General features: G+C 59.5%; 5 protein-coding genes across 9 annotated transcripts; 1 reads left to right on the forward strand and 4 right to left on the reverse strand.

The window, feature by feature from the left end:
• Window positions 1–983: 983 nt before the first annotated feature.
• Window positions 984–50,915, reverse strand: EVC2 (EvC ciliary complex subunit 2; the record flags this gene model as incomplete). The annotated part of the gene is made up of 22 exons (XM_084233028.1): window positions 984–1,254; window positions 1,704–1,805; window positions 2,434–2,627; window positions 3,333–3,420; window positions 4,740–4,954; window positions 9,624–9,851; window positions 12,749–12,871; window positions 13,435–13,639; window positions 17,786–18,240; window positions 19,317–19,476; window positions 22,114–22,289; window positions 22,785–23,024; window positions 25,704–26,028; window positions 36,949–37,088; window positions 38,026–38,160; window positions 41,730–41,783; window positions 43,493–43,602; window positions 44,838–45,024; window positions 45,292–45,360; window positions 46,713–46,876; window positions 48,588–48,642; window positions 50,739–50,915. 22 exons carry the CDS (start codon window positions 50,913–50,915, stop codon window positions 984–986), a joined length of 3,873 nt encoding a protein of 1,290 aa, XP_084089154.1.
• A 2,064-nt stretch (window positions 50,916–52,979) lies between these two features.
• On the forward strand, window positions 52,980–85,075 carry EVC (EvC ciliary complex subunit 1; the record flags this gene model as incomplete). The annotated part of the gene is made up of 21 exons (XM_084233029.1): window positions 52,980–53,150; window positions 55,445–55,570; window positions 58,833–58,916; window positions 60,207–60,439; window positions 61,697–61,781; window positions 63,233–63,331; window positions 65,403–65,540; window positions 66,738–66,896; window positions 70,192–70,408; window positions 71,704–71,852; window positions 72,442–72,540; window positions 73,789–74,001; window positions 76,233–76,342; window positions 79,101–79,311; window positions 80,329–80,535; window positions 81,318–81,462; window positions 82,158–82,269; window positions 83,116–83,242; window positions 83,870–83,963; window positions 84,535–84,724; window positions 84,991–85,075. 21 exons carry the CDS (start codon window positions 52,980–52,982, stop codon window positions 85,073–85,075), a joined length of 3,054 nt encoding a protein of 1,017 aa, XP_084089155.1.
• A 3,765-nt stretch (window positions 85,076–88,840) lies between these two features.
• CRMP1 (collapsin response mediator protein 1) lies at window positions 88,841–129,360 on the reverse strand (the record flags this gene model as incomplete). Of its 2 annotated transcripts, none has more annotated exons than XM_084233849.1 (14): window positions 88,841–88,932; window positions 90,154–90,319; window positions 91,400–91,579; window positions 94,486–94,656; window positions 95,184–95,325; window positions 96,393–96,549; window positions 97,288–97,408; window positions 98,062–98,130; window positions 99,676–99,756; window positions 99,980–100,041; window positions 101,996–102,160; window positions 104,293–104,477; window positions 107,547–107,635; window positions 128,980–129,360. In XM_084233849.1, the coding sequence occupies 14 exons, from the start codon at window positions 129,358–129,360 to the stop codon at window positions 88,841–88,843; spliced, it is 2,061 nt and encodes a 686-aa protein (XP_084089975.1). The 2 variants fall into 2 exon arrangements, with proteins under 2 accessions (XP_084089975.1, XP_084089976.1); XM_084233850.1 differs by lacking the exon at window positions 128,980–129,360 and adding an exon at window positions 125,295–125,333.
• A 27,381-nt stretch (window positions 129,361–156,741) lies between these two features.
• Window positions 156,742–194,242, reverse strand: LOC311170654 (uncharacterized protein C4orf50; the record flags this gene model as incomplete). Its single annotated transcript, XM_084233030.1, has 14 exons — window positions 156,742–156,900; window positions 157,040–157,186; window positions 159,446–159,581; window positions 160,103–160,221; window positions 171,757–171,939; window positions 173,214–173,270; window positions 175,788–175,943; window positions 178,027–180,444; window positions 181,397–181,524; window positions 181,998–182,127; window positions 186,704–187,351; window positions 188,583–188,591; window positions 190,070–190,208; window positions 193,971–194,242. The coding sequence occupies 14 exons, from the start codon at window positions 194,240–194,242 to the stop codon at window positions 156,742–156,744; spliced, it is 4,701 nt and encodes a 1,566-aa protein (XP_084089156.1).
• Window positions 194,243–198,690: 4,448 nt separating this feature from the next.
• On the reverse strand, window positions 198,691–243,594 carry JAKMIP1 (janus kinase and microtubule interacting protein 1; the record flags this gene model as incomplete). 4 transcript variants are annotated; one of them, XM_084233569.1, is made up of 20 exons in its annotated part: window positions 198,691–198,741; window positions 201,378–201,443; window positions 202,313–202,516; window positions 204,119–204,196; window positions 205,443–205,511; window positions 210,713–210,778; window positions 211,291–211,344; window positions 211,990–212,091; window positions 214,472–214,570; window positions 215,934–215,996; window positions 218,117–218,200; window positions 219,604–219,732; window positions 220,602–220,730; window positions 227,843–227,902; window positions 229,429–229,569; window positions 230,309–230,455; window positions 233,343–233,462; window positions 234,852–235,061; window positions 239,516–240,010; window positions 243,466–243,594. In XM_084233569.1, 20 exons carry the CDS (start codon window positions 243,592–243,594, stop codon window positions 198,691–198,693), a joined length of 2,496 nt encoding a protein of 831 aa, XP_084089695.1. The 4 variants fall into 4 exon arrangements, with proteins under 4 accessions (XP_084089695.1, XP_084089694.1, XP_084089696.1 ...); XM_084233568.1 differs by having other exon boundaries at window positions 204,107–204,196; XM_084233570.1 differs by lacking the exons at window positions 198,691–198,741; window positions 201,378–201,443; window positions 202,313–202,516; ... (3 more) ...; window positions 211,291–211,344; window positions 211,990–212,091 and having other exon boundaries at window positions 214,397–214,570; window positions 227,843–227,899.
• Window positions 243,595–279,808: the final 36,214 nt, after the last annotated feature.

Here is a 279,808-nt window from a genome sequence, read left to right on the forward strand (position 1 = left end):
AGGGCCCAGCAGCCCCTCCCAGGAGCCTGTGCTTCCTGAGGCCCATCCCCCAGGGAAGGCTCCAGCAAAGTTCATGCAGGAACTGGTCCAGCCCCCGGGCTCACTGATGAGGGCCAGGGCCGGAGAAGCATGGAGACCCCCAAGGACCCCTGTGCACCTCGCTGGTCAGCATACGAGCACCCTGTGTCCGCGCTTGGGGCTCAGGCCGGGCCTGGCTGCCAAGCGCGTGGGTCCTGGGTCCGCCCCCCCTGGGGTCTGTGTCTCTGATCCCGCACACCCGCCTCTCCTTCCGAGGCCTCCCCCTTCCTCGCGGCTGAGAGGGGAAGGCAACTCTGACTTGCGGGCAGTGCCCCCCAGTGGCGGCACTTTCTGGCGCCTGGAACAAGAGGGCGAATCCTGCTGAGCCCCCCACGTCGCCCCAAGACACAGAAACCATGAAGAATGACTGGCAGGCGCAAACAGCAGGAACGAGCCGCTGAGAAGGGCCTCGGGCACAAGGCGTTTATTTCTGAACGCTCCCTTGATAAAAACAAAACATGGAACAAACACAAAATGTGAGAACAGAGGTTGCTGCTAACGCAGTCCAGGTGGGGGCTGGGGGGTCTTCTCAGGTGATTGGAGGCAGGACTGAGGCGCTGGTGTCCCTCCATCCTGTGACACTGAAGAGGCCGAGCCACCGGGAGCCACATGGCCAGAGAGAGCCGAGCTCTTGAAAGTCGGGGTGGCATTTCTGGGGGTGTTGGTCTTCTGCAGGCGCAAATTATATCTGCAAATTATCACCACATACATACCACACACACACAGCACACACACAGCACATACACCCCACACACACCCCACACACAGCACACAGCACACACACTACGCACCACACGCACACTACACCGCACGCACACACCACACTCCACAGCACACGCGCACAGCACACACGGGGGCAGGAGAAAGTCACTCCTCCCGCTGCAGGCCCCGGGGGGCTCCTCGGGCTAGTCCACGGCCGGGGCCCACGCCGCCTTCTTGGCGTTCAGGAAGCTCTTCTTCTTCTTCCTGGGAGGAAGGTGCAGTGAGATCTCCGGCTCCGCTGGGGTCCTGAATATGAAGAGCTTCTCGCCCGTGTGTAGCAGATCGATGGCTTCCGCCCCTACGACGGGCACGGGGGCCGGTTCGCAGAAAGGCTCCAGGGTCAGGTGCGGCCAGCTGCCTTTTCCAGGGAGCGCCACCCTCTCTCTGAGGGGCAGGCATGTCTTCTTCAATATGCTGTGAAAGAACAGGTCCCCCCAGCGTGTGAGAACAGCTAGGGAGGGGCAGGGCCCGGCGCGCGAGTTCAGGGAAGCGCAGGGCCGCCCGGCCTCGCTAGCTGTCTCCTCCCCGCCCCTCTGCAGGGCCCGGAGGGGCGGGCAACAGGACAGAAGGGGCCCTGTAAATTATAGAGGCTGCACTAAGGAATCTTTCTCCTTCAAATGATAATCCCATCTTAACAGCCAGGAGTGAAAATAAATATGGTAATTAAAGTGCTAATAAGGATGAGAACGTTCTCCTGCTGCGGCCTGTCTTCACCGCCCGAAACGGTCCACGTGGAGACAGGCTGTGGTGCAGGGCAGGAGTGTCCCTCCGTCTGGGGTCCACGCCCCTCTGGCCCACAGCGCTGGGCTGCCCTGCCAGCCCCCGGCTACCCGTCCCTGCCACCAGCCCCAGCCTCCTATCACCTCTCCTTCCTCCGGCGAGCCCACAGCATCTTTTCTGCTCCTCTGCTTCTCAGGTCTCCTCGAAGCTTGCTCTCCAAGTCGCGCCACCAGCCCTGGTGCTTCCTGCAGGCAGGCAGGGACCGTCATTCAGCCGAGGCCACGCCCATACAAAGTTAGGAGGAAAGAGGAGAATCTTCAAGTGACTCGCAAGCTCCACCCCTCTTGCTCGACCCCCTCAGTGCTGCTGTCCCCCATCCCGGCCTTCCTCGCTCCCACCACAGCCCTACAACCCGTCAGCTGCCTCCTTGCCCTTCTGAACCAGGAGCTGCTGCTCTGGGACCTGCTGTTAGAGGCCTGGCAGCCCCGGGCTCCTGGACGCCCGCTCTGCCCCCTGGGGAGCCCGTGTGGACACTTCTCAGTGTGGTTCAGCTTCCCTGCCTCCCCGGGCCCCTCAAAACCTCCTCCGGTGTGTGGTCAGCCGGCTGCAGCCCCAGCCCCTCCTCCACATCCAGCCCTTTGCCGCGGGAGGAGCACCCTGCCCCCTGGGGAGGGCGTCCACCCAGCATCGTCCAGAATCACGGGAAAACGGCCCAGGCGAATGTCTAGTACCAGGGCCACATTCCCACGCTGGCTCGGCCCCCAGTGGAATGAGAGAACTGGCGTCCACAGAGGTGCTTTCAAGACCCGGGAGATGCTGTCTCTTGCCCCCGGCCTCTTTCAGAGCTTCTCAGAGGCAGCTGCCTGCACGCACCTGCTCCTGCCCAGGTCAGCCTGCTCCCCAGGGTCACTCTCCACCACGTGGTCTGGATGCTTCTGGCTGATGGAGTCCGGCAGGGCCAGCAGCTCAGGCTGAGAGGCCGTGGGCAGTGCCACGCTGAGGAGCCGGCGCAGGGTGGCTGCCGGCACCATGGTCAGCCTGGACAGGTAGGATGCCAGCCGCAGCTCCTGGGGGGAGGGGGGATTCAGCCAGCGCACTCTGACCTCTGTGCTCAGCGTGCCACTGGGGTGCAGTCTCAGGAGATAAATATTCTAGTTGCTCAGTCTTGAAAACGTGCCCCGGGCCACAGAGTGTCTAAAGCAATCTCTGGCCCAACAGCTTGGCTGCCCGGCTGCCTCAGCGCCCTCCGACTGCCCGCAGCTCCTCACTACCACACCAGCCTGGCCTCAGCCCAGCCGCTGGTCACCGCCCTCCTCCCGCACGCCTTCCTCTGGGGGCCACAGGCGTGGGGCTGAGGGGTCTGGCAGGCTCCGGGAACCACCGAACCGACCCTCAGCCACGAGCGACTGAATGGCCTCCAGGTGCCGGCCCTGAGCCGGGATCCTCTAATCCACCTCCACGCAGAGGAGTGGAAGCAGGATTTGCTCTCATGGGCGCTGACATGGCCCAGACTTCAGTGCCCACCCGTGTTCCTGGCAGGGCCTGCTCGGGCTGTGCTGGGCTGATTCCAGACAGGGACTCGGGAGGACGCTGGGTGACCATCCAGCTGCAGAACAGGAGGCGGCGGGCGATCGCCGCTGCTGCCGCAGACTGAAGTGCTCCACGCGCCGCCCCGGCAGGGCCCGCACAGCCCCGCAGCCACCCTGCTTGGGCGTGGGCCGTGGACGCGGGCAGGGCGGTGAGGCTGGCCCAGGGCACGCGCACGTCCTCACCTGGCTGTACAGGGTCACGAAGGCGTCGTTCTCCATCTTCTCCAGCAAGTCCTCCAGCGCGGCGCCGCCCTGCTGCTCCTCTCCCCAGCTAGGGCAAACGGGGAGCCGGTGAGGCCAGGCGAGCCCACTCGGATGTGCGGGGGCCCCCGAGAAGATCATCTGGCTATTTCCAGAACAGGACTCCCCAGTCTAATCCGAATCAATTTTAAAGACCCACAAACAGTCAGCAGAGGCTTCCCGTCTGGGGGCGACAGCAGCAGCATGTCCCCCTAGGGAGAGGTCCTTGTGGCTGCGTGGGCATGTGGGACCCTACTTTGGAGACTCTCCTGGGACTCCTCACGGCTGTGGTGGAGAAGCCCGGGGTCGGGCTGGCCACCCCCGCTGTGCACCTGTGGGGACGGTGACCAGAACCCTCTCCTGAGGATGCCCCGGCTCTGGGTAGATGGGGGCACCGCCCCACAGGGATCCCCATCACTCTTCCTGACGCCACACCCCCTCCCACCTAAACCACTGAGTCGACTGAAGTCAGCGGGACTGTGTGCCTGCTCCTTGCGGTTAGTACAGCCCAGCCTCCCCCTCAAACCCAGGTGACCAGCAGCTCTTTCCTCCAGGAAGCGGGGAGCAGTTGGATATCACACGCCCTAAGTCCCCTCGAGCCGCACCTCGGCTCACGCAGAGTCAGCCCCTCTGACCGGTCTTGATGTTTGCACAGACGAGCCTGAGCAGGGACGCGAATCACCTGACCCTTCCCCCCGATGTGGCCTGTGACCTTCAGCACACTCGAGCGCGCGCTTTCAACATCGGAGCCACACGTGGCGCGGGGCGTGCGGCTGCCCTGGCCCTAGCAGCGTGACGCTCACCGCGGGAGGGACGAGGCTGCTAAAAATTATGTTTTCCAAGAATTCTTAAGGCCAGAGTCAAGGCTGACTGTCTAATGCTAACTGGAAAAGAAGGCAGAGAACACGACCAGAGAAGACTGGGGGTCTGTCTGTTTCGGGATTTTACAAAAGCAGGACGGGCACCCCCCGTCCAGGTGGGGGCCAGGCCCGCAGGTGGGGGCCAGGCCTGCACGGCTGGGCCGGGAGGGTCGGGCTACAGGGAGCACCGGGCAGGGCAGGGGCTGTACTGGGGGCTGGTGGACCCCCCTGCGCTTCTTTTGCAACTTCCGTGAGTCTATCATTATTTCAGAATTAAAAGTTTAAAAAAAGTAGGTTCAGTAAGAAAGAGCTCAACGATGCTAACAAGACAAAGAGGAGAAAGAAGCTGCCAGCGAAGGAGGGTGCTGGACAGCCCGCAGCTCGCCGGAGGTCAAGGCCACAGCTCCACTGCCGGTGAGAGCCTGGGAAGTGGGGGACGCGCCCGAGTCTGAGAGGTCAGAAGCCTCCCCTGCGCCCCAGCCTCGCTCACCCCTGCTGGTGCTGCTTCAGGCACTTCTGGCCCAGGCTCAGGGCCCGCTGCAGGACGGCGGAGACCTGCCTCTCCGAATCCACGGCGTCAGGCTCGTTGAGAAGGCAGGGCCCCTCGCCTGCCCACTGCTGCCCGCTGCTCAGGACCCGCTGCTGCCAGGCCGCCTCCTGGTGTGCCAGCTTGTCCTCCAGCTTCCTCTCCAGCTCCTGGAGCTCCTGCACGCGAAGGGACAAGAGAAGCCGGGCAGCTTAGCCTGAGGCAGAAGCCGGCACCATCTGCTCCCGCCCCCACCCAGACAGCTTCTGCCACGGCCCGGATGGAGACAGTCCAGCAGAAGGTCTGCAGGCACACCGGCAGCCGGGTCACACGCCAGCCCTGCACCCAGGCCCCAGCCCACAGGACAGGGTTTCGGGGGGAGGCTGGGCCTCCACCTGCCAGTGTCCCCACAGAGCTGGTGAGGCACTTACCCTTGCAAGCTCCAGTGAGCCCTGGCTAGGAGCGGGAAGGGGACACGTGCCTGCAGATTATCAGCTGCCCCCGACCTCGACCGCACCCTGCACATCCACCTGCCACTTAGCACCAGGGGGATTCGAGACTCAGTTCTGGAAGTGTCCGAATGCCTCTCCCTGCGAGAGCTCAAGCAGGGGCTTGTTCCTCCTCTCCCCAGCAGGGGCAGCCCCAGCGGCCTGTTGGTGAGAAAGGCGCTCCCTGAAGGCCACCCTGCTCAGCTCTCCTCAGGTATCTTTGCAGGAACGGATTTATTTATCCTCCGAGAAACAGCACAAGGCAGGACTCTGTTGTCCCATTTGATGGCGTCTGAGTGGGTCTCCTGCAGCCGCAGCGCCTGGCGGGGAGGGCCCCGGTGCGGGCCCAGCTCCCAGCCGCGTCCCCAGCGGGCTTCGAGGGAGCTCCTGCGGGTGCCTGTTTGCTTTCTCAGGTCTGGACTTACGGGAACAGCGACACGGGCAGCAAAAGTCAGAAATGAGAAAATTCAGGCTGAGCGGCCAGCGGGCGGGGAGGCAGAGGGAAAAGCGGGGAAGGCAGGGGCTCGGGTGGGCGGGGACACGCAGTGGACGGTGAGGGGCAGCCGGCGGGCACAGGCAGCCTGGGGTCACGGACCTGCTCCGAGTAGGCCCAACCTAATTAGATTTGCCCATCACTGCGCCCGGGCCCGCGGCTCAGCTATGCTCGCGAACGTCCAATTTCACAAACCGAGTCTAAATCTTTCATGAAATGACGGGCACCGGAGACGCGTCCTTCGGAGTCGCTTCCCCCAGCGCACTTCCTTTCATGCTTTCTTAATTCTCCTGAATGTTTAACAGCTCGAAAGTCTGTTCCCGATGGGGAAGTGGTTTCCCTAGAATGTTCACACTGCAGAATCAGCCTAATATCTAGAGCAAGACAACAGGTTTGTCTTCCCTCCAAAGGGAAACCCAGAGACATCGGCGCAGCCGGCTCACAAGACGGCTCATCCACCTGCTGCGGCTGCTTCCGGGTCAGGCCAGGCGCTTCTGCTCTCAACCCGCTAGACGGAAGCTCCCGGGCTCCTCCAGAGAGCCCCCAGGCAAGCTGAAAATGCAGATGCTGTGCCACCCGGTTTCCAACAGAAGCAAGGGGAGCCAGCAGCAGGAGAAGGGGTGCATGAATGGGGCGCAGGGGCCAGTCGCTGGGTGCCCCGCTGCACCGTGACCGGCAACTTGCCCGCCCCCAGGAACCCGGGCGCACCTCAGTGCCAAGCCCCAGCCAGGGGACTGCCTGGGTTTGGGGCAAATTCTACAGAAAGTTCCCCCACTGTTCATTTCTAAGTTTTATTATCTTGGATGGATGTCCAGTGGGACGCCTGGACTCTGCAGCTCTGGAAGGATCTCCTGAGGGTCTCCTCCGTCCCTCCCCTGCTCGGGGTCTCTGTCACTGTATATGTCGGTGTTACACCTGCCTCATCCGGCTGAAACCACCTGGTCGTGTTGCCTTAAAGCTCTTTGACAGGCGGCCGCGTTAGGCGGGGGGGTGTTTTCATCCATCGTACATCTCTGTCCACCCACGAGCGGGACGGGGCTGTCCTTGTTCGTTCCCAGGTATTTCTTATACAGCTGTGTCAAGGCTATCTGAGCCTCCTACAATGAGTTGTTTTTCAAACTATCAAGAAGAATTTGTCTGTAAGATTGGGAAAATGTGTACCTCAAAGTTTACTGGACATGACTATAAAACTACTATGGTTACGTTGTGTGTATCTGTGCACCTGCGTGTGTAATCTGGCGTGTAGATGTGTCTTTGGATATAGTATGTGTATATTCATGCATATGTATGTGTATGTGCACATGTATACATGTGTATTTGTGTGTGTGCATGTGTGTATGTGTGTGTGTGAGGTTTTTCAACGACTTTCATGACAATGGGTTGATACAGACTTTCTGACTTAATTTTGGTGCTTTATATTTTTCTAAGATTTTTCTATTTCATTTCAGTTTTCAAATTCACCACGTAACGTGGAATTCTTTGATTTCTGAAAGATCCTATGCAGCTATCAAGCCACTGTTTACACTTCTGAGGTTATTTACTTGTCCCTTATCATCACTTTTAAAGGTCAACTTCATCAGAGATTTGTCAATTTTATTAGACTTTCTTTTAAAACAATTAAACTTTTCACACTTTTAATTCTCTCCATGGTGGTTTTGCTTTTAATTTTATTTACGCTAGTTTCTTTCTTCAGCTTTCTACAGGGTCACTTGTAATTGTCCCTCTAACTTTCTCTATGATCTGAATCGTGAGCGCTTCTTCATTTCTAACAGAAGTTGCGGCATAAATTTCCCTCTCAAACCTGCAGTGGCCGAATCCCACCGATTTCAGTTGTCAACATTACGTGGCGTTTGTGTTCTATGTAGTTTTACTTTTCTATTATGATTTCTTTGATTCATGATTTATTCAGAAGTATGTTTTAAGACTTACAGAATATGAACTTTTTGGAATAATCTTTGAATAAACCGATTTAAGTCTAATTGTTCTTTTTCCAAAAGGCGGTAAAAGTAACACTGCAGCGTGAATTGTTTCTACCCGCCCTGTGTGTGGAGGACTCGAGCTCACGCTGCTGCTGCTGCTGCGCACGACAGGCAAGGCGTTGCTTGGTCCCTCTGGACTTTCGTGCTTCCTCTGCTCAACCAATCAGCGGCTGCCAGGTGTGTTGAAACTTCCCACTGGGCCGGCAGATTTACCCAGCTCTCCCCGTCGTGCTATCAATTTTCTTTCCTCCGTTCCCTGTATGCAAATTCAGAACTGTTCCACATTGGCATTTTTAAGTCATTTTGTTATTCTCTTTAATTCTCTGACAATTTCATCCGTTATTAATGTATATTCCACACTGGGAATTCAGACAGCTCAAGTCTTTGGGGGGTTTAATCTTTTTCTGTTTCTCCTGTAGCGACGGCATCTTGTGCTGTTTTCTGTGCGATCATGAGCTTTCTAATTTTAATTGAAACTCCTACTTGATTGAACTTCATCTGGGGGAGTCCTGAGGTGACCAGATTGAGAATAATTTTCTTTGGCGAGGACTTGCTTTGCTTCGGCCACAGGCCTGAGCAACCCCTAGCCTGGAGCCGTCCACGCGTGTCACCGTGCACCTCCCCGCTGCCCGTGCCCAGGAGGATGCCTTGGCTACAAGTTGATGGGCAGACCCCCGCGTGCAGCAGGGCTTTTCCTAGTCCTAGCCCCCCATATTCATCCCCAAACCCCAGGGCCCCAGCCTCAGCACTGCCCCTGGACTGCCGCCTCTGGATTTGCTTTCCTCTCCTCCCTCCCTGCCTCAGCTCCCTCGGGGTGTCCTGGGCCCTGGAGGATGTCCTGTCTTCTCTCGCGAGCTCCAAGCATCAGCGAGGATGCTCATTTTCACCCGTCCAGCCTCTGGACGTCTCACACTGTGATACCAACAATGCTCCCAGCTCCTTTCTCCTGGGAATTGATGCAGGGCGCACAAATCTTGCCGGGAGAGAGCCTTGGATGCTGCAAAATCTAAGGCTATTCATCACCTCTTGAAAAAAATTATAGGAGCCCCTTTGCAAAGATCCCAAACACGACATAGTGAGTTACAATGAAAGATGGACCCCATTTCTGGCCACCATCACTTCCTAGCTGTGGCGCTCACGGAGAACTTGACCCGCCACAGCCCCCGGGTGAGAGCGGAGCACGGTAACGGAGCCCCGTGACAGCGCGGCCCACGGCTAACTGATGTGAGGTACGGCGACCGGCATAATGGCACCGCGGCATAAGACTGCAACTTGTCATTAATCACGCCGAAATAACCACCTTAAGACTCATGGTGAAGAGGGTTACTCGCGTTGCAAGGGAAGCAGGTCCAGCCACAGCGCGGGGCTGGGAGCTCAGCAAACCCGCGCTCCTTGTCCTCACCATACGCCGTCATCCTGCTAACACACAAGGCAGGAAATTCTGAATCTACACAGAAAGGACCTGAACTTAGTCTTCCCCACGGTGCCTCCAACGCTTTGATTTTATGAATATACCTTTCACACCTTACGGAAACCACGTAGGAACAACAGCAATGATTTCAATTACGAGAGTAAGAAAACCTGGCATCCACGGCATCGAGCTCATTAGCTCACTTTCCAAGGCACTAGAAAGACACAGCAATGCTGCTGACCGAGATGGCCCAGCGTCAGAGATGTCGGCATTTAAACATCCCAAAGGACTGATCCCAGGGCGGCGGCACAGCGCAATCCTGGGCCTCAGCTGCAATGTGCTCCCACCTAATTGAGCTCACTGAGTTCCGAGGCGCAGGCAGGGCAGGTGAGCGGCACAGGAGGGGCAGGTAACTACTCATCTGACGGTGGGAGTCCAGTGCCTGCCCGGCGCGCCCCGGTGCCAGCCTGCACTCACCGGGTTGTGCGACTCCAGGATCTGGGCGCAAGCCGCCGGGGTCAGCGTCTCGGATGCGCTCAGCTCCTCCAGCAGCAGGTCCTGGGTGCTCAGGAGGGCGGTGTAGGCCCGCAGGGTCCTGGTCATCCTGGCCGCCTTCTGGAACTGCAGCGAGACCAGGGACTCCACGAAGCGGGCCTCCTGGGCCTCCAGCTGCTGCACTCTCTCCCCCCGCAGCTCTCCCCGGACCTGGGCAGACAGCAGAGACCTGTGTCCACACGCGTCCCATCTAAGTGCCTGTGGGGGCCGGTAGGCGGGGAGAGGGAGGGGACGCTGGACACCGGGAGAGAAATGGCACCACCAAGGGCAGGGGGGCAGGAGCGCACGGCCCCCAGGGAGGGAGGAAGCTTCAGACCAGAGCTGGGGGGAAAAGGGAAAAGGCCTGAGCTGGGTCCACCTGAGAGGGTGTGTGTGTGTGTGTGTGTGTGTGTGTGTGTGTCGGGGGAGGTGAGAACACTGACGCAGAGCCCCCTCCTGGGGTGACCTGGAGGCCGGAAAGAGACACCCCCTGTGCAGACAGAGGACCAGGGGCCCCTGAGCTGCGCAGAGGCTGTCCTCCTCCCTGGAGCTGGGAAGGGTCCTCCAGGGGTGGCTGAGGGGGCTGCTGGCCCTGGTTTGGGGACGCGCACTGGGTGTCACCTGCAGGAGTGAGGGCAGGAGGGGAAGCACGGATATCCCCGGGCAGGGGCAGGTGCCAAGCCCTCCGCACACTGCAAGGGCAGGCGGACATTGGAAGGAAGGCGGCTCCAAAGCCTTTCTTCCTTGAAAAGCTTTATTTGTTCATTCCAGCATCATAAAATGTGCCTCGGAGAGAGGGTTTTCATCCTGGTCTGAAAGAACTCCAGGGAAAAGACGCGGATTTGCATATCTATGAGGTATTAACGACAAGCTTCATTAGATATTCAAGCTATCTAAAGTAATACAAATTCTCTCTCCAGACAAAGCCGCTAAATACTCCTGTTTTAAATGAGAAGTCTTCCCTGCCAGCGTCCTCAGTGCAGGTGCCTTTCAAGAGGGCCCCCCTCTCAGCCCCACAAACTCCTGTAAAAGCAGAACAGCACCCCCCCAAGTCGCCCAGCAGAGTCTCTGGGACTCAGGAGCTCAAGCCCTCACCCCGCTCCTCGCCCAGGCTGGGGAATAAACAACCCGACAGACAGACGGATGCTCCGAGGCCCAAGGGCCAGCTGAGGGAGAACTAGATTGGAGAATGGGACACCCTTTGGGTGTCCAAAGGGAGACCAGCCCCAAAGAGCTGGCAGCCCCACCTCTTGCTCAGGGCGAGGGGGCTTCCTGCAGGCAGGCTGGCTGCAGAGAGGGGCCGTTGCTGGCATGCCACCCGCCATGAAGAGGGCGAGGGGCAGAGGCACCTGTGCCCTGAGCCTCGGGGCCACGTTTCCTTCTGTTTGTGGCTGATCTGTCCTCGGCAGAGGTGGCCGCGGCACTGGCTGTGTGGCCTAGAGTAGTCGCTTGCCCCCTCTGACTCCTTTTCCTGTGAAAAGGAAGCAATAAAAAGCTAGGGGGCAAAGCGGAGACACCCTCTGGTACCTGATAAATAGCATCGGCCATTATTATTACCACTGTTATTATTTTCATCATCATTATTACAATTAGCTTAACAGAGTCTCTTGGATTGCAGGAAAAAAATTAAAATGAGAGTTTGTAATGCTGGGGGTTTTCTTTTCGCCTTCAAAAACGTGTCTTCGTTACTACTTACTGAAACAGATGCACACTGCAGGAAATCCCAACGATGGAGATTCCTGGAGAAAGACACATTTAAAACACACACGTGTTTTACTTTAGGATGTGGGGAGGGGCCGGCGTACCCCGCGCCGGGCGAGCCTCTCTGGCTCGGGGCTGGGCCTTCTCGTCTGCCAGGTGCAGGCGGCCCAGACGACGGCCTCTCTGCAGGGGTGGGGGCACGTGCAGAGGCCCCAGAAGCACTGGCCATATGGCAAAAACCTGATGTCCACTAACTGAGGGCTGGTGAGAGCACCCACGGTGGGCCCACGCCAGAAAACGCTGTGTTGCTAAAGTATTGAAACCTTCGGGTTTCAGTGAAAAGCAGGGATGATGGATAGAGGCAGGCAGACGGGTGGAGGGTGGACGGAGGAACAGACAGATAGACGGACATGGGCAGGCAAAGATGAGACATGACAGACGGGCAGACAGACAGACACGTGTAAAGAGACAACTAGGTAGGTATAGGAGGGCGGACAGATCCAATTCAAATGGTTGGAAGGAAGAAGGAGCCACCTCGCCCGCACCCCTCACGGCCACGTCATTTTGTTCATCTCCCTGGTGGCGCCATCGGTCCGCGACTCCATAGACTCGCTGCCTCTCCCCAGCTGGAGCGCGAGACCCGACGGCGGGGCCGCCGCCTGCCCTGCCGCCTCCCTGGCCCATCCGCTGCCGGGCCCCTGCCTCCCAGTGCCAGCGGGGTGAGCGGACAGCGGGACGTGTGTCCAGGTGAGAAAGGGAGCGAGGTGCGGGGGGGGGGCGCACATGGGAAGAACTGGATGTTCAGGTAAGGCTTCGTGGAGGGCACACCTGAGGACAGGTGGGGACAAGATCCCCGGCTCCAGGTAAAGCAGAGGGGAGGAGGGGGCGCGTGGACAGAGCTCAGGTAAGCGGGGAGCACAGGCAGGCCTGTGAGACAGTGCGGGCGCCGTGTCAGACCCACGGAGGAGCAAACAGCACCGTAAAGCGAGCGCTGGGTTCCCGGTGCAGGCACAAGGCGCGTCGGCCCCTCCCGCCTGCCAAGTGTGCGCCGGCGCGTGTCTGCCTTCGTGAACACACGCCTCGCTGACCAGGCTGCCACCCCAAGCTGCTGGGAACGGCGCTGGCAGGCTGCTGGGGGGGCGGGGGGCGCCGGAAGGAGCAGTACAGTTAACAAGGTGGGCCTGGAGGAGCCGGGAGGCGGGAGGGGCGGGGGGGGGACAGAGAGGGGCGTCCAGACAGCAGCAGGCCTGCTGGTGAACACAGGGCCTGGGTGGGACGATGGAGGTGCCCGCACGCTGTGTGCCTGCAGGGGGGCCGCTGCCAGCCCCCCGTGCACGGAGAGCCTCAGACGAGGCAGAGACACTGACCTTCTCCACCAGGTCTTCGGGGGCCTGCTCCTCAAAGAGCTGGATCTTATCCTCGATGCTCTTCTTCAAAAGGTCGATCTTGCTTTTGCTCTTGGAGCGCGACTTCCTGGCCTTGGGCGGATGCTGTAGGGGTGAGAGCACGGCCCGCGCGTGACCCCCCGGCTCCCAGGAGGCGCCCACAGCCCCGACGGCACAGAGCGCGAGGAAGGAGCTGTCCCCGGAGCTAGTCTGAGGGCCTCGGGCCGCCGCCGCCCTCCATAAAGACCTGGGCGAGGGCTGGTGCGGAGAGCGGGTCCTCTGACCCGGGACGGGGGAGGACACCAGCGGTGGTCTTAACTGAGCAGGACCAGACCAGAGTCTGGTCTTAACTGAGCAGGGGCGGCTCGGGGCAAACAGCAGCCATCTGAGCCATCTGAGCCTCTACAGCCCCGAGAGGGCCCCCGGCTGTGGCCGAGGGGGCAGCTGGGGCTGCGGGCGGCCATGCTCACGGCCATCAGGGGGCAGCGCGAGGACAGGGCTGTGGGCGCCAGTGTCCACCATCGACCTTGGCGGTTCCAGAACAGCTGGTGCAGCCTTGGCCGGGGCGGGGGGAGTGGGCGAGGTGAACGCGGTGGGCCATGGGCCGGACCCTGCAGGGACAGCGCGGAGATGCCCCTGCCTCCGGGGGACCACTAAAGCCCACCTACCTGCAGCTCGGGGGCCGCCAGGGCTTTGTCCAGCTGCAGACACTCCGCCTCCCGCCACGCTGCCAGAAACTGCTGCAGCAAGACCTGGGCCCGGATTTTGGGGAGGGCCAAGCTCCTGTCCATCTGGGAGAAGCAGCCGTGGACCTCCTGCCGCGCCCTGAGTGACTCCTCCTCGGACAGGGAGAGAGGCGAGGAGCAGAGCTTCCTGGAGGGGCAACAAGCACCAGCTCTCACCGCGGGTCGTGGCTGGGAGGCCGGCGGCCAGCGCAGACCCAGGACAGGCCGGGGCATCCTCTCCCGGTCACGCTCGTCCTACGGCATCTCCTGGGCGCCCTTCGTCCCGCACGCCCAGGCGGCCCTGGGAATGCACCTGAGCGACGGCCCATATGCAGGTTTGTGGGCGCCAACAGGCCGTCCAGCCTTCTCGACTGGCTTTAGAGACAGACACGCAAACCAAGGGGTGTACGGGGCGGGTGAGCAGCACGCGTAAGTCAGAGCCAGTGGCCCCAAGGAGGGGGCACAGCCCCGGGGCTCAGGCCATGCTGGGTCTTAATGGTGGGTCACAGCCTTCGCTGGAGAAAGCCATCCCACCCCGGCCACCGCTGGTGGCTGACCCTGCCCCCCAAGAAACATGTCCACGTCCCCCGCTACTTGTGCATGTAACCTATTTGGAAATAGGGTCCTTGCAGAGGTGATCAAGGAGTTATGTTAGGGACGATGAGGTCATGCGGGAGTTGGGGGGCCCTTGATTCAACGCGACCCTCTCCTTACAAGAGAAGTCACAGACACCGGGGGGATGGCAGAGACCGGAGCGAGGCAGCTGCAGGGCAGCAGCTACAGCAACACGCAAGGCCAGACCCTTCCAGAGCCTGCGGGGGACCCCAGAGATCCGACATCCGGTCTCCAAAACAGGAGGGCCGCACTTCCGTTATTGAACCCCCTCCCCACTTTTTGGCCGTGCCAGGAACAGATACATGTGCCTACGTCACCCCTAATCCTTGTGGCGGCTCAGTGGTCACTTTACAGAGGGGGAAGCAGAGGCGCGTTCCCCTTCGCCTCTCTGGAAGGGCCCACAACCTACACTACCAGAGAGAGAGGCCTCCTAGGGCCCAGCCGCCCAAGAGCAGTAAGGAGAAGCTTACCTCTCCTTCCGAGCAGAGCCTCCTCCCTCGGGAGGAGCAAACAAGGAGAGGGTTTTTCTCTTCCTTCCAGCTTTGGGTAATGTGTAGACAGACACACATTGCTCAGTTATTCATTCAACAAACATTCCCTACAGACGAAGTCATTGGTTGTTCTGGCAATGCCTGAGCAACAGACCATGTAAAATGTGCTTTGTGGCTGCTTTAAAATTCAGAACTGCCTGCTGAGCCCCTCCTGAACTACCCTCCTGGGTCTCGCCAGGACGTGGGGCTGAGCACCAGCTGGGAGGTTCTGCATGGAGACAGGACCGTCAGGGCTGGTGTGGGTCTCAGTCAGACGGTCTGACGCCCCCAAGCACACCTGCCGGAACCCCTGGCTTGGGTTCCTCACTCCACGGAGCCACCAATAATTCCGAAGCACCGCAGAAACCTCAGATTTCCTCTCGGAGGACCTGTGTCCCCTGTGCCTGCTGGTTGCCGGGAGCCCTCCGGTGAAGGCACTCCGGTGAGGCTAAGGCGTTACTCTTGCCCATCGTCAGACTGGACAGGCTCTGGGTGGTCCCATCTTAATTCTCTACTATGGAGACACCAAGAAAATACAGAAAAATGGGATGTGGCACCCCTGAAATTCAGGCAGGAGTTCAGGAAACAAAGACACTTTCCCTGGCAAGTGTGCGTCCTCATTGTTGCTGCTCCATCGCCAGGTTCACAGCAGCTCCATCCCGCTTGAAATAAGGAAGCTCATAAAAATGTGCTTCAAAACCACCGTGCAAAGGCGTGTTTACATAATCCCTCGGGGATAGGGCTGCAAGCTCCGAATCCTAAACCAGCGAGCAGACAGGCAGAGCCACACGGTGCACATCACTGGCCGGCCCTCTTTAACCCTTAGAAAAATCAAAGCGTTTCCTGGCAGCAAAGTGCGATTTCTCTTTTCCTGTTGAATAACTAAATCACTAACGCCCCCTGAAAAATGGATCCCAGTGAAACTGGAATGACCTGCCCCTGCGGAAGCGGGAATGTCAGGTCTAGTCACATGCTCCGAGAGTCCCAGGCGCCCTGGGTGGGGCAGAGGCTTTGCGGATATAGACTGAGCACAATTCCCGCCCAGAACAAGGGCGGGAGCAAGAAGCGGCATTTAAGGATCTGGCGTTTATGGACTTGGAGACGACAGCGTCGTTTGGTCAAGAAAACAAACAGTAACACATTGGGGAGAGGGGACGGATGCGTAAGAGGGACAGAGAAGAAGGAGCCAGGGGTCATGGAATCTAAACCCGAGCCATCTCCTCCCCTCTGCAAAACCTGGTCCCCTCCTCCGGGGCAGTGAGCCCTGCTCCCTGGGCGCTCACCCAGGGGCAGGTGCGGCCAGAAGAAGCTCTGCTCTGTGTCCCTCGAAGGATCCAAGAGGTAAGTCTCAGCACTGTGAAGCTGTCCACAGCCTCTGCAGCACGAGTTCGATCCCCGGCCAGGGAGCACCCACAGGGCACAGCAGACCCCTCCTGTCTCCCTGCTGCTCCCCTCAGCAGTGTGTTTCAGTCTGTCTGCCTGTTCTGCTCCCCACTCTGTCTCTGGTGAGTCCTCTCACCCCCCTGTACCTCTGGCCTATACCCCAGCTCTTGTGTGCATAAATAAATCTTAAAAAAAGGGGGGCCCAAGAGGAGCACAGCGTGGGTGTGGCCGGGGCCCCGAGGTCCCGCAGACAGCACAACGGAGTGACAGAGGCTGCAGCAGACGGAGCAGACACAAGCCCCACGCCCCTCCCGACTCCAGCTCTGCCCCAACATCCCCTCCCACACCTCGGGGAGAACATGCCAGCGGGGTGCAACTGTCTCTAACAAAAAGAGCTACAGGTGTGGAGTTTAAATTGCAGCTGAGGTTGAAATCACACCGCGGAGTACCTTCCCCAAGGAAAGGATGCTGAAAGGGTCTGGGTGATGCATGTTTGCTGGAGGGAGTTTTTGCAGGATTTGGTGTTCAAGGAAAAGCTCCCTCGACTGGCCAGAACCCAACGGCTAACAGGACGGAGGCGCCACGTCACCGCCGAGAGGCAGCTGTCACCCGGCCCCGGTTCCCCCACACCCTGTGGTGTCACTGGGTTTTTGCATTGTTCCTTCCGGCCACCTGATCGGGCCCCCAGTCCACACCCAGACAAGGCCCAGGACTTCCGCTCGAGCCTCTCCGCCCTCGGCCTCCATCTCTCAGAGATGCCCCAGCACCGGCTGCCCTATGGCTCCTGGCACCGGGCGGGCGGCTGGCAACATGGAGCCGGCCTCAACCCACAGTCTGCCGTCACCCTCCCGCGTGCTGCTCTCCCGATGCCCGGGCCTCCCGGCACAGGAACGGCCACACAGGGCCCGGCATCCCCGCTCTCCGAGGGCCGGGCTGGGTCAGGTGAAGGCATTTTCCTCTCTTCCTTCATCAGCACCGCGAAGATGGCGTTTGCCAGACACGGCTGACCCCTGACTGAGAGCCGCTGCTTGCCTCGCCCCTCTTGTTTTCGAACAGCTGCCCTCCATCAACACTGGGGGACACCCCTCAAGTTCAGGAAGAGAATCCCAACTGGTCAAAGGCACAGACTGGTAAGTTGTGCCCACGGACCAGGACCAGCCCGCTGGCCAGCGTGGGGCCCTCCAGGGCCAGCCCCAGCAGCCACCGGGCCAAGCTGGTCTCGGTCATGGGGCTTTTGGGCCCCGTGGGTCAGCGTCTCACTGGGACTCAGAGGCCGCAAGAAGCAGTAGAGACGTGGAGCCCCTGGAGAGGGGCCCGGGAGCCCTCCCTGCTCCCCCAGCTCCTGCGTCTTTCCTGGTGTGGCCGCATGACCAGCACCCCCTATCTGGAAGTGGAAGTCGAGGCTGGTTCTTGATTCATGACCAACACAGACACCCCCTTAGCAAACCTGTGAAGGGAAGGGGAGGGGCGGGTGGTGAGGGGCGGGTGGTGAGGGCCTACACCGAGGATCAGCGGACAAGGGCCCTCCTCAGAGGACACTTCCCACCCAGGGGCCAGCACAGCTGCTGCTTGTCCACGGGGAACGGGCTCCCGCTGCTGCCCACTGTGCATGACTCCCTCGCCCTGGCGGCTGCCAGCTGCCCCCACCCTGGTGATTTACCGCGCGGCCAAGCGGCCCCGGGGCATGTGGCGCCCTTCCCTCCTGGCCCAGTACACGTGCCTGACTGGTGACGGCTGTGCTCAGCCGGCCCACGCTGGGTACTCACGCAAAGACCAAGCGCTCCCAGTGCCTCAGCTCCGCCTGCTCCTCCACGGAGGCCTCCAGCGCGTCGTCCTTCAGCCTCTGCCGCACGCCCCGGACGCCCTCCTGGCCCCTGTCCCTCTCCTCGGCCTCCAGCTGCTCGGCGCGGGCGGCCATCTCCTTGCCGTGCTCCTCCAGGATCTGCTGCAGGAAGAGCCAGGGCACGCTGCGCTTGAGCAGCTCCTGGGTCAGCGCCGAGTTCTGCAGGCGCCGCACCTCCTCGCTGGCCTTCTCGGACAGGGACAGCGTCAGCGCCCGGAGCTCGTCCAGCGCGGTCTGGTCCAGGCGCTCCTGCAGCTCCTCCAGGGCGGCGCCCTGCTCGGCCAGCAGCCCCCTCCACTGACCCAGGTACTGGCCCGCGTCCTCGGTGGCCCGGAAGGCTTCCCCCAGAGCCAGCTGCTCCTTCCGCTGCTCTTTGTGCTGCAGGGATTTCAGAGAGGATCGTTCAGTGGGGCGGCCCTGGGACCCTGCTCAGGCACCTGCTGCGGACAGACGCTAACAGGCTCCCCCACAACCTCACAGCCAGGGTGTCCCTGACCACCTGACCCAAGACATAGAGAAAGCGTCATTGTTTGAGGTTGTTGGACACACGTTTATTGAGTCGTTTATTGACCAAACCTGAGCCCTGTCCTGGCCCCTCTGTTTTCAAGCCAAGCACCCCGGGCAAGGATCCTAGCTGTGCTCCGGCGCCTAATCTGTGAAAGGGGATAATAACTGGAGCCGCATCACGGGCAGCGGCGAGGCTGCTCAACACACACGGAGCTGACAGAGACGTGCCCCGTGCAGTGTTCACATCTAGAAACGCCTGCAACAGTTCTTCCTTGCCCAGGCACATAGCAACTGCCAATTGTCATATAACAGGGGACAATGTCCGATGGTCCATGGGAGACGATTTAAAGGAGAAGGTCAGGGAAGGCCATTCAAGGGAGGTGATTCAGGTGAGATCTGAGGGGCGAGGCCCTATCTCCACCGGGTTAAGATATGAGGAAAGAACAGCCCTGGAGAACAGCAGATGCCAAGGTCCTGTGGTGGGAAGGGGTAAGCGGCAGTGTGCACCTCTCCCTGGCGTTGCTGTTCTCACAGATAATCTCGGCTCTGCTTGGAAGACACTCCTGGTGACCAGGGAGTATCAACACCTTCATTCTACAAATACTCGCTGAGCACCTACGCACGGCCTTAGCGCAGGGCCAAGGAGACACGATGAATGTTAAAGAACCTGTCATTGTCACTGTGCGCTCAAGCCAGCACCAGCACTCCCACCCCCTTGCCTGGGCAGACATTACTAATGTACCTAGACCTGAGTCATGCCAGGCCCTCCCCGCCCCTCCCCACCCCAGCATTCCAGAAAGCCCCGGCCAAGCAACCGCAGATGCCCATCACGATGGCTGCCAGCTGTCCTGGGGGTCCTCGCCCTGCCGGCCGCGCCCGCGGCACCTGCCCTGGGTGGGAGTCCAGCATGGTCAGGCCCAGAATGAAGAACATGATTCCTCACATACCTTTTGCAGCAACTCTCGCCGTCTCTTGGTTATTAGCTTCTGGCAAAGCTTTCTCTTTTCCTGCTTTAAGTCATTGTCCAGCTTCTGTTTGATCGCGAAGACGTCCGTCTGCGCCCGCTCCAAGAGCACTTCCATCTGGTCTTCATCCAGGTAGCCAGCTCTAGGAGGAAAAGACAGTGCTCGCGGACGCCGAGCCCCTCCGCGGGCCGCTGTGTCTCGGCCTTTCTCTCCACACTGGTTTGGTCTGAATCAGAAAAATCTTTACCGTCAAGAAGGCACAGGAGAAGAGGCCGCTATGACAATGCTAAGCCACACGGAGGGCGAGGCTGGTGTCCGGAGACAGCAGCGAGAGCACAGCGTCGGGAGAGAAAGCAGCTGGTAGGCAGGAATGGGCAAGAGTTGGGGAGAAAGTAGCACTCAAGGACATCGCTTGGTACAGACAGAACTTTCCAGGAGGAGGTGAGGTAGGGTGCTGGCGACGGGAACAGCGCTGGGAAGCCGAGGGGTGACGCGGGGCTGCTCCCAAGGGTGCTAGCTCTCCACGTCCACCCGACTGGCCACGTGCCCAGATGAAACGCGGTGTCTGAGTCTGTGAGGGGCTTCTGGATGAGATGAGCATTTCAATCAGGAGACTCGCCAGCCCACCTCCCCCAGGCGGGTGGGCCTCAGACAATGCACTGAAGGCCAAATAGAACAAAAGCAAGCGGATGGGGAACTTGGCCCTTTTCCCTTCCCCTGCTGAGCCGGGACATCTTTCCTCATCTCCCCCTTGACCTTGGGCACAGATTGACGTCACTGTATGCCCTGATCTCAGGCTGTAGAACCCAAACGGGGTGACACCACCCACTTCCTCGCCTGCAGCTTCCAGACGGCAAATGCTAATGATGGAGGGCTAGAATAAAAAAACTGGGAAGGAGGCGCTGCAAGACCAGACACCTGGCTCCCACAATGCCAAGAGCTGGAGGTGGGGGCCGGGGATTAGCACAGCCATTGACCCAGCTATCGAAACCAATATCTTCAGGCGTCAACGCCCAGATCACAAAGCATAAGGCCCAAGCAGGTACTAGACGCTTGTAGGGGTTGTCAGGAGCACAAGCCCAGGGGTGAAGATACGGCGATGGAGCCCATTGTGGAATCTCCGGTCCCTTTCAGATTCTGCAGTTATCCCAAATCAGCAACTAACCCAAGGCTCACAAGGAGTGACCCCTCCCAAAGAGAAGACTATGTCCCTGCAGTCTCTGCCCTGGCTCGGGGAGCGGTCCGTTGGCCCACCTGTGACTGTGCAGGTGCCTCTTTTTGCCAACTCCCTCCTGCCGCAGGGCAGCAGCCTCCTGCCTGCCCGTGCCCTGTACCTGTCGGGGCTTCTCCTCACTGGCCTCCCTCAGCGGAGGCCGCTTTCTTCAGGGACCCCACCTGCAGCCATGCAGGCCTCTCTCAGCAAACCTGTCCCTTTTGGAGCAGCTCTTCCTGCCCGCTGGTGTCTATGCAAGTGTCCTTTACTCTTCCGTCCCTTTCCCTAATAAACCTTCCCTTCAACTATAACTACCATCTGTCTCGTGGAGAAACTCGCCGAGAAACTCGCCATATGCCGCCGGAACAGGAGCTCTGGGGACACCTTTCCGAGAGTGACCCCGAGGACCCCGCACTCCAAACGCACAGACTCCAAAAACCACATCCGTAGGCCCTCCCGCCTCGTGACCATGTGGCCTAATTCATCCGTGTCTCCGAGCTCCGTGTCTCTGGAGAGTCCCACCCGCTGCACTCAGTTACGACCACCACTCCCGCGGGACCCCCGGCCTGTCTGCTTCGTGGGCTGGCCTCCTGCGCAGCACAGGGTCGATTCTCAAGGGAAGCTTCTTGAAGCATGACTGCCTGGCTGGGTGCAGCTAGAGGCAGGTTTTAAAAATACAAGCCTGCAACAGCCTTTTCAAATGAAATTAGACAGTAAAAGCTGCAACACGCTTCCCGGTAGCTGCTCACGGCAGGAAGCCGGTGTCAGGTTCGTCGTACGAGCCATTCCCCTCGCTGCAGTGAACGGGGGCCAGGAATGTCAAGCCAGCCACAGCGACAAATTCATTAGCCCCGTTGGGAGGGCGCATTCACATAATTCACTCCTCACAGAACCTTGTTAAACAGTGCAGAGAGCTGCAAAGTTACTGAGCAGCAGAACCAGTGGAGGAAACCACGAATCACCCAGAGAAAAGCAACGCACAGCCGTCTTATGTGTCTGGAGCGTCTCGTGACCTGAGAATAGATTCCATCGTTTATGATGAAGCCCCCCAGGGGGTGCCGGGAGGAACACCTGGGCTGAGAGCCTGCCACGGGCATGGCTGCCACGAGGACACTGTGGCCCCAAGACACGCGTCTGCGTTTGGACTTAAATCCGCACGGGGTGGCGCGAGCTCCATCAGAGAACAGGCGGGTCTCCCGCGATGCCACCCCCGGCCTGCGCCTTCAGCTTCTCGCTAAAATGCAGGTTCAGCTCCAGACAATGCAGCGTGGGAGGTGCAACAGCCTCAGGACCGGCCTGGGCTGTGCCCCCTGAACACGAACCACGCGACTGGGGGTCACTGCATGGACGCAGACTGACAAGTCTGACAGACTGTAGATTAGCACCTATAATGCCAAGTCCTATAAAGCAAAGACCCCTCACAGCCCAAGAATTTCCGTTAGGTATGGAGTACAGCAGGCCATGCCTATGATTAGGACAGAGGCAGCTGGTCTTTGATGAGGAATGTTTGGTCAAGGTCAAGGTCAGTTGTTTTCTGCATCCTTAGAGCTGGTTTTCAGGTTTTACCTCTCATGCTTCTGGATGAGGAGGCTCAGCTGGGCGGCAGCGGCGTTCAGAAGGCCTTGCACCCGGGTGTCTGAAGACTGCAAGTTCTGGACCAGGTACTCCCTGTGGCCGAACCTCTTACTCAGGTGGTATCTCTTACTAGCCTGGAAAAAGTCCATTAACTCCTCTACATCCTCCTGTTTGAAAAACAGAAAGTCAAGAAAATATATCAGATTAGAATTGAGAGAAAATTCATTCCGGACAGTTAAAACAGTACATTTTCCAGAGAAAACGCGCAAGAATAGAAGCGGTGGGATTAGCACATTAAACCTCCCTGCCTGAACAAGGCTTAGAAGAAAACCACATGCTGACATGAACCAGGGGCTCTAAGTGCCTTGGGAATGCTAGGCGGGGTTCCGACATGCCACTGCCCTGAGAAACAACGGAAATTTTACTCAGTCGGTCTCTCATCCTTCACCAGTGCACCCCGCTTCCCACATCCAGCTCTGGGCGGTGCCGGGGCTCTGGGTCTACCGGCCACGGGCCTGGTCCCCAGGACGCCACGTTCACGGAGCACTGGCCCAGCGTAGCAGGCGGAAGGCAGGTAGCTCACAGGTGAGCAGCACAGGAGACGGCACCCAGCTAACTCACCCCTCCCCACCCCTAAGACAGAGGAGCCCAAGTCCAGTTACCTGTATCTTGGCGTAATCTTGCAGCAGCGCTTTCACGGCCTCTGGCTGCAGCTCTCCTTTGCAAGCAGCACTTTTGATCTGGGTGAAAAAGAGACTGTGCAGCTCGGTCCTCTGGAACACAGCCAGCTGCCTGCGGGCCTTGGCCACGTCCTCCTCCCGCTGCAGGGTGAGCGACCGGCCCAGCTGCTCCTGCTCCAGGCCGTGCAGGGTCCGCAGGAGGCTGCTGCACTGGGCCGCCGACTGCGGGGAGAGGGGCCGTAAGAGGGGCCCACTGCATACGCATAGTAGCCCTCCACACATGCACAACTGCCCTTGCACACGCGACAGCAGCACTCACACACACGCACAGCTGCCCACACACACACACACACACACACACACAGCAGCATCGGCACACGTGCACAGCAGCCCTCACACACATGCACAGCTGTGCATGCACACGCAACAGCAGCACTCGCACACGCGCACAGCTGCCCACACACACTTGGGCCAGCAGGCCAGGATGAAGCCGCTACGCTCTGAGTAGCTGTCGTCCCTGGACTTTTTATTCCCCAAGTCAGCCTGAGAGCAGGACATTCCCAGGAGTATACACCTGCAAGTCAAATTGCTTGCACAATGGAAACTTCCGTGGGCTGGGCTACCAGGCTCTCAGCTTCCAATCATTGCTCACGCTTCACTTGGGTGAAGAGAAAAATAGTGGCACTTGGGCGCAAGGTGAGACGGCATGGGCCAAAAGGGAGGCTGGAGAGGAGCTGAGAGGTGGCTCCAACGCCTGCGCCTCATGGGGTGGAAGGAGGCCCCTCCACTGAGTTCCCCAAAGCTTCGTGCCCTGGCAGGGACCCACAGCCCTACCGCGGAGGCTGAACCCAAGGCAGCCCCAGATGCACGGCCGTGTGGACGTCCTGAGTGCCCCCCTGAGCCTGGACACACACGTCCATGGTGGAACCAGTGCGCCCAGGTCAGGTGCCCGGTTAGGTTCACACATCCATCTTTCTTTGACAGTATGAAACTCACAGCCCCAAACCTCAGTTTATTTCAATGACTAGGACTGTCTGGAGTGAAATTCATTTAGGATCCCACAATCAGGAGATGCTCACACAAATCCTTAAAAAAGAAAAAGAATCTGTCCTTGTGTAGAATTGCATTTCTGCTGAAGAGTAAAGCATGAGGTAAAGGTATATTTATGTCACCGTGAAATACGCCCTAAAATAAATTTGGACAGGAGTTCCCAATTTCCAAATACACTGCTGTCCTAAGGGGGTCCGGAGACTTGCTGCCCAACCTCTGGCCCAGTTCAATCCTCCTGTGTTAGGGATGACACGATTAGACCCTAAAGCAGGGGATATACCCCCAGACCAAGCAGACAATGTACAGGAAGGAGTGAGGTGGCCTCTTGTGACAGGCAGTAGAGAGTAGTGGGGACTGGGGCAAATCAGAGCTAGCAAGCTCTTTCTACAGGGTCAGCATTACTCAGCCCCCAAGGGGGCTCTGCAGGAATACGGACCCAGTGTGACCGCATCTTTCAGATTTTTTTAAGAGAAGCTGGAAATTTAGATGTTTATATAAAATTCTGTATTTCTAATATTGGCAACAAACCTGCATTTTTAAAGGTACTTTAAAATAATGGTCACTCAACTCAATTCCTTACTGAACTTCTCAATAAAATGGACTTTTCAGGGAACTGAGCCAGGTTTATCCTGGGACTTCACGCACCTAGAAAATCATATCATCCTGTGGAGGGAGTGAGAGAGCATGGGCCAGGAGGGGACACTTTCCTCTGGTTTGAGAGTCACAGGCCTGTGCCAGGCTGTTCTGGAACACGCGCTGTTCACTATGCCGGCTCTACTCCGTCAGCAATGTGAAACTGGGTCACGAAATTATGACTGGACTAAATCATAGTCCCTGTACTCAATTTAGCAAGGCAGGCAAGTTGTAAAAATGCTTTATAAAAATAAACCCATCAGCAATGGCTCAAGTGCAAGACTCCCTGCATTTAAGGAATCTTTGCCGGTAAGACACTGACAGGGGAGGGGGCTGCAGGAAAGGCAAGGGCTCCTGACCTCCTCTTCTCTCAGCAGCAGAGATTCAAAGCAAGCTCTCAGAGCAGGGTCGTGCCTGAGCTGCTTGCAGGAAGCTGGGCAAGTCACTGCCCCCAGCCCCAAGTAGAAAGATCTCACATTCCCCCACTGTTCTTTGTCAGCCTCTTTCAAGGTGACGCTGACTGATGAGGCATGGGTGCAGGGCGCCCCCACTGTGTAAGCCGCAGGGAAACCCTCTCGGAGCACTGCCCAGGCAGACTCTGGTGGAGGAAGCGCTGAGGAGGTTGTGGGGGCCCAGGGGGCGCTCGGGCATGAGGGGGTGGCGAGCAGGGGCTCCAGGATGGAGAGGTAGGTGGACAGGTGAGTGGAAGAGTGGCGGGTGATGAATGCATGTGTGGGTGGGTGGAGGATGGTGGGTGAATGTGGACCTAGCCATGTGTCCACTCTCCACCCACCCGCCCATTCAGAATTTATTTAAGAAGCATTTATTGATCAGGGATTGCCTCGGGCACCAGGGTAGGCAGTGAAGGCACAGAGAAAAGTGAGACAAGGTTCTTACAATTGAAGAAGCACATGGTCTAGTGAAAGGCTCACACCTATAGAGGGAAAGATGCAAGGAAACGTGAGGTGGGTGGATGGGTGGCTGGACAGGCAGGTCACTGCATGGGCGGGTGGCTGGACAGGCAGGTGGCTGCATGGTTGGATGTGACAGACAGGTGTAAAGGTGTCTGGGGGGAAGGACAAATGGATGCAGAGATCGTGGCTGGGCAGAGGGGTGGCTGTGTAGACAGACAGATGCAGGGTGGAGAGCGGGTGGGTGGGTAGAAAATGAGGACTGGGGCCGGGGAGAGCCCACCGCACCTCCCCTCAGGCACCTCACCCTCTCGCTGACGTGCTTCAGCACCTCCTCTGCCTCCTCCGCTGCGGCCATCTCCCTCCGCTGCTGGTGTTCCGTCTTCTTCCTCGCTTCCAGGTCACACTCGGCCGTCAAGGCCACCATCTTCCGGTCGTACTCCTCTTGTATTTCCCTCTCCAGCAACAGAAGCTGCTTCTTGAAGAGAGTACTCATCCTCCTCTCCACCTGGGGGGACAGCTGGCCGCGGCTGGTCAGGTTTCTCAGGAGCAGGGCAATGATGTCCTTGCTGATCTGGGTTCGACAGGCCTCCAGGTCCGAGTCTGCCCGGTTCAGGGTTGCAATCTCCAGCCTGGGGAAAGCCAAGGTCACAAGAACGCCGTCACGCAAGGGAAGAGACCGAGCTCTGAGGCTTCAAACGATTTCTAATGAAGCCTTTCCTTCTTCCTCTTCCCGGCCTCTCCTTTCCTCCTGCCCTCTGCTCCCTCCAGCGGGTGGAAGCCAGAGACGTCAGCAGATGCCACCTCAGCAAATGGACCGGGTAGCACATCAGAGCACTGAGGAACAGAACCAACACGAGCCTTGGTCTTGGTTAACAGGCAGCAGCAGACCAAGGTGGAAATGGAGAGTTACTACACTTGGAGGATTTTAAAGTTGATTTTAATCCTTTTCCAACTACAAATTTATATCTGGACATGGCGACTATATATATTGTGGGGTGCTGGATAGGATCCTAAAGTAGGAAAAGGTATTAGATGAAAATAAGGGAAAGTTGCATGAAGTATAGACTTTAGTTAATCATGATCTTTTGGGTCCTTGATTGCAGCAAAGTCACCACAAAAACGTGTGATGTTCACAGGGGAACTGCACTATGTTCTCGATTTCTCTGTGAACCTCAAACTGCTCTAAAAATAGCCTACATGAGAAGTATTTATGAGCCACTTCACAGGATCTCAGCTTCTAAAGCTTGTGTTGGTGTTGTGCAACTCCACACACTCAGCGTAACACCCAGACTGTACTCTTAACGTGGGCGAATTCTCTGGTGTGTTAATTATAGCTCCATTCAGCTACACAAAGATGCAAAGGAACAATTAACTGATGTTCATCAGAGAAACTGGAAAACAAAGACAAATAGAAAGACTTCATTCACCTAGGTCATCTGTCTGTGAGAACCCATGCAGCCATTCTGTCCTTCCAGTGTTTTCTCTAAGCATGACGTGCCATAAAGGTGCACTGTTCATGCCAGTACAATTTTGTTTTCTCTTTTGTCAAATTAACATTGGAACAGGCACCTGCAGGGTATTTAGAATTGGTGAGTTTCTGATGTTTTCTAGTTGCACATTCGGGCTAATTGCAAAATGCATCTGATTGTAAAAACAGAAGACAAGAAAACTTCATTATAGAAATTCTCCTGATGTCATCATTACCCATCTTGAAAAGCTGTCGCTATTTACCAAACTTCTAATGACTCCCTTTGATACTTGTGTCAGCATTTTGAAGGAAGTCTGATTTGTCATTTTTACCTGTAAACTCCTCTGTGCATCTTTAACTGCATACAAACATGCGCGGACCCTTCCCTTTGTAACGTTACCATTGTTTTCTCTAACCTTGGATGACTATATCACATTATTTTATGTTATTTAAAGCATTAACAGTAATTTCAATAATTAATATCAAAAACTATTCAGAGTACCTCAAGTGTCCCCAAATGATTTATAGTTCAAGTTTAATTCACGACCTAGACAGAGTGCCACCATGTCCTTCAGGTCCACCTTATCCTATGACTTCTGTCCTCCCACTCTGTTCAGCCACTGCTCTCCTGCAGAGACCAGGTCATTTGCAACAGACTCTATGCTGGGGTCTGTGCTATCCTTATTTTTCGAACTCCTGTATTTCCTGCAAACTACTGTTTAGATCAGAAGACTTGATTGGGTCAGTTCAGTGTTGTCCTAAACCTGAGAGGGGGCACCTGGGATAGCCTACTAGTCAGCTGCCCAGATTGTGCCTGGGGCAGCCTGCAATCAACCTCCACAGCTCCAGACTGAGCAAAGGCAGTCCTCCTGATCAACCAGAGCAGACTAGAGGCTGAGTCCAGGCAGGCCACCTGGTCGACATTAGCAGCCTCAGGCCTGAGTACTGCAGACCTTCTGATTGAACTGAACTGGCTACAGCTGAGTAGAGGCCGGTCACAAAGTCAAACTTGGCAGCCTCTAGGCTTGGCCCTGGGAAGACAACTGGATGAAGTCAGCAGCCTCCAGACTAAGTCCATGAGGGCCTCCTAGTTGACCTCAGAAGCCTCCAGGGCCTGGGGAAGACGCCTGGTAAAACGTAGAGGTCTCCGGCAGAGACCATACCAGCCTCCCAGCGACCTCGGAAGGCTCTAGGCTGGGTCCAGAGGAGCCTGCTGGTACACCTTCACAGCCTCCAGGCTCAGCAAAGGTAATCGGCCTGGTCGACCTCGGCAGGCTCCAGGGTGAATCCAAGCTGACCTCCTGGCCTTCCTCAGCAGCCTCTAGGCTGTGGCCAGGGCAGCCTGCTGGTTGACCTCAGCAGGCAACAGGTTCAGTCGAGGCCGGCCTCCTGGTCTGCCCCAGGAGCCTCTAGGCTGTGGCAGGGGCAGGTTGCTGGTCGACCTCGGCAGGTAACAGGATGTGTCCAGGCTGCCTCCTGGTCTACCTCAGCAGACTCAAGGCTGTAACAGGGGCAGCCCCCTGCTTGAACACAGCAGCCTCTAAGCTGTGGCCAGGGCGCCTGCTGGTCGACCTCGGCAGGCACCAGGCTGAGTCCAGGCTGGCCTCCTGCTCTGCCCCAGCAACCTCTAGGCTGTGGCTGGGGCAGGCTGCTGGTCAACCTAGGCAGGTAACAGGCTGAGTCCAGGGTGGCCTCCTGGTCTACCTCAGCAGCCTCTAGGCTATATCCAGGGCAGCCTGCTGGTCAACCTCGGCAGGCACAGACTGAGTCTAGGGCAGCCACCTGGTCTACTTCAGCTGCCTCAAGGCTGTAACCGGGGGCAGCCTCCTGCTCGACTTCAGCAGCCTCTAGGCTGTGCCCTGCACAGCCTGATGGTCAATCTCAGCAGGCAACAGGCTGAGTCCAAGCCAGCCTTCTGGTTGATATCAGCAGGCAACAGGCTGAGTTCAGGCCGCCTCCTGGTCTACCTCAACAACCCCTAGGCTGTGGCCGGGGCAGCCTGCTGGTCGACCTCAGCAGGCAACAGGCTGAGTCCAGGACAGCCCCCTTGTCTACCTCAGCAGCCTCAAGGCTGTAACCGGGGCAGCCTCTAGGTTGTACCTGTCCCAGCCTGCTGATTGACCTCGGCAGGCAGCAGGCTGACTCCAGGCCAGCCTCCTAGTGGTCTCAGCAGCCTCTAGGCTATGCCCAGGGCAGCCTGCTGGTTGACCTTGGGAGGCAGCAGGTTGACTCCAGCAGGCCTGTTTGTCTACTTCAGCAGCCTCTAGGGAGTACCCAGATCAGCCTGCTGGTCCACCTCGGAAGGTTCCATGCTAGGTTTATCCTGGCTTCCTGGTCTATCTCAGCAGCCTCCAGGCAGTGCCCAGGGCAGCCTTCGGGTCCATTTCCACAGCCTTCAGGGTGAGTAAAGGCAGTACTCCTGGTCAACCTTCGTAGCTTCCAGGCCGTGTTCATGCAGGCCTCCTGTTCAACCTCAGCAGCCTCTAGGCTGGGCCCTGAGCAACGGGCTAGTCAACCTCCATGGCCTCCAGGCTGAGAAAAGCAGTCCTCCTGGTCGACCATTGGCGGACTCAGGCTGAGCACATTCATCTTTTGCTGGACCTCGGCCGCCTCCAGGCTCAGCCAGTACTGGCTACCTGTTCCACCTTGTTATCCTCTAGCCTGAGCCATGTTTGTCTCAATGATGGCCCTCAGGAGTCTCCAAAATGTCCCTGGGGCCACTTGACTGGTTGACTCACCATCTTTCTGGCTGAGCCATTGCCCCCTGTAGGATCAGCTGGATAGCTGTCTACCTCCATGAAAGAGATGATCTATTAATCCCTGAGACTTGAGTCCACATAACAGCTCTGAAAATCTATTATCCTTGTGGGGTCTAGTAGCATGGCAGGGACTCATTTGGGCCTGTCACATCCATTCCCCCACTGTGGGCTTAGATGGTCAGCAGGCTTGGCGGGTGCTGACGTGAGCCTACACCTGCAGCTCTCTTCCATCCCTTCACCGTGTGCTCTGCCCATGCTTCCACCTGTAGTTGTTAGATCCCTGGTTTCACCAGGGGCTGCATGCACAATTTCTAACTCTATAACTTCTGAATTTTTAAGCCGAGGTACTTCACAAAGGACTTTTCCTTGGCCATGCAGAATTTCTGACCTAAGGCTCACCAAGAGGATAGATGTTTGATTATTTGCTAATTCAAGGGTCAGAAAAGCAGCTTTCACAGTGACAAGTTTAGACCTGCTTGCTGATTTGTTTATTTTCTGGGTTCGTTTTAGTGGGAGGACTAGTAGCTGTTAATAAGACTCTCTGAAACTCCCTGACAATCTGAGCTTTGGCTGACTTTTACCTGGAAACTTCATCAGGGGAAGCACAGCACGTATGTCACTAGGACACACGGCTTGTGGCTAAAATGACATGGGTCAGTAAATTACATCTGATGGCAGAACCTGTAAAGGAACCATAAATACCTAGCTGGGAAGCCAATTCTGAACTTCCCCAAGGCAACTGACTCTGGGAACAGGGAGTGTGCCTTGTGGGGACCTTGGAAGCTTTGCTTGTGCCTGACTTCAAGAAGCAGCGGCAGCTGTGGGGATGAAGCTTTGAAGCCAGACCTGCTCAATATGGATTATCCCTCCTGTATCTGCAGATGGAGGAAGGGGCGACAAGCCAGGGCATGTGGGCAGCCTCCAGAGGCTGAACAAGGCAAGGGAGCACATTCCACCCTAGAGCTGACACAGTAGTTTTTTTCTAGTAAGGCCCATTTTGAACTTTGACCTCCAGAACCACAGAATAATCTGTTTGCATTGCTTTAAGTCACCAAGATTGTGGTAACTTGTTACAATTAAATTTGAAGTTCATACACCTTATCTGACCATCCTACCCATGCATCATCATTCATCCATTCATTTATTAACTTACACCCTAAAATGCGGTGTCTGTGTCAAGTGAACGGCAGGTGCTTTGCTGTGTCTGAAATGGGATAACAGACTTGCTGTGTCTGAAATGGGATAACAGACTTGTTGTCAAATGAGTAACAGACTTGCTCTCAAAGCCTCTCACCTCAGGGGGCCGGGAAAGGGTTTTGTTCCCCACAGCATAATGTTCCCCACCTCACAGGTGTGAGCAGGGTAAAGAAAGATAAGCACTAGAAAGTGCATGGTGTGGAGTCTGGTTCCAAGTAACTGTAGCCCCCACTCTTTGCTCTTCTCTGCCCTGGGATACTGGCTGTGGGGTGCATTCCACGCCGGGCTCGCCCTTTCTCATCACCTGGGAGAACAATCTCACGTCACTTTCATGTCAAAGTGTTAATGATAACCACCATGGATAAAGCTTCGAGAAGTGAAGTCAGGGAGTTTCAAAGTCACAAAGGAATGAAAAATGGCCCTTTAAACCACATAAAATGCTGTGCAATGAACGAAGCTAAGGCTGTCTGCTAATTTCCCAAAAGGCCAGGAAGAACAAAATGAGCCCCAAGAACAGGGCTGACCTGCAGGAGGGGCACACCTGAGTCTCCTCACCCCCGAGGCGTTTTTAATTAGTAAAACAACAAGAGCTGCGGTTGCCACCCTCCTCTACCTGTTGCTCACGCCTCCATGAGACAGACAGACAGACATTCTGAATGACTCTGGCCGGCCTGGTTTGCAAGATTCCAAGACGGCTTTCCCAGGGAACATTCCTCCCCTCAGGTCGCACAGACCCGAGACAGAGCAGGTGGTGCTGCGGGTCTAGGGCCCAGGGACTGAGCGATCTCTAACAGCTGCAAAGTGGGGGGAAAGGGCTGACTGCACGTCAGCTGGGCGGGGGTGTGGGGCTTCCCTCTTCTCCCATTCCCCCGCCAGGAGCCAAGTGGAGGGGGACAGGCCCCTGACCCCGGCTGGCCTCCCCCACGGCAGATTTCATAAGGAGGCTGCAGGGTCTCGCGAAGCGTGCAGGGAAAGGCCCTCCTCCTCCACCCTCACTTTGCAAAGCAATAAAAGCAACAGGTGACTCCGGGCCCAGCTGGAGAGCGGGCTGACCACTGGGCTCGGTACTCGAGGTCAGGAGGAGATGGGGCTCCTCGCCACCCCGCTCAAACAGGCCCAGCAATTGAGGTCGCTTATGCCTTTTATTTCTAAGAAAGCCCCGCGAGGACGAGGACGAATGAATCTCGCGGCCGCTGGCGGGTGTGGGCAAGCTGAGGCCTGTGTCACACGAGCCCCGTCACGCAGCGAGGGCTCCTGGGCCGCGGTGACTCACTCCCGGCAGGGGCAGGCGCTGGGCTGCCCAGACCTGCCTGCGCGGGCTCGCTGGGCTGTATTTATGCGTGAATTGTTTCTCCCTGTGGATGGTGGGCACGTGGGGGGTCCCCGCTTTGCCTGGGTTCCTCCCCAGCACCATCCCTGCATGGCGCCAGACGCCCAGCAGGAGCTCAGTAAACATCTTTGTTTTTTAATACCGCTGATAGAGGGAGTCATTCCTGGGTACAGAACTCCTCCAAGAAACCCTCACCTTGCCAGAAGACGACAGCGTGGTTGCCATGGAAACCAGCTGGCTGCTCTCCACTACCACCAACTTCGCACACTGGGTGAGCTCTGACTTCGATCCTTCCAGAATCCAGACCAGCCTAGACAGTTTAGCCTTATGCTGGGCCGGGGTGTGGAGGGGGTCGAGGGTGTCTGCTCCCCTCTCCAGAGCCTAGGCCCCTCCCTCAACACCCACCCAGCGTCCAGGCCCTTGAAGTCTCTCTCTGCACCTTCTGAGGACATCAGGCCTCACCCCTCACCCAGCAGCAGGGCCCTCTGCTGTATCACCCCCCGGAGACTGAAGTGACTCCTGCCCTTTATTTATTTTTTTTAATTTTTTTTTTATAGAGGCATGTTTTTTATTTATTTGTTTGTTTGTTTTGTTTATACATGCACTGGGTACAGTCAGAAGCGCGGGAGGGCGAGAGAATTCACCAGAGCCAGAGCGGGGAGCAGAGCAGGCAGAAGGACCGAAGGACACTGCTGAGGGGAGCAGCGGGCGGCAGGAGAGGTCTGCGCGCCATGCGGAACCCTCCTCCGGTGGCCGGGGAGCAGCTGGGGATTGAACCGGCGCCGCAGAGGCTGCGGGCAGCTTTGCAACCCAGCGCTCAACCGCTGCGCCACCGGGGAGGCCCGACCCCTGCCCTTTAACAGACACTGTGGGCCTTGGCGCCCGCGGCTCCGGGCAGGGGGTGGGACTGTACCCTGTGGAAGCCCCACGAGGACAGAAACCCAGACTCTGCTGACCTCAGCCAGGCGACCGCCGCGCTTGGCACAGAAGGGCCTCAGCCAGGATCTGCCGAAGCACCTAATCAATCCATCCATTTTTAAACCATCACACGCATGAACGCACACCTAGGGAAGGAACAAAGACCCTCAGGTGAGTCATTTCATCTTCCTGGGCTTCGGGGTTTTAGACACAAGGAACAAAATCGCTTCTCTGCAGTGTTTGTAAGGAATAAAAAGGACAGCAGCGGTGACAACAAAACCACGCCTCATACAGCCGGCACCTGGGAACGCCTCAGCACACGCTTTCAAAGGCTCCATTCAGCAGCACTCCGAAGCCTGCTCCACACAAGCCTGCGACAGAGCGCCCAGAAAGCGACGTGGGCCGCACCGGGAGGGGGCGCCCTCCCCCCGCGGACAGGATGTGAGCTGGGCTGGGCCTCCTCTCTTCTCTGATTTTTCTTTGCCTCTCTGGGAAAATCTAAGCTTGATATTTTTTAAAAAGCCACTTTGTCACTACAAGTGTGATTTGAGAGCACCAGGTCCGGGTCCAAATCTATCACCACTGTGTGACTTCAGCCAAAAACACTAAGCCTCTCCGAGCGTCCGCTTCCCGGTTGAAAAAGTGAGTCGCTGAGAATTTAGTAAGATGGCAGGGGGTGACATGTGCGGTCAGGCCTGAGCAGACCTGAGCTGAAATGCTGTGGGGGCTCTACGCTGCCAGAGCTTCTATGACCAGCTGGAGCTGCCCAGCTCCTCCTGCCTCCCCTTCCAGCACGCCATGGCTGAGCCACCTCCATGCTGACAACAGTCAAGAAATCTGATCTAGGGCCTCCCCGGTGGCGCAGCGGTTGAGCGCTGAGCTGTGAAGCCGCCCGCAGCCTCTGCAGCGCTGGTTCGGTCCCCAGCTGCTCCCCGGCCACCGAAGGAGGGTCCCACATGGCGCGCAGACCTCTCCTGCCGCCCACTGCTCCCCTCAGCAGTGTCCTTCGGTCCTTCTGCCTGCTCTGCTCCCCGCTCTGGCTCTGGTGAATTCGCTCACCCTCCCGCGCTTCTGACTGTACCCCGTATATGTATAAATAAATAAATAAATCTTTAAAAAAAAAAATCTGATCTAAATCAAAGGAAATATTCCTTCCTCAAATCCTCCTCGTGTGAGGCAGCCTAGGAGTGAATGATGGAAGCGCTAAGCCAGCAAGCCAACCCAGCTTTTGTCCACGATCAATCAGCCAGATGGAGCAGGGTTATGACTCTGATGGGTGAGAAATGAAATGGCCACCAAGGCACCGAACGGCACATGCAGGATCCCAGCTGAGCCTGAGAATTACAGATGGGATAAGCTATATGCTAGGGAAAAAAAGCTATTTTTAGCGGAGAGACAATCACAGATTTCCATGCAAAGCAAGCCCTGACATTCTGAGTGGCATTTTCTTTCTGTGAGCTCCGAAACCTGACTGCAGTCGAGATGGAAAGATTAAAAATAATGGACCATGCTCCGATTAAAATTAAATCGCCCGTCCCTGGCATGAGCACCCAACCCATGGGCCCTGAAACAGAACAGACATTCAATAAATATTGAACATCGGAGGGAAGGGGAGGCGGGACGCCCAGGAATAAATTTAGCTCTCAGACTGCGCTTCTCACGTCACACTTGGTAATCAATGTTAAACACCCTTCAGGCAAATCACGGTTGCTCCCAAGGAGAAATAAACAGAAAATTCCAGAGCTGCTAAATGATTTACAGCATCAAGAATAACATCTTGGTAACCTCCACCCCGACTGCACCCGAGCACCAGGCCGCAAGCCCCGCTGCCGTGAGTCACTGCGTGAGATGTCACACGGGGACGGGCTCTCATACGTCATCACTTCTTGAATTAGGTGGGTGCCCTCCCTCGTCCGAACACGGGGTGCAAGCCAAGAGTCAGAATGTGTCTGGTCTGCTTTTGTGAAAAGGCTGAGCCCAGAAAAAATGCTGTCCTGTGATAAAGCATTTGGAACCTGCTGTTTAAGCCGTGTCAACTCTTGAGATTTGTGACTTTCTAAAACTCCCAATTTCCAGAAGAAAAGCTCTAAATAGAAAAGGTGAATTTTAAAGCCCTCTTGGTCTCCCTCAACGCAGAGCTAGCATCACTCGGGGACCTGGCCCGGGCTCCTACCTGGATTTCATCTGTAGAAACCCTCAAACGTGCCGTGTCCCTCCTGGCCGAGGAAGGCGTAATTTCCACGGAAAAGCTCAAAATTCGGGCAACATTCCCAGCGCTCACTGGAGGCCTTTCCTGGGCTGGAATCCTCACTCTTGATCCTTTAATGAACTCACTTAATTTTGCCTGCCTCAATTAATTTTAGTTGACAAGCGAACACGAAGGAGAATGATGCTTTCTTGTTTCCCAGGACTAAGCACTGGCAGAAGGTGGACAAGCTCTCAACGTGCAAATGAAATATCTGGGCGTGCAGCACATGAATGAAATCATGTCGCTCTACTTTTCATGGGATGATTTGGAAGAAAACGGACCTCGAGCTAGGAAGTGTGTTGATCACACCCGCTCGTGCCTCGTCACGGGGAGACACTGAGTGATGCTGCCGGGAGCCGCCCCTCTCCTGCCCCCCACTCCCCCGGCCTCGGGCATCCTCTCGGTGTTCAGTCACAGCGTGTAGCACGGAGTCAAAACTACCCAGATATGCGAGATGAGAAAAGAGGATCACAAAGAGGAACAGACGGTGCACAGAGAATGGGTCAAGAAAATGAAATTTTCTTTAAAGTAATGAAACTTTAAAGAGACTTTAAAAAAGCTACGCTGAGCACATTTAAGGAAATAAAATGCAAGATTGAGAGTTTTCGTAGACAACTGGAAACTGACACAAGGAAACGCCCAAAGAAATCATTTGTGAATGCTGCTGGAAAGGCAAGGAGGAAAGGCCGAGCTGATGAACCTTATCGCGTGAGGCCAGGTGGCGGTGCGGCCGTGCGCCCCGCAGAGACCTCGTGGACGGTGCCGCCCACTGGCCAAGAGCTTGGACGCAGGAGCCGGCCTGGCTGGCTTTGAAATCTGGCCTTCCCATTTACGAGCCCGTGCCCCGGGCACAGTCCTTAACTTCAAGTCCTCATCTGGGAGATGGTAAACGGCTCAGGTGCTCAGAGCCCCGCCCAGTGGGGTTGTTGAGAGGATTCTATGAACCAGCCCTTGCAAAGTTCTTAGAACAGCGCCTGGCCCTCTGAGTTAGTGTGCATAGCAGCACAGGACAAGTATTTCTACAACACATAAAAAGAACGGAACTCAGCAAACAACCACATCCCCTCGCCCGCTCTCTCCCCGCTGCCTCTCACTCCGCACCACGATACGCAACACCCACCCCACACGTGTGTCCGCCATGACGGCTACTGACCTCTCACCAGCAATCCTGCTCATTTTCATTTCCTCTTCTCACATCTGTTCTTTCTTCTCACTGCCTGCAAGGACTCTCCTCCCTTAATGCACTGGGAAAGCGTCTTCCAATGCTTCAAGAATTAATTAAAATATCACCTCCTCTGAGAAGCATTTCCATGACTGTCTCAGAGGTAATAACCTCCTCTTCTGGGCTCAGCTGGCCTAATCTTCCCTTTGGCACAGCATTCATCAAACCTTTATGGCCCCTCCTGTTTATGGATCTGTGTCCCCATTAGATTAGACTGCCACCGTCCTATGGCGCAGACCATGCCAACTCAACCCTTTTCCAAATGCCAAGTTCTGGGCATAGACGTTGGTATAACTACTGAGTGAAAAATGCATGAATGGATGAACAAATATATGAAACACGCTCAGTGTCTGCCCCCATGCCACTCATGACATCCCTGGAAACAAAACGTGACTCAGAGCTCTTACTCTTCCAAGGCCTGAAGCATGCCCTCCGGGTCCTCCGAACACAGAATGTCCATCATTTGGTCATTGAGGGCAAGATCCTCACTCACACCGTCGGCTGAGGCAAACTGGGAGTGCTCCAGCTTGTTCTCGTGATGCTGAACCTTCGAGAGAATTTCAGAACAAATAAGTGAGTAGACCTTCTTGGGAATGTCACACGCTGGAAGTCACGCAGCCAGGGAACTTGACTGGCCCCACCACGTGTAAGCAGGGTCAACCCAGGCAAGACCCTGTATTTCCCCAAGCCTCCATTTTCTCATCCAAAAAATGGGATCCTAATTCCAAAAGCCCTACACAGACTTGCTATGTGGATGAAATGAAGCCATGGGTGATACATCACCACAGCACCGTCATCACCATCACCTTCAGAACCATCACCACCATCATCACCATCATCATCATCACCACCACCATCCCCATCATCATCATCAAAATCATCATCATCACCACCATTATCATCATCATCACCACAATCCCCATCCCCATCCCCATCATCAAAATCCCCATCCCCATCCCCATTCCCCACCACTATCCCCATCCCCATCATCAAAATCAGCATCTTCACCATCACCACCATCATCACCACCACCATCACCACCATCATCACCACCACCATCACCATCATCATCATCACCAATGCTGTCATCATCACATCATCATCATCATGTACAGGAAAATCACAGCTGTCAGGTGAACCTCAACCTGGATGAAGTGAGACCCAAAGAGTTTTTTCTACAGGAGCTGAATTGAGATGTGGCCTGGATACCAGGCTCACCACAGACCACAGACCAGGTGTTCTCAACTCTGGCCATTGACTAGGAAAATCCAGGGAGCTTTTAAAAGTGACTAATGGAGGGGATGCAGCCCAGGATAGTGGGCCTGAGGCCCAGCAGGGGAACCCAGACATGCGCGTGCATTCCTCCAGAGCTCCCCGGGGTTCTCACATCGATCAGGTTGAGACCCTGTGAACAGGAAGGTGAGCTTCGACCTCGCATCCGCCACAGCCAACCCACCCCCAGAGGAAGATGCCCTGAGACCCACCTGGCGCCTGCTGAGTATGGTCCCCGTCCAGCACTGGCAGCGAAGCATGGAGAACAGTACCAGGCAGGTCAGTGCCAGGGAGATGAGAAAGGCTGAGAAGAAGCCTGCAGCATGAAGGCCGTGGTTGGGTAGCACCTGCAGGGATGAGAGCGAGGGCTGCATTCCTGCTCACTCTTGACAGTGGTGACAGGAGGGTCACCATGGCAGCTTGGACTGGATGCAGCAGACCCGCCCTGGTGGGTCTGCCACCTGCTGCAGGCTGCTTTCCTGAGATGGTTGCAGGGCTTGGGCCAGAGCTGTCTCGTGGCCAGGCCTCCACAGACGAGCACTTGAAGGAGTTGGAGCCTGCTGGCTTGCACATAGTAGGACCATCTAAACCAGGCCTTGCTCCCATTTTTGGCCACACGCTACCTCTGACCCAGGCCTCCTCCTGTCCCAGGTAAGGCCAGCAACAGCACCGAGGGTGAGCTCAGGACTCCAGCAGCTGGTGCAACGCCCACCTCTGCACGTAATGGCCATGTGGCCTCAAGGAACCACATCCCCTGGCACCCTGCTCCTTCGCTGCTGAGACAGAGGTCCTAGTCCTCTAAGAGGTGTGGTCCTCGGTTTAAACAGAAACACTCTGACACGGAAACAATGAAGTACTGGACGCCCACAGATGGAGGACCGGACCAGGGCGGAATACTACGCAGACCTGCGGAAGGAGGGAGTGTGTCACTATTGCCAGAGGGAATGCGCTCGAGCTGACGCTGTGTCTGTGTCGTGAAAATGACAACGGCCAACACTGGGTGTACACAGCGGGCCGTGCCCCGAGGCAAAATCCTTACAGAAACTACCGGACACTACTAAACAAACGGAAGCTTCTGAGTGTAGGGGGAGGAGAAAGGGGCAAAGCCTTCCCCCTGGCCACGAGGACGGTGGGGCTGTGAACATGGTTGGCACAAGGGTCTTTTGGACCCTGCATTCCATTCCTCCGGGTACACTCCCAGAAGTGGGGGCTTGGGACCTTCCAGCGCTTCCATTTTTGACTTTTCTTTGAGTCACATCACACTGTTTTCCAGAATGATCTCACCATTTTGCATTGCTAACAGCTGTGCACACAAAGGTTTTCATTTTCCCACACTCCTGCCGACGCGTCACGTGCTCCCTGCCACTTTCATGTCTTCCGCGGAGTCTAGTCAAGCCCTTTGCCCAATTTTTAATCTGATTGGCTATTTTTTTATTGTTGCGATGCTAACCCCCACTCATGCCTAAGATCAGCAAACGCCACTGTGGTGCTATCAGGAGGCCGGGCCTCATGAGGGGGACCAGGCCCCACAAGGTGGCACAGGCAGCAGAGACAGGCAGCAGTCTCCCGGCGAGACAGCAGGGAGACTGTCTACAGTGTGGGGAGGGGAAGGGGTGGGCCCCAGACCTGCTGGCAGTGTGATGTGGGCCTTTCCAGCCCCAAGAACTGCCAGGGATAAATGTTACTCATGTCACCCGCTTCTAGAAATGCATTACAGCAGCCCACACTAAGACACGGTTTCTCTACGGAGAGTAAAGCTTTCCCAGATGTGTGATCACGGGCCTTCCCCACCCCACAGGCTGCCTTTTCACTTGGTCGATGGTGTCCTTTGATGCACAGGTTCTGTTTTTTTTTCCTTATAATTTTAATTTATAATTTTATTTTTTGCATAGAAGAACTGGGGTGTAGGCCAGAGGTGCAGGAGGTGAAAGGACTGAGCAGAGACAGAGCGGGGAGCAGAACGGGCAGACTGACTGAAAAACACTGCTGAGGGGAGCAGCGGGGAGACAGGAGGGGTCTGCTGCACCGTGTGGCTCAGCTCCCTGGCCAGGGATTGAACTCAGGCCTCACCGGTGATAGCGCTGAGACTTAACCCCACGCCACTAGGGAGGCCCCTTTGATGCACAGCTCTTAATTTTGATGTCCTGCATTGATCTATTTTATCTTTTATTGTTGGCGTGATAAGAAATCATTGCCAAATCCAATTCATGGAATCTTCCCTGTGTTTTTTCTAGTTGTTTTACAGTTTTAGGTTTTACGTGTAAGTCACTGGTCCTCTCCACGAGTTAATTCTGTATATGGCGTTAGGTTAGGGTCCAACTTCATTTTTCTTTTTTTTTTTTTTTGCACATGGATACCCAGCACCCCGACATCACTTGTTGAAATGACTGTCCTTTCTACAGAGAATGGTCTTGACACCCTTGTTGAAAATCCTTTGACCACAGCTTGCCATCTGTCTGTCTGTCTTGACACCCTCACCCCACGCACTGACTACTGCAGCTTTGTAGGAAGTTTTGAAAACAAGACGTATGACACCCCGACTCTTCTGTTTCCAGCTTGCTCTGGCTATCTGGGCTCCAAGAGATTCCACATGCATTTTAGGATGGCTTTTTGGAATTTTTGACACTAACGTAGTGAGCCTGTCGATAACACAGATTCTTTCCACCTGTGTCCACGGAATGACTTTCCACTTATTTGTATCCTCTTTTATTTCTCTCAGCAACATTTTGTAGTTTTCAGTGTACAAGCCAGCACTCTGCCTCTCGGGTAAATTTATTCCTAAGTATCTTATTCTTGATGCTATTGTAAATGAAATTGTTTTCTTAATTTCCTTTTGGGATTGCTCATTGTTAGTCCATAGAGATGCAACTGATCTTTGTGTGTTATGTTTCTAATTTAAATGCTTATGGGCTACTGTAATATTTTTAAAGAAGGTACAAGACTATAGACACGATAAAATCCCATTTCATTGAAATAGAAATTATACACGTATACATATACACGTGTAATCTACGAAGAATTCCTCTAGAATTTTGTTGAGTGTTTTCTCTTTATGTTTCTGTGTTTTCTAAGGTTCTATAACAGGCATATATTACTTGTGTAATCAGGAGACCAAAACATGATAATAAGAAGTATTTTTTAAAGCCAGGTTCTGTAGGCAAGAAGAACATTACTAACATCCGCCTCCCGTGGAGGATGAAGGCCGTATTGCCCAGCTGCTCAGGGTGGTCCCCAGACCCCCAGCCTCTGGTTTGTGCTCACCTGCAGACAGCCCTTCGCCGAGGCCACGCCCTCCCCGGACAGCAGTGCCTGTGAGGGGCCCTCAGCAGGTGACGCTGCTCCAGCGCTCCCTGCCAGGTGACACCGTGGGCCTGGGCCACCTGGCTTCTTCCTCTGCTCAATTCTACTCTCGCCTCCTCACCTTCGGAAATGATCACCACAGCGCGGGGGCTCCCTGCGACCACCCCAGGTTCAGTGATTCACAAGGCTTCCCAAGACTCAGCCGCACTCACGGTGATGACCCACAACAATGAAATACAACGCAACAGAGCAAAGAGGAAAGGCCCACGGGGTGGCGTCCAGAGCAAGCTGAGAGTAAACCCCGGAATCCTCCCCACGGGGTCACACGGGCCACGCAGTCGTCCTGCAGGCGTGAGATGATGCCTAGGAAGCCTCGTCTACCAGACCCCTGGCGCCCAGCCACAGGGGACCCGCCGCCGATGGCCCTGGAGCCCTGGCCTCCCCCCACCGAGGTCGCCATGCCAGCCGGATGGGCTCAGGCCACATGGGGGACCCCACACAAGGGCCCCCACTGCACACCTGGGTCCCTCCCTGGGGCTCCGAGGACAGCGAGACACCAGCACACGCGGGTCACGGCGGGGACAAGGTAAGGGCCCAGCCAACGGGCTTCTCTTACCTGTATCTTTTCTTCCACTGTGAGGGTGAAGTGGGCCTCCAGCTGTGTTCTGTTCTAGAAAAGAAAGAAAATGCTTCTGTAGCGGGTTCTGGAGCCTGACACGGTGACGTCTGCTTCCAGTCCTGTGCTTGCAGCTGCCCTGTCCCGGCCTGCTGGGGGCCGGGCTCAGGAAAGGCCCTGGACACGCGGCGCCTCTTGCTCTCCAGAGCGCCCCTGTGAATCCAACCACCAGGGTCCCTATTGCCTCGGAAAGTGCTGGGCCCGGTGGTGAAATTCTGGGCTGGGTCGGGGGTAGGGACTAAGGGCTGACCCCAAAGCCCACCAGCCATGGACTGGAGCCGGCAGCTGCTCACTCAGTCCCAACCTCCAGCCCCGAGGAAGGCTGTGACGGCCTGCTCTAGAGGTCACCCCTCGTTCTGATGCACCTGCACCCCAAGCCCCAGCCCTGAGCTACCCTAAAGGTCTCCAGCATCCTCTGCTCAGAAAATTGGGGAAGCAGGACGGACAGGGTGAGGTGCCTGCTGCGAGGCCAATCCTCTGGGTCTGGCCAATCCTCTGAGGCCAATCCTGGGGCTCCCTGAGCCCCACGGACAAGTATGAGGCATTAAGCAAAGGAATAGGCAGGACCCATCGGGCTGCGAGAGCCCTGGTCTCCGCCACCCCAGCCAGCCCCAGGCACGTGGGGGTGCGCACTGTGGTCCCCACTCGCGCCTGAAGGCAGGAGCCCCGGCCACCAGGTTGGCCCTGCTCGCTGCTTCCTCATCTAACTCTGCCGGGCTCCCCGAGCTCTGGCATGGGAGCCGTTTATCTCGCGTCACCCTCCTGGTCCTCTGCTCTTAGCTCCGCACTGAACTGTTATCACAGATGCTTGTCTTGCCCAACAGCTCTTTACGGTCGTCTTTGGTCCTTACTTTTCAGAAATCATTTCAGCGGCTTTACATGGGATTTTTTCCCTCTTGCACACGGCTCTCCAGCCTTGGGGGTGCAGAAGCCAGCAGCTGGGGGGCTGATTTTGATTCTGCTGCGGGGCCTGGGGTGACGCAGGGCGCCTCATTTCCCACATCAATTAACGCCTGGTCTCCAGGGCTGGAGTCAGGATGAAATGACCAAAGGGCCAGCGTGTGAGCTGCTGGGGGCCAAGCACAGGGTCTCCGGCCGCAGCACCCACAGGACCCACGCCTGACGCCAGCTGCCCGGTGGTGCCGATGAGGGGCACGCGCAGCCAGGACGCTCGGAGGGGAGCCGCAGCGTGCTAGATGGAGCCGCCGAGACCCCTGCAGGGCAGCCTCCACCCCCATGGCACACGGAGATCGGGCTTTAAACCAGGTGACTAAGGAAAGTGAGGCCATTAGGGTGGCCCTGACCCTATATGACCAGCATCCCTGTAAGAGATCGTGGTTCACAGGATGGCCACGTGAGGACACAGAAGACGGCCATGTTCTCTCCCGAGCACTTGTCCAGACTAGGACATCATAGGAGAGAGAGGAGGGGGAGTGTGTTGGGGGGAAGGAGAAAGGGGTGAGGGTGGAAGGCGAGGGGGGAGGGGGAGGGGTAGAAAGAGGAAGGGGCGGGGTGGGGGAGAAGGCTGAGAGGCAGGGAGGAGGGGGAAGAACAGCAGAAGGAGGGAGGAGGGAGAGAGCAGGAGAGGGAGGAGGGACAGGAGCTAGGCCCTGAGTGTTGGGGTCTCTGGAACCTCCTGGTCCGGGTACCCGGCACAGGCTGGGCAGCCGCGCCAAGACAGAGCTCACAGCCGGGGACAGTACCGTGGGCGACGTCTGGAAGGAGAGCCGGGCTGGGAGTGTCAGGACGGTGCCAGCCCCGAGGTCTCGGGCGTCCAGTGAGGCCGTGTAGCTGATCAAGAAGGCGTCTCCCACTGCTCGGAGAGAAAGCAGGTGAGTCCAGGCGGGGGCCCGGCAGGCAGGCACGAAAAGCAGGCTGACCTCAGGGACGCCAGAGGCTGGGCACCTCCTACCACTGGGCGCCAGGAGCCCCCTTTTGCTCCTGGGTGACTGAGCTGGGTGCCCCACCCCAGCGGGGCCAGGGGCAGGGGGCCTGCTCTCCGTACGTGGGGTGTGTTCAGCTCAGACACCCGAGAACCCAGGACCTTCTAATTTGGCTTGGAATCCAGACGGGGATGGATTTGTTCCCCACAGTCCGGTCCACACGGCCAGGCTGAGAGCTTCCGGCAGTGGCTCCTGCGGCCTGGACGTGGCATGGGCACGGTGTGAGGGGCAGGGGCGGTGGAGAGGCCACCTCCCCCCCACCTCCCGTGGGGTCCCCTCCACCCCCATGGCCTCTCCTTGCCCTCACTGCCTAGTTACAGAAACTGCTTGCACTTAAGGAGAGGCCTCTCCTGGGGACCCTGACTCAACACCCCGTGTAGTGTGACGCCAGGGCAGCAAATGCCCACTCTCGGGAGACGGGTGTTGGAGGGGGGCTCCGCATCAGACCCCGAGGTGCGGACAGCTCTGGAGACCCCGGGGGAGGAGCAGCTGCCTGTGTGCGTTTCGGGGCTCTCAGGAGGCAGCGTGCCCCCAGCCCACTTTCCGAAGGTGGAGACCTGCCCATCTAGGGCCGGGAGCAGATCCCGCCCACTGCACCACTGGGCACCCCCACCCCCACACCAACTGCGTCCTTGGGTGCCCTCTCAGGTGGGCTCCAGTCGCCTGGCACAGACTGGGGGTGCTCTGGGAACTACACCCAAAAGAAATCTCTTCACAGCAGATGCCTCTGACCCCAGCCAAGGCCTGGGGAACGCTGACGGCTGGGTCTGGGGACGTAGCTTACCTGGCCAGGGGTCTGGCCAGAGGCAGAGGCGCACACCTGGCCGGGGGGCGAGCTGGTGTCATCTGAGTGGGGTAGTGGAAACTATGATTGTGATGCTTTTTTAGATGATGCACAAGCCACTCAGGCCCCCTCCCCAGCGCCTGCTCTAACTTAACACAAGGCCCCCTTTCCGGCGGCAGTGATTGGGGGCGGCCACCTCCTCTGATGCCTGAGATGGCTCCGTCGTTGAGGACGAGCGAGTGGCCCAGGCAGAGCGCGTGCGCGCCACACTCTACCCTGTGTGTCTTCGTATTCCAGCCCCGACGCAGGAGGTTCCGCTACCTTGCAGAAACTGCCTGCTGAACGCCTGCAGCCCCTCCGCGGTCCGATTTCCGGGCGACCCCCGCACGCTGAGCCCGGTGATGTTGTCCAGCAGCAGCAGGTCGGAGAGGTTGGCCGCAGCGGGCACCCGCGTGTTGTTCACGAGCAGCCGCACCTGCGCTGTCTGCAAGTCCTTGGGCCCCGACACCTAGGACGGAGAGGAGGCGCGGGTGGGCGCGGCGCCCAGCTTTCGGGGAGGTCGGGCCAGCCCGACGTGGGCACGCTCGGGGCTCGGGCAGAGGCCGGGGACCGGGGTCCCACAGAGAATTCTGTCAGGCCTGGTTTCAAAGGCCCCGGGGGTTCTGCCTCACACCTGCCAAGCCATTGCTGGGGACAGTTTCGGAGAATGGGGGAAGTCACCACCTCAGAGCAGCTCAGGAGAGACCACCCGCACGGGCCTCCTGTGCAAACTCACCACTGCACATTTTTGAAAAATCACTCCACTCTCTGGCGCTCCTCGCGTCTCCTTCGAGGTCTCTCCATACTATAACAAAATACAGACACGAAGATGACGAGCCATGTGACGTCACACGTAATAAGGGGACGAGCGGAACACGGAAGGGGGGCAGAGGGTCACTCGTGCAGGCGCAGTAAGGGCGCAAGTACTCATGGGAGCCTTTTAAACGGCATGCAAGGGAGGTCCTGAGCCCCAGGAGAACAGACGCGGCTGCGAGGTGACGGGGCGCCTCCTGATCGGGGTGCACGGACACGCGCCATCAAGGGACTTGGTGGCAGGACTGACGCTGGCCGGGAGGCGCGCTGGCCGGGCTGCGGGAGAGGACCCTGCCCGCTGGGCGGGCCCGTGTCAGCTGAGGGCTCGCCGGCCGCAGCTCAAGCAGAGAGGTTCCTGTGTGGAGCTGCTTCCCCAGAGCCCCGTCTTTCTGCTAAGCCTCCCCGGCTAGCAGCGCGCGTCCACACGGAGGGTGCGCTGCTTCACTGTTCCCAATGGAAGAGCATCTAAGAGACCCCTTGGGCCACAGCTCTTCCGGGGTCCAGCTGCTTTGCTGTGTTTGCACCTGCTGGCTTCCAAAGAGATACAGCCACACCTAACGCTATCCCTCCGCTTCTGCCCCTTCCGCGTACACCCCATCTCTATCCCTATCACTTCTCTGTCTCCAGAGAAGACACTGGAGCGGGACAGCCACAAGCCCAGGAGCACGGCCCCCAGCAGCCTTCCCCACCCTGATTATGGACTCCTGGGCTCGGGAACCCTGGGAGAAGCAATGCCACCGTGTCAAGCCACCGCGCTGGACGTCACCTACGGCAGGTCTAGGGAGCCAACGCAACCACTCGGGGGATGGCGGGGGGCAAGGCGGAGGCGGAGGCGCAGCCGTGGGACCCTGGGCTGAGCTCGGGGGCTCACAGCACCTGAGGCGTGAAGACAAGACCCAGCAACACAGAGAGCAGCAGTGAAGAGGGGGCGCTGCGCTCCTCCCTGGGGACCCTCGGCCATGTCCGAATCCCCCCAGCCCTGTTTCCTATCTGTGAGGTGGAGGGACACAGCACCTGTCCCAGCCGCTCTCTGAGGAAGCTCCAGGGTGACGTGCAGAGGGCCCTACGCTGGCCAGCGTACCCCGCCGACCGCTCACCCGCCAGCCGCAGCGCGACAGCTGCAGGGGCAGCCGCTGGAAGCAGAGCTGAGCCCCCTTAGAACCGCAGCTGCTGCAGCCTCAGGCTTCAAAGGGAAACAGATTCACCCCCGACGATGGCTACTTAGTGACAGAGAAGGAAGCTTGTGCCGGGGGTACAAATGTTGTAGCATCATCCCAGCCCGCTGCGACCCGGCTTCTTTGCAGCTTCGGATCTTTCTGTGAAAGCCTCACGCGTGCTGCTCACCGGGCGGAGGGTGAGAGGAGATTCTCTTTTAAACAAGGTCTTCTTGGGCTGTGAGGGGGCGAAAGCAAGCGCGGACTGAGCCCACGGCCCGCGGGCGGCAGAAGTTGGGTGTGGGCCAGAGGTTGCGAGTTTTCCGGTGAGTTTCCTCCCAAATGGAGTTTCTGCTGCAAAAAGGAACAGACGGGCGTCACGTACTTCGGAGAGAGATGGCGGGGGGGCTGCGCTCTGAAGTCGGAGCCCACGCGTGTCGGGGCACCGGGAGTGTTTGCTGAATGAATGCACGAGCAGCTGAGTGAAGGGATGGACAAAGGGCTGTCACCTCTGCCAGGGAAACCAGGCGCGCTGACTGGAGGCCGGGCTGGGACAGTCCCCGTGGGCCCTTCCCCGGGCTGTGCATGAAAATGATCTGCTGAATCGAGCCGCCCCGGTGACCCCACACACACAGCACCAGATGGCTGGGCTTGGCTCCCTCCCGCACACTGCGTCCAAGTCACCTGACCTCACTCTGCCTCAGTTTACCTGGACAGCAAACTTGCTCACGGGTCCTCCTGAGCACTGTCGGCTGCAATCAGGGCCCGGTGAGTGTCAGCAGTCAACCCTGAGGCTGTAGCTGCCCGCCGCAGGCCCAGTGCCCACTCGGCCATGCAGCGAGGAGGGGCGCCCTCTAGCCTTGCTCTGTGTCAATGTATTCTGGAACGTTCACACGCACCCTGCGTGACCTGCAGATGTGCTGGCTGGGGTGTAGGGAGGCGTCCCAGGTGGGCGCTGCCTGCTGCTAACCAGCTGTGGACCAGGCTGGCAGCAGAGTCTCTGGGCCTCAGTCTCCCCCACCAGGCCAGTGATTAAAAGACCATCAGACCCAGTTGTCCAAGGATCTAATTAAATCTTATATGACGTCGGGGGCAGGCCAGGCTGAGACCGTCGGGTCTTCACCTGGGACTTGGGCCAGAGCCACCAGGAGTCCCTCCACTCTGCAAGTGCCAGCTCTGAGGGCCTGAAAGCTCCTGCTAGGGCGGTCTTCCCATCACTGGGAGGACAGCACCAGAGGACGCAGAGGTCAAGAGGCACAGACAGACAAGGCAGAGGCCCCAGCACTCCAGGATCCTGGGTCCGCAGCGCCCAGGCTGGCACGTTTCACTTGCCTGGACCACAACTCCCTTCTGCTGGAGGGAGCTGCATTGGGGGGGGGGGGTCTGTCCCTGCAGTTGGCTGAATAAGGGTCTCCAGAGACACCGGGCCCTAAGCCTCGGTGCCTGTGGATGTGTTATAGAGCAGCCAGGCTTTGCAGGTGGGATTAAACCAAGGGCTTCAAGATGGGGAAATGACCTGCACCAGCCAGGTGGCCCAAAGGGTAGCCCCAGGGTTCCTGAGAAGAGGCAGAGAGTGTCGTGACCAGGAAAGCAGCAGCTGCGGTCCCTGGGGAGGGACCCTGCTGCAGGCTGGGGACCGGGGAAGCGGCCCGGACCTGGCAGCGCATGATGGCAGCTCCAGATACCAGCAAAGAAGGAAAGACACTTTCTCAAGCTGGAGACCTTGACCTCAGCTCAGCGACACCGAGTCCCGCCCCCACCCCCAGCTCCGTGAGGGTAAGTGTGCAGGCGCTGCGTGCTGAGAACGTGTCCCAGCAGCCACCGTGAAGTCACACGTGGGTGGGCACCCACCTTCTGTGGTTTGTTCATCCTTTCGGGGGAGGATCTGACAAGCCCCCCCAACCCCAATTCTGTTCAGGGCAAGAAAGCTCCAGGCAGCTGTTGGAGGGGGGCACACTCCTGGCTTTGTCGGGTCAGCACCGTGAGAGAAGGGGCTGGAGGGCTATGTGTTAGGGTCTGATTCTCCCCCAGGGTCAAAGCAATGCAGATGAACAAAGAAACGTACCTGTAGCCCCGCAGCGCGAGGTCTCTGCACAGGGCTGGGTCACTCCGGGCAGGACCTACACGATCCAAAAGGCACAGTCATTAACTGAAGAGCGCACTGGCAAGAAGGGGGTGGGGGTAGCTGTCAACAGCCGCAAGGGGGTGAGTGCAGGCCCAACCAGAGCCTACAGGGTCTCCTCCCAAGTCAGCCGTCCCCGCTCCCCAGCACAGAAGTCTCTCTCTTTCCTACAGAACAGCTCGGGCGTGGCTGTGCTTCTAGGTGCTGTCTCGGGAGCTGTGGCCAAATGTGACATATTCAGAGTCTGGGGTTCCATCCCAGCTCTGCTCCCCACTACCCTGCAACACGGGGTGAGCCCCAAGTGCCTGAAACCTGAAGATGCTGAAGGTTTTCACGGAGTGAAAACCAGGGAGTCAGAGCTAGACTTCTGCTGGAACTCCGCACTGGCTGTGTGTCCCTGGCTACGTCTCTCAGCCTCCCTGAGCCTCTTCCCCAAACTGAGCACCTCAAAGCCTCCTCCCGGGTTGCTTAGCACAAAGGTTAGTTCAGTGATGATGACTTGTCCACGGGAATCCAAACAGCCCTTCCACTGCACCGTTGTGAAATACGCCGTCTCAGAAAGGCCTCCGGAGTGAGTAACAGTAACCGAAAATAATGAAGCTGCCTTGGCCTGTTGCTCCAAGTGACAGTGACACAGGGAGTCATAACAGCGCAGTGACACGGGCAGCAGTGTCCCCAGACTCAGCCCCTTCCAGCCCCCCCAGGGAATCAGTGCTGGAGAATAAGTCCCACCCCGACAGGCTGGCTCTGGACATGCGGCTTCTGCACCGCATGGTGAGGACCTTGAGAGCTGAGTGGACTCGAGGCCCGGCTCTGAGTCCAGCTCGTGGCTAGTTTCTGTGGTCGGTGCTGAGACAGGTCTCGGGTGGGTGGACACGGGGAAGCGTGAGATTCGTGGGACAGATCAGCACCTGCTGTGGCTACTGTCTCTGTCCACCTAGAAAGCTTTCCCTGTGTCCCTTCTTGTGGGAATGTTCTCGCACAGGGAGAGGAGGTGCAAAGCAGGCGAGGCCCCGTGAGCAGGCTCTGAGCCTGGGGCCAGCAAGAGAGCACAGGCCGGCCGGGCATGGCTCCCTGGCCTGGGTTTACTCATTGCAAATGGGCCTGATACTTTAAGGACCTTGTGACAATTTGTCACTTTCTGAAAGCTCAGTAAGCTGAGAGTGATATCGCGTCTCCTCTAGTGAAAATCCTAAGAACTGATGATAGAAAGTGAACAGAAACTCTTTAAGAGACCTAAAATTCTGTACCCAGTGCAACAGCCCCAGGGTCTGCAATTCAGCAGGGATGGGTGGATGGTGGGGGGTTGTGGAGGCTGAATGGGGAGCGGGAGATGGGAGAGACCCCTGAAAGGACATCCCTGGGTTTGCCTTGGTGGGTGGGGTGTAATCAGGGGAAGGGATGGTCAGGTGTCCACCATGGGCGACCGCCCGGCGGGCTGGGGGAAATGGGTGGAGACAGCAGAAATTAGGGGGGTGAGGGTGACCCAGAGGAGCAGTCGCCGAAAGCCAGGGCCAACGCAGGGGCTAGGAAGGGGTGGGGGAGTCTTATGCTGTCTGTGTAAGACTAGGAGGAAAAGGCAGTAGGGTCCAGCTCTGGGGAGTCAGACCTCTGGGACCTCAGAGGGGCACCCGCTGCAGGAGCCTGAGGTAGGAAGAGGCTAAATCCCTCGGGCAGGAGCCGGTGGTCACCAAGACTCCCACCCAAGCCCCCAGAGTCTGCTTTACTGGGCTCAGGAAGGGTGGGGCTCAGGGAGGGTGGCCTGTCCATGCCTGGACTCCCTGACCTCCGTCCACCCTCTGGAGTAAAGTAGGAGCCCGGGTTCAAGAAGGGAAGCGACCTGTCCTGGTCCCAGAGCTCCAGGGGGCTGGACCCGGCGCTGCCCATGGCCGAGGCCACCCAAGCCCTCTGGACCCCTCCTGGCGCGCGCGGACACACACACAGACACACAGACACCCCCGCGCGGGGCACACTCAGGCACGGGGCGGCCCAGCCAACTCTGCTAACTTCTCCGGCTCCGAGGGCCTCCCGGCCACCGGTGGGGGCGAAGCCCAGCCCCGCGCAGGCAGCCCTGAGGCCGCGGACCCGCCTTACCTGCCCCGGCCGCGCGGGCCCGGTCCCCGGATCCCGGGGCCCGTCCCCGGGGGGCAGCGCAGCGCCCGCGCGCCCCAGGGCGCGCCCCCCCGCTCCCGCGCGCAGCACCAGGGCGCCGGCCAGGAGGCCCCAGGCCAGCACCCACGAGGCGCGCCCCGGGGCGCCCGCCGAGCCCATCGCCGCCGGACCCGGGACCCCAAAGAACCCAGCGCCCGGCGCCCGAGCGGCGGAGCTTCCGGACCCCGGCCCGCCCCGCCCCGGGCATGCTCAGTGCGGCCGCGCAGAAGTTTTCTGGAACCGGTTCCAGCCTCGGGGACTGGCCAGCCCTGGGAAGGCGCGGGAGGGGGAGAGGCGGGGGGCGGGGAGCGAGGGGCGCGGAGCAGGCGCACTTGGAGCCTGGCGGCCACGCTCGACATCACTCCAGCCACACCGGGCTGTGAACTCCCCAATCAGGCCCAGCGCCCACGGATGCAGGGGCTCCCGGTGGCCCCCACCAGTGCCCAGTAGGCAGGCAAGTGTCAGCCCAGGCCCAGCGCCTCCATGAAGCCTTCTCTTGCGCAGACGCTCCCGGCGGAACCCAGTCTGCATCAGCCTCCCCGGCCCCAGCTAGAGACCTGAGAGGCAGGGCCTGGGTCCTGGAGAGCCCAGAGGGGCGAGTCCAGCAGGAAGAGGGGCCAGGAGGGAGTCTGGCTGCGCAGGGGCTGCAGGGGCTGCAGCTGTCCTGTCCAGCTGGGGGCGGTTCAGCCCAGCTGTGCTCCCGCGGCCTGAGCCCTTGCTGTGGATTAGCCCCAGGAGCGGCCCAGGTGTCCCCACCCGTAGTGCGAACAAAACACAGTGAGGTGTCCTGGACACCCACGCACCCCCGAACGGGCAGAGAGCCCAGCGGCTGCTCGCACTTCAATGAGCCCAGGCCCCCCGGGCCCGTGCAGGACTCTGTGTCTGAAGGCAAGGCCGTGGTCAGCCCGCAGAGAGATGTCCAGCATCCGGCGGCCATTTGATTCGACAGACAGTCACTTGGATGATTTTCATATTCAAGAAACTTTATAATAAAGGAAAATGCAAAGAACGCTGCATTTTTAAAGTCGAAGCCTGAACCAGCAAAGAAACGGCCCGCACAAGGCCAAAGCATCCGCCAGACCCGGAGACCCCGCAAGGCTTGGGGGGAAGCACGCCAGAAGCCCCGCCAGGCCCCGACACCGCGCGCATGTCCGTCCACTCCCCAGGGCGGGCTGCGAGGGGCCGGGTCTGCCCGAGCGGCCGGCGTCCCCATGTCCACAAAGGCCAGCTGGAGAGCCGTCCCGTCCGGCCTGCCCGGCAGACTGTGAGGACAGGCCGCGTGGGCCGGCTGGGCCGGGCGGACACCAGGTCAGGACAGCAGGGCCCGTCTGTGGTCCTCGGGCCGGGCTGGGCCGGCCAGGGCTGCTTTCTGCTGCGGGGCCCGGGTAAGGCTGAGCGAAGGGGTGACCCCAGTCTCAGACGGAGCCGTGACCTTGGTGAGCGATGCGGGACTGAAGCTGGAGTCCTCGGGGAGCAAGGTCCAGGTCAGGGGCCAGCGGAGCCATCGTTGGTCACCACAGCCGCGGGAGAGACCCTGTCAGAGTGCTGGCCGGACTGCAGGGCAACGGGCCTCGCTGAATTGCAAAGAAAAAAAGACCAAAGGAAGGAGTTAGGCGCAGGGGGGGACCCTACCTGTCCCGGGGCCCCCTGCACCCCCTGGGCCCTCCCTATCGGGCACCCCATCCCCTGGGCACCCCATCCCCTGGGCGGGAGGGCTGGGCCCGGGCGGGCGCGGGGAGCGGGAGGCGGTGAAGGGCCGGGGAGCAAGGCGGGGAGCTGGTCCCGGCCCAGCCGCTGTCAGCTCCAGGCCCCGCCCAGGCCCCCCCTCCCCTGCCTGGGCGGGCCCCGCTGGGAGCCCCGCGAGGCGGGGACGCCGAGACCCCTCCCCAAGGCGAGGCCGCGCCCCTCCCGGGCATGCTCAGTGGGCAGGCGGCGCGGCGGCGCGGGCGGGGCTCAAAGTTTGGGGTGACCGCGGCGGCTCCTCCCTCGGGCGGGCCGCGCAGGGACGAGGGCGCGCGCGGGGCGGGCGGGGACTGGGCGCGCGGCGGGATGCGGCGGGGCGGCCGCCTGAGCACCCCCGATGCCCGCGGCGGGGCGGCCCCCTGAGCACCCCCGATGCCCGCGGCGGGGCGGCCCCCTGAGCACCCCCATGGCCCGCGGCGGGGCGGCCCCCTGAGCACCCCCATGGCCCGCGGCGGGGCGGCCTGCGGGGGCGACGCGCGGCTGCTGCGGGGCCGGGACGCGCTGCGGGCCTCGCCCGCGCTGCTGGCCCCCGCCGTGCTGCTGGGCACCGCGCTCGGCCTCGGCCTCGGCCTCTGGCTCGGCTGCCGCGCCCGCCGGCGCCCCAGGCTCCAGGTGGGTCGGCCCGCGCGCAGCCGGGGTGGGGGCGCGGGGCGCGGTGGGTGGCCTGGCGCGCGCACTCCGGCCTCAGGGCGCTGCTGCCCCACGACGGGGCTAGAGGCAGGGATCCTGGGGGCGCAGCGTCCAGAAGCGCCCTGGCCGGGGTCCCCTGGAAGTGCCTGCGCCATCCCGCGCACCGTGCGCTGGGAGGAGCGGGTAGGCTGCAGGCTTCAGTCTCCTCACCTGTAGCACCAAGAGTTTGAAGTCGGTGTTGGCAGAGGGGCAGGCTTCGCTGGGGGGCAGGGAGGGCTGGGGGTGCCCTCCCCATGCCCATTCCTGCCCCTTGCTCTGTGGATTTCCTCCTGGGGCTCCTGCGTCCCAGCTGCCTCATTGCCTTTCACTCAGCTCCAGGGTGGACTTGCTGCTCTCCTGCAGACGTTGCCCTGGAGGCATGGAGTTCTGTGCCCGAGACGCTGATGCCAGCGCATCACCCGTGCTGCCTGTGCCAGGCACTGAGCAAGAGCCTCTTACCAAATTATCTCCTTGGGTTCCCAGAACATCTTTGTTTCTGTCATTAATGTACCCATTTGGCAGATGAGGAGACTGAGTCCTGGAGCCATTATGTACCTTGCCAGAATGACAGAGGTGTGTGACCCCAGGCCACTGTGTTGTTCGCGGACGGGGTGGGCGAAGGGCTCTGGTGAAGCATCACCCTGCCGTGGTGGGATGGGAAGCACAAGCTGTGATCACCATGTGGGGTCTTCCCGCCCTTGGCCTCTTTGGGGGACCTGAGATGAGGTGGCATCCCCCCCAGGCCTGCCCACCTGAACAGGAGTCTGGCAGGTAGATGCATCAGCTTTTTCACCTGGCAGGTGACCACTAGGGATTGTTGTGTCATTAATTCCCACGTCTAAGTACTTTACTTGCATTGCTACTTCCAGCATTTGGGGCTGTGCAGTCCAGCCCCGGGCTTTGGGCTGCAGGGGTGGTGGGCCTTCATGGGCACCCGCCATGCCCACCGGGGCAGTTTATTTGGTGCAGTCAGGATTCACTGTTTCTGTATCATGATTCTGTGAACAGTTTTCACCATAAATCAGGGCTCAGCTGTGATTATGAGCCCTTTTTCGCACAATGCATTTTCTCTGGAACCAATAGTTACCTGCTTTTTCATTTACTTGGGTCTATGTCCTTATCTTGCATTTAACACTAAGGCTTTCCCCTCTCCCCCCACCCCGTTTATGCACATTTCCTTTGAAGGCATTTGAATATACAGTTGAGCCTCACAGTGCAGATTTGAACTCGGGGTCTACCCATGAGCCACTTTCCCTAAAAGCCGATGGTGTGAGCTTATGGTATGGATGGACGCACTGCGATCCTGTCATTGAGTTCCCTTGTGATTTTCTTAACATTTTCTTTTCTGTGGCTTGCTTTATTATTACACGAATACAGAACATAACACGGATAACACGCTGACCCTGTCTTGCATGTATTTGTGTTTGGACAACTGACGTAATCCGTGCCATGGGCTCACTACCATTGAACTCGGGGCCCACAGCTCTCTAACTCGTGCTTGAGCGGAGCTGATCGGACAGGTGTGTCCTCCCGGGGCCTATCTCGGTCTCCACGCTCAGACCCTGACAGCGCCGGCGCTGCATGCAGCGGTCGTGTACGCAGCAACATCACCCAGAAAAAAATCCCACGTGCAGAAAGTCGGCACTGCTGGAAGGGGTTTGCCGCGCGGGAGCGGACGCGGCAGTGGGGTGCAGGGGGTTCCTGTTCAGCTCTGGGTGGAAACTGTGTGTCGGGCAAGTCAAACTTGAGTCCATTGTGTGTGTGTGTGTGTGTCTAGAGACCCCGAAACTGCCGCGGTGTTCTCTGGGTTACAAACACTAGTGAGTGGACAAGAGAGCGAATGCAGAGGCCACAAATAACGAGGGTCCACTGGGAACCACTAAGATGTTTGAAAAATCCTGTAATAACACGGTCGGGAATAACAGGAAAGTGAAGCCTCCGAGCGGTCCCCAGGCCACGCTGGGGCTCACAGCCCGCCAGGCCCCTCCCACCCAGGAGAACTCTCCCACCCAGGAGGCTCTGAGCTGCCTGCGGGTGTGGCCTCCGCGCCCTGGGGCACGCTGCTGCGCTGGGGTGTGGGACCTGGGTGGGGGCTCTCAGGAGAGCACTTCTAGGATGCTCTTGAGGGGTCCAGCGCCCCCGGGGGCTGGGAGGCAGGCCCTGCAGGAGCCGGAGTGTCTGCCACAGCCTGACGCCCACCCATGTCCCCTGACCTCCCCCTTCCTCTTGGGATTTAGAAAGAAGACACCCAGAACTTGCTCAAGAACTTGGAGTCCAACGTGCGGACCCCCTCGGACACTGACTCCCCACCCAGGAGGAGGAGGAGAGAAGCCCCGGTGGAGACCGAGGAGGCAGCTCTGGACGTAAGCAGGTGCTGGGGCTCCGGTGCACAGGTGCGTGTGGGGTGTCCCACCTTCACATGGGTGTCATCCACACCAGGCGGGACACCCGTGACTCCATGAGCTTCTGTTTTGAGCTATAATTTGCAGGTTTTAACCCCACAATTTGATGAGTTTTGCCTCATCAAATTGATGCATGTATTTACCTGTGTGATGAGGCCCCACTCAGGAATGTTCCACCACCCCAAAAGTTCCGTGGTGTCTCTTTATGGTTAACCCTCCACCCTGTTGCCTCTAGCAGCTTCTGTCACCGGGATTTCCATCAGCATAGAGTGGTTGTGCTCTTCTGGAACTTACATGAAGGGAGCCATGTGCCTCGTGCTGTGTCCCCTCAACACAACACTGTTGAGATTTTTCTGTGTTGCGCGGCCCCGGGGGGCTGCTTCGGTGACAGGCTCCTCTGAGTAAGGCTCCGTGAACTCGTGGGGCTGCGTCTGTTTGTGTTCATGACCTTCTGTTTCTTTTAACTGAATATTAAGTCAGCGTCGAGGAGGGAAGTGCCTCTGGTGCACTGTTTGGGGGGTCTTCCTCGAACCCGCTCCCAGCCCTTGCTCTGTCGCCTGCCCCCGCCCCCGAGCGTCCATCCCCACGTGCTCCGGGGTGGAGGGGGCGCCGCTGCCATCGGTTGACATTTCTGGTCACTTCCCGCTGCCCAGGAAGTGCCAGGCTGGAGGCACTGGGCCCGCTGCACAGATGTAAATGCAGAGCTGGAGACGAGCAAGATGCAGGTTCAGATGCAGAGACAGAACTGGAGACAGAGGCTGGGGAGGGCGGGAGCCTGGAAGGAGGGCAGACGCTGAACGAGGCCTTTCTGTTGTTTCTTTGGCTTGTTCTTGGCAAGTCTGGCGCTTTTCTGAGGTCAGTTTCGAGTGGGGTGACGTGGGTGACCTCACGCGGCTCCTTTCCAGCCCCCTGTTCCCTTTTCCAAGGAGGAGGCTGAGGCTCGGGGTGCTGGGTGACAGTGGGGAGTCCCGTGGCTGGGGCTGTCGCCCCGGAGGGCCCGCTTCCCTGCTCTGACATGGTCGAGGTCGGGGCCTCCGCTTACACGGAGGGGAAGGAGCTGCCTGTTTGAGAGTGACCGTCACCTGGGGCGGAAACCAGTGGGATTTCCAGGTAAACCGAAGCCTGGGTTTTGGAGCGTCACCCCTGCCAACACTCTGCAGACAGAGCTCCCCGCCCACGCTGGGCAGGGCCAGGAGGAGTAGCTGCCCTTCCTGCGCTGGTCCGGGTGGGTGAGGGCGTCCTCCTGGCCCATCCAGGAGCAGGCAGGGAGCAGTCAGACTTCCCAGATGTCCTGTGTCTCAGCCCAGCCCCGGCCTGTTTCCAGGTGCTTGTCTCTCCTCGTGTGCTCTGTGTGTGTGTGTGTGTGTGTGTGCTCACACATGTGCGCGTGGTGGGAATCTATGGTGTGTGTCTCCTTGCCTCAGTTTCCCTCTTTCCCTCATCTATCTCTATCCCACTGGCTCCCTCCTTTCACATTACTAAAATCCCGCTCGCAAATGAAAGCACGTCCACACAGACTTACCCACAAATGTTCAGAACAGCACTGTTCACAGCCACCAGAACAACCAGGTGCCCATCAACTGACAGAAGGATTAATAGAATTCGGCATATCCTTCCAGTGGAATATTAGGCAGCCATAAAAAAGAATAAAGCCTCACAACATGCTACAACACACCTGAACCCTGAAACCTTCTCATGGAAAGAAGCCAGTCACCAAAGAGCCCGTGCTCTGGGAGTCCATTCACATGGACCGTCCAGAACAAGGAAAGGGACAGGGACAGAGCGGCCTGGCAGTTGCTTGGGGTGGGGACAGGGGAATGCGCATAGCTAAAAGGCACCTATTTCTTTTTGACATGATTAAAATATGCTTCAGTGAATTGGGTGATGGTTGTACATCGCTGTGAATATATGGAAAATTGTTAGATCCTGTATTTAATGTGGTAGGGTTGCCTGGATGTGGATTATGTCTCAGTGAAGCTTTAAAAAAAAACTAAGAAAACAGCCTGTGTCCCTGGGAAGGAAGCCTTGGATATGATGAAACCCACACTGGCTTTGGGATCCACACCCCTGGGACCACATCCCTGGGATCCGCCCACGACTTCTCTGAGCCTCGGGGCTCCCCTGCACCATGACAGTAAGAGGCCGCTCCCGGGCTCATCTCTAAACTCTAAAAATTTCCTGCTGCTCAGTCAGTGTTTGGGGGGGGCAGCCTTCCTATCTCCCCAAAGGCCAGCTCACTTTTCCACCTAGTCATGTTTTACCCACGAACTGCTTCGCACTATCTGGCCACTGCCCATTGTCGAGCTAATCATTGCCAGGAGCTGGGTTAAAGATTGGCCTGTCCCGGGCTCGGCTGGCCGTCCTGCCAGGCTTCTTCGGACTAAACTGTCAGGGGCCGCGGGCGGGGCCGCATGGGCTGGCACAGGGCGCCTCGGCACCGCACTTCCTGCCCCTCCTGGTGTGAGCCTCCGGGTCACCCAGCCGAAAGACAGAAAATTCCAGAAAGTTCTGAGGTGTGCTCCGCCACAGCCTCCCTTCTCTGCATCCCAGGCTCTTGCTTTTGGGGGGGAAAGGAGCACTCCTTGTGGAGACGCTGGGGTGTGCTGTGGGAGAGAGCCCCTCGTGTCCGTGAGTGGAACAGCCTCGCTTTACCCACGATGGCGCTTTAACTAGTTCTCTGAATAATGGTGCTGCTTTAGCTGAAGAAGTTTCACAGTGTAAATTTGCACAACCAAGTTTTCTGAATAATTGTATTGCTTCGACGGGGGAGAGGCTCAGAAGTTGGAGATCAGACCTTAAGAAGAAGAGCTGCGACAAAACGAAACAGGGGTCCTGCAGGTGGCGGCCCACACTGGCTTGGATCCCTGTACCGAGCGCTCCCCGGTTCTTTACCCCCTGACCAAGCTGGGACCCCAACATCCTTCTCACACTTGTGTTGTCCACATTAAGTGCAGCTTGGGGTTGGTCTCCCCTTTGAAGACGAACCCCTGGAAACAGAGCCACAATCCACCCACTCACCCACCCTCCCCCATCTGTCCATCTGTCCATCTGTCCATCTCTCTGTCCCTCCCTCCCTCCACTGGTCCTCACCTGGGTGTAAAGGCGCCTGTTACGGTCCCTTCCTGAGGCTGCTGACACCTGGGCAGTGGTGTTTTGGAGACTCTTGGTAGTTCCCCTTCATTTCACGGGGAGCCCCACACGGTCCCCCCCCTCTGCTCCCCAGGACGGCGAGCCTTCTGTCAACAGCAACGTCACAGCATTTGCGCTGAAGGCCAAAGTGGTCTACCCCATCAACCAGAAGTTCCGGGTGAGTGTGAGGGCGGCAGCCTCCGGGTCGGCTGCGCCCGGGTGGGCGGGGCGAAAGGTGCAGCAGGGTCCTGTGGACGGTTTTACAGGGAGACATCTCACTGGGGATAATACGAGCAGCACTTTGAGGTTCATCCACTTGGTGGTCGGGGCCAGGGTGTGCCCACGGCTTGTCAGGCGAGGAGCTGCCGTCGTCCATCCTGCCCCGAGACGCCAGTAGCCGCGGCCTGCCCACCTGCTGGTGCTAACAGTCCTGGCGCCTACGGTCCTGACGTCCAGGGCCCAGGCCGGCAGCTGACGCGACCCTTCCATGGGGCTGGCACAGGGCAAGCCTCTGTTGGGCCGAGGCTCCCCCCCGGCGGCAGCCCCGTGCTCCGTAAAGCAGATCCCGGTATCCACCGCACGTGAGGACACTGGGGCCCAGAGGGACGCATGACCTGCCCCTGTCACAGCCCCCCCAGACGCTCCGTGAGGAGGGTCCTGGGCTGTGCGTGGAGGGGGCACTGCCGGCCTTGCCTTCAGGGAAGAGGCCGGACTGGGGTCCCTGCCCTCGGCCCTCACTCCCGTCTCAGCTGTTGACTTCCTGGGCCTCAGCTGCTTCTGTGAAATGGATGTTCCTGCCTCCCTGGTGGTTTCGGGGTGAAATGGGGTAATAGCGTCGGGGTCAAGACGACTTGTGCTGGGCAACCTGACCTGTGGGTCTGCTTTGAAAGGTCCCGAGAATTCCCGCGCGAGGAAGCGTCCACCTTGCTGGACGCACGTTAGCACGCATCCCGCGTTAGTTTCTCTGGGACGCCCACGGCGAGCAGTGACTCGCTCTGGTTCCGGGTGGGGTCCCCGGGACACACACTGGGAACCACTCCCTCCACTTGGCTGTGGGGCTGCATACGGAGACATGAGGTCCCAGAGCAGGGCGGTAGCCCCCTGTGGGCCGGGGCCCTCGGAGCGTCCCCTCGCCCGGGAGGCCTCGCAGTCGGGCCGGAGGGACGGGCGAGAGCCGTCCCGGCAGCGGTGGCCGGGGCCTGCGGGGCGTGGGGGAGGCTCGGCCCGGCAGACAGCGAGCGACCGCGGGTCAGGCCCTGCGGAGGGCAGCGCGAGCGAGCAGGGGTTTGCCGCCGGCGGTGGGCTCACGGGCAGGTGGGCCAGGCGGGCCGTGGGGGCAGAGGCGGCTCAGCTCAGGGGTGCAAGCCTGGGACGTCCCCTCTCAGCCCCCCGCCTGCCCCGCCTGGCGTCCGGCTCGTGGAATCCTGAGACCCCCGGGGGCCTCGCTGAGCCTGCGCTTCCTCGCCAGCCTCTGGCCGACGGCTCCTCCAACCCGTCGCTGCACGAGACCCTGCAGCAGGCGGGGCTGCCCAACCAGCTGGGGGAGGCGTCCCCGTCCAGCAGCCTGGGGAGCTTGAGCCAGGCCGAGAAGGATGACGGCAGCTCCTCGTCCAGCGTCCACTCGGCCGCCAGCGACGACGGCTTCCTCAGACGCGCCTTCCTCCAGACCCCCGGCTTCCCCGAGGCCCTGGCCTCTGAGAGGTGAGGGGGCAGGGAGGGAAGCTCCCCGCGCCCTGGGAGCAGACGCACGGCCCCTTCTCTGTCCGGGAAGAAGTGGGGGGCAGAGCATTTAAGCCACTCTGTCATGGACGCCGCCTCCGGGTCAGGTGGAACCCGTCTCTGCTGTGCCACGTGGTGCTGGCAGGTGGGGTCAGGGGTCAGACCTGAGCCCCGAGGGAGCCTCGGGCCTCGTGGTAGCTGGCATGTCCCTGGCATGGCACAGCAGCCTCCCGTGGACCCGACGGGGGCTCAGCACGCTGCAGGGATTCGTGCCTCAGGGGCAAGAGGTGGGTCCATCCACTCACGCTGAGTCCCTGGGGCCGGTGGGAATGTGGCCCACGCTCAGGGGTGGGAGCACCGTTGATCGATGGGTGAGACCCTCTCACACACCTGTGAGGCAGCTGATATCATGGTCCCTGTTTGGGGAGAACAAAGTAAGACACAGAGAGGCTGAGTGTCTTGCCCGAGGTCACACAGCGGGTGCGTGACAGAGCCGGGTCAAAGCCCACGCTCCATATCACCACACCTCCCAGTCCACACGGCTCAGCGCATAGTAGGTGCTCAAGAAACTCCACCTGGCGGTGTGCACCCAGATCCGCAGGCCTCTCTCGGCTCTGGAGTTCTGTGAGTTCAGAGGACCCGAGATAGGACGGCCCAGGGCTGCGGAAGGTGTGGGCTCAGAACCCCGGGGCCACTGTGCCTCTCCAGGCAGCCCAGGCAAGGGGCTCTCGGCCTCCTGGGGGAGGGGCTGCTTGGGAGAGTTGGGCTGAGAAGCCTGGTAGCAGTTTGGGGGGCGGGGGCGGTCATTTAAAATGCACTTGCCTCTGTAGGAGAAAGGTCGAGGCCTTGTTGACACCTGCCCTTGCCACCAGGGCCACTATCTGCTTCGCCAGCCCTCACGCTCTTCTGTCACATGGGTGTGAGATGGTCTCCAAGGCAGCGGCCAGCACATGGCCGTGAGCTGGGCGTGGACACGCCCGAGGAGGAGGGACCGTCTTTCAGTCCTTTCACCTGCCGTCTCTTCCTAGCTGTGTCTTTGGTGACCCAGCAGCCACCGCCTCGGGTCAGGAGAGGGTTCAGATAGCTCCTCAGGCCTTCCTAGAACCGCTGGGGCCCTGGGAATCCCCTGAGGCCAAGGTCTGGGGGGATGCCCTGAGGCTTGACTGCCCGGGGTGGGGTCTCGTCACTGCCCCGTCACATCCACCCCAAACCTCAGGGTCTCTGCTCTTGATTTTTCAGTGTGGACCTTGACTTGTGTATCTACAACCTTCACTTAAAAGACCTGCTTCGTCTGGACACGGCCCTGAGGCGGGAGAAGCACCTGGTAGGCGGGGAGAGGCTTCTGGGCTGTTGTTCACGGGTCAGGAAGGAGAGGCGAGGCTGGCTGTGCACTCGGGGACGTGAGGACGGGTGACGGCAGAGGGAGAGCCGTGCCGGCACCCAAAGGAGAAGCAGTCCTGCCTGCTGATGGGGCGAGGGGCAGTGCTGACGGGGCCTCCCAGGTTCTCTCCTGCCGGAGACAGAGATAAAAGCCCCCCGTGGCAGCGGTGTTCCTGAGGGACCCACGGTAGTGGCACCCATATTTTTGAGCTCCGAGTGCTTCGGATATCAGCCCCGCGTGGGGGTTGGGTGCTGGGCTGAACAGGGGCGCCGTTGTCTCCTCTTCAGGTGGGGAAACCGAGGTCACGGGGCTCTGAGCGTGGCGGCGAGATGGGAGTCTGTGCCTCTCCACAGGCTCGTGTTCTCCAAGTCAGGGGAGAAACAAGGGCCCGGAGCCAGAAAGGGAGGCGGCGTCTCTGGATGCCCGTGCAGCTCGGCCGCGGGGGGCTCTGGGACGTCGGAGGACTAGTGCCCGGACTATGTAAACAACTCTCAAAACTCAGTTAAAAAAGTAAACAACTCAATTAGAAAATGGGCAAAAGACAAGAGCAGATATTTCAGCAGAAAGGAGACCCAGTTGGCAAGTAAACACTTGAAAAGCAGTTCATTATGCCTTGGGGGAAATTAAAGTCCCGTGAGATGTGAGCACACGCCCATCGGCATGATTGAAATAAGTGAGGGACCACATCAAACGCCGGTGAGGATGGGCTGAACGGCCATGGCTCCCCTCCACCCGGAGGAAGCCCAGCGGTGACCCCTCTGGATATTAACCAGGAACGCTGTGCTCACGTAGAGACCTGTGCGTGGACGCTCAGCGGCTTTATTTGTAGCAAACCCAACTGGAAATACCCAGGGCCCTGCTACAGGCGAATGACCCAATTCCAGAGATAGCTAGTCTGAGCTGTCCGGGGTGGCCCCGTCAGTGGGGACCCCCAGGCTGAGGGACATCTGCCCCCACGGAGACAGGAGGCTGGAGTGAGTGACCTTACCCACCCCAGTTCCAGGCAGCATCCCCGATTCTTTCCACGTGGAAACAACATCCCTTTAACTCCTGAATTTCTTTGACCTGTGTGGAATAGGGGCACATGGAAAGGGTTTGCACAGAGTAAACCTGAGTAATTATTTATTGATAAATGAATGAAGGGGGGAGAAACAATTTGCAAACATATATTGCTTCATGAACATGCAGTCTGTTACTCCTGACTGATAATCTGATAATATGAGGTGTGTTCCTATAGCAAGATGTGTGTGTGTGTGTGTGTGTGCGCGCGCGCGTGCAGAGACAGAAACAGAAAGACAAACAGCAGAGACAGAGTGAAAAAAGGAGGGGGTGGGAGAGGAAAAAAGACTACCTTTGTTTAAATCTTTTTCTTATGTTTCCTTTTTGGGCAATAGATGTTTATTCAGATTTTTAAAATGTGCCTCCTTGACCTTCTTCCTAAAAAGAAATCTGATGATGAATTATATCAGAAGATTCTTTCGAAACAAGAAAATGTAAGTAAATCTTTAGTCTGCATTTCATAGTTCATTATATTATTTACTTTTCAACATAATAAAATATGTAAAGTCATGTACAAATACAAATGTAGTCATGTATAGTGTTAAAATATGGAAAAATATTGGGAGAAAATAAAAGAAGAATGTTGGGCCTCTCCACTACTAAAAGGGAACCACTCTTTTTTTTTTAAGATTTATTTATTTATGCATACAAGAGCTGGGGTACAGGCCAGAGGTGTGGTGGGGGCAGTGAAAGGATTCACCAGAGACAGAGCGGGGAACAGGACAGGCAGACTGACCGAAGTGCACTGCTGAGGGGAGCAGTGGGTGAGTCAGGAGAGGTCTGCTGCACTATGTGGGTAGCTCCCTGGCCAGCCTGGGGATCAAACTCGTGCTGCAGAGGCTGCAGACAGCTTCATAGATTGTGTCTTAACCCTTTGCGCCACCAGGGAGGCCTGGGAACCACTCTTGATGATATTTTCTGTACATATGTGGGGTATTTTCAAATATGTAGTGTGCTGATTGTTTAGGACTCCTTATGTTCCTTTGCATTCTATTCCTCTTGGTCTTTTATACAAAATCTCTGTTATTGGGCAGCAAAAAGAGTCAGGGCTTGGAGTCGGACTGGGGGAAGTAGATATTCTACTTCTGTCCTCATAAACTCTCAGTATCCTAGGTTCTTCCTTTGCATAGTGGGATAGTAATTCCTGTCCTGGAGAATTACAGAAATAAGAAGAAAAGCGTGTATAAAGATCAAAGCAAAATAATAGCCAGGCCTTGAGTCACTCCATCATCCTCATTATCACCACCACCACTGCAGTCTTCATCATCATCTTCATCATCATCATCAGTATCATCGCCATCATTAGCATTTTATACCCACCACTACTATCACCATCATCTGCAACATCACCATCTCTGTTGTCATCACCACCACCATCATCATTGTCATCATCATTCTGTTACTTCCATCACCAACATTATCATTTTCTTCATCCTCCTCCTCATCTTCCTCATCACCGCCACCCCATCACCCTCATCACTGTCTCCGTCTTCCTTGTTACTGCCATCGGCACCACTATCATGACCATCCTCTCCACCACCATGGCCATCATCCTCATGCTCCTGTCACTGCCTCCGCTTCCTTCCTGTCACTGTCATCCTGCCCCTGCCACCATGGCTTGGGGAATTGGGAGGGAATGTTTCTTTCCACTCCTCTGATTTAATCACTCCACTGGGAGAGAAGACTACACCTCTCCCATGGTCTTGGCTTGGGGACTTAACGGCAGTTTTTACCAGTGTTACTGGTAAAAAAACCTGTGTTGATTACATGTCAGTGAACGCAGTTCTCATTCTGGGTTGGTGTTTTGATGGACTCTGTCTGTAGGGCTCTCCTTTTCCTCTTCTGAGTTCTGAATCAATTCAGAGGCAAATAGTCTAGGAGATGGATATAGAAATGTCAACTTATTACTGTCAAGTGGCTGGTATGGAAGCTGTGGCTCAAATGTACGGTGGTCATCGGGTCCTAAAACAGAACATTCCCAGAAGTAGCTGAGTTGCCTACCTAATCTGGGCAAGCTGGACCACCACACAGATGTTCACTGTGGGCAGAGTCCACACCAGCGGTATGGCCTCTGCCTGAAGGTCCATCTAAAGAGGAAGAGGCTGGGCAGGCTGGGCCATGTGCTTGCTTCCTGCTTTTGAACGAATCAATACATAAACTTCCTTCCTGGGGTGTAATGAGGAATCCTTCCCCCTGGAAATCAGAGAGTAGGGAAGAAACGTGACATTTTCTAGAATGCATAAGGGTTGCAAGATAGTATTTCATTATTTTTTAAGTATGACCTATTTTGAGGCAAGAGAGGGGAGATAGAAGAAAATAATCCATTATTCTTGAGACTATATTTAATGAGAAAAATAGATTTTATCATCAAACCCTAAATAGAACAACATGCAGAGCATTTAGTTATGGTTCATAAAGTGGTGAAAAATGAAAACATGTCTTTTTCTGGAATTTAAAATATACTCCATTTTTTCTTTTTTATTTGCTTGCTTTTGCTTGTCTCAGGACTTGCAGGAATTAGAGAAGGAACTTCAGGTCAAACTATCAAACGCGGAGAGGCTGGGCGCTGGGGACTCCGAGTACATCGCCCTGGCGGACGTGGAGAGGAGGGAGAGAGAGCGCGCCGAGCAGCTGGTGGAAAGTGTGGGTCTTCCCTCCCCTCGGAACCTCGCTTTCGGGAACAGTCCAATGGGCGAGATGAAGGAGCGGGTAACAAGGAGAACTAATACCTGAATTCCCTGTCGTGTTCCGCCCCGGAGCCAGGGATCCACTTCTGGAGCAAACGGGAGATAAGAGATAATATAATTAGGGGACAGATTTATAGGACTGGGCGGGAAGGTCCTCTGCTAGGGTGGGAAGGTCCAGGGCAGGTGTGAGGGTTCTGGGGGGGTCTGATGGGATGAGGAACTGGGTAGGGGCCAATTAGGGGTTCACTGAACTGCGAGGAGACCCCGAGATGAGAGGCAAATGAGTGCAGCCGCGTGTTGGGGGGGCTAACTCAGTGCTTCAGGTTCCCTCGCCACCTGCTGGTGCCTCCGAGCCCTGCCCCCTCCGCACCCTGTCCTGAGGACTGTCCATTTCCACACCTGAGGGCGGAGCTATGGGGGGGTCAGAGCAGGCGGGTGAACGGCAGAGCCAGTCCTGCCCTAACACCGCACTGCTGAGCTGTGCTTCCTCCCAAGGTGGATTTAATCTAGAAATAAAATGCAAAGCCCAGCACCTGGCACGCAGCAGCATAACCGTAGGGAAAAGGTGGCAGCTCTGGTGCCGTGTTCTCCCGGCTCCTAGGGGCAGTGCTGGCACAGGGGAGCCCCAGATAGTCTGAGCCTCTTGCTGATCCCCGGCTCAGCTCGGAACAAAATGGAAGAGGGACAAAATGGAGGAAGGGCCTTTAAAGCAAAATGCCTCCAAGGTCAGCATTCTCTGCCCTGTCACTCTCCTGTTGTTTCAGGACAATAACTGATATTTAAATGACTAATATTTGAAATTATTGCCAGGAAACATTTAAACCCTTTAAAGATCTGGAAACTTCCAGCAGCCACTGTCGATTTTCACAGGCATCTCCCCGTGGGCGGTCTCGGCCTTGTGGGGCCTTTGAGTGGGTTGAGGGGCGATCTCATGCTCTCTGTCCCCAGCAGCAGCTCCTTAGCCGTGGCTGAAAAGCCTCCTGGGAACGCGAGGGCCTCTCTGTGGATGGGAGTCTCCCGGGATAACGTGCTCGGAGCTGCAGGGGGCGTGGGCACTCCTTCCGATAGGGACCGGGTTGTCACCCCTCTGCACCCCGTAGCTCTATGGCTTTCCTAACGAAGTCTTCTCCCCCTCCTGCTTCTCTCATTCCAGATGGAAGCTTTCTGGAGACAGATGGAAAACATCCCGCACTGCCTCGTGGACCAGTTTAAGTGTTCCGCCGCCAAAGCCCGGCAGCTCCTGACGGCTCTGACGGAGAGGATGGCCGCGGCCGAAGGGCTCCTCCGCGAATCTCAGGACCTGCAGGCCCTGGTAACGCCGGTGCGGGCGGGAGGGCCGGGGGCTGACCCACTGGACACAGGGAGTGTGGAGCCGTCACTGAGGCCTCAGCAGGGACACCTCCCTGTGGTGGCGGGGCTGAGAGCCAGAGAAAAGCCACCTGTCGCTCTGTCCATCCGTCCGCCCGTGGCCCATGTGTGTAGTCACTCTCCCACCCCCCTGTCCACCACATACGTGGAGACGCTGGCCAGGTCAGGGTTTCCAGGCCCAGCCCTGGCTGCCCGCTGGAGTTGTCTGGGGAGCTTTGGAAGGTACTGATGCTGGGTCCCAGGAGGGTCCTCGCCCCAGAGCTTACAGCAGTCAGTTTGGTGCTTTAGGCAGCCACGGTGAGGCGCCAGTGGTGAGCCTGCTGCTGGAATGGAGACTGGACTTGCCCTCCACACGTGTCCTCCACAGCTCAAAGAATGTCTGCCCAGGCCGCAGGCCCAGACACCCCATCTCACTGGCCTGATGTGGAGGCCCCGGCATCACTGGCTCTAAAACCCCCCAAATGATTTTGAGATGCAGGCAGGATGCAAACCAGTGGTGAAGGGGAATTGACAGATGGGTGGAGTCCAGGCTCAGCCGCCACAAGCTGGAGCGGGTGACTCGGCCCTGAGCTTCTGGTTCTCCGAGCATAAAAGAGCAGCCCCCAAAGTCAAGGCAGACAGTCCAGGGCGTGCCTGGGCCCACAACACCCGGGGCTCCTGGCGGCTTCGACTCGCCGGCTGAGAGCCTGCCTGGGGCACACACACCCACCCAGGCTACACCCCGCCCTCCACTTGGAGACTTGGCTTCTCCAGCCCGCGTTCTGGAGCAGGGAGGGGGTGTGGGGGTCTTGCTGCTCCGCCATCACCTGCTCTGCCCATGGTGAGGCCCCCTAACCAGCATCGGGTGCCCAAGAGGAGGCTGGAAGCGCAGAATCTTGCCCCAGTTCCAGAATCACCGTCTGCATCTTAAACACCCCGGAGGTGTGCACAGCTGGCTGGGCCTTGGGGACTCTTCCCCCATGTGTCTGTGCACCCCCTCCCCGGGCTCTGCTGAGGCAGCCCGGGGTGCCTAGAGGTGTGACTCCCCAGGCCCCTCCCTGCCTGGGACGTGGCGCCCCACGCAGCCCCTCACCCCCCCGCAGCCCTGCGCACCCCTGTGGAGTGGATTTCCACAAGGTGGGGCTGCTGATACTAATGTTCATCAAAAGAGAAAGACTTTTCTCCTTTTATTCTTTCTTTCTTTTTAGTTATTTTCCTGTTGGTAGAATGTTGATGCAGAATGAAGACTGTCCCCTTAGCTGACTCTGGCCCGACCCCTAGCCAGCAGCTCCCAAGAGGAAGCGACAGGGATGGTCCATTTCTCAGGGCGCCTTCCTTTGGGGGCCCTGCGGCGTCCCGCGTCCTGCGGCAGACACTGTGGTGGCCCGGCTCTCGCTCAGGCCTGCCGCGTGTTAGCTGTGTGACCTGGGGCAGGTGAACCAAGCTCTCTGACTAGTGCCGTCATCTGCGCACCGGGGACGGGGGTGCACCTGCGCCGAGCGTGTGCGGGGACAGGAGGTCCTCGGCGCTGGCGACCCTCGGGTCAGCGGCAGGAGGGGCCAGGGCGCGCGCTCAGGCGCCGTCCGCTTGGGCCTCTGCTCGCCCGTGTGCCGCGACAAACGTGGCTCCAGAATCTCAGAACCTGTTGCTGACAAATTCCAGAACTTAGATTCTGCGGCCGGGGTCTAGGCCTTTTGGCCTGGACGCTGGTCACAGCTGGAAGGGTCCCAGAAAGGGCCCCGCAGGTCCTGGGTGGGTCTGGGGTGACCGGGAAGAGCGAGAGACGCGGGGCTTGCTCCCGGGGGTTGTGAGACGCAGCGTTCGTGAGCGCGTGACTGCGCCTGGCTCCTGTTCTGAATGCTTTAAAATCCATTTGACTTATTTAATCCTCACGGCAACTTGAAAATGAGTCAGTCGAGGGCGCTGCATCTGGGGTCCTGCCGCTGCTCGATGGAGCCGACCGTGGGGGCCTCGGCTAACCTCAGGGCCTGCGGCCCCTCGTGGCCCCCCCGTGGCCCTCGCTCCGTTGCCTTCCTGATGCCCCTGCTCGTGCGTGCTCGCCACTCCCATCCTTCCAGAGGTTGTGCTTTCACGACCGAGGGAGGCCCTCGCTGCGGCCGCAGCCAGGCAGTGGGCACCCTCCCCGCCCCACCCTGCTGGCCCTGCCGGGGCTCCAGACACCCAGGCCTGGCACCGCGCCTCGTGCTCTTGCGCCCCCTCGTGGCCGTGGGCCCCAGCACTGGAGGCAGGCGAGCGGGAGGAGCCGTCTACGCTACTGTCCCCGCGGGGCAGGTATAGGACCACCTGGAATGAGCCGGTCTGTCCTGCAACCAAGAGACACGGTCACGGGCCTGGTCTCACGATCCCCGGCAGTCAGCAGCAGAGTCCAAGGGCTGGGCAGAGAGCGGCTCAGGCGTGGCCCATTGCTCAGAGGTTGCGCAGGGCAGGGGAGTAAGCAGGGGAGAAGTGGGGTTGGGAAGGCAGGGAAGCAGCCACAGAGCCCACGAGACCGGGTGGGGGGGGGGAAGTGGCCGGGAGGGGCATGGGAGGAGGCAGGGGGCTGTCCCGGCGGGAGGGGACACAGGCCATATCTGCATCTCTGAAAGCCCCTCTTGTCATTGTAGGGGTCAGGTGGAAGGCGGAGAGGGTGGCAGGGGTGGAGTGGGAGGAGCAGTGGGGTGGGGAGGGCGGGGCGGGCTCCTCGAGGAAGGGCTGGGCTGGGCAGGCTGGCCCGGGCCTGGGTGGGAGAGGCCTCCTTCCCGGATGCAGGTGGCGCCCCTGCTCCTCCCTCTTCCTCGCTCATCCGAGGTCAGGTTCAGACCTAACATTGGGGAGCACCCCTGCCCCGCGTCTTTCCAGAGGCCTATCCAAGTCAGGTTAACAGCGGGTCCAGCTCTGAAGTCTGATCTCAGGGGACCCCTCCCACCTCAGTCTTACCCTGAAAACTAGGTCCCAGCTCAGGCGCCCCAAACTCAGAGCCAAGCCTTTCGCCAGCTGTGGAGCCAGAGGTGTGCTTGGCCTGGCGCTGGGGGTGGGGATGGCGCCGAGCCGCTTGCACTCCCTCCCGGAGGAGCTCGCTCGGTCCCCTCCTCGCTGTCCCCACGAGGTCGACTGTCCCCACCTGGGCGCGGGCAGGGAGGCTCGCGGGACGGCTGGTTCCTCTGGGACGGCCGTTGGGCCGTAGGTGCTAGGGTGGAGCAAGCCCGGTGGTGGGGGGCTGACCGGGGTGTCCCAGCCCCTGGTCCTGTTTCTCCCCTCAGGACACGCTGGACAGGACGATGGGGCGCCTGCTCATGGCCAGGATGGTCGAGACCCTGAAGCTGCAGATCCAGGAGGAGACCAAGTGCCGCCTGGCCGCGCTGGCCCGCAGCCTGGAGCTGCTGAGCGTGGAGGGCAAGCTCTCCGGGCGGCAGAAGGAGGAACTGCTGACCCAGCAGCAGAAGGCCTTCTGGGGGGAGGCCGAGCGCTTCAGCCGGGGTGAGTGTGCCTGGAGTGCTGCGGGGGGTCCTGCCGCCGGGCCGTGGGGGCCAGACTTCTGGGCTGGAGGCTAGCAACCTCCAGGTGAGGCTCCAGGTGAGGCTCCTCCACGGCACCTGGTTTCCATGGCAGCCCCTGACCTGGCCTCCGCTGACCCTGGCCATGGGGTCAGAGGGCAGGAACTCAGAGCTGGGCCCTTGGTCTCCCACTGGCTGCCATGGCCCTTTGGTTGCAGCTGCTATGGCCACGTGGAAGCTGCCCGTGGCGGGACCTCTGACCACGTCTAGCCCGGGTGGGCCTTCTCACAGAGCCCCAGGCCTCCCCAGTGAGAGGCGGGCCCTGGGCAGAGGGGCAGCGTTGGGAAGCAGCGTTGGGAAGCAGAAGTGGCGTCCTCTGGTCTGTGTCTGTTGAACTTGAACAAGACGGGGAGCCTGGGCAGTGGCCGGGGGCTGCAGAGGACCCCGGGCCGGGCAGGGCTCTGCTCTCTGCCGACCAGCCGCGGCCTTCCCTTTGTGCAGGAGGCTGTGCCGGTGGGCAGGTCCACCCCGAGGACACGTGCTTGTGCCGCAAAAGCACATGGAGCCTATGGCGTGTGCGTGTGTGCGTGTGTGTATGTGTGTGTGTGTGACTAAAACAAACATCCCCGAGGTCGGCAGCCCCGTGGCGACCTGACCCTTGCTTGCTTCTCAGCATCTCCCTATAAGCCCAGGTGGAAACTGGCTCCCCCTCCTGTGCTCGGGGCCATCTCTGAGGTCCGCCACCCTCCGCCACACCCCGAGACATGGATGCACCGTCCTCTTCCCGGCTTCTCTGGGGGGGTCTCCCGAGAGCTGGGCTGAGCCTTGTCCCCAGGCCCAGCTCCCTGCTGGGGGACTCGCCCGCTGCCCCTGCTCCTGAGCTCGGGGCCCTGTCCGCTGACGTCCCCGCTCGTCCCTTCGCTTCCAGATCTCCACTCCCGGCCACTGTCTCCCCGCAGACTCAGCTCTTCCGGCCCCTCATCCCCTGCCTGCGCTTGCCACCTGCACGCTAGCCCTTCCCCAGGGAATGCTCCTGCTTCTCCTGGCGGTCAGGCCGGCTGCCCTGCACAGCGCGGGGATCCTGGACTCTGGCACCAGGGGAGGGGGGGCCCCTTCAAATAACAACTGGCCACATGCTTTGAAGGGCTGGGGACACCGAACCCCAGCTGTCTGGAGGCACAGATGCCTGAATGGTGAAAGTGCAGGGGAGCGGAGCAGCCCCTGGTCTGCCCCATCAGTGCTGGGTGTAACCTCGTGCCTGGCACGTTTCCCTTTCAGAGTTTGTCCAGCGAGGCAAGGGCCTGGTCCAGGCGTCGCTGGCTCGTCAGGCAGAGGGGGCGGCGGAGCTCACGCAGGTGCAGAAAGAAGAGCAGAGGAGCTTCCTGGCCCGGGCACAGCCGCCCGCCGACCCAGAGGGCTTCCTCCAGGTGACCTGTGCTGGGCGGCCGTGGGCGTGGAGCTGGGGGTGGCGCCGTCCCTGTTTCTGTGCCGCGGGAGCTGGAGACTGTGTCATCCGGCAGACACGAGGTCAGCTCCTTGCCTCCACGTGCCAGCCTGGGGGTCTCAGCCAAGCCCCTTGGGCCCTGGGTCCTACTGACGCCAAACAGGCTCTGCAGGGCGGCCTGGCCAGGGCTCAGGGCAGGGCTGGTCACTGAGCCCCATTAGTGGCCTGTGTGCCTCGGCCCTGCCAGGTCACGGGCGCCCTGGTGGGTGTGAGGGCAGTCCTGGGGCTCAAGTCAGCGTGGTCGCTGCATGGCTGTGTCCGAGAGGGCTGACGGGTGACCTGAGGCCCTCGTGTCCTGGGTCGGACATGGGGGTCTTCCTGGAGATCGTCTTTGCCCATCCCGGTCTGGGCCGCGGTGTGGAGTCATGGAAGCCACATGACTTGTTTCCTTGTGCACAATCAAGGATGACCGCCTTTCCAGTCGGAGAGGCAAAGGTCGTTTAAGGAGATTTTGCTGCAAATGAAAAATAAAATCTTGTTTCCGCTGGATTCAGCTCCTGTTTTGCTCGCAGGCCTTTCACGGGATACTGGAGAGGCAGAGGCTGACGCAGGGTGACCTGGAGGATGATGAGAGTGTCAGAACCACCGAGGCCATGGCTGCACTCTGCCAGGTATGCGGTCAAGCCGGACCCACAGGGAACCCGGGGCTCCTGAGTGCACCTGGCAACCCCCATCCTCCTGAGCCGGAAACTCCAAAGAGCAGGTTCAGGCTCAAGCTTGGCATTCTGGCTGGGAAGCAGGGAGAACTGGGTTCCTGTGCCAGCACCACCTTTCTCCCTGGACAACCTTGTGCCACACTGGAATGAGGTGAAGCCCTGATTGCCTCGAGGCTGGCTTTGAGAGACCAGGAGAGCCCCTCTGACGTGATAATTGTGTCAGTGACGGAGACGGAGGGGGCCCCTGCCTCAGGCAGCACCCAGCGCGGAGGGGCAGGCAGAGTGTGGACACCAGGTCATGAAGGATGGTGACAGGCCACAGTGGCAGGTGGCCTCTGCTGTGCCTCGTGCTTCCCAAAGGGAGGCACATCCACAGCCCAGGCAGGAGGCAAGGGGCCTGAGGGCAGATGGGGGCGGCGAGAAATGAAGGGCCGGGGGCGCCATCTCAGTCTCCTCCATTAAAACAGACCCATGAGCTTCCTTCACGTCACTACCTAGAGGTTGCCGGCAGCCCTGCGCCGTCAGGCACACAGTGAGCTGTCAGGCACCGTCACGGCGGGCGCTGCCGTCGCCTGCTGTCGGGGAGTTGGCCCGGGACACGCTCACGAGACGGGGCACCTCGAGGTCTGCGGGCGCTCTCCAGCAGGTCCCTGGCAGCACCACTTCCCCGCTGCGGGCACGGCTCCAGCTGTGTCGTGGGCCAGATGCTGCGAGAGAAACTTGACAAGCACTGATCGGTCCTTGGGCTGCAGGGGAAGTGCAGGTTTCTAGATTCCCACCATCTCTTGGCCCCCAAACACACAGTAGATTCTGCTTGATTGGGGTGGGAGCCACTGAGGCACATACCTCGGTGCCCCCCCAGGGCTCCTGCACATCAGTGCATGTGCGCATGTAAATGATGCCCCATGTGCAGGTGCACAGCGAGAGTGTGTGTGCACGTGTGGATGTGCAGTGCATTGTACTTGTGTGTTGTGTGTGCATGTAAATGAGTACACGTGTGTGTGTGTGTGTAAAGTGCGCGTGTGTACCCTGTAGGTGTATGTGCCTCTGTGTGTGTGTGCATGTGTGCATGTGTGTGTGTGAGAGAGAGAGAGAGAGAGATTCGGCGTTCACCCCAGCTTCCCCCTGGGCTGGGAGGTGCGTGGGGGAGAGGAAGCAGCCTGCCTGCGCTGACCCCGACGCCCCGCCTGGCGCTGGCCGCAGGAGCTGTACCGCTGCACCATGGACACCTTCCGGGGCTTCGCGGACCACCTGTTCCTCCAGACGCTGCCGGATGTGACTGGCCTCCCCCGGGCCGAGTGTGAGTACCTGCGGGAGGAGGCCCAGGAGGACGCCGCCCGGCAGCTGGGCAAGTCGGATCGCTTCCGGAAACAGCAGTGGAAGCTCTTCCAGGATCTCCTGGAGCAAGAAAAGCAGGTGGGGCGTTTCACGAACTGGGTCTAGAGTCTGTACCTGGGAGAACTGTGAAGAATAATGGGGGTTCCCTTCACTGAGCCCCTCCAGGCTGAGCTGGGCCTGCAACTGGCCTTTGACAGCAGCCTTAAAGGCGGGCGCGGGGTGGGGCGTGGGGGGAATCGAGGACCCTCCCACCATAGGAGTCCGTGCTCTCCACCTTCGGTCGACCCTTCCAAAGAGGCAGCAAAGCCTGTTCTTTAGGAGGCTGGACATTAGCATGAAAAACAGGTGTTCCACAGGGGAGTGGGCTGGGGGGTGGGGGCTGGCTTTGCGGTGAACGTCTGTTTTATCACTAACCATGTGCATGTGCTACGTGGAGAGAATCAAGACTGGACTTTCCTAGAATGTTGTTTGTTCCAGCACTTAGACAGGTTATTGTCGGCTCCTTACAAAAGTAAGGGGTCTAAGACCGACTTTAATGAAAAGTTCTGGGGAACACGGCAGTTTAGTGAGCTTTAGGGTAAGTAACCACCGTGCCTGGGAGCCTGCCAGGCTGCGGGCTTACCTCCCACCCGTGTTTTGTCTGGAACCACCCTAACCACCGCATTCCGCGTGCAGCAGCGCCACCTCCGGGCCGCTGGAGGAACAGCCCATCTGTAGGAATAGGGGCCTGCCTGGGTGAAGTAGGGGTGTTTCTCCTGGTCATCCCAGATAGTCAGGGAGGAGCCTGGTGGGGTGAGAACAGATTTGTACTTTGGAGGAGACAGGTTTATATTCGAACTCCTGCTCCACTTGTTAAAGATTTATTGACTGTGTGGTCTTGCACCTCCCAGGATTTTCACAGATAAAGCCACAGTGAAGATGAGCTAATGTGCAAACTTATATATCAGGTTGATGCAGACCAGAGTGTTGGGGTGTGATATTGACATCAGACAACTCAGCACTGCGCAAAGAGCAACCTTTAGGGAAAAAGAGGGTCTTTAAATGGTGTCAAAGGAATAATTCCTCAGGAAGATCCAAAAACTTAGCCTCAAAATACATAAAGAACCATTTGACAGAATTAAAGGTAAAAATGACCTGATGCTTTCACAGAGTTTTTGTGGGTGACATGAACATCTTCATTGAAAACCCAAAAGAATCTGCAGACAAACTAATATGATAGATTGATTAGCAAGCTTGCTGGATATAAAAGCAATATTTCAAACCAGTAGATTTCCTACCTACCAGAAACACCTGATGAGAACATACATAAAAAACCTCTTCAGAAGAAAGCTCTCAGGTGTCTAAAAACAAATCTGACCTATGTGTATATATAGGAACTTAGGAGGAAATTTATCAAATAATATTGATAGCGTGTGTCACACTTAGGAGAAATAAGTTCTTTGATGGGAAAGATCATGCTTAGAAAGATAGTGATTCTCTCCAACTTAATCCACTTAATTCAATCCAATCACCAGAAACATTTAAAAAGCTGTTTTTGGGCCTTCCTGGTGGCACAGGGGGTTAAGTCTCAGCACTATGAAGCTATCAGCAGCCACTGCAGCACAAATTCCATCCCCAGCCAGGGAGCAACCCACATGGTGCAGCAGACCTCTCCTGTCTCACCCGCTGCTCCCCTCAGCAGTGTATTTCAGTCACTGTCTCTGGTGAATCTTCTCAGCCCCCCCTTATCTCTGGCCTGTACCCCAGTTTTTGTATGCATAAATAAATAAATTTTTAAAAATTAAAAGCTGTTTTCCCAAACTTTTGATAAACTGAAAACTCATATGAAAGGAACAACAACCAAGAATAGTGAAGACAGTTTGCACAAGAGAATAGGGGAGGACTCGCCTTAGCATCCGTGCCTGAGTGACAATAATGAAAGCAGGCTGGGGTTGGTGCAGAAATGCAGACCCACAGAATACCAGAGCACCTGGAACAGATAGATGCATATGTGGAAGCTGTAAGACTATAGCAAAGTGGTCATAAAAAGATAGATTACCTAATGAAGAGTGCTGGGCCAGTTCATATGCATTCATTCAAAGAAAATGAATCCTTTCCTCACGCCACAGAAAACAAGAAAGTAAACTTTACATGTTTTGAAATATAAATGCAAACAGGAAAATTTTAAAGCAAACCTTTGAGAAAATATAAGAAAAAGTTAATGAAATCAGGGAAGAAAAGGATATTTTAAATGAGATAAAGTATCATCCTGCAAAGCAATGAGTCAAATGAACTTGGCTTGACCACTGTCCCTCTGTCCTGCGGTTTAGGTGTGGATGGAGGAGCATGCTCTGTCCACTGTGCTTCAGACACACTTGTGGGAAGACCACGAAAGCATTGTCCACCAAGTCCTGGGCCAACTTGGCAGCCTCAGTGAAGAGTGAGTACAACTTTTAGAAGGGGGGGTTATATGTCCTGTGTGGTCATCCATGCTGGCCTCAGCATCCTCATCTGTAAGCTGGACACATTGACTGCCCTCTGCCTCCATTATAGTGTGCTTTAAAAACCTACCAGATTATAAATATAACTGTGAACTAGGTGAGGCAGGTAGATAGCTATAGTATTGGCTAATACAGGGGTAGGGCAGGAGGACACAGAAACATAAGAAAGGTTGGAACATGAAAAACCTGGTGAATCACACTTAGGACAATCGTGGTTTGTCTGGCCTCAAAACCTGTGTCATTTAATTAGACTAATATTTCGTCCATTTATATTTAATGTAAATCATAATGCCAATGGATTTGGGTGTTAAATCTATCATATTTGTTTTATGTTTGTCACACTTTCTCTGTGTTTCTTTTTCTCTCTTTTGGAATGATGGATTTTATTCCGTTATTCTAGTCTTTCTCTTTTTTAGTTTGTTAGTTAAATATTCTTTTACTTTGCTCATAGTGGTTCAGACATTTCAAATTCCATCCTTGTCAAAATCCAATAGACATTAATCTATTCCTTCTTCCTGAATAGTCAAAAACCTTAAAACCACTTAATACCATGTATTCCTCCATCATTTTGTGCTTTTTCTCATTGTATATTTCACTTCTCTGATATTTTTAATACCCATTATTGAGAACTTTTGCTGTTTAATGTCATCAACATTCATTTGGATTTACTTGCTTATTTGGCCTTTCTGTTCTTGATTCTCTCTGTGTGTGTGTGTGCGCGCGCGCTCATGCACGTGTGTGCATGCGTATGTGTGTTTGTGTTCACCTGAAGTTTCTCTTTATTTTGGTCCGGCAGTAAAAATTATCTTAGGTTTTGTTTGTCTTGCTGTGTCTTCTTCAACTTCTTGTTTGAGGAATATTTTCATTGGGTGTGAAATCCTGTTTTGTTTGTTGATTTGAAAATATTTTTAAAAATAATCTGTTACCTTTAGATTTCAATAATTTCTTCCTGCTTTTGAGATGTTCTTTTGTTCTTTATTTTTCATCAATTTATTAAGATATGCCTAAATATGTATGTAGTTTTGTAAACTTTATTTGTAATGCTGCTTTTATCTGTGGTTTCCTGTCTTTCATCAGCTTTCAAAGTATTTGCTCTTATCTCTTTAAATATTCCTTGTGTTGATTCTCTACTTACTCTTTCAGGAACTCCAATTACACCTTATTTTCTGTACCTTTTCACACATCCCATGTCTCTTACATGCTATTCTGTATTTTTCATTCTTTTGTTCTCTGAAATTAAGCCTGAATATTTTCTTTTGAGCTCTCTTTCTTCCAGTTCACTTTCTCTTCAGTTTTATCATTTCTACTGTTAAATTCGTCATCTGAGTTCTTAATGTCAGCTTCTGTGTTTTCACTTCTAGAATTTCCCTTACTTCTTTTCATAAATTTTAGTTATCTCTTTATCTAATCAGTCTTGAACATATTATTCATAACTATTTTAAAGTTCATATGTGATTATTCCATTATCTTTTGTGGGTATGTTTCTATTGTCTGTTTTCTCTTTATTATTTGCCAATTCTTACTTGTTTGTATGGTTTTTTTATTGACTGCTGGATATTACATGAAAAATCGCAGAGAAATGAGATCTTCCTCCAATGAGAATGTATCCTGATAGTGGCAAATCAACTCCATTCATTTTAAATTTTGATTCAAAATGAGACCTCTGTGAAGGATGAGTCCTCATTCTTAAGATAAGGGCCCTCAGCTGAAAGCCTGGGGTGTTTTCAGGCTGTTCTCATGCGGTAAGCTTACTGTCAACAATGTTCAGTTTGCCACTCTCAGCAAGTATCTCAAGTTTTAAAACAAATGTTGGGCCTCTGGTAGACCAAATTTTTTTTCCTTACTTGAGTCACTGAGATAGGAACTTAAAAATAGCTCATGATTTCAGTTTTAGATGTTAATCTTGAGAGTGATGTAAGAAATTCAAGTGGATATGTACTGAAGGCAGCTGCATCTGAAACTTGGGACAGGATGTGATAAAGTTAAATGGATTAATGATAAAAGAACAAAGGACTGAACACTACCCAGGCCAGCAATCATGTCTAAAAAAACAAGCAGCAGAGGATGGATAATTCCAACCCACCTCCCTTTGGAAAGACTCCCTGTGGCGTATGAGTATTTGGGACATCTCTTATCGTTCAGCGTATCAGCCAGGGTTCTCAGGAGAAACAGAACCAATGGGGTGCATTGATGAATGGTTTTATGGATGCATGGATAGAGGCTGAGAAGTCCTAAGATCTGTAGTTGGCAAACTGGAGACCCAGGAAAAACTAATGTGTAGTTCCAGTCTGAAGCTTGAAGATATGAGACCAAGGAGAGCTGATAGTGTAAGCTCCAGGCTGAAAGCAAACATTCTTATGATCTAGGAAGGACCAAAGTTTCAGACCAAGGCAAGAAAAAGCCACAACCTAACTCAAGGGAGTCAGACAGAGCAGTTTCCTCTTACTCATGGGAGAGTGCCTTTTTGTCTCTTCACCCTTCAACTGATTGGATAAGGCCCACCGACATTAGGAAGGGCAATCTGCTTTACTCAGTCTGCTGATTCACATGTTCATCTCATCCAGAAACATTTACATACACACATTTGGCTGATGTCTGGACCCCCCATGGTATGATCAAATTAACATATAAAATTAGCCATCATCCTCAGTGAAACCAGGAGCATTGACCCTCAGCCCCCACCCACTTTCCTCAAAGGTCCACACGGTGCATCCTGCAGGGGCATGACCTGCTACTGCGCTCAGCCCTCCGGAGGTTGGCTCTCCGCGGCAGCTCCATCACCACCCTGACCCAGATGAGACTGTCCGGGAAGAAGGGCCTTCTCCAGGAGCTGCGTGAGCAGCACGCCCTGGAGGAGGGCTCCTCCCAGTGTCTGGATGAGCATCAGTGGCAGCTGCTCCGGGCCCTGGTAAGGTGGGCCGTCCCCCGCCACCTGTGGGGGTCCAGCCCTGTCAGCCACCCCTGTTGTTACAGGCAGTCCCCTGTAGGGGGCACCCATGTGCCACAAGGTTCTAGTGGCTGCTGTAATGAGAATTTTTCTAAAAGTGCAAATGAAACTAGAAGATAACACAGAAGGTGGGGAGAGGAGGCCCTGTCATTTGTTTTAAGGTCTTAACAAATCAAAAGAAAATTTGTAAGTTGTATATTGATAAAATCGTGACGCTGTGGATCTTGCTAGGATTCAAACCCAAGCAGGCTGTATGTTCCCCTGGTCTCGGGCTCTGGGAGGAGCTGGCGTTCCTGACCCGTCAGGGCGGGGTGTGCTCACGTGGCTCTTGCCCTGCCTAGGAGACTCAGGGGAAGCAGGCAGGACTCGCTGCCCTCATTCTGGCCGCCCTTTCTGCCCCCTGTGACCCTGGGGCCCTGCGTGCCCAGCTTTGCCATCCATCTTGGCCCAGACTATAGTCAGGCTCAGACTGGGCTCAAAGCCCACCTGTGCTGTGTGACTTTCTGGAAGTTACTTAACATCCCTGAGCTGCTGTGTTCTCATTATTCCGAGTGTTCAGGCCTCAGGGTGTTCTAGAAGAATGATCAAGGTCTTGGGGGGTGGGGGCCGGGGAAAGGAGGGATTGGGGTCAAAATAAGGGGGTTGCAATTGTATGGGGAATATAAAAATCAAATTAAAAAAAAAAGAATGAGGAAGGTCTTGTACCTGTGAGAGATGGCAGATGGCCCTAGGCGGGCACGCAGCCAGTGCTCAGTAAATGCCCTGGAAGGGGCCCTTACAACAGCCAGCCAGGCCCATCCACTGTGTCTTGGGTTTCTTAAGCCCAAAGGCCACCCCTTTCCACCCCTGTCCCTCCCCCAACCTTCCTGAGCCCTGGGCAGGCCGACTCTCCCACCCCACTCCCCCGCCCCCCGGCCTGGTCCTGGTCCTGGTCCGATAACTGTGCAGGCAGCAGGCGCACCCCCACCCCTCTTCCAGGAGGCCCGCGTACTGGAGGAGGCCAGCAGGCTGGAGGAGGAGGCGCAGCAGACGCGGCTGCAGCTCCAGCAGCAGCTCCTGGCCGAGGCCCGAGAAGTGCAGCGGCTCCTGCAGCAGCGCATGGAGTGCGCCATCGGGCAGGCACTGCTGGGACACGCGCGAAATGCAGCCACCAGGAGCCGGGCCAGGGACAGAGATGACTTCAAGGTGTGTGCCAGCCCCGGGCCCCCAGGGCTAGAGGGCCAGGCAGGCAGAGGGGGACTTGGAAGGAGCAATGGCCTGGGGTCCTGCCCACGAGCTCTGGTCTCCCAGGGCTCACCAGGCTTCTCCCTGCACTGTGGAAGAGGGATTCCGCCTGCGGCCCAGCCCCACGTCCCTTCCTTTGGCTCAGTCCCTGCAGCAGCTCTGAGGGGGCAGCGATTCACCCAGAGCCACCCCGCTGGCCGAGGGCACAGCAGGCCCCCTACCCCAGCTCCTCTCCTGGGCCCTGGCTGGGAGGCCTGAGGCTTTGTGGCATCCGCCCTGACACCAAGAGCACCAAGAGCTGAATTCCCTGGGCTGACGGGGCGATGAACCCCTGGGGTGAGATTAGCCGTGTAAGAAGCAGCGCTGTCCTTGCTGCTCTGGGGGTTTCTGTCTCCATGTTCAGGCGGGGAAGCAGGCACTAGGGTGCTTTGACCTGTGTCAAGTCTCCCCACTTCAGTGATGGCAGGGTGGGGGTTGGAGCTGCCCCCTCGAGATGTAAGAAAAGGCAAGGCGCCCTCCCCGTGGCGCGCTGTGGGAGGCCCCAGCTGGCTGCACTGCAAGGGCGGGCGCTCCTTCCATTTCAGTGAAGTCAGGATGCGGCCCTGGGGGCTGGTGTGGCCAGCTATGCTCCGTGGCCAGCTGTGCTCCGTGCCTGCTCCCAGCCAGGCAAGGTTGGGGGAGTTGGAAGCTGTTGGGGAGGGTGGGGTGCAGTGGCTCCCTGAGCCTTCCCCTCCTGCCCGCAGAGAGTGCTGCTGGAGGCCGCGGTGGAGAGCGTGTACGTGACCAGCGACAGCGCAGGCCGGCTGGTGCAGGCCTACGCCCAGCAGGTGGGGAGGGTGATGCGGGCCCACGAGGAGAGGACACTGCGGCATCTGAAGACCCTGCAGGGTAGGGCCCCCGCTCCGGCCAACCTGCTGGCCGTTTGGGACAGAATGGGGTGTCAGGGTTTTCAAGTTTTATGTTTAGGAATGTAATGCTCTTGGTGTGTTATTTGAAATGTATTAACTTATTATCAAAGTTTTACTTATTTGTCTGTCACCTGCCTTGTCCGCAGACGGAGGTAAAGACACCTCCAGGTGGTACAGTAGGATTTTCCTTGAGTGGATAAATCAGACAAGGACAGGACAGTGAGGTAGACCCTGTCTACGATGTCACTAGCAGGTCCCGTCAGGTTTGCCTCAGAGCTCCCCGGTGGCCAAGCAGATAAAAACTTCCCCAGTGAAGCTGTTGGCAGTGACCACAAATAAGAACAGGGAAGAGACCCAAAGTGTTCATGAACCCCGGGGACCTAACCCCTGGGTGTCGTACAGGCCACCCGAGTGGTGTGTGACAGCACGAGCACTGTCGAGCAGCAGCTGGTGGGCAGAGGTGGCTGTGGCAGAGCAAGTTAGCTAAGAGACAGCGAGCTCAGGTGACGCCAGGGCAAAAGCAACAGTGGGTTAAAAAGTGCACATGGAGCCTCCTGGAGTGGGCGCGGGCGGGCCAGCACTGTCCTAAGCGCTTCCTGCCTCTCCTGCGCCCAGCACCCACCCAGACTGGCCCAGGCGGGTCCTCAGCCCCCAGTGTCGTGTGTTGTGCTCCAGGTGAGAGAATGGAGAATTACAAGCTGCAGAAAAAGCAAGACCTCAGCGACCCAGCATCGGGGGAAGAGGTGGCAGGTGGAGCCCAGGAGTCCTGCAAAGCCGTGCCCCAGAGGTGAGGCCTCCACCTGGCATGGGACAGTCCCTGCAACGGCCAGCGACAGGTCCTCCAGGACTTCCAGAGGGAGCGCCAGCCTGCTCATTCCATTTCCGAGCTCTGCCTCCAGAGCTGTGAGAGAATCAGCTTCTGTTGTCTTAAGCCCCGGCTCGTGGGGACTGGTGAGAGCAGCCCAGGCACCCACGCAGCCCCCTTGAGGGTGGAAGAGGGGGCACCACGCAGCCCGGCTGTCACCATGCCTTGCCCGCTGTCTGTCCCCCAGGGCCAAGCACAGTTCTGTGGGGGCAGCAACTGTCCCATTCACAGCCTTGGCTTCAGAGCCCAGCCCCAGCAGGCCAGGATGCTTTAATGAACAAATGGGGGCTGGCCGGCTGGCTGGCTGGCTGGCAGGATGGACGGTGGGGGGCAGGGGGCAGGTCTTGCAGGATGAACAGGAGTGTGGCAAAGACCAGGACTTAAGGACGGGTCCGTTGAGGAGCCTGACCCGCTGCTGGGGGAAGCCTTGCAGCCACAGGAGCTCAGGGACGCCGCCCCCAGGGGCCTCTCCTGCCCCCATTCATGCTCTGAGGCTGTTGCCAAGGCTCCCCGTGGAGCCAGTGACAGATGCGAGTGGGCGACTCTGCAGCCGTGCAAGTGTCTGTGGTTCCGTGTCCAGACCCCGGGCGCATCCCGGTGTGGTGGCTCACGGTGGCCGCGCGCGGTGGCCATCCCCGGCCGCAGCTTGGGGCCTCAGGGACATCTGTGGGTCACCCATCGCCACGACTCCACAGACCCTTCGTGCAGTTTCGCGCAGTCTCTGATGAACGTGCGGGCTGGCCACGCTGTCGGCCCCTCCCTCTCCAGGATGCTGGCGCAGCAAAAAAAGTTCCTGTCGCAGTTCACCGCACACCGGCGGGCGCGCCTGCACGCCTGGAAGCAGAAGGCCCGAGCCGCGGAGCAGCTGGAGGCCCAGCTGGAGACCCAGCTGCAGGTGCGCTTCGGGGTGGGTTTACAGAGGCAGGTCCGCCCCAGCCCCTGGCGATGACTGGTCAGCCCTGTGGCCTTGGTGAGGGGCTGCTCACCCCTGCTGGGACCCAACTGGCCTGTGACTCTCCCGCCTGACACCACCATGGGCCACAGGGCCCGTGCTGAGTCTCCCATGCCCAGCCTGGCCAGGCCCGGGCACCAACTCTCTGTGGGCTGAGTGTGAGGAGAACGGAGCCTCGCGGAGCTCAGTCACTACCCTGGCAAAGACCAGGACTTAATGAGGAAGCCTGCTGGACTGCAGAGCTGGCTGGGGGGGCACCTACTCCAGGGTCAGGCAGAAGTGGGTCAGCGCTCCTGCCCCTGCCCCTCGTGGCCCCTCGGTACCCTCATCTGTAAGATGGGCTCCATGGCCAGTAGGAGTGAGGATGGCCATTGCCTGGCCGGGGGTGTTGCCCTCTCCAAGCGTCACCTGAGCCTCTCCCTGCCCCGACCCCCGATGCTTCTCGGAGACCTCTCCCCGCCAGGGACGTGCCCCTCGGCCACCCAGGAGAGCGTCAGCCGCGTTGCGGTGAAGGGGGCCTGGGGGGACCGGGGCAGCGGGAGGCCGGCCGACCCATCTCTCCGCATTCAGGAGGCTGAGCAGACCTTCATCTCGGAGCTGGCCGCCTTGGCCCGGGTGCCCCTTGCAGAAAATAAGCCGCTTTCCAGCAAGCGAGGCCCATCAGGTAAGAGGCGGGCGTCCCTGGCTGCGACGGGGGCTCGTGGCCTCCATCTGAATGTGGAAGCTGCGTGGCCTCAGGCTCCGTGCCTCCCCGCGCTGGGCTTTCGCAAGGAGCAGGCTCAGGCTCTCCAGGAGCCCGTAGTTCCCACCCCTGGGTCCCTGCTCATCTGCCAGCTGTGTCCTCTTCGCTGACCTTTTCCCCACCTGTAAGCTGGGCCTTTATGCAAATTACACGTCAGGTGGGCCTGCCCGCCCCCTCGTGGCCTCGCGGGGCAGTGGCCGCTGCGGGCGGGCGGGCTGGGACGGGTGGAGCACGCGGTCCTCCGAGGACGCGGCAGTGCCCGGGCCGTGTTCCCAGTCCCAGAGGCAGCCGGTGGAAACGCGGGGAGCCTGATGGACCCAGTTCAAATCCCAGCTCTGCTGCTTACGGCTGCGCGGGCAGGGCAGGCGCCTCCCTCCCGGGCCTCAGTCTCGTTCCTAGTTAAATGGGTAGGACAGTGGGGGAACCAGACACACGCGGGCCCAGAGGTACCCCAGAAACGTCCCCGCGTTGTGTGAACCTGTGTCTTCTGCAGAGAAGTCCCTAAGGCCCAAAAGAAAGAAAGCCCCGCCCCGGGAGAGAGGTGACCCCAGGGGGCCGGACAACGAAGACCCCGCCTCGGGGCCCCACCCCTCGGGATCGCTCAGGTACGGCAGCGCCCCTGCTCGTGGCCTGAGGGCGCATGTCCTCGTGTGGCGGAGACCCAGCGGGAAAGTCGACCCCTTGTGAGGGGGAACCCGAGGGCCTGAGAGCTGATGGGAAACCCCCGTCTCCAGCTTGGCTGCCGTTAGTGCCCCGGGGGCTCCCGTCCCGCCATTGCCCAGCCCGAGTAGCCTCCTGCCCTGACTGGCTGCTGGCCACATGCTTTGGGGTTTGCTGTGGGTCTCCCCGGGTCATCTGAGCAGGCGCTCACTCCCAGTGGCCCATCGCGAGCCCCCGCATTGGGCACATGGACCCAGTTCTGAGCCGCTGCCTTCTCCCTCGCTTTCAGCAGCAAAAGGCCCGGCCAGCCGGACAGCGAGGCCAGCGGCAGCGAGAAGCCCAAGAAGATGCTGAAGAAAAGAAGCAACTTGTAGGTTAGGGCCGGTCGGCACCGGGCCTGCCCTCCCCGCTGCACCAGCAGGACCTGCCGCCTCCGGGGGTGCTGGACTCGGGCCTCCGCCCGCCTCACAGGCTCGTGGGGGTGGAGAGAGGTTGGAAAGTTCCAGAGGGAAGCCTAGATGACCAGGTTGGCTACTGCCTGAGGCCGAGTACCCAGGGCTGGGTCTCTTGAATTCAAGACGTGGCTTCACACCTCCTGCAGCTCTTCCTCCCGGCCCCTTGTGCCCCTGCCCCGAGTCCTGACGCCCCCCAACCTGCTTCCTGAGTGGCAGTTGCTTTGCTTCGGGGCTCGGCAGCCTCTGAACCCTGCTGGGCTCCTGGCCTGGCGGGGGTTTCTGGGCCGAGGCCTCGGCTCTGCCACTCCCCCAGCCCCTCCTCGGCCTGCCCCGCGCCCCCCAGCCATGTCCTCACAGGCCCGGCCCGTCTTGGCCTTTCCCGTCCCTGGACTCAGCCAGCAGCGACCTGGCCCAGGGCGGGCCTCACCATCCTGGGGTCTGAGGGCCGCCTACGTGCAGGCGTCTTAGGTGTGGGTCCCAGCACCCGACAAAGCGAGGCAGGGGCACGCGCACTCCTGGTGCAGAAACCAGCTGTGTCTGCGCCACTCAGCGCCCGAGCGCCGGCCCGTGGGGCAGCGGCAGCCGCATGGCAAGGAAACAGGAGCGAGCCCTGCTGGGAAAATGGCGCCCGTGACTGCTGGGCACGATCGCCGCCCCCCGCCGCGGCAAGCGCGGGGTCCACGGGAGAGGGAGCTGAGGTGACGCCCGCGCTGCGGGGCTGCAGCGGGAGGCCGGGAGGTGGCCCTGCTCGCTCCGGCCTTCTCGGGAGTGGCCCCTCGGCCAGGCAGGCCCCCAGCGGGGAAGACCCCAGGGCCACGCTTCCCCCAGCGCATGGCCAGGGTGTCCAGAAGCTTCAGACCCTCTTACTACTCGGCGAGAAAATCGCTCCTGCCACGGGAGTCGGGATTCCCAGCCTCGGCCCTGTGGACACTGCGTGGGATTCTTTGGCAGCTGCCCTCTGCTGCCAGCCCTGACCCCCGGCGTGTCGCCAGCCGCCCCCGAGGCACAGTGTGCAGGCCGGGCGCGCCCTGGGGTGACCGTGGCCACGCGGGCCCAGGAGACGGACCCAGGGCTGCAGGAGCCTGTCTGGGGGGCTTGGTCCGCTGGTAGCTCAGGCTGTTTCTTAAAACCCAAGTGAGGCTGCCTGTCGGGAAGCAGTGGCTCCTGCACGGAGGAAACCCCAGCAGCGGCCTCTCAGCACCCCTCCTGCCCGTCCAGGCCCCAGGGTCCAGCGGGAGCTCAGGGCGCCCCCTGGTGGTACAATAAAGTATTTCAGTCTCTGTAAAGCGCTTTCCTGTGTCCAGGCCTTCCTGGTTACTGCGCCATTTGACTTGCATAGAAAACACCTGTTTGGTCACGTGTCGAGAGGAGATAAAGGCAGGCACCTGTGAGAGGAATGTTGCAGCCCAGCTCGAGTGTTAAGATGCCCCCCCCCACGAGGTCCTGGGGCCTAAGGTCAGAGGGCAGCCTCAGCAGGTGGTGCCAGAGGGGCAGCGGCCCTGACCCGGGTCCAGGCAAGGGCCTGGCCGGTGGCCCCAGAGGAGGGATGTTAGGACTCCAGCCTCCATCCCTGATGGCTGCGGGTGAAGGAGAGGAAAGCCTTGCCAGAGAGCAGGTAGTAGCTTCCCACTCCTCTGGGAGTCTCTGTGGTGCCCTTTAATAGACCGAGTGACCAGGCCCACCACCAGAAGCCCTTTGCCCGCCCTTCTTTTTTTTTTTTAAGATTAATTTATTTATTTATACAAGCACTGGGTACAGTCAGAAGCACGGGAGGGTGAGGGAATTCACCAGAGCCAGAGCGGGGAGCAGAGCAGGCAAAGGACCGAAGTACACTGCTGAGGGGAGCAGCGGGCGGCAGGAGAGGTCTGCGCGCCATGTGGGACCCTCGCCAGTGGCCGGGGATCGAACTGGCGCTGCAGAGGCTGCGGGCAGCTTCGCAACCCAGCACTCAACCGCTGCACCACCAGGGAGGCCCCCGCCCTTCTTTTTTTTAAAGATTTATTTATTTCTGCATACAAGAACTGCGGTGTAGGCCGGAGGTGCAGGGGTAGGAGGAGTCACCAGAGACAGAGTGGGGAGCAGAACAGGTGGATCTACTGAAGTACACTGCTGAGGGGAGCAGCATTGGGGAGACAGGAGAGGTCTGCACCCTGTGGGTTGCACTGGGGATCGAACTTGTGCTGCAGAGGCTGGCAGTAGCTTGACAGCGCTGTCTTTAACCTCTGCGCCATGAGGGAGGCCCACTTGCCCTCCATTCTTGACCTTTCTCAGCATCAGCCATGTTTTGGGAAAGTCCATAAAGCCCTGAGGTCTCACTTCTTTGGACCTCAAGAGAGATGGGGCGGGGGGTGTCACGAAAGCCACAAGGAGATGGTGGACCCTGCAGGGCCGCCCTGCCTGGCAGGTCACAGCAAGGAACCTGGCGCTCTGGGCCCAACTGGGTGGGCTCCTGGTCCTGCCTCTCTCTGCGTGGCCTTCGAGTTAGAGCCCCTCTAGGGCTCATGAAGCGGGAACCAGCCCGTTCCTCCCTCTTGGGCCCGGGCACCTGCGCCATCATCATCACCATAATCCCCACCTGGCGGCGCCAGCCTCTTTCCCTCCCTGGCCTCAGGGCCCGAGGCCTAACACGCCCTCCCCCCACCTCTAGCTCCCCACGGTCTATAAAGCAGGCGTCCTTCAGAAACAAGCACCCCGCCGGTTATTAAGGTCACTATCTACCATCTGCAGGCAACCGGGGGCCACTGCTTAATTGAAAACACTCCAGCCAGCCAGTGAGTTGTTTCTTTTATTTTTTCACAAGCTTTGAGTTCAGAAATAAGAGCCACGATAAGTCAGTTGTTAAGTAAAAATGGGGGTGATTACAAAGGAAAACTTTGTACAAAACTTTAAAAATCTGACTGCCCCGTCAACCGCCTCGGAGGGACCAGGAGTCGGCAACTGGGGGAGCCCCCGCCCCCACCACAGCCCAAATGGGGATCGGAGGCCCCGCTCCGCGCACGACGCTGGCTTGGCCTGAAGTCCAGGGCTGCTGGGAGGACACACACAGACCGAAGACATCATGGCGAGGTGCGGGAGCCACGGAGCCCGGGGTTCCCGACGCGGGCACGGGGTGCTGCTCGGCGAGCGGGCGGCTCCTGCCTCCCTGGGCATTCCCAGGCCTCGGGGAGGACGAGGGGCAGGTGTTTCCAGTGTAGACTCGGGTGGGGCAAGAGGAAACATCCCTGGGTGGAGCTTTCTGGAACCGCCCAAGGGCTGGAGGTCTCCATCGTGTCTCCATCAGTCCTCGGAGGAGTCTCGTCGGACGCACTCAGACTTGCATACATAATTTATAACATGCATCAACTACCCTAAACAGCTACGAGGGGGCAAGGGAACCACTCGGAGAATCGCGGAGCCAGTGAGGCAGAGTGGGGGACGGTACAAGACGCTGCTAGAACCTGTGCTCACTAAGGAGGGGACGCGACACCGTGCTCGGAGATGGCTTCGCATGAACACACAACTGCGGGGCGAGGAATTTCCAAGCAAACACACCACACTAGAACCACTTCTTCCTACACAGAGAAAGGAAAGAACATCATTCGATTTTCCCCTCCGTCAGTACCAAAGAAAACTGCGGGCTCAAAACACCACGGGGAAGGAATGGACGGCATCCCCCAGTCGGGCATCCAGCTCGGCCCGGCGCCTTCACCCCAGGCTGGTGATGTTGGAGCGGCCACCCGGGGGCGCCACGATGCGGTGGCCGGTGCGCCGGGGGTTGTTGTCATCTATTTGAGCACCTGGAAGAGACAGAGGTGGTCACTTGTGCACAGGCCTGTGGACGCCAGTTCCACCCTCTGGCCCTGAGGCCGGGCGCTCCCCCGCGCCCCCGCCACGTCTACAGTCGCCTTGCACAGGCCTTCCCAGACCATCCGGATGCCTGGCTCACGCCGGAGAGCCCTGTGCACAAAGGCTGCTCAGACCTGGCGTGCCTGGAGCTCTTCCACAGAGCTCGTGGGGCGAAATGGACTGCACTGGGGACCCCACTTGTGTCCCCCATTGCGTAACTGCTGAGACAGGTGCCCCTGAATGGGCAATCCGGTCTATCAAGCCCAAATGTACCAGGCGCAAATGCATTCTTGTCTTCTCGCTTCCTCTGCCCCGGCCTCTTCTGCTAAGCACGGCCCGCCTTCTGCCAGCGCCCTTCAGTCCCGCTGCACAGGGCCAGCGCCCGCGGCGCTGCATGTTAAATGCCTATTGAAACGCTCTGGCTTTTGCCACCTGGTTCACGAAGCCTAAACTATTTAGTACCAGGCCCTTTCCGACCCCGGAAAGGCGGAGGCCTGCACCCAGCAAGCAATCCCGCAGCTCTCCTAGCAGTTAGCACGGCCCGGAGCGGGTCAACCTCGCCAGCGTGCGCGTGGCCACCCCCGTGCGGCCGCCTAGTGGAAGTGCAGACAGGCGTGGGGTTGGTGGGGAGTGAGGGGCCGGGTTGGCTGCTGTGGGGGCCCACACCTTTGTTGAGCACCGCGGCTGTGTTGTGTTGTGGCACTGAACTTCCTCCTTACAGGAATAGGAATAACACCAGCCTGCGCGCACGGCCGCTGAGCACAAGGGAGGGACGCGTGCGCTACTAGGTGCCTGCAGCACGGCACCGGCCCGGCGGGAGGGCCAGGCAGGAGGGCCAGGCAGGAGGGCCAGGCAGGAGGGCCTGGCAGGAGGGCCCGGCAGGAGGGCCCGGCAGGAGGGCCAGGCCTCGGCCCCGCCACATGCATGCCTCCCGCCCCGCTGGCCAGGGGTGAACGTGCCCCACCCAGGCTGGCCCTCGGCCGGGTACAGGCATCTCCACACAGCGCCGCAGCGTGGAGCAGCCCTTCTGCCCGAGCCCCCCACCAGGAGGCCGGCCCCTGGAGGGAGGGTCTCCCGAGGGGCCTCTCGGCTTCCTCATCGGGTGCCTGAGGCTTGGGGCTGCTTCAGAGGGCGACCGCTGGGGCAAGAGCAGGGGGGCCCACTGCGCTCACCCGACAAGCTGAAGTTGGACTGGTGGAGGTTTCTGATGGGTGGAGGCTGGTGTTTGGAAGGTGAGGATTTGGCTGAAGGAGCAGGAGTTGCATATTTGGGTGTGGCTGGCACCTCGTACACCGGGCCGTCGTACATGCCCCTCGGCACGCCTTGCAGTCCGTGGACCTAAACAGAGGCGGTGGTGACCGGCCGGCAAGACCCCACACTGGCCCCCAGGGGGGTGGACGTCTCTGTGGGACTCACATACACACGTACACACACACGCGCACACACACACACGCACAGGGTTCCAGGCGGCTGGATCCCAAAGCCACCCCAGGCACGAAATGCCTCCCCTGCCAAGCCCCTCACCCCTCCCAAGCCCTAGCGAGTCTGGGACGTAACAGGGCTGAGCTCGGGTCTCGCAGAAGCTGATGGGAGACAAGGGTTTGGGGGCGGGTAGCTGGTCTGGATGATTCCAGAGAGAGGAGGGGAGGGGAGTGAGTGGGCCACCTCTGAAGCCAGCAGCTGGAGGAGATTGGGGCGTAGATGGGGTGAGCAGGGGAGGGTGGGGCCAAGGTGGTGCTCAGTCCCTCGGGGTGGGGGGCGCCCCAGGAGAGAAGCCAGGAGGGAGAGACGCTGAATGTCACAGGAGTGGGCGGTAGGGGCTGTGTGCCTACTGGAACCCCTGCTGCTCTGCAGGTGAGCTCAGAGGTGAAGGGGGGGCATCTGCCCCAGGACAGGTGCGGGGGGCCCACGTGCAGAGAGAAGCTTCAGGGACTAAGACTCTTCAAGGAAAGAGGGAACCATGATGCAATGGAAGGGGGAGGGAGGAGGGAGGGCAGAAGAAGGGAGCCTGTCTGCACCCCACTGTGCTCTGGGTGCCAGGGGGATCACTCTGACCCAGAGCACAAGACAGGTTCTGAGCCGCCCCTGCACTGCGACGGTGTGAAGCCCTAACTGCACAAGCACCGGGGTTCTGTCTGCAGGAAAGAGTCATGACCCCTCAAATACGGGCTGGGGGTGATACAAGACATGCACCTGGGAGTGGCAAAGTCACCGTGACCCCAGCACCTGCCCACCCAACACGTGCACACCCTCTTACAATTGGCCAAGCCCTGGGACCCCATGGTGTAGCCCGGTTCTCACTCCCACCCCAAGACAGAGGCAGGGCAGTGTCACAGCTCATCTGACACATAAAGAGAGCGGCTGGCGTGGCTGGGACACTGCCCGGGACACTGCCCACGACAGCCGGCGCCCACACACCTTGTTCCGGATCCTGACGCGCTGGTAGAGGTGTTCGGGGAAGGGCTTCCTGGGGATGAAGCGGCCCATGCCCTTGTTGACGTTGATGTTGCCATCCTCAAAGACGATCTTGCCCTGGCTGATGACCACCAGCGGGGAGCCGTGGCACTCCATGCCTTCAAAGATGTTGTACTCCACAGCCTGCAGGGCAAGAGCAGGGCTGAGCCTGAGTCCACAGGCCCGGCTATTCCCACCAGGGGTCCTGCTTCCCCTCCTATCAGAGCACTTCCTTTGCCTTTGCGCTCTGAAATCACCTTCTTCGGGGCTGCATAATATTCCACGATAGGCTCTATCATTTGCATAACCAACCCTTCTCACTGTAGGGCCTTCTTTCAGGACAGGAGGTTTTACATAATCAGACTACTATTGCTGGGGGCATTGTGAGTGGGGACCCCTGGTACTATGCAATACGGTGCAAACTCTAGTGGCCATTTTTGTGTCTGTAGATTTTTTTTAAAACATATTTCCTTATTTTTCTTAAGGATTTATTTATTTATACAAGAACTAGGGTACAGGTCAGAGGTGTGGGAGGGTGAGAGAATTCACCAGAGACAGAGTGGGGAGAACAGGCAGATGGACAGAAGACACTGCTGAGGGGAGCAGCAGATGAGGCGGGAGAGGTCTGCTGCGCCATGTGGGCCTCTCCCCAGCCAGCCAGGGATGGAACTCGTGCTGCAGAGGCTGCAGACAGCTTCACAGCACAGCGCTCCACCCGCTGCGCCACCAGAGAGGACTGTGTAGATTTTTTAAATTACTGGGTCAAAGGAGATAAGATTTCACATCTAGGAAATCCCCTCCTGCACTAAGGTCCTCTTTCTTTCTTTCTTTCTTTCTTTTTTTTGAGTTGTTTTACTAATTTGAAAGACAAAATATTTCCTTAAAAATACACATTCCTGGGCCTCCCCTGTGGCGCAGCGGTTGAGCGCTGGGTTGCGAGGCTGCCCGCAGCCTCTGCAGCGCCGGTTCCATCCCCGGCTGCTCCCCGGCCACCAGAGGAGGGTCCCACATGGCGCGCAGACCTCTCCTGCCGCCCGCTGCTCCCCTCAGCAGTGTCCTTCGGTCCTTCTGCCTGCTCTGCTCCCCGCTCTGGCTCTGGTGAATTCTCTCACCCTCCCGCGCTTCTGACTGTACCCAGTGCTTGTATAAATAAACAAACAAATAAATAAATAAATCTTTAAAAAAAAAAATACACATTCCTCTCATTATTCCTAAAGTGAACACAGCTGCCACTAGCCACCTGCTTGTTTTATTTAGAAAGTAGGTTGCATCTATAGTAACAAAGTAAGAAATTCCAAAGGACAAAAATCTTACATTAAAAGGAAGCCAATCTCTAACTGCAGGCACTAAACAAGGAAGCACCACGCGACCCAGCCGCCTGCTCGGGCACCCCGGGAAACACAGAGCATGGACTGGACAAATGACTCGCCGTGTCCACTGCGGCCTCAGGGCCCAGCCCAGGCAGCGGAGCCCCGGGCGCCAGCGGCCACGACCAGCTGCCAGGGGAGGAGAAGGCCCCGCGGGGGAGCTCGGGGCCGCGGGCCGTGGAGACAGCCGCAAGCACCGGCACCTGGGAGCGAGAGCCAGTGGGCCCGCCGGCCAGCTGGGGCCCTGGGGCGAGAGGGTGGAGGGAGAAAGGTCAGGGGATGAGGGACGGCGGCGGGGTGGGAAATAAATAGAAACAGAAGAATAAAAAGAGCAAAAATGGGTCAGGGAGGCGGGACTCCCTCCTCCCTTGCCGGAGCCAGTGCCCGGAGGGTCCTCTGATCAGGTCCAGCGCTCCCCCAGACTCCCCAGCGCGCCCCTGGCCCGAGGCGCTCAGGTCCGGGGCGTTCTTTAAAGCGCTGCAGCGCGCTGCGCCCCAGGGAAGCCCTGGCCTGTTGTCCCGCAGGGTCGGCGCCTGCCGGGGCTGACAGCCCACCGTGTCCAGCCCCGCGACAGCCTCGCCCTGTACCCCGTTGGCGTCACCCCCTGGGCATGGCGTCAGCAGCCCCACCCGCCACGAGGGGGCGCCTGCCCAGCCCAATCGACCCCAAGGCTGGCCTGCGCCCAGCAGGGGAGTCCCGAGCCTGGTCTGCGCCCAGCGGGGGGAACCCCAAGTCTTGCCTGTGTCCAGGGACCCGAGCCTGGCCTGCACCCAGAGGGGCAGCCCCGAGCCTGGCCTGCACCCAGTAGGGAAGCCCGGAGCCTGGCCTGCGCCCAGCGGGGGACCCCGAGCCTGGCCTGCGCCCAGCGGGGGACCCCGAGCCTGGCCTGCGCCCAGCGGCCACTGCGGGTCACTGGTGGGAGAGGGCTTGCGCGGTGTCCACGCTTGTCCAAGCGCGAGGCCAGGCCTCCCGTGAGCGCCGCGTCTGCACACGGCTCAAGCCGGCTCCCTGCGTTCTGTATCTAAACGATGCCCTGAGCACCCGGGCTGGGCTCTGTTTATTTCCCCCCCACCGCCGTCTTGCCGGCGGGCTGAGAAGAGGCTCCCCACACTGGGGGTGCTGGGTGCTCACTGCCCCCCAGGCTGCCCAGTGGGGGTGTGGGCTTCGAGCCTCCCGAGGGGGACGGGTCTGGAACCAAGGTCTCTGCCCGCCGGGCGCAGGGGCGAGCCGGCCTGGGGAGGAAGCAGGTCTCCCCGCTCCGGCCCCCAGCAGGTTCGTGAGAGTAGGAGGGGGGACCCTGCCGCCAGCTGGGCAGGCCCGGCCTCAGCAGAGGGCGCCCCAGCTGCAGGCCCCACCTCCCCTGCCCGGCCATGGGACCCTCCCAGCTTTAGGATTCACCTGGAGAAAGAACGTGGCCCTAAACTGTCCCCAGTCTGGGCTGGGGGCGGCGGCCTGGAGTCATGAGAGGAGCTAGAGCAGCCCCAGGTGGCTGAGAAGGGGGGTGGGGGGGCACTGAAGGGCACAGCAGCTGCTCAGACCTCAGTCCTCGGCTGCAGGAGAAATCTGAGTGAGCCGGCGCGACCTCAGCTCGGGGGGCAGCGGGTGTGATGACCTGTTCTGAGGCTTTGAAATGACCCCAAAGCAAGACGCCCCCCCCCCAGGAGGGCAGCGCCCCGGACTTACCGACTTGTGGCTCTTGGCGGAGATGGTCTTCGCCTTGTCGGGGTCCCAGATGACCACGTCGGCGTCCGAGCCCACGGCCACCCGCCCCTTTCTGGGGTACAGGTTAAAGATCTTGGCCGCGTTGGTGCTGGTGACGGCCACAAACTGGTTCTCGTCCATCTTGCCAGTGGCCTGCAGGAAGAGCCGGCGGTGAGGGGGCATCCTGGGGGGGGGGGCTGAGCCGCAGTCCTTCCTGGGGCGGCGCTGTGTCTCCAGCTGAAGCGGGGACCCCAGCACAGGGGCTGGGCTCAGCAGCGACATCTAGCGCCCAGAGGGGTGGGATGGACACAGCCTGGGGACACCTGGCCCAGAGGGACAGGTAAAAGCCTGCGGTTTCAGTTCGGCCCCAGAGTTCGGGGGCGCCCCAGGCAAGAAGGATCCTCTGTGCCCCGACCCCAGCTGCATGCACCGTGCACATGTGTGTGGTGGACACACAAGCACACGCCCATACATGGGTTGTCTTTACATGAACTAAATGCGGTTCAGCACAGGCGACCGTCACGTCCACGGAGCAGGGGGCCCGGGACATGAGCTGCATCCTCCGGGGCAATGGGTGTCCCCGCCAAGAAAGGCTGGAGACTTAAGAACCAGCAGTGCTGGCTTCCATGGCCCAGGTGGCTGCTTCTAGAATGTTCCACAGGGGACGGGTGCGGCCTTACCACCGCCTTGTCCCACACGACGGTCATGCGCTCCTCGATCCCGTTGACTCCCTCTGGGATCAGAGTGAAGTTATCCTTGCCCACGGCCTTCTGGGCAGTGCTGTAAGGACAGTGGCCGCTGCCCGTGACCTGCAGGTCTCCACTGGCAAGGATGAAAACAAAGCAGGTTCAGTCCCGAGTTCGTTGAAAGGCAAACCCCCAATTCAGAGCCCGGAAACCCTAGAGATTGTGGGGCACACATGGGCGTTAGTGAGTGAAGCTGGAAGGCCCTTTGGCCCTTGGTGTCCTGTTGTAGTTGGAAGGAGCCGCGGGCATCGGGAGAAAGTGCTGTGTCGGCGAGGGTGCGGGGTTGGCTGGAAGGGTCCCAGCGGCCTCCCTGCCTGCCCTGGAAGAGAGGCCCCCTGACCGCGGAGGCACTGGGCTACCCTGCTCTGCTGGGGCCGTGGGTCTGCTCCTCCACCTCCTGGGAGGCTGCGAGCCCCGGGTGCTGCAGGACGGGGCTCTCGGTCTGTGCCCAAGGGAGCTGGGGCAGAGGTGCTGGACACTCGGGTGGTGAGGCCCTCGCTAGAGCCCCGACCACCCTGTGTGATGCAATCTGACCCCAGGCCAGCAGGCCTGCTGCCTCCAAAGCCTGGTTCGGCCGCCTGGAGAGCAGAACCCCACATCCAGGCTGTCATGGGGGCTGTGACGCTGGACACAGCACCCGCCCAGCACACAGCAGCACATGCTGGCGGCACCCACTCCCTCCACCTTCTACCTCTTCTCTTAAAAACTGAGAGTCTGGAGGCCTCCCTGGTGACACAGGGGTTGGGTCTCAGCACTGTGAAGCTATCGGCAGCACGAGTTCGATCCCCGGCCAGGGAGCTACCCACAGGGCGCAGCAGACCTCTCCTGTCTCTCCGCTGCTCCCCTCAGCAGTGGGTTTCAGTGGATCCACCTGTTCTGCTCCCCGCTCTGTCTCTGGGGAGCCCTCTCACCCCCTGCACCTCTGGCCTGCACGCCAGGTCTTGTGTGCATAAATACATAAAATAAATTTCAAAAAAAATAAAATAACCCCGAGGGCCTGGTAAAATGTATGGTGTGTGGATTGTATCTCAATGTTTAAAGAAGAAACAGCAGGTGCTCCCAGGGCACCCGCACAGGCTCCCCGGAGTCCGGCCTTGTCACCCTGTGCCCCGAAGGGCACCTGGAGGCCCGGCCCGCGCTCACCAGGCCAGCAGAGAGGTCAGGTAGTCCGGGGTGGTGGGATCCGGGCTCAGAGGTGGGGAGGTCACAAAGGCCGCTGCTTTGGCCCAGTTCTTGCTCCAGTAATGGGTGCCATCCGTGCCCAGGCTGGCGGCGATGGGCTCGCCGAACACGAGGGGGCCTGGGGGCAGACAGCAGTTAACGGCCGACGTCCCCGGGGGACTGTGGCTCACCAAGAGCACCTCAGAGGCAGAGCTGAGACCGGCCCCCCCGACCGGGAGGCTCCGCAGGCAGGGATGGAGACCTGCCGAGGGCACAGCGCCGGCCGCCACGGCCCGGGCCTCTGCCAGCACCACATGGCCGTCAGCTCACGGGCTGCTCGGCGGTGAGGCGCTGCGGCTCCCGGCCATCCGCACCCCGCACAGGGCTGCCCCAGGCCCTCTGGCGCCAGAGACTCTTCCCCTCCCAGCCCACAGCTGAGACTCTGGCCCACCTGCGGCCCCACACAAGGGCCTAGGATGAGCCCCCAGGGTGGACCCCGGAGGGGGCAGGCAGGGTCAGGGACCCGTGGCCAAGGATGCCCTCACAGCTGTGTGAGCCCCGGGAGGGAAGCGGAGCGTCTGGGCCCTCCTGAGACCCACCATCTCACTTGACCCATGTGCTGGGGAAATGAGGAGGAGGCGAGGAGACTGAGGCTGCCATGGCCTCCCCCACTCACAGCTGACCACAGCACCCCAGGAATCACACCTGTGAGGCGTGCACACCCGTGTCTACACCACCACCCGCCCTTTCCTTTCGAAGGGTGTAGGACACGCCAGACCCGGATGGCTGCCTAGGCAGAGGGCCTCTGCCCCCGACAGGCCTCCAGGGCGGCCCTGAGCCCGCCGGACACCCCCTTGGGGCCAGGCCGGCCGCCCACCTTTCTTCCTGGCCAGAGTGATGATGTCGGCCGCGCTCTTGCTCATCACCTTGGTGATGTACACGGGGCAGTTGATGCGGCCGGCGATGGTGATAGCCCGGAACACGGCCTCGGCCTCCAGCTGTGGACACGCAGACACGGGTCAGGGGAGGGAGGGGGAGACAGCAGCAGCCCAAGTTCCTGGGGCGCCCGCCACCAGCGCCCCATCTCGCCAGGGAAGTGTGGTCAGGAGGGAAATCCACTCTCCCAAAGGAGGAGAATGGCGCAGGCCCAAGCGAGAGAACAGGGGTCAGGACGTGTCTAGCTGGAGGGCTGAAGGCAGGGCTGGGGTTCCTCCTGCTGCTCAGGACCCCGCAGGGGCGGCAGTGGGTGGAATCAGGTGTCAAAGGCGCAGGCGCACACGTGTGCACACACAGGCACATGCATGCACACGCCCTCCCGCGCGGAATCCACCCACACTTGGGCGCAGGGTCACTGCTCAGCGTGGGGGCAGCTGCTCTGTGGTGCCGGGTCAGGGGCCTGCGGCTCCAGGCTCAGCACCAAGCACACCAAGCCCCGGAGGGGTCCTATCGGCCTGGACACCCCACCGTCCACGGGCCTTGGGCCATGCCCCGGCCCCAGGGAAACTGAGCCTGTCCAGGGCTTCTCTGGCTGCAGCCCCGGACTCCCAGCTGGAGGGTCAATCGGGCTGTGCCGGGACGGAGCCGGGGGCCGCAGCTGAGCTGTCCTGTCACGGTGACTGCCCAGGGGTGTCGCACCAGGAAGGGTCCTTACCTCCTCGGGCCTGCTCAGCGCGTGGCCCTCGGGGCCCGTGATGCCCATCTCCAGGATCCGCTTCTGTTCCTGTGAGGCAGGGGCAGCTGCGTCAGCGCTTGAGCCGTCGGGGCAAGGTGGAGCCTTCACCAGGGGCCGCGCAGGGCGGGCGGCCGAGGTCGGGAGGCGGACGGTTCCCCTGAGTCCTCACAGTGGGCCAGGAAAGGGCCGGTCCCCTCATCCCTCTGTCACCCCCACCCCTGGCAGCGCTGCGTCCACACTCACACCCGCTCTCTACTCCCTCGGGGACAGGGAGAGGGAGCCTGGGGACAGGAAATGGGTCTCCAGGACCCCCCACCCCCCGCTCCTCCCCAAGCCCAGGCTGCAGGGCCAGAGGGACGAAGAAGGGGACGCCTGGTGTGAACGGCTGAGGGACTCAAGAGCCCCGGGCCCGGCGTCCAGCTCGGGTCATCACCCCGGGGCTCCGGGCAGGCGGCCACGCTCTCCGGCCTCGTCTTGTCATCTACACGACGGGACAGCAGAGTCTGCCTCCCGCGTCCCCACCCCAGGTGGGGGGGAGCTGCCCCGGGCCGGCCCCCCCAGGCAGCTGGAGCCTCCCGACCGTCTCCTCTCCCAGCCGCTGCTTCTCCGGAAACCCTCTCGGCCTCGCCCCAGCCCTGAAATGGCTCCCCGAGCTCGTGGCCCAGGCTCGCAGGCGCCCGCCCCTTCCTGCCCTGGCAACACTTTCATTTCTCAAAAAAAATGTTTTTTAATTTGTGCTTCGCCCAGATGACAGCTGGGCTGCCGCTAACTTTAACTCGCGTGGAGCCTTTACCACCACCCGGGACGCGTCTCTGCGCGGAGCCCCGGGCCCGTCAACCATGAGGAGAAACCCCGGTCTCAGCTGCGCGGCGCCGGCCATTCAGCGCGAGCTCGTGGCAGGAGCCTGAGCTGGACGTCACCCCAAGGTCAAACAGCTGCGGTGGGATTCAGCTCTCCAGGCCGTCCACATGGAGGTGCCGCGCGGCTGGCCCAGGCCTGAGCTGCTCTTCCTGCCCGGAGGAAGCAGGGACGGGCGGAGGGAGGGGGGAGGGCGGAGGCGACATCGTGGGAGGAGGCGCGTTCCCACAAGCCCGGGGTCCGGGGTGGGTTAAAGGTCGTGGGCTGCGCAAGCGGGTTATTTCCTCCCCCTCTGAAGGCCCCGTGCTGCAAAGGGGCGCAGGAGGCAAGAGAGAGCAGGACGGCGCCGGCAGCAGAATAGCCCGGGAGCTGGGGCCGGTCCCAAGGGGGAGCAGGTGTGTTGCGGCCGAGAAAGCTGTGACGCTGGCACGCGTGCTGGCACCTCCTGGTCCACACCGATGGCGATGACCACCCGCATCCAACCCAGGCCCAGACACGAATGTTCTGGGGGCTTCCCACAGTAGTCCCAGATTTGAAGCCACCCAGATGCCCACCCACTGGAGATGAAACTGTCACCCCCACTGTGCAGCGCAGAAACTGAGATCCAAGAACTGGGGTGCTGCCGGTGGGGCCCTGCGCCCCTAGCCCCGCTCCTCACGGCCGTGTGGGCTCTCCTCGGAGCCCTCACCCATCACGGCAGCTCTCAGGGGCCCCCGGCGCCCGCACACCACTCACCTGAGCTATCAAATCTCCGTTTTCCGCATGGACCAAGATCACAGCTCCCAGCCCCTTGAGGAAGGTGAAGGCCTCGTAGAGCTGAGGGGGAGACAGGGAGGGTCAAAGACCTCTGCTCCCACAGCCAGCCCCACAGCCAGCACTCCCACCCCCACCAGCAACCCCCTGGCCCTAGGTGCTGCTGCGTCCACAGGCCCTTCCGGAACAGGGTTATCCTTGGGTCCTGCCGTCCTTCCCGGGCTGCCTTGCTGGCAAGCCAGCCCCTCTGGCCCGGGCGGGCGGGCAGCGAGCGTGCGGGACCCACCTGGCTATCAGACATCTGGTAGAGGTCCTTGTAGGCCATGTAGACTTGGAAGGAATTGACGCCTGTTTCAAGACAAACAAGAGAACAGAAAATGGCATTTAAGGAAAAAGAAGCACGTGCTTCCAGGAAACACAGGACAGTGACCCCTCGGGACCCACGCGGGGCACCTGCCCGGCCTGGGGTGTGGCCGGAGCGGAACTGCCCATCAGGGCCGCCGCCAGCCGTCATCTCCTGCCCGCGCGGAGCAGCCGAATAATAATCCATAAAGCGACGCTCGCGGCTTGTGTGGGTTACTGAATCCATCTCATGTTTAAAAAAAAAAGAACAAAACAAAAGCAAAGAAGCAAAAACAGCAAAGGCAAACAGTATTTTTAGGAAATTGAGGAAAAAGTGGTTTACAGAGATAAGAAGAAGACTTGGTCTTATTTGTAATCGAAGTAATTCAAATTTAGAGCCTTGTGTTACGTCACATCTGAATGGCACAGGTGAGTCCCCTGACATGGCACAGCAGCTTGCACCCGCTCGGGGGCTGCTCAGCGACACGCGGCACGGGTGAAGCGGTATCTTTGGGCTGGTGTCTCCACCCCAAGCCAGGGCCTCAGGACACACGGTCACCCCAACATGTGCAAAACCTCCTAAATTCACAAATACCAGCAGGAATTTTTTTCAAAGGAGGTCCCAGTTTTAAAGGATGTGTTGAATACCTACTGGATTGCCAACCATTCATAATGCCTTTATGTTCTAGAATTTTCTTATTTCTCCAGCACCTAGCCCCCCACTACCCCCCAACAACCTTGGAAGCAGCCACCTTACACCAGGGGACCCAGGACCCCAGAGGGTTTGTCCAGGGCTGGGGGCCCACAGTGATTGGGAACTGACACAGCGATGCCAAAGGGGCGCGAGCGGGTCTGGAAACAGCTTGTGCGCGGAGGACGCACTGTCAGGGGCCACCCTGGGGCCTGGAGGACAGACGCGGGTTCAGGGTGAGCCGGGGGCCAGGGCCGGCCAGAGGGAGCGATGCGGATGAGCAAGGGCAGTCGACCGCATGGGGCCGGGACACGCACCCCTGTCACAGGTTTCACTGGGCCGAAGCCGGCCCTGCCGCACCTGCTGTCGGCATCGGCGCCAGGGCCTCTGCCTGCGAGGCCACAGGACTGGACGCTCGGCCGCAGGACTCCGGGCCGTGGGGCTTCTCCCGGCCCTGCCCACGGGTGTGTGTTAACACTCAGGAAGAGAAGGAAAAAGGCGCGTGTCCCAAACACACCGGCCCCCAGAAGCCCTTTGTCCTATTTATTTCTCACACATCGAACACTGGCCGAGAGAGCCTGCCGTGTGCCAGCACGACCCGCCCTGGAGGCGCAGCCGTGGACGGGGCAGGAGGCGCCCTGGCTGCTCCGGGTGGCATCACAGAGGGGGCCTGGAGTGGGGAGTGGGGTCCGGAGACATACAGAAATGATCCCCTTCTTCACAGAGTTCAGGGTTTGCTGGAAGAGCCAGCCAGACCACCGTGCCCCAAAACCCAGGGTCAGGGCAAGAAGCGCCCCAAAGAGCCCGGGTCAGCTGAATGATAGTGAAGGGACAGCAGCTCTGACTGGGCAAGGTGCAGATGATGCAGGGCAGCAGGGTGGCTTTGGGATGCTGAGTAGAAGACCGCATTTCTGGCGGGGAAAACAGCATGTGCAGAGGCCCAGGGGCATGCAGGCCTCAGGGGATGGGATCCAGGATATCAAGCAGCCACGGGGGTTTAGGCAGAAAGAGAAAAGCGGAGCTCGATCAGCCATGGCCTAGCGGGCCAGGCTGAGGAGGCTGGTTTCTTCTGTGAACAAGGGGGTGCCCCCACAGGGCCTGAGGAGGAGAGGACAGGCGCTCCGGAGTACAGCCTAATCTGCAGCAGTGCTCAGCTCGGGGGCTGGGGAGGCGGTGGGAGCAGATGTGGAGAGTTTTAGCACCACAGAGCGAATCTGCCAGTGACCCAAGGATTCCAGAATTCTGCCCCACTCTGGAGCTCTCACTGACCTTTGTCCTGCACCAGCACCTCCAGCTCCTCCCGGACGCCATCGTACCAGCTCGTGATGTCCACATGTAGGGAGTAATCGCAGCAGGATTTGGTGTCAGCTGCTTCGTGCCATTTCTCAAAGGACGTCAGCAGGCTGGACCCAGGTTCAGGGACAACGTGGTCAACTGGGACAGAAAATATGTGTCATGTTCCAGGATGCTTAGGACCCAAGCGTTCCTTAGTAGCCGCTTCAGTGCCATCTTCATCATCATCACTGTCACCATAATCACCACCCCCACCATCATCACCACCACCACCCGCATCACAACCATCATCACCATCTTCACCATCATCACTGCCACCATCATCACCACCACCCGCATCACAACCATCATCACCATCTTCACCATCATCATCACCATCACCCCCAACATAACCATTATCACTCCCCCCACCATCATCACCACCACACCCAACATAACCATCATCACCATCTTCACCATCATCATCACCATCACTCCCAACATAACCATCATCACCATCTTCACCATCATCATCACCATCGCCCCCATCACAACCATTATCAACACCCTCACCATCATCACCACCACCCCCATCATAACCATCGTCACCATCTTCACCATCATCATCACCATCACTACCATCATCACCACCACCACCCCCATCATAACCATTATCACCATCTTCACCATCATCATCACCATTATCATCATTATCATCACCGTTATCATCACCATTATCCTTACCATCATCACCACCACCACCACCATCATCACCACCATCATCACCACCACCATTATCACACCACCCCTCATCACCACCACCATCATCACACCATCATCATCACCATTTTTACCACCATCATCAAAATCAACATCATCACCCTTCTTTTTCATCTGTTCCCACCTGCACTGTCAACGCTGCCACCATCATTACCACAACCATCAGAAGACAAGTCACCCAAATGTGGCAAGTCCACCAGTTGAAAGAGCATTTAAAATCAACTGCTCTTTACTGAAAACCACTCACTAAAATGGAATCTAAGCAAAAGCAGCTGCTAATAAAAGCCAATCAGGCTGCAAATCAGGCTGCAGAGGGAGCCCAGCAGCCCAGAGAGCACTGTGGAGGGTGGCATTACGGTCCCCAGCTCCCTCTTCCCTCACCCTGATCTCCGGAGGGAGATCCCGGGGCTTTGGACTTGGCCAGATGACCTGCTTTGGTCAAGAGAAGGGGTGAAGGTCAGCGTGAAGACATGAGGTGTGAGAGGAGCGGAAACTTGTCCCTGACCCTTCTCACACTTCTGCTGTCCACCAGGAAGGGGGCCAAGGCGGGCACTTGTTCGAGAATTGGGATCCTGATCCCAAGTGAATCTACACACAGCCTGAGCAATCACCCGGGCCTGCCCCTACTCCCACAGACCCGTGAATACGAAAAGCCAACGTCATTTGAAGTGTGGGGATGCTTTGCTACGCAGCGTTGCAGCAGCACACTGACCAACACGACCCCTCCTCTGCTGTGCAACCTCGGCCAAGTTACTTCACCTCTCTGAGCCTCTACTTACCCACCTGTCACAATAACGACTCTGTCAAGGGCTCCAAAAGCTTAATCTCCTGCACACCATGCTCGGGACTTCTGCTGTGTCTCCCTACACAGTCAGCATCGTCACCGATGGGGACACTGGGAGATGTGTCCTCAGGTGAGGCCGCCCTGGCTGACCCTCATGTGCCTGTGATGCATATGTCGCCACAAAGGTAGACGGCAGGACTACGACCCCCAAGTGCAGGGGCCGCCTGTGCACACCACCGCTGAATACGCAAGCTGTTGTTGGCCACACCCCCCCCCCCCAATCCCCACTGCCTGGTGACACTGCAGCCATGGTGATGGCACAGCCGTGCAGGCGGCCGCAGCCCCACGCCCCTCTGGGACACTCAGCCTTGAGGAAACAGCCTCCGAGCTGTTCTCGGAACCAAACCCACCGCTACGCACCGCGCGCCCACCGTCCGCTCCACTCTGCCCTTAATTCTCTTCTCTGAATCAGTTCAAGGTTTCCAAATATCTAAAGGCTGACTTCAATCGTGCCCTAAGCGGCAACAGCCAAGATGTGCTTGTTTCCTCATTTCAGTGCACACGGAGGTGATTTCTGTTGTTAGCGTCTACTTTGCCTTAGAGTCGCTCTGGGCTCAGCAGGGGCACGTTACTGCCTCCTCAGCATTGCCTTAGGGGTGGGGCAGTGAGCGGGACGTTCGGTGCCACACCCGGGGTGGGTGCCCGGCCCCAAGGCAGGGGTGCCACTCACTGATCATGGTGGTCCCGCCTGCCAGGGCCGCCCTGGTGCCCTGGAAGAAGTCGTCGGCCGCGGTCATGCCCTGGGAGGGCTTCTGCAGGTATGTGTTGACATCGATGCCTCCGGGGATAACCATCCGCCCGTTGGCCTCGATGGTCTTCACTCCGCCGGGAACGATGAGGTTCTCCCCTATTTGTCTGGAGACAAGTGACAGAGAGGCCTTTGGTTCTTAAAAGTCAAATAAAACAACAGTCACCCAGGCAAGGTCATTTCCTCGGCTAAGTGTCCGCACCGGTGCAGGTGTAGTGCGCCCAGAGGCCCGGGCAGGGCCCCAGGGGCCCGCGGCCGAAGGGGGAGGGAAGCACCAGGCAGGTGCCACGATCTAGCCCCACGCGGGCGGGCACAGGAGGGCCAGCATCGCCACCTGGCGGTCCGGGGAGGTTTGTGGGGTGCGGGTGGGGGGCGGGTGCAAGGTGGGCCTACAGAGGGGCACCCAGGACTCCATCAGTGGCCCGGCATCCCCACAGCCTGGCCCCCAGAGCGCCTCGTACACACTTGGCAACCGCCTCAGGGACTCAAAGGAGAGTGGCCGCAGCGAGACACAGCGGCAGTCCCCAGCTCAGCCGGCTTCGAGGGCCCACCCTGCCACAGCTGAAGTCTGCCCCCAATCCACATGCAGAAGCCCCCTGGCGTCTCGGAACGTAACTGCCGGAGATGGGGTGATTAGCTAGAACAATCAGGTGGGCATCCTGATGAGAAGAGGACAGTAGCTCCCACGGGGACACACGCCCGCTCAGAGAGTGTCCGAGGGGCCAGCAAGGGCACGCTGGGCGCAGAGGGCTCAGGGGAAACCCACCCACCAACACCGAGACTTGGACTTCCAGCCTCCAGAGCCACAGTGGAGCCCCAGGGACCCTGGAGAATTGGCAGAGACGGGCCCCGGGTTCTCATTTTGGCCAATCACGCAGCCTGGTCTGGGGAACTTGGCCTCTCAAATCCACCAGACAAAGCTGCTGACAGCGTCACACCAGCCACGGGGCCAGCATGCCGGGGGCGGCCGAGGCTGAGTGAGTGAGCTGACCCTCTCTCTGCCCCTAGCCCGCTGGGTGTCCGCCAGCTTCCTCCGGAAGGTGGGAAGATTCCAGAGTGGGGAAGGGGCGCGAAGCACCCCAAGCCCGGCCCGCTGTGGGGCTGTCTCACCGGTCAGAGCAGAGCCAGGATGGGGGCCAGGCTCAGCTGGACCAGCAAGGACACGAGAGCCGTCAAGGCCAGGGCCTGGTGGAGGCCACGGGGCCTGACCAGCAGCAGTTTATTCAGACAATCCCTTTGTCCTGAACTCGGGACTAGGCCGCTGTCACAATTCTTCCAAGTCCCATAAACGGCAGCACGGGGAGCTTGGCTGACACTGCCCCAGAGTCCCCGGCTCTGCTGGCTCCGGGGCCAGGCAAGCAGGTGGGGGTGCAGAGGGGAGGGGGTTCTACCTGCAGCTCTCCCATCGAGCTGGGGCCACCCCAAAACCAGAAACAAGCCCAGGAGAAGTACAGGGCCAGGAAGGCAGGGAGCCCTTGGAGACACTACTGGCCCCTGCACCCCCTGTCCCCCCCCAAGACCACATGGCGGGGGCTGGGGCTTCAGGTGGTTGGTCCCATCCCTCCGAGTCCACTGCATGCACAGAACCCCGCCTTGCCCAGCCCACCCTTTCCACCCCCAAACATCTTGGTAGGTGTCGGGAGGTGAAGGAAACATTCAGCAGGAGGCTCCCAGCAAGCAGGATGATCAGTCAATCCTCACAACGAGCCTTCAGAGGAGACAAGAGATGTTTAAAATGGCTCAAGATGGCTCAGGGTGGACATGACGGGATGGACATGACAGGATGGACACGGTGGGATGGACGTGGGTGGGATGGACATGGGATGGACATGGCGGGACGGACACAGGATGGACACGGGCAGGATGGACACGGGCAGGATGGACATGGCAGCATGGACATGGGCGGGATGGACGGCCGCGAGCCCGGCCCCATGTGATGCGGCGGCTGTGATCAGTGGCTGTGGGGGCTCCAGAAGAACCTTCGCGTGGGACCTACTCTGAGGGGCTGAGGGTCTCACAAGCCCCCTCTGTCTCCTGGCACAGCCCAAGCAGGAGGAGGGAATGTCACCTTCTGCCGAACAGGACACTGGGTCTGAGAGCTGCGCGGGGCCCTGCCCAAGACACCCAGGGGCCGGGGCAGGTACAAGCACAGTCGCCTGAAGTCACACCGGGGTCTGCCCACCAGGCCCAGGGACCTCCCTGCCTCCCTTCCGGAGGAGCAGCGAGACCTCGCCAGCCAGGCGGGGGGACTGCGCGGCCCCGTTTCAGCCTGGGACGGAGATGCTGGCTGCGGAGCCGCCTGAAGCGGGGCTGAGCGGGGCAAGCCGGGAGAAGGTGCAGGGAAGCTTTTCTTGAAGAGCCAATTCCTTTGGGAGACGAACACCACTCCCTCGCCACTGGCCCTTCTCGCTAACTCCAGAATCCCCGGGCAGACAAAGGAGTTGTGGCTCCAGGCAGAGGCGCCAGGTCCAATCCTGGGTCTTGCCCAGCCCCTGTGCGCGGTGCGGCCTGCTCTGTGGCCCCGTGGCCCCAGAGCAGCGGAACAGGGACCCACGTGTGTGTCTGCCACCAGCGTGTGCATCACACCCGTGTGGCTGCTCTGTGCAGGGAATCTGCGGCGCGGCCGGAGGCCGTACAGGAAATGGAACTTACACGAGTCTCCCCAGACATGGTCCAATAGCAGCAGGGACCCCGAACTTGGGGCGCCTGGCGCCAGCTGCAGTTTGGGAGACGAAGCAACAGACCCAGCGCAAAGACAGTGGCTTCTCGCTTAAGTCACCGTCACCCCCAACTGTCCAGGTCCCGGCGAGAGGCTGCCTGCTCGGCCCACGCTCCAGCTCCGGCACCACCGGGGAGCAGAGTTCACTCTACATCAACTCCGCGCTCCCCAGTCAGGATCCCCAGGTTGCTTTCTTCAAAATTTGGCCTCAATATTTTCCCAGCTGGGGAGTAGGGCGCCAGGCGCAGGAAGAGGGGTGCTCAAGAAACAAGGGTCCTCTCCCCGCCCTTCTACACCCACAGTTGGAGCCTCCCCACATCTCTCTAGCCCCATATTCACAGTGGCCCGGCTACCCCACAGCCAGGCCACAGCTCATGCATCTGCGCCCAGCACCGGCCTCGCCTCCCCCGGGGCCCCTGGACACCGGCGCCTGGAGAGGTCTGTCGGTTCAACCCACTTTATAAGTCCATCCTCCAGGTAGACATCGGCGTAGAAGGACTGGTCATCGTTGATGATGCGCCCACCTTTGATGAGGAGGCGGTCACTCTGAAAGCCAAGCAAAGACTTCGTGTCACTGGGGAAAGCCGGGAAATTGGTTTTTTCTTTTTAACTTTCAACAGAAAATCATTCAAACATTTTCAAAAGGAAGCAAATGGCATTTTTAAAAAGCCCCCTGATATCCGTCACGCAGATTCAAAAGCTTTACTATATCACCACTCTTGTATCACCCGTTCCCCCCGAACCCCAAACACTTTTGCTTTTCCTGCCATTTTAAAACTCTAATCTGGACAATCGCTTCCCTGCCATACGTCAGTATGTATCTAGCTGCAAGTTCTTCAAAGAGACATCAGCTCCATTCATTATCCCAACAAGCCCAGTTCCGCCAAGTCCTTCGTATCAGTTAATTATCAGCTTGTCGGGGCCTCCCTGGCGGCGCAGGAGGTTAAGACACAATCTATGAAGCTGTCCGCAGCTACTGCAGCACGAGTTCGATCCCCGGCCAGGGAGGTGACCCACACGGGGCAGCAGACCTCTCCTGTCTCGCCCGCTGCTCCCCTCAGCAGTGTACTTCAGTGGATCCGCCTGCTCTGTTCCCCACTCTGTCTCTGGTGGATCCACTCAGCCCCCACACCTCTGGCCTGCACCCCGGTTCTTGTCTGCATACATAAATAAATTTTAAAAAAATGAATAATCAGCTCGTCTGTCTCTGACGTTCTCCGCCGCCTTCCGTGGTGGACGTGTTTGAATCAGCAGCACAGCCCGCGTGCGTCTGCTCAGAGCGCTGCAGTCTGCCCCAGTTCCTTCTCCCCCATTTTTAACGTCATTCATTTGCTGAAGGAACTGGGTCACTTGCAGAGCAGCGATTCTTCAGGCGTTGCTGGCTGCAATGACACTCCATTGAGAGGCATTTAAAGAGACAGTGAAAAGACTAAAAAACACGCTACTCCCCATCTGACACGCTGGCGTTTTTCTCCATCCTTGCCACTCTTCTCCGGGGCTGTGATCGGAACCCGCTCACTCATCAGCGCGCCCTCGGACACTGGCTGGCAGCCTCACGAGCGAAAAAAGGGCTCCCGGCACCAGCCCTGGCAGGACTGCCCGGGAGGCGGGCTGCGCACAGCGGAGGGTCCTCCCTCCGGAGGGCCGAGGGAGAGGATGACCTGCCCCTTCCGGGGTCTTCTGGCTGTGCTGCTGGGGTGACCGCGTCCATGAGCAGAGGAGACACGGGATATGGAGCTGGCCCTCCCTGGCTGGCCACGCGCCCCGGCCCGTTCTGTCCTCTGAACCTGGACCAGGCCCAGGCTTGGCCCCGGGGAGCAGCGGGAAGATGCAGGGACAGAGCTGCAACGTGCTCAGGGGGCCACGGAGCGAGGGCCAGGAACCGGGCATCCTGGGGCCCAAGAGGAGCAGGGGCTGCCTGCAAAGGGGCTGCCAGGGTGGCGGGGGCGCAGGCAGGCGGGAAACGAGAAATCGGGGAGAAGGCAGGGGAGCCACGGCACAAGGGACGGGAGACAAGCCCTCAGCCCGAAGGACTCAGGGAGGGCTTAGAACCAAAAGGGACACCGCCCTCCTTTCACCAGCGCCGGCACAGCTGCACAGCGTCGACGGTCACTGAAGCCGCCCTCCTCCCGACGCCCAGTGCACGGCTGCCGCTCCCCCGCCGCCGCTCCCGGCCCGCACTCGCACCACGCCTAGGGCTGCGAGGAGCGTCTCGGCGCCGAGTTTTCCCTTATTCTGGATTATTTGTCGAGTGAGACAAGCAGGCTTCTCAAAAGCCTAACTGGATCAAACAGCATAAGCCTTGTTTTTGATCCCTGATACATACGACGAACTGCTCCCCGCAGCTGCCAGGCGTGCTCACGGCGCACGCTGGTCCTCACTGCTGCGCGCCACTCTGTGCTCCGAGGAGGCTGCCCCTGCTGCCCCGTGCACGGCGACGAACCGTTTCCTTTCCCGGCTGTGGATGAAGCAGCTTCTGTCCTAGCCACCAGACAAGAAGGGTTCGGGCAACCACTCTGGGGCAGGGTCTTGCCGGGATCGGTGCCCCTGAAAGCAGCACCTGAGACAAGGACGTGGGGCGGATACTGCACGTGCTAGGGGACCCCGGGAACTGGGGTGAGGAGGGGGGTCAGGGAGTGGCCATGGAAATCCAAAGGCCATGAGCGGCCAGGCTCTAGCTGGCCAGGACCCTCTAAGGACCTGTAGGGAACGCACCTCCGGTGGTCTCAATCCCCCCACGTCGCCCTGGAGGGGGAGGCAGAGGAGGCTGTGTGAGCCCCCGGGGACGGGTCTGATGCAGCCGAGGACTTGGGAGCTGAGCAGAACCGCGAGCAGCCGGCTGCACAGAGCCCTCGTCGGTTCTTCCGTGAAAGCGAAAGCCAAGGCCAGCGAGCCCTGCGCTCCTGGAATCCCAGAGCTCACACGCGCTCGCGTCTGGTCAGTGTTCAATGTCGCTTCCTCGGGCCGCCCTGTCTGCAACACCACAGCCTGCTCCACCACAGCCCCGCACCAGCCCCTCGCAGGGCCCTCGTCACCGCCCTCCTGCCACATTACGGATTTCCTATTTGTCTAAAGGGCTCGCCCACTGGACTCAAGCCCAGGGGCCCCCACCAGGTGTGTGGGCACGACTCCCTGGGACCAAGCACACGCATGCTGAAGTGGGCACCACTGGGAGGCGGCCCCGCAGCTGTCCTGACGAGATGGCCAGCTCGTGGGGGCCGAGGTGTCCTGTTTCCTTCAAGTCTGCCTCTCCAGTGCCATGGGCACAGCCTTGGCCCGCTGGGTGGGTGTATGGACGGGTGGGTGGATGGGATAGGAGGGTGCTTGGGTCAGTGCCCGGGGTGGGGGGTGCAGGGGGGTGGATGGATGGATTCCTGAACTGGTTCTTAAAGGATGAATGGGTGAGGATGAAGAAAAAGCATCTCAGCCGTGAGCCCAGGAGCGCTGAGCCCAGCGAGAGCGGTGAGACAGCGTGTCCTGTGCCCCAGCAGGAGGGTTTCTGGTGCGAGGGGCTTCCCCTCTGGTCACTCCCAGGCACCCCAGCCTGTCCCTCGGAGAGAAGCCGGCACGATTTGAGTGTCTCCACGAGGGACCGCTGAGCCCGGGGGATGCTCCGGGACCAGGAGGCCAGGGTTTTACTACAGAGCAGGGGAGACGCCCCCCTGTTCCCGACACCAGAGAGCAGGGATGAGTCATGAGCAGCTGGTGCTCTGTCTGGGAGCACCCACCCCGCCGCCGCAGGTGGCCCCTGCCTGTCACACTCAATAGGGTTTCTCAAATCAGCCTGAAAGGTGGTGGTTAACGCACTGGTGCCAGAGCAGCGCCCCCCACTCTGCTCTTCCTGGAACCCCAGGGGGCATGTGTGTTCAAGCCCCTCCCCGATGACGACAAGACACGGGGTGCAGCTACCACGGGACCACGGGGCCCCAGCTACCACAGGGCCCCTGGGTCCTCGGGGCCAGGACGTGAATCAGAAATAAAGTCCATGATAAGGCAGAGCTGACAGGACGTCCTCGTTCTCTGTCTTAAATTACTAATGCTTTTGCATTTTAGTTGGCGTTTTCAAAGCCACGTTCTTTGCAACCCTAGCTCGGAGGGGCTTCAGTGGATGTTGTCCCCAAGAAGGATCCCCAGGGATACCGAGTTCAGAAAATTCTGGGTTAAACAGAAGCAAGACATTTCCAGGCCGGGGTTCTCAGACGCCTGGCTCTGCCGACGCACAGTCTCAGCGTTGAATTCACGCCTCTTCCAAATTTAGGTCCTTTCTTTTTGTGGAAACACCTGATGAAGAGGCTTCTCCCAGGAGACACCTCAGGAGATGTGGTTTAGGGGCGTGATGGCCCGTGCCTGCTTGCCGAACGGTTCGCGCTCTGGGGGGTCTGCTCCGGCCTGGCTGGAAGGGACTCAGAGCCAGGCGACCTCTCCTGCCCCACCGCGAACGAGGCCATCGCTTAGGCCCCGGGTTTCCTAGTGTCCTGTCCATCAACGCTGGGTCCGCCACAGTTTTAAACACTGTCATACTCGAGTCCACGCCTCTCCACAATCAGAAGCAATTTACAAAGAAGCAAGGTCTACGGCCGAGGCCCGGCAGCCAGGGCTCCCGGCTCACTCACGCAGGGGGTGTGGGTGTGAAAGCTCACGCCAGAGAGGGCGTCGCACACACATTTTAAAAAAATGTAACAAAGTCACCCATTTAAAATAAAAATATACCCACCCCCTGTCTATGTCTCTCTCCGGATTGGTGTGAGGCGAGAACAAGCTCTGTGCGAAAATTGCTCAATACTTTGCAGAAAATAAAACATGGGGTGAAAATCTCAACGATAAGCTGACAGCGAGGGTGGACGCCGGGGACTGTGGCTCATCCCGCACCGGCGGCCTCACCCAGGGGGACGCGGCGGGCTCAGCGCAGGTGCCCAGATCAGAACGGAGTGCCCAGAGTCAGACAGACGGGGCCCTGGCCCCCTTACACCGGTGCACAGGGCTCCCCTGGGGCCGCGCCCCCACCTGCCCGGGGTCAATGGCAGCCTCGCAGGGCTGCGGGGTGGACCCACGGGCGTGCCGGCCGCAGCTCAGCACAGGCCGCGGGGGAAACACCCAGCAGACCTACGCCCGGCTTATCCTCCGTCACTCTGCAGGAACTGCACCTGCTTTTTTTTACCTAAGGAGAGAGTTCTTGCCTTGAAGGAGTCCCCCTGCCGGGTTTCACACCCTGGTGTGGCAAGGCTGGGGCAGAGGGGGATGGGGGGGGCTCCTCCCCAGTCCTCCCCAGGGAAGATGCTTGTTCTGGGAGAGGAGGGATTAGCTGCGCAGGAGACAGCTGGCAGAGCAGGAGCAGCTGGGGAAGGCACAGGCGGGGAGGGGCCCGGGAGGATCTGTGAGTGGCTTCCAGGGGCTGAAGCCCAAGCTGCGGGCGGGGAAGCTGGGGAGCCACGAGGGGCCGGAGCACAGGGGACCCTACTTCCACAAGCAGACGTGGGCACCAGGCAGTACGCCAGGGTTTTCAGCAGGGAGGGCACCCCGTGCAAAGGCTCAGACTTGGCAGAAATGGGAGGAAAGTGACCGTCTTGGGAGTCGCAAAGCTGGGATTTCCCAACAAGCACCAGCAAATGTGAGAAAAGCTTCAAGGGCCTTGAAATGGCGGCTGAACTTCGACCCAGAAATGTGCTGGGAACAAATTCCCAGCAAAACATCCCAAGAGGGTCAAAGAGTCACACACAAACACGGGAGCCGCAGCCACATACAACCGTACGGCCGCGCCGCCTCGGGGGCATCAGCGGCCAGTCGCACATTCCCAGGCGCTCTTAAGGACAAACAAAAGCAAAAACATGTTAGATGAGAAGGCGAAATCCCAAGCTCTAGCTGGCAGTAACTCATGGGGGAGCAGATCTTTCTGGTAGTACCTGACTGCCAGCTGAGACTCCGGGGTGCCCCCCCCCGCCTCTGCTGCTCTGACACATTCTTCCTGTAACACTCACACCTCACGGCTGTGGCCACGCGACCCCCCGAGCCCCCTCACTGCCACAGGAGCCCCGTGTGACTGTCACTGCCTCCCGAGGCACCAGCCAGGGGCCGTCCATACCGTCCATACATTTAGCAAGAAAGGAGGGTGACGGATTACAGGCAAGAATGTCCGAAAAGAGAGAGGGCATGAGAAGGAGAGAAAAAGGCGAGAAAAAAGTGATAAAACTGTGAAAGAATGTGGGCAGAAGGAACCGCAGGCAGGAAGCAGAGGAGCCAGGGGAGTGAAGCGTGGACTGACAGCAGAGATTTCTCTTTTCTGCTTTTAGGGTGCCCTGGAAGCCTGGCCGAGCAGGAGACAGCTGGGAGCAGAGGCTGGCTTAGCACAGGGAGATCACAGCGGACGAGGCTGGAGGGAGAGCCCTCCTGGACCCGGGCGCCAGGCGGCCATCGAGTCCCTACCACGAAGCCCTGCGAGTCACAGAAGCAGCAGGCGGGGTGTCTCCTCCAGGCCCGCCCCCATCTCCCCCAGGCCCGGGGAGGGGCGCGGCTTTGATCTCTTCACAACTGGAAGGGAGCGCTGCTTACAACAATCAGCCTGTGAAGCTTCAGGCATTTTTTACCCACACGACAGACAGCGAAGTAAGCAACAACTCAGCCTCGGCTAGGAGGAGGGGCCCGAAGCACGGCTGGTGTTCGGCCTGACCGTCTACCTCTGGGTAAGGCGCTCCGTCCACTTGTGTTCTGTTCCCCTTCTGCCTGGTGCAAATACAATTTGTCACCTTCACCAGCGTCAGAGGAATAGAAAATCCACTAAGGTCTCAGGGTCCTCAGGAGAAAAGAGAAGGGCTGTTCTCACCAAACCAACACTTACCCCAAATCACTAGCTTATAACCTTGGCCATCTGGAAAACAGCAGAGACCAAAGCTGCTGTTAAAGAGACAGGGAGACTGGGCCTCCCTGGTGGCGCAAGGGGTTAAGCACCGCACTATGAGGCTGTCCACAGCCTCTGCAGCGTGAGTTCGAGGCCCCGCTGGCCAGGGAGCAACCCGCATGGCAAGCAGACCTCTCCTGCCTCGCCCGCTGCTCCCCTCACCAGTGTACTTCGGTCAGTCTGCCTGTTCTGCTCCCCACTCGGTCTCTGGTGGATCCTCTCACCCCCACACCTCTGGCCTGCACCCCAGCTCTTTCGGCAGGATGAACAGTAGCAGAGACGCGGGTCCCCTGAGCTCATGGGGGTCCCCTGAGCTCCCGGCTAGGGCAGGGCGAGGACCTGGCGGGCGGGTGGCGCTGTCCGCGGTCCTGAAGCGCCGGTCTTGGGGCGCGGTCTCCGCAGACCTCGACGGGGCGGACCCCGGCGGGGGTAGGGGGGGAGGGGCACCCAGCGCGGCTTCCTCAGTTTCCTCCTCATCTCAGCAGCACATTGTGACCGTCACATTCCCACCGAGCAGAAACACTCGTGGCCTATGCTGAACAGTAATGTAAGTTTGGCTTCAAGTACTTTTAACTTAGCGCCTCCCTTTCCACGAGTAATTCTCCCACCTGGGAAGCTGGCGAGGGCACGTGACCCCATGCCCTCCCTCTACAAGGCCTCACCAGCGCAGAGGCTGGGGTCTTGGGTTGATCAATGGGTGGGGTCAGTGAAGGCCCTGGAGGCCTGGTCTTCTCTCTGAGAAGGCAGCTCCGCCCGGGGACTGTTGGGCCAGAGTCTGATGAAGCAGGTTCTTCGGTGGAGGGGCTCAGAGTGGACAGTGTCCTGCCACTCCTGTAATGGTGAGGTGGCCCCTTCTCGTCAAGGGCTAGCATGGAAATGGGTGTCTAAACGCACCCCATTTTGGTGGAAATGTGTTTGTCATGTATTGAGTGTCGGTGGGGCTGCCTTCTCTGAAGACCAAGAAACCCCACAGGCCACTGCTGTTGAGGTTCACGTTCACAACTCAAAACTTCATTAGCACAGGGAGGCACAGCCACTTGCGGCATGGCAGCAGAACCCGGGTGAGCCTCACACCCCCTGGCATTGTCTGCTGAGAAATCCAATCCAGGTGCTTTTGTTTGGGTTTTCATTTACTAGATCTCAATGATGTGCCAGAAATTTCTGTTATTAACAACATTCCAATTAATCTTGACATAGAGACTCTGCGTTACAGCATGCTGTGTTATCTATACACAATTCTTCCTGCATCCCACCCTTGCGTGCTCCAAAGTGGGTGCAGGGCTCTTCCTGATCCACAGGCGGGTCCCCTCAGTGACTCCCATTGACCAAAAGAGTCATAGTGCATATGGATGCACCAATCTGAGCACAAGCTTTAGGAGGCAGGTGGGTTTCAGCTCAACAATTTGCAAATTTACTCCCCACCATGGAAACCTCAATCCCCAGGAACAGCAGCAGCCCTCCCAGCCTGCACCCCAGAGTGAGACGCGCTGAGGGGCACATTGACCCAAACAGTCATCGTGGAGGCAAGTCTAGCCGTGCGCCCTAAGCCACATCACCCACAGCCCTGCAAGTGATGCAGACGCACTTGTCGTCGTAAGCCACAGAGACAGGCTGCTCCCGGCGCAGCATTCCGGCATGGAAGCAACCGAAACCCCGTCAGGTCCTGTGCCAGGAGCCAGTCACAGCACCTGTGGTGAGTTCTTCCAGCTCCAATCCTTCATGGCTGCAGGGCTCACCTCCTCCCTTCAGCAGCCAGAGCCCCTCCTGGCACCCCAACCCTCTCCCTTCCTGCCTCTGTGCAGCAGCAAGTGCTAACACAGAGCAGCTGCACACTTGGATTCATTTAAAGAAAACCACCCCCTTTTCCTTTGATTTTGCCTCAGGGACAAGACTGCCAGCCAGCGGCCCTCTGCCACACTTTCCAAAAACAGGTTCCACCTGGTACCTACAAAGGGACCCTGGAGGTTATCCCAGGGCCCCCCTCACTGTGCCGAGTTACTGTATCTGACCCTCAGTCCTCTCTTCTCTAAAACAGGGTTAAGGGCCTCCCCTGGTGGTGCAGCGGTTGAGCACTGGGCTGCGAAGCTGCCCACAGCCCCTGCAGCGCCGGTTCGATCCCCGGCCACCGGGCGAGGGTCCCACATGGCGCGCAGACCTCTCCTGCCGTGCCCGCTGCTCCCCTCAGCAGTGTATTTCGTCAGTCTGCCTGTTCTGCTCCCCGCTCTGGCTCTGGTGAATTCTCTCACCCTCCCGCGCTTCTGACTGTACCCCGGGCTTGTATAAATAAATAAATAAATCTTAAAAAAAATAATAAAACAGGTTTTAGCAACCCCAGACCATATGCATCCACTCGGCTGTTTATCAAGACAATGCCAAGCACTGCAATGACCCTCTTACAGGCTTCTTGGGACTGTGGCCAATAGGGGTTAAGCAGATTAGAGGGCTCTGGGAGCTGCAGAGGGCTCGCTAAGCAAGACCTTAAATGCAGAGACCCAGGTTTACCTGGACAATGCCTGCTGTGAGCCTCTCCCACTTATTTCACTTAATGCTCATTTAACAAGGAGGTGGTGCCTGAGTCCTAGCCAGGCCCCACACGTACTGTCCTTGCACCTTAGGCCAGCTCAGTCCTGGGCTTTGGCTTCAGGCCTGTAGTGCTGAGGGCTTTTTTGAAACATAGATTATGTGACATCATGAATTAACACACAGAGAGCACGCTGAACAATGGCTCATTTTTCTTAATCCTTGCATGTGGTTTCTCATTCAAATGCACAGCTCTGTCTCCAACTTCTCCAAACCTCCCTCGCCCAAGCCCAGCTCTTCCCTGGATCTTGTATCTGCTCCAGAAATGTTGTCACCCACCTGCTGATTTCTACCTCCCGGTGCACCTGGCCTGGGTCAGCCCTCGCCACCTGTCTCTGGACGCCTGTCCCCTCATCCACATGATCTTGCTGAAACATAGATGCAGCCAGACCGTGCCTTGCCCTAAAGCTGCCATCAGCTTGTCCTCACTCGTGGGGTCGCCCACACCTCCCACCTGCTGGCCTGACTCCTGCCTCCTCACGCTCCCCACCTGGGGCCGTGGAATCCATCTAATCACACCACGCGCTGCCTCCCAAAGGGTGACTCACACCGATGGTGCCCCTTTGTGGGGTTCCCTGTTGCTCCTGTGCTGCCCACTGATTCCCCACTCCTGGCCAGGGGCAGTGTTCTGGCCTTAGGAACACACAGTCACCCCTCAGAGCCCCCACAAGGGGTCTGCTCCCCTCTATAACATTGTTTCTTTACGTCTGCGAGAGTCGCATTTCTTACCATTTTTTCTGTAATTAAGTAATGTTGAACCACAACACCATATATGACTTAGGGGTACGGGCTCACACCTCTTCAGATGCGTGTGACCACCCCACACCACCACCAGAGCACCCACAACCCTCCCCCATGGTGCGCGGGGCCCTTCCCCTCGTGCTCCCCCTCCTCCGCTCTGCAGTCAGTTTTCTAGGGTTTGTTTTGGTTTAGCTTTGTCTGTCCCCCTTTTTTCCCTTTATATTCCACGTGAGTGAAATTATCCAGCATTTGCCTTTCTCCTTGCGATTTACGCGACGGCGCATCATCCCTTCCAGTTTCACCCACGTTGTCGCAAATGACAAGATTTCCCCTCTGCTCACTCCCGCTGGGCAGGAGCCCCCTGCACGCAGACACGGCTTCATCCGCTCACCTTCACCCGGCACTGAGGTTGTTTCCAAAACGAGGCTGCTGTGAACAGCACTGCACGAACACAGGCGTGCACACATCCCTTCAAACTAGTGTCTCTGAATATCGGGTTCAAACCAGAAGTGGGACTGCTGGATCGTGGGGTAGCACTAGGCACAGCCTCATGAGGCTTCAGCTTCGGGCTCATTTTCATGTCATTTCCCCCTGAGACTGGGGAGCTCCTTCACACCAGAGGCCACCCCTGACTTCCCAGCTTCTTAGCTGAGGCACCCGTGCAAGGTACTTAACTGCTGTGTGCCTCAGTTTCCTCACCTGTAAATGGAACCAATCAACGTATGGCCCCCATTGGAAGACAACACACTGGCCTGTGGACCCCATAGTGTATGGCAAATGTTCTGTGCCACGCGTCTGAGGAAGTAGCAGGAAGAAGTTTCCATTGTTCTCATCAGCTTCTCAAAAGAGTCTATGACCCTAAGAGTTATTAAACCAGCTTAAAAGGTGTGCAATAACTGAAGCTTTGTTTTGGACCCACTTTGTTCTGCTTGCTCAGGAGTAAAGAAAAGCAAAAAGAAAACAGAGGAAGAGGAAAGGAAAGGAAAGGAAGCAGAGAGAAAAAGAAAGAAAAATCCAAACACTGTCCCTGGAAGCTGTGCCAGCTGAAGAACAAAGAACAGAGGGGACTTAGAAGAGACAGTAACTAAGAATGTCCTTCCAGAGGAAGGAAGACGTGAAAATTCTGAGCAAAAGCAAGGCGGGAGGCAGCTTCTCACCACTCACGTAGCCAAGCGTGTTTCAACAACGCAGCTGCCCAGAGTCGAGGCGACCGCTGCGTAGAGTCGTGACCTCCCTGTCACCGGAGGTTTGCGAGGAGAGTGTACTGGGAACTCCCAAGTGGACACTCTTTCCCATTCTGCTTACACGCACAGAGAAAGTTTTACACAATTTAAAAGGTTCCTTCCAGCTTTGAGGTTGTATAAATTAAATAAATGCTGAGATTTTATTCAGTCTTAAGCCTACTGGCCTATGGATAGGATGTGAAAACAAGTGCGTGAGTGTAATTTGGGGACAGGCACAAAATCTCAAACAGCAGCTAGCTGTCTGTTCTACACAGTTCGGTATCGGATCCATGAAACTGACCCCAAGTTCTAACACTAAGTTATTATTCAATCAAGATCCTGGGGAGATGTGTGCTGGGATGATCCGCTCTGCATATGGAAAATGCTGATTGTAAAACTTTGCTTCCCGGCGTGAAGTGCTGTGAAGCCCATTAATGAATCGGAGCTGACCTGTCTCCATTGTCAAAGCGCCACTTTGTAGACCTTTTTTTTTCTGGATTCCAAAATCTCTTCATGCCAAAATCTCTTCACTTCTGGATGGTAACTACCTCATCATCAAAGACACAGTCAGCAATCTGACCTTCATTCCTCCACTCACCCCAGAGCGCCTGCTGAGTCCTCAGCGTGCAAGAGAGGTGCTAAGGAGAACCAGACCTTTCTCCCTCCTCCAGATGTCCACGCTCAAGTGGACAAAGTCACCGAGGAGAGAGTGCTCTCCATCCCAGCCCCAGGAGGGAGGAGCTTCCATGGAGAAGGGGCACAGTTTATACAAAAAGCAAAGGGCCAGAGAGAGAGCCTGGTCAGGGAGAATGTTCCAGGTCCCTGTTTTCACCTGGCTGCTCTTGTTTCCTACAGCAGCCTTTCTACAAAGCATCATAAATCCCACTACAATTCCTAAACTACCAACTCCAACTCAGAGTTGTCTTTTTGGCCACTGTATCTGTCCAGGCAATAGATTTCAGCCTTTCTGTGTGCACGAAATATGTACAAATAGCATAAAAATGTGTAGCTTTCCTAAGGGACTAAAAACCTAAAGGATACCAAGCAGTCATCAGTCCTCACCACGCCAACCCTGCTCCAGTGGGGCTGTGTCCATCTCGTGGGGCCTTGGAAAGCCGCCAATCACCCCGCTCACGCTTCAGCACCATGGCGCTGTCCACTGCCCAGACTCTTCTGACGCGCTCAAGGGCCAAAGTGCTGTGATATTTCCTGGACAGGAGCTTCCTTTGACAAACACACAATTTTAGACCCTATTCAATATCTCGCTGCTCGTGAGTGCTCCGGGCTCCATGTGATAGATGCTACTGGATAAATTTGTGGATCTGAGTGCAGCAAACATAAACTTTAAATGCTGATCAAAATTTAGCAGCACGTGGGCAGAGGATTTTTTTAGTATATACCACTGTGCTCACACCACGCGGATGAGAACCACTGGCTGCTGGGACATTCTGCATTTCCTACCTTCTACTGGCACCTGAATACAGGCCCCTAATCTCTGTGTCCGGCTCTCGTCTTTCATTCTCATTCAATCTGGATTTCTCGTTGCCCAAGGAGACACCTCCATCTGGTGCTCAATCCCAACTCCAATTCAACCTGAGAACCACTGCCAGCCTTTTCCTCCAAACTCACCCTCCACGTCCCTTGACCATCACATCAGCAGCTCCTACGGGTGTTTATTCCACCTTATGTGCCACAACCTTCGCTGGTAATCCTCTTGCCTCCTCCAGAAAGACGAACACTGATTTAGATCTGGATCATGTGACTTAATTTGTCCAATAGTCTAGGAACAGATGTGAAATGTGCCTTCTTTGAGAAGAAGTTCTTAAAGGTATTTCAGGTTATTCCCAGTCTCTTGTGCTTCCCTCCTCTGCTCCCTCAACCTGGGTCTCAAGGAGCAGACCCACTATTCCTCAGCAGCCAGAGGCAAAGCCACAGCCAAATCTAAGGCCTTCATGAACATGAGCAAGAAATAAAGGTTTATTGTTGAAACATCAGTCCCCGGGACCGTCTGTACAGCATGAAGCTGGCAACCCCACTGGCTCCCAGCAAGCACACTTGCAGCCCACCCAGTGAGGATATACACAGGCAGGCACTGTTCTAAGTGTCAAACATATACTGTCACTTAATTCTCAGGCAATAAAAAATCCCTACACATTATTATTATAATACTATCTCCATTTTACAAATGAGAACACTGATGAGAGAAGAAGTGACTCTCCCGATTACAAAGCTAGTACCTGGGACAGCTGTGCTCCCTTTATCTTACCATCCTCACAGCCCAAGAGTTTCCTGTGGCTTCCTCTTATGCACAGAATAAAGTCAGAGTGTCCTATAGTCCGGAACAGGATGAGCTAATCCAGGTCTGTGAAGACAAGGAATTGGGGGCCAAGAGAAAGGGAAAAGTCAATTTCCCACTCACATCTGGGCCAGGCGTGGACCCACGTGGACTCGCATTGGGATGCATTCTGCCTGACATTCACTGCCTGACTTTCAGAGCCTTGTAGGAGGCCCCCACCCATTCAAATTTATTCCGAGTTCCTGACCCTTTGATTTAGCCGTGTAAATTCCTCACTCTTCTAATTCTAGTCATTCTCCTGCGCCGGTCTTGCTCACGCCACGCCCCCTGCACTGCATGTTCCTCCTGTCTCTGCCAGCCCTGGCTCCAGCACCCACTCATGCCTTCCCTCAAGCCTCAGGCCCTGACCATCTTCCAATGCTTCTGCCAACCCTGAGTCCTCCCTGCTCTGAACTCTAACCTCTGTGCAGCTCAGGTAACGCGTAGGTATTTGTTAGTTATTTCAAGTGCATGCCCTGAGTCACTGGGATAGCAAACTTGTTAAGGCCAAGGATTACAAAATATGCATTTTTATTGTCATCCACACCTTGCACGGAAGGAACAGAACAGACATGTGGCCAACAGCGGCTGGTGAGCTGCCATTCTGAACTCTCATTTCCCAGGACAGCCTGCAACTGGGGGAGGGTCTATTTCTGCTCGGCCACTCACTACATACCAGGCACATGCACATACGCCGGCCCAGGCCTGCCTCCCCACCCCCTGCAGTAAGGCCTGGCCAAGTGCTCTGCAGGGAGCAGGCACACAGGGCTGAGTAGGCACAGTCGTGGCAGGAAAATGTCTCAGGATAATTTAAAAAATCCTTCTCCCTTCTCCTCTCTGCTAATGAGACTGACCTCGCAGAGGGGTCGCTCTCCTGCCCTGAGCCGGTGTCGGGGGTGCAGCTGCAGGCTCCAGCGGGGAGATCCCTGGCAAGCCTTTCTCGCTCTTCTGCCCCCCTCCCGGCAGCCTGCTTTCCTCTGAGCACGAGTCACAGAAGGCATCTCAAAGCCTTTGTGCAAGAAGGCGGGGAATAAACTGCACATCTGGAGAGGCTGAAAGTCGCCCCTGGGGAAGCGGAAAAGCAGCCTCACGCGGGTCTTGCTTGTTTGCACCCCAGAGGACCGACTCATTCGACGTGACCTTTGCTTAACAACCTCTTCCCTCTGCTCATCTGCGCTGTTCCATCTCCTACACACACACACGCGCGCGCACACAGACACATGCACACACACACACACACACGCACGCGCCCATTTCATATCAGATAGTGGTTTTCTCAGCAGGCAGGGCCCCCCCCCGCCCCCACGGCCTGATCTGTGCTCTTCCTCCCTCCACCGGCAGGTTCAAGACCACCACAGGCTGGGAAGTCTCGGTGCCCCGGTTTGCTCTTTGGCGCTCTCGCCACCTCCTCACCAGACCGTCTGGACTCCAGGCAGAGAATGGCAAGCGTGCTGAACGTGGCCATGCTTCGCAAAATCACAAGTGACCAGATTCAGGACGTCCTCTTTTTAATCATCATCATTCTTAACCATGGCAGTAGACGCTCTTGACACCCCACAATTGAGCAGGCCCCCTTTGGGCAGCCGGAGAGTCTGCAGGCATGGAAGCCACGTGCCTTTGTTTGCTCAGAGCCACACCCAAGCCCGCTCTCAGCCTCGGGTGGGCACGCGGGAAGCAGCTTGGTCTAAGCAAGTCCCCGGCTGGACCATTAATTTTTCACAAAGCCACACATACAAGAGAGCTCGATGAATATTTTAAACAATCCCTGGGGGCTAAAGCTTAGTGTTTCTGCTTCTCCCCGTTTCGCCATCAGACCACGCGGTTATCTCAGAGAAGGGCTGAGGGGCGGAAGGGAAGCAAAGACCCAGGAACAAAATCCACAAAGACAGAACCTTTCCATGACCCGGCTGGCCCGCGCAGGGTGCCCCGGCTGCCCCCTCTGAACTCACTGGCGAAGCTGGCACCTTTCCCGCACTGTTTGGGGGAGAAAGCCGAGGCTCACGGGCAGTGACCAACCAAGCAGGCGGGACGGGGCGATGCAGCTGTGTTTTCCATAGTCCGCGCTGGCTGCTTTTCCAAGGCCGCGCTCTGGCTGCCAAAACCCCCGCCCCCGCCGCACACACCTGTTCTAAGCGCACAGCCGCGCCTGGAGGCTGGGCCGGGCCGCAGGGTGTCCGCTCTCTTCCCCGGGCTGCAGCGGGCCTCCCGCCTTCACATCAGACCTGAGCCTCCTCCTTCAGGGCAGGCGCCCCTACCCCGGGCTCCCCTAGCCCCCCGCCCTTCCCCTCCTAACACCCCAAGCCTGACTGCAATTCTGGGCTAACACACGTCTTTGCTAAACCCCAGGAGGCCGAGGGCACCCGCCCCATTCCGACTCCCTCGCACCCCGCACAGAGCCCGCCTCGATGCCTCTGACATCAGCTCATCGAGTGAGCGCTGCTGGGCCGGAGCAGGCGTGGACGCCGCGTGCCCGCCATGCGTCAGGTGACTTCTTCCGGCTGCTGTCCCTACGCACTGTCAGCCAAGTGTCCTCGGGAAGCGGCAGGGCCCGGCCAAGGAGCCCCGCCCAAGGCTGTCCCCTCTGGTGGGTGACACCCCGTCTCTGGCCGGAGGGGCTGTGGGGGTCAGAGAAGCTCACAGCCTCCTCGGGGGCCTCTTTCCCAGGAGGTCAGCACAGTCCTCAGTATCCCCCGCTGCCCCGCTCCCCCCTCGTGCTGCTGGAGCTGTGGGACCCCTTGCATCACGGGACCCCCTGCATCGCGGGACCCCTGCGTCGGGCGCTTTCACACGAGGGCTGACTAATGGCTTCACACAAAGGGAAATGCAGGCTCAGTGCTGGCTCAGCGCCGGCTCTGACACTCTCACTGCCCTCAGAACGCAGGGTCTGCAGAGCCCTCCTGGAGCTGGCGGTGTCCAGGGTGGGGCACACCGGCTTGGAGAGGCCGCTGTGTGGGGGGCACACCCAGGTTCTTGTGGTGCAAAAGCTGGGCGGGTCTTCTGTCCCCCAGAGCGCCGCAGCCGGAAGGCAGGGTGCACGCGCCGCGGCGCAGACTGAAGCTGTACAGCTCCAGGCACCCGCCCCAGCGACCTGCCCCCACACCAGCCTCGAACTTCCTTCCTTCTGGGAAACTGGGGTCTTGGGAGGCACAGAGAACTGCTTGCCCCGGTCAGAGCCAAGGAGACCCAGGCTCCTGACCCGCCGTCCCGGCATGACCCACTGCGGCCTCAGTTCCCACAGCATGTGCTCGGGCGTGGAGGGCACCGTCAGAGCTCCGGGCACCACCCAGCCTGGGCCACCACCTCCTTCCCCGATTCCTCAGCGAGCAGAACCCTGACAGATTGGCGCTTTCGCCCCAGTGCCTCTGGGAGGGCAGGGCCTAGGGAGGGGTAAGAGCCGGGGCTGGCAGGGGAGCTGCAAGGCCATGAGCTGGGCCAAGGGGGGCCTCCCGGGGAAGTCGGCCCAGAGGTGAGGAACGCAAAGGCTTCCTGGGGGACAGGCCGGTTCCTCCCACCGGGTCTCGCCTGCATCGGGCCACGCTCCCGCCTGGGAGTCTCGTGTGAACAATGTCTGTCTCCCCCAGGAAGATTTACGGGAAAGAGTCACTAAGCAAGGCCCGCAGAGCGCCGGGCAGGTGAGAAATGTGGGCTCCCTCCCGCCTGCCCAGGCCGCTCCCTGCCAGGTGCCCACGCCCAGGCCTGGCCAGCCAAGGCCGCTGGGTCCTCAGCCACGGAGCCCGGGCGTCACCCCGAGACTCCCCCACACCAGAAGCCCCTTGGGGCGTGCGGCCTCCCGGCGGGGCCGCTCCCAGGCCGCGCCCGCAGGTCCCGGCACACAAAGCCGGGGTGGGGGATCCTTTGTTCCCGCCGCCCCGGGGACGCGCGGCTCAGCCCGGCTCCCTGCGCACCCTCGGGGGCTCAGCCCCAGGCCAGCGGGTGGATCCCTGCAGGGTCGCAGCGCAGAGGCCGTGCAGAGGCCGCCAGCCGGCCTTGGGGCGCGGGAGGGGCGCCTCCATCATGGCGCTGCCCGCGGCCCTCGGCTCCCCGGCGGCCGGGCGGGGCGCGGGGCGCCCCCTCTCCTCTCCCGCGGGGAGGCGGCCGGCGCGGGTGGGGCGCGGCCCGTGAGGAAGCCCCGCTCGCCTCCCGCCCCACGCGCCCCATCCCGAGCGGAGGGAGGGGGTTCGGGCCGCGCCCCTCCCTCTTTTGTTCAGCTCCGCACCCCGGGCCGCGCCGCCCTCGGCGCCTGGGGAGGGGGGAGCCCGCGGCAGAGGGGCCCGAGGCCCCAGCCCCGCCCGCCGCCGCACCCCCAAGCCCCCCACGGTCCCCGGGCCGGGGCGCGGCTGCGGGACCGACCGGCCCCGCCCCGCCCAGGCAGCCCCGGGGCCGCCCCGCCGCTCCCCGGCCCGGCCGGCGGGGACCCGCGGCGGGCGCGCTCACCGTGATGTGCGGGATGCTCTTCCTGCCCTGGTAGGACATGGCCGCGTGCCCGCCCGCGCTGCTGGGCGATCGGCGCGTCCGCGTCCGCACGGTGCGCTCCGGGGCCGCGAGGACCGGATCCGCCAGGCTCGGCCGCGACTGCCCGCGCCGCCCGCCCGCTGCCCGCCGCCCGCCGCCCGCCCGGCTGCCAGCGCGGCTCGGAGGGCGGGGGCGCGGGCGGCGCGGGCGCGCGGGCGCGCGGGGAGGCGCTGCGGAGCTCCTCCCGGCGGCCGGCCCGCCCCCCGCGCCGGCGGGGAGCGCGTCCCCCGACCCCGCGCGCCCGCCCCGCCCCGCCGCCCGCGCCGCCGCGGGGGCCCCGCGCTTGGGTCCCCTCCACGGCCAGGCCCCCTTCCAGCCCCGGGGTCCCGCCGGCCTCGCCACAGGTGCGCCGCGCCGTCCCGGCCGCCCCCGGAGCCCGCGCCGCGAGGGGGGGGACCGGCCCGGGTGGGGGGGCCCGACCTGGCCTCAGAGCCCCCCGGATCCAGCCCGAGGACGGCGGCCCCTCCCCGCCCCCCCCCCGCGCGTCGCCCCACCCACCGAGGGCCCTTCTGGACCAGACCCAGCACCTTCCGTGCCCAGCTGCAGGCTTTATCCAGCCGCGCTCCCCACCCCTGCGCCAGACAAAAGGCCGCCCGCCCCCCCAGGCTCCGCTCCGGCACCGAAGCAGTTTCCCCAGCGCCAAGCACAGGTGCCCCCAGGCCCAGGTAGCACCGCAGGGGCCCAGGTCCTGGCTGGCCCGCTCCACCCCTGCAGCAGCTCCCGGCCCAGCAGCCTGCCTGGGGGGGGGGGGGCTCACCCCACAGTTTTGCCTACAAGACGGCGAATGCCCGGAAGACCAGACATTGCAGCAAGTTTGCCACAAAGAGCAGGATGCGCTGGGGGCGGAGGCAGAGGAGGGACACCAGCCCTGGCAGCCAGGACAGACGTGGCTCTGCGGATGCAACAGGGCAGGAGGCCAGGGCGAGACTGGCGAGCCTCACCACGGAAGAGGGGGAAGGGGAAAGAGGGAGAAAAGGGGCGCCTCACAGCAGTGGACAGATGCCCCAAGGCTCCCAGCAGAAGGAAAGCCCGCCTTGTCTGCTCCTCCCTGCTGCCTGCAAAATCCAACCCACAGGGTCTGCAAAAAGGCCCATCCTCTTCACGCGGAAGGTGCCACCCAGAGGGAGGGTAACCTCCTCCTCCGAGTGTAAAGCCCCCCACGCGCCTGTTGGGGCCTGTGCCCTCACTCCACTGCCAACAGGAGGCCAGTCCAGGAGGTGGGGTTGTGGGTGCACAAAGGAGAGACGGCTCAGTATTCCAGGGACAATGTGCCATATATAATGTTCCCTTCTTGCAAGTGGGCGAGCCGGGCTGGCAGAGGCAAAGTGGCCGCCCAGGTGCACAGCACGCTGGCTGGGCCCGGCGGTGTCCTGAGCAAGCCCGGTCTAGAGTCCCGCCCCTCGCGCCTTCATGCAGCCCGGGCCGGGCCGGGGCCTCAGTGTTGATGAGCAGGAATTGTCAGTGAGGGTGCTCGCTCTCCCTCTGACTGCTACATCCTCTTCCTCAGCCTTGTTAAGTCCTGGCTTCCATACACCCAGGCTCCCCCAGGGGTCAGTCTGGGCAGGGAAGCTCCTTGGCTGGGGACAAGACCACGTGGGTACTGGGGGAGGGGCACCGGCCCGCGATTGGCGAAACAGACCCCTGCTCCCAAGCAGATTTCCTGGGTACAAAGCCCCGCAGTCACTCAGCCTGGGGCTCCGCAAATGCTACGCCTGCGCAGCAGGAACCCCTCCTCCCTCCCGGGAAAGAGCCTTACGGGCAGCGGAGGGCCCTGGCACTCGCCGCAGAGCACAGGAGCAACGAGGAATCCAAGTCCCGTAGCCCCTCGGCCTGCAGAAAGTAAAATCTCCCCCCCACCCCTAGAGAGACCAGCTCCTCGATTCCACAGTCCTGAACCTCAGGTGCTCGGGAGCCCTGATGCTACACCCCAGAGAAGCCGTGGAGAAGGGGACGAGCGGGCCAGGGGAGGCGAGGAAGGGGCTGTGGGAAAGATGAAGTGACCTGCGGGCGGGGCTGCGCCCAAGCAGAGCCGGGGATCGATGCTGCCTCGTGCTGGTGAAGCAGCCCTCAGCTCTACCCGGGCCTGCTTCAGACAGCCATGGCCATGCGCAAAGTGCTCCCCCATCCCTGAACTCCACCGCTCCTTGAGAAAGGAGGACGTCACCCCATTTCACGGAGGGAGAAGCTGAGGCTTAGGAGGGTGAAGTCCCAGAGTTCCCAGTACTGGCACCCGCTTCTCGGTCTGTGGCCTGCAGCCTCCTGCTCAGGGTTAGGATCCTGGATCCCGAGCCTCACTGTCCGCCAAGGGGGTGAAGAAAGAGCGGGGGGAAAGAAGTGGGGCGCTCTTCATAGGTCCCTGCCTCGCCACAGGCCGCCCCGCGCGCACGGGGCAGATTCAGGACCACGGAGAGGGCCCGGGCTCTGGGGCCCGCTTGGGCGAGGGGTGGGGGCGCGAGGCCCACCGCTCCGTGGCAACAGCCACGGGCTGCCCCGGCCCTGCTTCCGACAGCCCCGGTTTCTGTCCAGTCAAACTCTGCCTCCTCCCAGCTGACTTCACGCCTCACAGCATTGAAAAGGAGGATTAATAAAATGATAGCACCAAGACTCAGCAATGAGCCTTTATTGAACGGACGCTCACTGCCCCCAGAACTGAGTCATTTCATTTTCCCGTGTACCCATCACCTGCTCCAGGCGGGAGCGGAGCCGGGGCCATGAGCCGGGATCCCAGGGAAAACCAGGGGCCTAAGACTCAAGCAACCAGTTCTAGGGCAAGCTGTCACCCCCCCGCTGCGTGCCCACCTTCTGTTTTCCAGGTACCTGCCCGGACCCTCACCCCAAACTGCCATCTATCCATCCACCTGTCCCCCGGTCCCGGCAACCCCCAGCTGGAGGGAGAAGAGCCATGAAGCCCGAGACCAAGACTGCTCCCCCTTCTCCCCAGTCTAGGGAAGGAGAAAACCCCTCCAAGTCTAGGCTGGAGTGGGGCTCCCCCTGCCACCCTGCCTCCAACTTGCCCTGTCAAGGGAGCACCCTGGTGTGCCCTGGAGCTGGGCAGCAGCCCTTGGAGATGCCCGGGCTTGGGGTCGAGGTTCCAGTTCGCCCTCGTGATCTAAATCTGAACCCAGTTCTTCCCTCGGAAGGCATGGGGGGGGGCACTCAGGAAAGACCCTTTCATCCGTGAGCTGTGCGACAGCAGACATTTCCCCGCGCCTCTCCCAGCACCCGGCACCCGGCAGGCGCGCTCTGGTTCCCAACGGAGGCGCCCAGGAGTGCAGGTCCCTGGATTGAGTCCACCCGAGACCCCTCCGCCTCTCAAAGGTCCATGTGGCAGCTTCAGCCAACTTACTTCCCTCCTCAGCACGCGTCCCCCTGTCTGCACTCGAGGAGGAGCGAGCCGAGTCCCCGGGGCGTCCCAGGGCCGGTACTGGCCACCCCGGGCCGGGTCGCCCCGCCGGGAGCACCTCGGACGAGCTCCGGGGCGGGCGGCGGGGGAGGGGCCGGGGCCGGGGCGCGACCCCGGCACCCCGAGCCGAGCCGGCGCTGCCCTCGCGGCCTCGCGCCCCGCGGCCCCGCCCGCCCCGCCGGCCCCCGCGCGCCCCGAGGGTACCTGGCCATTGTCCCGGCCGAGCGGCAGGTCGCGGGGCGCGGGGCAGCGGATGCGCAGCGCGGGCGGCCGCTCGTCGCGCTCCCCGGGCGAGCTGACGGCGGACCCCGAGGGCTCGCTCGCGTCGCTGGCCGTGTCCTCGCTGCCGCCCGGCCCCGGCAGGCCCGCGGCGTCCAGCCGGCCCGCGCCGCGCGGGGTGCGCGCCGAGCCGCGGCGGCCCACGCTGTAGGCGTCGAAGTCGATGGTCTTGTTCTCGTAGGCGCCCTCCACCGCGGCGAACATGCCGCCGTACTTCTGGCGCGGGGTCTGCGCCGCGCTGCCCGGCCGCGCCAGGTACACGGGCAGGTCGTCCTCCGTGCTCCACGCGCGCCGCCGCTCCGCCATGCCCGGCCGCCGTGCGCCGCCTCCCTGCGCTCGGTGCGGCCCCGGCGGCCCCGGCGCGACTGCGGCCCGGGCGGGGCGGGCCGGGGCGGGCCGGGGCGGGCCGGGGCGGGGCCTCGGCTGCGGGCGAGCGCGGCGGCCGCTACAAAGGCCGCGGGGCGGGGACGGGCGGGCGGGCCCGTGACGCGCGAGCCGCAGCGCGGGGGGCGGGCGGCCCAGCCGCAGTGCCCTCGCCGCGCCCGCCCCGCCCCGCGCCGCGCGCGGGCCCCGAGAGCGAGCGGGAGGGCCCGAGCTTGCACACGCGCGCGCACACGCACGGCTCACCCCCGCGCCAGGACGCGCAGCAGCCCCGGGGCGCACGCGGGCCGGGCGAGGGGCGCACCCCCTCGGGCACAGGGCGCCTTCGTGCGCTCCGTGGGCAAATCTGAACACACACGCAGGCTGGCACGTCCCGAGTCATTACACACACACACACCCCAGAAATGCTCACGGTCCCCAGCCTCGCGCATGCAGTGTCACACCGAGACTGATTGCACAGCCAGGGACACGCCCACGCCTGGCCGGCGCTCATTCACTCAGCGCCATTGTATGGCCCGGGCCTAGCAGGCTGCTGGGGCTGGGGAGGGGGGAGCGGGGTGACCCCAGTAACAGGGCCCTGCCCTTGGGGAGCCGGTGTTCTGAGGAGGGACGCTGTGCCGGGCAGGCCTCAGGACCCGGGGGCCGGTGTGCAAGGTGAGAGGGCACTCAGCGCCACATTCGTGCAGACACATGTGCAAAATGCTCGCTCCTGCAGCACCCACGCGACAAAGAGGTGTCACACCCTTGTACCAAAGGCAAAGTCGCAAGGTGACGGACTCCACGCACACTCAGGACGCCCAGACACAGACCAGGCCAGGAGCCAGGGCCATGGGGAAGCGAAATAGAAACTCCAGAAAAAGACACAAAGAGGCAGATCAGCACACACTCCCCCCAGGCACCACCCAGGCGGATAAATACTGGCCATTCCGGGGTCCCCTCTCAACACCCTCACACTGCCTTCCCTTGCCCACCCAGGAGCTCGCACCCTGGGGGTTCCTCTGACCGGGGTCAGGGTGGAGAGCCTGGGGGCCCCCTCCTGCCCTCCTCCTGCTAGGCCCCATGTGTCGCCCTGACTCAGCCTCTCTCCTCCATGATTATCATCAACGAGCCCGGTCTCCAGGGACCTGGCGTCCCAGCTGCTGTCTGGACGGGCTGAATCGCCGGCTGCTGACTGGCTCGGAGGGCTCGGTGGGGACCCCGGCGGGGGGAGTCTCATGCTAGGCTGTGTCCCCAGCCCCACCCACCCCCAGGCGAGGAGCTGCCCCTTCGCAGCGGGCCCTGGCACTCCCAGAAGCTCAAACTGGCCCCACAGTCTTGCTTTTCTGACCGCCAGGACCAGGACGGGGGGCTCTGGGGATCCCGGCCCCGTGGCCTCGGGGACACCTCGCCACCCTGGCCGCTTTCGGGCCTGGAACGAGCTGAGTGTGGCATAAGTAGGTGTCATTGCCTCGCGCTGTGTAGACAGGAAGCCGGGCTGGAGAAGCGGAGCCGCCGCCTGTGCCTCAGGCCCCGCCGCTCCCAGTCAGGCCTGCAGCCCGGTGGACATGCAGCAAGTCCTTGTTCTGAGCTAGAGAGAAGGTGCTGCCAACACTGAGATGAATATTTACGGAGTCCGTGCCTCGGAGACGCCTGTGCTCGGGGAGGGGAGAGAGTGCGGGTCATAAATAAGAGCCGAGATTGCCCGTCCCCCTAGGCCCGCTCTTCTGCCCACCCCACCCCAGCTGGCCGCCTCCCTCCTTTGTCCCCCGCACGCTGCACAGACTTGTCCCGGGTGATCTCCTGAGGCCTGCGGGACCCGGGGCTTCGTTGCACATGTGCAGTGTTTCAGTGGAAACTTCTGTCCTGCAAAATGCTATTCCCAGCACATTCAGGTAAGACTTCATGATGACGACCACCTAGAAACTTCGAAAGCTCCGGGAATATCGGCAATGACTAAACCCTTAGAAATATCAGAGACTCCAGAGTCTGAGTTATACAAAAAATTTGAGGTCAAGCCCCATACTCTGTGCCTGCATCTTCTCTCAGCATTTTGAGGGGAGGTCTCTAGGGTTGTGCTTAAATACTGCTCGTGATGGTGCTCTCAAGTCTCCCTGCTCCACAGTCGGCTGGGGTGGGGTGGGGGGGCAGTGTCTGACAGACCCCAACAGAAGCAACCCCAGGAAAGCGGAGCAAACCACACTCAGACCTGACGGCGGCAGGGACCCTCCCCGGCCCGTCCTCTGGCTGCTGTGGGCCCTCCAGGGAAGGCATCCTCGTAGGTGAGCTCAGCAGGGGCTTTCGGTGAAGGACAAGTTTCCAGGGTGTCCTGTGGGAACTTGAAGCGTTCTGGGGCAATGATGGAGGACAGAGACGACCGTGTCAGAGGGCGCTGGGGCAAGGACAGGAGAGGCCGCTCAGCTCTGAGCATGTTCTCTAGAGAGAGAGAGGGAGGATGTGGAAGCCGGACTTGCAGCTGTGCTCCGCGGTGAAGGCAGAGGAAAGGCCCAGGAGCCAAGGTGTGCAGGCGGCCCTGGGAGCTGGAGCACAGGATCCACTCCCCCGGAGCCTCCAGAAGGAACCAGCCCTGACACCTAGATGTCAGCCCAGTGAGACCCTGAGCCCAGTAGGACTTTTAATCTCCAGAACTGTGTTAATAAATCTGTGATATTTTAAACCTCCAAGGTCCATGTGATTTGTTCCAGCAGCAGCAGAAAGTAACAAGCGTGTAATGGGTCCTAATGGCAATCGCTTCATTATTTGTACAAAGTGGACTTGACTTCTGAGAAGCCCCGTTTATTCCCCCCAAATGAAGAGTCTTAGGTTCCCTGCAGTTTTGTGTTGTGTCAGGTTTACCCTGTTGTGTCAGGGCAATGAACCATCCACACGGTAACCTTCTAAAAGCACAAGAAGTTGAGTTAAGAAAGAGCATCCTTTTAATGTACAAAATCACACAAATTAGATGTTTAACTCACATAGGAAAATACATCTTAGTCAGGAGAGAAAATGTACTTTACACCAGGTCGAGCGCTCACTGCAAATCTGGAAAGCCCAGCAGGAGGGCTGAGCCGGGCTCACCCTGGCCGGAGCCTGGAGAGCCTCTCCCAGAACCAGGCACTCTCGTCACACCTCACACAGGGCATGGGAGCCAGCCCCAGCTCCAGGGCAGGGGCTTGCTGAGAAATCCGGAAGGAAGGAGGTTCTGCTGAGGGCAGAGCGGAATTGCTCCGCCAACATTTTCAACCCTCGGGGCTTACCGACAGAGCCTGGCTTACCAATCGATGGAGCCTGCCTTTCAGGCTCAGCCACCTGCCGCAGGTATGGAGTTGAGCCTTGGGGATCGGTGGGAAAATGCACCATCCCACCCCAGTGTCTGCACGCCCAGATGTCAGCGGAAGCTCTATCCCCTGCCAGGCACTGGCTGAATAGAAGGGGAAAAAGGCTGAGTATCTAAAATATGTCAGAAATGTCTAGCACTCTGTTCTCAGAAGTTGACTGAGTTCTCAAAAATGTCACATTCCAAACCTGGAATTTCACCCTGGAATTAAATAGGAGTTGTGAATCGTTTAAAAGAAGCTCATCAGCCTCAAGGTAAAATCCTCTTTCCAGCTTATAAAGTTTATTCAATAAAATGCTGAGTAACGTAAAGAGAAAGAAAGGAACTTATCTTGTAGAGCATTCCAGCAACCTGTCCTCTGATGGGAAACTAAGTTCATAGTCATCTTATTGCTAAATGACTCATAAACCTTTGATTGGCTTCGCTGCCTGTTTCACGCTGGGAGGCTAGGGGAGGGAGGCAGTGGAGGGATGGATTTAAGCCTCCATCGTTCAAGCCTAGCCAAGAAGGAGGTGAGTTTCCAAGATATCTTGGGATCCAGGGCTTCCCCAGGGAAATGTGGGCATGGATTTGCAGAAAAGGAATGAGTTCCTGGATCTACTACGTGCTGCTAAGTGATGCCACATGGCTCGCCACCCAGCAGAAATAGGATTGCATCAGAGCCTGGGTTGGAGCTCTCAGCAGAGGAGCCTGCACGTGGCCCAGGACAGACACCCACAAGAGACATCAGGATCGGATTCAGTCCCATCTGCAGGGGAGCGCTGTGTGGCCGGGGGCGCGTCACCACCCCTCTCCGGCTTCAGTTTCCTGCCTGCAAACGGGCAGGGGTAGAGTGTTTCTATCGCTAAACTCTTCAGTTGTAGCAGTGGATGTTTCTGGATTGTTCTCTCAGTCCCTGCACCCCTGACCAGCTTGGGAAGGGCAGCCCTGTGCCCACTGCAGGTGTGCAGGTACCGTGGTGCCCACCTGGGCCTGCAGAGCAGCGGGGTCAGCTGCCTCTGTGTCTGCGCCACCGCCACACCTCTGGCGAACTATTTTAAGAACACGGCCTCGTGGTTCCTGGGGAAGTGTTGCCATGCCAACTCGCTGCTGTTGCTGATCACTATCCAGGAATGCACTGAGCCACCATCTGACGAACGAGTCTTTCTTCCTCAGCCCTGGGACCTTTCCCAAGCTGGCACAAGACAGACCCCCTTGCTGGTAATGGCACACAGTAGGAGCATAATCGGTGTGTGCTGAATTAAAGACGTGAATAAAGCACAGGGAGAGCCTTGAGGTCTGCAAAGTGCTTCCCCACCCCGTGCGTCTGCTGCGCTCCCAGCAGTGCGGGGCAAGTGTTCCCAGCCTGTGGCCAGGCGAGTGCACGGAGGAGGAGCGTGACCTCCTGTGGCCTCAGACCTTCTAAGCTGCAAGCCCCAGTCCCCAGGGCAGTGATTCTGCTTTTAAACCCTCATCTCTTTCTCCTCTGCCCGGTGGCCTCTCAGCGCTCTCGTGTATGAAAGCCAAGTCCTGTCTGTTTAGCCAGAATTTGAGAATTGACAAAGTGCTGCTTCCGCCCACGTTCCAATTTCATTTAAATCCTGAAGTTGAAAAGACAGGGCCCGGCTGGGCCACACCTGGCCTCCGCGGTTCCCATGGGCGTGGCAGGCACAGCTCACTCCCCAGGGCACCTCGCTGGCCCCAAACTAGCTCAGAGACCTCCCTCCGGGGCTCCAGGAAGGACAGAGGTAAGAGAAGCAACGCCCATGGATGGAAAGGTTGGTGGGGGCAGTGGTCAGGGCCCAGGACAAGCACACCATGGCGGGGGCAGGATGAGGCAGAGGGACTGAAACCTGCTCCAGCGTGGAGATAACCCTTGAGGGGAGAGTTGGCTCTGCAAGGGCACTGGCTGAGCGTGGACTGACTCCCTAGTGTGAACCCCCAGGGAGCAGGATGGGGTCTGCTGCATCCTCTCTTGAAGCCCGGGTCTATAGTGGCCCCCACTGCTTGGTGACCCCCATAAAAGCTTGTGGTAGAAGGAATGAATGGACCCCCCAAAGAGCAACAGGCCTCAGCCTAAGGACCTGTGAGTGTCCATTCCCATAGCTCCAGGGAGATGCTGAAGTTCACACTTTTCCTCTTTTGGGGGCAAATATTTGGAGGACATGCACCCCTTTCAGCCTGGGAGGCAGGCTCCTGCTTGGGGGAGTTAAGGATGCTGAGCATCTGTCTGAGGGTCCACCCTGCTGCTGGTGAGGACAGTGATGCCTCCCCACGGTGGGGGTCTGCTGCTCAGACGGGCAGGAAGACCTGGTGGGCCCCAAGATGTGGCCACTGGACCCTGCCCCGGCCCCCCCAGGATATCACATCAGTTGCTGGGTGGTGCTGGCTGCCGGGACCTGGAGCCCTGGAGGCGACATTTGCGAAGCTTCCCGCCGCAGGCTCTGGTTCCCTGGCCTGGGAATAAGCCGTGGGGGCCCTGCTCCTTGTCCCGGGCTGAGGACCCCCAAACTCCAGGTTGCCTGGCACGGCCTGTGCTATAATAACTCCCCTCAAATTTGAATTCCACATTCTTGGCGCACCTTATCTCCGTGGTAATTTGTGAGGTGCTGGAGGAGCCTCCCCACTCCCACTTTCCTCCACAGAGCAGACAGCGCAGAGCTGAGCTCAGAGCTTGACTTCCCGGAGTCGGGGTCATGCCAGCCCCCAGGGACCTCAGTCCAGGTCACCGTGCCGCAAGCCCCCGGCCGGCCCCTGCCAGGAGGCTGTCAGCCAGGGGCCGCCGGCAGCAGCGGCTACACCGTGAGGACAGCCCTGGGACGCCAGGCCCGCTGTTGTTCTGAGGGAGACCACAAAGCGCTGTTTTCACGAGAAATCTCTTGGTCTTTAAGTGCCACTCGCTCATCTCGCTATTAACAAATCCACTTGCTCCTCATGCTTAGAGCCACGAGCTCTGCAGCAGCCGGGAGCGGCCGCCCCACGTCCGTCATCTGGCGAGTGGATGGACTCGACGTGGCCCCTCCGCCACGGGGCAGTGTCCAGCCCTGGAAGGGACGGGACTCGGACACCAGCACGACACCGGTGACAGTGGGGACCCTCAGGACGTCATGCCCAGCGAGACGCACAGACACGGAGAGACAAACCAGCACGAGCCCCCGCCGGAGCCGCCTGGAGCCACAGCCCCAGAGAAGGGAGGGAGGGGGCGGCTGGCGCCAACGCGGGGCAGGGCGGCGGGTGGTTTTCCTGGGGACAGTGCTTCAGTTCGCACTGCTGGGAAAGTTCTGGAGGGCGGCCCCCGAATCGTAGAACAAGTCACGTGCCCGCGGTGACTGCGAAGACGGAAGGCAGAGTGAGGGCCCTGCAGGGGCCGGGAGGTGACAGCCATGGCGGGGACTGCAGGGGTGTGTCAGGCAGAGGAATGAGGCAACCTGTGCAAAGGTCCTGTGCAGAGGAGAGAGCAGAGAAGCGAGGGGCTGCGCAGTGGAACGCGGGGCCGGGCGGTCTGCAGCGTGGCAGAGGTGGGGCTGCAGGAAGGGTAGGGGGCACCGCGCACCGCGGGAAAGGGCCCGATTAATGAAGGATGAAAGGACGGGAGGAACTGGAGGAGGTGGGCGAGGGAGCCTGCCTGGAAACGGTGATACTCGAGGGGCGTCCTGGAGATGAGCAGGAGCTCTCCGGGCAGAAGACACAGGCTGGACAGAAGCCAAGACGGGTAAGCGAGCTCAGGCAGGACCGGGCTCGGCGAGACAGGTCAGTTTCCCCAGAGGAGCCTTGATGGGTGCTGCCAGAGAAACAGGGTAGTCGGGCAGTCGGGCGGCTAGCGGAAGGGCCCAGAAACACTTAAAAAGAAAACCACCTTGATTTCACCAAGCTGGGCTTTGATGCCGAGGCTCTCCAGACATGGTTAGCGGCGACTCGCTGCCACAGCCCAGCGCCACAGCATCAGGGGCCTCTGGTCTTGGAGTAAGTCAAGTCCATCTCACTCAGGTTATTTGTGTAGGTGTTTTGAAAGTCTGCTTTTCAGAATATATGTATTTATGAGCAGCTTTCCATGCTTTTACTTGAAGGAAGTCATCAAGACAAAGATAAACACAATCCAGTCCTCACAGCTCACAGCACCATCGGTACCCAGACTTCACTATACACCAGAATCACTGGGGAGCTTCATGAGAATTTAAATTCCTAGGCTCAGTCCCAGATTTAGGGAGTCAGCACCTATGAGGTGAGCTCAGGATGGATTTTTAACGAGTCCATGCTCATTCATGAAGTGGGGCGACTTGTGTATTGAATCCCCGGCCTCTGGGTACCGCTGTGTTTGATGAAGCTCCAGTTTGAGGACAAAGTGGAAGTCAAGTCACTCTCATCAGGAGCATGTGAGTGACCCAAACACATGCCAATATCATGCATGAGGTTGGTGCCCAAATCCTTGTCCTGACCTTGCTTCATCAAGGAACCAATGTAACAACTCTTTCAGAATTAATGAGTCCCATGGGCGACCTCCATAATATATGTGGGTCACTCATAGATGATAATTACTGATAAGGTTACATTTAAATATTACAGCATTTACAAAGACAACTAACTTCTGAGAGCTAATCAGTGCATAAAGTGAATAGGTGCAATTGCATCTATTTAAAGTGCATTTAACAAGCACTTTAAAATAAGAATGGGGCCTCCCTGGTGCTCAAGGGGTTAAGTCTGAGCACTATGAAGCTATTGGCAGCCACTGCAGCATGAGTTCGATCCCCAGGCAGGGAGGTGACCCTCATGGCCCAGCAGACCTCTCCTGTCTCACCTGCTCCTCCCCTCAGCAGTGTCTTTCAGTATATCCAACTGTTCTGCCCTCCACTCTGTCTCTGGTGAATCCTCTCACTCCCCCCACACATCTGGCCTGTACCCCAGCTCTTGCATGCATGAAGAAATAAAATAAATCTTTAAAAAAATAAAATAAGAATGTTTGCGATATTCACACACGTGCTGTATACATGAAAATGAGAGTAACTGATATAAGACCTCAAGAGGCCGGTTAAACAGCGGAGTAGACACAGATGTAGAGAGATTTAGTGAACTGGCAGACAGCCCTAAGGGTATTACCCAGAATTCAGCATAGAGCGTTAAAGAGGTGAAGGGGCAGAGGGAGGCCGCTCTCCGATGAGTGGTTAGGAAATGTCTTTCTGAAAAGCATATTTGAGCTGAGACCCCAGTGACAAAGAAGGTCCTGGAAAGAAAGGGGTGGGGTGGTGAGTGTCCTGTAGAAGGGGCAACACTGTCAAAGGCTTAATGTGGAACAAGTCTGGCAGGAACAGGTTGGCATGTTTGGAGATTAAAAAGCAGAGCCCTGCAGCCCTATGTGAGAATCCACCAAGGGAAAGAGGAGCATGTGACCCTCGGTGGGACAACAAGTGGACATCGGCTCCGAAAGTGGTAGTAGCAGGAGGCACGTTTATACCGAGGGCAAGGATGCTAGAGGAAAGCTACCCTGTCACTCGGCCATCCATTCATCTGCTCATTCACGCACGTCTTTGTTCATGGTCCAGTACCTGCTGTCTGCCAGGCACTGTGTTCAGGCTGTGGGGAGTGTTGAGATGAAACACTCAGGCATCTTCGTGCTTAAGGGCCTCACAACTGAGCGTGTGAATCAGCCAGGAAACTCTAACTCCAGATGGGGGGAACGCTGGCTTCACACCCGACAGTGGCTGTGGTACACCTGAGGCAGGAGTCCTGAGAGGTGCTGACTAGGACAAGGCGAGCGCTGGAGGAGGCAGCGGGCTTGCGCGGTGCGGATGGGGATATCACAGAGGACCCTTGCACTTGGAGGAACACTCAGCCGTGGGCCCTACATTTGCTTCCCACCCTGGGGCTAGAGGATGCTACAACATCACAACAGGCAGCACATGCCCAGGTTGGAGAGGGCCAGCGTGGGGGCACAGCCCCTTTGCAAACCAGGGGGAGGCAGGCCTACCGCAGAGCACAGCGGAGACTGCAGGAGGGAGACGGCCAGAAGACGGGGAGGGGCGGGGAGCCCTTGGGTACCAGAAAATGAGGGCAAAAATGGGGACACCAGTCCATGTCCTACTTCCTTCCGGACCCTGAAGATGAGAGCGCCTCAATGAGAGACTGAAGCGACAAGAGGGGCCAACACGGGCGTGACCGTCCTTGACACCATTCACCTAACCCCCAGGCCTGTGCCTTTGCGGTTGTGGGGCGGGCGGGGAGCTCGAGTTTGGGCGCTTGTCACTGTCCTTTCTCTCGCTGTGATCTGTAAATCAAAGCAGTGCCAGCTTGTCCTACTTTACAGATTTAGATGCCTGGAAACACAAACCAGCACTCCGCCGCCGCCTCTCTCCACGGCACCCCAGCTCAGCCCCCTCTCGTGTCAGGTCACCGGGACAGCACCCCAACCAGGCTCCCTGTTTCCAGGCTGGCTGTAGCTTCAACTCCCCATGCAGCAGCCAGATGACCAGACAGCAGGGCGGGGCGATAGCTCGGGGCTGGAATCTCGAGGAAGGTCGGAATCACAAGAACGCTGACTGTCACTGCTGTGGCCCCACTCCTGGCCTCTCTGCTCTTAAGATGAGCTCCTTCCCTGGCAGCCCGAAGGACCCTGCGCCGCTCTGCCCACCTCCTCCCTTGGAATTCAAGCCCACCCGTGGAGGCTGCCGCCCAGGACCTCCCGCAGGTGGAGTGAGGTCTCCAAGGCAGGAGCGAGAGCAGACAGTGATGGCGTCTGTGGGGCGCTCTCTCTTCAGCTTCATTCCCTGCTGGTGTTTGGGGAGCAGGAGCTTCCGTCCACCCACACTTCATCTGGCGCTACACCTGGTCAGACACGGTCTCCATTTTCACGCGTCCCACGTCGGAACATGAGGTCAGCGCAGTCGAGAGCAGGTGCCGGGCACCCCGTGGCACGACAGGTGCAGGGGTGGGCCAGCAAAGTGCGTGCTCCTGGGAGGCCCTGGACCAACAGCCTCTGCAGGGCAGAGCCAGGAGGAGGGGAGTCTCAGGAGATGGGGATGAGGAGGGTGATGGGGCGCGGCAAGGAGGCACCTGCCCCAGGGCCCCAGTGTTCCAGGCGGAGCAGGCCAGATAATCCTAGAGTTACAAGGACACGGCCCCGGGCTACACCGCCGTGTGCCAGCTGCACCCTGAGCCCTTGGCGGCATCATCACACTGAATTGGACTCCCCAGGGCGGGGGCTTATAGTGCCCCCATTGACAGAGGACGACGCTAGGGTTTAGAGAGGTTTCCCCAAGCGCCACAGCCAGAAGTGGTGAGGCTGGGGTTATAAACAAGACCCGCCAGACCTCAGGGCCCACAAACACGTGAGAAAACCCTGTGAAGGGGCTTCTGACCTACAGCCGGCCCTCCGCGGGCAGGTTACAGGTTGACCTGGATCTACTTAAGGTGCTGCACGCTGAGTGCACCCCCTTCCAGCATCTTCCCTCAGGGAATGTCCCGTGACTCCTGGCAGGTAAAGAGACTCAGCGTGCAAAATACATGATGTGGATTTTTTTCTTTTCCAAACAAAAGCCTTCAGAATTTAAGAATCTCTTCCTTCTGCTCCATCTGGCCACTAATTTTTATGTTTTAAATGATGTCTGCTTGTGATCCACGTGGTGCTTCTACACTGGGTAGGTGTGAACCACGGGGGTTTAATTAGAATATTAGTTATTCCCAAGAAGTCACTTAAAATAAGTCCTCATATAATTAGTTGAGGAAACAGACCCCAGGCGGAGGTGACCCACAGCCCCCTCCCAGCTTGATAGTGGCGGGGTTTGGAATAGCTCCCCGTTCTCCAGCCCACGCCGGCATGTGAGACCCCAGATTCTCCCAGCTCTGGGCAAGAGGCGGGTTTGGCATTCAGAGAAATTGAGACAAAGGCCCTATTCTCAACTGGTTGCTATTTTTTTTTTTTTAAATCTCTCTACTGAATTTGAAATAGTGTCCCTATTTCTCCAGCAGGCATTTCGCCAGTGATGAGCTTCTCACTCAACGCCTCTGGACATGTGGGGTTTCCTGCCCTTCCTCTGGGCCCGAAATCCCCCCCAACATCTGGGATGGTTTTGTCAAAACTCTCCTTGGACGCGTCCTCTGCTGGGAGCTCATGGCCTGAGCCCGGAAAGCCCACCCCGTTGGGCAGCCCTGACCCTGGGGTTCTGTGTGCGTTCCCGACACCACCAGGCAGTTCCTCTGTTCCCAGCAAACACTGCCCTGGTGTCCCCCACTTAACTCAGTTGTGACACCACCTACCTGGGCAGTGCCAGACCCGACGGGCCGGGGCACGGGTGGTAGAACGGCCCCCTCTTTGGATGCCGACCACAAACCCAGGTTGCTGCGTGTGTTTCTGGCTGTGAGCTAGAGGTCCCCACGGCCCTCTCCTCAGCTCGGTTAATTTGCTGGCGTGACGCACACACCTCAGGGAGACGTGCATTAGTCACAAAGGGTGTCCTAGTAAGGGTTTACCGTAAGGGTATCATAGCGACTTATTATAACCCAAGGAATAACAGGATAGCCAGACAAGACGTGCCGCACTGAAATCTAGAAGGTGGTGAACACGGAGCTTCTATCCTCTCGAGTCGGGGGGACACCACCCTCCCCACAGAGATGAGCTCTGGCTCACCCCCATCTGGAAGCCCCCGACCCCATCCTCTAGGCTTCCATGGAGGCTCCATTCCATGACCATGAGCTGGAGGTTACCTCCGCCTGCAGGTTACCGAGGGCCTTTCCAAACATCACCGCTTGACCACGTGCTCTCCACGGGCGGCAATTCCAAGGGCCTGAGGGCTCCGCTCCGGGAGAGGCAGATGAAATGTTTCTTGTTAAAAATCACAATATTACAGGCGCTCACTCCGGAATGGAGTTAGAACGAGACCTGCTAGGACAGGTGTGGCAGGACGGGCCTTCGGGCAGGGAGGCCTCTCTAGACCCCCGAGCCTGACTCCAGGGCAACCGGCTGCCCATGGCCGCCTCTGGACAGGTGCGCACACAGAGTGGCCCTGCTGTGGCCCGAGTGGCCGGATCCAGGCCGCCCATCCCAGGTGAGGGGATGAGGGGGGCAGCCGCGGCTCTCGGGCCTGACGGCACCCAGGGAGGCAGACCGAGGTGGCGAGCTGGCGGATGTTGGCACCCGGTCCTCAGAGAACCAGGCCCAAGATTTTCAGTGCTGGCCGACTTCTGTGGGCCCGTCCTCCCACCATGGATGTCACTGAGGAGTCAGAGTGCACACATCCCCTCTCGGAGGAACGCAGGAGAGAAGGAGGGCGCGCAGAGTGGACAGCAACACTGCAGAAGTGACAGGCTCCAGGGAAGGAGAGGACGATGATGTCCCTGCAGTGGATGGACTTTGCACTGAAGCACGCTGGGACCGTCGAAAGCTGTGCGGCGGCTGGTCTGGGGACGTCCAGAGAATCGTGGCGATCCAGCCCTTCTAACGAGGCTCAGCGACAAAGTACCTGAGCTGGGACCTGGAGCGTGCTGCCCAGTCACTCCTTCAGTCTCCCCATCTGGGAGATGCGGGTGGCAAGGCCCACTGATCGGGCTGGCGTGAAGGCCACTCTCAGAGGCCTTAGCATATGGCAAGCTGGCCCCTGAGCTGGGCGAGTAATGGCGATGCCAGATGCCAGCCCCTTGGGGATGAGCACAGGCCGGCCCCTCAGCCTCTGGAGCAGGGAGGACGCACAGTGATTGCTTCTGGGGAAAGCTGTGAGCAGGCGTCGCGGGGTCAGCGTGCCGAGTGGGACGAGCAAACAGCACCTACGAGAAACCGAAGAACCTCTGTTCAATCTCCATGAGCTTCCTGCCTGTCTGCAGTCCGGAAAACATCAAGGTAAAATGTCTTCCCCCAAATGCCCTCAAATCTTTGTTTCAATATGAAGCTTCATCAGGGCCTTTTCCGCGTTGGCTGTTCGTAACACTCTCGTCTAATTGATGGATGCGTTCGCGAGTCCCGGCCCGTGAATCTCATTACGCCGGGACTCCGTGGCATATCGATCCTACTTAGAAATAAGGCAATAAATCGCCCACAGACGTGAAGACCGAGCCACAGGCTGCCGGGGGGGAGACTCGGGACACAGGCCGTCTCGCCGCACTGTGTGTCTGTAATTCAGCTTTTATCACAAGTTTGAATTTCTAAATCAGCAATAGGCTTGAAGGGCTTGGAAATGTTTGTTCCTTTGAGACGTGATTCCACTACTGAGAATCAGCCTCCTCGAGCCAGTCTTCTGCGGAGACCATTTTACACACAGCAGAAACCATCAGATTATTCACTGCAGGGAAAGACGAAGCCGCCCAAATGTTCAAAAACCGGGACCATGAGAAGCAGAGTTTCCAGCATTGTTCGCGGAGGACAGTTAGCGGGGCGAGCGCGGAGGACAAGGCGGTGGCCGAGTCACCCCCACGCCTGGCCCTGCGGGGAGGCTTCGCGCGGGAGGGGAACCAGCACCGGTCGGACGGAAAGTGACTTTGTTTTGACGGTTCTTCTTCTTAACTGCTTTTCGCTGGTTTCCATTTTTTCTGCAATACCGAGTGTCACTGGAAACTGATTTGCATGACCTGATCCTCCTTCTCGCGGGGAGTCCACAGGAACAGCGCGGGGGCTCGTTTCACTTGTTGCAAATACCTGGTTCCTGTCCCACGGTGTTCACGTCATCTGTACTCGCTCTCCCTGGGACGCCACCTTGAGCTGTTTTGCGTGGTCCAGTCAGAGGCTGAACGTGCCTGAATTTGCTTGTGCACACACACGTGCGAGGAAAACCGCTTCAGCAAGTCAAACGCGGGCGCAGGTGCCACATCCTGGCCTGTTTCCCGACGAGGAGACCTTCCAGATTCTCGACTTTCAGCGTAGTCTCGCGTGTCCGTCTGTCGCTTCCTCGATCCCATAAGGAGCTCAGGCACAGGTCCCTCGATTCTGTGCCTGCAAACACAAACTGCAAGCCCAAGACGGGCAAGACAAACCCCCAACTCCTCCCAGTCCAGTTCCCCTCAAAATGATCCAGGCCCCCAAGGGTGAAGCTCTGAGAAGGCCTCAGAGACCGACACCCCACGATTCAACCGCAGGAAAGGAAGGAGGGGAGTCTCTGCACGACCACCTCCGCTCCAAGGAGTACTGTCTGGCTGGGGTGAGGGGTCACCTGTCTCAGAAGCCCCTCATGTCCATGTGAACATTCTAATGGGGCAGCGCAGGTGGAGGCCTGACATGCGGGGGGCACCGTCCCCAGTTCCTCGGCCCCTTCCCCAAACCCAGCCCCAGTTCCCCTCAACGTGCGGGCTTGTCAGCAGGCCTCTCTGCTCGGTGACACTCACAGCACCTGAGCTTCCTAACTGGTCCTGCCTCCCTCATGGCCCCCACCCACTGTCCACTCTGCAAGCCGCCACCATGAGCCAACGCCAGGGCAGCCGCCCCCGACATAACACTCTCCAGTGCTTCCTGTCACACTTAGAAAAACGCCTCTCTGGACACATGTCCACCCCGCCCCGCCCCCGCAGCCTGCCCTGCAGGGACACACCCTCCCTTGGGCAGCCAGGGAGCATCTCTTGCCTCGGGGTCACCGTGCTGCTCCCTCTGCTGGGCTGCTATTCCCCAGGGAGTGCGACCCCCACAGTGGACTCTTCTCTGCTGAGGTGGCCAGTCTGGTGGCTGGCGGGGCGATGAGAGGATGGGGCAGGGGGAGGTGGTCAGGGGTGTCCGCCGAGGGCTGGGGGGGGGAAGCAGAGGCCGCAGCTCCTCCCTCGGGCAGAAAGGGCCCTGAACTCTCCCTCTGTGCCAGTGGGAGCCCAGCCACCCGGCCCAGAATCCCTCCCCCTCTGGATTCTGGCCCACGGTTGGGAGGGATGGAACAACCCAGCGAAACCCCCGGGGGCTCGGGGCATCCCGCTGGAAGGCAGAGAGCGCCTGTGGGTGGGGGGGCGCAGGCCCGGCTCCTCCTGCTTGGACAAGCTTTTATTAAGTTGGTTCCGCTGAACACTGTCCGGGCCTCGGGTGCAGGGCCGGTGTCCGTGGCGGGGACTTGCGGTGACCAGACGGGCCGCGGGCCTGGGATGGGGGTGGAGTGAGCCCAAAAGGGCCAGCACCACCGTGGTGGCTCCTGGGAGGCCTTCAGGGGAGGGCTCTGACCCTCAGTGGCTTCGCTGGCTCTCCCAGGGCTGGTCAGCGCCAGAGGACAGGGCAGGGCCTCTCATTGCCGCCGCCGGCCCCGACTTGGACTGGACCAGGGGAGGCCCAGGGAGAGCAAGGCCCAGGGTGTCCGCCGCAGGGGCCCGTCTCTCAGCTGCTGGCGCTTCTCACTCCGTGTCCCGCGGAGGCCCGCAGAGGCGGGGCCCGGCGTCTCCTTCGCAGCCGCGTCTCTCCCGCTGCCGGCGCTGTACCTAGTCACGAAGCCGCACGCGTGTTCGCAGCTCTTCAGCGGTAACAGGCCGCTCTCCCGCGTTATCTCCCTGCGACCTCACCCCGTTTCCCGGCACTGGCTGGTTTCGTCAGTGTTTTACCTTGTCAAGTTTTCTGTCTGTGTCCATCCTGGTCCTGCCGCCTCGCCTCGCTGCACGCCGCTCCCCCCAGCGCCCGCCGCGCCATGCAAATAGCAGTTTCTCTTCCTTACGGCTGACACGCCGTGTTGTGCAGGCGAGAAGCCCGTCCAGGGAGGCCAGGCGTCCTGCCGAGGGCCACGGCCAGTGCGTGGCAGAGCCGGGTCGGCACCCAGCGTCTGACCTCAGGCCCGGCGACAGGTGATGGCGGTGCTGGCACTTAGTGGGCGCTGACTCTGGGGAGCACCGAGCCGGGGAGCACCGAGCCTGGCACTTAGCGCTTGAGTCATTTAACGCTCAACTTAGTCCTTGTTTACTATTGCTTTAGTGCTCACTAATTTAATACTCCTGCCAATCCCACAGGGCAGTTGCATTATGATCCACCATGTGCAATCGGGGGGCTGTGTGTTTGGGGGTGGGGGCGAGGGGGCTGGAGAACCAGGAAGAGGGGGGCTGTGATTACAGCCTCTGGGGAGGCCTGGCAGGGAGGAGAGAGTGGGGAAGCAGGGCCTGGGGGCTGGGTTTGTTCTGGTTTGGGAAGGCAGAAGGGCGGAGGCACCCAGCGGGCAGAGGCAGAGGTGGGGGAGGAGAGCCCCTTCCTCTGTAACTGCAGGGAATGTGGCACGGGCTTGATGGGGAGCGGGGTGTTGATGAGGACCCTCTGCATTCCAGGGTCCTGTTTCCTGGTGAGCAGTGACTGGGCAGAGGGCCGATGGGTGGCACAGAGGTGGGCGTGGGAAACGTGACCCACTGGCTGCGGCCTGAGGACTGGATAGAAACGTGACTGAGGCTCGAGGCCCGGCTCCCTGGTCGCCCTGCAGGGAGGGCAGCAGCAGTGGAGGTGCTGCCGGGGTGCCCCACGGCTGCCAGCCTGTGGCTGCCAACGCTGAGAGGACGGCTGCTTCAGACCGATGGCCCCATCCCAGGCTTCCAAAACTTGGTTTCTACAGCAACGCACCGGCGACCAGCACCTCCGTAAACACTCAGCTTCCGCTGGCGCTGCCTGAACTCGGGCCCTCAGCCACGGGGTAACAAGGTGTGGTCCTGGCCCTGGGGAACCCTCTGTCTTGTAGGGGAGACTGAAGTGAGACACAGCAGCGTTTGGGGCAAGGACGGGGGTTGGGCAGGTGGAGCCCGTTTAGGATTCACCCTGAGAGCCAGGAAGGGTTTCTGGGTGAGCTGGACTTAGGAAGGGAGTGGGGAAGGAGGTGCTGGGGGCCAGGGGACCTGGGGGAGCTGCGGCCTCAGGGGAAGTCCTCAGTCATGTAGGGTAGACAGGGGAGATGCTGACCCTGTGGAGGACGGGCACCTGGGCCAGCCTGGACACGCGTGCCCGGGGGAACCGGTCCTCAGCTCCACCGCCCAGCCACACCCACTCCCTGCCCGGCTGAGGGCCACCGCTGGACTCTGGCACCAGCCACACAGTGTCACTATTGTCCGGGTTCAGGGGTGCACCCCATGGACCTTGTGCTCCCTTGGGACTCCAGTGGCCTCCTTCCCCAGCGCCCCCGTGCCCACCGAGGGAAGCGCTGCAGACACGGCTGGCGCTGACACGTGGACTGGCCCCATTGAGGAACATAACGTTTATGGTTTTCCATAAACTGTAAATGTTCCTAATACACCTGCTAACTTAATGGAGGTAGAGCTCGTTAAGTCACAAAAGAAAATAAAAATCTTTCCCTAATTACCCTAAAAATTTCCTTTTCTATCCAGCGAGTGTGCTGGAGGCGGACTGCGAGGAATACCCTCTCACGCGGTCGGCGGAGGAGCGCATGCCAGCCCCGCTGGCCACCCCGCCCCCCAGACGCGCAGCTGGTGACAGCCCTGGAGGACGCAGGCCGGCTGCCCGCAGGCCTGGGGCGATGATGAAGCACCTTTGTCTGCGCTGTCGGAGCCTGAGTGGACATGACGGCAAGGAGGGGCCGAGGCTCCCCTGGAGGGGAGTAGGGGGGACATCAGGGTGGACGCTGGGGTCCAACTGCCCGCACACCTGCAGGACGACATGCAGGGGCCAGGGCTGGCGAGGGGCAGTGGCTGCCGACACACAGACACTTCCCGACAGCAGCACTTCCGGATAGGTGGGTCCAAATGCATTTTAAGAGGCGTGTTTGTCCACCCTTGGGTTTTGTGTGCACCTTAGAGATTTGGGGGAATAGATAAAAACAAAGCTACTGGAGAAATAGATAAAAACAAAAAAATAAGTCAGTTCCCAGAAAACTCTATGGAGAGCTTAGTCTCGCTGGCGGTTTAGACTGAGGGTCACCAGTTCCCGGAGCACAGAGGCCACCCCGGGGTCGGCCCTCGGTAATGTGGGCGTGAATGTTAAGTGGCCAATATTTCATCGCGGCGATAGAACGTCTTTTACTTAACCACTTCCCTGCAACTGGATGCTTAAGTTGGTCCTAAAATTTTGCTGTTATGAATTATACGGTGATAAGCACGAGGACACTTATGTCTGTGTCTCCAGGATAAGCCAAGTAAAGAACCCCCATTTGATCATTACCTGGTCAAAGCAAGGGAACATTTTTCAGGCTCCTGGCTCACCTGCCAGCAGAATTTTCTTCAAGACAATATTTTCACTATTTTAAAGGCTAGAAGTTATGTAAATATTCCTTGATCCCAAACCCAAGAGCCTAGGTAGCTAGAATTTACATTTTTGCTTTGCAAAAAAAATACCTTGTCCTCCGGGAATAACATTACATTTTCTTGACTTTTACGTCCAAAATGAAATCTATACTTTTGAGGAAACAAGAACTGGGTCCAAAGTAAATTGTATTTTAGTAACAGTGACTTGTATTTGGAGGCAAAGGGACGGAAGGAAGGAAGAGGAAATTCACCATCTACTTCTTATAAACAGAAAACTAAAGCAAGCAGCTCAGCAGCAGGCAGCTTCTGTCAATGAGCCCCAGGTCTCTGCTCCGACCGAGGTCGGCTCCCCCTACCCAGCACATGGACCCAAAAGCCCCCCTGAGCCTGGGCTCCCTGCCCCGGCCTAGCCTCGGGCTCCAGCCCCAGCTCTGAGCACAAACCTCGGAGCGAATCCTGGGTCTCTGCCGGCCGAGGTCGTGCTGCAGAGTGAGGCTGCTGGCGCTGAGAGCGACGCCCGTCCCACCGCTCCTGCCACAAGCAAGTGCTCAGCAAACGGCAGAAAGAGTGTTACTGTGAGTGGACAATCGTGTCATTTCAATGCCTGGTCTCTGCTCTGGAGCTTCTGTAAAGTGCCACCTGGAAGTGCCACCTCCCAGCCAGGGGCCAGCTGCACGGGGTGAGCCGCCGGCAGGGAGCCTGGGTCTGCCCTGCCAGTCCTAGTGGCCTGTCAGCCCTTGGAGGCTTCGGCAGCTCAGTTGTCTCATCTGAAAAGTGGGGACTGTCTTGCCGGCCCCCCTGTCTCAAAGCGGGTGGAGGAGGGACCAGAGTCAGCGACGCCCGGGAAAACACTGTAAACGTGCTGCTTAAAATTAGCTTCACGGAACACAAATTCGAGCTGTTGCCGCCCTCTTAAAATCTCCGGATGGCGCCCAAGCAATTCTGGGAGGCGATCCAAATCCGGAGGCTGTCACTCACGGAACTTGCTGAGTGGGGCTCCCCACTTCGGCAGCCCCTTGAATGGCAGCTCCCGCCTGCTACCCCCCCCTGCCCCATGTTCTCCATCTGCCGCTGAGACCCTCCCTGACCCCTGCTCCCCCAACACGCATCCATCACGCCAGGCTCCGCTCCAATTACCTCCTCATGTGACTCGAGTCCCGGGGGCTGGCGCGGTCAAGCCCGGGCCCCAGCACCCGCGCTCTGCCAGCCGGGACTCGCCGGAGGCTGGGGGCTCGGCGGGCACCTTTCCCAGGCAGGAGCTGCTCTGCCAGAGAGTGCCCCCCGCTGCGGGCTCGGCTCTCATGGGGAGGGGCCGGCGGCAGCCATGTACCCCCTGCCTGGACCACACCAAGGACACCACCTCGAGGGGGGCTTCCGGGAGGACTGGAGCTGGGGCAGGGGTCGTGAAAGCCCTTCGGGACAGAAAAAAGCCCCAAAGTTGGGATCCTGGTGACAAGCCCGCAGTGAAGAGGGGCAGGAGGAGGGAGAGAAGCCGGGAGGGCCGCGGGGGGCCGAGGTCAGGGACTGCCTCCTCTTCCTCTGAAACCAGAGCCCCGGGACGATGTGCCCCTCCGCCTGGGTTTCCTCGTCTATAAGGAGGACAATGAGAGAAGTGTCCACCGGGCAGCCACGCTGACCACCTACCTCACCCGTGCCGCCGGGCCAGGCAGCGCGTGGAGACGGCCGCTGCGTGAACCATCAGCCACCCGCCAGCTCATCGGCGCGGCGCCCTTTCATTCTGTGTCGCTGCTTTATTTATGGTTTTTCTGCCCAAATATCAACAATACGATTTTTCTGGAAGTTTCCTTTTATGGGAAACACACAGTTGGGCTCGAGCTTTTTAAAAAAATCGGTTGCCCCTCCCCTACCGAGGAGCCCCCCAGCTCCTGCCAGAGAGACCACACCCTGGGCGTGGCCGCTGCGGCCTCCATCGTCGGGTCCCGTCGGCCCGTCTCTCCTGCGGCCCCTGCGCTGGCCTGGCACAGGCTGCCTCCGTGTCAGCTGCATCCCTCCACGGCGGGCCTGGGAAGCAGCTTCCTTCCACGCGTGTGGAAGGCCCTGAGCTCCCCGGGCCCAAGAACAGGATTTTCTTGTAAATAACAACAACGGTCCTAACAACAGTGGTGACCCTAACAGCCACAGACCCGGGCAGTCACGCACCTCCGGGCGCTGAAGAAACAGACGCCAGTGTCCCAAGCCAGAGAGCCCCAGGGCAGCGAGGTCAGCCCTGATAGTCCTAACACCCCCGACGAGTGACACTCTTGGCACTGCTAGTCCTCCTGGCCAGTGGTGCCCCTGCTCCTCCTCACACCTCTGGCCAGTGGTGCTCCCGGTGCCCTGGGTGGTGGTGCTCTTTATGTCAATGCACCTTTGCTCTCCGGAAGCTGAGGCCGGCAGGATTCCCTCCACAGGCAGCTCCTGGAGCCTCACAACTCCCAGCAAAGCTCCAGTGGCCGAGATCATGTGACACCCAGGAATCAGTGTTTCGTGAGCAGAGGCACTTAAGACGTATGGCCAGCAAGGTCACGGGCTCCAGGAACAAGGCGTGATAGAGCTACTGGACAGACATGAAGGAAGCTCCTGACGTAACGCCCCTGTCGGTGCAGCACTGCCCCGGGGCCAAGGGTGGTCTGGCGTGGGGCCGCCCACAGTGAGGGCCGCACTGGAAGCACAGGGGCAGCTGCGCGCTCAGCTGGCCACGGGTGATTTCAGTTGGCAGGTGTGGAACTCCCACTTCAGAGCCGGCCTCACCGGGCACAGAGAGATCTGACTGTCTGACCACAGTCTTCATGGTACATAAAAATAGAGGGGACTGAAGATTCATCTGAGGAAATTGCCTAGACTGCTGCTTGGAGAGACAGAGGAGAACCGAAGGAGGTTATGTCTCTGGGCAGACAGTGAGACAACCCCCCAGTTAGTTCAGGCTAAACCAGGGAGGACGCCCACTGGATTTCCAAAACACGCTACGAGTTGCCAAATCATACGGGAAATAGAAGGGCAGGGAAAGGCTGATGGGAAAATTGCACAAGCAAATACTAAGCAAGAGAAACTCAGCAAAACTATACAGATATTGGGGCCTCCCTGGTGGTGCAAGGGGTTAAGCCTCAGCGCTACGAAGCTATCCGCAGCCACTGCAGCCTGAGTTCGATCCCCAGCCAGGGAGCTACACACATGGCGCAGCAGACCTCTCCTGACTCCCCGCTGCTCCCCTCAGCAGTGTGTTTCAGTCCGTTTGCCTGTTCTGCTCCCCTCTCTGTCTCTGGGGAATCCTCTCACCCCACCCCCCACACCTCTGGCCTGCACCCTGGTTCTTGTACGCATAAATAAATAAAAATAAATCTTTAAAAACATCTACACAGATATTAAATAAACTAGAAAATAGGAGACTTATTAAGAATTAGAAATTAAGGTACTATGATTAAGAATCTTTGTCCTGAAGGTAGGACAAAGATTCACAGCATTAGTGAAAAATAATAGACTTGTGTGCACTGAATCATATAGTCTCAAAACCCACAAAGCAAAAACGAAGAAAACAGAGAAAATGCTGAAACTACAACCACAGCTGGATGTGTAACACACCTTCCTCAGCACCGGGCAGACAAGAGTACAAAACACCAGCCGGGACAAGCAAAATGTGAGGTGCACAATGAGCACGCTTGGCGGGGCGGGTGCACAGAAGCCTGAAGCCACAAACAACCAAACACACGGTATTTTCAGTACGTGTCTTGGAATCAGAAGAACAGGCTGGACTTAGAGGTCTTGACCACGCGGAGCTGAGTCTGGCACAGTGTGCTGGTACAAACAAGCAGGTAGAGCGTGCTGGGTGCCCACGGGTGCCCAGAGGAGGGCCCTGGGCTGGCGAGGACGCCTGCGCCAGGCCGCCCGGGAATGGAGCCGGCACAACAGCCCAGCACTGAATGTGTTAGTCGAGCTGAGTCACCCCCTACCTCAGGTCACCCCTTTTTCTTAACTGAATTTGGATCCAAACCCTATTTCCGTTCTGCTTAACATCATAAATGAAGACAAATTCTCTCTCGCTGTAAAAACCTGTCAACCCCCTTTCAAAATATGATGTCAGTTTCCTCTTCTTTCCTATCATGGAAGAGAAACGATGCCTCTTTCCCGCCTTGGCATCACCCTCGTCTCCCCAAGTTGGCTGCGGAGACAGAAGGTCCGCCCTGGGGAGCAGCGCACCTTCCTCGCCTGCTCCTGTTTGTGCTGATCTCATGTGCGGGCGGAATGGGACAAGGCGATGACCACGAGGCCCTCACTCACTGTCCGCCCCAGGCAGATCTCCCCATGCCGCCCCCACCACCCCTGGCCCCTCCAACCTCCTCCGCCTGGGTCCCAGACGGCTCTTCCTGAAACAGGCAGCCCCCGGGAGCTGCCACGGCCGCATGGACAGGAGCCCAAACGCCCACAGCACCAGGTGACGGGCCAGGGGCTTCCAGGCCTTTCTGCAAAGCCCAAGCGCTGACCCTCCTCTCAGCACCCAGACTCTGCAAACCCTGCTGTGTTGCCCAGAGCTTCTCTCCTGTCCCTCTACTCCCCATTGAGACTCTAGCAAATATCTGGAGGAAAAAAACCAACCATGTGTTTGAAACACCCCCTCCCCCACCCCATCCCATTGCAGCCTCTCGGCCCCTTGAGAGGGTCTGTCTGTCCCCAGCAGCAGCTCCTGCACCCCCTGGCCTGACAGCCTTGCCCGGATGGCAGCAGACCCCGGCGCTAACGCAGCCACTCTTCCCTCCGCAGAGCCGGCTCCGGGCCCTGGCGGCTTCCCTGCTCTTGGTGGTTTAAACGGGTATTTTTTATATTTCAGACAACACAGCCTCAGTCCTACCTGGAACATCTCACTTCTTAAGCAAAACCCACTGGCTCCGAAAGTCCAGAGGCAGGAGCCTGGGCGCGCGTGCACACCCGCCCCGCAGCGCCCGCCCCGCAGCCGGGAGCCCCACGTTGGACTCCACCGAGAGCCCCGCGCGCGGCTGCGGCTGCTTCGCTCTGTCCTCCCGCCTAATTCGTGACCTCGAACATCCCCCGCGCCCCTCTCTCTGCTGGCGCCCAGGGAGACGCACGCAGCTTTGCCAGAGCCACTTATGTCTCACTGGCAAAGTCCACATGACTCTGCAGTCCTGCCCCATAGAGATGCCAGTTTGCTGGCTCGTGTTTCCTTCAACTCAGCGGACAGAAAGGTGTCCCCCTTCCCTCAGGTCCTCGCCCCGCCCCGCCCCGGCGCCGGCCCTCCCCGGGAGCCTCACAGAATGGCGCAGAGAGAAAACTCACATTTATTTATTGAGCAGAGCATTTGTTCGCACCTCCTGGCTGCCTGCTTCTCTTCTAGAGAGCAAGGACGCCGACGTCTAGAACGCAGCACACCCGCTCTGTGCCAGATGGGGGCCGCAGACGCCCGGACCCCGCCCCTCTGTCCCAGAACGACTCTGCCGGGGCCTGAACACCCCGAGTGGCCGTGAGGTCCTTGCCTTGCCGGGAGCTAACTTTGCAGCACAGAGGCCCCCAATGTGCCCCTCATGCAGCTTTGCAAGAGGGGGGGGTGTCACCCCTCGCACAGATGGGGCTGAGGAGTGTGAGGACCCTCACTCGTGGTCACACAGCATGTGAGGTCCAGCTTGGGCTGAGCCCAGACCCAGGCTTCCCCCAACTTACCAGGGGGCCCTGCCCGCCCCACCGTGCCCTGGGTATGTGTGTCCCAAGTCGGCTCCAAACTAACGAAGCCCTCCTTCCTTTGTCCCTCTTTAGTCTTTTGGTCCCGAGAATCTCCCATTTGTCAAAATTCATTTAAGAGTGACTTGGAGACCCTTAGCTTGCATTGAAGGAGCGCGCGGCATCGCCCAGGTCTGGGAGGGCTGGCTCTCCACCCAGCTGCCCACGCGCTGCAGGGACAGGCGGCAGCTGGGCTGAACTAATAGGGGGCAGGAGCGGGTTACACGGGGGCTGGAGACACCTCCTCTGCCCACCACCCCAGGGAAGCAGCAACAATCGATGCCAGAAAAATCAATAGCAGCATCTACGGTCCCAGACTGGCTTCTCACAGCTGAGCTCGGGGGCAGGGCGAGGAACAGGGGCAGGAACAGGTCAGGGCCTCGGGGGTCAGACCAGGCCCCATGGGGTGGCCTTTGCCCATCCCTGCCGGACCCAGCGAGCAACTTGCCTGCCCCGAGCCTCAGTTTTAGCACTTGCAAAACGGGAGCAGTTCTGACTTCCAGGATCATCGCAGAAGTTTACTGTCAGCAGCGTGTATAAAAAGACCTGGGGAAGTGCCCGGCATAAAGAGTTGCTGCGGCTTAAATGCTGTTACCAAAAATACAACACTATGGAATATTCAGTGAGAAGCTGCTCCAGGCCAGCCGCTGCTCCTGCACTTGGCGTGTCTACTTCACTCTCCGAGCCTGCAGGGCCGCTGCCGAGCTGATTCTGCTTCATTCGGGGAAATGGAGGCACAGACTTAGGAAAGCTGGGGTACCAATGTGAGCAAGGGGCCCGATGCACTGGCTCCAAGCCCACGACCTCCGTCGACATGCTATCCCGCCCCTATCAAACACTGGGTCACGGGCAATGCTCTGTGGGTCACCGCACACAGTAGGACCTCAAGCTGGAAAAAGCCTGGCCTTGTAAGGGTGAAAGTCAGAATGTGGAACATGCATGTGTCCCGGCGGGGCATTCCATGTGGTTTTTGTCCACTTTTTTTGTGTTTCCCAAATTTACTCAAACATGTCGATCTTCTAGGCAGGAAGAAATTGCTATTTAAAATGTTGCCACGTTGTCTGATGCGCCCTGCTGGGGTAGGCCCTGGGCAGATTTGGAAGGCTGTGATGCCTGCCCGGCTTCCTGGCAGCACCCACCACGGTGGAGCCTCCGTCCTCACAACAGCAGCCGCTGCTTCCAGGACCCCAGGTCCTGGCGCCCACAAGGCCCACATCACATCTGCCCTGAGGCTGCTCGGAACACAACAGAGCAGAACCAAACAGTAGCTCCATGCTTTTGTCTTTTCACATTCACTCTGAATGTGAGCCCGAGCTCCCCAGGGGTCCTTATCTGGATCCCACATTTACTTTTCGGATATTACTAGGGGTGCACCTTGATGCCCAAGCCCCAGCAGGTGAGACCTGGGGTGTGGTGTCCTCCCCAGATGCCATCCTGGGCAGGTGGGGGTGTCATAGGGGAGCCTCCCCCCATGTGTGTCACCTTAGGCAGGTTCATAAGCCTCATCGCACCTCAGTTTCCAGAACTGTCACACGGGTGCTCTCTTCCCTCCCTTGTTGCTGGGAGACCCCCACGCAGGCACAGTCCAAGAAACATGTCACAAACTGTGAAGTCACACCCAGAAAGGAGAAGCAGGAAGCACTTTTGAGCATCCCAGCCACCCGCTTTCAGGATACCTGAATGTTTGTGCACCCCAAGTCCACTTGTTGACACCCTAAAGTCCGATGTGCTGGTCTCAGGGGCGGGGTGTGCGAGGTCCCAGGTCACGAAGGCGGGCTCCCGGGATGGTGAGGGCAAGGCCTCAGAACCCCCCTCCCCACCTCTGCCATGTGAGGACACAGGACAGCCGAGGGGACCCCACTGAAGCTGGCTCCGCTGACCCCGATCTTGGTCAGTCCTCGACAGTGAGAAAGCCACTTCTGATGCTTCAAAGCGCCTCTGTCCGTGGGAATTTGTTGCAGGCAGCTGGATGGGCCGAGCCCACACGGAGGACACAGCCGTCAGGAAACTGGGGCCCTGACACTGTCCCTTCTCATGCAGCCCCATGCCCGGGACTCTGCCCCACGCGGGCCCGTGCTCGTCGCGAGCTTGCTGTACGTCCCGGCGCGGGGCTCCTCTGGAGAGCCAACGGCCACCCTCTAGTGTCTAAATCGGGAGGCAGATTCTGAGGAGACATGGGTGTGGGGTGACTGAGGCCCCCTAAGCGCCCCCAGAGGGGTGGCAGGATGACACACAGCCTGTGGCTCCCGTGCGGCTCCTTCCGGGCCGTGACACCCTGGACGGGGAGCCACCCGCAGGGTCAGGGCTCTCATGCCGGCCGCTCTCCAGGCTCCCCGATCTCCTCTGGGCCCTGGCGGGGTCAGAGACCCCAGCCCACTCATGGCAAGGGCCAGTTGGGGCATTCCCTCTCCCCCAGAACACCTCTCCCTCTTCCCTGGCCTTGGAGCCACCAGTGAGCGTCTGTGGAGTGAGCGACTGGGAACATGGAAGCATGGAAGACAGACGAGCGTCCAGACAGGAGAGATGGCCAGAGTGACCAGGCCTCGTCCATGCCGAGAACCTTCTGGAAGCTCCAGGAGGAAGCCCAGGCTGGTTGCACGGAGGGTGGAGCAGGGAGCAAGGTGGGGCTGCTCTGGAGGGGCTCAGAGCTGCAGGGGATAGACCCCCCAGGGGAGACAGAGACCAAGGTGGCTGGGACAGGGCTCTGTGCAGCGGAAGGTGGAAGCGGCGTGCCTGGTGGGACAGTCCCCAGGGGAGGGGCGCGGAGGGGCGTGGATGGGGAGGTAAGAAGGGAGAGGACTCACCGTCCCCGGGCACCCTGCCCTAGTTGTCTTACTCCTTATTAAAAACTAGTTTAGAAGAAGGGAAACCGAGGCACATGGCCATCGAGACACTGGCCCAAGGTTCCAGAGCTGCTAAGGGTGTGGCGGGAATTCTGACCCCTGCGCGCCTGCCCCACGCCCTGTGCAAACCAGGTCTTGAAGGAAAGATCCTCACGGAGCGGCGGGGGGCGGTGCTCCGGGCCGAGAATCTCACAGCCCTCCCAGCGAAGCACAAGGATCTTCCTGCGCCCTAGGAATGCCCTCCCCCCCCTCAATCCCTGCACTGGGGAGAGGAGGCAGCTTGGAGGGTTTCGCTGAGTAAGCAGCATTCTGATTCCGCAGCCCGGAAGCCCCTCGATGACTTCATCAATCTCTGTCAGGGGCCGTCTCAATCAGGCGGGACCACGGGTCCCCCAGGGGCCCAGCGGGCTGCTGGTCCCCAAGTCCCTGCTGAGGCCGAACCTTGGACACGCGCTTCATGTTCTTCCACGTCATCCTCTCCGGCAGGCTCTGCCCAAAGGGGCTCTGGGGCAAGACACCCCACATTGTGTTCACAGCCGCGCCCCTGATGGGAGCTCCCAGCGGGACATTCAGGGGCTCCGCGAACCCCAGCGAGCAGAGCTGCCAGCCAAGGAGGCGCAGCTCGGACCCGCCGGCTTCCCACCTCCTTCGAGGACTTCTTCCCGGCGCCTCTCGCCAGCGCCTGAGGGCCAGCTGAGTTTTTCTTGAGTGTCTGTTCGTGCCAGGGCGAGTGCTGGTTCACCTGGCGCGCCGCTGGGCTGTTGCCCTCCTGGTCGGGCCACTCCGTTCTCTGGGCCCGGGGGCAACCCTAAGCCTGGCCTCTCCTGTGGTCTCCAACTTCCAGATTAGTGCAGCCAAGGAGAGGCAGCACGGTGGAAGGAGGGAGGAGAGAAGTTTCCAGAATTGGTCTTCTTCCCCATGGGAGCTGGTACGGAGCAGCTGGCTTCCAGCCTCAGGGGCCGCAGTACCCCCTTCTCACCCTGCAGCTCTTGGGGGGGTAACAGCTCCTGCTCCCATCATCCTCGGCCCTTGCCCTGACACCCCTTCAAATACACCTTCTTCAAGCATCCTTTGGGGCGACTGCCTCTGTCCTGCAGGGGCCGGTTTGCAAGGTGAGGAAGGGGCCTTCTCCAGGGACCCGAATTCTACCAGTGGGAGAGTTTTCTTACCAAGCCCCTTTTGGGGAGCTGATGTGTGGGAGGAGCTCCAGGCCATCCCCTCTCACCCGCGGGCACAGGTAGACGGGAGGCATTGTGAGGCTGGGAGCAGAACAGTGAGGGGCAGAGAAGTAATGGGTGAACCCAGGGGCTTGCAAATGGGGAGGCCTCTCTCGGGAGAACATGAGCTCCTGCAGGGACGTTTACGCATTCTGTGTCCACGTGACAGGAGAGAAGATGGCGCCCCCAAACCACTGACTAGTGGGGTAACTGAGGCTGAGGCCCAGCCTGGGGGCTCCCATGTCTGACCTCCATTGCCCCCACCGTGTGTCGGCAGTCAGGGAACCCACAGCAACCGGGGGACCCTCCATCAGGTCATTGCTGCCCAACATTACAGGAAGCCTGAGGACCCCACGAAACCCCCTCTTCCAGACACCCTGCCTCTGTACATCCACGGGACCCAGTCAGTGCCTCGGTTACCCAGTTGCCTGGTCTCTCTCTCCTTGGGGGTCTGTGACCACCTGGAGCAATGCCTCATCTTCTGAACCCCAGCAGGCACACAGCCGTGTCAGGGAGGGAGGGAGTGTGATGAGCGAGCGAGTGAGCACGAGCCCGCACGCCGGCCTGGGAGGTAGACAAAGATGAAATGAGCAGCATCATGAGCGTCCAGGGAGAGCCTGTTCTTGGAAGCAGTCCAGCCAGTGGACACGGAGGACAGACTGGGCCTCGCGGGTGATGTCTCGAGCATCCCCGAGCCAGGATTCCCGGACACCAAGAGCAGACAAGGAGCCAGGCGGCCAGACCCAAGCCTCTTGGTGAAGGAACTGACACCTCCTCCAAACGCGTCTGAGACCAGCTGCGCCTGCGCCACCCACCTCGAGGGCACGGCCGGTTCCAGGATGTACAGGGCGGGAGCAGACGCAGGAGGACACAGGCAGCAAGGCCTGACCGGCCAGGAGCTGACACTGCAGCGGAGCCGCCCACCCGGGGCAGGGGCGCCACCCTGGCCCTGAGACCAGAGCTAGCTCGGGACAGAGCTGCCCCGGCACCCACCGTGCCTCACCCCAGCCACCGTCCATCAGGCAAACCTGTGCTAGGAGCTCAGGCTCCACGATAAGAAACACAAATACGAAGCTGAGAAAAGCTGTCACTTAATCTATAAGGTGAGATTTACGGCCCTGACAGTAATGGTGCCCATCAAGCTTCTGCATGAAGCAAGCGGACTAAGACAGACGACGGCGTGTGGCAGGGAGGGCCCTCCCGCAGGGATGCTCCGAGGAGGCGTTTCCCTGCCCTGGGCCCTCCTCACGCCGCCTCCCTGTAACGCCACCCCTGCAGGTAGTGCGTCTCCCCAGCCCGCAGGCCTGGCCCTTTCCGCCTCCCGCAGCCTCGAGGCAGGTGCCCGCGTGGGGGTGGGGCCGGGCTCTGGGGGAATCCAGCTCCTCCTCCTGCCCCCCTAATAATTTCTTCCCGCCCCCACCCCAACTCTCTAGGCAAAACCACAAAGGATAATATTTTCTCATGTGGCAGGACTTTCACCAGAGACAACCAGATACAATAAAATCCACGCGTGGAGACGCCATTGAAAGAGAACGGCGCGCCCCCGCCAGCGCTCATTCAACAAACAGGACGGCGCCCGGCAGGGCAGGGACGGCTCCAGCCACTCCCTGCGGCCACAAAACCAGCACCCAGGCCGCGAGGACGCCATCGGATCCTGGGCGTGTTCTGAAGGCCCAGCCGATGGGGTGTGCTCAGGGAGACAGGCGCACACATGCACACACACATGCACACACATGCACACACACGTGGACACGCGAGGCAGGCGGGGGAAAGGTGGAGAGAGGGAGGGAGAGAACAGAAGTTAAGCTCACTTTTCTGCTTCCTTCGCTCACCTGGATTCCTGCAGATTCACGCGTCCGGGTCCTGGAGAGGCGGGGTCTGGGCTGCTGAGGCGGGAGCCGCGCGGGGCCCGGTGAGGAGGCCCTCGCCCGAGTCTGCACAGGAAGCAGCTCGGCAGGGTGACCAGTCCTGCGCGCAGACGTGGGACGAGGACGGTCGCCGTCAGAGCCTGCACTGTTTCCCTTCCTTAAGGGAACTTCGGGGAAGAGACCCCAACGTTTGTAATGATCCAAGCCTGGAGGAAAAAACCTTCGAGGACTGACTTGACTCCATTACTCGTTTCTGGATGTGTCGGGTTTGTTTGGAGAAGCGAAAAAGCATCTCCGGGAGGCAGCACGGGGCGGGTGGAGGCCACATCCTCTGCTGGGTTCCGCCTCCTCTTGTCCCGTGGCCTCGTAATTCGGGGCACGGCTGGCCTCGACCGGCGGAGAGTGACCATCCCAAGCCGAGGCGTTGAGAGGCGGGTGTGAGGAATCCCAAGGAGCAGGCGGTGGCAGCTGGGGCTGACCTGGCCCAAGACTCAGCCGAAGCAGAGCCCGGCACCCGCAGGCCTGAGGGCGGGGGCTGTCGGAGGCCGCCGAGGTCCTGCTGGCTCCTTAAGCAGCAGCTTTGGAGCCACAGCCGATGAACGGAGACGTGAGGCAACTCACCTGGAGACGCAGCTGTTCCGCGGCAGCCCAGCGACGGGCCCGGGCCTGGGTTCCTCGCCCAGTGTTCTCGCCGCTCGGCCAGCGGGGCTGGAGTAGCGGTGGATTCCCAGGGCAGGGCCCTGTGGGTTAAGGAGGAGTCGGTGGCCTTGGGGACCAGGTTCCGGATGGTGCTGGTGCCTGAACCGCCACACCGAGGCAGGGTCCCCCGGGCCAGGCCCCGAGGGAGCGGGAGCTCCTGGCTGGACGCAAAAGTCAGGGCAAGATACCTGGGGAGGCCTCGGGGGTATCTGGCTCCGCCAAGACCTGCTGACCCAGCCCTCTGACTTGGCACCTCCAGGCCTGAGTCAGCAAAACCCTGATGGAGGCCCCAGGAAGGCTCTGTGCAGAGTTGGGGTCACCTCTCCAGGCAGGAGCCCCCTGAGGCCTCCAGCGAGCCTGCAAAGGGCACCGCTTCCTCCAGACAGTGCTGCCTTTAGGCCAGAGCAGGTGGAGCTGGGTCACCCCCTTCTGCCCTGGGCAGGGTTGCATTCTGCCCACCTAAACCCCAGGTGCAGCAGGCCTGGCAGTGGGGAGGAGCTCACAGCAACCCCGCCCCCCTTCACCCCTTCACTGCTGCCCACAGGTGAGCTCGGCCCCTGCTCTGCCGGCCTGGACACGCAGTAGGCCCACACCTGCCCCGGGAGCGAACCCCAGGGGTGACGGTCGGGACTTGACCAGCCAGGGCCTCTGGGACTTAAGTCGCTGTGATAGAGGCTAAAGGGCTGAACCGCTCTCAGCCCTCAAAGAACACGAAAGAAAAAGAAGCAGCTTTGCTCTCCGGGGCTTGCATTCATGAGCAGCAGCAACCGACCTTCAGCTGAGCACCAGGGCCGGCTGGAAACTGAAAACAGAGGAGGAGGAGGGAACAGCATCCCCGGGCCAGAGCCGCCGCTCCCTGGTGTGGACCGTGCAGGGCTCGCTGGCCCTGGGCCGCCGCAGTAGACCCTGTTGACTGCATCCCCTTCTTCTCAGACGTGGGGCCTTTGTCTCCAAAGTCTGTAGAGGTCAAGGATGGCGCGTCCGTGGGCCTGACTTACAGCCTCTGACCTTGGGTCTCCTCCCTCCAGCAGGAAGTGGCCACAGAAGACTGAGCTCGTCCTGCCTTGACCCTTTCAAGAAATAAAGAGGACGAAAGGCCTCTCGGGGGTCAAGACAGGGAGGGTCCTGGGGCCGGGCTCCTTGTGGATTCCGCTGTTTCCTTGTTCTCCTCCAGCAGGTAGAGAGAGAGAGAGGTCGAAAGACTGTGAAAGGGGCTGAAACACCCAAGAGAACGAGGTACACTGCAGCCGCCCCAAATCCAGGCCGGGACAAGATGACCCAAACCCTCCTTGTTCAGAACTCCGGGGTTTAGCCTCCAGTCTTGCTAAACAGCAAGCTGACCAGCACCAGCTCGGGGCCCCAGCTGGGTCAGCGGCTCGGGCCCAGGCCCGGTTTCTCCTGAATCTGCCCACACGCTCTCCGGAGGCCCCATCGCTTGCAATAGGGCTCTGTTTCAACCTCACCCACTCTGCGCCCCGTGAATCTGTTCCTGCTCCAAAGTCAAGAACTTCACACCTCGGGGTGGGCTCTATTGCCCCCCGACACACCGCAGCGTCTGTCTGTAGGCTTCGCCCAGTGTTCTCTGGGGTGTCGGGCCGGGGCCTGAGCCTCGGATCTGGTCCGGTGTGAGGCGAACATCAGGGCACCCCAGCCCTGGGCATGGGGAGCAGCAGTAGGCTGGAGGCAGTGAGGGCCCCTTCCCCACTCTCCCCACCCCCAGCCCACACCTGCCTCCAGCTGTTAAATCACTCTGAGCCGCCAGCAAACTACACGGAGCTGCTAGTCCCATTGGGAGCTGGGCCCCAGGGCTTGGAGGCAGAGGGAGCACTTGGCTGAGATTGATAGCAGGGAGAGAAATGGTGTGTGTGTGTGTGTGTGTGTGTGTGTGTGTGCTGGGGAGGGGTGCAGGAGGGCAGGGGTGAGGAGGAGGGGAAGGGCACTCTCCAGGCTGAGATGGGCAGAGCCCATGGGGAGCATGGAGCATGGCAGGCCTGTGCTGGTTCTGAGAGCTTAGTGTCCACCACCTGAGTAAACCTCTGGCAGACGATTCTCATTTACAAAGGGCAAGTGAAAGTCTCAGTCCAAGCAACTGTGAGGACCTCTTGAAGCCGAGTTTGGATCCCTGGCACGGGGAGGAGCAGAGAGCAGCTTCTGAACAGAGGCTCCCCCTCTCCGGAGACCTGTGAGTGCTCAGGACACACACACGGGGACACTACACAGTGGCCCCCGGGGTGATGTCTCACAGAGCTCAGAGCGGGAGAGTTTCCCAGATGTGATTCCTTTCTTGGAAAATCAGTACCGTGAAACCCATGTTACCCCCTTTCGACTTGGCTACCAGGAAGCTCAGACCTTACTTTTCCATCCAACTGTCACAATGGCATGATCTCAGCGCCTGGCAGAATAATTATTCTCTCTCTTATGCTTTCTTTACTTACTGCTTGAGTCACCATGTTCATGTTCTGTATTACAGATTCTTCTTCTTGTATTTGTCTTTTCAATCCCTTGAGATCCTTGGAGTAGGCGGGAACCTGTGCGGCACGCATGACACGGGACAGGCCTGAGTACCTGTGTGCCAGGCCCAGAGCTTGAGATTCAGTGGAAGATAAACCGATATCAGTTTCATCCCCCACCAACCAGTCCACTGCCTAAAACCACCCATTGCGGAAGCTCAAACTGTAGAAGGTAAATTAAATCAACACATCCTGGGCCTCCCAGCTGTCTGCAGCCTCTCAGCACGAGTTCGATCCCCAGCCGACCAGGGAGCAACCCACATGGCACAGCAGACCTCTCCTGACTCGCCCGCTGCTCCCCTCAGCAGTGGATTTCAGTAGATCCACCTGTTCTGTTACCCACTCTGTCACCCCCTCATCTCTGGCCTGTACCCCAGTTCTTGTATGCATAAATAAATCTTTAAAAATAAATAAATAAATAAACCAACACATCCTAAGGGGTGTTAGGGACACTGTGGGCAACAGAGACCCCAAACATTGCCAGTGGGAGCCGAAACAGTACAACCTCAAAACACAGCAGGAGTGGGCGTGGCCCGGGTGGCCAAAACCACACGTGCTTCTCTGCTTTGACCCAGCAATCCCTCTTCTGGGAGCCGTCCTCGCTGTGATCACACATGTATGAAGAACTGGTCATGACGCATTTTCACAACCGGTTTTAACAGCAAACAATTGAAAAAAGGCAACAGTCTGTGGACAGGGCACCTTTCCTTTGGCACCTTCTGCTTGGGAAGCAGAGGGACATGTATGTCCACCCCATTCTCAGGTCTTGGCTTTCCCCAGGCCTTTATCTGTGTGGTGGCCTCTGCCTAGAAGGGCTCCCTGAGCCAGCGCCTCCTCCAGGAAGCCCTCCCTGACCCTTTGCTGGTCAGCTGCCACTTTGTGCCCTGGACTCTGCCTCTCTCCCTGCCACACCCTGTCCTTGCCCTGGTCTGTCTGGCTCCCCAGGAAGCTGGAGGATGGGGACCCCGAAGGAGAACCCTGTGACCCAGCCCTCAGCCTCTCACCTGCCCCGCCAGGTGCCTGGGGAAGTATCTGCTGAGCAGATGCTCGGCCACCACGGAAAGAGCTTCCCAGAAGGGAGGACAGTGACCCAGGCAGCAGGAGGGGGCTGCGCTTAGCAATCCGCTGCTGGCCACCTGCCAAGCCAGCCCTCTCATCTGATCTGCCTAAGAGCCCAGGCGGGCCGTGTGGGGTGCTGGGGAGCACGTCCACCGCCTGGCTCTGTCCATCCCAAGAGCAGGCATCGCTGCTGCTTGCTGACAGCGGGTTGATGAATTGTCTTCTGCTGGAGCGGCAGGCTGGCCCATCTGGCTGGTCTCCAGAGACCTGATCCCACACGGTGGCGTTCTGCCCGAGTCAGCCCCTGCACACCAGGTCCTGCCTGACCCAGGTCAGTCACCCGAGCAGGTCCTGACCCCCCGCCGGGAGCATCTGTCAAGGCTGCCCTGGCCACGTCAGCCCCATCGAGGAGCAGCAGGGGAGGCCCTTCCCAGGGCAGGGTCTCCAGCAAGGGAAATGCTGGGGTCAGCCACCCACCCTTGCAGATGTGTCCCCGGAGACCACGGGCAGAGCAAAGACCGGCTGGAGCGACAGCATGTGAGGCGGGTCCAGGCGGGGCTCAGGTGCAGGGACCATGGTCTCTGGATTCAGGATGTGCTGCTGATGGAACTGTCAGCTCACTGCAGGTGACGGGGCTTCCTTTACTGCATTTTCCATGGTCGCCTTCTGCCCAGGCCCAGAATGTGAGCAGGAGCAGGAGCGGCAGCTTTAAGGCGCAAGATCCCGTTGTATCTGATCCTGGCCGGGGTGTCCTGGAGGCCGGAAGTGGCCCCTGGCGTCGACTGGCCGGCAGCTCACCCCAACTTCACCAGCATCACCTCCTCTCTTCACTGTGTGCTCAGTGTTCAAGGTGTTGGTCCCCAAAAATAAAGGGGTGAAGAGGGTGGCGAAGCCAAGCGAAGCAATCACGCACAGAACTTCCTGACCGGCTCTGACCAGCCGCCCGATCGCATGGGGAGGGTGGCCATGCTGGCTGAGACGGTGGAAGTGATGAGGATGGCGGCTTCCAGAGGCAAGGGCAGGACTGTAGGCTCCCAGGGGCCTCTCTGTCCCCCTGCTACCTCCTCACTCACATGGGGCCAAATGTGTATCAAGCAAATGCCTGGGTGGCGCCATCATAAGTCCCTCCCTGGAGGGGCGCCTGGCATCACGCAGCCCCGGGGCTAGCAGGGAGGTGGCGGCTCACGGTGCTGAAGCCCCTGGCTCAGGAGGTCACATTTCCATGGCCCCCCTGTTGTCCCCAAAATAAACCCACCCCCTCTCATCCCTGTGGCTGGGTGTAAGAGATGCCAACATTAGGGGAACTGGGTGTGGATCCTGTTCATCCCATCTTGTGTTGATGGGATGAGGCAGTGACCCCTCAAAGCTGGTTTGACAAGGGGTTGCTTTACACACGCCTCCTCTACTGACACCCACAGTTCAGCTTCATGCCTCAGAGCCTTTGCAGGTGCTGTTCCCTGACTATCACGCCGCCCCTCTGCCACGCACTGGCCATGCCTGGGGAGCCTCTGCTCGCCGGTTCCTTCCTGAATGACCCCCCAAAACCAATCCGCTGACCCTCCGCTCACCTCGCGTCCGCCCTGTGACAATGGGCCGCGGTGACTTGAGCTTGAGTCACTCTGCAGCTTTCCGCCAGCGGGGCCAGGGCTGACTCACCACTCCCGCCCGGCGCCATCTTGCCTGCATCTGTGGGGCCAGCAAGGGCTTGCGGAATGAATGGACTTATTAGAAAGCTTGTGTTGGTTTTAATGCTTTAAAATATGTAATCACTCAGTCAAGCATTTCATTGGGTAGAGAAACATCTTATGAACCACAGGGAGGGGCCCCAGGGCAGGAAAATAAATCCAGTCTCCGTGGCTGACAATATCAGGAGCTCCCCGACCCGGCACTGCTCACCCGCGAGAGCCGTCCTGTGTCCTAGGAGACTGTCCTGTGCATTACAGGATGTTAGCCGCATTCCCGGCCTCTGCCTTCGAGATGCCAATGGCAGCTTCCCAGTTACAGCAAAAAAAATAGTCTCCAGACACTGTCAATTTTTTGCTGTGGGGGAGGGGATCGTGCCAGCAGAGAGCCCCTGGGACAAGCACTCCCCAGGTCTGGGTGCAGTAACTACTCCCTTTGCCGCCTTGACAGTTGCCAGACTCCTCAGAATTTGCAAGGCACAGTTCAATATTTTTCTCGGGCTCTGACACCGGCGCAAACCCCCAAGCCAAAGGCAGCGCCACTTGCCGCTGAGTGAGGGCTCTGATTGCTGCCAATTTCCTAAAGCACTCTCAGAAGGTTCTGCTTCAAATATTTATGGAGTCTCTGAAACGGCCCCGCAAGTGAGGGGTCCTGTTCCATTTATAACTCCAGCGGTGATTTATCGACCTGGGGATGACTGCCAATGCTCTGTCTAAGCTCTTTGTGGAGAGCTAGGATCCTCACGGGGCTCAGGAGCTCAGAGGGGGGCGCGAGGCCGTCGGCCTGGAGAACAGCGTGGGACATGGCGCCTTTCTCCTGTGGATGTCGCGCCGGGACTCCTGGTTCTGCCCAGAATCCTGGTGCCTCCAGGACTCCTGGTTCTTCCTGGACTCCTGGTTCTGCTGAAACTGCAGCCAGGCTGGGTCCAAGATCAGGCGCCAGGCCCGAGGGCAGGGGAGGCTGTGGGCAAGAGCACAGGAAACGGTTTCTGCTTCTCTCTGTCATGAGAATCCTCTGATCCTACAACTCATCCAAGGAAGAGATGACACCTGTCAAACACAGAGCAGCAGGCCCAAGACAGAGCCCTCACGCTGGGCACCCACCCAGACTGAATACCTAGTGTGGCGTCAACCTTTCCCTGAAGTGGGGTCCTAGCCCCATCCATCTGGGGTTTCTCATCAGCACCAGTGAGGTCGTCTGTATGGTAAGAGCCTCCCCCTGCACCTGTCCCTGAGTGAAGGTGGCTTTACCTGGAATAAACTTCTCTTTTGCCAACCACCTTGTCCTACCCTCTCTTGTCTGTCGACACCCCACCTTCCATGTGAGCCCTGCAGTGTCTGAGCAGGAAGCTGCCTGACTCAGGAATCACTTAATAAAGCTGATCAGATCTCTACATTTCTGAGTGTTTTTCAACAGCACAATAACTAACACGTACCAAGCACTTTCTGTACTTGGCACCAGAGGCTCCTCAAGCCTTGGTTCACGTCTCCCTAGTGCATTTCATGGAGGCTCGCGCCACTGTTCTGTGGATGAGGAAACAGACTGCGGGTTGGGGGGCAGGCTCCCACCCCTATCATTCAGTGACAAGACAGTTACACACGGGTATCCCCATAGAGTCAATATCATCTGTGATTTTTCTTGTTCCCAATGACGAGAGGTGGGGACATTCCCATTAAAACGTAATCAACAGGAACGCGATGCCAACCTCATACCCAGCAGTGCCCTGGACTCTCCAGCATGCTGTTTCACTTAACCCCCCCAAAAAAACTATTATCATGCCCACATTATGATGAGGAAACAGTTGCCTGTTTCAAAGATATCTGGATAAATAGCTTATCCAGATTTATGCAGCCGTGAAATACCAGGCAGCTCAGTATTGAAGCCCAAGTCCATCTGAGTGCACAGCCCCAACCTTTCTAGAGCGCCCCCAGCAGCACTTACACGTGTGTTAGCCCTTCCCTGACAGCACTGACATATCAAATGTTTTCCCTGCAAACAACAGGTAGACCACTACACTCAGCAATCAGGTCCTACATATGCCTTTGTCAGGCCTCTGGAAGAGCCTCTCTAGCTGCCTGCCTCAACACTCAGAGGAGCAGAATGGAGCAAACGTCTCTCATGAACCCGGGAGCTGTGAGCAGTGAGCAGTTCTGCGTGCTCAGTGGCCTTTGTCTCATCAGTGGGAGATGGCTGAGGAAGAGGCAGGGTGGAGAAGAGGAATGGATGATCATGCAGCATCCTATGGGCCATGGTGAATGGGGCCGTACCTGGGCATTTCCAATCCATCGGGAGGGACAGGTAAATACATGTGTGGCTATAGTTCAGAGGTGGGGCTGGAAGAGAGGCCACGCACAGGCCAGTGGACCGCCGGAGGGAAGCACCAACTGCTCAGTGAGCAGCGGGAAGGCTTCCTGTGTGTGTGTGGGGTGGGGGGGTTAAAAGTCAGCTTTTGGGGAAAGGCAGGATTCTACTGTGCAGAGTAATGTGCATATGGATTGCAGATACAGACTTAAGGCAGCTGGACTTTATCTTCTTCTTATTATAAGCTTATAATAATATTATTGGTATATTATTTTTATAATAAAACTTTAAACCAATGAAACCACTGATTCTAGAAGGAAAGAGTAGTAAGTCCAACACTGGCAGTTTCACGTGGTGAACTATGGTGGTGAACCCCGCTTCTGGGGCTCTCATGCTGTACTGGGCATTATTCTAAGCAATTTGCAGAGACTGATTTATCTAATCTTTAACCCAAAGAAGTAAGTAACATTATTAATCCACATACAGGTGAAGCAACAGAGGCCCAGAGGGGTCAAGTGACCTGCCCAAGGCCAACAGCTAGCAGAGGCACAGGCAGGGTTCAAATGCCGGCTGCGCGCCCTTCCCCGCAGAGTCTGCTGGTGAACGCGGGCTGGACAAGGCCTCAGGGGCCCGGCTTCTGTTGCAGAAGGCTAAACATTTCTCTAGTTGGCAAAGGCTTACCAGCCTTTTCAGGACATTCTATACATTTTCCGGTTGCTCTATTTTTTTCTCTCTCTCTAAGCTCAACTGTAAAATAGTATAATTGTGTCACGTGAAAATTAGTTACTGCTCATCAAAAATGACCTCATTTTACTTATAGGTCACCAGTGCCCTGGTGTAGGTATTTAATGAGTTCATTTTCACCACAGGATGCTGTTCCCCAGAGCCAGGGCAGACACACACAAGCTGCCTCTCTCTTCTTCACGTCTACAGGGACTGAACAGAACCAAGACTGCGGCAGAAAGTCAAGTCTGCAGGTGAGGTCGGGGTGTCCGCGTGACCTTCTAGAGAAATAGCCCCCCGCCCCCCGCACTATTCATCCCATGAGGCCCCCTAGGAGGCCGTGCCGTGTAGAGCGTGGGAACAAAGATGCTTACATTGACATTCTGTCATCTTGCTATGAAGACACGAAAGTGTCCTGTGAACTTGAAATCATGTTCAATAAAAGAACAGCTTTACCCAGGGCCCCTGCCTTCGGGTAATAACCAGCTGACCCCATCTTTGCAAGGCTGGGGTCCAGCCAACTCTTGTGACTAGGACACCAAGTCCCCAGGTGGGCAACTTCGGTTTTGCACAGAAGGGACCCCAAATTCTCCACGCATCTGTGATGGTGCTGTGCTGGGTCTTTTGATCTGAGGCCTCATCCAGACCTCACTGAGCCCCGCAGAGGGACAGCAGCCTGGCCTAAAGGACAAGGCACCTGGGAGGGGACAAGCCAGCACCAACACCATAAAGGGTGATTCTTCAGTCTCTGGGGTGCCTCGGTCTTTCAGATGAAGCTCCAAGCCTGGGCAGAGGACAGGAGGCCCCATGTCCAGGGGCAGCAGGGAGCCAGGCGGGATCAGCCCAGGGAGACGAAAAGGAATGAATGAGAAGTGGTCACTCCCTGCGTGGCCGGCTGCAGGCTAGGGCAGCAGGCCGCATTGTCCTCGCCCTGAATGGGCAGACCAGCTTCGAACCCCAGCCCACCCAGGTGTGTCCCAGCCACCTCTGGGCCCCTCTGAGCCGGAGTCCTCCTGGGTCAGGCCTGGGAGGAGGGGAGCTGCTCTGTGGAGAATGGCGTGGGGAGCAGGGCCCTGAGAGTCTCCCACCATCTCCCCTGCGAGTGACCACAGGAATGGCAGCCTGGCCAGCGGCCCCCAGCGGCCTCCACCCCGTCCTGCGTCAGACCTCTGCAGTGAGTGGAGACCCCCTCCCTAGGGCAGGGGCCAGAGAACTGGGCCCGGGGCCTCCCAGGGATTCTACACCGCCCCCTCCGCTTGGGAACATCCCCCCCAGCCCATTAGTGTCTCCCAGCTGGTGGGCAGCCCTCCCAGGCGCCGAGCCAGGGCCTGAAGCCCCCATCGGGAGCGCCATCTGTGTCCCTGAAAGGAGAGTCGGCTCGCGAAGCACGTGCTCCCAACCTGCGTCCCGCCCGCTGCCAGCCAGGGGCTGCCGCTCTGCCAGGAGCCGGGGACCCTGATCTGCGGCCTCAGCCGCGGCCGTCACGCCTGGTCGCCTGGCTGTTGGACCAGAATTGCCTGCTGTGCACCATGGCCCAGGGTTCTGCACGCAGGTCACCCCCGCCCCTGCATGCACCTCCCCCTCCTGCTCCAGCACCTCCACGGTGCCCCACGAACTAAAACTCCAGTGTGAAGGCTCCCGTGGGTGGCCAGGCCTCCACCCAGCCGCACTCCACACCTCACCGCGGCCACCTGGAGTGCGCCTGGGCTCTTAAGCACCCACGACCCCATCCATTCCCCCCGTCCTCCCGTCAGACTCCCAAATGACCATCTAATCACAAATGTGTGTTAGTAGCAGCTGAGCGAGTGCGCGCGGGGCCCTGGCTGCGCAGATGACGCCGCCGCAGGGAGGAGATGCGCTGACGTTATTTCCGCATCCACCCGGCGCTGCGGCCGCTCGCGGTTCTGTTTCTCCCGGAAATGAACCGAGCGCTCAGGTTTGTACATCAGGGTTACACGTCAGCTCTTGCCCGAGGTGTACATGGCGAGTTTCAGAGCAGACCCTGGGCCGGGGCTCCCTCCCCAAGGGCCTCCAGGGCGCCCTCGGGCAGAAGGCCAGCTGGCCTGCGGGGGACCCTGCAGCCACAACTCCCCGGGAGCCGTGCACTCAGCCCTACTCGGCCAACACGCGGGCTGGGCCGTGTACCTGGACGAGAAGTGACCTCTCTCCTCAGCCCCCTCACTCCAGAGCGTGGGTCGCTCGGGCAGAGACGAGCACTGCCCTGCACTCCCAGTGCTTTGGATGCATGTTAGCCTCTGACCAAGTCCCCACGAGGCTCTGAGCGGCCCACTGGCCTCCAAGCCTCCCTCCTTGCTCTGTGGTGTCTTGTAGGGTTGGGAGGAGCTGAGGGGGTGGCCTCACGGAGGCCGGGCAGGGAGGGTCTGGGAAGGAGACACAGACTTGGGGCTCGGCTGCCCAGAGCAGGCCCCAGCCCCCACCCAGAGCAGAGCCCTGGAGGATCCTGGAAAACAGCACCGGCTGTGCCTGCAGCAGGCGCCGCCTCACGCCCTTGTACCATCAGGAGCCAAGCTAGTCTGGTGGGAGCATTGCTGGCTGGTCCCCAAGAACCAGACAGTAGGCATGCTCTGTGTGTGCACGTGTGCACACTCATGTGAGCAGGCTTGGCTGAACACCCACGGCTGCTGCACACACAGGCACCCCAGGCCAGGCAGAAGAGCGGGTCAGCCCTGGCGCACATCACGTCCACACCCCCTGGGGCTCTGACCACGAGCATGTCTCTGTACCCCCCACACCTGCTTCCACTTTCGCTGATCAGTAGGTGAAGAGAACCTCGTTCATTTAGCTCATTATGTTATTCATTCGCTAAATATTGCCTGAGCAGCTTTTCTGAGCTAATAGGGAGCTGGAGATGGTCACGGAGCAACTGTGCCAACAGAACTCACACCTTACAGGACCCACGACACCCAGGCCCATGTGCAGTGGGGCCGGGGGGCAGTGGCTAACTCCGTGGCCAGGGAGTCAGGGCCGGCCCCCGGGGAAGCTCACACTCAGTGCCTTGTAGGGTCAACAGGAAGTGGCGGGACCAGCTCATGCTGAGTCCAGGGGCGCCCTTGGGGAGGTGTCTGGTGAAAGAAAAACAGGATGCTCGTGTGCCTGTGTCCTGTGTCCTGTTCGGTCACTTTCCCGTGCCGACCCAAGCACGACTCTGGCCCAGAGAAGGGGTCCAGGGTATGTTCCAGGCGGGGTCATGGGCACAGGGTGGGAGGAGAGCTCAGAGTGGGCCACTGGGTGGGCACACAGCCCGTGGGAAGAAGGTCAGGGCTGTCTGTGAGGACATACCTCTGGGACATCCGATGGCAGGAAAGTGGCCACGTACTCGGCCAGCGCCACGTCGGTCACCATGCTGCGCGCCCGCTCCGCCAGCAGGGGGTCGGCCGTCCCGTGTCTGTGCAGCTCTTGCAGCAGCCGCGAGATCAGGCGGTTCCGCTCCCGGCACTTCTGCACCAGGGACGCCAGCTGGGCCTGGAAGGCAGGAGGAAGACGTGGCCAGGTGGGCCCGGATGTGGGCTCCCTCCGGGCGGGCCTGGTTCCCTGCTCTGCATCCTCCAACGTGGCCTTTGCTCGAGCCTCCCCTCAAGACTCCCTCCATCCGCCCAAAACTAAGAACCAGCTTGCAGACCAGCTGCGGCACTGCCGTCCCTCAGGGGCTCCCCCTGCGCTCAGAACCCCTCTGGATGGGTCGAGAGCAGGGACTTCCACTCCGCGTCCACCAGCTGTGTGACCCAGCAGCTGTGCACACCTGGACTTGCTCATCCGTACCTCGGGCGTTGTCAGGAGCACCAGGACAGCAGGAGCCGGTGTAGGCCAAGCACCCACACAGGGAGGCTCATCCCAGCACCTCAAACTTCCTCCTCACCCTTGTGTCTCCTGCATTTCCCAACTCTAAGAAAGCCTTGCTCGGATCTGCTCAGCGCCCAGGCAATACCGCCCCCAGGGAGGCCTCCCTGAGGCTGAAGCTGGGGGCCGGGTCCCTCTGTGCCCCAGCTTCCCGGCTTCCTTCTGTCCCAGTAGCTACTTTTCCTATTTACGCGTCTGTCTCCACACAGCCTGGGAGCGCCTCAAGGTCAAGGCCCGCACTCCCCCACGCCCCTGGCACCCTGCCTGCGTCATCACCGGGCACTGAACATCCCTCAAGGGGGAATTCTGACAGGGAGTCACCCTCCTGCCTCGAAAATGATGGGCCTGTGCCTGTCGGAGGAGGAGCTGCCTCTGCCTTGGGCCTGCGGGTGGCCCTGGGCTCATCTCTGCGGAGCGCCGTGGCAGCCCTTTCTGCCAGGACCTCCCAGCCCATCCCGAGGCGCAGAGACCTTGCATGTCAGTTTCCAGATAGCGGCTGGCGCTGGCAGGAAGGTCCCCCGGGTGGTGGGAGGGCACCCGACTTGGAGCCTGGCCCCCAGCACCCAAGTAGCCTCCTTGGAGGCTGAGGCCAGATGGATTCAGAGGCTCGGCAGGTCGGGGCACCAGGCTTCAAGGACATAGGCCTCCGGGTCCTGCAAACTGGGGCTCCCACCTGCAAACTGGGGCTCCCCACCTGCAAACTGGGGCTCCCGTCCCCCTCCTGACACTTGGTTGCACGTGTGAAGGACCCACAGACGGCTGGGGCAAGTTTTGTCTCTTTTGTTCATTGTTCTGCTACTTTTATACAATCAAGATGATCTCCCCTTACCGCCCCCCACACCCCGCCACGGGGAACCCTAAACCCCTTTCCTTTCTTGCAGATTTCACAAACATTTTACCTTCAGCGGCATCACCGCCAAATTCGCTTCTCGTTGCTTTTTCTGAAGCTCGTCGAGCTGAAAGAGAAGCGACACTTGCTCAGCCGCGCTGACCCGGACACAATCACAAGCCCTACTAAGAGGGGTGTTCTGGGGGTCTCACCCCCTCGCTGTCTCCAGTCAGCCCAGGGAGGGCCCTCCTCTCCCCCAACCTCTCTGACCTCAAGTACTTGTTTCAACACCCCCGGGCGCAGCGGGCGCGCGCGCACCCCGGAGCCGCCTTGCAGACACCGGGCGGCTCGGGTGTGCGAGGTAACTGAAAAGCGGGGTGTTCCCCCCACACCAGCACAATCCCACCACACGCCTTCAAAGCCTTGCACACTATTTACCATGAGGCTGGGACGTGCCCTTCAACCCCTTCTTTGTTTACAGAATTTCGTCTGGTCTCCTCGCTTTACAAGTCTCCAGTGACCACCCCCGCGCACCCCTCCTGGCCCGCCTTTCTGCGCCCGTGAAGACTAAAGCGCCAGCTCCCTGCAGACTGTCCTAGCCCAAGGGCGCTCCGCGGGGCTCGCAGGCACGGGCTGAGCCGCAGATTCAGCTTGGGGCGCAGGACCCTGTGTGACGATGCACGGGGCGTCTGCAACTAAAGGAGAAAGTGAAAGGACCGCAGGAGGGAAAGTGTCTGCAGACGCTGCATCTCATGAGGAGCTCGTACCTGGAATAGGCGGCAAACTCTGCTATGCAGCAAAAACACTCGACAACCCAGTTACAGAAGGGACAAAGGATCTGAACAGACATTTCTCCAAAGACGACACATGAATTGTCAAAAAGCACATGGAAAAGCCTCGACACCGTCAGCCGTCGGGGAACGAACCCAGACCCGCCGTCCCCTGCCCTCGCCACGGCCGGTCCTAACACGACGGATGCAGCAAGCGCTGGTGGGACCCGAGGCCTGGGACTCCCTGCCCCGTGGCGTGACGTAAAATGGGGTTCTCAGGGCAGGTACAGCCTCTGTGATTAAAATGCTTCAAGCTGTAGCCCAAGAGTTTCAGCGGAGGACGGGGAACTACTGAAAAAGAATCAAGGGGAAATTCCAGGACTGCAAAGCACAACGCTGAAAATAACGAATAAACATAATAATAAGAAGGAGAATGTAAGTAGAAAACTGTGGTTCCCAGGCCTGGTGCGTGCCCGGAGCCCGTTTTCCACAGCGCAAGGCAGGAGGAAAGCATGGCGCCCCCTGTTGGCTGGAGGCACCGTGAAAATTGCCGGCGCCTTGGAAACGGACGTCTGTGCCTCAAGAAGCACAATCGCAATCCGAATTCAGAATTAACACGCTGTCCTTCCTTGGGCCAGTAAAGCCACTCACCTGCACACACACTCACAAGCAGTGAGACGTAAATCAACAGCAGGAACCGCTGACCGGACAGCGGGGGACAGAGGTTCTGCAGCCACCGGACAGCGGATAAAGACCTTGAATGCGGACAAAGGACACAGCCCAGGCACAGCGCTCTCGGCACACAGAGTGCGTGGAGGACCCAGAAACCACGTCGTGATGTTGAGGGTGCAGCTCTCACCCTCAGCTCAAAAAACATGCAGCGTGACATCACCCAGAGAGGCAAGTCAATGAACCAACAGGAGCACCCTTGGTCCCCAACAGGAGCACCCCTGGTCCCCGACGGGAGCACCCCTGGTCTCTGATGGGAGCACCCCTGGTCCCTGACGGGGGTATCATTGATGCAGCCCATGTGGGGGTCATTTGCCATCACCCATGAGAGTTAATCACACACGGCACCACCGGCCTAGGGACTCTGTGGCCAGGCCTTGCCTGCATCTGTAGTGGACACCCCTCCCTGGGACATAGAAATGACCACTAGGACCTGGTTTGTAAAGCACAGAAAGAAATGATTCAGATCCCCACAAGCAAAGAATGGGTTAGTCAGTTGCGGTTGGGCCTCGTAAAGTATAACAGATTTACAAGAATGGGGTCAGCTGGCACATGTTTCTGGGGACAGTCCCATGCTTTTTGGTTAAATTGTAAAATCAAGATGCAGAATGTATGTGTAGGGTGTGGTTCATGTATGTAAACTCACACTTCTCAATGTGGATAAAGAGGGTGGAAGAAAATGCTGGAAGTCAGGTGGGAGTTGAGGGGGAGGAAGGGTCTTTTTTTGGCTTTTAAAATAATTGAGATAATTAATGTGCAGTAGTAAGAAATAATGTAGAGCAACCCCTTGTAGACTTTGCCCAGTTTCTCCCAATGAGGACATTGTGTAAAACTAGTGTACCGCGGCTAGATGAGCAGACTGTGCCTACCGCGCCCCTGCTTTCCCTGTGTGTGGTCTGGTGGGGTCTATGTATTTTTTGCTGTGCTTTGGCACATTGTTTTTGAGGTCTGGGGATGCTCAAGTTTCCCATATAAGTGAATGCTGGTTGCTTCTTTGCTTTGCATGCTCTGCTTTTGGAAACCGGGGGAGACCCGTATGACATGGACACCGTGCTCCAACCTCACTCCAGTTTCACTTATGAGTTTGTACCAATTTCTGTGCAATTTTATAGAATGTGGGGGTGTGGGGGCGGTACAGCCCCTACCTTGCCCTTGAGCTGGTCCCGGAGGCGCAGGGCCTCCTCGCGGGCGGAGCCCTGGTCTCGGAGCCGGCACTGCAGCGTGGCCACCTGGAGATGGAGCCGCCGGACACACAGCCTGAGGTCCTTCTCCGACGGCGACTCGGCCTCCAGGCCCCTGCGCTGCGGAGACCCGGGAATGGAAACCCCCACTTAGGTTACCCTCGTCCTCTGCCCTGGCAAGCAAACGACTCCCGTTTTCCTGGTCTTTTCCCTGCATGTACTTTTCTCACTGTGGAAATAGTTTAGATGGGGACCCGACTGGGTCTCCTGGGGAGACTAGGGAATTGCAGAAAAACCTTCAATGATGTTGCTCTCAAAGTAGGTGAAGGGATGTCCTCCCGGAGTCTGCTCCAGCAGGGTCCCGGGGCCGTCACGCTGACCGCAGCGCGGTGACGGGGACTCACGCCCAGCCCAGCTCCGCAGCGTGCTGCATCCACCCTCCATGGACTTGTACAAGCAGGAGACACGGCCTCTGCCTGGACAATGTCCGAAGCCAGTGCAAAGTGCCTTTTACTTTCCTCGGAGAAACACGAGTGGATTTTATCTGGACCAGGAGTTTTGGGCAGGCGGAAGGGGACCAGCTGCTCAGCACGTGCGGAACGCGGTTGCACGGCAGTGACGCTGCTGCCCCCACATGGCTCTAGACTCGCCATTTTCATTTTTTAATAAGGTGTGTCCGTGCCATGCGCGTGTGGCCTTGGACCCAGCGCTTTCTCTGTGACGAGCTGCAAGGCTGAGGTTATCATAGCGGTGAAGCCAGGGGGACAGCTGGGGTTACCCCAATGCCTGCGGCCATGGTGGAGCCGTGGGAGACCCTTGCACACGAGCAGGTGACCGGCTCTGCTTCCTGCCTGAGCCCCCGGGTCAGGTCTGAGTACCTCCTGCTTGGGGTCCCTTCTGCCAGGGTGGCCGAGTAGGTGCCCACAGCTAAGGGGGAACGTCCTACAGGAGGTGCTTCTCAAGCGCCCCCGTCTGGGTGTTTCCTTTCAGAGGGGCCGCCCTGGGCAGTGACGGGCTCAGGGACGTGCCTCCTGCGCTCCTGGCCTGGTGTGAGCAGGGGGGAAAGGGGCCAAACTTCGCCGATTGGGGAGCGGGGGGCAGAGGAGAAAGTGAGGGGGCAGCACCACGGTGACACAGTGGCTGAGGAGGCATCTCCCTGGTTAGGAAGGAGCAGGCTGGCAGAATGATTTTTTTTTTTTTTAATTAATAGAAATTCACAGAGCGTGGGCCTGAGACTCACAGATTGGGCCCCCTCAAGAACAGATGGGGGCTTCAAATGGTTCCAGAGAATCCAGCTGCTCCACTTGCAAAACAACTTGGCCTTTCTGGGAAGTTTGGGGCCTCGCTGCCTCCTTTCTCTGCAGGGACAGGGACCAGGGCTTCACCCCAAGGGTCCACAGAGAGCACTCACGGTAAGTCCTAATAAGGGGGGACCTGCCTGTCTCGGGGGGCTGCGCTGACAGCAGCATGAGAGTGGCCCCATGACAACTTGCTCCTTCACAGACAGTCCCCCAGGCGCGGGCTCCAGCCGCATCCTGCTCTGGAACCAGCCACCTGGGGTCACATCACGGGGGAGCTCTGCTATCTCCCTGGATTTTTCTCTGAAACGTCTTCCAAACCCCACTCAGGAACGCGGAGCCCCAGCCCAGTGCGACCCTGCTGGGAGGACTCGGGAGAGCTGGGCCAAGCTCCGCTGCGAACGGCTGGTATTTGGAGCCACCGGGACATCACAGCATTTCTCCCGGGGCGCCCAAGGTCAGAGCCCGGCAGACTGGAAAACAATGCTCAGGAGAGCGCAGCCGTCTGCAGCCACGGCGGAGTCCGCACAGAGCTGGGCTTGAACTGAGTCTGAGCGAGCTCTTCCCATCACGCCTTTCAAGACCCAAGGGGCAGAAGCAGGCCGGGGGCTGCCTGAAAAATCCATCTGAAGGATGGAGACCAGCTCGGACCTCAGCTCGTCCCCCCTCCATGTCCCACCAGAGGCGACTCTGGGTTGCCTCCGGGGGACAGGCTTGAGTCTCAGGTCGCAGCTGAGAAGGGAGACTCCGGCCGAAGGCCAGCTCCATGCCTCCTGGCTGTGGCTTGGGCGAGCCACCTAAAGTCTCTGTGCCTGTGTTTTCTCATCTGATCAATAGGAACAACTGTACCGGGCTTGAATTCGGGGGCAACAGCGCCGCCACGGCAGCCCTGGGGACCGACCTACCTGGGTGTCCAGGGTGCGCAGGGTCTGCCCTGGGTCTGCTGGACTCCACGGCCTTCCCTCCTCTTCCTCCGAGGGTGCTTCTTTCCCTCTTGCTCCATCCGTGTCTCCCCGCCGGGCACCAGCCGCTCCAGCACATCCCCCGGGCAGCACGGGGGCAGCAGAACCAGCATCCGGGCCACAGCTGGAATTCTCCGCACACAAGGAGGGTCCCCGCCACCCTCCAGCCATGCTCATGTCTTCCTCCAAGGTGATGCCTGGAATCAGTTGCCCTGAAAACTGGCTCACCTGCACCCCCTTCTCCACAGCAGTCCCCTGGCCTACGGTGCTTCTTTCCTGGACGAGCTCCCGGGCTGCCCCCAAAGGCCTGGCATCTGCTCTCACCCCCAGCACCACATCCCTCTCCAGGACTCTGATCCTGCGCAGAAGCTGTTCGTTCTCCCCCCTGCAGGCTCGCACCAGGTCTTCTACCCCCAGCACCACGTCCCTCACCAGCTCTTTGTAACTGACCCCCAGCCCGGAAAGCCGCGCCTTGAGCTCCCAGGCGTCCAGGGCGGCCTGCTCCAGCACGCCCGGGGAGGGGCCGGCGCGCCCGGCCACGGCCTCCAGCAGCCGGCTCACGCGCCCCTTCAGCTTCTCGTTTTCTTCCTCGAGCTCGGAAATCTTGCTGTAGTTGTCGCGGTTGCAGTCCTCCAGGTCCGAAATGACCCGCAGGTACTGGTCCAGCTCCCTCTTCAGGCGCGCGACGTCCCCGGCCAGCGCGCCCTCGCCCCGCTGCAGGGCGCTGAGTCTCTGCGCGTCCCTCTCCCGCTCCTCCTGCAGGGAGCGCATCCTCCGGCGCCATCTCTCCTGGTCTCCCTGGAGCCTGGCGTTCTCACGTAAAACCTGGCTTCTCTCTTTCTTCAGTCCGGAAACGAGCTGGTGGAGCCTCCTCCTAGCCCTCTCCAGGATGTGGAGCTGCTGAGGGAGCCGGGTCCCAAGCGGCTGCGGGGGCTCGTCGGGGGGGCCCCGGCTCCTGCCGTCCAGGCCAGGCCTCGCGCCAGGGAGGACGCCGCCACCTCCCGGGACCTGGGCGTCCCCCTGCTCTCCGTCCGCACGCTGCTCCGTGGGGTTTGCTGCCCCGGCCCCGCACATCTCCACGCCCTGGCTTGCCAAGGCCCGCCCGGGACGCTGGCCCTCCCGGCAGCCACGCCGCCGCGGGACAAAGGTCCAGTTCTCTGCCGCCAGCGGGGGCCATTTCCGGCCACGAGCCTCGCAAGCCAGCTGGCAGAGGTGCTGCAAACAGGCCTCCACCTCCTTTGCAAATTCGTCTATTCCGAGCCCAGGCCAGTCCTGCCCCTGACTCGGAGAGGGGTGCCTGGCGGGCTCGGCCGTCAAGGCCAATCTGGGGGACGGTGTCTCCCCTTCCTCTTCCACGAAGAAGAGCGTTTCGTGGTCCTCGCGGTCCGGGGGGCCGGCCTCCTCGGGGCCACGCCCGCAGCTGCAGCAGGGCCCATTGATAAGCTGCTGCAGCGCCCTCGCCTGCCCCCCGGCCCGCCCCCGGTGCGTGGGGCTCTCCTCCTGCACAAGCAGCACGTGCCCAGCCCACACGCGCCTGCCCCCCTGGCCCAGGGCGTCCCCGGGGGCCCTGCCCTCCTCAGCGAGGAGCTGCCCGCCCGCTGGAGGCGGTCTTCTGGGCCCCTTCTCGTCCTCCTCTGACGAGAGCCCTCGCCCAAGGCCCCAGGCCTGCGCTGCCCCCAGCCCCGTCCTGCTCAGGGGCGGGGAGCTCACCCCCAACACCGAGACCTCCCCCTGCAGAAGCAGCAGAGGAATCTCCCCTCCGCGCCCCGGGCGGGGGGCAGTGGCCTGGGTTCCTGACGCCCCCTTCTTGCTCTGTACGCCCTCTGGGGAGCCCGCACTGGCCTCCCAGTACAGATGCTCGCAGCTGCCCTCGCCCTGCCAGCACCTGTCACCGTGGTCTTCCTCCATGCCACGGCGCGCCCTCCCGGGCCCCGCTGCGGCTTCTTCTCCCTCCGCCCAAAAGCGCCAAGCACCGCTGGGCCCTCCCCCGGGGGCTGGGTGTGGGGGCTCCTGACCCGGGGAGGCGGCTCGGCTCCTTGCCCGGCCGTCACCCTGGCAGGGCCGGCCTTCAGCAGGTGGGGGCCTGGCTTCTAGTCCCTGGGGGGCTTGGAGTTCTTCGGGGGAAGCTTCCCGGAGCAGCAGCGGTAGCAGGGGGGCCGAGGCCCCAGCCGGCGTCCAGTGGGGCAGTGTGGGCGTCTGCACCAGGAGGAAGGCCTCCGGGCCAGGGCCTCCCGCCCGCCGCTGCTCAGAAATGCAGGCCAGCTGCACAGGCAGGAGCGGGCTGGCCGGGCACCGTCCCGGGAGGCAGCCGCCGAGGAGGAGGACGAGCTCTTCATCCCAGCTGGGCTCGGCCAGGGCAAGCTGGGGACAGACGGGGAGAGACGGTGGGGAGCAGCCCCCGCCCACAGCCCCCCTCTGACCTCTCCTCCGGATGCGCCGCCCCCTCGGCACTGGGCTTCCCAACCAGCTGCGCCTGCGCCCGCCAGGGCCTCTGTACCTGCTCTTTCTCCTCCCAGGACACCCGCCCCTCGGACCCCTCGTGGCTCGCTCGCTGGGTCCAGTCCCCCCTCACCTTGAACGCTGCTCCCTCGAGCAGGCCCTCCCGCCTCACCCCTCGCCGGTTCCGCCACACGCTCCTGACCCTGCACCCTGCACCTTCTCGACCTCCGTGTACTGACGTGTGCGTTGTCAAATCCGCACACGCTCACGCCCGGGGCAGCAGCCACGGGCCGCCCTGCTGCCGCCGCCTTGCCAGGTGACCTCCCCACCCAGCTGTCTGGCCCTGCCCTCCAGTTTGCCGGCTCTTGGCAATGCCGGGGCCGCCTTTTCAGACACCGTCCTGCACGCCGGCTCTCAGCCCTGTCCTCGCTGCCGGAGCAGGACGGGGCCACAGGAGGGACAAGCAAGCCCTCCTGCTTAGAACCCCCGGGCCCCGGCGGCAGCTCTGGCCCGAGCACGGGCGGAGGCAGCAGCCAGGCCAGGGACGGCTGTGGCTCACCAGGCGGCGGGGTCACCATGGGTGGTGGACTGAGCCTGACCGCAGGGCCAGCGGGAGCTGGGTGTGGGTTGGGGGACGGGCTCGGGCGGCTCCAGAGCAGGGCAGTGGCGCCTGCTTCAGAGGGCAGCACCCCTGATGGTCGGAGGGTGCTCTCTGCCTCAGGGCCCCGCTCCAGCTCCCCGAGTCTCCCTCTCAAGCACTCCCGGGTGCTTGGCTGTGCCTTCTCCCGCCCCCTGAGTGGTGGTCACTCTGGGGTGCACAGTGGGGCCTCCAGGCCTGGCTACTGCTCAGGGGCCCAGAAGCCGCCGGTCTCACCTGGCTGCACTCAGATCCAAGTAGGTCTCTTGGGAGCTCAGCCGTGGTCTCCGGGTCAGGTGCCAAAACCGGAGGGCCCCCGGCAGCCCCAGCGTGGCCCCAGGTGCAAGGCTCTCCGGACATCCGGCCTGGGCAGCAACAGGACCCCAAGGTTACACAGCCCCTCCTAGGAGCTCCCCCCAGCTACTTGCTGCCTGCTGGTGATGGGGCCCAGACGCCAGGCCTGTGAGCCCCCAAGGCAGTGAGTGGGGGATGGTCAGCAACACCCCGGGTACAAAGGCTGCCTTCCCCACAAACCCCATGTGGGTCAACCGCCGGAAGCCCATTGCATACTGGCTTTGGGGCCGCCTGAGGGCAGTGGGGGTCCTGGGAACAGGTGCCCGAGACTTGCTGGCAGTACAGGGGCCTCTGTGGACACCCCAGGGCCACACTGCCCGGTGGGCGGGCAACCCCAGGCCACCTCACCGGCTGCGTGCTGAGCCAGACACAGCTCTCGGGCCTCAGAGTCCTGTCCGCAGAGCAGGAAGACGCCCCTAGCAGCACCAGGATGCGGGAGTCGAACTGGCCTGACATGGGGTCCCTGCAGCCCAGGCACACGCACCTGTGGAGGCCCCCAGTCCAGAGACGCCGTCGGACGGGAGGGGGGCCTGCCGGCCAGGGCTGCTGCAAACATGCTGGACCTCCCTCCTGGACAGGGGCAGTGGCTCCTCCTGGACGTGACCCAGCGTGTCCTTGGGAAGACACAGAGAGCGGATTGCCGAGTGTCCTGGATGAGGCGCTCCCCCAGAGGGGTCCCACGGCCCCCAGGAGTCCAGCAGGGGACACAGCCTGGTGCATGGCCCTGTCCTGTGCTCTGGTTGGAGGCCACGCTGCCTGCCCTCTGGCTGGGCTGTGGCCCTAGGCCTCTGGTGGCACGGAAGTCCTCAAGAGAGGTGGGCACTGCCCAGGGTGCTGAGCAGCCTTGTCCCTCCCCCGACAAGTCCTAATGCCCCAGCTGGGTGTCCTTGGGCAGCACCCCCACTGGAGCTCCAGAAAGGCTGCCACGAGGGACGCAGACAGTGGCCCCCTCCACGACTGTGTGTTCCCCTGCCATCTCCCAGAACCCTGAGGTCCCGCAGAAGGGGCCTGTGCACTCACCTTAGTCTGGCACACAGTAGGTGCTTAATAAATGGTTGATAGTTGGAGGAATAAGAGATGAAGCTGCAGAAAGGCAGATGTCTCAGACTTGGAAGGACATTTGTCCGCATTTGTTAGGTTCCCGCCGCAAGTCGGGTGCCGCCAGGTGAGGCAGACACAGCAGTGAACGGGTGACACCCCTCGCACCTCCCCAGCGCCCCCCACCTGTCTCAGCAGACCCCTGCATCGACTCCTGCTTCCCTCCCATCCTGCTCGAAGCAGCCCCTCCCCCACGTGCACCCCCCTCCATCGGGGTCCTCCGTGCCCCCCAGAGCCATGGGGTCAGTGTCCAGTCTGAAGCAGGCCCCGGGGGCTGCCCACGGCTGTTGTAGCCATGCAGTTTGCTGCGAGTTCAAGCCCTGCCCCTGGCCCTCGGGGCCACACAGCCTCCCCCCGTGCTCTCTCCCCAGCCTCTGCCCCTGCCCATGCGCTGCCCCTCCTGCTGGCGTCCTCCGGGTAGGGCCTCCTGCCCCTGCTCTCGGGCCTCCCCTCCCTGCCAGGCCGCTGCGCGGAGGCTGGCTCAGGTCTCTCCCCGCGGAGCGCCCAGATAGCCCCGTCGGTCTCACCCCACCCCGTCTCTGCTCCTGACGCACCTCCTCCTCCTGCTAGGAGCCGGCACCCCACCCCATGGGCTATGCCCCCCACTTCGTGAGGACGCAGGGGCAGCCCCAGCCTCAGCCAGCTGGGGGCGCCTCTTGTTCTTACCCCTTTGGTTCACGCTTGATCAGAATTAAGCATCTTGTCAGCGGATTAAAAGCACCACTGGAAGGAGGAGAGGACAGGAGAGGAGAGTAAGGCAGAGGCGGAGGGACTGGCGCGGGGAAAGGAAGCGACAGGAGCGCAAAGGGAGAGGCGGCGAGAGAGGGGCCCGGAGGGCAGGAGGGCGGCGCCCAGGCCCCAGGCCGCTCTGGGCTTCCTCTTGCATTTTCAGTCCCGTCCAGTTCGGTTCTGCTCAGACGCTGAGCACCCCCGCGGCTCCGCGGCAGGGACACGCGTGGGTAAAACACACGCAGACCCTGGCCCCAGGAGGGCCTCAGGGGGGCACCCCGAGGGCCATGCTCTCCTGCATTGCTCCCCACTGCCTCGTTTGCCGCCTTCTGTTCCCCAGGGATGAAATCAGTGCCCAGAGGAGGAGAGTGACTCGTCCAAGGTCACACAGCACGTCTGAGGGGGAACAGGGCCAGAGCTCAGGTCTCCCCCAAAACCTCCCTGCTCAGTCCTGTCAATCCTTGCTGCTGTCAGCGCCCACGGAGCACTCGCTGGGAGCTCTGGGGGTTCTAGCGTTAACGAGCAATTTCTTTCAAAGAGAAGTGAAAGGGAGCTCGGAGCACCGCAGAGGCAGCCGCACACACTTGCGCAGCGGCCGGAGCGTGCGGGCTTCTCTGCGGAGACGGTTGCATCCTCCCCAGGGTCTCCTGCAAGATGCCAGCTGTTGTGTCTCCAGTGTGCGCGCGGGTCGTTCTGTCCAGGCCGCGCGGGTGGACGTGGTCTGGGGCGCAGCACCCCGGCCCGGAGGGCAGCCGCGAGGAGTTCCCGCAAGGGCATGAAAGCTCGAGCCGGCTTGTTGGTGTCTCTTTTATACCCAAAGGGGCGGAAACAGGCCTTCCTGCGTCAGGGCGCAGGCCCGGGGTGTTTGTCTTCACATCACTTGCGTGTTGGGGGTCTTGTGTTGCCTTTGACATCTCCCGGGTGCCTCAAGCCGCGGTGGGCTGGAGGAGGAACCAACCGGCACCCGCAAATGTGCTGCGATTCACGGATCGGCCACCAGGGGACGCGCTGCCCACACGCCCGCAGGCGGGGAACGAACCGGTGCTGCAGAGGCTGCAGGCCCAGCGCTCAACCGCTGCGCCACGGGGGAGGCCCGGCACTTCCCTGTTCTTGATCCCGCTGTCTCCCGGGCTCTGGAGTTCTCAGAACTTGACTTTTCATCTCCTGGCACAAGCCTCCCTGCGACCCTCAGGCCACCCCGGGCCCCGGGAGCTCCCCTCTGCAGCAGGCTGAGTAGTGCTGTCTGCACCCGGGACTGTTCATCTCTGCAGCCCCTGCCCTCGCCGTGCCCAGACCACGGCGTGTGCCCAGTGCTCACTGGATAAGAGGCACTGGGCACGTCTGCAGACAGGCCGTGCTTACCTCACAAACCACAGGCCTCTCGGGCTTCCTTTCACCCAGAACCTGGGCTCTGGGCAACCCCCACCCACTCCGTGAAGCCCAGCGCAAGGCTGTGACAGGACTGGGGCTGTCACAGAAAACAGAGGGGACAGTGACTCTCCTGAGGACTCCACACTCTGGTGGAAGGAAGCAGGAATCGGGGTTAAAGTTTCTAGCAGGTCAGGGGAAAAGGAATCCAGGCTAGGGGATGGCCAGCGACGGGGCTGCCATTCAGGCAGGTGACCTAGGGAATTTGCAAGAGGTTTGTGTGCACAGGAGCCTCCGGCAGAGCCCTGGGCGCTCAGTTCCTCTGGCGAGTGGGGGCTGTGAAATGATAAGGTGGGAAACCTCAGGTCACCATACCTGTGGCAAGGGCGTAGCACCCACTCCCTGAGCCCAGCCTCTGGCACTGCCCCCAGTGTCGCCAGAACAGACTCTGCCTGGTCCCCAGCCATGGCAGCGACCCCCAGCTGGCCCTGGCACCTGGGAGCTGGGTGCCGGGGGTCACGCCCCTGCCCGTGGGGCCCAGGACACACACAGCCTGGCAGGAGTCCCCCAGGCGTGCCCTCTGCACTCGCTCACTCAGATCCCCTTAGACGAAAGAGAGTAACAGAGCGTGGGGGGCAGAGTTGGGGCGACGGGGCTGAGCCGGCAGCCTCCATCCAAGCCTGACATGTAGGGAAATCACAGAAAGGATTTAAGGGACATGTGCCATCTGTACAGGATTTATTTTCCAAAATTACAATCAGGTGCCAGCACTAAACACTGTTTCCTTACACCCGAGGAGCACACGGCCCGCGCAGGCGGGGTGGCGCCAGCAGCAGGTGGTGGGCTAAGAGGCAAAACGATCCGGATAAAACTGTTGTTAAACGCCTCGTTATCCCGACTAAAGGCAGCGCAGTGACGGTGCCGGCTAATTCACAACCAGCTCTGATTTTGATTTTTTTCTGAGCAGTGCTCTCTGGGCCGGGCTGCTCGCCGCGGTGTCCCGGGGTGCGGGCCGGGCGTGGGGACAGGCGGGCGGCCTCCGGAGGGCGGGTCGGGCTCTTCCAGGGCAGCAGCTGCCGGGACACAGCAGAGCGCAGCCAGTGGGGGCCTGCGGGGTCTCTGCCGCCAAGGGGTGTGGCAGCAGCTCAGGGCGCGGCCTCTGAGCCCCGCTTCCTGTGTGCGCAGGGCACCCTCACAGCAGCTGCCGCGCCGTCTTCCCAGGCCTCGCGTGACATGACGCCCTTAAACACCCAGTGGGTGTCAAGCACCAGAGGAATGTAATAAATGCAAGTTTGGATTGCTTCTATCAAATGAATAAATACGCGCCCTCTGTTGCGTAAGAAATAAGCCGGAGGTCGCACAGCTAGTGAAGCAGGGGGCCGGAAGGGTCCAAGCTTGGGTGCTGCGGTGGGGGCTCAGCCCCCACCAGCCCCAAACCCTGCCCTCAAGGAGCGCACAGTCTAGGGAAGGAGACAAGAAGACGGACCACCGGCCTGCCCCCCAGGGGGCCTTCCAGCGGCGGCAGGGGAGGGTGCTTTGGCAGGAAGGGGCGACAGGGAGGACTCAGGAGCAGGTGAGGGTCATTTACGCTGCGCCTGGCACCCTGCAGGGACTCGTCCAATGTTGAATGGCTGGTGGGGGCGGCGGGAGCTTGAATGAATGGGCAGAGAGATGATGGGGCTAAAAGGTGTGGGCGGCAGGTGGAGGGTTGGATAGGCGTGACATGACGGGGCGGGTGGAGAGGTGATGGGTAGGTGGGTGGGGATGAGCAGGGGCAGGTGGCAGCGGTGATGGGTGGGGGAAGCTGCAGGGGCGCTTGGGTGGGACTGGCAGGGAGCGGGCCGGCTGCAGGGGAGGCTGGGTGGATGGGGCTGCGGCTGGACGGGTGGATAGAGGGGCGACTGGGGAAGGAAGGAGCTGGGGCTTGACCAACTGGCTCTACGGAAAAGTGAGAAAAAGCCAGACTCACTGCTGCCCTGGGTTGTGGCCACTTACCAGGCGACAGAGACCCTCAGGGGCGGTGCTGCGCGCTCTGTCCCCCGGCGCCCGCGCTCCCAGCTGCGCCCGCAGGCTCTGGTTCTGCCGGGCCAGGTCCTCCACCTGGCTCTGCAGGCCGATCTCCGACAGCTGCAGCGCGAACACGCAGCAGCGCAGCTCCTCCACCTGCGCGCGGAGCCGGCGCTCCGTGGCGCGCCGCTCCCGCCGCCCGCGCGCCGCCTCCTCCCGCTCGCGCGCGCCGCGCTCGGGCCGGGCCTGCAGGGCGCGCGGCCGCGCCGCCTCTCCCGGGGCGCGCCGGGGGCCGGCGGGGTCGCGGGGGCCGCCCGGGCCGGGCGCCCGGGCCGCGCAGTCCGGCTCGGCCGGCGGGAGGCCCGCGGCGCGGCGGAGGCGCAGCACGTCCCGCTCCAGCCGCTGCAGCTGCGCCCGCAGGACGCGCTCCTGCCCGCGCGCCAGGGCCAGCTGGCGCCGCTGGATCCGCCCGCCGCGCTCCAGGGCCGCCGCCTGCTGCCCCAGCACCTCGTCCCGGCGCCGCCGCGCCGCGCGCTCCTCGGCTCCAGCCTGCAAGTTGGCGGTGGACGAGGGCGTCAGGGCCGCCCCGGGGACGCCGTCGCCCGGGGTTGGCGCTATTTGGAACTTCGAGCTTTGCTTTTCGTGGGTTTTTTTGGCATTCGAATTTTGCATCAAAACATCTCTGGATTACTGAGCTTTAGGAGCCCCTAGAATTTTGCATGGGGATGGGGGAAGGGGCCCTGCACGCCGGTCAGCAGCCCGAGTCCTCGGTGCGAGCCGGGCAGAAGGCAGCCCGGGCGGCGGCAGGCGCCCTGAGACAGCCCCTCCTGGTCCAGGACTGAGCACCTCCACGCCAGCTTGTACAGAGCGCTGCCTGGACCCCCCTGGGCGCCCCCACTTCCACCCCAAGACCTGGCAGACCTCTCCGTTTCCCAGCACTGAGGGTCAGCAGGCCCTGGCTACCTGCAATGAGACCAGGCGCCATGTCACAGCTCCCGGAGGCCGGTGCCCAGGTGGGGCTACGCTCTGTCGCCAGCCGGGATGCCCAGAGGGGACGTGCAATGTCACACCGCGCAGCGCGCAGCCCCACCTCCACCCCCCACCCCCCGTGCCCTGGCTGGCCAGAGAACACCCCTCCTGCTTGTGCGGCTCGCTCGCCGGCCAGAGCTCTCAGCTGGCCCAGCTGACTTGGCCCCTGAGAAGAGGGGAGTCGGCCTAATGCTCAGCATTAACACCTGGGGGTGCTGATGTGATGCTCCCTTTTAGCCCCTGAGCTTGCTCCCGCCCCCACCAGCCTGGGGAGGCAGAGCAAAGGCGCAAAAGCAGGTGAGCAAAACCTGGGCCAGCCGCAGGCTGTGCAGGGCAGAGTCCCCGCCCGTCCGCCCCAGGGTGCAAGGCCTGGACCCGGGGCCCTCCTTGGGTCCGCGCTGTCCACTGTGAGAGTCTCCACCGTCGCCGGGAGACGAGAGGCCTCTGTATGGAAATGGGGGTGATGACCAGACCACCGCCCAGCACAGGGGCCGCTGGGGTACCAGGCCCAAGGTGGGGCTCGCCTGCAAGTCCAGGCTGGTTCTGGTGAGAGGTCCAGAGGCCGGTGTGAGAGGTCTAGGGTTTGTGCCCAGGGGCCATTTGGAGCTGGGCCAGCTGGTCTCCAAAGGACCCTGGGCAAGACCCCTCACCCTGAACTTCTGCCCCTATCCAGGAATGGGCGTAGTGGCGGGGCCTTCCCCGGAGCTTGATAAGTCAAGAGCTGTGTCTGGAAAGGGGCTCAGCACCCACAGAACCGCTGGCCTGCTGAGCACCCCACACAGTGCCTGGCTCACCCCATCACCTGCCCGTCCCCTCACACAGTCCTGTGCTGCCTCACCTGGGGGTCCTGTGTGGACAAAAGGCGTAACTCAAAAGCCACCTATTAACAGCCCTTTCTGTGGAGACATGTGTGTGTCCTGCTCCTCCCCGAGGCCCCACTCAGCACCCCCGAAGAGGATGCCCCCCGAACCCCCACTCAGCACCCCCTGAAGAGGACGCCCCCGGAACTACTGCTCAGCACCCCCTGACAAGGACACCCCCAGAACCATGGAGGGGAACAGACTCAGCTTTCTGGACCTCGGGGTTCAGCATCTTGGGAATATCCCACTTGCTGCCTCCAGCCCCTCAAGACTAATTTCAGTTTAACCCCACTCCTCATCACCCCACCCTCCCCTGTGTCAGCTGCCGGTGAGCCAGGGTTTCCGGCAGTGCTGGCTGCCACACACGCACGCTGCGCCTCCGGCCTCCCCTTCGCACCGCCACGCCTGTCAGCTGCATTTTTAAAATGCTGCTTGTGAGTCATCACGCTGATTTCCCGGCCTGCAACGTGACAGTCTCTGCCCCCCACGTGGCAGCACCCCCCAAGACAGGCTGGCCCGCCGTCTCTTTTCTTCCTCAGACACTCCAGCCTCCCATTTCTTGGTGGTCCCCGTGGAGTATTTCGACAGCGGCTAAGAATCCCGGGACGGCGGGTGCTGTCTAACTACCCCATACCCCACCTATCTGGTACCGACCCCCTTTTTGGATGAAGGCGCTGCGGCCCGGAGAGGCCCACTCACGGGCCCCGGGTCACCCGGCTGAGGAGTGGCGGCGCCGGGGCTTCTGCTTCTAAAGTCCATCCCCTGGCCCACCCCCGCTTGCTTTCCCACCCACACTCTAACCAGCCCCCTGCAACCCCACTACCCCGTCTCTCCCCACATAGCTGGGGTGACGGCCTGACGCCCCATCCTGACTCTCCGCTCTCCTGCTGAGGCCCCTGAAGCCTGCTCCCTGTCGTGGGCCCTGCAGCCATGCTGGCAGCTGCCCCCGAGCTCCCTGGGCTCAGCATCTCCCTCTTGCCGCCCACACCCTCTGTCCTGCACGTCCTCCCACCTCGTGCCTTTGCCCAGGCTGCTGCCCACGCCTCCAGGCCTTCCGCAGGCCCAGCCCACACGGGCAGCGCTCTGCAGCCTCCCTCCCTGCACTCACGTGGCCCTGCCTCACAGAGCTCCAGCTCAGGAGTAACTCGTCTCCTGTCCATGTGCCCACTGCAGGCCGCTCCTGAGGGCCAGCCCCGTCCACGGTCTCCCTGCCCTGATTCCAGAGAAAGCCGCAGAAAGGGGCTCTGACCTGCGCTCCTGGCAAGGGCACCTTACCTGCCGCTTGTCTGTGTGCACGGAACTCTCCATGGGAGCCTGGCTGCACCCCTGGATTAGGACCTCTAATCCCTCCAGGTGGTGCTCCCCACCTGCCCGTCTTGGCTCCACTGCGGCTGCAGCCACACCCACACCCATGGGTGGCCTGGCTGCCACCAGAAGCAAGGCCTAGAGGAGAGGGGGCCGGTACCTGGTGGGCAAGCTCCCCCTGCAGCGACTGCAGCTGCTCCTGGGCGCGGAGGGTGGTGCTTCTCTCCTGCAGCACGCGGGCGCGCAGCACGTCCACCCGGCCGAGGAGGGCCTGCTCCGACAGCTCCAGCTCCCGGATTCTGCGGCATGGAAGCAGGAAGGCGCTCACTCGAGGTGGGCACACAGCTAAGGCTCAAGACACCCGTCTCCTTGGTGTGTCACTGAGCCTTTTTAAATTCTGACAAAAAATATTTCATAAAACACTCACGCATGTCCTTTTAAAGATCACCTGAAATACTTCAGAGACATCTGTCAGTAACAACACACCATGCCTCAGGAACCCTAATAGCACTTGCACCCCTGAACCTATAACTCCTGATGTGGGTGACACCAATCAAGAGAGTTGTGCTGAGGCCGTGTGGGCTAAGAGTTTCAGCCTCACATCACCAGCCTGCGGGTGGATTTTGTTTACCCCGTTTCACACACAAGGATCAGAGAGGCCAGGCCACTTGCCCTGCGCCACACAGCAGTACAGACCCTGACTGTCTGGCTTAGAGCCTGTGCTCCGCTGTCTCCACTGAGCTACAGCCTTGCAAATCTCTTCTAAGGAAATGATAGAAATTCAGCATAAAGCTTCTGCAGTTAAAATAATTAATCTCGGTATTACTTCAAAGGGAGAGGTTGGAAATGACCTCACTGTCTGGGCGGGCAAGCCACAGGAAATCACATGCAAAGGGGTGCCCAGGCCGGGTGCCCCCTGCTGAAGGGAAGGCCTGGGCCCTGGGCCCACGGAAGGGGGCACTGCCAAGACTTGCCCGCACCCTGCTTGTGCCAGTCCCACCTCCATTCCTGAGCCCTGGCGGACGTGCTCGACGTCTTCTCAGACTAACTGCGCGTCCTCACGCCTTTGCCCCAGGCCATACAGGACTCCTGCTCGGCCAGGACGAGCCCCACAACCCTGGCGAGGACCTGGCGTGGCCGCCTGGCTCTGCCACTTATCAGACATGGGCCTCACCGGCCTGTTCACCACTGTGCCCCTCAGTGTCCATCTGGGAGACAGAGGTGAGTGTGCCCCGCTCAGGGGTGATTGTGAAGAGTACATGAAACGATACAGTGTCATCCACAGTAAGGCCACGGAACCCCCTCCGGACGCAGCTGCCAGGCCCCTGGAGAGGGTCTCGAATGTACCAGAGGGACTGAGCCCTCCTGAGGATTATGGCCAAGGTTCTCCTGGACCCAAGCCGGGAGTGGCCCCAGGTCAGTGGGGAGTCGGGCCAAGTACCTCCTGGCTGGTTATAAAATGTGCTGATGTCTGAAAAGAACAAGAAAAGACCTTTTCTGAGTTTTTGAGACTACCTGGAACAGGAGACCGGAGACAGCATTTAATTCTGACATTACTCCCACCTCACCCTGACGGCTGAGTAATGCCTCCCAGCTAAGCCCCAGCTCCCGGGACGGTAGGTGTCATTAAGCTAAAGATCCAGCGGTGGGGGCAGGCCTGGGTCGTGTGGGCGACCCCAGCTGCAGTCAAGCTGTCCCGGGGCAGAGGGAGAGGTGACACCATGTCCCCTGCGACCACGTGACCACCCTCGGGCGGGGGGAGGGGCAGGGCCGGAGCAGGGCAGGCAGGTGTGGACGCAGCGAAGACAAAGAGGCGGTCGCAGCCTCTGCAGGGCGCCCTCCCAACTTCACGCTGCCCAGGGAGGCCGATTTCCGCCTCTGGCTCCAGAACCCTGCGAGGCACAGCTGTGCTGGTCACGCCACCCAGCGGGTGGTCCTCTGTCCCAGCAGTGACAGGACACGCTCCCTCACAATACGGACTCCACCGAGGCGTTTGGCGATGACTGTGCTGAGCTGCCCAGTCCTCGCGACCAGGGACTGCCTCAGGGCAGCAGCGGGCAGCTCCTCTCCTGGGCGCAGGCACCTGGGCGCCGGCCGTCCTCTGGGAAGTTCAAGTCCAAGTTCCCGCACGCGACGGGGAGCACGATCCTGAAGAAGCCACTTAACGGCCCCGCGCTTGAGTTCCGTGGACGCAGGAAGCCTCTGAGTTCAGGGGTTGCTTTTGGGTGAAGGATTGATTCAGCTAACGAGCAGAAACCGTCATCCACGTCAATCACTCCGGCAGTGCCCAGCGCGGCGTGAACCCTCGTGGTGTCTACGCCGTGGCCGCCGTGGCCGCCGTGGCCTTGAGATCAGACATGAGCAGGAACCAGGACGTGCCGTAGGAGGGGGCGAGGTTCTCTCAGTGAGTTGTGACAGCGCCGTTGCCTTGTTTTTGTCGTAGCCGTGTTTGGATTTGAGCACTGTGACTGGAGTGAGCTCCGGCAGGCCCCGCCACGCGCTCCGCCCAGCTGCGCCAGCCCACGGTGTCATTAGCCAGAAACCCAGACGGGGCCTTCAGGCTCTGGCGTCAGCTGTTAAAGACCCTGGATGACGCGTCTCGGCCTCACTGTCCTCATCTGGAACGAGCGTGACAGAATCCACGCGTGGCCTCCGCCTCCACCCGTCTGGGGGCCCCTCCCACCAGCCCCGCTGCCGCCAGGTGAGCACCCTTCTCCAGAGAAGGACACAGCTCCCGCCTCCCAGGGGGGCCCAGGGCAGCCCCGGCCCCGGAGGCCCTGCCTCTCCATGTGTCCTGGAGCCCCTGCTCTCAGCGGGGGTCTCCTGCCCATCACCGGCTTCTGGTCTTCGCACCCACTTTTCTGGAGGAAGGTGCAGGGGCATGACCACCTGTGGGCTGCGCTGCTGGGCCTCCCGGGCCAGGGCCCTGTCTCCCAGCTCCCCGTCCTAGGCTTATGTGGGGGCAGAAGTGTGACCCCACACAGCTCATATGTGGACGCCTAAGCCCCACGACCTCATGTGACTACATTTTGAGATAAGGTGTTAATGGGGTGATCAGGTCAAAGTGAGGTCACTGGGCTGGGTCCTGATCCAACGTGACCAGGGTCCCGGGGGGAGAGAGATGAGGACACAGACACGCGGAGGGATGGCCCTGAGAGGACACGGGAGGACACGGTGTCCACCTGCCCGGGGGGGCCTCCCAGCACCCGCGACAGCTGAGCTGGGTCTCGCAGCCCCCGGGGGTATCGGTGCAGGTCACCGAATAACCCGCTGGGCTGAACCATCGATCACAGAGCCAAGGTGTAGCTTCCGGCCCGGGGCTGTCCCCGCGTGAGAAGTGTTAGACGGGAGGAAAAAGCGAATCCCATGTAAATACACGCTTCACGCCTCGCCTTTATTAAATGAAGGGAAAGACAAGAAAATGGCCATCCCGGCAAATCCAAGACGCCTGGCAGCTGGGGTGCTGCTGAGCTGTCGGGTGGCCCTGCCTTCCCCCGGGCCTCTGAGAGAGGCGAGGCCTGGTATCAGTGACCAGGACCCGCTTGGGCTTCAGAATGGCCTGGACCCAGATGCCCACCCTCTGGGCCGGGTCAGCTCCTGCAGAAACACGAACTCACACCGGAGCTCAGCGGCAGGAGACAGGCAGATCCTCCATCACGACGACAGCGGGCGCGCCGAAGCGCCACCGGCCACTCAGCAACCGCAGGAGGCGACTATGCCCTTGGGGCGGGAGGGACCCCCGGGGGAGCTGGTGCTGCTGGCCTCCGGGCCAGGCTGCCCACGCCAGCTGGGCCACGGGAAGCCGGAAGCCGAGTGGGTTGCGGGCAGAGCCAGAGACATGGCGGAGCAGAGGGGACGGTCCCGGCTCCCTACACCCCTCGTCAGCTGGCCCAGAGCGGAGCTCGGACCCCCTCTGCAGGCTCAGCGCCCGTCACAGGAGCAGAGGCAGGAAAGAGAAGGACCCAAGACGGGGCTGGCAGGCAGGACATGGCCAGCCCTGAGCATCCTGACAGGGTGCGGCGCTGGTGTAGACGCGCGAAGGCTCCAGGTGACACATTTACCTGCGCCTCAGCCCCGACTCCGCCACCTCGTGCCTGTGCACAGCCGCCGGCAGCTTCTGCTCCGGGGGCTCCAGCTGCCTCCGGGGGGTCCCCGCGCCCGCGCCCGGGCTCCCGGTCCTCTCCTCCGGGCCCTCGCCGCCCCCGTCCGCCTCCTGGAACACCCAGCGGGTGTCGATCTTCATGTCCACGTTCATCACGTCAGAGCCGTCGCCGCCCGGGGCCCTGACCACGTAGCGGAAAGTCCTTTCAGTCCGCCCTCGGGCAGCCTCCATCCTGGATGCGGTGCTGCGGGGCGGGGGCCTGCGCTGGGCTCCCGGCAGATGGAGCTGGCTGCGGCCTGGGGCGCGCAGGGGAGGCCTTCCAGGAGGGCAGGGCGTGGATTATTGATGAGCGGGTCTCTGGCGTCATGCAATATGGATGAACGCGTCTCGTTTTACACACGCGGGGCCCTCCAGGGCGAGAGGCTCGAGAAAAGTCACGTGGACTGAAATGCCCAATAAGCCAACAGGGCGGCGTCGGCTCGGCGGGGACCTGGGGTCTCCCCACGGCAGTGGAATCCTGCGCCACGTCTGCGTGGGCTCTGCAGCCAGCGAGGACCTGGAGTCCCCGGGCAGAGGGCTGGGCAGCTGGTGCCGCGGGCATCACGCCAGCCTGGGTGGCCTCCAGACTGAGCCACCTCCCCCGCAGCCTGAGGGTGGGCACCCTCCCTCACTTCATGGAGCAGGGGACAGAGGCCCCGGAGGTGGAGGGGCTTTACCGACCGCAGATGGGAGCTGGCATCAGGATTCACATCTGGGCGACACCAAGACCCCACCCGGCCCCGGCCCCCCTTGAGAATGTGTCCTGGGGGAGGGAGCCAGGCTGCAGGGATGAGGAAGAGGACAGACCCAGCTGGAGGAGGGGCGAGACCCTCAGACCAGGAGCCTCCGGGCCAGCCCCAGGCGGTGGCAGGAGGGGGAGCAGAAGAGGGAGGGCCACTCCATCGCATTTGGGATCAGCCTTGAGCTTCAGGTCAAGGCCTTCGGGGTCTCTCTGAGGACAGTGCGGGGTTCCCTGGAGTATTTAGAGCCCCTGGCCAGGGGCTCCTTCGAGGATGGGCACGGTGGAGGCAGGGCCTCGGGGCGGGAGGGTCAGGGCTGGTGCAGTGTGACGCGGGGCAAAGGAAAACGAGAAACAAGAGGCTTCGTCCCTGTTAAAATTAATGGAAGAGACTCTCCCTCCCTTTTATTAGAGCTTTTACTCTCAAAAACTTGTCAGTTCTTTCTTCATCTCTGAAAGGCATGTCAACCCTTGCAAAATAAAGCTTTTGCCAGCGTCTAACCCAGGAATGTCTTTCACAAGAAACTGGGAATCACCCTCTCTGCAGTGTAAAACCCCAGGGGAGAGAGCCCCCACCGGCAGCTCCTGCAGACGGGCAGGACTGACTTCAGCGGGTGCTTGGCCCCCAGCTGCACAATCACTCCTGTCTTAGAGACCCAAGTTCCGTTTGCCTTTGTCTAACACAAACGAAAAACCAGGGAGGGTCACCCCAATGGCCAGGTGGATTTGGGGTGACCTATGTGCTCGAGGTTCCTGAGGATAATGACTCTGTCCCTGGCGGGGACCCTGGAAGCAACACCCGGACCCTTACAAGAAATGCTGGCTCCTACTGGGGGCGTCAGGCTCCCAAAGTCGGGCGGCTCCAGCACCTGCCAGCGGGAGCCTCGTTCCTCCGCCTGCGCCTTCTCCTGGGGCCAAAGAGAAAGGCCCCGTGGCCGGCAGGGTCCCCTCGGCTCCCTCAGAGGTCTCAGCCATCTGCCTGCTGGTCTCCCCCAGCAGCCTGGAGTCTCGGGTGTCTGTAGTTATGGCCAAAAAAGACCTCTTGGGAGGTGTTGCCTGGGGACTCAGACCCCCATTTCACAGAAGAAGAGATGAAGATTCCGAGCTGCAGGTACTGTGCAGTGTCCACTGCAGGGAAGTGGCTGGGGTGGGCCCGGACCCAGGCGAGTCCAGCTTCAGAGCCGACGCCATTCCTGTCTTGTGGTCGGAGTGGACGAGCCAGGCAGACAGGACAGGGCGAGGGGCTTGAGGACCACAGCTCCACATGTCCCTGCGCTGGGGAGAGGGTGGACGCTCGGTGCAGCGGGACAGCCCAGAGACCTGGGTGCACCTCCCAGCCTCGTGAGCAGCCAGCAGAGCGGTGCTGCTTTTGTTTCCACAGCCCCAGAGGAGCAGGCATGCTCTTTCACCCTCACTCGAGCCCGGGTCTGCCCTCCCCCGCCCCAAGCGCTAGGAACCCTGTTTCTTCCAGCAAAGACATCAGTCCATCATATTTGGTCACTGATGTTGGTGAGTCGGGCGAGCTGGTGTAGCAATACTTTGGGCCTCAGAACAGTCACTTCTCAGCTGCCCTGCAGTGTCTGCTTAGAACCCCTCCTTGGGTTGGGGTGGGCATCCGTCCCCACTGACCAGGCTGTCCTATGCTGATGTCCATATCCTTTCCCATCCTGGGTTTGCCCATCAGAGAACTTTCAGCCCCTCCACCCCCCACTGATTCCCTTGGTGGCCTGAGTTTCAGCCATTTTTGTTTCTTCAAAGGTTTCCCTCACTAGAAAGCACAGGATTGCTCTCACCATCCAGCAACCACAGAGTGGTGAGTCTGCCCGTCGTTGGGATCAACCCATCCTTGCCGCCAGCCAGTTCTTCCAACCTCGAAGCATCCGCTGCTTTCACTTGATCCACTGTGATTTTGGACATCTTCTAAAAGTTTGGAAGCAGGTGTCTTCTTCTGAAAAAGTTCCCCCAACTCTCACCCCAGAAAAAGAACAACAGCCTCTGAGAGTAACTTCTCTTCCCGTGTTCCCTCCTGGACTTGGTTCTCACAGCTGGGGTCCTGCCCTCCTCCTCAGCCGCCCAGCGCCAGCTGTCTCCTGGAGGCCCCTTCAGGGGCTGGTCTCCCAGGGCCAGGGCGGGCCCCTGTGGTTGGGGGACCTGGGCTCAGACCACAGCAGAGGGGGCCTCGTTCCCCCCAGCACTCCAGGGGTCATGCTCCCTCCCAGCATTTCTTCCTCAGCAGGTCCTTACACCTGAGGTCAGCCATCCAGGGGACTGAGGCTCTAGCCCCTCGTTGGGGTTCTGCACTCTCTGGCAATCCAGCTGCATGTGGATCCAGAGGGCTTGCTGAGTAAGGCTTGACCGAGGGTTCAGACTACAGGGACAGTCGCGGGGACACTCTGGCTGCAGACGCCAGATGCCCAGGCACAGCTCATGAAGACAGATGTACAGAGTCTGTGTCCAGTGGGCACACGCTGCCCCAGAGCATGCAGGGTCTGAGCAGGGCCAGGCCTGTCCCCAGACAACAGGCTCCCATCACGCAGCTTCTGGTAATTGCACTTAGTTTCCTGGTCTGCAGGTCTCTGCCCCTGGGGCTCTTGGAGGTGGCACAGTCAAGACTCAGATGTGGCCCCGGGCTTGACAAAACCCTATCATCCCTGTAGAGCGCCCACAGCTTGGCCAGTCAGGACCCAGCCATCGATGCCACAGGCCATCCCCGGAGCTGTCGCCCAGCACAGCTGAATCCTGGCGTCAATCCTTGGGCGTGGAGTAGCTTGTTTGGCTGTTGAATTTTGGTTTGTGTGGGGTTGGGGTGCTTTAGGGACTCAGTTTATTCCATGAGCTCTTTTTCTATCCTGTGAAGTCAAAAAAGAATACGAAATGACACAGGAACCAAGGGGTCAAATGGTTGGTGAAGTCCCAGCTTATCTGCCTCCCGGCTCCACTGCCTCCTGAACACCCCAGCTCAGCCCACTGAGGGGCCTCCCCTGCAATCAGGAACCAAAGACACTGGACTCCCTGGCCTGTCATCCAGTGCAGGGCCACTGTGCACGGACAGGCCCAGGTCCTCCTTTACTCACTGCACAAACACACTGCACCCTGGCTGGGCACGGCCCTGGGTTCAGGGACTTGGACAGCGGTCAGGCCAGGGGTGGCCACGAGACACCAGAGCTCAGCTGGGGTCCAGGCTGCCAGTGGCACTGCAAGCATGCCCAGTGCTCATGGGCTCTCAGCCAGGGCTGGATTCAGGGGCAGAACTCCAGCTCTCGGAGTCAGGTGGCCTGGTCCCAAACTGGGCACTCATACCGGGGAGACTGCGTCGGACTTGGGTGCCGAGGCCAAACTCAGGGTAAGTCGTACAGAGCTCAATGCCCAGGTCAGGGCTGTCTGGAGTCCCTGGGCCAGGCACTGGACCAGGACCAGGCCTGGGGGGTCAAGGGTGGGGAGGAGGGCAGAAGCTGGGGGCTCTTTTGTAGTTTCCTGGGCATTCTGTGTGCAGGCCACGGCTTGCTGTCACCCCCGGATCCTGCAGATGCGTGACCCCAGGAGCCCACTCTGGTCCAGACCCAACTGACCCACAGACAATGGTGATGCCAGAAACTAAAGCCAAAGCAGAAAGGACCTTTGGAAAAACACAAGCCCCCCTTCAGGAGGAAATGCAATCGGGGGCTGAGCAGGACCCCGCATCCTCGCTCCTGGCCTTCCTCCCAGGGCCGGGACGGGCCTGCGACACCTGGACCCCAGGCCCAGTGAGCCGGGGTGCTGTGCTGCCAATAACGAGGCCACCTCCAGACAGGAGGGGCAGTTCTGGACAGAACTGGGGAGAATTCTCCTTTCTAGAAAATCACCCTTTTTTCCCCACGAAACTACAAGGATACCAACCCGAGTTCTTGGCTCACGGAAGTCATCAAGGCCACAGAATGAATGCTAGTGAGAAAAACAAGAAAAGGAACAAAAACTATAAAATAAGGCCAAAAGAAAATGAGGGGGGGAAAGAAAAGAAAAAAGATGTGAGATATGCAGCACGGAGCTCGGCGGCAGCAGTTTACAAGAACAGCAACCCTGGGGCGGGGGCCGAGGCAAAGCAGGGAGGAGGGGGCTCCGGGGGCTGACTTCAGCCCCAAGCTCGTCCACTCCGGGGGGCTGTCCCCACACACCGCCCAAACGCCAGCCAATTCACAGGGGCGTTTTCACCAGGGACCCGGACACTGTGGGGCTGAGGTTCGACCTTCCTATGGGACAGGGCCGGGCAGTGCCGACAGGGAAGGCCCCGCCGGCCGTGGGCCTGGGCACGCGTGTGCACGGCCACCCGGGGAGAGCCCCTCCGGGTCACAAGCCCCAGGTCAGCTCGCAGCAGAACCCCAGCCCTGCGCCCCCCCGGCCTGGGCTCCCACTCCCAGACAGTCACTGCCTAAAACCCTCTGTGTCATTTGATTGGCTACACGCACAAGAAATAAAGAGCGACAGGGAAAAGCATGACTGGAGGGGGAAGAACAGTGCGGCCGCGTGAGCGCGGACTCCCACCGGTGGCTTGCTTGGGGCTCGCTCTCTCAGAAGGATTTGCAGGGTTTTAGGTGGTCCTCAGGGGCTTTTGAAAACAATTCTTTCAGTTTTTCCAAAACAAGGCAATATGATTATTGAAAAAAATCAGAATCCAAACAGCCTCTAACTTCTGAACAAGGTCTGGAATCACGCCAGGTGGGCTAGGAGGGACCTTGGCGATCTCGCGCTCCTCATTTTCTACCTGGGGAACGGAGACCGGGGGAGGGATGGGCCAAGAGCCCCCTGCAGGGCTGGCAGAGGCGGCCAGCCACACGCCCCAGCCAGGGGTATCTGGGGCCTTCCCCAGGCCAGTGCTGGGCCAAGGGCGCTGCGATGTCGTGGTAGTGCATCTGGGGATGTATCCAGCCCTGCAGGCTAAGCAGAAGCCTCCTGCACTGCGCCTGCTCCCCGAGGCTGTCTGGGACAGGGGAGGGAGCTGCCCCAAGCAGTTGCTTTGAGAAAGAGTGAAAAAAAGCCAAAAGGGGGCCCCGACATTTCCTGACACTGATTTTTTCCTCCCGCGAAGGACAGATAGCGCGCAGCCAGCTCTGTTTCACGCACGCCTGTCGGGCCTGATTTGTTCCACTCAGCAGGAAGAGCTGGAGCGTGTTTTCAGGGCTTTTCCTGTCATCTCCTCCTCTGTGACCCAGTATTCCGACAAACTCCTAAGGCTGCCGGGGCGGTGTGGGGGGGAGGTCGGGGACCCACAGCGTCTGGGCCTGGGGCTCGGGGTCTCCCCTCCTCCAACTAGAGGTGTCCTTACACCCACCCTAGGGGATGGGTGAGGATGAGGACACCCAGGTTGGACAGGAGGGGCAGACACCCCAGCATCTCAGGTTGGGGACAATAGGAAGGCGGCCTAGGTACATTTGTCTGCTAAGCCAGGTTATCCCAGGGAACCGGGACAACCAGAACAGCCAAGCCTGGCTCCCTTGGGTCTTCAAAATAGCCTGGGAAGGGGAGGTGGGAGAACGTGGGCCTGGAGCCCCTCCAGGGCTTCCAGGGAGCTGGCAGGAGCCCCTTCTTCCCTCTGGCGACTTGGGGACGTCGGCCACTTTGTCCCTCCCAAGATTCTCCTCCAACAGCTGAAGCCCAGAAAGTCCCTCTCCCTCTTCTCCGTGGGTGATCACACCCGTCCTGCAGGGTTCAGACTGCCCCCCCCAGCACGTGGCCCCGCTGGCCGGGCAGCACCAGCCCTGTAACCAGCAAGCCTCCCCCGACACAGCGCCGTGTCTCGTGTGCTCATCCACATTCCATGCCGCCCCATTCCATGGGCAGAACGACCCTGCAGAGGCGATGGGAGAAGCTGACCCATGTCCTCCAGGAGCTCATGGCCACCGAGGGCCGAGCAGGACGTGGTCAGTGCCGTGACAAAGGACCACAGGCTTGCTTGTCTACCCTGATCACTGCCTGGTGCAGGCGGGGTCGTGTCTGCAGACCCCGACCTTCTGTGGGGTCATGGAGCCGCGTCTGGGTGGGTCTCCGGCTGCCACCTCCCTTGTAACATGCAAATAACTGTCCGTGTCAGGAAGTTTCCAGCTTCAACACCTGACCCTTGGGGCCAAGTGTGCCCTGGCCGTCACTGGGGGGAGGGCACTTCCAGGGACACGCAGTGGCTTTGCCACAGGGAGTCGTTTAAGATGGATGAGGCCATGGGAGGGACAGCCAGAGTCCCCACCGCCAGTGGACATCCCAGCCCGGTCACCTTTTCATCTGTCTGCCCATAAAAGAGAGGGCCACTTGCCTGCCTCGTGGGGCGGAGTCAAGAGCAAAAGATCTTTTGTGAAAAACAGGAGCCCCCCCCCCAACACCGCCTCTTGCCTGACACACATGCAGAGCAGCCCCCGGACTGTGCTTCCGTCTTCCTGCTGAAAAGCACCTAATGGAGCTACTTACATTTTTTGAATGTTCTCGTTCTGGGGAGGGCAGAAGGGGCCGAGGAGGGAGGACTCGAGCAGCTCTTCCCTGGGCATGACGAAACTGGCAGCAGGGGAAAAGCCCCCAAGCTAAGGGGCAGACCAGAAACTCGGGGTGCCAAGCCCGACTACCCACCTTCTCCTCCAGCTCCTTGAGGTGCCGCTTCTGGATCTCCAGCTTATCCTCCAGCTCTCGGATTCTCTGAAACACACGAAACTCCGTGTCAGGAAACACAAGTTTCCAGCTTCAACGCCGCTTCCTCGTCTCAGATCCCGGAGCGGCCCACGAGCACTGAAATGCACAAACACCCCCTGGGCGACCCACAGCCGGTGCCTCCTCCACCCACCCCGGGGTCCCCGGACCCCAAGATGCCACTGCAGCCTCCATCACTGAACACTGGCTTTGCTGTTCTGGAAACGCCTGGACAGAGCCTCACAGCGTGTGCTCTTGAAAACAGATTGCAAAACCCCACCAGGCATGGAGGCACCTTGGGCGTCAAGAGAAATGGGCAGGTGCAGGGCAGGGTGCTGCTTTATGTGGGTGCTCGGGGAAGGCGGCGCTTGAGCACAGAGGTGAGGAGGGTGGAGAACGGAGAGGCAGATCCTGCCCAGACCTACAGGGTTTGTCAGGTCTTGACTCTGAGACAGGCCACGGCTGCTGGGGAAGAGGGGTCGAGCGGGCCCTGGCCGGGCTGTATCCACCTAGCGGGGCAGGGGGCTCTTCCACTTAAATGCATCATCCAGAAGCAGCGGGGCCGCTGCACCCCCATCGCTGGGCTCACCCTGCTGTGGCAGGGGGGTGTCCACGCAAGATGCACGTGCTGGCCTCCAAGACGCTGGCCTCATACCAGCCCTCCAGCCAACGTGCCCGGGACCCCAGGCACCATCAGAGGGATCAGGGCGCTGCAGGGACCAGGGATTGGAGGAGCGGGGGAGGGCGTGGAGTGACACCCCAGTGCCAAGCCCCACCCCCTCATCTGCTGGGCCTGCTGCAGTAGCTATATGCGCCCCCTTACCTGTGCCCCTCACCTGCTCCCCCTCACCTGCACCCCCTCACCTGTGCCCCCTCACCTGCTGGGCCTGCTGCAGCAGCTCCATGCGCTCTCGCAGGACCTGGCTGTCGAACTCCCGGCTCTGCCGCAGGATCTGCCTGCGCACCTTCTCCACGGCCGCCTGCAGGTCCTCCCGCTGGCCCTCGCTCAGCACCTCGCCGGCCCTCCGCCCCGGCTCCTGCTGCAGCGCGTTGTACAGCGTGGCCTCCAGCTCCTGGATTTTCTGAGCAGCCCAAGTCAGACAGTGGAAGCTCTCAAAGGGGGGACGGTAACCGCCAGGGCATTGCCCGGAGGACAGCAGAGGGCAGGTCTCGGGCGGGGCGGGGCGGGAGCCGAGGAGACGGCCCCCCTCAACCCTGCCGTACGCGTCTGAGGACACGGGTTACTCTGTTCAGTTCCCCAAACACGCCCTAACAGCGTGTGCCCAGAAATTAGCACCGAGAGCGGGTGCCCCCCTCGCCTGGGCTCGGGGCAGACCTCCGTCTCCTGCCCCCACCGTGGCCTCAGAGCCTGGACATGGGCGCCAAGGTCCGGGAGGTGGACAGCTGTCCCAGCCGCACCGGCAGCCTGAGCGCCGGCTGCACGCTCTCCTCCCCGACTCTCGTGGCAGCGGGGCCGGAGGCACCGACTCTGCATTTCCTACGGGCAAACCCCAGTTTGTAAAATGATTTTGAGATGAACATCTGTGGGGACCCGGTCTGGGACGCTGCTTCATCTGGCGAGGGGGCCGCTGGCTCATCTCTGCCGTGGCCGCGCCTGAAACGCCTGTTACCTCAGATCCCAGCCCCACCCAGGGGGACCCCCTCTCGGGAGCAGCGGACCCAGCCTGCGCCGTACGAACTAAACTTGGTGCCATTTCCCTTCATCTCCAGGAAGCCCAGAGCCCGGGCTGGTGCGCGCACGTGGCGTGGCCTTAGGACGCGCCTCTGTTGCTCTGACCACCCGGCCTCGCTCATGGCTTTCCCGCCCGTGCTCCTTAGTGACCGGGCCCTGTTCCCTGTTGCAGGGAACTCTGTGGTGGCGGTGGGGGGTTAAGCGTAAATAAACTCCTAAGCGTAAACAAACATGTGGGAAAGACAGTTCCTTTTCAGCATCTCAAATGATGCCTCGACTAGAAAGAACCAACGTGAGGACACCAGCAAGGCTGCAGCAGAGGGTGGGGGTAAACTGGCCTCAGGCCCCATGTGCACAAAGAAAAGAAAAAGGAACTGTCAGCTTTCTCTTGGAAGCTGGTATTTACTGAGACCCAGTTATCTGACTGGGCTGAGCAAACGGGCAAACAACCTTCGCTAACTCCCAGGCGGCTGGAGACTGAGGGGGCACCCAGAGGCGGGGCCCACCCGCAGAAACCCCAAACTCCAGTATCTGCAGAAAAGCCTCTTCTTCCTTCCTCATGTGTGAACTGCCTGGCCTGCCAAGAAACTTCAGCCACATTTGAAGCTTCTCTGCCCCCTACTCACCTTTCAGCCCATCAAATTTAACTCTTTTGTTCTCAGCCCTGGTCCCCCAAACTTAAATAACCCGATTTCCTTTCTTAATTGGGGAGGTAGATTTAAATTTCCCTCCTTGCCAATAAATTCACAAAGAAGGCTGATTTTTCAAGTACTTTGATCTGATCTGCATATGTCAGGTAGATTTTCTGCTCGGTCACAGAAAATCGTGATGAATTTGGAAAAAGCAACAATGTACAGCACAGGTGGAAATGGCATTTTGGGGGCTCCCTCCCAGCATAGCAAGGACCCCAAGTGCAGTGTCAGCCCCAAAGGAAAAGGCAGCCTCTGTGTTGAGTCTGAAAAAGTAGTGTCCAACCCACTTCTGGTCCTACCAGGTAAGCCTGGTCGAGGGCTTGCTTCCGGTAGTCCAGCTCCTCCTCCAGGTAGCCCTTCTGCCGGCTGAACAGGTCCTGAAAAAGAGGAGGCACCAACAAGGACCAAGATTAGTCCAAGAACCAACCTACCCCCTTTGCTAGAGTCAGTCCCCCTGAGTCGGGGATGTTCAGGTGAGAAGGGCCAGGTGTGGGCTGTCTGCCCTGCGTGAACCTCTAGCAGAAGACTCCCAGGCCCAAACACCTTGATCAAACTGGTCCTGAATCCCTTCCTCCCGGGTGCCTGACTGCAATGGAAGGACACCCCTCCAACCTGGTTCCCAAAGCCTAGATCATGGGAATCTTTCTTAAGTCCTCTTGCCTCACCCTGAGGCTCCCCAGAGACCAACTCAATAGTTGTCCGACCGGGCTCTTCTCCCCCATTGGGTGTCACTTACCTCCCCATTGGTCTCGCTGCTGCCCCACCCCTACCCCACCCTCCAGGCAGGCCCCGCAAGCAGGACCTCTCTGCAAATCCCTTCTGACTCTTGACTTGAGGTTTCAGTTTAGAGCTCATCAAACGCAGCCACTTGATGGAGAAGCAGAGCCAGGGAGGCCCTGTGTGCGGCCCGGACGCCCCAGTTCACAGAGGCAGGGCTCCCGCCAGGCCTTGCAATTCCTCTCTTGCTCTTTGCACGCGCCCCACTGCCCGGGCCTTGTGCTGATCCTCTGCCTTCCGCCTTCACCTCAGCTCAGCTTGGAAACACACGCTGGTCTCTGAAGCCTCATGAGCCTCGTCCCTGGGAACCATCTCTGACTTCTGGGTGGGCAAGATGTCTCCCCCGTTTGCCCAGAGCTCCAGGGGCCGCACCACTGTTTATCAGGTACCGGGGCACAAACAGCCTGTTTCTAATGGGCCCCACCCTCCCAGCCAGTGAGCCAGAGATGGAGCTCCCAGATTGTCAAAGAGGGAACGAGGGTCTTTCCCAAGCGCAGTGGCCAGTAAGGGGGGCAGGGCCGCCTGCCCCGTCTGCCTCTCCGGAGCCCCTTGGCCAAGGGCCTCCGAAAGCCGGCACCGCAGCCAGATGTCAGCTCCTGATCACATGCCCCCTCCCCACCCTGGTCTGAAGCTCCACTCCAAGGGTCCCATTTAGTCCTGTCTGAACCCACCCTGGCCTGGCAGAGAAAGCAGAGGCCCCGAAACATGTTAAACGCCTGAGTGGATCATAGACTGGTGGGCGGGCAGGAGCATCGCAGAACAGCCACGTCCTAAGACAGACACACAGGCAGATGCGTGCCCAGGCCAGCCAGGACGCCAGTCGTCCCATCCCCCCGGGGGTCTTACCTTCTCCTTCTCCAGGTCCAGCATCTTCTGGGTCAGCGCCGCCTCAGTGCCCTCGATTTGCTTCAGCCACTGCAAGACAGCAGGGGCGGGAGGAGGCCCAGTGAGGGCGGCACCCGCGTGCTGTGCCAAAGCCGAGCGTGCCACCTCCTGGTGAATGAGGCTGCCTGTCCCAGGGGGCCCTGTCACGTTGACATGGCATGGCGTGCACAGATGTTCGACAGGGGTCCACCAGGTCACGGACGTACATGTGTGCTCATGTGCATGGAGGAGGAGGGCAAGCATGTGCCCAGGGCACTGGCATGGACCACGGCACACCATGGGGGCCTGACTCAGAGCAGGAGGCTGTGTCGGGGGCTCACCAGCTGGGCAGGTGGTGCTGCAACCTCCCTGCTGTGCTGGAAGCTTCACACCTGGAGCCTCATCTACCCTCTCCAGACACCCCATGGAGTAGGCAGCCTCACCCCACTTTGCAGGGGAAGACGCAGAGGCCAAGCCACTTGTCCAAGGTCACACAGGTGGGGAGTTTTGAACTGCACCCCTGCAGCTGCTCAGGGTGTCTGAGCGGGCAGCCAGGTGCGCTGTTGGGTACAGGCCTGAAGGGAGGTCCAGCTGTGCAGGGTGGAGGGCATGGAAGCCCCTCAGGGCTGAGGCCTGGCTGTGAGGGTGTTGCAAGCAGGGGGGCGCACACCTGGGGCGGGCAGGTGAGGCTGGGAGATGGGCCTGTTCCAGGTCTGAGCAAGTGGCAGGTGGGGCGCTGTTTTACTGGGGGCACAGGAGTACAGCAGCCGCCTAAGAGACAGCAGGAGGGTGAGGAGGCCTGGGCACTGGCAGGGGGCCTGGCTTCACAACCAGCTGAGCGCCTGTCTCCCCCTCACAGCTGCCCCCCTGCCATCCCCGCCTGTGGGCCACTGCCCTTCCTGATGATGCCCCAGAACCCCTGAGCTGCCACGCACCCATTTTCCTCCACTGACGGCAGCTCTTCACCCTCACCCACCACTCCTTGGCCTCCCTTCTCGCTCCAAGTCCCCTCTCTCTAACCTCCCCACTCCCGTCTCTACTCTCTTGCTGTCACCCGGGCTTCCTGACCCCTGACCCCGGGCATGGCTCACTTCAGGGCCCCAGGCAGGGCTCTCAGCCCCTCGTTCTCCCTGCACTGGGGAAAAGTCCCGTCTCACCTGAACCAGAAAGCTGGGAGCGGCTCCTGGCTGCGCCTGCCCTTCACCTCCCAGGTGATGGTTCCTGCCATTTCTCACTCCTACCCTGAACGGACCCAGGAACCTCCAGGCTCATGTCTAACCCAAATCCCTTTCTGCGCTCCAGGCAACATGTTCTCTCAACCACACACCCATGGGTGGCCCTCTTTGCTCCCAGGCTGCCCCACAGCCCACCTCTGGACAATGCTGGCAGACAAGACAAGTCCTGCACCACAAGGCCTTTGCACATGCTGTGCTCGCCGTCTGCTGCAAATATCCAGCCTCTACCCCAGCCGTTAGGAGCTCACACCTACTCAACCTTCAGCCCAAGTAAGCCTTTGCCTCCTCCAGGAAGCCTGCCGGCTTCCTGAGTCCACGGGGCCAGGTGCTCTCTCTAGGTGCCCAGGCCACCAGCGGATACCTGTCTCAGCACTCACCTGAAGATTGCTGCTGTCTGCTTTGCTCCCCCACTAGCCTCCTGGGCGGGAACCACATCAGCCTGGTTCTGTTAAATGTCCTCACCCGGCACAGGGCCTGGCCGCAAGCGGGCGACTGGGAAGCACTTGTTGCACACAGGCGGGCGCGAGGGCGTGGCGGCCCAGCGGGTGCGCCGGCTCCAGGGGAACGCGGCCGATGACGCCACAGTCCCGAGGCCGCCCCACCCGAGGCCTCAGCGTTAGCTCGGCCCACGACGGGGGCCAGGGCCACAGCAGAGGCCTGCAGAGCCCCAACGAGGCTTCGTGAGGGGGGCCAGGACTGTCTTGGGCACAGGTGAGCATCTTTTCACGGTGATGAGAAAGACCTCACCGTCCACACCCACACCGCGCGTCACACAGTGAATACAGGAAGGTGGGAAATCCAGGCTTGAATTGTTGTGACAAGCCGCTCTCAGGCCAGTTTACCCCGCGGTGTGGGGTTTCTATGGTTACAGAGAGAGCTTCGCTATGCTTATGAGGACACCTGGACAAGCCCCCTCAGCCACTGGGCGGGCACAGCGGGACAGCAACGCTGGCACAGTCCCTTGGGCGTGAGGCTGCAAATTTCACATCCTCGAGTCAGTCAGGCATCTGCTAGGGCTCCCTGGGACAGGGATTGGCCGGGAGGGGTGGGGAGGGACTCCCCTCAGGGTGGGGAGTTAGTTCCGGGGGGCGGGGGGAGGGGCATTTCTGTGGGGACGCGGCCATGTGCCCCCCTCGGCAGCAGTTGTCTGCCCAGAGATGCAGGACCCTGATCCCGGGGTGGGGGGTGGGGGCGTGGGGCTGGTCCCCTCGAGACCCAACTCTCCTTCCAAGAGGGCCCAAGGCCTGGCTCCAGCCAACGACAGAAGCTCGTGTGGTGCCTCAGGCCAGGCCGCACTGCCCGGCCCACTGTTAGCAGCAGGGACACGGTCCTGACGCAGAAGGGGGCCTCAGGACCACTGTAAGGCCCCCACGTCTGTGTCCAAGCACCCCAGGGCACGCGCGGCGGGTGTGTGGCTGGCCCTGACCTGGGATGCTGCTGGCCAGAGGTGGGGCTGGCGGGGCCAGGGAGGGGCAGCTTACACCTGAGCAGCCAGGTGGGGCGGGAGAAGGTGGGCACCTGGGGCAGACACTACGTGCAGCGGACACCATGGAACGTTCCAGATTGGAGGCTACTGCACTCACAGCTAAGCCAGGCCTGAGCCTCTGAGCAGGGTCTCCGTTGGCCTCAGTTTGGTCGGATGCTAGCACCGAGTGACAATTTAAAAAAGGAGGTGCATTGGGGGCTGACCGAACACTCTTAAGGCGCTGGTCCTGCCACCAGCTCTTCTCAGGCATTGTCACCTCTAGGGTGACAACGTTGTCCCTGTTTTCCTGGCACTGTCCCCAGTTTGAGCTTAAACCCCCAGGTCCTGGGCTGTTGGTTGCCCCACCTGTCTTGTTGGCGCTCTCGGTCCACGGGGGGACATGCCACAGCCCCCCAACACCTGAGCTGTATTCACAGGCTCATGCCTGAGAGAATGAGAACATGCTGGTCTAGAGACCCCAAGGAATGTCCTGGACGGACATCCCCACGCTGGCACAGCTGGGGCTCTGCCCCCTCCTGGTGGCGTTTGGGGGAGCTGGCAGGCCAGGGCTCTGGCACAGCTCTCAGCATTTGGTGCACAAGCAGACGCCAGGATGACTGTCTTGGGGGGACCCTGGGGTCAGCAGCAGATAGGCAGCAGCCAGCACAGGGCTGGGGCGGGGCGGGGCGCAGATGTAGAGCGGGCCGGCAGACCCCACTTCCTCCATGGAGCAAGGGAGCCGCACGCAAGCCTCAGGCAGTGTCTGGGAGGACACGGGGCCACAAGGGGCCAGGGCGGGAGGAGCCTGCGTGCCTGGCAGGCCGGCCACTGGGGAGTTGGGGGCATCCCAGGAGGGGCTGGGGGTTGGGCTCCAGGCACTGGCTGCTCTCAGCGCAGCCACGGGCTTCCAGAGTACTCTGGGGGGGGAGAGGAAGAACAGCGCCTGCTGTCCCGGCCCCGTGTGCACAGGCCCCCAGACTCTTTGATTCCCGTCTGCAAGCGCCCGGGGTGTGCTTGGAGCACACTGTGCCCCTGAAAGGCGCCGAGTCCTGGAGGGAGTCCTGGCACTGGCCCCTCGGGGAACGCGGCCCTCAGTCCTGGGGCTCAGGGGGATTTCAAGGTGACCTACAGCGACCCTGAAGTGGGTGGGCGGGGGCTGGGAGTCAAGCAGGAGGGATCCCCGAGGGCACCGGCGGGTCTGGCAGCCCCACACCCCCCAGGGCGTGCTTGGCGAGGCTGAGTATTGGGTAAACCAAGTCGCGGTTCCCCCTCTGCACTCCACGTGGCGCCCCGCTGCACTGCAACGGGAGACCTGCCGCCCAGGCCGGGGCTTGCTGGGTGAGGGGCCGCTCCCGGCTGCGGGCCAGGCGCCTGGCACGATCAGCAGCATCACCCCAGCCGCCGGGGGTAAGTGACCTGGGACGCAGCCCCAGCCAGGGCAAGTGACTTGGGAAGCAATTTCCCACCTGTGTGACCTCAGGCAGGGCTTCGTTACCAATACTCGGTGCCTCTTACCCGACTGGGGGGGAAGACAGGAGCCCGGGAAAGAATTTCTATTTTAAGTGTCCTTCTAGGATGCTGGAGGATGCGGGCTCCAATGATTAGCATGTTAACATGGCATTTCAGAGAGGAACTGATGAACTTTGAAAGGAAGAGCTGCGCAGACCAGGCCATAACAGCTTGTGCACGTCTAAAATACCCTCATGTAAAAGGCAAGCAAACCAGGAATGTATGTTCAATCTGTATGGCCGAAGGTAGCGTCTCTCATGGAAAGCACGCAGGGAAACCCGGAAGGACAACCACGGTGACACATCGAATGGGCGGAGGTGTGAATGAATGAAGGACAAACCAAGCCGATGGAAACTTGTCAAGAGAAATGTAATTACAGTTCACGGAGCGACACAGAGACACACACAGACACAGCGTCCGGCGCGCAGGCGCGTGGTGGGTCAGGCGCTGTTTGCGGGCTGAGCAGGAAACCAGCAAGGTGGCAACTCTCCAGGTGGAAGAATTGGTACCACTTTTCTGGAAACCGTTCTGACATGATCAAACTCTTTAATACGTTCTTACCCATCAGCCTAGGTTTGCGCTCTCTGGAAATGTTTCAAAATACAGGTAGAAACACAGGCACGAGGTGTCCACAGCTGCCTGGCTGTGATGGGGGCGGGAGGTGGAGACGCCCTCGGCATCCCCCGCGGCGGGACGGTTAAGTGACGTGGGACGGAAGGGCGGTGGGAAACCCGGGGCCTCGAAATGACTGGGGTCGGGGCGTTAAGAAGCAGGATAAGAACCAGAGTCGAGAACGATGGCCTCTAAGTTAAAAAATAAAAAAGCACAGAAAACGGCCGAGAGGAGCGGCACCAAAGCCAGGCGTTTCCCCGCGCGGCCTGGCCTCCGAGGCCTCAGGCCCGCGGCGCCGGACGAGGCGTGCACGTGCGCATGCAGACGCAGACTGCCGGGGCCATGCTCCCGCCAAGCCAGACATCAATGTACAGTATCTTGTATGGTGCTGGGCGTGGACAGGGTGCAGGACGGACACCGCCGGGCTCTACCTTTTCGCACAGGGCAAGCACAGTTCCGGCTTGGATTATTGCAACCTGCTCTTCATTTCTCAAATTCTAAAACACAAAAATGGGCATTGGACACCGGACCCCACACCCGCGTGCAGACAGTCAGTGCGAGACGGCTGGCACGCCCCTCTGGGCGGCACCGGGTCACCCCACTAAGATGCCAGCGTCCACAGGTGGACGGATCTGGGCTCTGGCCTGTGCGGGGTGTGAGCTAGAGAGTGAGCCGACTCCAAGGAGGGCCTTGTCCCAGCCAGCCTCGTGGGGAGGCAAATGTCACATCTGGTTTCAGAAATCCCGAGTGATCACACTTTCTTTTGGGGTGTTTGTTTTTACACTGGCCCCATCACTCACAGGTTCGCAGCATGACCTAGCTTCAGAACCCCACTTCTGACACATGGGGCCCCACCCCACCCCCCAGGAACACGGCCATACAAAAGCCTTACATTGGACTTAGTAGCTCTCTTAAATTAGGAATAAATGAAAACACAACAAACAAAGCCACACAGTACGCCCGGACCAAAACGAGAACACGGAGCCAGACACTGGCCGCTCATAGTTACCCCGTTATCGCCAAGGATATCTAATCTCTTCATAAGGTCAGAAATATTCACATCCTGGAAGAGATTGCCAACGTTCATTGTCGTGTCAGTTACAAAAGCATCCAGACCACTCTCTACAGCCACAGCCTCGCGCCTCGGCCAGACTCCGAGCCTGGCCCTGTCCTAGGACTTACAGCGGGCGGCTTTCCTCTCGGGTCCGGGAGGAGGGGCAGGAGCGGGGAGCTGCCGCTGCGTTGCTGAGCTTCACACCAGCACGAAGGCTGCTTTCTAGAAAGGCCCGTGTCGCCATGTGGGTCAGGAGCCCTCGGTGCCCACAGGGCCTGGCAGGACCCGCACGCAGCACACACTGCTGTTAGCAAAGGGTATGGATGGACGCCCTCTCCACGTGCCAGGCACGGTGCTGGGTGCCCCTGCTCATGGCACCTCCGGGCGGGCACTGCCGCCAGAGCCCAGAGAGGGGATGCGGCTCCCAGCAGTGACGGGCCCAGCGGGGAGTGGTGCAGCGGCTTCCCAGGTCTCTGCTCTTTAAGATGGGCCAAACTAGTGCCACGCTTGGTGGCTAGGACCCCTAAGAGGTGGCGGAGGGCTAGGAGACCTGGCTACGGCGGGCTCTCTCCCCTGCACGGGACCGCGCTCCCCCTTCTGCCAGCCGGTCGGGCGGCCGTGGCTGTCGACTAGCGGAGGCCCCACGCACGCTACCTTAACTCCTTCCTGGTGACAGAACAGCTGGAGCGCGCTGCTGGTGTTCTCGGGGAAGGTGCTGATTTGGAGGTTAAATGCAGGCGACCTCCGCTCTCTCTCCTGGGGAAAAGATTTGGTTTAAAAACAGAACTTTATTGGATTATTTACCACTTGCCATTTTCCCATGTTACTCAGCAAAAACCAAAGGGTTCCAGTTGGCAAACGTGTTATGAAAAAGGGGCATTGGGCCTACGGTCTCCACAGGGCTGGCCGCCCTCAACCACAGCCACTCCCTGGACGCCCGTCGAGGCTCACCTAGTCAGCTAGGAGGAAAGGGTTAGCAGCACGCACAGAGCCCGCTAGGAGGCGAAGTCACCGCTTCCCAAATCAGCCACAGAACAAGGGCGGGGTGCCTATGGCTGGCAGAGCCACCCAGGCCTCACCCGTGGCCTAGCGCCCACCCTGGCCGGCACCCTTACCTCACCCCATTCCCATGCCAGCCCACATGGCGTGGAGGCTCAGGGAGGCCAAGATCGGGGTCCCTTCCTTTCCTGATGACCTGACTGCACTCACTTTTGGGGTGTTTTTTGTTTTTGAACAGCATGAGCACCCACGGCTTGTCTCCCTGCCTCCGATCTAGCCAACCTCAGCCGCAAAATCAGGGGGGCAAACCCTGCCCCACAAGAGCTGCTGGTCATCGCCTGTGAAGGGACAGGCTCCCGCCGGACCAGAGAAACCCAGGGCCAGGCGGGCCAGGCAGAGCAGGGCTGGCTCTGCCTCAAAGCCTCGGGCCATGGACAGGCCAGTGATGGAGGCCAGCAAAGAGGGCCTTTTCAAACCACATCCTGAGATCAAGCTGTTTCAATTTTCTCAAAATTACAGGTGCATCAACAAGGCCTCCTTGGGCCACGCCCGCAGCTCGCCGGGCACTGGTGGGCTCTTAAGGAACAGAACCACGGTGGGCTCCGGCGCAGCGGGCGGGGCCCAGGCCGGGGCTCTGGAAGTGAAAGGAGAGAGCAAGGGCGTGGGCATGAACTAATTTCCACCCGGCCCCAGCTGGCTAGCCTGGCTGGAAACGGGTTAGAGAAACACCTGACGTCCCTCATTAGCCTGCAAGGACAAGGGCCGCGCCAGGTCTGAGGACGCCTTACGCGGTGCTCGTGCCAGCGGCGTCTCCAGAGAAAAGGCGACACAGAAAGCTGCTTCGTAGCAGCAGGAACCAGAAGCTGGCTCTAAGGGCTCCGAAGGAAGGTGGAGGCACTTAAAGAACATTCTGGCAAAGTGAGCAAGGCCTGTGGAACCCTCATGAAAAAGACACTTGAGCCCCTGCAATTCCGCTGCATGGGTGAAACTGGGTTCACGTCAAGCCAGGGCAGAGCAGCACAGAGCCCGCTGGGGTCTGAGGCCCAGGCCGGTCCACGCTGCATGAGCAGGGCAGGTGGAGGTGGCAGGTCTAGTGCGAGCAGGGCCTGAACTGAAGCAAGAGGAGCAAAGAAAATCAGAGGCTCACGGATGCCGCAAAGGCACTCATTTTTAGGGCACATGCAAGGGGTCAGCTGTGGGGGAGCAGGGCTCGGTCACAGAAGGGCTTAGGGAGTCCCACACAGGTGACGTTGAAGGTGTGGATGATTTTTAAACGGGAAACAACAAGCCAAAGTATCATGAAGTGACTCGGCGGGAAGACCACAGGCAACACCTGGGGCGGGTCTGCTAGGAGCAAGGAGACCCCCAGAGTCCTGGTCTGGTCCAACTGCACAAGATGCCCTGGGGGGCTCAGAACAGGGGCTCTGCAGAGCCACAGTCAGCCTCCTCCCTCCATGCAAAGTCAGAGTTTGAAGTTGCAGCTTGAGTGACAAGGCCACTGTCCTAATCCAACCGCAGGCGGGGCTGCCCGAATCTACGTGCACCGGATGAAAGGTTGGGAGCCCTGGAACTAGCTTCTTAGCCACCTATGCAAATCCCTCCTCTCCCGTCTTTACTTACCTTGTGTTTACCTGGGCAAAGAGAAAATGAGCGACACCAGCAGTCAACACACTATAGAGTCAGTTACGGGCTGGGTCAGACCCTGCTCTTTCAAAAGTGAGATTCACTGCATGCAAGGTCACGTAAAAAGGTGTGTTATTAATTGCTTCTGTCCAGGTTGCAGAAGGCATACCAGGTGACTATGCATGCAGGAAAGAAGTAGTTATGGAAATGAAACACAAATCAAAAAGGCAAACTATTGCAAAAACAAATTATTTTATTAAGTGCAAAACAAGCCGTAGGCAATAAATATATTAGCTCTGGTACAGGTCCAAAGACTTCGGTGAGCATTCTCTCCAGAACATATTAAGGCAGTGAAATTATTCTGAACATACAGATTTAAAAAAAGAAAAAAGAAACCACTCTAACACGTCCCCTTGACACATGCTTGCAAACAGGGGCTTCACATGAATTTCAGTTTGGGCTCAAAGAGAATGTCTGCTCCGTTTGAGAGTTTACAACAGATAGAGTCTCTTACTTCCAGCTCTAGCACTCGGAATTCTAACAGCTCGTTCTGATCCTTGGCGTCTTGCATTTCATTCTTCAGCTGGTTCTCTTCCATTTCCAGCCTGTAAATCTAGAGCAAAAATACCTGGGGATTAATGGCGGGGGGGGGGGCACTCCGTCTCCCCCAGAGACGGTCTCTGATGGGACCCCCTCCCTGCAGCCCACGGACTGGCTGGCCGCTGGGGTGGGGAGGAGGGCCAGGCCCTGGGGCAGGTGTGCAGGATACTGCAGACACCCTGCCCACACAGGGGGCCTGGCCCAGAGCAGGGGCTCCTTATACATGCATGCTGAGTAAATGATGGGGAAACTGAGGCATGGCGCCATTCAGTCCCTTCCCTGAGGTCAATGGGGAGGAAGCAAAGCACAATTCAGTGCTTCTGACCCCCAAGCCTGCCAGGGTTCCTGCCAATGCGGCCCTCCACAGATCCCCAGCACTGAGGAGGAATTCAGCCTCCCCCAAACTCCCCAGCGGGCTCCCCAAGAACCTCGAGGGGGACCTTCTCTGGGAAACCACCTGCAAAGGCAGGTGTCTCGGCCAGACCGCTGGGCCGGGCAACACTTGCTGCTCAGGAGCCAGTCCCCATCCGAGGAGGAAACAGCAGCCCCACTGGGTGGTGGGGCGGGCACCCCGAGACCACTGAGATGTGCACCGGGGGCAGGGGGCTGTGACGCACTGCCACCACCTCCTCCCTCCCTGTGGCAGCACAGCAGAGAGAGGCTCTCCACTGGGGCGGGGCTGCCCCACCTCCGCCGACATTTGGAAAGAGGACAGCATTTCCCCGGCTCCCAGGGTGCAGCCTGCAGGACAAGGACCTGGAAGCCTGTCCCGGCACTCAAGGCGTGTGGCATGAGCCCCGTGTGCAGGACACAGGACACGCCCTGCTCAGAGCAGAGCTGGGGGCCGGGCCAGGTCTCGGAGGAGAGCAGTGTGGGACTCTGCAGCTAGTAGGTGCCAACGGGAAAACTCACAGGCAGGTGGGTGGCCGGGGGTGGGGGCGGAGGGGGAGTGACCACCAGTGGGCACGAGGGACCTGTGCCAGGCGGAGAAACTTCTAATGCTGCACTGTGGCGACAGCTGCCCAAACTTGGTAAATTTCCCACCAAAAAAAAAAATCACTGAATCACTGTATGCACTCAAGGAAGAAGAAGCTAAAATGGTTCTATTCCCACACAGACCTCCTGAGAGAGTGCTGAAAAGTTCCATGAGCAGGCGGGGGAGCAGGAGGGGAGACAGAGGCTCAGCTCTGCCAGCGCCACACACTGCACCCTGCTGCACCCTCGCACCCCGTGGGAGGGGGCTGGAGGCCGGGCCCTCGCCTCACCCGCGTGCGCTCGAGCCGCCAGGGCTGGGCCGGGGCCAGAAGAGGCGCAGGGAGAGACGGTGTGGGCCGACCTCGGGTGTGGGGTCTCGGCGGGGTGCGGACGTCACGTACCTTCTCCAGCAAGTCTTGGTTCGTCCTGATGAGCAGCTGCTTCTCTTCGACCCACTTGGAATCCTAAGGGAAAGAACTGATCACGTTCACACTCCGGGAAGTCCAGGGGCGCGCAGCAGTGTCAGCATGAGAGGCCCTGTGGCCACGGCTTCCGCGCCAAGGGCACAGCCACAGCCAGACCCCCGCATCCAGCAAAGACGTTCCCCCAGAAGGCGGGCAACGGCAGGTGTGTGTGGCAGGGGGCAGCCCTTCGGTGCTCCTGGAGCCCTGCTGTAGTGCCAGGGGATCGGAGCCGGACATCAGGGCACCCTGGCCCACTCTACCTCGCAGGCTGAGGCCCCGGCCGCCCGAGGACATGGCCCCCCTGCTGCCAGAGCACACACAGGCTCCTTCCCGCCCCACTGCCATGACGGACACTCTCATCTCTGCAGCCCAAGCCCTCCCTTGGGGGTTTGCAAGCCCAGGGCACTAAGTCTGCCCTCCCTTGGGCATCCCCGGAGTGGCCCAGGGCCTGGGACAGCCAGTGAGGACTGGGGGATGGACAAGCAGGTAAATGAAGGAGCAACTCCCTCCCTCCTCTCACTCCTGCACCCCAGGCTCCCTCCACCTGATGTCCCTCCCCCTGCCTGGCCCCGGGGCTGAGCCCATGAGGACAGAGCCCTCTCTCGGCCAGCTTCCTGCAGTGTGACCGCACAGCCCCTCCAAGGAGGGATGACTCTGTCTCTCTGGCCCGAGCAAGGCGTGGCTGTGATGTGCTCTGACTGTGGCATGTGCAGACGAGAAGCAGAGACTTGTGACATGTGTGTGCATCGAACCTGCCCTTTTCTCCCCGGCCGCTCCTCCCCCGGCCCACCAGGGAAAGAAGCCGGGCTGGCCGCCTTGAGGCCCGAGACCTGAGCCATGGGGCCAAGGGCAGGCAGCCGTGCCGGACAGGACAGAGCAGCCTTTCGGGGCCCCTGGCCCCATGGGCTGACCAGGCACACTCCAGCGTGACCCCAGGCCCGCCCAGCGGGAGAACCCCCCAGATGAGCCCAGCCAAACTGCTGACCAGACTGTAGACAAATACGGTTGTGCTGGCTTAACAATGAAGCTTTGGGGCGTGCTGTTACCAGCGGCAGCTGACCCACACATCACCCGCACACTGAGTATGGAGGCCCCGCAGGGAAGGCCCACAGGTGCCCACAGCCAGTGGCCCTTTGCTCTGCCCTACTGGCCCTCCATCCCTCCTGCGCTGGGCAGAGCCAGCGTACAGAGCAGGGCCCAACACTGAGGGTGGAAGAAGAGCCACCTGGACCCCCATCTGGGCACCCACCTCACAGTGAGGCGGGGCCACGGGCTATGCTGGCCGCAGACATGCCCGGCAGCGAACAGTCTCTCCCGCCCCCACCAAGGAGGACATGTTGCGCGTGGACAGGGCCCTGACAAGATATGGCACCACCAGCACTGGACACGAGTGACCACGTGGAGCCGGCGGCCCTGGCTCGTGGAGGGTGGGCAGTGTTGAGCGTAGGAGGCAAAGGCCAGGGTGGGCGGCCACTGGGAAGTCGCTGTCTCGTACCAGAGCACCCTCCGCATGCAGAGCAGCCCCCGTGACCCAGGCTGGGCTGCCTTTGGAGGCTACCTTCAGGGAGGCCCACCTGCGCCCGGAGCCCCAGCAGCTCCCCAGCCCAGGCAGGCCCTCTGTTCCGTGTCCTGCCATCTCCCGGGTGTGACCACACGCAGCGTGCACGCACATAGACCTGCCCCCATTAGAGAAGCTGAGGGCTCGGGACGCGCCTGTCACAGTGGGCTCTGGGGTCGTGGAGCCGCTGCAACAACTCGCAGCCAGCAGCACATTCTAATTACATCTCGTCTGGCCAAGGCAGCTTTTCTTTAGATTCAAGTTAAAAAAAAAAATCTTGGCACTGGGAACTGTCTCTGGCTTGTGCCTGTTTTGGCAAAGAGAAGGCCAAGTCCAAATTTCTTAAGGATTTCATTTCTATTTCATAACAGAATTTGTAAATCAACCTGCAGGATGCCAGGTTAGCTCAGAGGTTCTCGCCTGGGTGACTCTGGTGGTTTTTGCTCTAATTCTCTGAGGCAACAGACATAACACATAGAAACCACCACCCCAACCACCACCCCAGGGCACCACCACAGGGAGACATGCTGGAATCACAGAGCTCACCCCCGGCCCTGCTCACCTGCCCCTTCTCAACCAGTAACTTCTCCAAGTCTTCGATTTTGGCCTGGCATCGCAGCAGGTCAGCCTGGAGCTGCTCCCGAGTCTGGAACATAAAAGATCAGAACGTGAGCAGTTTGTCTTGAACGGGTGGCGAAAGGAGAAAGTCTTCGGCCTCGCTCCAGACCTGAGAGACGATCCACATGTGCAGCACAGACCCAAACGGCTGACTCGCGGCACCAGTCAGGGTCTATCACCCGCAGATGAAAATGTTTTAAGAACTGAAAGCTCTTGAAAGGTTGTCAGTTCTATGGCCCCTCGAGATGATAGGTAAGAACAGTGAAGCCTGGAGGACACAGTTTCTCCCAGGAGCAGAGTGAGTCAGAAGCAGAGTGACCCCCAACATGTCAGGGTCTCAAGCCCAGCTGCAAGCTACATTCAGTGGTTACTCACTCAGCAGTCAACCAACATTACTGAGCACTTTCACACGTGCTTAGTCCTCCTCATGGAGGACTTTATTGCCTATGAGGCATGAAAACCAAAGCAGCTGAAGGACCAGGCAGATAATGTAAATAAGAGAAGCTGACTAGGTGTGAGGCAATAGGGAGTGATGGGGACTGTGGCAAACTGGAGGCTCATGTCCCCTCCCAGGGAAAACTGCCACTCAGCTGCAGCCAAATGCTGCCACACGGAATAGGAAGCTAGATGTCGTGAGATATTCTGAGATCTCAAGAGAAGTCAAGAATCTAGATTTCTATGTGAAACCTCTTGACTTAAATGTTGACAGCTAGATGAAATTTCTAATAAAAACCACACAATGTAGTCCAACCAAACTCTGCTCAGAAGCACACCTGCTCTATCCACAGGCTATCGGATACGTGCTTTGTTGTGGTGCAAGACGCTCTCCTGCCCATCACCTTCACTTGTCACCTCCTCCCTCGTGGGGCCATTGTGGGGATAAAAAGGGGGACATGTGGGGTAAAGTGCTGGCATCAATGGGTGTGTTCTAAGGTGGTCCCCTCTCTTTCAGAAGGAAGAGCAAGCAGACCCTGGTCAGATTCCTGAAAGCGGGGTAAGTGCCAGTGGTGGAAGCTGCTGGAAGACGGCTCTTAGTCCAGTGCAAGGGACCTGAGGCCAGCAAGGGCCAGAGTGTATTCCCGCAGCCCTGCAGGTGTTCTGGGGGTGCTCTCAGGGGGTCCTCAGTCCAGGAGTGTAAAGTCTGAAGGCCACGCTTCCAGGCCTGTGATTCATCACTGAGCCAACGCCCTGAGGCCCAGATGCACCTGCTCACGCCCGTGGGACCAAAGCACCATTTCTTGCCGCCACTCCCCCAGTCCCGCGGTGGAGAGACCCTCCTGCTGGGCGGGCCAATGCTGGCATGTCGCCCCCACATAGCTGGGTTACACCCTGGTCCGTCACCTCTAGCAGGTGTCAGGGCAGCCAGCAGGACCCATGACCCCTGGCCAAGCGTGCCCCCAGCCCTGCCCAGCCCCGGCCTGCTGCACTTACCCGGGCCTCCCGCTCGGCATCCAGGGTACCCCCGACCTGCTCCTGAAGCAGTGCGTAGGCCCGCTGCAGCGCCTGGTACTCGCGGGTCAGCTGGCAGAAGCGCAGGTCGGCCTCCTCTCTGGTGGTGGTCTTGGAGCCATAGGGAGAGAAACAGAGCACGTGACTGCGGCCCGACCCCGGGTGGGCAGACACCAAGCGGGCTCCGCCCTCACACCTGGGGCCAATGAGGGGCCGCCTGGGGACGAGGCCGTCTCTGCCACCGGGGCCTTCCCAGGGGGCCCCCTGGTCCACACGTACGGGGGAGACAGGCCGGGGCACCGAACCAGCACCCCCAAAGGTGGCTAGAAACTTGGAAAGGGACCCCCCCATGTCTCCCCCATGTCACAAATTCCAGCACTTTCCCCCAAGGAGACCACCCCCGGGTGTGCACAAACAGCACCCCTCACAGCCCTGAGGCTGGAACCCACGCGAGCTCAGGCCCCACCCCCGGTGTACAGCTGTGTGTGCCCCGGGAACGGGCGGGTGGGGAGGAAGCCACTCCCGCGGGCCCCAGCATGAGCCCAGATGGACGGCAGAGGCTCAGGGAAGGGGGTGATGACTTCGGGCAGAGGTCAGGGGCGAGAGGCCTGTGCCCTGCACTGTCCAGTGTGTGCACACTCTCCTGTGCTGCGTGTTCGCTTTCTGATGAAGGAGCAAGGGCACTCTTTCCACCAGGCGTGCGTGTGCTCACGTGAGCATAGTGAGTGTGTGCACGCGTGTGCATGTGTGCGTTTGTGTGTGTGCACATGTGTGCAAGGGTGCACAGGGAACGAGGGACAGACACAAGGCAGCCCCAGGTGACACCCTCAGGGACGTGCTTGACCACAGTGGCCGCCTATGTTCTCTGAAAGCAGCGCCGGGAGGGGCGTCCCACGCTGCCCCCACTGCCACTGGGGCGCCTGAGTGCGGGACTGCTCTGACCCAGGCCCGGGGCAGCCTCAGCGCCCGAGGCAGCTTACATCGTCCAGGTCCTCCTCGGGCGTGGCGGGGGCCCGGTCCGTCCTGTCCGTGTTGCAGGACGTCTCCGACAGCGTTTCCGAGTCCACAGACTCCTCGTCAAATCCAAAAAATGTCTCCACAACATGCTTCTGTAAAAGGCAATGTGCAGGGTTGGGGGGCTGCGACTCGCCGCCCCAGCACCGGGCATGGGGGCTCCTCTGGGCCCAGGGCCTCCCCGCAGGCTTGTGGGGTGGCCACAACACCACGCTGGCCCGCGTGGACTCCGCTGGCACCTGCCCCTCACTCCCCCTGCGCGGGCCTTCGGCCCAGGGGCCGCTCCCTCAGCACACTCGGAGGGCCGGCCACCGGGGCCGGGCGCAGTTGTGGGCGGGGCCAGCCGCGCGTGGGCGCAAGGAGAGAGGACCAGCCGGTCCCAGACACCACACGCGGGGCTGGGGATGGGTTGCTGCTGGCCGGGCTCTGACTGGCCGGACAAGCGCGTGGCCAGGACCTCGCCTGGCCTCTGCTCGACTCTTATCACAGCAACCCTGGGACGTTTACACAACTAGAAGTAACGGTGCGCGCAACACACACAACAGACAATCCCCAAGCGGAGGTGCCTGTGCTAAGCCCCCCAAGGCTCCACGCCTCACCTAAGCCCCATCCCCCAGAGGTGGGCTTCCCGGTGGGAAGCTTTCTGCTCAGCCCCCAGAGGTCCCCCCACCCCAAGGAAGATGAGACGACTGTCCCAGCTTCCCACACCCCCACTCCAGCAGGTGAGGCTGCCCCGCCCCTCACCTGCCTCTTCCTCCTGTAACAGCTCCCCCAGCATCCGGTGCAGCGCCCCAGCTCTGCCTTTGGAGGGGGACGCTGCCGGGTCACTCAGAAAAGCAGCCAGCTCCTCCCGGGGCTCGTGGGGCCTGGTGACTTACTGGCCTCATGTTGCCGTGACCTGGACACAGAGGCCACCTGAGTGCCCGCTGTGCCGCTCCTGTCACCTGCCAGGCCTGGCTCTTCTCCCACCCCGAATGTCGCAGGCTACGCTGGTTCGCTCACCCATTCCTCCCGCTCTCATCTAGTAGACGCCTGACGAGCAGCTTCCACGGGTCAGCACGGGTCTTGGGGAGGCGCCAGGTCGGACCCAAGCCTGGTCCTGCCCTGGGGCACAGACTCAGCCACCATTTCAGATCAATGTCCCCGTCAATGTCCCCGTTGCCGCGACACTGGGTGTTCTCCTGCCCAAAACAGCCCGAGAAGGGCTCTCCCTTGCTTTCACGGTCAACAAATGCCCTCCCCACCACGAAGAACCATCACTCAGCCCAGAGCCCAGCTCCGGGCTCCCACTGTTCCCCAGAACCTGGGCTCCAAAAGCCCCTCGCTGCTCCTCATCCCCAGAGGGGTCAGGGTGCCCACAGGCCGAGGGCACCCAACTCGCCACCTGGGCTTAAGCCAGGGCTGCTCTGCAGTCTCCTGGCCCAAAAGTAAGAAAAACGCAGCTGGTCCCGCATGAATGATGTGATCAGGAAATCGCTCAGACACTGGTGGGGTGATGGGAAGCGGGGGGTGGGGGGCAGCTCGGAGTGGGGTGTCATCTCCTGCAGTGGCTTCAGGGCCCAACAAGGCTTTCTGCTGTGGGCACGTGACCCCTTGGCATTTGTCTCTCTTCAGGTTGCTTTCACCTCATGCTCCATTTGGGGGTTTTAATGGAAGTGGGCGTGTACCTCTCCCCTGAACTCCTGCCTCACACATCACCACTCGTCGGCAGCTCCATGGGGTTCCCCTGAGAACAGCCATCACTCACATGGTAGCCAATGGATCTGCTCACCCCCTTCTCCATCCCCATGCTTGGGCCCCAGTGCTGGGCACAGTCCTGCCCTTCCACGTACCTGCCACTGGGCCTTTGCACTGCCTGCACGTGCTTCCCCAGAATCCACAAGGCTCTCTCCCTCACTTTCCTTGAGTCTTTGCACAAATGTAACTTTGTCAAAAAGGTTTCCCTGACTTCCACATCCAGTCCCTCCCGGCCCCCCAGCCCAGCCCCCAGCCCAGCCTCTCTCTTCCTCCCTGGCTGTAAGTGAGTCGGGCTGCCCCGCGAGCCCACAAGTGGTTTCGGTTTGCACACAACACCCTGCATGTGTGCAGCCAGCACCATGCCAGGTCAGGAACCCCAGGAGAAGTTAACAAGCAGGGCATGAGAAGCTACTTGGCTCTGCCAGTTTCTCCCTTCCAAGCAGAGGATGGGGATGATCATGTGTCCAAATCTGGCCTTCAGATGCGAAAACTCACTTGAGTCCAGGAATCAAAACCCCCCAGGCGGTCTCCTGGGAGCAGCGGCCCTCACATCTGGGTGACAAAGGCCCCTTCAGGGGCGAACTGCCAGCAACGCCAAAGCTCCTTGCACACACGCTCACCCTGCTGCCACCCCACCAAGCTCCCCCGCCCCAAGCTCCAGGATCTTCCTTTTTCTGGGCAGCAACTCAGCTCAGCCACGATTCTCTTGTAAACAGCGCTAATTGCATGGCCCCTGGGGACAGGTCTGTGTTTATGGTGCCGATGGCAGTGAGGGCGGGGATGCAGGGTGGGGGGGCAGCCTGGCACACTGAGTGAGGGTGCCAGCAGGTAGCTGTCCACAAAGCTGGGCTCTGCTCACCCCATCAGGCCGTGCCCCTTTCTGGGGGCTACCGACTCAGGGTCCCATTCCCCGGGATGATCTGCTCTTGAAACCTTGTGGGACTGCCAGTTAAGAGCTCAATTACCCGGCCCTAATGCGGGCATGAACACAGACGCTGCCCGAGCATTTTAGGCAGAGCCGCCTTTGTAGACGGCCTAACCCAAGGGCCAAGCGGAGCCCCTAAAACATAACATGGCCCCAGCGGCCAAGACTCCATGGACCCACACTGCAGGGCGGGGCAGCGGGCAGCTCCCAGGGCAGACGCCAAACGCAGAGGGTACCCGATGCCGATCCCATTCCCAGGCGGGCGTCCAATCCCGCCAGGCCCGAGACCCCCAGGCTGGGTGAGGCGGCTTGTTTACGGGGCAGCTGTTGTCAAGTGATGGCATCACATGGGAAGCCAGAAGGTGCCAAGGAGACCTGTGCCCCTATGGAGCAGAAGGAAGGAGAAGACAGTCTCCCGTTGCAAGGGCGATCTGGCTGTCTGCTTCGAAGACCAGACACGCCCCTTACACTGGGCTTTCAAAATACACAAGAAATGACATCGGCCACCAGGAGAGAGGAGAGAACCATCGAGAAGCTGGTCTCCTCTCTTGGCCGGCACGTATCTGGGCGCACGGGGTGTTGTGCTCTACAGGAAGGATTGCACAGTCCATGCCCCAGTCCTCTGGCGCTCCCGGGGAAAGTCACTTCCGGAGCATGGGTTCCGCCTGCCCCCCCCAGCAGGGTTCCGCCTGCCACCCCCCAGCAGGATTCCACCTGCCCCCCCCAAGCAGGGTTCTGCCTGCCCCCCCCAAGCAGGGTTCTGCCTGCCCCCCCCAAGCAGGGTTCTGCCTGCCCCCCCACCAGCAGGGTTCCACCTGCCCCCACTGGGCCTCCTCTAGCAGAGGGGCTCGCCCTCAGGCTCCCACTGTCTCTACCCCCAAGTCTTGTCTCGCTGACTCCTTTATCCAAATGATTCCAACTCTTAAAAATGCAGCGTGGGCAAAAATGGCTGGAAAATAATGGTTTCTTCTCCCCAACACTTAGAATAGACAGCGACGCCCATTCTTAGCAGCTCAATGGACGCAGAGCACAGAGGGGCGTCCCCCCTTAACACCCCCGGACTCCAGCCTCCCTCCTGCTCTCGCCTCCTGTTTCCAGCAGCCATTGCGCAGGAAGGCGCCTCCTGGCCAGCCGCCTGCCGCCGCCGCGCGGGCCCCGGAGCCGGCCTTACCTTCATGCTTATAGGTCATCTCCTGGCAGCCGGAGAAGTACAGGCACACCAGGGCGCAGAGGCAGAGGAAGAAGGAGAAGTAGAGGACGAAGAGGATGTACTCCATGGCGGGGACTCCGGGACCGCTAGCCCGTGTGGCAGGGGTGAGCCGATGGCCACATCACTGCATCGGCTCCAGGCCTCTCTTGCCCTAGAAGGCACCGGATCTTCCCCCGAGCAGCCGCCTTTCCTTGTCCCTGCCAGACCCACTGTCTCCAAGGCTTCCTGTGGCTTCGTCTGCTGCAGCGTTCAGAGAACCGGGCGCTCCAGAAGGCGCCCCGTATTAAAAGGGTTGTCTGCGCTGGGGCAGCGCCAGGCTGCCGGCGGGGATGCAGGTTTCCAGGGTGTCATGGAGAAAGGCTTCCGTGCTCACGGGCTCTCTGGGGCTCTCCTCCTGACCCCCAGGGGCCCTGAGCTGCCCTGTTGCCGATGCAATTCCACAGGCCCCGGGCCCCTGGACGATCGCAGGGGCCCCGGGGAACAGCGCTAGCAACGGTGACGCGACACCAGCCTTCGCTGGGACCAGGCCTGCCCAGGAGGCCCCTCCCCGCGCGGGAGGCTGGGAAATTGCTCTGTTGATCCCTACGACCCCCCACGCACCCTGAGTCTGGCCACTCCTTCCTTCAGCACTCGTCTGTTTCTATGGCCCGAAACAAATGACCATCCAGCAGAAAGCTGCAGCTTTGTAACTAGAACAGTCTGCTGCTCCCCGCCCCACTCTAGGCGTGACATCAAAGGAAAGACCCTCAACGTGGAAAAAAATGGACTGACTTCACCGCGGCAAGCACAACCGCTTACTCTGACAGGTATTTCAGCAACATTAAAAGGCAAAAGACAATTCACAACAGGAAAAATCTAAACAGCTGGGCTCAGAGGCGTATTTCAACTTAAATACAGTTGCTGCCCGCCCCTCTCCAGCACCCACGACACGGCCTCGTGACCGCGCACGCTAGTCAACCCCTTGCTGACTGGACGATGGACTCACGCTTCCCCTGGGGACCCTCCAGGCCTGCTCCACGCCCAGCCCAGGAGCACCAGTCCCGGGCCTTCTGCTGGAAGCTCTGAGAATGCGAGACCCCCTCTTCCAGAGAGGCTGTGTAGGGTAAGGTAAAAAGTATCAGGCTTTTCTGCCCTCTCCCCCCCCCGCCATTAGGATAGACGAGGGAACCCTGTGGTCCCGAATGCATGCCTGACGGCGGCACCTGAAGTGGGTGCACCTGGGCTGAGAGACTGAGTTTATAAGGGCGGCGGCGCGGGGACGCCAGCAGAAGCCGAGAACAAGCAGAAGCAGGAGAGCAGAGCAGAGAGAACACAAGAGAAGGCCGGAGAGCCCAGATAGAGTGAAGACTTGCTGGGGGCCGGGAGGCCTGCCAGCCTCCCGGCCCCCCAGCACCCCTGCCTGCCGTGTATCTGGTAAATCTACATAAAAGACCTGCACAAGCCACTGAGGGCTCCAGGACTCTCTCCTCCTTTACTCGGTCTGCATGGGATCAGAAAACCTCCTCTGTGTCATTCCTGCCCCTTACAGGCTGCCAGCTTGGTAAAGTGAACCCCGAAGCTGCTAACGCAGTTCCTCACCTGGGGAGGTCCTGCCTGAGAATGAGGCTCATCCAGAGGAAAGCAGAGACAAAAGATGGAGAGAGATGGGTTCCTTGAAAGACGGTGTGACATCTGGATGCAGCCATGCCTGAAGCCAGCCCACTAGACGTCTCAGTTGTATAAATTCTTTCCTTTGCTTAAGTGACTTTGAGTTTTTTGACACTAATAAGAGAAAGAAGCTTGGCTAAAGGAGGAGGAGGCAGGCCTAGAAATTGAGCCACCTGCAACTTTTGGGACAAGGCAAGGGCCGACTCCCCTATTAACTGCTCTGCACCTGGGCCTTCAAGACAAGCCCAGGGTGGTCTTGCCTGGCACATGTTGCTGCCTGGTTTGAGGGCTCCTGCTTCTGTGGAAACCACAGCTGTGTCCAGATGTGCTGGTTCTTGGACCGACTTAGACCCCTCCCTCTGCCAGAAGTTCAAGACCGGAGATGCCTCGCTGTGCCACCAGCCGACGTCCTGCGTGCCCGAGGTAAGACGCGCCGAGGTGGTGGCAGAGGATGGGGCATGGGTGGGGCTGACAGCCAGTTGCCTTGGGTCCCCCAAAAAAGACACAGTAAAGTCCTAGCGTCCCCCGTCCCCTCGGTGCTTCAGAATGTGAGCTCGCCTGGAAATATGCTCATTCAGACGGGACTGGTTCCCGTGATTGTACTGGGGCAGGGGCAGGGGGAGGCCACATCTCACCCCTGTGTCCTTCTAACAGGACAGCCTTGAGAGACTCAGGGAGAGGGCAGTGGTCACAGCTACAGGCAGCCCACGATTGCCGGTAACCCCCCGGAAGCTGGGGAAAGACAAGGGAAGAACGCCCCTCCAGGTGTCAGGGGCATGGCCCTGCCGGCTCCTTAGACTTCTAGACTCAAGCTTCGAGACAATAATTTCCCACTATTCCAAGTCACCCCATTTTGGTGCTTTGTCATGAAGTCAGAGGCAATGAACGTACAGTATTTTCACTTCTCTCGAAAGACCGGGCAGATGGACACCTCCTGGCTCACTTTCTTACAGCAACTGGCATTCAGGGCCCAGTTTGCCACAATCCCCACCACTCCTTACTATGCTCCTCACCCCAAGATCATATATCTGTGGCCACTGAGTATCACCCCGGCACCGCTGTTTTCTTTATGAAAGCGAAGATTTCTCTGTGACCACATCTCTATCAAAAGATAAATCAGGAGGGACATCTGGTTCGATAAAAAGAAAAGCAGACCCACATCTTCGTGGACGTGAAAAACACGATTACAAGTTTAAAGGCAAACAAAATCCTTTTTTTAAACCCTGCCCAATGTGCTCTTTCACATTCCACTTCTGTCCCTGCGGGCGTCCAAGCTCTCCAAGCCCCTCTCCGCTTTCCTCACCAGGACGTTCGTTTCTCTACAACCCCATCTCCCGGAAAAGAAGGCTGCTCTGCATTATTCCAAAAAAGCCCAAGTGCCCAACTCTTTGCAACAGGATATAAGATGTGATAAGCCCCGCCTGACTGTCCTTTAATCCTTCCAGAGGCCCGCATAGGTACATTGTTAACTTGGGGTACGCGCTGAGGCCCCAGCAAGCGTCCCATGAGCGAGCCGAAGCGCCAGGTCCCGCGGCAGCATCACTTTCAGATAACAGGAGCCTCACGCTCAGACAAGTGGAGCCTGCGTGTCCCTGCCTCAGGGTCCCTCTGCGGCCTCGCCCCTCACCCAGGCCGTGTGTCTGCAGGCCCGGTGCCCACCCAGCAAGGCAGCCGTGCACTGCACTTACCTTGGGCGGCTTCAGGCTTTTCCCGCGGTGTCTCTTGGAGCGCAGGAGCCGCTCTCGCTCCTAGGAGGAAACGCAAGGGTGGGCACGTGCAGCGGCCTCAATCCACCAGCAAACCAGCTCGCGAAAGGCGACACTTTCGGGCAGTGCCACCTGTACCCCCGGGAAGGGTCAGTGCGGGGACCGAGGTCCCGGTGAGGGCCACACTCTGAGCAGAGGCCGCAGCAGCCTCACTGCCGGGGACAAGGACGGCCCAGGAGAGGGGCCGGGACGCCCAGCGCTGCAGGCCAGTCACCTGCAGGGGTGGCAGGCTGGGAAGCCCTGGGCGGGGTGACCAGTGTCTGCTAGGCACCAACACGGTAGAAAGGAGAAAGCGCTGGCTGCGGCCTCGGACACTGGGGCCGCCTCCCGGGGCCCCCTCCTGGCCAGGGGACACGATTCCTCTGACTCTCAGGTTCTTCCTTTGCTGCTCGGGGCGGAGCCTGGCACAGTGCAGCCTGAGGCAGAACAGGGCTGCTGCGCAGAAAGGCCCGTGGAGCCCTGAGAGGGCTGGAGAGCCCCCTCCCCCCGGGGCCCTTCCCTTCCCTCCTGCAGCCGGGACCCCGGAGGCAAGTCTGGGGCTTGACTGTAGCCTTCAGGGGCCGCCCGCCCATTGGTCTTGCCTTTACTCTCTCGTCTTGGCTGCGTATATTCCTCTCCAGCCCCCTCATCACTTGACTGACCGTGTCTTTTCATCTTATGTTCATCAAGGTTTTCGTGTGCTGAAGCCAAGACGGATGGAGGGATGGAGGGCAGGAGAGCAGGAGAGACGGCGGCTCGGAGGGTGGAAGGGACAGATGTAGGCAAAGGAGAATGGAGGGCGGGAGCGGTGCAGGGAGGGGGGGCGGAGGGAGAAGGGGCGGCTGGGAGAATGCAGGGAGGGGGCTCGGTGGGCGAGTGGAAAGCGGAAGGAATTCCAGAGCTCGGGCACTGGGCAAGCGAGTGACCCTGAGACTCTGATCAAAGCCTTCCCTATCATTTTGACCCTCAGCCTCTCTCCTCTCTGAGGCCCCAGGAATGGCGCCGCCAGTACCCTCGAGGGCGAGCAGGACACCGCGGAGGCCCCCCACAGAGCCCGAGCTCCCCTCCCAGCACGCTGTGGGATTCGCCAGCGTTCCACCTGCTGCAGACACACTCACCCCCGAGCCACTCACACATGCGTCCAGGCGCACACACGTGCACACACCTGTTCCCAGCCAGCTCTGCAAACTCCACCTGACGATAAGATGCAGGCTGACGGTCTGCAACAACTGAGCTAAAAAACCAGACCCCCGGGGACAGACCAGGCCCCTCAGCAAAGGCCAGAGACGGAGTCTCAGACCCGCCGCTGCTCCTGGCGGCCAGCGAACAGGGCAGATGAGGGGAAGAGTCGCCACGGCAACCGTTCCCAGGCACCCGTGACGACGACGCCCTGCCAGGCTGCCCCTGTGAGAATGGAGCAGGCAGGAATCCGTCCTCACCGAGCTCAGCAGCCCCAAAGCCACCCGCGCCCACCCGGCACGGAGCAAGACCCCAGGGCCCCCGCCCGCCCCTGCCGCCCGCGGACGCACCAGCGAGAGGTCGTCAATGACGTGCTGCTGCTCCAGCACCTGCAGTCGCAGGAACTCGATCTCCTGCTCGTCCCGGGTCAGGCTGAGGTCGTTCAGGGACGTGTGCCGCTTCAGAGATGCCTGGGCAGACAGCTTCTCCTTCTGCGGCCAGGGGGACACGCTCATCACGCAGGGCCCCACTGACATTGGCCAGGAGCCCACCGGGCACATTGGGGGGTCCGGTGCAGGCAGAGGACACGGGAGAGATGGAGGGGTGGAGGGGAACAGCCATCTGGTCCCCAAGCTGAAGCTGGGGCTGAGAGGGGTGGAGGCAGATCTCCCAACTGAGCCTTGCAAGCTGGACAAGGAAATTGGGGGGCAAGGAGGGCAGCGTGCCAGGGGAAGGAGCGCACCCCACTCAGTGCACTCACACTGGCCCTGCCAGGCACAGGGAGAAGGGGCTGCACCCCAAGAGCTTCAGTCTCATCAGTAGTCAAGCAGGGTGGCAACACCACTCTGGGCGATGCCCTCAGAGTGTTCTAGAAAGACGGCTGAGCACAGCCCAGCATCCTCCCTGGAGGACCGAAACCCTTCACGTGGGCCCGCTCCCGCACATGAGCTTCCAGGAGGGGCTGGGGCTCAGGGAGGCCCTTCTAGGCCCCGTTTCATCCTCCCATGCCCCTGCCATGCTGGTTTCCACTCCCATTTCAGGAATGAGCCTGAGGCTGACAGCACGGGGGGGTGGAGGGCATCTAAGGGCCTGGCCCAGACACCCATCAGCTACAGAGATGGGGCGGGGGAGGCTGCTCAGCAGGCCCCCGGGAACAGGGCTGCGAGGGCTGAGGGGTGCAGGTGCAGGCCACACGGCACAGGCCAGGGCTGCCCCACGGCGGCCACTCACCATCTCCACGTTCTCCCGCGTGAGATTCTTGATCTTCTCCTCCATGCGCTGGATGCTCTGCAGCAGATCCTCATTCTTCTTGTTCATCCGCTTGTTCTTCTCCACCAGGGGCTTCAGCTGCACCTCGGTCTCCCGGGAGCGCTTCAGCTACGCGGGGAGGCAGAGGCCGGGCAGCGTTAAGACGCAGGGGCGGCAGCGGCACACCACGAGCCAGCCAGACCCAACCTGGACCTTCCCCAGGACAGTCCTGGACCACCAGGACCATGATTCCCAGGCAGTGCCAACGGAGAAGCGCCCCGACACCGGGTGCAGAGACAGTACCCCTGAGCCTCGGAAAGCTGACTCAGGGCACCTGGGCAAGCAGCCGTGTCCTGTCACCTGTTCACACCTCTGGGCACAGCCCCGAGACCATGAGCTTCTCCGGCTTCCATCCTCCCAAGCACACCCCAGCAGGAAGCTCCCCTCAGAGACCACAGATCAGGGCCCCCTTCGTGCCAGGCTCCAAGCGGGGTGTAGAGAGAATACGGTATCTCAGCCTTGAGGGCTCCAGGGCCTCTGTGCTCAGTCCCTAAGCCTGGTGGCCTGTCCTGCCCGCCTTCCTCCCCGGTCAGCAGGTGAAGCCAGCGCCCTGGGTGGGGGCTGGTGGAAGGGCCAACAGGATGGGGTGCCCATCAGTAGATGGGGGAAGCGAGCTGAGACCATCAGGGAGGTGAGGACAGTGAGGCAGTTGAGGGACATTCCAGGCAGGGGAACCACACGCCCAGAAGTTCGGGGTAAGACAGCTCAATCATGTGGCTTTACTCAGGCCAGCATGGACGGAAGCAGGGCAAGCGGGCGGGTAGGCGAGGGAGAGAGCTGAGCAGCTCTGTCAGGCCCTCTCAACAACTTGCCCCTGAGGGCTTTGAAGCAGGACCACTCTGTGGTCGTATTTGTCTTCCAGAACAATCCATCACTCTGACTACTGTGTGGAGGCCAGTCCAGCGGGAGAGAGGTGCAGGAAGTGATAGCGGTAGGGACAGGAACAGGGACAGCATGTCCAGAGGCCACACTCCTATCCTCTGAGCTCACTGTCTTTGGGGGCAGGCTCACTCTCTAGCTGCACAGCCGTGGCCAAATTCCTGGCCGCGGTCTCCTCATCTATGGCATGAGAATGATAGTGGCACCTGCCTCCTAGCCTTGTGAGGATGAACCGCAGGCAGGGTTGTTCCCATGGATGAAAATCAGAAAGGACGGACTCCCCATCAGTATTAGGACAGCAGGACACCCACTGCGGGAGTCCAGTCCTCTGAGTGCAGCCCTTGCAGGCTTCCCTTCCACCTACCCCTCACCTCAACCCCAGGAGGGGGCCCCATCCTCACCCCACTTCATAGACCTAGAATCTGACCACAAATGGGAAGGGGTGGCTCAAGGCTTCAAAGAAAGTCTGGAACCAAGAACCAAACCTGGGGACTGACTGAAGTCCCAGCCCTCACTCACCAGGCTGTGAAAGTTAAGATGGTATGCACAGGATAGGAAATGTACCTGAAACCCATGTTTAGAAACCTAGCCCACAGAAATAAAGCTTCAGAGAACACAGCCACAACTGAATTGTTTACAACAGATCTACCAGGGAAGGAATGGCTGAATCAACTATGGTTATGGCCGCACCGTGGAGTACTACGCAGGCATTAAAAAGACAAAGGCAGATTTTCTGCCCTGATGGGGAGCCGTGTAAATGACAAATCAAGTGAAAAAAGGCAAGTTGCAGAACAATAATACGCATGGGAAAAGCCAGTGTGGTAACCACAAAACAACACTCTCTCGGTAGCTGCTAATAAGCATATATAAGCACTAGAAATGCATGAGAACCACGTCAAATTATTAATTATTAAGGGTAGTCACACCGTCATTTTAAGATCAGAGCACTGGCAAGCTCACAAGTTCTTTAAATACTTCGGTGTGGTCAGAATTGTAGCAAACAAGCTGTATTTTTTCTAGTCCACTTATAAGCACAGGAGGGAGTTTTGTTGTATTAGAATATGAATGTTTATGAGAGAAGTAGTGCCACATGAGATGCTAAATGCACAGTGTGGTTGAAGCTATGTCAATATGGGACTTTAAAAATACTGGAAGGAAATGAGTTTTTGCTTCTGTTAAAAATGTGAAGAGATGACACTCATTAACACTGTTCATCTAGCCTGTTTTTCAAATATGTACACTTACATTCTTAATAAAATCTAGAATAAACAGAAATATTATAAGGCATTTGTCAAGTTTCATGTCTGGACATGAAACTTGTACAGACATGTACCAGATAAGGTGAGAAATTTGTATTTTTATTAGATTTATATTATTACCAGGAGTCAGTGTTCATTTTTTTTTTTTCTCCCGTGGGACCCTTGCCGGTGGCAGGGGATCGAACCGGCACTGCAGAGGCTGCGGGCAGCCTCGCAACCCAGCGCTCTACCGCTGCCCCACCAGGGGAGGCCCCAGTGCTCATTATTTTTAAAATTAGAACGATGTAAAATTTTATGGAGATGAAACAGACATACAAAAAATTAAAATCATCCATAACCACACCACCCAAAACTTCCAAATTCCAGAATGATGAGTATGTATTTCTGTCCTATAAAACAGTTTTGTTTTATCGCTTCATTTACTATGAACAAACTTCCACAGAATTAAAAATTAAATATGGCCTATGGCATCTCTCTTAATGACCGCACACAATTCGTTGTGTAAATAAATGTGCCCTAACACTTCGACCAGCACTTTACATCTTGGGGTTTGGTCCTGGCTGCCATTATAAACATCACCGCGGTGAACATGCTCTCTGCACTGCTCACTGAACTTCTGCAACCATTTCCTGCAGAAACAAAAGGCAGTGACCAGTCTCTACAATGAGATTGTGTGAGATTTTTAATCAGAAAGGACTTAGACAGAAAGTAAAGGAAACCAGAGGCCTCTGCGTGGACTCTGCTCCAGGCGGGCTGCACGGCCCAGGGCCGCCTTCCCGCCTCCAGTGAGCACCATCTGCCGCCCCGGGGCTTATTACCAGTTCACTCCTCTCATCTGCCAACAGAGTATTTCTGTCTTCCAGCTTCCGTATCACTGAATTCAGTTCAGCAATTTTTAGTTGAAATCGCCTCACATCTCGCTCATCCATATGTTGATCCTAAAAAAAAGTTAAAATATAAATGTGCTTAGAAGAAGCTGCAGTGACACAGAGGACTCCATCGACCCTTCCTAGAAAATGCTGGAACACACCAGGTAGATCTGCATTAGGATGACCACATGCGCTTCTGGAGCCCCCCAAGGTGAAGCAGTTGAGACGACACCCCAGGCCCAGAGAGTGACTTGTGACTTCACCTCAAGGGTGATGAGGTGTCAAACCTTCCAAACATCTGCAAGTGGTCTCTGGGGATTTTCACCATCACTTGGCCCCCAGGATGTGCTAGGACACCTTTCCAGGGCAGGTGTGAAACCAGAGCCAGGAACTGAAACCCACCTGGAAACCCGCTCGGCGCTCATGCAGCCTGAATCCTGGCTACTAGCCCGTCTAACCACTTTTCAGCCTGTCCAGTGAAATCAGATGACTGATGGCCTCCTTTTGTGTAATACCAGGACTAACTTGTTCTTTCCAAGCAATTCTGCTTCTCCTGATAAAACCCAGCACCTTGGGCCCAGTGCTCATCCACAGCGGTCCACGATCAGGAGCACCTGACCCCAGCTCACACCTGAGCCAGAGCCCACCTCCATCCATGATCTCACGCCAACGGCGTTTCTCCATCTCCCTGGCCCTTTGCCCAGTGACTTCCTGGCAAAGCCACACTGCCATGCCTCCAGCCCATTTCCAGGCAATGAGAGCCAACTCTTATTCTTCTAGGTGCCACTCCCCAAACTGTGATGCAAGCCCGTTCATCCCCCAGCTATTTGGGAGGCAGATCTGAGTCTTGAGGCTCCTGTTCCCTTTCCCAAATCCTGGTGGCACATTATTGGCACTTGTGTACAACGGGAAAATGATCCCTTGGCCACCTGCTAACAGGCCCTGGTCCATTGCTCACCATTAAAATGCCAGCAGCACCTTGTATGCTGTCTGCACATATCAGACACTCCACTATTTAGTGATGGATTGAATGAATGAATGAATGAATGAATGAATCTGCTTTGGCCTCGTCTGTTCCTGCTAAATATTGAAATGCCATTGTCTGTTGGCTCAACTCCTAGTTGTCTTGCTGGACTTTGAATCTAAGTCACGTCTGGTCTTGGATGCGCCCCATCCAGTGTTTACTCGCTACTCTGTACTGGTATCTTCATTTCTCTCTCTTCAACCGAGTTCCAGGACTAGGGGTGCAAGCAGTCAGCTCCTCCCTCTGTATTCTCAGCACCTGGCACTAGGTTGAAACATACAGAATGTGAGCAGATTCGAGAAGGATGGGCAAAATGAGGGAGGAGGGGAGGGGAGAGCAGAGGCGAAGGCAGGCAGGTAAGTCGGCCAGTAGCAGGAAGGATGGTCAGTGGCCAGCTCTGAGGCCCCAGTGCTGGGCTGAGCCCCGCCGCTCACCTGGCCGCCCATCAGCTCCGCCATGTCCCCTATCCCTGGCGGGAGCTCCCTCTTTGGACTGCTGTGGTAGCGCTCGGCCTCTTTGACCTGAACCAGCTGCTCATCCAGAGCCTCTTTCTGAAGAAGGAGCTTCTGGGTCTGGCCCGTCTGAACACCAAGCTCCTTCTCCAAGGCCAGGATCACACGGTCTTTCCCTTTGATCTCGTCCATCTGAAAGCACAAGAACAAGCCGTCGGTCTTGGGCTCCTGGCCAGAGAACACTCTCCTTTGCTCAGGGTCTTAGGCCCAAGGAAAGGCAAAGGAAAGCTGAACACAGCAAAGTCGGGCCACAGAGGCGGCTGGCGTCACAGTCCAGGCCCTGCTCCCAGCCCCCGCCCCGCACACAGGAGCGAACAGCTATGGTTCAGGACCTGTGTGGCCGCCAGACAGTTACCGTTGAGACGTGTTCTTGTTTATTTCACCTCAATATCCTGATCCCCACAGGCCCCCACCCTACAGCCCCTCCACTTACCTGTGGACAGAGTTGGCGCTGGCTAAGGCCTCCAATGCTCTCTTGACCCCCTACCCTTCCCTGACTCCCACCAGCATCTGACACTGTTGCCCCCTTCCTGCTTCATGAACCTCTCCTGCTGCCTCCCGCCCTCCATGACGCCATCTCAGCTCTACCTCTGCAGACTTTCCTTGCTCTGGCAGCCATTACAGGCTGGGCTATCCAAGGCATGGCCTTCTTCCCTGTCTGTATCCTCCCCCAGGTAGCCACGTCCTCATCCATGAGATTGACTCCCCCCATGCAACTCACCTGTCAGCAATTCCCCAGTCCTGCCTTCTCAAGACCCCCAAATCACAGAACCACCCGGATGCTTGACGTCTTCTGGTGTCTCCAAAGGACCTCAGCCTCTCCACGTGCCAACCTCTGCTTAAGCCCCAACTGCCCCAGCCCAGTCTCTTCCAGCCCTCCCTAAAGGAAGCCAGGCAGGAAGGAGTTCCCCCAAGAGGAAGCTCCATCCTCAGAGGCTTCAGCTGCTTCTGGACACTAAGCCAACAGCTAGGAAACTGCCTTCGGGGCACGCTGCCCCCTGCAGCACAGGGGGCCTCCCACCCACACCCCGGGGCCATTTCTTGCCTAAACCTGGGCACGGCCCACGGCAAACAGGGTTGCCACAGATACAGCAATTAAGGTGTGGTCATATTGGAGTGGGTGGGCCTTTAGGACAGGGGTCCTCATAAAAGGGGTCGTGGCACACAGGGAGAAGGTCACGTGAAGGTGGGGCAGAGCCCAAGCGAGACCCTGGGCACAGACGGCATGGACACCAGGACTGATAGCAACCCCAAAGCTGCGGGCACGGGGCAGGACCCCCAGGCCTCCAGGACGCTGCTCCTGCCAGCCTCAGTCCCGCCCTGCGCACAGACCCCAGCCTCCAAACCAAGAGTAAACAAACCCTGCCGCTAAGCCGCCAATTTGGGGTGCTTCACTATGGCACCCGAGGGAAACAGTGCAAACCCCCTCCTCACCCGCTGATGAGTCAGATGACGGCAGCCCTTGAGGCACTTCTCATCCGCGCCAACATCAGCGCAGCCCACGGCCGCAGAGCCTGCCCGGCCTGCTCTGAGGGCGCACAGGAGCAAGCTTGGACCCTGCGCCGGCGCTCGCCGCCTGAGCCCCGGCCTCTGTAAGGCGGGGACACCCAGGGCACCCTGTCCACTTGTGGGGGACTCAGACCCACACAGAAAGCCCAGAGGTTAGCACAGAGCCTGGAGTATTACACGTCTGGGGTCAGCGCTCCCTGTCACCACCAGCCTGTGTCGGCCCCAGGAAACACGCTAGCCTAGCAGCAGGCCGCGCCAACATGACAGAGAGGACAGCGCCTGGAGAAGGAGGGAAATGTTCCCCCAAACTCCAGATGGGAGGTTGCCCACAAAGTCCTGTCACCGCCCCCCAGCTCTTTGTGCTGTCTATCTTGGGAAGACCGAAGAATGCTCTCCTTCCCCTGCACCCCCAGGCCCCACTCCCCGGCTCCAGACACCTGCACCTGCCAGGTGCAGCCTCTCCTCAAGCTGCTCAGAGCACGCCTGCAGCTCCCTCTGGTGACAGCCCGGCACAGAGCCCCTGCTTTGGCCACGTCCCCTCTGAAGGGGCAGGAGCACCCCCTTGCTGGAGGAAAGAATCCCAACCGTGTGGGAAATTATTGCACTGTAGACGCAGCCCAGGCACAACAGGAATTCAGAGAAAGGTTGAGCAGGGAGCACAGACGCCCACCTGGGGGCCACCCCCACTGCTGCCCTTCCTCCTGGCCGCTCTGTGGAGGCCCAATCCACGTGCGCCGACTCGGAGCAACGGCTCCCATTTCTAACCCAATCCAGCTGACAAGACACGCAACTCAGCCCGCCTTCCCCTCACGTTGCCACGAGCAACAGGCCTGCAGGGCTGACGTTCATCCACCGTGGGGGGGCGAAGGGGGGGCAGAGCAGGAGAAGCAAACATCCTTCTCACTCTCTTCTCTTCAGTGGGCCATTTTCAGTGAAACCCACACACATGCACACACGCACACACACATGCACACACGCACACAGAATAGGGGCTGGAGAATCCTGAGAACTCGGGACGGGCATGTGCCTAGATCTCCTCTCACAGGAGGTGCGTTGCCCACCCCCCTCCCCGTCCTGGGCTGGTAAGACGAGAACGATGCTCTGCCCCTGCCTGGGGCCAGCCCCAAGCTGGACGGCCGGACGGGACTCCAGAGCGACACCTGGCCACTCGCCTCTCCCCGGTCTCCTCAGGGCCCCCCAACCCCACCCAGGTCCCTGGCATCTGCGTACACCCCGTGCCGGAGCGTCACCACCTCCCCAGAAAGCGGCGCCCTGCTCTGGGGGTCTCCAAGTCACCCGACATTGCGGGTGGGGAGGGGTGAGCTCGTCCTTGAGTGAAAAGGAAAAGAAAGCAAAAAAGGGGCCCCGCCCCGGGAAGTGTCTCAGGCCCGCCACCCCCCTCCCCTGAGGAGCAGGGTTGGGAGTGGCATCCCCACCAGTCTGGGCCCTGGCCCCCGGGGAGCCTGGCGCTGGCAGTGAGTAAGCTGCCAGGCAGGGCACGGGCACGCTGCTCCTGGGAGCCGCCCGCCTTCCCCAGCCTGCTCCCATCCCCCAGATGAGGTCGCGGGCCAAGAGCCACTTTCTGCCAATGAACATGTCCACAGAAAGCAGAGAAGGACGGGAAGCTCCACAGTGGCTGTGGGACGTGACCCCCCGCTCGGCCGGGTCCTGCCGCCCCATGGCCACACGTCCAGGCCTCCTCCTCGGGGCCCCGCAGGGCTGGGCAGAGGCAGTTTCAAACCGCGGAGGAAGTTTCGTGTCGTGCACAGCGAGAGACAGAGTAGCAGCAGAGCGCCGGGCGTCGCGACCCTGCACAGAGGGCCCTAGTGCGCAGCGTGGGCCTCGGGGGACATGGCCCTTCTGAGCGTGTCCTCGGCTGCAGCTAGAGGCAGCACGGTCACCACCGCGTAGGGTGGGGGACGTCCCGAGACACGCATCCCGAGGCCCCTGAGATGTGCAGATGTCACGGGGGCACTACACGGGCCTAGAGTGGACCTTGCATGGGGGCTAGAGAGGGTGGACTCGCGGCGGCATGGGAAGCACTGCTAAGTAGGTGCAGGCACCCTGCTCGCAGCCACGTGGGCAGACGTCAGAGACGTGCGCGCCAAACTCAGGTGTCTGGGAGCCGCAGTTACTCCCGTGATGCTTCTGCTCAACCGGCTCTGCTAAGGGGAGGAAATGACGTCTCCCAGACCGGACAACAGCAGGCCCTGCCGTGTCTCTGCTATTTTACTGGGGATCTGAGCATGAAGCATCACCGCACCGTGCTGGTCTGCAGCAAGAGCCCCCCAACCCCTCACCTGCTGGGTTTCCCTGCACAGAATGCCCCCCGTTTCCTGGCAAATTCCTGTCGGTCCTCAAAACCCAGCTCAGACCTCACTGCCTCTGTGAAATAATTCCAGGGTCCACACCCCAGTGCTACCACCTGCTCTTTGACTTGTGTGGCTCTGAGGCTGACCTGCCCCCACGCTGTCGTTGGGGTTCACGGCCTGTGGCCTGGCTCACTGCCAGGCAGTCCAAAGGGCCACGTCCTATTTCCTTGTAGCCCCAGTGCCTCAGAGCTGGAGCTCTGGCTAGAGCTCGGGTGGGTGAGTACTCAGCGGAGGGCTTGTCCCGCCCGGGCCTCTGTCCTCTCCAGGGCCTTTTGACAGAGAGAAACCAAAGATGACGGCAAACAGCCCAGCAACCCCTGCAAGAGCAGCTTGCTGCTCGCAGGCGGCCGCGAGCGCGCAGCCAGGGACCCTGGGCGCTGGCCTGTCCGGACCTGCCGCGCCCCACCTGGGGGAGAGTCTGCCCCGCATATGCCCTTGGCTTTCCCCTCCTTCTTACAAGGCCCCTGCTCATCGCCCTGACCTCATTTACAGGTGGCTGGCTGGTGCGCCGGGGATCAGACACCTGCTGGGGGGAGACCAAGGACCTGCCCCACCAGCCTCCTCACCACACCTCGGCAGCAGATGCCCTGCCGGCCCCCAGTGCCAGGTAAGATGTCTGGAACACTGCAGGGCCTCAGGGCGCGGTCACTGCACGTGCGTGCTGGCGGCACAGGGCGCCAATGCGGGCAGGAGGGCGGCACCTACCAGCCTGCGGATGTCACGCTCACACTCGCGTTTGATGCGGTGCACCTCGTCCTGGTGCGCCTGGTAGGCGGCGCGCAGGTCGGCCGCCTTGGTCTTGTCGGCCTGCATGCAGTTGCTGAGCGCCTCCTCCGCCTGCTTGCGCGCCGCCTTGAGCTCCAGGATCTCCTGCTGCAGGCGGAGGCGCTCGCCATCAAAGGTCCTGCGCGCCTCCTCGCGCGCCTCGGTCAGCAGCGCTGTCTTGACCTTGTCGGCCGCGCCGTCGCGCAGCACATTCAGCGTGGCCTGCAGCCGCTGCAGCTCGCCCTCCTTGATCTTGGCCGTGCGCGCCGCCTCCTGCTCGTGCTGCCGGATGAGCGCCTCGCGCAGCGCCTGCAGCTCTTTGGTCTTCTCCTCGTGCAGCTTGGCCTTGAGCTCCGAGATGTAGGCCGTGTGCCGCCGCTGCTCCTGCTCGCGCTCCAGCTTGGTCTCCTGCAGCCGCTCGCGCAGCTTGCCCACCTGCGGGGAGTGGCCGGTCAGGGTCGGGGTGCTGGGCGCGCGCCGTTCCTTCCCCCCACTGCCCGAGACCACCCCAGGTTCTGTGCCCACTCCACCAGCTGCTGCCGCCCCAGCCCAGACCCTCAGCAGCCCCACCCAGAATACTCCACTATTCCTGGGATTTTCCCCAGACTGGGAAAACATCTGGAGGCGTGGGGCGGCGAGGCAGGTCTGCCAGCCCTTCCAGTCTGGAGACTGGTGAGGAAGGGCCCTTCATCAGCCACGAAACATGCCCAGAAATCATCTCTCACCAAAGCTGAACACACTTTAAGCCCGGAATATGTTTCCGATGCCTAGACGTGGGGTTCTGGAAGGACAAGGGGGGGCATCAGTGTTGAGCTGGGGCCCCAGTAGACAGGGGCTCCAGGGCACCCCCACATTAACCTCTGGCAGCCCCAGGAGAGGGTGACTGCTTTGCCAAAGGCGCTCCCACCCTGGGGGCTCCCACCCTGGTCCCACTGGCACCAGGCCGCCGGCCGCACCGTGTCTCCCTCTAATCAGCAAGCGACTTGCTAGAGTATTTGTACACTGCGCCAAGGGAGTGTTTACTTAAAACACTACAAAATGTTTTATTCAACCTTTTCATTTCGAGTGTCCCATGGTGCAGAGACGTCAAGGGAACCCCGCCCAACCCAAGTGTGTTGTGCATCACACCAGCCTCCCAAGAACAGAGGCAAACGGTCTCTCACGGGCCGGCGGCTCCCACGGAAAAGTCCTCCAGTGGCCCACACTGCACAGCGCCTGCAACGCACTGAAATTCATTTCAGGGGAGTTTTAGGGCTCAGCTGGGCGTGCATAAACCCTTACTTACGACAGCAAGGAAAGAAGCAAATAAAAGCAACCCAGTCAGAGACACAAACCAACATCTCCTTGCAGCAAACACTGAAATCACAGAAATACAATGAGCACACCTCTCCTGTCTCCCCACGGCTCCCCTCAGCCGTGGATCTCAGGGGAGCACCTGCTCTGCTCCCCACTCCGCTTCTGGTGTAGGCGCCTCTGGCCTGCACCCCAGCTCTTGTATGCATACATAAACTAAAAAAAAATAAATAAATCTTTTAAAAAATAAAATTAATTAAAAAATCATAAATCAAAATGCAGACTACCTGGCCTCTGTAGTTCAAGGGTTATGATTGTATTGCCTGAAACATGCAAAACAATTTATTTCTTGGGTAATCTGATGCCTGCAATATAAGAGAATGGGCCTATTGCTATCTGGCCGAAAAGGAGTTATCTTATAGTTTTGTAAGAAAACACCATACCTTCTACAGAGCAAGAATTTGTTTCCCACGCAGGATGACAAAAGAGGCCATAGTTGTGAAAAACAATAAAATGAGCGGTCCGCCTCAGGCCCGCCCGGCCCCCGGGCTGGGTGAGGGGCTTCTCCTGGGGTCCTGAGCGCCGGGAAACGAGAGCTTGAATATTTGACATGATTTCTCCAGTGAAGGGTTAAATGCTCTGGCACCCCCTTTTCTAGGACCAGCAGCACCCCAACTTTCTATGGTTGACAGTGACTTGGAGTCAGGTGGAAGGACCTGGTCGTGCCCCCGTCTGCAACGTTGAGTGCACGTCCTGGCCAGCCACGTCCCCCAGAGGTCAGCGGTCTGCGGCCGGGCAGGCCCCTGCCGGTCTAAATGCTGGCCTGGTTTGGCCAAACCCCAGTACAGGAGTTGCCGTGAGGGTATTTTTTTCTTGAGATGTGCTTAATGAGAAGGCAGGGCACTGGCCACGAAGGGGTCACACCTGCCAGTCGAAGCCCCAAGAAAGGCCCGCGTTCCCCAGTGGGGAGGGACTCTGCCTCCAGGCGCCTCCAGACTCCAGACTGCATGACCCACTCGCGAGAATTTCCAGTGGCTGCTCTGCAAATTTCAGCTACGTCAGCCTCCAGGATCACGTGCGCCAGCTGCTTAAAACCCCCCTTTTGGGGCCTCCCTGGTGGTTCAAGGGGTTAAGATACAACCTATGAAGCCATCCATAGCCAGTGGAGCACGAGTTTGATCCCCGGCCAGGGAGCTACCCACATGGTGCTCAGACCTCTCCTGACTCGCCCGCTGCTCCCCTCAGCAGTGCATTTCAGTCCGTCTGCCTGTTCTGCTCCCCACTCTGTCTCTGGTGAATCCTCTCATTCCCCGCATCTCTGGTCTGTACCCCAGCTCTTGTGGGCATAAATAAATAAATCTTAAAAAAAAAACCTTTCCATCTGTTCTTGGTAGAGACAGATGATAGATAGCAGTGGATGGATGGATGGATGGACAGACAGACAGAAAGGTAGATCTAGCCATTGGCTCTGTTTCTCCCTGAAGCACCCTGATTATACAGCCTTCCGGAGCTTTCTCTTCCTCTCCCGTGGAAGGAGAATGGCAGCAGCAGCCCTGTAAGGACAGCTGGCAGGAGGAGAGTTGAGTCGGGCTCTGGGATCGTGGTCCCAGGTCAACGGGCCTCCAGGATGTGCACAGCGCAGGGGGGCGTGTGTGCAGGGCAGCCTGGGGGCACCGGGTGTGCTCCTGGCAGGGCAGAGGCGGTCAGCAGAGATGGCACCAGCACCAGCGTGTGGGGCACGGATGCTGCATGCCCTCACCCTGGCGCCCACCGGGGACCCTTGCTGAAACAGCACTCCTTGCAGCGTGAAACAACAGTTAGCATGAGCTTAGGTTACTTTTAATAACATTTAAATGCAACCGTAAAGTTTATATTTAGGCCTTTCACACCAGCCAATAAGCACTTTGCTGAATTCCCTGAGAATGAAATTCTCCTGCCTGCCCCAGCCGGAGCCCTGGAGAGGGCCCGAGGGCGGTGCCCCCAGCAAACAGCCTCTGGGCGGGGCAGGGAGGTGCCTGGGGGCAGCTTGGGCTGGGACCCCCCCAGGCCATGTCAGAGAAGAGAAAGCAGGTGTTTGGAGACTTTGTGCACCTGTCCCAGGTGAGGTGTGAAGCCAGGTCCGCAGGTGAGAAGCTGCCGTCACAGCTGCCCTTTAACTGCCCACCAGCCCCTGCCTGGCCTGCTGCGAAGACCAGGCCCGTCCCACAGGCGCCAGACAGACCGGCCACAGAGCAGGCTCCCGGGCGCGAGGCCTACAGCAGGGGCCGCCCCAGCCCCCAGGCCTAAGAGACTGATTCTCAGAGACTCTCAGAGAAACCGTCCCATCCCCGCCGCCTGGGGCTGCTCCTCCTCGACAGTGTCATGGAAAGACGTTCAAAGACCAGCCAGAGACCCGAAGCCCACCCACCCCAAGGGAGAGAAACCGCAGCACTGATTTAAGTAGCTGGCCACGGTCCCAGGGACACGGGGCTGCACCCAGGGGCGGGGTGCCCTGCTGATGTGACACCCATTTTGATGAAGGTCAAGCTGAGGCTCGGAGAGGGCCAGTGTCCACCCACCCCTGCCCGGGCAAGTCCACTGGGGAGCCCAGCCCCCACCTTGCTCTTCTCCTGCTGGAACTCGATCTGAATGCTGGTCAGCTTGGCCCGCAGCTCCTCGTTGGCCATCTGCACCGGGTCCGTCTCCATCTCGGGCTTCTCGCCCTTGCTCCGGCTTTTCTTAGACATGCTGCCTCCTCTCGGGTGAGACGCCGAGGCCCAGGTTCACGCCAGGCTGCCCGCGGCCGCCGCCGGCTCCGCCGCGCTCACGAGGCTCCCCGGGGTCTGCTTGTCCTGGGAAACCACCATCACTCGGGACCCTGGGGCAGGAGGGAAGCGGGGTTAGTGGGGCCGCGGGGAGTCTGGCCCCTTGCTGGGGCCCTTGAGTTCAGCGGCAGCCAGCTCTTGCTGAGGCCTCCTGGGCCTGCTGCCGGCTCACCCGAGGAGGTCCCCCACTCCCAACGTTGCCCCCACACTTCTCAGTGGGAGCTGCCTCTGTCACATGGAGAGTGTTAGGGTGCAGAGCCCTGCCCCCTCCGGAGAAGAGACTTGCTTCTCACAAGCGCCAGTGACAGCCAGGCGGCCCCTCCTGGCTGCTGCATCCCGTCCCGCAGATGAGACTGCAGCACCGGGCAGCCCACGCGCTGAGGTGCGCAGGGTCAGGGGCTGGCACCTGTGCCTGTTCCCTGGGGAACACGAGCATGACGCGGGGGCAGGGAATCTGGAGCCCCAGCCCCCCTCCAGCTGGCTCTGCAGCAAAGTCTGAGGACATACTTTGAAAAGCAGCTCCTGGATTCCACAAAGGCTGGTGCTGCCACCACCGCCCCACCCCCAGACAGCTCAGTACCTGGCACTCTGAGCTGCGATCTCTGAGCCAGCAAGGCCCCTGTGGTCCCTCCAGGCCCCTGTGCCTGCCTGGCTAGGCCTGGGCTGGTCACCAGGTACACGGGGGTGCCCTGTTATGCTATTGGGCCCTCTGGCACGCACATTCCTCTGCGGGACCCCCAGACTATCAAGCCCTCCTAGAAGGTAGGACTGTCCTCACAGTCCACAACCAAAGCCTTAAAATAAGCCTGGAGTGACAGCTTAGTACCTCTGCCACCGGGATGCTGTGCCTGTACCACCTCTCACTGATCAGCACAACCACCCTAGCAGGTAGGTGATGGGGCTCAGGGCCATGGGTGAGCAAACTGAGGCACAGAGGTGGGGCGCCAGCGCCCGGCCTGGCTGAAAGAAGGGACGAGTATTGTCCTGGCCGAGGTCCACACCTGGGGGCAGAGAGCACGCAGGCCGCACCTGGTGCCACCCCAGCCTGGCCCCGGTCTCCGGTTCCCTTCCCCTGCTCTGCCTTCTTACTGCTCTCCATGCGAGCACCAGACTTGCCTGTTTCTGCTGTGGCCCCTGCACAGGGTGTGGGCTGCGGACAAGCAGGGCCCGCCTGTCTCCTTCCTAGCAGGGCATTAAATAGCACTCAACATACTGCATAAACAAGACTGTGCCTTGTCCCGGGGGGCACAGCTGTGCGCAGAGAGGAGCTCACCGGCCAAACGGGTCATTATGCCGCTGGTTCAGCAAGAGGTGACCTTCAGGCAGGCCCCACGCTGGGCATCAGACCTAACAGCCCCTGTGACTCCTCTCTCCTGGGCTGCGAGACCTCAGGAGCCACGTGCTGGGAGTGGCACCGCCAGGTGGGGGCTGGATCCCCGCATCACCCGCTGGAGAAGAGCCCGGTGGGCCTGCGCGGAGCAGGTGAACTGGACCTGACGTGGGCCTCCGTTACTGCGGCAGCGCCTCCCCAAACTGAGCTGACAGCCGCCTCCTGGAATGCTCTCCCTCTTTCCCACCCACCCATCTTCTGTGGAATCCAGCTGGGCATCACCTCGGGGAGAACCTTTCGCTGATGCCATTTCCCGGGGATGGCCAGGGCCTCCGGCCCCAGCTTCCCTTCCTCACAGCCCCGTGGTGCTGTGCTGGCTCTGCCTGGCTCCCCCATCGGCCTGGCACTGCCATCCCCTCCGCTCCCCGAGAGCCTGGCTCGGCGCCTCACCCTGAGTAAAGGCAGCTGGCACGTGCCTGTTAAACGCACGTCCCAGGGATGCCATCACCCCTTCCCCCGCTCCCCGCAAGACCAGACACCACACAGGCCGGAGGGGAGGAGTCGGGTCCAGGTGACACCCCATCCCCAACCCCAAGTCTCACCAAGCCCCGTGAGAGACTTAGCTTGACTCAGTGCTTTGCTGCGGCTTTCTCAGAGACAGGCCGTCACTGGCTGACAGCTCGCGTTTTTACAGATGCATAAATGCGTGTGGCTTTAGTTTTCAGAAGAGATTTAACAGAATCCAGTAGATGAGTCTCCTCTTCTGCTCTCTCAGGGAGTAGAGCTCACCAATACGGGGTGACAGCGGCAACGTTCTAAAAATTATCAGTAATCCCAGCAGTGCTCCGAGGGTGGGGCTTGGGTCAGTAAGCGTCAGCACCTCTAGGCGCCTTATTAGGATTTCAAGTTCTCTGAACCCCACTGGGGCCCAGAGAATCAAAGCTGGAGCGGCCCCAGCCTGTGAGTCTCAGCAGGCCCTCCCGATCATTGTGATGCACGCCGCCCTTGAACAGGCAAGTCTGGAGTGGGGGGAGCCCCAAGAGGCCACACAGCTGGCCCAGGAACACACAGCAGGACAGCACGGCGTGGGCTGCGCACCCCGGGCCGGCGACCCCAGAGCTGGGTGGCAGGCCCCAAGACGACAGCCGGCGCCCGGCCTGTGCAGCGGGAGGCTGTGCAAAGGCACCGCGCAGGGGTCTCCCTCCCTCCCCGCAGCGTGGGGCGGCTCAAGGCTCCGAGCAGGCTGGCCGCCCCTGCTCGCCAGCCTCCGCGGGCACCGGGCTGGTCTGCAGAGGCCAAGGCCCCGAGCGGACTGCTTGGCCGGGTTGCTCGTTAGACTCAGATCCTGAGTATAAAATGCTAATTTACAATTTTTTTTAAAGTTGAGGGGTTCAGAAAAGAAGACAAATTAATTGACAGCCCCACCCCCACGTCTCGCCTTCTCCCCGGGAGTGGGCGTCCCGCCCGGGCCTTTCTGCGGGGCCGCTGCCCTCGGCCCTCGAGTCCCGCGTCTGAGAGCGGCTCTCGCGCTGACAGGCGGACACGGGCTCAGCGGGATCCGGCCACGCGGCCCCAGGCCGCCCAGGCCAGAAATGCCGGGTCCAGGCTGGGAAACCAGACCTGGGTCTCCACCTTGGGCTCCACGGAGAGGACCCTCCCTCCGTGTCTCCTCCGAAGATGAAAAAACAGGGCGAAATGTCCCTGACTCACATTCAGTGTTTCTCTTCCTCACCAAGCCCAGATTAAATCAAGTTCTCTTTCTAGCTACGGGGATTATTCCCCCCCACCAGCCTCCAGGCTCCCTGGAGCGGGGTGGGCTGGGCCGCACCTCCCGCCTCCCACCAGCACGGGGCGGATCCTCATCTGTCCCGGCTGGGGAAGATGGGGTTGGACGCCTCCACAGCCGGCCTCAGGGCCCCCGGGACAGCACCGACCAGCGGTGAGACGCTGCAGGACAGTCCCGCTGACCGGTCCCCCAAGCCGCTGCCCCTCTGCACCCCTGCTCCCGTGCCCGCACCCCCTTCCCTCCTCCCAGGTCTCCGCCCACCTATGCCCCAACCCCCCAGGGCCAACATCTGCTTCTCTCGGCAGGAACACTCCAGCACATCAGGAGGGAAGGAGCAGCCAGGTGCAGGCGCACCCTGCGCTCCCGTGGGTCCCAGCCCAGCCTGCGCCGGGGTTCTTTGCAGCAATGCTGCTACCTCCCTACCCACCCCACTTTAGAGAAGGGGAAAGTGACCCGGAGGAATTAAGTGGCCTGCCTGAGACCACGGACTGGGAAGCAGGACCCACCAATCGGAGCTCTCCTGCCTAAAACCTTCGCTACTGTGCCGGGAATTCAAGGGCAGCGTCTGCGGCTCCTCCTGCCTGCATCCCCACCCCGCCCAGGCCCTGACGCTGCAGGGACGCCCCACAGGGTGGTGTCCGTGTCCAGGAGCAGACCACGTGCCAGCCCCACTCCCAGGTCCCTCCCAGGCCTGCCTCCACCCCCTCTTGATGGACAGGCCGGCCACACCCGCGCCTGCCTCTCTAGAACCCCACAGACTCCATCTGGGCCCAGAGAGTTGCCCTGGTGAAGCTGGTAGGAAGCAAATCTTTTCACAAGCATTTCTGAAAGCACAGGTCTCTCAACGGAGCTGCCCAGGGCATGCATGCAAGAGAGAACCCGGATCCACACGCCCATCGAAGCCCCCGCTTCGGCCGCCACATGGGGGAACACGCCGGCTCTGCGGCTGAAGCCCAGGGCACGCTCCTGAGAGGCGGGTCTCCCCCAGGCTGTGCAGAGAAGGAACGAGGTAGCGGGAACGGACACAGTGTTAGGCGCGCTGTCCCCTGAACCGAGCCGGTGTGGCCGTGACTAGTTGTGACTAATTCCCCTGTGACCACTGCCGGCCCCGACACGCTGTGACCACCGACAGGGGTGCCAGGTGCCAGCCTGGAATAGCACTGCCCAACACCCCCAAAGGACAGCAAAGCCCCAAAACTGACTCTGGCCCTGCAGCCTCAATGCCGGTTCCTTAACCCCAGGCCTGGCTTTCGCCCTCTCTGGAGGCACATGTGTGCAGGGGCCACAGCAGCCCTGGCAGACAGAGCCCTTGGAGCCAGCCCACGGCCACCAGCCAAGGCAGTTTTCCCACACCCCTGCCCACCCCACCTGCTGCCTCGGCTGTGCACACCGAGATGTCCTAGGACAGAAGCCCAAGTGTCCAGGAGAGCAGGCCAGCCCCGCGCAGACGCCTGACTCTGCGCAATGCCAAGCCATTCTGGGTCTTTCACCTTGAAGTATGACACCTCGTTCTTGCAGCGGGGTCTTCAGGGTCTTCCCCAGGGCAGGCAGCCACCCGCCCACCTGCTGATGTAGGACAGACTGAGCTCCTGTTGAGCTACATCCATATGCGTCCACCTTGACAACCAGTAGGCAAATCCCGGCAGGAGCCACAGAGCCCGCCCAGGCCTCCCTGCACCTGCTCCACACAGATGCCCCGGCCACAGGGTGCAGCTGCAGACTAGGGGCGCCCGGCCCCCTGTTAACACAGGGCTTGATCAGGGTAGAACGGGAGCCCTGAACCTCCAGGGCACCCCCAGCCCTCGATTTCAAACCCCATTTTTCCTTCGACTCGCATTGTGAGCGTGGGCCGCATCTCGCCCTCTCTGAACTGCAACTTCATACTCCAGAGAGTGGGCAGTTGGACTGGACAGTGTTTCCCAGCCTCGGTCACCCCGCCGGAGCTGCTGTGATTTCTGCGTGCTTGCATAACTCACTGCTGCAGCCGAGTCGCGAGGTCTAGAGGACACTAAATCCGCAGCTCAGCGCCCGGGCAATCAAAATGGAGGACACGCAGGGACCCCAAAACAGCCCCTCGCTCTCCCTCACAATGCACCTGTATTTGCTTCATATTTTCTTTAAAACCACTGATGTTTAAAAAGTTAACTACGACTTCAGCCTTATTCTAAGCAATAATACTCACAAAATCACAGGCTCAAGGGGCTACTTAGATTGTCTCTCATACACACAGAAATAAACGCTACAAAAATAAAACAGGTTTGACCTCACGCCTCCGAAGGCGTCTTTCCTGTACCCCAGACCCTGCCAGCCTCTTCTGGCTCAGGGAGGCTGGATTCCACGTCTTCCTTGTCCGAGTCTAGCCCACGGCCCACACACAGCAGGCGCTTACTAGTCACTCTGCTCAACCGGAGGGACCGCCCAAGGCCCATCTTCCTTTATCTCCCGCGGCCCGAACCCACTGCCCTGTGTCCTGCAAAGCCGACAAGCGATGTCCAGAGGCGAAGCTGCAACTGACACAGCACAGCAGGTGGGATCCCGGATGCCAGCACTGAGCACCACAGGCCGCTCCGCCCGGGCCGGCTGCCTCCAGCCCGCTGAGCTATTTTAGTAACTCGCTTGCTTTCACATCAAAACCTTTTGCAAGACACAAACGAGTCACATCTGCAACCCAGAAGGAAGTCACCGCGGCGTGTGGAGAAAGGCTGGTCGCCGGCCAAGCCCCAGTTTCATGACCAGCTAAAGAACTGAAAGGAAACCTCCTGTGCCCTTTGTAATCAGACAGGAAGCCCTTAAAAAAAAAAAAAAAAGAAAGAAAGAAATAGGAAACAGACTGGGGGTGCATGTTGGGCTAGAAGAGAGCGCCACTGCAAGAGAGACCCAGGACACAGGGGGACTCAAGACCCACGGGGCAGGCACACGTGTGCAGGGGGCACGGCAGCCCTGGCAGACAGAGCCCTTGCAGCCAGCCCATGGCCACCAGCCAAGGCAGTTTACGGTTGACGGATAGCCACCCCAGGGCCCCCACCAGAATGACCTGCTGGCGTCACCCAAATATCCTGTTCGCCTGTGTGCGCTGGCTCATCAGCCAGGCCAGCCCTTACTTCTTCTCTACCCAGAAAACTCCTATTCATGCCTCAAAGGCCAAGGATCTATGGCTGAGTCCAACTATCACCTCCCACGAGCCCTTACCCAGAGTTCCCGCAGAGTGGCCGCCTTGCCACGGAGGGGGGCCCACTCCCCTGGGAACACACTGCGTCCCTCCTCCTCTGGGAGCACCCCCACAAGGCCTCGGGTGGGCGTGGGCATCAGCCCCCTCTAAGCACTCACACCAAGTGCTTAAAACAACCCCAGGCAGGTGCTGCGTTTCAGGGTGTGGCAAGGAACGTGCTTGAAAGTGCTTGGTGGGAAGCAGGCGTCAGGCTCCAGGGCGGAGACTCCAGGAAGCCCCAGGCCTCTGGCTGCCGACTTACCCTGAGGCAGCCAGGCACCGAGCCTCCCGGCATCCATGGGCGTGCAGCCCACAACGCGGAAAATAAGAAGACAGCTCATCTGCTGATGTCCAAGTACTGGACGTCCTCGGGGAGTGCAACAGGGCTGCCGGCCGCCCAGACTCTGAAGCTCTGGTCTCACGCCAGGTCCCTGGATCCCCCCACACCCCGTGAATGGCAACATGTGGCTGTGGAGGCTGCTCCGGGGGACTTGCCTGCGCCCCGTTCTGCACAGCAGTGTTTTCTTCCCACAGTGTGTCCACAGCAGAAACAGCACCCACACTTTGGGGAAAAGTATCTGTGACCTGTAACAGACCCCAGGTTAATGTCCAGGCTAGACAGAGGGGCTTGTAAACCAAACTGCTTTAAGCGACACCCCAACAGAAAAAATCAGCACAAATCAAGAAGAAGCGAGGTGGCCAGGACAAGACACTCAGCCTCAGCTGACCAGTGCTGTGGGGCAGTGCCCCATCACTGGGGCGAGGGCTGTCCACACCCCAGCTGGCAGTCCTGGAAAGTCGCCGTCCTCAGTCACTCTCGGTGGCATGAACTGGCAGTTTTCTGGGGTGCTGCTTGCAATCTCTGCATAAACGCTAGCTATGGAGGATGGACGGATGGACGGATGCATGGACGGAGTGCTTTCTCTCAGTGGCTTCCTTTCCAGAACCTGCCCCAAGGGGACAATAATCTGCAGGGTGTGCCTGGTTCAACAGACCTCGGTGCAGCCACCCCTGGGGCCGAGGGGAGATCTCTGTCCCTGCTGCAGTGCATAAAATGTGGGTCGCGAGAGTGTGATCAGGACACTCGCCATCAGAGTCCTGAGGAGCAGGAGGCCAAGAACGGCTTCCATTTGGGGACCGGGGGAGTCCCGAACAGGAAGAATTCTTAGAAAGAGCAGTGCGAGGAGGAGAGGACGGGTCGGCAGGCAGGCTGGGCGGGGCACAGAGTGGCAGAGACCAGCTCAGAGAAGCAGCCCGCCCCGGGGCAGGAGTCACGGGGCCCAGCCCGCATGCCCCACCGGCTTTGGGGGCCCCCAGTGCGGGCGGAAGGAGCCGAGTGCCCAGGAGATGGCTTCCTCTCCTGCACACCAGCATAGCCAATTCGTGAACAGAATTTGCGGGTGATTCCATTTATAACCACATTAGAAGCAGGGAGGAATAAACAGCGCAGATGTCCAGAAGAGAAGAAAATGGTCTTTCTTTCTTAAGGACACAGAAGAAAACCCAACTGAGAACCAGACAGGATCACCCCCAAGCCAGGGCCCCCTTCTTCTGCCTGTGCCCACCCCCACCCCGCCCCGGACCCTTGTCTGTCCTCAGAGCAGAGGGTCCCCCACGCCACGGCCCTCGGCCTCATCCTTCACTCTGTCTTCTCATCAGCCAAACAGGCCCTTCTCTGCGCCAGCCCTCCCCGCTCCTGGCCCACAGCCCCATGGGCAGCCTGCATCTGGACGGCCTTGGGGTCCTTCCCGCCTAGCGCTGTGTGTCTGAGCTACTCTTGCACCCCAGGCTGCGAGCTCCTGGCGGCAGGGGCTGGTCTCAGCTGTCTCGGCTCCTGCAGCCGCAGCTCAGCGGCCACGTGGGGTACTGGGCGCAGGGACAGTGGGTGGAGGATGCTGATGGCTGGAAGGACAGAGAGATCAGGCAACACCACCCCGTTCAACGCAGGCCCTGAGCAGGGAATCCACACCCCAAACAGGGTTGGGTCCAGGAGGTCCTGAGGGACTGCCGGGCTGAGCTGCTGGATTTGGCGGACGAGGCCCTTCTGCCTGGGGGCCTCAACCTAGCTCATCTGGAAGGAAAATCCCCAGAAGACTCCTGGAAGGGGGAAAACGGAGCCATTTCTCAAGCTGGAAGGGTCTCTTCCAACGGGAAATTTTGTTCATAAAACAACTTTTAGAAATATACAAAATTGAAGGCCTCCCTGGTGGTGCAGGGTTCAAGTCTCAGCGCTATCAAGCTACCACCCGCCACTGCCACATGATTCGATCACTAGCCAGAGGCAGCAGACCTCTCCGGTCTCCCCGCCGCTCCCCTCAGCAGTGTATTTCAGTAGATCCGCCTTTTCTGCTCCCTGCTCTGTCTCTGGTGATCCTCTCACCCCCCTGTACCTCTGGCCTAGACCCCAGCTCTTGTGTGCATAAATAAAAATACTTAAAACTAAAATGTACAAAATTTAAAAGAATAAAATACCGAGGAATAAATTTAGCAAAAAATGCACAACATTTGAAAATTAGAGTCGTTGAAAGAAATTACAGATGCAACCAATGTCTGTGGATCAAAAGATACAATATGGTTAAGAAATTGATCTACAGATTCAATTCAATTCCTATCAAAATGCCTGCTCACTGCTTCATAGGAAGTTGATCCTAAAATCTATATAGAAATGTATATTTCTTTTTTTTTTTATAGAGGCATGTTTTTATTTATTTATTTATTATGTTTGTTTGTTTGTTTTGTTTATACATGCACTGGGTACAGTCAGAAGCGTGGGAGGGCGAGAGAATTCACCAGAGCCAGAGCGGGGAGCAGAGCAGGCAGAAGGACCGAAGCACACTGCTGAGGGGAGCAGCGGGCGGCAGGAGAGGTCTGCACACCATGTGGGACCCTCCTCCGGTGGCCGGGGAGCAGCCGGGGATCGAACCAGTGCTGCAGAGGCCGCGGGCAGCTTCGCAACCCAGCGCTCAACCGCTGCGCCACCGGGGAGGCCCAGAAATGTATATTTCAATGGCCATAACCTTCAAAACAAAACAAAAGAACAACGTGGGGAGATACCACTTCCCAGTTTCAAAACTTACCACCACGTTACAGTAATCAAGACAGTGTGCTAATGGCATAAGGCCAGACATACAGAAACTGGAGTAGAATAGAGAGTCCAGAAATAAACCCTTACAGGCACAGTCAAGTGATTTTTGACAAGGGTGTGAAGACCATTCAATAGGAAAAGAACAGCCTTTTCAACTGATGGTGCTGGACAATGAGGTCTTCACAGGCAAGTTCTGAGGCTGGAGCCCTACCTCACAGCACATTCAAAAATGAACTTCAGTGGATCACGAACCTAAACGTCGCTGAAACTATAGAACTCGTAGAAGGAAAGAGGAATAAATTTTCAAGACCTTCAATTAGGTAATGGCTTCTTAGGTAAGACACCAAAAGTACAGTGACAGAGGAAATATAAATTGGACTTGATCAAAATTTAAAAAACTTGAAGGATACTGTTATGGTTTGAATAGTGTTCCCCCAAAATTCATGTCCACCTAGAACCTCAGACTGTGACTGTATTTGGAAATAAAACTATAACCCACAGGCTGAGAAAAAATATTTGCAAATCATAGGTCCAGTAAGTGGCTGGTAGCCAGAATATATAAAGAAGTCTTACAGTTCAACAACAAAAAGACAACCTTCTTTTAAATGGACAAAGGATTTCAATAGACATTTCCCCCGAAGGGATATACCATGGCCAACAGGCGCAACGTCACTAGGCAGTAAGGAAATGCAAATCAAAACCACAGTGACACAGCACTTCCCACCCACGAGAAAAAAAAATAGAGAATGAACTTCTCTCTGCAGCCACTTCGTTACTGTCACCCTGGGAAACTCGTGCGTGTGTGTGTGTGTGTGTGTGTGTGTAGCACCCATGTGTATTACACATACCTAGTATATACATATGATCTATTTCTAAATTGATTTATTACCATTAAGCCAAATAAAAGCCTGGCGGCTGGAAGGAGCCGCGCCCAGGGCCTGCCAGCAACTGCTGGGACAGATCAGAGTGGAGACATTCAATCAAGCCACAGACTCGGGGAGGGGCAGCCAAAGAGGGGGCATCCGTGGAGGCAAGGGCAAAAGCCGATAGTTCACAGGGCGGGCAGGGGTAGAGGCTGTGAGGGCCCAGGCTGGGAGGCAGCACGAACCACCAGCGAGACCCGGAACCACGCCTATGGCCCTCAGCGTCCTGCCAGGTGCAGCACACGCCTCCCTCCAAGACTGTCCTGAAGGACAGCTGTCAGTCCCCTGGGGCCGGAGCCTTTCCTTAGCACCAGCAGACACACAGCCCCGCGGACCTGTGTCCCCAGCTGCCATCTGTCCCTTGCCCTCCGGACCCAAATAGCCAGACTAACCAGCCCCAAACTGGGTTCCCTGTCTCCCTCCTTCACAGCTGTGCCTCCATGTTCTGAACCCCCAGGAAACCCCCACCAAGCCCCAGGTCAGAAACGCACTATCCTTCTTAGCTACTGCTAGTAATCGCCACCAGATTCGATGATTCAGAGGTTCTCAGAGGTTCTCAAGCTGCTGCGTGTCAAAACCCCATGGAGGACGAATGCAGCTCGCAGGGCCCAGCTCTGCAGGCCCCTGACTCTCCTGCGCTGCCTCTGACGGTGCCCACCAGGCCTGCGGCCGTTGCTCTGGGGTGGACTCCTGAAGGCAGGCACTGGGCGAGCTGCCAAGAGACATATCTCTAGCAACTCTTCGGAGCAAATAGGCTATTTCCTTCCATTTTACTGATGAGAAAAGAGCACAAGACAGGCTGAGTTGCCTTCATAAAACAAGCAAATGTTTGCCTTGAAGCTGGTGCACATATTCCTGCAAAACTATGCAAACTTTATTGATGTTTGTCATCAGTAGTCAACAACTGACAGGAAGCAGAACGTCTCTCCTTCTCCACACGCTCCCACGTGACGTTCTCCGCTTTTCCTGGACACACCCACCCGCCTGCAGGTGCCCCAGCACTGCTCTCTCCCCATAAGCAAATCCCTCCGAGCAGGCGAGCGGGAGCCGTCTGGCCTGAGGCAGTGAGCGGGCTGGGAAAGGTGCTCCGAGCAGGGCGCGCACCTCTAGGCCCCGGGAGCTCCCGGCTGAGAAGCCAGCCCTCCCACTTCACATCCTGCTGAACTCTCTACTTCCTGGGGCTGGCAGTGACCCCAGCCTGTGGCACCGACCAGACGATGTGCAGATAACATTAATCAGTCCCAGCTGCAGAAAGCAGGTCTCTAATAAGGAAGGAGTCAAGATCGTGGACAGATAGAGACGGAGGCCAGCCCCACATCTAGATCCTGTGCTGAGCCAGCCCTGGTCTGCGCTCTCTCCTGTCCCCTGGGCCCCTGGTGAGCCAGTCCTGGACTGGGCCTCAGGGAGAAGAGGGCCGACCCGCCCTTGCCCCTCCCTTCACAGCTCATGGCCCTCCTGCTGGCCCAGCCCTCCGGTGGCCACTGTGAAATCACACAGTCATCAGGCCAGGAAGTGTCGGCTCCGGGGCTCTCACACCCAGAGCCAGGACATCAGTGCCTAGACGGATCAGCCAGGGCACAGGAGCCCCTGCGTGGCAGTGGCCACATCCCCCAAAGGGACATTTGCTCCCAGATGCCCAGGGCCCCGGACTCTCATCCCACAGGCTGGGTGGGGTCTTTAAATGAGGACGCTTCTCTTACCTGCAAGCTTCTGCCCATGCGGCTGCCTCGCCCAGGCTGCCTCCCTTGTCCATCCGCTCACCCACCGACACTGACTGCATCTCCTGGGCTCCCAGCTCAAGGGCAGATTGTGAAACAGAAACAGCTCCTGCCCTCCCACTACCCAACATCTGGCAGGAGAGCAGCTGGTAATCAGATGACAACAATAGAGTAGAGAGGCGCTCAGAGCCTGGGGGCTTCCTGGAGGAGGTGACCTGACCCCCAAACTGCATCTTCAAAGAGAAGGAGGAGGCTCCAGGCTCACAAAGGATAAAAAGGAAAAAGACACCAAGCCGGACTAGGTCTGCGTATGTCTGAGGGTGTTCCTACAGGCGCTGGGAAGAGCTGGGGCTCTACTCACCGCAGCGTGGGGAAAAAGAAGGCCCCTGAATTTCCCTGTTTGAGTAGTTACAATAGCAAATACTGCTTCGGCAATGGTAGAAGGTAACAGAACTAAGAAAATTTTAAGGGAAGGAGAGAAATGAAAAACTGAAAGTTGATCCTAAAGCAAAAATTCTAGAAATGGGATGATTTCTCTGTGGAGGGAGGAAGGAATCCTGGGAGAAGTCTGGGTCTCTCTCTATGTCAGGGCTGCCCCTCCCCACCCCAGGTAGCGCCAAACTTAACCGAGGGCCTGAGGACGGGTGGCGCAGCCAGCCCCAGCCGCCATCCTGCAGAGAGCACCTTTTACAAACTCGACTTTGCTAAAGTTCCAAAACTGCAGAAACGCCCAAGAACAGTACAAGGCCCTCCCTGCAGCTTCACCGGCCTCCAGCCTCCTGTCACCCGAGCCGAGACATTCTTCTATACCGAGACATTCTTCTATACGTACTGGTCTGCTCACCAGCGGCTCGACGGGAGACGCAGACACTGGCGCTGCCCTGGGCGCTGCAGCTTTATCTCCCACAGCCGCGGCCACTGTGAAATCACACGGTCATCGGGCCAGGAAGTGTTGGCTCCAGGGCTCTCACACCCAGAGCCAGCAGCGGCCACAACCGCGTCCCGGGGAGCGAGTGCCCCTCTCCCCCGACGGAGGCCTGGAGCGTGCCAAGGGCCAGCTGGAAGAGGACGCGGCCTCTGCAGACCTACTCTGAGCCACAGACCAATCCCCAAGTGATCAAGCGGGAGAGCCCCCCATAACGGCCAGAACGAGCGGTCGGCGTGACCAGGTAAGGAACGACCTCTGACAAGTCCCGGGGCTGGCAGCCGGAAGGGATTCTGGGCTCGGGGAGGGAGGGTGCCGCACCCTGTACTGATGCCAGCCCAGGTGTTGGCGGAGGAAACACAAACCCAGTGCCCCAGGTAGAAAGGCGGGTTCCCTCTGCCCCGGAGAGCTGGCAAGGGACCAGGCGGCCTTGGTGCAGAAAAGCAGGGGCCTGGACTCACACCTCTCAACCTGCTGAGTGACTTGGAGAAGTCACACAGCTGATGTGGCCTCAGTTTCCCCAAGCGAGAAGCCCAGCCCTTCCTGAGGCCCTCGGAGACACCGCTGTGCTCCCAGCCGTTCTCCAGGACCCAACAGGGCTTCCCCTTAGAGGACCGATTTCTTCTGCCTCCTCCTCCGATTCAGGTGGGAGGAAGAACAATAAGTCCTTAAATGGTTTGAACTTGATCTTGAGCACAGCAGGGAGCCATGCAAGGTTTATACCACGGAGGGAAAAGACAGTGACCCCTAGCATTTCAAACTAGTGACTTGGAGTCAACACAGAGGGCTGCCTGGAGGAGGCACCTTGGAGGCAGGAGGGCACTGAGGTTGCATCCTCCTTGGGTCGGAGAGAAGAGGCCAGAGGTGAGCCACAGGCAGAACATCTCATGAGGCAGAGCCACACAGGACACACAGAGCAGCCCACGGGGAGGGCAGCCCACGGGGAAGATGCCCAAAGCTTAGCTCAGCTGTATTGTGCATCTTAATCTATTTTTGAATCTCCCCACATCTGAAGCATGCGCCCATCACTCCAGCACAGAGCTGCTTTTCTGCAGAGAGGAAGCGGCGCTGTGCCACGCTGCCCAACCCACTCAGGACAAGGCGGAGGTTGAGGCAGATAACTTCACCATGTTTACCGGTGGCGACACTGGCTCAGCGGCAGACCCACCTCAGGCGCAGGCCTGAGCTCCCCTGGACACACAGCCACTCTGGGAGGTGGACACAGGTCTACTGGGCACACGCCTGCTCCTGGCATCACCCAGTTCTTCCGGTGAGTGAGCCTCCTAGCAGCACTGACAGCCTGGGTGGCCAGCAGGCGTTGGAGCCTTTCAAATGATGGGCAGGACACAGCCCTTGTTGCCATGACAGTGACCCCTGCCTGGACACCTACTTAAGCCGCAAAGGAGCATGGGGAGGCAGAGGGTGTCAACAGAGGGAAAAATATTTGGCAAGTACTGAAGTAGAGGAGCGAGCTCCAGCCTTGATGGGACAAGAAAGGCCCCACAGCCTCTTGTGAGGAAGGGACAGAGCCGGAGAGGGTAGAGCTGATCTGATGCACACGGGGAGGCAGGACGCCAACCCGCCTCTTCGCTCCCAAGCAGACTCCCCACCCTGGCCTCCTGCTTAGCCTCGCAAGGTCCATCAGCCACATCAGCACCTGCTCCAGAAAGCCCTCCAGGACTGCCAGGGCTTCTGCCCCGACAGGGTCAAGCTCCCCTAGAAAGCCCAAACGTCACGTCAGTCAGGCCAGAGTCAAATCCCGGCCCCATTCCCTGCTGCCTGTAGGCTTCCCACCAACGCGTGTCCCCCGAGCCAGGGGGAGCTCTGCTTGCTGACACCTGCCCAGGTCAAGGGAAGGACCCAGCTCTGCAGGGCCTGGTGAAAGGCCGCCCCTTCCAGGGACTGACCAGAGAAGAGCCAGATAAGGGCTGAGTTCCCCTGAGAATCAGCTTACCCCCGCGGTCCCCTCAACGCCACCACCCAGGGCGGAGCTGCCACCTTCCTGGCGGCCTGGGAAGCACCTGGCTCCGTCCTGCCTCGCACCTGTTGCCCTGCAGGCCACACCCCTGCCCTCCACTGCTCTCCGCCCACCTGCCAGCCTCCCTCCCAGCCACCAGCGAGGCCCCTTCCCCGACATGCCATCACTCTCCAAGAGCGAGCGCGCTGACAGAAGATTAAATGCTACTGAATTAGCCCCAACAGAGCCATAAAACACTAGTTTCAAAGCATCCCAGTTCATGAAAAGCTTCCAATATTAGCAACAAACTGCCTACTTCAATTTCCCACCAAACACACCCACCCACAAACAAACAATGCCTGATAAAATCGCTACCCATATTCACAAGGCACCAAACAACGTTCTCATCAGAGAGGAACAAGAGGAGTTTATCACCGTTCACAGGAACATGGTAAACTTCCTTTAGAACATTCTGTGCATGTGCAATTTCCCTTTTTCTTCAGATTTTCCCTGTAAAACCTTACCAGATGCAGAATAGAAGAGAAACTTGGAGGCGGGCATGCGCAGTGGGGATCGATACTGCGCTGCGAGAAAAATAAAGCGTCGTGGCAGCACCCACACCCCTCTGCCAGCACAGAATCCAGCACAACGCAACAAACATGCACCAAGTACTATAACCAAGTACTATAACATTTACACAGCCGTCCAAACTTCCCACATTCCGTCACCTCTCAGCCCTATGACAAGGGTATTATTAGTGTCTCCTTCTACTGTCCCAACAGGAAGGTCTGAATAACTTAGCCAAGGAGACCCGACCAGTAAATGGGGGTGAGAGGTTGGACCCAGGTGGTCTGGCTCCTGCTCTGCTATGTAGCTTCCAGGTGCCAGAGAGTAAGCCAGGACCTGAGGATGGAGGCGGCAGGTGGTCCAGGCACTGTCTCATCAAGAGAAAAGCAGGGTAGGTACCTTTACTGCATACCTGGGCACAGAGGCTGCCCTCCCGGGAAGGCATAAGGCGTCAGGTCTTTACACATGTAGTGCTCATGAGGTCCTGGGAAGGCATGGGCTATTTCGCTCATTTCATAAGGACCAAATTTCAGTTGAAAGCAGGTAAAGGATTTGTCCAAGTCCCCACTTGCTACAAGGTCTTTGCTCTTTCAATTGCCACTTACTGGTTCTTGACAAACTCCTTGCACCATTTTGGACTCTCCCCTTTACTGAAGTGCCTTTTAAGAAGTCCCAGAAAAGGCCCCAGTCACAGGTCGTTTCTGCCCCACCTCTGCTGAAATGAGTCATGAAGTCACACCACCAAGAATAAGCAGTTCGATTAGCAGCTTCCAGGCACAGCGCAACCCCTGTGTGGTTTCCACACCCTTTCTACATAAGCCGCTCAACGCGGCTCGATAAGTCTGCTCCCCAGCGGACACCCCAAGTGCCTGCAGCGGGCGGGACACACAGAGCTCAGACCTGCCCTGGCTCCTCTCAAGAAAATGACTCCAGAGCTGGGGGGTAGTGGGGGCGGGGGGTGCTGAGGCACTTAGAGAGAGAGCAGGGCTCAAAGTGAAGGGGCACTAACGACAGAGCTGGGCGAGTGTCCAGCCAGGCTGCTCACTCCCAGTCACCAGGTCAGGGGCAGTGCTGGCCTAGGGCTGGTATCCTCAGGGTCCCCCCATACTCTCAGAGGAGTTAGGGAGGCAGGCAAGGAAACAAACTGGGGCAAGACCAGCCAGTAGGTAGGGGACCAGGGGCTGTGGGTCCCTGTGGGGCAGAGGAAGTACGGCCTGCACTGGTGGACAGTGGATGCTGAGAAGGGGGGATGTGGGCGACGAGGAGGGGAGGGCAGCAGCCCCGCAGCTTCGTTCATTCACTCGTTTGTTCATCCACGCATTCAACGACACCCCAGTGCTGACCATGTGGTGGGCACGAGGCCTTCAGACATGACTCCCACACGGCCCTGGGCACGAGCCAGTGGGGTGAGCGACACGGCCCACAAGTGGCCGTGCTGTGACAGCGATGTGCAGGGCCTGGGGCGGGGCAGACACCGGAGGAGGCTGAGCTGCCTCTCCAGGCAGCAGGAAGGGCAGGCAGAAGACATAGACGGCACAGACTGAGGGAGCGAGGGTCCTGGCAAGGTCAAGGATGGCAGACTGTAAGGGTCTGTCGGAGTTGGGACTGAATGTCTATGTCTCCCAGCCCCACAATTCCTATGCGGAAACCCTGATCCTAAGGAGATGGGATTGGCAGATGGGGTTTGGGGTGACGGCCAAGAGACTGTGCTAGAAGAGACAGGACAGAGCTGCTCTCTCTCCACCAAGTGAGCACACAGTGGGGCAGCGCCCGCAAGCCAGAAGGACACCTGGAGGTCGAGACAGAAGACCCGGCCGTGACGTGGACAGCAGCGACACCCTCAGAATGGTAACCCATATCTGAAACGGAGCAGAACTGCCGGCATTTCAGAGCCCCGGGAGCCGAGAGCCGGGCAGGCAGGGTCTCGAGCAGCAAATGTTTGATTTGACGTTTCTAGGCACAATAATTTTAAACTACAAACACGCCCTGCAAACTCACATAAGCTGCACAGCCGCAGCTCTGGAGAGCCCACTGCAAGGCCCGGCTGCCAGGGGAACACTCGGCCAGGCATGGGTGTGGCGGCCCAGCCCCTGCGCCATTGCCAGTGAAAGGTGGCCTGGGACGACAAGACTCATCGAGACTTATCAAAACCTTGTCAACTGCACATGGCATATTTGCATACAACCTATGCTGTGCGCCCTCCTGCATATGTGAAATCATCTCTAGATTACTCATAACACGGACCACAAGGTAAACGCTAGGGACGGTTGTTATACCAAGTTGGACTGCTTAGGGAGTAACCATGAGTCTATCCACAAATGCAGCCACGCAAGGGCTAACACACAGCACGTGTTTTCCATCTTTGGTTGGTTGAATCTGCAGGTGCAGAGCCCAAGGATACAAAGGGCAAAGTGCACAGTCTGATGCTATTGGTGGAATATTCTATACATGACTCTTAGCTCTGGTCACGTCACAGTGTTAAGTTTCCACTTCCTTGTTGATCTTCTGTCTAGTTCTAGCTACTATTGAAAGTGAGGTAACGAAGTATCCAGCTACTGATATTATTGTGAATTATCTGTATCGTCCTTCACTTCAGCCAGTTTCTGCTTCACACATTTCGGTGCTCTGTTATTAGGCACATGTAAGCTTATAAATGTTATCGTGATGGATTGATCTTTTCCTCCTTACAAAATATTATAAAATATCATTATAAGATGTCTATTTTTATTTTAAACCTCTCTTCTAGGTATTAATATATTTGCTCTAGCTTTCTTAGAGTTACTCATTGCATGTATTTTATTCCTCCATTCTCTTACTTTCAATCTCTTTGTATCCTTAAATCCAAATGTGTGTGTCTCTTATAGACAGCACCCAGTTAGATGATTTTATATGCTCTGACAATCTCTACCTTTTCATTGTATTGGTAATCCATTCACGTTTAATGTTATTATTGATACGGTTGTGTTTACATCCTTCGTTTTACTCTCTGTTTTCCATGTCTCATGATTTGGGGGTTTCTCTATCCTTCTTTTGTTATGTTCTTTGCATGAAGTGAGTCAGACATGGTGTCACAGAAGACAACCAACTATTTCTTTTTCATTTAGATAGCAAAACTACTTTTGACTACTTTTCAGTTTCTTAAATGGCTAATTTCAAATTAATTGTGATTTTTTTTCCTCTGTGGTTCCAGTAAGCAAGAGCAAATCAATTCTTCATCCAATAATCGCATAACATCATCTACAAAAATATCCATTACCAGCTTCCTGGGTTGGAAGATTTGCGGCTACAGCTTCATCTTTGAAAGAGGAGGAGGATGGGACCATTTGCACTGTTTTAGGGATGACCTTCATGACAAGCCCGCTAGACTGGCAAAGACAGCCTCCGCCCGAAGTGGAACAGGACAGTCAGAACGCAGGGCAGGGCGGTTTCAGATGTCCAAGCTTCACTCCTGCAGACACTTGGCACAAATGCTAAAGAGACCCAGTGAGCAGAGGTCCTGTCTGTACCTGATACCTGATCCAATAAACAGGCAAGACGCCGTCCTAATCTGATCATCCCCTGTCCCTGTCTGAGTGATTCAACCCCCGCCCCCCACCCAACCTCCTTGCTTCGACCTCTTATTGTACCTACAAAGCCATCTGTTTATCAACAAACATGAGAAGCTACAACCCAGGAGCTTGTGAATCATGAAATCCGAAATTCACAATGAACGTCGTGGCCACATCAGGGTCGGGTCTGCCAGCGTTCCCTTCCCGCCTCTGGCTGGACCACTCCCAGCTGCTGACAGCCTAATCAGCAGTGGGATTTGTTTGCGTCTGGTCTGAAGTGTCTTACTTATATTGGTTTTTAGCAATCCCTGTAGAAAACTCGGGGTGGGGGGGACTCCAGCACTCAGGTCATCACAACTTGGGCTCATCCTGGGTGGCCCACGCACTTCAGGGAGATAGATGGTGTCGGCAAAGCGCCCACTTGCCTCATGGCCTAAACAGATTGGGTACACTTTGTTCAAAATAAGGTGTCTGGTTGGCAAGAAAAATCTCATCCAGTCCTGATCCTAGAAGTCTCTAAGACTTGCCACAGAAAGCCAATTACTACCCAGTTTAATAAGCTCACTCACCCAGGCGCCCTGGTACGAGGAGGCAGAGCTGCCAACTTCCAAAAAGAAGGTATGTTTTCCAAAATGCTTCTGAGGTGCCACTTGGCAGAAAGGAAGAAATCGGGCCAATATAACAAGATGACCTTCTGGTTTGGGTTCTGAAGAACAATTTTCTAATGTTTTGGCTTGATTTTTTTTGTTTTGCATTAAACTAAATGCACTTTAGCTTACATTGTAAGATGGCAAATTCCCTGTGTTCAGGGGAAGGAAAATTTTGCTAGAGTCTACAGAAGCTTCACGAAGGTCATCTCCAGGCTGATAAAAACCTAGTATACTTTGGCCCCATGTACTGAGGTATTCCTCAGAGTTCTGGAGGGTCACTAGGAGTAGCTGCTGCAGAGAAGAGGGTGGGCCTTACCATGGGCAGAGAGGACCCTAGGCGAGAATGCGCAGCTCCCAGTGCTGCCACTGCGGGAATCTGAGGCTAAAGGCCAAAATCCCCTGACCACTACTGTGCACTCTCCCTGCACCAGGCCCTGGAAATCAGAAGGCACCGTTGCTCCCCCGGCACCTCCCATCTAGCAGGAGATGGAACAAGCCACTGACAGCTGGGACAGTGTCCAGGCAGTGACGGGGGCGCTGGACACTCTCCATGTTGAGCAAAAGGAAGCGGAGCTCAGAGAAGCTAAGCAACATGTGGCGATCACAGGCCGCAGGAGCCCTGGGACTGGCCTTCCCAGGGAGGACATGAGGAAGGGGTGCAGCCCTGCTGGCTTCTGGAGGGAACGGGGCTGGGGACGCGGCCCGAGCACAGGGGGACGGCCGCTGCGGGGATGGCGCAGGGCAGGCTGCTGAGCAGAGCCGCGCAAGGGAACAGGGCTGCAAGGGCCTTGCCCGGCAGGAGCTGCGCGGACAGTGCAGCTGGACACCTGCTCCACTGAAGGCATGAGAGGAGGGAGGCCCGGCAGCCGTGCCCCAGGGGCAACATACGGGAGCACAGGAAGCCCCTTTAGTCTGTTCCCCTGCCTCCAAGCTGTTCCTGTCCTGGTCTGATCCCACGTGGGGACTTCATTCACTCAATTCACACCAGAGGAGTGAGCTGGTGGGGGGCGAGGGGGGGCGGGCTGGGAAGGTGGGGGGTGGGGCAGCCAAGCTTAGCCATGGAGCAGAATTTCACAGGTGGGGGGAACTGGCAAGAAAGGGTCTGGGAAAAGGAACAGTGCTTGGGAGGGAGGGAATGTTTGTTGGGGAAAATAATGGGAATTGAGCGGGGAGCAGCTCATGGGGGTCTTGAGCTCCCAGCTAAGGTGTCTATTCTTCAAAAACACGGGCAACTTCGGAGCACACATGGAGCCCTACCTGCCCGTGCCTGCCTGTGCAGCCTCAGGTGAGCCCCTCATTCTGCAGCCCGAGGGGTGCGGGCCCAGTGAGGACTGAGAGGAAGACTCACTGCCGCCCTCAAGGACCCACCCAGGGCCTCGTTCAACCTCTGAGCTCAACCCAACTGCCAGCACCTGCCAGCAACTGCCAGCACCTGCAGGCAGGCACCCGCGTGGCCGAGAGCACTGTTCACCCAAGCCTGCGAAGCCCGAGCAAGCCTCCCGGGCATCTCTCCACACCGTGTAGAGCATGCACACCCCTTGGTGGGGACAGGAGCCCCCAAGGGGAAGAGACTTGTCTCCCTCATGGGCCCTGCTGGCTGGGGGACTCAACCTGGATTCTCACCCCAGTGCAGAAAGCAGTGGAGACCGGGTCCTAAGCCAAACAAGAGGCACCCCTGCCACACCCCGAGAATCACCAGCCCTCATCCAATCAGAGCTCGCTGGCCAGCTGGCCTCGCCCAACCAGAGCGCACTGAGGCAGCCCGATGGGGCGCATGGGAAACGCGCAGCCTCCAGGCAGCCAGCAGGTTTAAGAGTCTGGAGCTGCAGAGTGTGGGTGAGTCGGTGGAGGGCCCAGCATGCCTCGTCGCCCAAAGCAGTCACTAGAGAAGCTATCCCGGGTGCTCACTCCCCAGGTCTGCCCTGAGCTCCCCTACCAGCTCTCATCACCGGTCCCCTTACTCATACCTGCAGGGAACAAACCCCCCCCCCCAGGTGTGTTATTTAGATTACGCAGAGCATGGGTTCCCCTCCCCCAGAATGAGAGTTGCCTGGGCAGGACCTTGCCCCCAGACTTCAGGGGGCCCTAGCTCCTTCCTGGGGCACACAGGAGGTTCTAGAATGCGACTGTTGTCAGGCCCAGTGAGCCGCTGGTTGACAGAGGAGGAATCTGAAGGACAAAGCTTCCAGCTGACTTGCCTAGGGCCACACACTCCCGGAAGGTGCAGCCTCAGCCCTCAGCCCAGTGCCTGTGCGCAGGGAGCTGGGGGGGGGGGGGGCAGAACCACGCCACCGCCAAGGAATACAACGTGAGCCCGCACCAGCCTCGATGTCCCGGGAACCTCGTTATAAAACATCAAAAGAAACAAGTGAAATTGATTTAAATGATACAGTTGATTTAGCCCAAAATATTCAAAATGGTATCCTTGCGTAATCACTGTATCCTTGAGTGCCAGCGAGCAATCACCTGGGAGTGTCACCCGCTCTCCTAGTCACTGGAAGTCTTGGGAACCCAGCCTGTGCTTCTCACTCCCCAGCCCGCGTCCATCCACAGGAGCCACGTCTCGGTGCTCAAGGGCCCTGAGTGGCCACCAGATTGGCAGATTTGGCGCCTGGCCAGCTGCCCTGGCTACCTCGGGGCAAGCCAGCGGCGGCAGGAGTTAGATTCCTCACCACCATCCTCCGGCCAAGCACGTCCACAGCCCCGCGGCCGGCTGTAGCACCCACCGCTCACGGCAGGGGTCGGCCGCCTGCACAGGTTATTTCTGACCTTCACACCAACCCCGTGGGAGGGACTCTGGACTTGCTCCTTGGGCAAAAGTAGGCCGTGAAGGAGGACCGAGTAAGGCGCTCGACCAGCAGGGCTATGGGGTGCAGCGAGGTCGCCAGCCACATCTGACTCCAAGCAACACGATGCCTCCCTGCTAGCTTATGGGGTGATCATCTATGAGAAACCCGTCTGAAGCGTCTGATGATTTCAGAAGAAAACAGGGTGCCGATGGGGAGAGTAACTTTGGAGGGGAGGCGTGCATCCGCCTGGGACAGGCCAGCAAACCCTCCCCCAGGAGGGGAAATGCAAGCTAAAATGCCAAGGATGAAAAGAAGCCAGGCCTGGTGAGGCCGGGGAAGCGCATTCCAGAGAGCCAGCAGCAGACGCAAAGGCTCCAAGAAGAGTATCCAGCGTGTCCCAGGGATGCACAGAAAGGCAGGCTCCTTGCACGGTGCCAGCTGCTTCTCTGGGTCCCTCAGGTGGCCCCCCAAGCAGTGACTCCTGCCTCGGGGTGCTCCCACGCTCCAGCTCGGAAAGCAAGGTGTCAGCCAGCTATTCTATGAATGTCAAAACGAGTCATGGCTGGCAGTTCCCAGCGCGGTGCCGGGTGGAGGGCAGGCCCACCACTCTGTGGGGAATGGGGCATGCACAGGGGGCAGAGCCCTGAGAAAGCCCGGGGCTGCCACAGCCCTCGAAAGAAAGTCTTGACCCTTTAAAGCACTGCCCCATCTATTCACAATCACCGAGAGGAGGACACAGCCCAAATGTCCAGTGACCAATGAGTGGATAAACAAAATGTGGTCCATCCAGACATGGAATATTATTCAGCCATAAAAAGGACACAGGCTGAAGCTTGAGGACACGATGCTGCCTGGAAGCTCCCGCGGCCACCTTTCTGTACTTTCCACCCCCCCATGAGAGACACTCAGAACGGGGATTGCCATGGAGACAGACTGCAGATCGGTGCAGCGGGCTGGGAGGAGAGGGGGTGGGATGTAACTGCTCTGTGGGTTGGGGGTTTTCTTTGGAGGTGACAAAAAATTTCTGGAGTTAGGAAGAGGTGGTGGCTGCACAGCTGCACAACACGGCAAGAGTTCTCTTTTTTTTTTTTTTTTTTGGTGGGACCCTCGCCAGTGGACGGGGATCGAGCTGGCGCTGCAGAGGCTGCGGCAGCCTCTCAACCAGCACTCAACCGCTGCGCCACCGGGGGAGGCCCAAGAGTTCTAAATTCCAGCGGAGTCTATCTAATGCGCTCCTTTCGTGCTGTGTCCATTTCACCTCCATCAAAATGGGGCGGGCTTGGAGGGGAGAACGCTTCTGCAGGAGAGTCAGGTGGAGATCCCAACAGACAGAAGACAGAGTCTGTCCACAGAGACCAGGACCAGCCCCAGAGGAAACGGGATCCAGTGGGGACAGAGGAGGCAGCGCCCAGGTTAAAGGAAGCAGAGCGCAGACTCCCCAGATCACCACGCGCCCCAATCCTTGGCAGCTGCCCATCTTCCAAAGGAGCAAGACCCCTCGGGGTGTGTCCCACTCCAGCCTCCAGGGAAAGCCCCGGGGCCTTGTGGGGTTCTGGAATCCAAACGCAGCCTGGAGAGCCGAGCGCGCCCTGGCCTGGCACACACAGGGCATTCCTGCCGCAAGGGCAGCTCCTGGCAGCCCCGCGCCGTGCACAGAGCCTCCTGTCATTCCCCAGAGAGGCCTCAGCCGAGTGTGGGCCTGGGGGAGAGGACGCAGGGTGCTGGCCTCCACGCGCCTCGGGGTCCTCGGGGGTCCACTCGGCCTTGAGGAGACTTCCGGGACCTCGTGTGAATGAAGCGGACCCCACAGGTCCCCAGGACTGAGGTCGGCTGCAACACAGAGACCCCGGGTCGCTCTGTGCGCTCTGGCAGCCGGACCCTGCCCCTGTCCCCGCCCATCCGCACACCAGCGGGCACAGGGGCAGGGCCCAGGGCGCCCTTCGGCGAGCGAGGACACTGAGCTGCAGAGCGCGCGGGGTCAGACGCTCGTCCAGGAGGCGGGAAATGGCAGAGCCGGGATTCGAACCCCTGGCTGCCCGCAAAGCCTCTTCCTCTCAAACGCCCGCAGCAGCCGGGGGCGTGGCGAAGGGCCGGCTGGAGGTCGGGAGGTCGGCAAAGCTCTGGACAGTGTGGGCGGGCCCACCGCAGTGACCGCGCTTTCCGCCAGGGAACAACTGTCCGCTTAAGAATGGACGGGAGCCGTGCGAAATACTACATAGCTGTACTTACGCGAAGATGTTTTAAGTAAAATATCTAATATGTAATAAAATAGGTAATACATATTATATAGAACATAATATATGTAATATATACATATGTAATACACATGTAATATCTGTAATATACAAAATATGCAATATATTGTCATATTCTTTTATAATATGATTATATAATATATTATTATATGTTATATAAATATTTTAATAGTGTTTAATTAATTAAATTCATTATTGTTTAATAATAAATATTATTAAAGGAATATTTTAAGAAATTTTTGACAGATTTTTTAAAACCTGTACTCACAGACCACGTTCTCTGAACGTGGGAAGATTCAGTCGGAAGAAAATAAGAAATACAAATCCCTCCCCTGAGGACGGGGCAGGGAGGAAGACCTTGGGTTGCTTGGGGTCAAATTCCTGCTCCCCCACCTGCCAGCTCTGGCCCCTGGCTGGGCTCCCGAGGCCCCCGGGAAACAAGGAGGCTCCCTCGGGGCTTGGCCAGGGAGACCAGGGGCGGGGGCGCAGCCCTTCCTTAGGGCCTGTGTGCTGCACAGCCCAGCGCGGCCAGAGCAGCCACAGTGGAGGCCCCCTGCCCCCCCTTTCCCCTCCGCACCCCCACACGCCCCCACACCCCTCCCACGATAGGGTGCCAGTAAAACCTGATTTACAAAAACAGGCGTCCGTGGCTAGCTCTGGGCCACCCTGCCCCACACCCAGGCCCCGGAAGGGCTCTGCAGGCACGACCTGCTCCAACTCAGAAAAACAGACTCTATCCCTGTTCATTCCACAGACGCTGAGGAGATCAATGCATCCTGTGGAGATTCTGAAAACACATGCCAACGCCAAAGGCAAGAGCAGGGCGCCCCCTTCCCTGCCCCCACCGCCAACCCCCGCTATGCAGCTTTCAGGTAGATGCTGAATGGGGGGCTGTTTCCTCCACGGCTGCTCCCTGCCCTCCCCACCGCCAAAGGAGAGGCTCCTGACCCCTGCCCTTCCCAACATGAGCCCTAGGACGGCCTTCCCTATCCCTCCCTGCCGCTGTCCTGGCCTGGAGAGACCAGCCAAGCCACCTGCCAGCGGGCCCTGGGCCCCTTTCTAGCCTCCTCGAGGCTACGCATCAGCACGTTCCTGTTAAAAGCACCCAGAAGATGCCGCTGACTGATTTCTCAAGACAGCCGGCAGGAAGGTCATCTTTCCATTGCAAGGGTCAGCAGTCTCCATGGAGCAACGCTGAAGCCCTCCCGCAGGCCCCCCGCGGTGAGTCCCACCTCCAGAGGCGGTCCCTGCCTGTCAGGTGCTCACATAATCCTCACCCCAAGTGAGGCCTGCGTTTAAGGAGGCAATTCATGGAGGAGCAGGAGTTTCAGCACAGAAAACTGCGCTCCTCCCGTGAACAGCCCAGGAAAAGGACCGGCGCAGAGGCGGGAAGTGACTTGCCCAAGGTCAGTCAGTATGGTCTAAGCTGGCACTGCCCTGCCCTGCCCTGCTCCTTCAGCCGCCTGGCTGCTGGCCCGCTATGGCCACTGCCTTCCTAAGAGCTTTCCTAGCAACTGGGTGGAAACTGCTAGCACCCCAGCCACTGAGCGGAAAAGAAGTCTCTCGGAAAGAGGCATCAAAGGAACTGTCTGGGGAGCAGCAGGGACCGTTGCGTGGACCGTTTTGGGATTTTTGCACGCAGCTTCCCCAGCCCGCAGTCCACACCACCTGCCTTAGCCCATGGCACCCCCACCCTCGGCTCTCAGCCCCACCTACTGAATCCTTGGCTCACCAGGCTGACATTCGTAGGGAGAAGGACTAAAGGGCCTCTGACTCGGGCATCTGCTCCAACCCAGCTAAAGGGCGTGCAGTAGTCACCTGTCACACATCCATCACCGTCAGGACCACCCATGACATGGGGCCTCCCGTGTCCAGACACACACCTCAGATCCGCACACCCACCCAGACCACCGGCCCCTCTGTATGGACGTGGAGGCTCAAAGCGGCCAGTCCACCCGCCCACGATCACACGGCACAGAACAGGACACAGAGCTTCCGAAAGCGTCGGCAACCCCTTACTTTGGGAAGACCCACAAGGGAGGACCAGGATATGCAGCAATCACCCCCAAACTCTCCAAGGGTGGCACCCCATTTTAATTGGAAAGCCCAGCTGAGCGGCACTTGCCAGTCACAGCTAAGAAAGGGGCAGGGTCTGAATGGGATCCAGGTATTCTGGCTCCAGCGAGGCCTAAGAGGCAGAATCCTGTCCCCGGGAGGTAACGCACGACCTCGGCACAGAGGCAGGCGCTGCTGGCCGGTGCCTTTCTCCGAAATCGTTGCTGTGCCACCCGCCCCCAGCCCAACCCCAACACACCGGGAGAGCAGGGCCCCCATCCTGCCCCCTCCTCGTGGAACCTCCCGGAGCCTCTTACAGTGCTGGCAGTATTGGGGCCAGAAAACAGCGTCTCCAAGAAGACGCTGTTTGCTTTTGGGTTCCCCCCAAAGCAGGGCTGCCTCTCAGACCCCACTGTGCGCCGACTCTGGGGGCAAGGTGTGCTTAAAAAAGCCCACACAGATGTACCGTGTATGGGGGTCAGTTCTGGTGGCACAGATGAGGGAGCCATGAGGAAGGGACATGAGAGCAGGGCCTTAGCGTATGAACAGGAGTTTTCCAATCTTCCCCCTTCCTCTCCACCTGGGCTCCCGGGGCACCACCCACCTGCCCAGGAGGAGTCAGCTCTTCCCACAGCCTGGCCCCAATCACTGGGGGGGGGAGCCGGAGGGCCCCCACAGGCCCTGATGAGTAGCATGGGCGAGGCCCTTGTGAGGGCTGAGGCTGCCCCCCAACCTCCTAGTCTGGCCTGGCAGGGAGAGCAGTTTCCCCACCCTGTTCTGGAGGGAGGCGCGGGCAGGGGCCCCACCGGGCCTGGGTCTGGAAGGGCCTGGCCGGGGACGGAAGGGCCTTCCCGGAGGGGGAGGGCGGGAGCTCAGGCCAAGGACAGCGCGCCCCGCGCGTGGGTCGGGGGCGCAGGGCGAGGCCGGAGGGTTAGATACAGTATCTGGGGCCTGAAAGGCCGGCGGAGGCTGGCAGAGCGCCCGGGCCGGCCGGCCGAGCCATCAGGCCAGGGGGAGACCACGGCCTCGGGAGGCGGGCGGGCGCTGGAAGGAGACGACTCCACCCGGCGGGCCGGGGCGCGGCGCCTCCATCCGCGACCACCGCGGCGGGTCCCGGCGCGCACGGCCAGGAGCGGGGCGCGGAGCGGGGCGCGGAGCGGGGCGCCGGGCGGGGGGCGCCAGGGCGCGGCGGGGCGGGGGCGCGCGGGCTCAGGACCCGGGGCCCGGCCTGGAGGCGGCGCGTCCCGGGGCGCCCTCCCCGCGGCCTGGTGTGCCCGGCCCGGCCCGGCCCGGCCCTGCCCCGCGGGGAACCGGCACCGGCCTTTCTTCGGTCTCCCCAGCCCTCGTCGGCCCACGTGGGCGGGGCGGCCCCGCCCTCCCCCCGGCCCCCAGGCGCCGCGAGGCCGGGGTTCCCTCCCGGCCCCCCCGGGGGTTCCCTCCCGGCCCCCCGGGCCGGGGCCGCGACCTCCTCGGGCGACCGGGACAAGGGGGGGCGCAGCCGGCCACGCCCCCGCGCCGCTCCCGGGCCCCGGCGGCCCCTCCCCCTCCGTAGCTCGGGGCGCACGGGGAATGGAAATGGGGGGCGAGAGGGAGCGGGGCCGGCGGCAGGCGGGGAGGGGCGCGGGGCCCGCGGGGGGCTGGCAGCGCGCGGGGGAGGGGCGCGGCGGGGCGCGGGGGCGGGCGGCGGGCGCGGCAGGTGCCGCGGGGCGTGGGGGGGCGCGGGGGGGCGCGGGGGCGCGGGGAGGGGCGCGGGCCGGGGCGGGGGGCGGCCGCGGGGTCCATCCAGGCGGGGTCCCCGGCCGCGCACCCCGCGGGCGCACCTGTACCCACCTGCGCGGCGCGCGGGCCCGAGCCGGGCAGCAGCGGCGGGCGGAGCGCGCGCAGCCCCGCGCCGCATCCTCGGCCGCGCCTCGGGAGGACGGACGCGGGGCGCGGGGCGCGGGGCACCGGGACACCGGGACACCGGGACACCGGGACACCGGCGCGGGCGGGCGGGCGGGCGGGTCCGCCTCCGGAGCCGCCGGCGCGTGCCGCTCCCCAGGCTGCGGCTGGGGGGCCCGGCGCCCCGCGCCCCGCCCGGCCCGCGCGGCGATTGGCCCGCCCGCCTGCCCGTCAGAGAGGGCGCGGCGCTCGCCCCGCCCCCGCCCCCCGCGCCCCGAGCGGTCCCGCGCCCCGAGCGTGCGCACTGGCCGGCCCGCCCGCCGCGGGGTCCCCGCCCCGGAGCCCCGCCCGCGGCTGCCGCTCCCCGGCGGGCGCGGAGCTGGGCCCGGAGGGTGTTTCGGGGTTCCGTCGGCCGAGGGCTTCAGGGAGCGTGGCCCCGCCCCGGGGGGGCTCGCATTCAGTTTGGGGCGCGGGGTGCAGGTGTGACCCGGGCCGCGGCCGCCCTGGGCGCGTGAGGCGGGAGGACAGGACGCCGCGGCGCTGTCCCGGCGCGTGGGCGCGGGCGGGGTGGAGGCCGGCGGTGACAGCCCCCCGCAGCCGGGCCCCCCGCAGCCGACGGACCCCGCAGCCGACGGACCCCGCAGCCCCGCGGCGCGGGGCCGGCCTGAGTGAGGCGCGGTCAGCCGGGCGGAGCCTGGCTTGCTCTGAAGGTACCGACTGAGCATGAGCACCGACGCGGCCTGGGGCCTGCAGGTGCGCAGAGCCTCCCGCAGGTGCGCAGAGCCTCCCGCAGGTGCACAGAGCCTCCCGCAGGTGCGCAGAGCCGAGCCTCGGGGGGCAGCGCGTGGCTGCCCGGAGCTGGTCTGTGGCCCCGCGGGGGGACATGGAGAAGCCGCCCCGGGACAAGCTGCGCCAAGCCCCGCCGCGAGCTCCCCGGATCTCCCAGCCTCTCCCCGACTCCCAGCGCCGCCCGAGCTGGGCCAGCGGCCCTGGCCCCTGGCGGCTGCGTCCCGGCCCCCACGGGGGGCTCTGGAAGGAAGGGCGCCCCACAGGGGCACTGGCTGGAGCAAGTCACGTGGCCATGCCCCACTGGCCGCGGGGTGCAGACCCCCGGTGCCCCAGGTGGGAGAGAAGCCCTGAAGCCCTGGGGCTGAGGGAGGCTCCCGCTCCAGGACTGCGGCGCAGAGCCCACCCGAGGGGGCGAAGAGAGGGGGAGGCAGCGAGAGTGGCCTGGGGGCCAGGGAGCTGGAGCCCGCCAGTGGGTTGGTGAGAGACACAGAGAGGAAGTGCCAGGGGCCGCCCTAGGTGTTATGTCCCCCCAAAACCACCCCTGGGAAGGTGGCCTCTTGTGCACACAGTCCCTGCGCTGTGGTGCGTAAAGATGCGTCTGCACCCGACAGGACACGCTGTCCGGGGCGCGAGCCGGAGCTGAGGGACATGGACACAGAGAGACCCACCGTGTGAATGTGCAGGTGGAGATGGGGTGACCCGGCAACAAGTCAAGGCAGCCCCAGGCCTCCAGCACCCCCAGAAGCTGGAGAGAGGGCAGACCCTCCACCAGCCTCCCTGCGCTCTGTCCCTGCCAGTGCGTTTCCAGGCTGGAAACCAGGGCCTGTCTGTGCTGAGTCCTCAGCTGGGGGGCCGCAGGTCACGCGTGTCAGCTGGGGGTTGTTTCTTGTGGGGGAGCAAAAGGCCAGCGTGACAGAGGTTTATGCAAATTAATTTTTTCCTCTTTCACCAAGAAGCCCGGGTGTAGCGCAACCATCCCATACCCGGTAGGTTCATTGCTGGTTCTAGCAGCCCAGTTGGTGTCTTCATGTCCTCGGCTGTTCGTCGCTGCATCCATCGCACTCTGCCGCTCTCCTCGGCTCGCCTCCGCCCACCCCCTGCACTCCTCAGTCCTCCGGGCCATGCCAAGCCAGGCAGGCCATGCCATGCCACCCCATTTGGCCAAGTGCGCGTGCGCGGTGGGAGGGCAGAAAAGCCTGACGTTTTTCCCCTTTACTTACCCCACAATCCACCCCCTCAGGGTTTTCCGCCTTATTACAAGTTTCCTTTGACAAACATAAACGCCACAGCCAGGGCGCTCAAGAGCAGACAGTATACATCACAGTGTAACTAAGATCAATTCCTCTAGGGGCGGAACCATAAAGAAGTCGCTGGTACCAGCAATGGGAGAGCCTTCCCATCTGGCAATATACACGCCAATTTTGTGTCTGAAGATAATATTGTAGCTGGCATCAGCGGCCTTCCAGGTCGTCAGTACCACACTCGCTTTGCCAGCGAAGAGGCAGCAGAGGGCTCTCCGTGCAGCAAGAGTGGAGAGCTCCTAATAGGCCACAGAGTCATCACCAATGTCCCCTTTAGGATTGCCTTCTGATCTGCCGCCCCAGGGCGGGTAACACGCATGAGTGGCAGCCACTGTGCTGTCAGCCATGGTGTTATTTGTAAATTGGCCTCCAGGCCACGACCCCAAGGGGCTATCAGAGGCACCCGGCGCATGGCGGGAGCCCTCAGAGCCCAGGGCCATTCCCAGTCCACAGTCTGCCCTGGGTCCCCTCAGGTGGGGGCTGGCAATAAAATGTTGCCCTGCTGTCCAAATCCAGGCTGTAACAAAATATCTGAAGTTTGTATCTGCAATTGGATGGGAGCAGCAGCGTGATGCAGCAACGCCTCCCCTGGAGCCAGGCCCCCTGCCTGTAGCACCTCCCACAGACGTTGGCTCCACCCGGCCAACGTCAGGGTGGGCGGGGAGGGGGGGGTAGTAGCTCTCAGCCCTTGCTTTAGCAGTGAGCTATAACGCTGTATGATCCCTGCAGCTTTGGGTTTATAGGGAGTGAGAAACTTCCATTCAATACCCATGTCCTTGACCCACTGCTGCCCCCAGGCTCCTGTAAAATGGGCCCCTTGGTCTCCCTCCTCTACCAGCGGACGTCCATCTGCAGCACACACGCGTGCCAGTGCTGCCAAAACAGCCTTTTGGTCTGCATGTGGAGAAAGATAAGCTGCCGATAACCCAGCAGCAGTGTCCACACAGGTCACCACACAGGTCACCACATACTGTTTTCCGTCGGAGCGAGGTAGTAGTCCGATGATACCAAACTGCCAGCGTGTCAGGGGCACCTGCCTCCGCAACACCTGGCCTATGGATGCAAAAGATCTCCAGGGGTGAGGCCTGGGACACACTACACATTGTTCACAAACAGTCTGCACCTCCTCTAAAGTTACAGGTAGACCCCAGGCACGCTCAGTGGCCCACATTGTCTTTTGCCCTGCGTGCAGCAAGCGTCTGTGCAGCCACCATGCAACATCCCGCCCCGGAGCAGTTTCAAGCCATCAAACCCAGGCTAGGGCATCTGCTTCATCGTTGCCTGGTGAGGCCAATGGGGCATGTCCTGTGACAGGATAAACAGTCACCTGCTTCTGATGCCCTAGAGCCCATAGATCTTCCCATAGGGCCTGGCCCCACAATGGCCGATGCATGACTGTCCAGTCATTTAGATTCCACGTGGAAATCCACAGCATCAGGCCCCTGCCCAGAGCCCAACTGTCATTAAATTACTAGAGGGGGAGGCTCACGGGCCTCCACCATCCACACCGCTCGCAGTTCAGCCCATTGGCTGCTCCATCCTGTCCCGGTTTCACGCCAAATGGCGTCCGTTTCTGGGTGTACAGCCTCAGCTGTCCAAGATGCTGCCCGGGCCCGGCTGGCGCCGTCCGTGTACCAGGCCTCCACTGGAATCGGTGCTCGACCCTCCTTGTAGGGACTAGCTTCAGGTTCGGCTTCCACACAGGTTTCTAAGTTGGCTCCATACTGACATACGTCCCCGGACCAAGGACCTCATGCAACTCTGCCCTTAAGGGGCTAGTTGACGGGGCGCAGCGCTGTTCTCGGTAGGCCCCCGCTTCGCCAAAGTGGGCATTTGAGCAGTACCACTGTGAGCCGGGCCTCCCTTTACCGCTCCCACTCTGCATTCCCAGCTGCCCTTCCCCCCACGTCTCATCGCTATTCCAGTCTAGAAGAAGGGAAGCCACGGCCCAGTGGGGTTGGCTCCCTTCACTGATTTCCTGGGAACATTCCCAGAGGCCTCTGTGTTAGCTCACTGAGCAGAGCAGGGCCACGTGGCTCTCCCTGGCTTCAGGGCAGGGTGGGAATTTTTTTTTTAATTTAAGGAGGGCACACTGCTTGCACCTTATTACTGAAGAGGAGGGGGGTGGATTTTGAGCTGGCCCCTCACAGTGACGGATCCAGGCTTTTAGGACCCGGAGCGTCTACAAATTGAGGGGCAATTTGCAAAATAAATAAATAAATAAATATCAGTACAAAATTAGGTACCAAAGTGAATCTTTACTCAGAATAACAAAAACAACCACAATGCCTCTTTTTAGTGTTTCATGTTGACAGATGTCACAAATGTTACAGAATCCAGAAAAATAATATCAGGGTCACCAACGACTTGACATCCACCTTTGTAATATCTTTTTCTACATTTTTTGGCTTCTTCATCCTTTTGGATTGTCTCTTCATAGGATGATGATTTTGTCAGACTTGTTCTATGAAGAAAAGAGAAGGATAATTCAGAAAATTCCTTAGTAGTTGCGAGAGCACTTTCAGCATCACAACCCACCATGGGGAGCCAGGCACATTTTTCAGGATTATTGTCAAATTTGGAGAAAACGCCAGCAACTTTAATCAATGAACATTAAGATGGGAAGAATTACCTTTTCAACCTTAGTGAAAAAAGGCAAATTTACAGATTCAACCAGAAGCTGTTTGACCAGCACCCCCTAAGCCTTGGCGTGGCCGCATGTGAGAAATGGGGGTGCCTCAGAGCCCCTGCGTCCCTCCCAAGAGGAGCCTTTGAGTAGCAGGGCCAGGAACTAGCATCTACCCAGTGCCAGGTGACTCGGATGCCAGCTGGGCCTAGGAGGTCTGGGGTTAGTGAGTCCAGCTCCTCTTGGGCCCTGAAGGTCTGCACATCAGGTCTCCCCCGTTAGAAGAATTATCCTTCAAGCCTATCTCTCTTCTACCCTTGCACGCTGCCAGGCACTCTGGCACACCTCCCACCCGGTGCCCAGGTTGGCACAGTGTGGGGGAGGGCACTCCTGGAGCTGTTACGTCTGCTCCATGAGCAACAACTTGGCCCACACAGGTTGACTGAGAACCATAGAAGCGTGTCTGGTTACACTCCCCCAAAATGCCCCCTGCCACCCCAACACCACCTACAGGAGAGGAAGTGAGGTAAACTTCTGAAGCCAGAGGGAAAGAGACAGTGGGTGTTAGGGGCTAATTATGCCTCCCCCAAGTCAGTTGCTGAAGCCCCCAGGGCCTCTGAACCTGATCTATTTGGAGGTCAGGTCTTTAAAACGGTAATTAGGGGAGCTGAGGCCGGCTGAGCGGGTCTGGTGCAGGGTGAGAGGCGATTAGAACTCAGACGGGCACTGAGGACAATGCGTGGGACATGGAGATGCTGCGGTCTCCATCTCTGTGAGCAGCAGGAAGTGACTTCCGTGCTCCTGGGAAGATGCAGAAGGAAAGTTCCCAGCGTCCCTGAGGCAGAGGGGCGCAGACGCACCAGTGCTGGGCAGGGAATGGGGAGCACCAGGCTTTGTCTTGAGCTTGTTCCTGGACAAGACAAATCCCTCTTTCCCTTCAAAGGGGAATGCCGCCACCCCACACCTGCCAGGCCCGGGGGTGGGAACCCCGCCTCAGTGCTCACGCTGCAACACCCGCAGCCTTAGGCCCCTCAGCTTACCTGAGGAGCAGAAAGAACAGAACCCGAGTCAGTGGCTGCTTAAGCTACTCGAGCAGATGACGAGGGCGGCACCCCTGCCTGGGTCCAAGAGTGCGCCGCCTCGCCGCCCCTGCCCGCTCTCCTGGGGCTGGCCCGGCTGCCAGGTCTAAGCTCACGGCGAGGTGGTCCTCTCGCCCTCAGTGGCGCCACACTGTCCCCACGGCCGGCATCGGCCTCCTCACTTTGCTCCGGACATTTTTCGCCACACAACAGGCTTGTCATGTAGCCAAACATCTGAATATGCTCCACTTTCTTTTTCCATTTTAATATACCTTCTGGATGTTGTTCTGGGTTGTAAAGTCTCCAAGACACCAGATGGCACATGCAGCCTCCTGATTTTCTTGCAAGTACAGAAAACTTGGCTTCGCCAGACAGCTGGTATCCTGTGCTGAGCGCAGCGCGGGAAATACAAACATGATCTGGTGGCAGCTGTGACTATTCAATACTTTCAGGTAGAGAAATTTACAATTATTAAATATTTGAGTCCGAAATATGGTAAGCGTGCATATAATGTATATTCTCTCCAAAGAGCAATAAGGGGTTTTCAAAAATGTCCGTTTCATTTCTGTAATGACCCGGGGGCGGGGGACGGGAGGTCGTGGGCGAGCACAGGTGGACAAAGCCCCGAGAGAGGCGCTCTGATGGCCCTTCTTGAGAACACAGGCTGGACAGAGGATTCCCTAGCAGGACTCATTATTTCACGATTTTACTGGATGCAGGGAATAAAAACTAATAAAACAGCCGTCATTGTAGCCACCATTCAACTTAAGAAACAGAACCTTAGCTCTGTCCCCCATGTCCTTCGCCCCTCCCCGACTCACCCAAGTGTGACCTTCCCTCTCAAGTGCTCCTTCCTTTTTCCTGCTTTCATAGGCATAGTCACACACACACACACACACACACACACACACACACATTCTTGCACGTTACCTTTCACTGACATCAAACATTTAAAATGTGTCTTATGATGCATGTGGCTAGACTGTACCTGACGGTTTCATTTCTTTTTATTTAATCAATGCATCATCATGGGTATTTGGTTCCATATCTTCTGGATAAGAGATTTCTAGATAAGGCATTTCCAGAGCAGGCTTTCTCAACAGCAGAACTATTAACACTTTGGGAAGGATAATTGTTTGTAGAAGGAGACTGTCCCCTTCTACCTACTAGATGACAGTGGCACCCCCCTCAAGATGTGACAACCAAAAAGCGTCTCCATGGACTGCCAATGTCCCCTAAAGGCCAATGTTCCCCTAAAGGCCTATGTCCCCCGAAAGGCCAGGCCGCTCCTGGTGGTGAACCACTGGGCCAGCATTTGGACTCTGGGGGTGGAACTGCTGGGTCATAGGGTATGACCATCTTCGACTTTACAAGCTACTACCAAGCAGTTGTCCACAATCCTTATGCCCTGATAAGGGATTACTATCCAATTCAACATACAATTCAACAATAAAACATTAAACAATTGATAAATAGGCAACAGATATGAACAGACAACTCACTAAAAGATCAAAAGATATAAGAAAAATGTTTATCATCATTCTAATAAAAGAAATGCAAGTTAAAACCTCCATGAGATACTACCTCACACCTATGAGAACAGCATTTATTAAAAAGACCTCTAACAGGGGCCTCCCTGGTGGCACAGGAGTTAAAGGCAGTGC

This window comes from Talpa europaea (assembly GCF_964194135.1).
Source record: "Talpa europaea genome assembly, chromosome: 5".
NCBI classification, from domain to species: Eukaryota; Metazoa; Chordata; class Mammalia; order Eulipotyphla; family Talpidae; genus Talpa; species Talpa europaea.